The sequence below is a fragment of the Balaenoptera musculus genome, chromosome 3 (genome assembly GCF_009873245.2).
Source record: "Balaenoptera musculus isolate JJ_BM4_2016_0621 chromosome 3, mBalMus1.pri.v3, whole genome shotgun sequence".
NCBI lineage: Eukaryota > Metazoa > Chordata > Mammalia > Artiodactyla > Balaenopteridae > Balaenoptera > Balaenoptera musculus.
This window is the reverse complement of record NC_045787.1, coordinates 153,444,140-153,716,433: the sequence shown is the minus strand read 5'-3', so window position 1 is coordinate 153,716,433 and position 272,294 is coordinate 153,444,140. Positions and strand designations below refer to the sequence as shown.

At 44.3% G+C, this 272,294-nt stretch overlaps 3 protein-coding genes and 1 pseudogene across 14 annotated transcripts; 2 read left to right on the top strand and 2 right to left on the bottom strand.

Moving 5' to 3' along the window:
• Window positions 1-65,439: 65,439 nt before the first annotated feature.
• On the bottom strand, window positions 65,440-90,639 carry PRSS38 (serine protease 38). The gene is made up of 5 exons (XM_036847317.1): window positions 90,468-90,639; window positions 90,111-90,273; window positions 89,252-89,523; window positions 66,352-66,494; window positions 65,440-65,876 (listed from the first exon to the last, which is right to left on the bottom strand). The coding sequence occupies exons 1-5, from the start codon at window positions 90,637-90,639 to the stop codon at window positions 65,622-65,624; spliced, it is 1,005 nt and encodes a 334-aa protein (XP_036703212.1). The 3' UTR covers window positions 65,440-65,621.
• SNAP47 (synaptosome associated protein 47) lies at window positions 90,213-247,865 on the bottom strand. 9 transcript variants are annotated; one of them, XR_005019222.1, is made up of 7 exons: window positions 247,642-247,865; window positions 236,800-237,343; window positions 211,240-211,730; window positions 203,588-203,712; window positions 186,242-186,408; window positions 173,667-173,764; window positions 166,511-169,068 (listed from the first exon to the last, which is right to left on the bottom strand). XR_005019222.1 is itself a non-coding variant. In XM_036846053.1 (6 exons), exons 2-5 carry the CDS (start codon window positions 237,297-237,299, stop codon window positions 186,262-186,264), a joined length of 1,263 nt encoding a protein of 420 aa, XP_036701948.1. In that variant the 5' UTR covers window positions 237,300-237,343; window positions 247,642-247,865; the 3' UTR covers window positions 90,213-90,273; window positions 186,242-186,261. The 9 variants fall into 9 exon arrangements, 6 of the variants coding, with proteins under 6 accessions (XP_036701948.1, XP_036701947.1, XP_036701946.1 ...); XR_005019223.1 differs by having other exon boundaries at window positions 166,511-168,904; XM_036846053.1 differs by lacking the exons at window positions 166,511-169,068; window positions 173,667-173,764 and adding an exon at window positions 90,213-90,273.
• On the top strand, window positions 130,707-131,841 carry LOC118892038 (annotated as a pseudogene).
• A 155-nt stretch (window positions 247,866-248,020) lies between the features above and the next one.
• Window positions 248,021-253,369, top strand: JMJD4 (jumonji domain containing 4). Of its 4 annotated transcripts, none has more exons than XM_036846046.1 (6): window positions 248,021-248,523; window positions 248,782-248,947; window positions 251,022-251,147; window positions 251,543-251,774; window positions 252,354-252,500; window positions 252,820-253,369. In XM_036846046.1, the coding sequence occupies exons 1-6, from the start codon at window positions 248,259-248,261 to the stop codon at window positions 253,249-253,251; spliced, it is 1,368 nt and encodes a 455-aa protein (XP_036701941.1). In that variant the 5' UTR covers window positions 248,021-248,258; the 3' UTR covers window positions 253,252-253,369. The 4 variants fall into 4 exon arrangements, with proteins under 4 accessions (XP_036701941.1, XP_036701940.1, XP_036701943.1 ...); XM_036846045.1 differs by having other exon boundaries at window positions 248,022-248,523; window positions 251,507-251,774; XM_036846048.1 differs by having other exon boundaries at window positions 248,024-248,523; window positions 252,949-253,251.
• Window positions 253,370-272,294: the final 18,925 nt, after the last annotated feature.

Sequence of the window (272,294 nt, the reverse complement as noted above, 5' to 3'; positions counted from 1 at the left end):
TCTCATAGGCTGGCACTGGAGGACCACGTGCCCAGCTCCTTCTAGCTTGGCCTCTGTCCCAGCACACCCTCAAGCAGTGCTCTCAGTGGGCCTCCAAACCCTCATCTCTACCAGAGTGCCTGCTGAGGCCGTTTCACTCTCTCCTCTGGAACAGGAGTGTGGGGACTGCTGGGGGGCTTTGTCCCCTGTATTAGTCAAGGGGCAATCATAACAAATGACCACAAACAGGGTGAGGGCCACGGCTTACAGCAACAGGAATTTGTTCTCTCCCAGCTGTGGAGGCCAGAAGTGGGCAGGCTGAGCTCTCTCGGGAGGCTCTGGAGGATGATCCTTCCTGCCTCTTCCAGGTGCTGGTGCCCCAGGCATTCCTGGGCTTGTGGCCACATCACTCCTGTCTCTGTCTCCATCTTCATGTGGCCATCTCCGTGTCTTCTTTGTCTTCTCCCCTCTGTCTCTGATGAGGACACCTGCCATGGAACATAGGGCCCACCTAGACAGTCCAGGATGCTCTGATCTTGAAATCATTGACTCAAGTAACTAAGTATAATCTGCAAAGACCCTTTCCCAAATAAAGTCATATCCTGAAGTTCAGGTGGTTGTGAACTTTGGGGGACAGAGCCCCAACCACTGCAGTCCAGGGGACCTGGGACCTGGTCCCTGAGCGGGGAAAGGAGTGTGGAGCAAGGGTGGGCCCAGGCGCTGTGCTGGACAGGACAGAGCACATCTCCTTCTCTTGCCCAGTTAGGAAAGAAGGCTTTCTCTTTCTTGGCAATTCTTCCCTCATCACCTCAAGGCCTGTGTCCTTCAGAGAGCGGCTGGAGGTTCAGCCCATCCTGGGGTACATGCATTAGGCCCCTGTGTTGGCCACCTTCTCTCTATCCCAGGTGGGCATGTGACCCCCCATTGTGTGTGGGGGCCCTTGGCTAGCCGGAGGGCGCCCTCTGCCTCCTCTCAGGATGCCTGCTGGACCCCCAGCTTTCTCTCCCTCACTCTAAGCCTGCAACCTCTTCCGGAAGCAGGTTCCTTGTGCCTCATCCCAGCGCTGAGTCCCTGACACAGCCTGTCCATCTGTCCGTCCACCTGCTCTGAGTCTGGGGTCCTCTGGGCCCAACACAAGCCCCTCCCACCGAGTTTGTCCCCAGTCCCTAGCCCTTCCACCCTCCCTGCTGGCCTCTGTCTTCCCTCGAGCCCATCTCGTGTGTCCTCCTCCCGCACAGCTGTGATGTGCCCTGCTGGACCCCTGGTGGCCCCTCTCCTGGGAGGTCACCTCCCTGCCACCTCGGGTCTTGTCCAAGTCCCCCTGGATACCCAGGAGAGGAGCTGCTGCACGAGGAATGTGGAATTATCTGCCTAACCACCGTGCTCAGGCGGAAGGTTTACAGTACCCCCTCTCTGCCCTCCTGAGCACTGCCACTGGAGACCGAATGGTTCCTCCTGATGCCAGACCCTCTGCCAGGCCGAAGGTGAGCTGGCAGCTCCGAGAGGCACCTCAGCCAGGCACCGGGATCCACAGGAGAGGGATGGGGGTGGGTGGCAACAGGGCAGAGGGGGGCTGAGGGACCTCTCGCCACGTGGGGGGCCCGTGGGGGCAGCTCCCCGTCTTCGCACGTTGTGAAAACCGAGACCTCCTCCCCGGCACCGCTATGGAGGGGCAGGCAGAGGGCTCAGGCCTCTGTGCCCCGGGTGTGAGAGGGCTGTGAGCTGCCTGGGTTAGAGGGCAGGCAGCCTGAATGTGGCCATTCTTCCTGGGTGACGGGTGGCTGAAACTGTAGCTGAAACCAACCCAGGTGCAGGCTGCGGGCTACAGTTGGGTGGGGGCTGCAGAGGGGAGAAGGGGCCAGCCGGGCAGGCCAGGCTGGACAGGTCACTATGCACAGCCTCCTGCCAGGGCCAACCTCCTCCTACTTGGGCACTCAGCCCCCTGCCGAGGATCGCTATCTGGGCACCCAGGTCTCCCCTCGATCCTGGGTTCCATACGCGGTGGGTGAGCTCTGTGCACCTGGCTAACCTTGCATGTGTCTGTGTCTGTGGGCATGTGTGCAAACATGTGGGGGCGCTGGGTCCACGTGTCTGTGCGTGTGTATGCGTGAATGTGCGCGCTGTGAGGACAAAGTGCTGGGCTGTTTCTCTCCTTTCCAGCTACCCGCTTTGCCCAGTGACTGTAGTCTCTCCTGCCCCTGTCTCTGGCCTCCTCCAGCTGAAAAGCTCGTGCTGGCCCGCCCAGAATCTGAGGCAGGGGAAGGCCTGCCCTGTAGGACCACATCCTGGGGAGGCAGCCCAAGACCACAGGTGGCCAGAGGCAAGTCTGGGCTCGAGCCCAGGTTGGCCCTGCTGGGGTGGGGGCAGGCGCAGGAAGCAGGAGATGGCTGGGGGATTAGGTAAGAAGGTGCGGTTAGGTAACGTCTCAGACGGGCCTGCACTTTGGGAAGGTATTCAGCTGGATCCCACCTGCCTTCCAGGATGACTTCAGAGACAGGATGAGGTGGAGGGGCAGATGAAGGGGGAGGGGAGGAGGGAGGAGATGGAGAAAGGGGAGGAGGGAGAGGAAGATGAGGGGGAGGGAAAGGGTGGAAAAAGTGAGGCCAATTCACCATGGCCAGAGAGCCCAGACAGGCCATGGTGGGGCCCTGTTGCCTCTTGCTGTGAGACCCTGGAGGCCCCGGGACCATAGGAACCACAGGAAGTGGCACTTGCTGCTCTGTCAGGGCCTGGCCAGGCCATGCACAGCAGGTGCTCAGGGGGCAGCCCATGAGGGATGTGAGAAGGAGGTTGCCCAGGAGGGCTGAAGGCCCAGAGCATTGACGTACTGAAAGCTGGGAGGCTGTGGGCGGGCCAGGGCCACCTGGACCCCACTACTGCGAGCACACAGCCCCCATTCCTGGCCCTGCTCTGGGGGTCTTGATGCCCTTGGCCTGAGCCTACTCCATCCCTCCTGGGACTGCCCCCATCTAAGGAGGCTCTTGGCTGCTGCAAAGGCCTCTGGACAGACTGGACAACAGTGGCAACAGCATGCAATGGGCTTATGTGCTGGTGCCCTGGACATACAGCCTTGCCTTGACCTGCCCTCCTGCTTCTCAGCTCCTCCTCCAGCTTCCTGTCTCCACCCCCGTCTTCTCAGAGCCACCCCAGCCTGTGACTGTGCCTCTTTCCTCCCCACCTGGGCTGCCCATGGTTTCCTCCCCAGTGCCTGGCCACAGTGCCTCTTCTGGAAACTGCCCTGCCCTCTGAGCCCCTCCTCGCTCCCTGCCCAGGGCCTCCTTTCTTGGGACAGGACCCTCTCGGCCCACTGTCCAGCACATAGGTCAGGGCCCTGATCCTTGGGCAGGACAGATGCTGGGCAGAGCCAGGACCCCTGCTCTGGGCGACGGGCTGTGTGCCTCGGACCCACTTGGCCTATGTTCGCCTGAGTTCCCGGGCACAGGGAGACCCCGGTCTGGGGACAAGTGTCCTGACCCTGCGTGGTCTTGCCTCTGCCTGGCTCTTGCGCCTCAGTTTCCCTATGCATACCTTGGAGGTGGAGCTGGGGGCTCAGGGGCAGCTTCGTCCCTTGCACCAGCAAACACCCCCGTGGATGGAGTGAAGGAGGGGTCTAGCAGGTTGCCACAGAAACAAGGCCAAACAAATAGTCCCCCCCAACGGGCCTGTGGGGCCCCTGTGGCAATGACCTCATCTGCCACCAACCCTGTGCTGCGGGGGGTCCTGGGCTGGCAGGGGGAGCTGCAGCATCCTGTGTTTGTGTGGGCCCTCGTCCATGGAAACGGCTGGAGCTGGGGAGCGGAGCCGGGAGGCTCCTGCTGTGGTTATTAGCTGGGCAGCCAGAGGCCCACCTTCCAGAGCGGGGAGAGAAGGGGAGGGGAGAAAGGAGGAGAGAGGGGAGGAGAGAGATGAAAAAGAAGAGGAAGGGAGAGGAGAAGCTGAGAGGGGAGAGGAGATGGGTGGAAAGCAAGGGGAGGGAGAAGAGGGAGGAAGGCAGAGGAGGAAGAAGGTTGGGGGAGGGGAAGGGAAGGAGAAGGCGGGGGAGGAGATGGAGGAGGGCAGAGGAGGCACATAGGGGCAGTTGGGGTTTCATGATACTGGGGTGGACAGTGGGGGGCCCTGATGCCATGGGGGATGAGAAGACAGGAGCAGCACAGCAGGCAGGTGGAACAGCCCTCGTAGCCTGTGTGGGAAGTGCTGGGATGTCCCAAACCTGGACTGGAAGGGTCAAGGCCTAGAGTGGGGCGAGGTCCTGGGGGCAGGGCTGGCCGGGACCAGCCTACAAGACCTCAGTGCAGATTTTATCACAGGGGCAACTGTGCATATCCACATGATTTTGTCCCCAACTTTGAAAGAGAACTTGTGACCATCCTACGATGAGCATCAGTCATGTATTGTTGCATAACAGATTATCAGGAGTTGTGGTTTAAAGCCACAGGGCCAGGGGTCCCGGGGACATCTGGTAGTCTACCTGCCACACTCCCATGTATCCTGTACTGATTCCACAGTTGTTAATTTAGTCACGTTTGCTTTGTTTACCCTCAAAAAACATACACATCTATTTTTACCTTTTGAGAGTATGTTGGTGACATCCTGACACTTCAGCCCCGTAATTCTCCAGTGTATCTTCCAGGAACACGAGCACTCATCCACATAACTCCCTATTGTCTTCACACTGACTATTCAACATCAGTGGAACAACATCACTGCGTAGCTGTTTTTGGTTTTTGTTTTCTGATCCAGGGCCAATCAAGGAGGTACCTGTTTGCCCCTTCAGGGATACCGAGGCAGGTCATGGGCTAAGTGGTAACTGCCCTTTCTCTGTGCCGTGCAGGCACGTGGTCTTCCTGTGACTGGTGAGAAATCTACTCCATCAGTGGTCCTGGGGCTCATGGATACTCTGCTCCAAGCAGTGATTGCACTGGTGCCTGTGAAAGGGCAATTTCCAAATTCTATCATTTCTGCTACATGTATTACATGTCATTGTTCTATGAAGAAAATTTCCCTCCCCAACTTTTGTTTGCTTTTTCCCATTGCCAAGGACACACAGATTCTTTTTTTAATTCAAAATGTTACAATGCAATGATGTTGTTACACTTCAAGTGTTCACATTTTTCCAAATTTGGCTAGGAGGAACATCCCACCCCCACGCCCCCACCAAGTTGGCTTTTCTGTCCCATCAGTCTATGCAGATTTCCTTGCTTTCTGGATTCTAGGGTTTTTAGACAGAATGAAAGTGTTCAGAGAGTCACTCTGGGGACTCTAGGGAGATATTCCCAAAAAATGACATTGGAAGAAACAGAAACAATTCAGGGCACAGAAAGTAGTTTTAAATAAACTCATCAGTGTCATTAGAAAGATTTGTGGAGGAATTACATAAAACAAGTGTAGAATCTATGGAAAAGGAACAATAAAAACAAAAGTGAACTATTGGAAATGAAAATATGTCTGGTGGAATAAGAATTCTTTTTAAATAAAAAAATGAAAGATAAAGCCCAAGAAATCTAGTGAGAAAAAAATAGGCCAACTTCTTGTTGGCTATCTTCCAGCCATGGTGGTCACCTAACAGTTTTGGCCAAGGAGATGTGGTGATAAATTCCTGTGGAGAGTGTCCTTTCTCTAATAAAAAGGTAAAGCTTGCTAGGAGAACGCCCATTTTGCTCATCACTTGTATACCCTTCCATCCTTTTCCTGCCTCAAACACAGGCTGTGATGGAGGAGTTGCAGCAGCCATCCTGGTATCATGAGTACAGAAGCCACACATGAAGGACGAAGGGGCAAAAATAGAAAAGGCTTAGGTCCCCAGTGACCCTGTAGAGCTCTTGCTCTAATCCCACTCTGCCTCTTCTGTTTCTGTTGTGTGCATGTGATTTAAAACAAATGAACATGGGAATTCCCTGGCGGTCCAGTGGTTAGGACTCTGCGTTTCCACTGCAGGGGGCATGGGTTCAATCCCTGGTCAGGGAACTAAGATCCCGCATGTCATGCGGCACGGCCAAAAATAAATAAATAAAAAGTAAAAATAAATAGAATAAAATAAAACAAATGAACGTCTGTTTACTCAGGCTCCCACTGGTTGGGTTTTATTATCTGATACCCAGATCATTCCTAACTCATGTGCACATAGAGCCCTGAGGATTGAACAGATACTGGACGTCATCAGCAATGGGGGGATACTAGACTAAAACGGAACCATGCCTTCCAAGCTCCAAGGGATAGTCATCTCCAACCTAGAAGTCCACGCCTAGCCAAGCTTGCATAAAAAACCAGAACAGAGGCATTCTGGGCAGGCAAGTTCTCAGAAAGTTCACTTCTGTTACACACCCTTTCTGGTAAACTATTTGAAGTGCTGCATAGAGCAATTCAGGGGATGTAGAGAACAAGACTCCACCCAGAGAGTGGGGAGGAAACCTTGGGATGGCTGGGGCAGGGGCGGGGGGACCCCAGGGGTGTGAATAGGGTGGGGTGCAAGGAGGATGGCAGATGTCCCAGGATTGATGAAATTCAGGATGTGTGGGTCCTCATGAAAAACAATACAAAACAGGTCCTCTCCCTGTGATTAGATCCAGCCACTGGAAAGACAAATCAAAGTACAAAGCTTAGAATGGGGAAGTTTTCGGTAGAAAGCATGGATTGAGGGGAAGGAGTGAGTTTTGAGCCCACTGAAATAAAGAGAAGGAATTGTAGCAAATTGTAGAAAGCTTGCCAAGTCAGGAGGCTGCGGAGGACACACCTGGATTCGGGGGAGGAGAGGGCCAGGAGGAGGGACAGATCCATTCTCAGATACCAGTGCTGGCTGAATGGAGACCAGCCCAATGTCCTCATTTTGCATATTCTCTCTCTTTTAATCCTAGAAGGATTATTTAGAAACATGCATGTATCTCATGTGTTGAAGAGACATTTATCCCAAGTTCAGCAAGTAAATCTTTGAATCTCATTGCCTCACTTGGCTCCTCCCTCCTCCCTCTTTCCCTTCCTCCTTCCTCCCTCCCTCCCGCTCTCTCCTTTCTTCTGCCTATGTGTTGATCCCTGGACCATGTGTGATGCCTGGAAAAGACCTGGATTAAAATTCAATTCCTGTAAACAAGGTTAACTTCTGACTGAAGGAGTCTGGGGTAATGATTTACTCTCATGGTACATTTTAGTTTTGCTTGATTTAAAAAGATAAATTGCTTTAATCAATTTCACCTCCTTAAAAAGTCATTCTGAAAGTGAACGAAGTGCGGACAATGTCACCAATGCTCTGAGGTGACCAAGAGAAAGAAGGAAGGACAAGCAGGTGGATTTGGCCCCAGCAAGTCAGTGGCCAGGCCACAGAGGGCTTCCTGGGGGAGGTTGAGGACCAGTGGGGCAGGAATGTAGACTCCTTGGGGAGCCAGGCTGGAAAGCGGCAGAGAAGGGATAGGGTTGTGCAGTCCAGAGACCTTTTCTTTAAAGAATCATTCACTCACTCATTTCACAAACACCTGTTGAGCACCTGATATATGCAGATGCTGAAATTAAGGATGTAAACTTTAGAACTGAAACTATCAGCTTAATGGAGGAAAATATATATGTGGAAAACTTTATGAACACACCGTAAGAGCACAAACCATAAGGAAAAACCAGACCACTGATATTGATTATATTTGGAGAAGTATTTCTGCTGGCCACTGCGAAGAGAGTAAGGGGAAAAGATGTCTCCACTTTCTGCCCACAAAGGAGCCCCAGCCAGTGCCTGAGGAAACACACCCCCCAGCAGGAAATCGGCTTGCAGTGCGAGGTGTAGAGTTGCTCAGAGTGCCTGGCAGAGTGACCTCCCCATTGCTGCTCACCGTAGGGCAGGACTCACACCTGAATACTGGTCACAACTCAGGCGAGCAAGGAGTTGCAGGGGCAGAGAGTGAATGGTGTTGTTGCCTCTCTGGTCCGTGCTTTGCCAAGCAGGTCCTCAGAGAGCCTGCCCCACGGAGCCCGATAGCCCAGACTGGAGGAAAAGTTCAGGTGCAGAGCAAGGTCTGAACTGCAATACACAAACGGATACAGGATAACCATATCCATAACCATGTGCGGGGGCAAACACAGTGTAAGAGCAGCCTAGAGATAAGAGCACAGGGAGAGGGTGCCCCCACCCCCATACCATGTTCTGGATGAGAGGGAACAAGAGGGCAAGAGAGAGCAACTGATGGTGCAAGAGAGAGGAGGGCATTCCCGCAGACCCAGCTGTGGGGAGAGGGGGAAGTGGGAGAGGTAAGGGAGAGGAGGAGGGGAGGGGCAGTGGGAACCCATTGTTGGAGGGGGAGAGGGAGGGAGAGGGAAGCTGAGGAGGAGGGGAGGTGAAGAGGGCTGATGTTTGAGCTTGTGAACTTGTGTGACTATGTAAGTGTGTATAAGAATATGTGTGACTGGGTGTGTGTGACTGTGTGTGAGTGAGCTGAGATTGCTGAGAGGGACCTGGGACACAGAGGCACGGGGACATGGGGCTGAGAGGGACAGGGGACATGGGGCCAGGGCTACTGTTAAGTCAATGCTTCTTAGCAGATCACGGGTTCTGGGCCTGGAAGCTTCCGGTATGTGGAGCTGGGGAACCCGCCTCCTGTGGGCCACACGCTCAGGGTTACCCAGGGGCTGGGTGGTGTGGACCAGCATGAGAAAGCAATGAAGACCCAGCCCCACCAGCTCAGAGTCCTGGCACTCAACCCACGAAGCCTCCTGCCCAGGGGAGGGCGGTGGTCCTGGAGGGGCGGGGCCTTGAGTGTCACCCTGACCGGTTTTTCTTTGTGGCCATGATTTACCATCAGATCCACAATCCTGGTGCTCCTACAGTGTTTGCTCTCTACCCACCCTGCGTGTGTCTCAGAGTCACTTCTGGGGTGTGGACAGAGGGTGAGAGAGCTCCCCAAAGGTCACACAGCAGATGGGTGGAGTGGAGAAACCCCTGCCCTAGCCAGGAAGGACATTGGTCACTGTCATTGGTGATGGTGGCCACAGCCAGTGACATTTCTGTGGCCCCAAGGGGAAGGGCGATTTCCATGCCAAATAGCTCACTGGGGCCACATGTGATGAACACATGACACCGAGGAAGACACGGAGGCTGTAAACGTTTTATTACCGGGCATCTGGGCTCACGTGGTCTTCCGCTGTGGCCTGGGCCTGATTCCTACCAAGTTTGTGATTTGTCGTGCAGGGGAATGTCTCAGTGGCTGAGGTTGGGCGGGATTCCTGTACCGCCTCAGGGCCAGGAGGGAGCTGGGGCCATACCTCCGCTCTCCCTGACCCTGCTGAGAGGGACTGACAGAGCCGGTCGGTAACAGTGGTGGCGAGTGCATGCTCAAACCCTGAATAGAATAGACCCAGAGAAGACAGGCAGGCCCCATGGAAGCTGGCCCTCCTGTTGGGAGGCAGCTGTGAGAGTCCCTCAGCCCCCCGACCCCATGCATGCTCCTAAAGGGGGAACTGAATGCAGCTGGAGTGCACCATGAAAGGTGCCTTTCGAGGGCCCCCTGAGGTGCCTGGCCTGCCCTGCCCACACGGCTGGGTGGAATCCTGGGGCCACATCTGGTGGCAGTGACACACCTTCTCAGGCTGGGTCTGTGCGAGGGGGTGCTGGTAGGGACAGTCCCCCACAGCTCCCCACAGTCTCCCCCTCTTTGTGCTATGGGCCCAGGTGGCAGGGCCCTCTAGATCAGCAGGTCAGGCGAGGGCTCAGCCCTGCAGACTTTGGGGTCCAGGATGTCGGGAGGGTGGGTCCCAGCCTTGAGTGGAATGTTCTTGAATAGCTGAAGCTTGGACTGCAGCAGGGACATGCTCCAGTGGGTGCTGGGAATGCAGGGCCTGCAGACCAGCCAGCTGTACACTGCCTGAATCCTGCCCCTCCCCAGGCCCCGAGGGTGGGAGCCGCCCAGGTCATGGCCAGGAAAGGGCTTGGCTTCTGGCTCAGCTGGGTATCTGGACCAGTCTGCCATTATGATCATAGTCGGGGCCCCAGACCAGACCCCAGTGCAGGGAGGGCTATATCCCCCAGAACCGGGGCAGTGCTGTGTCCCCTAGACCAGTCCCCAAGGGAGAGCTACATCTCCCATATCCCCAGACCTAAGGACAGGTTCTATATTCTCTGAGGCTAGCTTTTCCTGAATCTGCAGCTCTCCCAGGTGGTGTCTGAGACCCCAGAGGTCTTGGGGAGGTGGAGGGTGGGTGGAGTAGACGGACCTCCCCTCACTCCACAATGTCTCGGGTCTCCTAGGCCCCCAGCCTCAGACTGGTACAGCTGTGAGGTGTGGGGGAGGATTTTCTTGCTCACCTGGGGCAGCAAGGTGTCCCAGGCACCTTGGCATTACTGTCTCAGCCCAAGTAGCTGCAGCAAGGAGTTCTGGGTAGGGTCCAGGACAGCCCCTACTGCTGGCAGCCCCTACCCCCTGGGAGTACTTGGCAGTGAACTTGAGGCCGCCTGAGCCCCCTTGCTCCTCTCTCTCTGCTCTTTCTCCCACCTTATCTCCGTCCAGTGACCACAGCTGCCTTGATCTCTGAGGGCCCTGGGGGGACTCTTGCCCCCTCAAGTTGGGTGGGGCAGGGGCTGCAGTGATGGCCTCTCTTCCGTTTTGGCCCAAGACCCTTGTCTTGGAGCAGTTCTGTGGGTTCCAGGACAAACAGAGCCCTCTGTCTACCTACCTGGCCTTGGACCTGCAGGAGGGGCCTTCTAAACCTTCTCAATGCATGGGTAGAGAAACTCAGGCCCAAAGGGCTGGAGCCCTCCCAGGCTTAAGACCGGGGTGCCTCAGCCCTTCGGGCCCCAGGCCTAGACAGGCCCTCAGCGCCCTCAACCCCGGGTGAGCAGTGTCAGCAAGGAACACCCAGAGCTGCCCTCTCCAGCGTCCACATCAAATGTCATGGCAACCAGGGGGCAGAGGAACCAGCTTGGAACTGATGGGAAACATGCTCTGAGATCTGACAGGGGTCCTGATCTGGATGGTGGCTGGGAAAGGTCAACAGACGGGAGCAGCCACAGAGCAGGGGCTTCCTCCCACCAGGACTCTCTTCTTCCTTTCCTTGGGGATGCTGGAAAGAGGGGTCAGTCAGCTAGGCCCAGAGGCAGCTGGGTGCCCTTATCTGCAACCCCCACTGGGCTTCTCTCCTGGGCAACCCCTTCCATGCCACCATTTCCCTGGCCATCCGCACCTGTGAGGCTAGTTCCCACCATCTCTCCCCACCCAGTCTTCTTCTCAAGGCCCCAAATGCAGAAAGCTAGGGGCTGCCACTTCCCCTGTGGGTCAGCCTGGGGCCACACCCGGCTGGATCGTAAGGCCTGCCCTGATTGCCCGGTCCTGGTGGCCAGTGTCCCCTCCTTTCCTGTGGCCTGCCCCTTCAAGACCTCTGAACTCTGCCTGGACCTTCCTCACCCTCTCATCTGCCTCTCATCACTTAAGACTCAAGGCTGCCGCTACTTCCAACAGACAGTCTTCCTGGACTGCCTGCCCCAGGCCAAGGTGCCCCTCTGAGCGAGAATGTTTCTTTTCTTAGTGGGTCTGTCCTTCAAGCCTACGGGGAGAAGGGGACTTTCTGGGTTCAGGGTGAGTTGGCCTTGGAGGAGAGGGGGGCGACGGGAATCCTGGCTTCCTGCCCATCAAGGTGCCTCTCCAGTTGGGCTTGTGCATGGGGGAAGCCTCCTTGGTCCCATTTGCAGCCTGAGAAGCAGCTTCAGAGAGGGACAGCAGTTTGGGCTGGCTGCCTGGAGCTCAGAGTGTGTGGGGGGCTGAGCAGCCCCACAGATCGCCCGCCTGCCTTTCCGCAGTCCAGTTCCAGGGGTGGGGGAATGTTTATGTAAATACTGCGTGCTGTTGGATTCTGGCAGGGTGAAGTCATCCTCCTCTAGGTGGGGGGAGCAGAGCTGGCCAGGAGGGCTGGGGAGGGGCCGGGATTGGACCAGGCTCACCCTGAATGGGGTCCAGCAAGGGAAGCATTGGTGCACCTGGAGTGCCAGAGGCAGAACTAGAGAAGAAAACACACAGAGGCAGCCTGCAACGGGGACATCAGGACAGAGAGGGACCAGGAGGGTGGGGGTCTCTACCTGCCCCTTCCCTGGCCCAAGACCTTCTCCCACAGCCTGTAGGAGAGAGGGTCGCTCACCAGGGTGGCCGAGGCCCTGCTGCCCGCTCCGGGCCCAGTCAGCCTCCTGTGTGATTTGGTTCTTTTCTAGGAGACTGTGAGCCCAGAGGGAGGGACCTGCATGTTGTTGGTGCTCCATAACTGCACAAGGATGAATGAGTGAGCGAACTGGTGAGGGACCTCAATGCTGATGCAGTGGGAAGGCTGGCGGTGTGAGTAACGAGGCTCTGGTGCTGGGAAGGGGCCAGGAGGGGCCTGGGGCCTGAGGCCACCCACGACTTGGCCACACCCGCCAGGGCACATGTTTCTTACTGCCTGGCTGCTGACGGGCCTTTTTAAGGCTGCAGATCAGAGGTTTCTGTTCCCATTTTGTAGAGGTGAAAACTGAGGCCCAACGCCACATAGGCACGCGACTGGATGAAGACCACGGTGATCAGCTGAGGGCAACTCAGTGGAGGGGAGACCAGATAACTAACCTCATGCCAGCCCCAGCCATGGGTACCAGCCAACCTCAGGGGAGAATGTTCTAGACAGTGACTGCGACCCAGGAGCAAAGGAATAAGTAACCCGAGAAAAATGTCAAGAATGGAGAAGGCTGGTCACCTCACATGCACGAGGACACTTGGGATGGGGGAATCGGGGACGTGTGGTCACCCCATGAGCACTCCATGTATATGGCTGTTAGGTTCGTGCTCTCAGGTGGCACGGAGCCCACAGTCGGGCAGGGTGGCCTCAGTGTGGGGGAACCACGGAGGGGCTCTCCTCTCCACAGCTGTGGGTGGATTGTTGGAGTGGAATTTGGGTTTCTCATGTCCAGGGCATGATGGGTAGCAGACTGTGCCCTACGCCTGTGCTGAACCCCTGGCGTCTGGGCCCTGCATGAAGGGACGTTTGCAACAACAGAGCATCAGTTGTGGGAGCTGCTGGCTACAACTCGTCAGCCCTCCCCACACCCTCGGCGGGGAGAAGAATTTTAGGAGACGGACAGAGAGAGAGGGAGAGACAGAGAGATAGGGTCAGACAGACCTAGCAAGCAAGCAATGTGTCAGGTGTTGCTGACCCAGGAAGCATAACCAGGGGAAGCTGAGGTGACAGGGTGGTGACAATGGCCTGGTCCTCATCGAGATGTGGGGAGGGGCCCCAAGGAGGTCGGTTGGGGAGAGTTGAGTCGGGTGAGGGTCTGTCCATCACTCTTGGGCCTAGTGGGAGCTGCTGTGTGTAGAGGGGTGTCTGGGAGACCTGGGGCCCGTGCTCTTCCCACCAGGACTGGGTCCTTGTATCCCCCAACCTGTCTCCCTGCATCAGCAGCTCAGGCGGGGGTGGTGCTGTCCTATGATCCAGCTGTTCATGCAGCATGTGGGAGTTGAAGACCGGCAGTCTCCCCCTGCCTGGTCCCTCCCCTGTGAGTCTCTGTGTCCCCCTCTCCTGCTCTCCCACCCCCATCCCACTAGAGTCAGTAAAAGGAGAACTGGCACAGAAGTTAGCATAATAGATGCTCGTAGAGTTTGCTGGGCAGGCGGGTTGGGGGGTGCCTAAGGCAGGCAGAGGGGGTGACAGGCGAAGAGGCTGGGTCTGGGAGCAGTGTGGTGAGCTGAGATGGACGGGGAGCGTGTGTGTGTGTGTGAGCATGTGCACGTGCTACAGGAGCCGACATGCACACAACAGTGTGAGTCAGATGCTGATATGGGACCAAAAGCTTTGAAGGGAGCTGGAGGCAAACAAAGTGGGAGATGGCAAGCACGTCTGTGCCCGTGGGGAAGACAAGGAGGGGCCTCTGTGCCCCTGCCCACCCAGCCAGCCTCCTGTGGAAGCTTTGATGCTCTGTGGTCTCCCAGAGGGTGGGAACCCCCAACAGTCCGCATCAGTCCATTTTCCATCTGTCCACCCTCCCTCCCCATCCTCACCCCCACCCCCTTACCCAGCTCCCACCCCCAGCCACCCCACCAGTCCACACCTCCACCCACCCTAGTCATCTACACTTGGCCATACGGACACTAAGCCTTCATCACCCCACTAGTCCACCTGACAATCCATCTATCCTCCGTTCAGCGCCCAGACCTGGTTTGCTGTGGGACCCAGGATGTGGTCAGTGGATCTGGGCTGACTGCAGACAGAGAGGCCTCTGTCACAGGCTCCATGCAGGCTGGTGCTCCGTGCTGCTCCTCAGCTCCGTGCTGGAAGGGTCTTGCTCCTAATGTTTTCATCCTCCTGCTCAAGGACACCTTTCCCCCCAGCGTGGCGGCCTCAGTGTCTCTCCTGTCACCTCAGGGCTCTCCCTCCCTCAGATGATAGGCTCCCCAGATAAGCTGGGCCTCTGCTCAACCAGTATCCCCCTTGGCCTGGCAGCCTCCTATGATGCTTCTGGGGGAGGGTACTAGAGAGAGGAGAGGTCCTGGGAGAGGCTAGAAACATGGGATGCCCTGTCTTGGTTGTGGGCCTAGAGGTTGGGGAGGGCTCTTTGAGGGGGTTCAAATCCCGAGATTCTGGGCGAACAGGCCATGAGGTCTGAGATCTCAGTCTGCTTCAGAGAGCAAGTGGCCACACGCTGCTTGGTCCAGCATCCTGGCCCCTGGGAACCCCCCTCGCCCACCTTGCATGAGGGCACAGGGCAGTTCTGCACACCTGGGGCAGAGCCATGGAGCTGTGGGTGGCAGGGTACCTTGGTGAATGCTTGCACAGCCCATTGTGCACACAGGACAAGGAAGCTCAGAGGGGCGTGTTCATTGCCCCAGTTCCCTTGCTGCTTACTGCCACCATCTACATCTGGGAGGCCCAGATCTCACTTCCTCTTGGGCCTTCAGAGACTGCTTCCTGGAGGAGGGAACAGCTTCACAGAGGGGTGAGCCCCAGAAAGGCGTGGCAGAAGGAACTGGCTGGGTCAGGCTAGATTTGAGGACACCATAGGAGGCTTGACCACACTCTTTGGGACTTGTTGGGTCCCTGCTCTGGGAGCTGCAGAAGAAACCCTGAGTTCTCTGATGTGTGTGCATGTGAGAGTGTGGTTTGTGTGCAAGGTTCTCGTGACTGACAAAAGGTGTGATTGTGTGCAGTGTTATGGTTTTGTATGTGGCTTCCTGGTTCCATGTGTGGTTTCCGTGTGTGGCTTCATGTTTCCGTGTGTGGCTTTGTGGTTCCATGTGTGCATCTGTAGTTCTGTGTATAGTTTCACGATTCTATGTGTGGCTGCATGGCTGTGTGTGTATACTACCCCCTTTAGGCGACCCCAGAGGAGGACAGTTACTTGGACCCACTTCACAGGTAGGGAAACTAAGGCACCAGGAGGTTTGTGATGCATGAAGTCCCAGGGGTGGTGATGGCTGGCTCTGCTACCTCCTGCCACCCCACCCACTTCGGGGTTAACAGGTGAGGAAGGAGACCCATGGGCATGCATGAGCGTCCAGGGCTGGGAGGAGGGTGGGCTGGGCTGCAGGCAGGGCCTCAGATTTCCTGCAGGACGTGTCCCTGGGTGCTCCTGAGAAAAGAAGCTGGGCTTCCTGCTGGCCCGCACCTGTTAGCCACCCTGACCCCTTGTCCCAGGAGGTATTTGCTAAGGAACAGATGTTTCATTCCCCACTGAGCAGGTGCTTCATTTCTTCATTCATTTGTTCATTCAATCATTCATTCATCTACTCATTTGTTCATTCATCCATCCATCCATGGATCCATTCTTTCATTCATTCATTTTTTCACCTGCTCATTTATTCACCTACTCATTCATTCATCCTCTAGATTGCTATGAGGCTGACACTGAGGGAACGGCCAGGGTGGGGGGCCACTCAGCCCGGAGGAAGGACGTGGCCCTGTTTCCATCTGAGGCTCACTGTGTGGGTCTAGTCCTGGCAGAGCTGAAGTGGGGGATGGTTCCCCCAGAACTGTGGGCTGCTCTGGGAAGTAAGGAGCTCCCCATGGCTGAGGACACTGCAGGGATCTCTGGGTAGGGTCAGCTGGGCACAGAGTCCTAGGCTGAGCCCACACCCCAATCCATCTGTGTGTCCCCACCCAAGGGCCCCCACTTCCTCTCCTTGCTCTCAGCCCCTCACTCCTGAGCCCAGGAAGTAAGGGATTTCCCACTACACGGCAGATGGTTTATAACCTGTCAGTAGCTGGCAGGCCCTCATCCCCAGCATCTGGCTGGCCCTGAGTGGCAGCACGGGGACCTGCCAGGGCAGGCGTGCATCACCCTTGGTCTCCAAGCCTGGCTGGGGAAACCTGCGGAGGGGATATGTGTGGCCAGCGCCCCCTCTTCAAACCGCAGGGCTGTGTGCTCAGAGCAGGGTCCAGCACTGTGACCCTCTCTCCCCTGCACATTGGGATGAGGACCCTGTGGGCATATACTGCTCTGACCCCTGGCTCGTCTGCTCCAGCCTTGGGCCTCTGAGCCTGCAGAAGGATGTCTGCACTAGCATTGGCCCTGCATGGTCAGACCCTGGCCTGCTTCCCTCACTCCTCCCAGGTCCTGGCTCCAGCCACTTGGGACCTCAGTGGGTGCCTCAGGGCCTGGACAAGGCCCGGCTTCCTGCTGCCTGTTCCCCCTCTGGAGCCTGGGGTCCAGCTTCCTGTGCAGCATATTGGCAGAAAAAGCACATGTTACAACTAGGGTGTCTGTCATGGCCTCAGGCACCCAATGGGTGGTTTTGCCAAACTCTTGTTCAGGTGGACCCCGCCTGCCCACCCTGGAATGCCCCTTCCTCTTGGCCACTTGATGAAGCCCCCCCACCCCCAGCTCTTGCACCATTCAAATCCAGGTCATCATGCCCTCGCACAGCTCCCACCTGGGACTCTACAGTACTCCGCCAGGTCTGTGGCCCCAAAGACTCCCTAGGATGAGGCCTGGTTCGATTCCCCCTGAGCACCCACTTTGATCCTTCCCTCAGGTGTCGTCTTCTCAGGGACGTTTTCCCAAACCCCAGTGTCACTCTGAGTCCTGGCCCTGGTCTGCCCTGGGCCTCACTGAGGAGTGACACTGTCCCATCCACCCCACCTTGGGTCATGAGGCCCCTGGTGGAGTCCCTGTGGCCAAAGAGATGAAGGCAGGTGTTGGGAGGAGGCCTGCTCACCTGCCTGGGTGAAACTTCTATGAGAGAAGAAAGGCTCTGTGGTCCATTCTGGCGCTTGTCCTCATTCCCTTCTTCTGGCCTGGGATAGAGACATGAGACTCAGAGGGCATCCATCGGACCAGAGCAGCCATCTTCGGACCATGAGGAGAGGGCTAAACTATTGCACTGACCTGGGCCCCGCCTGGCCTGGCATAACCACCGCCATCCTCTCTAGCGAGACTGGATGTGCGTTGCTGTGGCCCCTGCTGCTCAGAGTGTGGGCTGCACATCACCCTCAGCAGGCTCTCAGCTCCCCCCACACCTGCTGGGTCAGAATCTGTCTTTTGACAAAGGCCCAGGGTGGGGGTCGCAGAGAGCTCTGTGGTCTGTCTTCTGCGTCATTCCTAGCCTGTGGAGGATGGGTGCTCTATTGGAGATCCTTCACGGGGGATGTGCTGCCCCCGTGAATCAGGACTTTCTGTTTCCTTCTAGTCCCACTGTGTAAGGGAGATTTTAAGAATCAAATTCCAGTACTTTTATTTATTTATTTATTTATTTATTTATTTATTTATTTATTTATTTATTTATTTATTTATTTATTTATTTTTGGCTGTGTTGGGTCTTCGTTTCTGTGCGAGGGCTTTCTCTAGTTGCGGCAAGCGGGGGCCACTCTTCATCGCGGTGCGCGGGCCTCTCACCGTCGTGGCCTCTCTTGTTGCGGAGCACAGGCTCCAGACGCGCAGGCTCAGTAGTTGTGGCGCACGGGCTTAGTTGCTCCGCGGCATGTGGGATCTTCCCAGACCAGGGCTCAAACCCGTGTCCCCTGCATTGGCAGGCAGATTCTCAACCACTGCGCCACCAGGGAAGCCCCCCCAGTACTTTTTAAAGAAAAAAATTAATGTAGTTCATGAATACTTGAGAATTGGAGTTGTTCTAAGTGCTAACATGAATCCCAAGGGAATAAACGAAAAAGGAGTGTGAGCTCGGAGCTGGCTCTGCTTCTTCTTGACTTTGAGCAGTTTAGGGCCCCCGCATTTGTATCCACCCTCCTAGGAGGGCGTGGGGCCCTGGAGGGAGGGTGGACGTGGAAGGGGCATGGACCTCACACCCAGCGCCTCATGTCACCCTTGCTGCAGTCCTGTGTGGTGGCCTTCATGTACCCATTTCCTGGGTGAGGACATTGAAGCTTTCAGGGTGAGGGGGGCTCCAAGGGACAGGCTGTGCAGGTGGGACTCAGAACTCTGCTTGGCCTCCCTCGAGGGCAGTGGGGGGCTCTGTGAGCAGCTGGGATCCCTGAAGCTGCCCCAAAGGCCAAGAAGGACCACCTGAACTCCAGTGGTCCCCAGGCCCGTCCTTGAGCAGAAGCCCTCTTCCTCTTGAAGGGGTGATGTGGGAGGACCCCCTGGGACAGGCTGTGTGGGGCAGGGTCAAGACACCGGGCAGCATCTTTGTGTCCCCCGTGGGCTACGGTGAGGGCTGGCCCATGTGGGGTTTGTGGGTGGGTGCGACAGGGGCCACGGCTTTGGAGGAGGAGGAAGGATTGTTTCTAACGGAGTCTAACAGACCCTGCCCTTCTCACCACCCTCAGGACCCGCCCGAACCCTTCTGGCCCTTATTCTGCCCCGCTCGTTTTTCCCAGGCTCAGATTTCAGCCATAGGACCCTAGAGCCCCCGGCCCGCAGGCACCACCCTCCTTCAAGTCCCCCACTGCCCAGAGCACCCCTCCAGCTTTGTGAACTCCTATTTGCACTGCAAAGCCCACGTCAAATGCATTTTGCCTGGGCTACCTGCCCTGACTACACTCCCTGGAGGGAGGGCAGACTCTCGCTCCTGGATGCTGATAGGTCCCTGGACGCTGCTCCATCCTGGTCTGCCCCCACTGCCCCCTGCTGGTTGGCCTGACTGTGGGTCCTCCAGGGCAGGCTGGGGTCCCAGCCCCAAGGGCCTGGCAGGGGTCGAGTAAATGAACCATTTAGTGAATGAACGAATCACTGAGCCGATGGATGCCAGGAGGACATCCAGGTGGGGAAACTGAGGCTTTGACAGGGGAGAGAGCAGGCTGAGGCTACACAGAATCCTTCCATGCCCTTCCTCTCGCTTCAACCCACAGACAAACATATTTTATCCTCTCCTTTCTGCTGGCTGACAGCTCAGACACTGTTCCTGGGGTACTTGGCTTAGGGGGGCAGCTAGACACCGAGTTCCTTTGCCCAATGAGACTCCCAGCAAGGACCAGTGGCTGGCCCAGGGGCACTCAGTGAGAAGAATTCTGCCTATCAGATCTGGCCCTTGCATAGAATGTAAGAAATGAGGGCTTGGGGACCCAGTTGGACTTTACCCTCCCGGCCAGCCATACTCCAGAGCTGAGACTGCCCAGGGGCCAGAGGCTTGGAGTCCTGGGCTGGTTCTCCTTATGGGTCCCACGTGCCCACCACTGCCCACAGAGTCCCTCCCGGGAAAGGCAGCTGAGACTGGAGAAAGTTGAGATCCAGGAATCCAAGGGGCTATGGGGGTGAGCCTCAGGCCCTGCTTGGAGTGCTTTGCGGCCCGGTCTACTGCCCTTGGAGCTGAGAGTGGTCCAGGGGTCCTCAAGGTTCTCCTGCCCTCCAGGCTCCTGGGGTCCCCCATGTCGCTGAGGTGGCTGGCGCGGGCTCCAGGAGGACTTCTGCGTGCCCATGTGTCATGAGCGGGGGGCTGTGCTCCCTCCCCAATTAGCAGAGAGAAGGGCCTCACATGTGTGTACGCAGCTGCAGGCTCTGCAACCCGTGGGAGCAGATGTGTGCGTGTGGGTGCAGTGTCTCCTGAGTGGATCGTGGGTGCCAGGCACCCTGGATGCGTCCTGTGTGCTGGCACCGGTGTCTGTGCTCCCAGGCTCTCCGGCTCGTGCTCTGTCCTGAGCCTCTAGGCTGTAGCTGCTCTGCCTAACCCTAACCACTTTCTCCCCTTCTTACGGGGAAGAATTTCACTCCCCAAGCCATGTTTCAAAGGCATAGGTTTATTTTATTAATGTCCAGGAGAAACATGTCCAAGATGCTCCAGGGGATAAGTGGTTTCTTTCGCCTTGTTTTTGTGTTTTGTCTGTTTTGTCTTTGCTGTTTCCAGATTGTGAATGTTTGAGAGCTGGTGGTGGGGGGTGTGGGTGGGTGGAGAGGCTTGGTGGGGGGGACCAGCACCAGCACCCCTGATGCTGGAGGACCCCTGGACTGTGGCTGCAAGGATGGGCATTTGGGGACCCCCTACATGCCCTAACATGGACTGGCTCTTAGGTTGGCCTCACCCCGCCCCCAGGGCTCTATATTGTAGAATCTCCCTGCACCCCCACTGGTGTCTCCCCACCTCTGGGTGGCTGCTCTAAGGAAGAAGTGAGTGGCCAGGGAAGTTCCCGCAGGGGGAGGTGCTGGCTGGGCTGGGACAATGCCCCCTGCGTTTGTGGAGGTTAGCATGGCCGAGAGGAGCGATCCTTGGAAGGCCCCAAATGCCAGACTGGGAGGCTCAAGGCTCGCCCCCTGCTGCCCCTGCGTTACTCTCCGCGGGCTCTTCGCACACCTTCCTCAGGGCTCCCGTGCTGATGGCATCTCCTGCTCCCGTGGAGGCTTTTGTGGCTGAGGCCGGAGCGTGAGCTCTGGCCAGGGTCACCTCTGCTCAGGCTTTCACCCTGAACCTGCATGTGCTCAGGGAGGCTCACCTGGGGGAAAGGGCAGCAAGGCCAGGATATGGCCCCCTCCCTTCTCCCAGCTTTATGGGCTCACCACCTGGCAGGGCTGAAGCCAAACCACTGCCCACCAACCTGGGAGGACAGGACCACTGGGAGGCAGCCCATGGCCTTTTGGGTGGGGGGCAATGCCCCCCCTGTTCTGTTCTCCCAGGTCTGAGAGCACACCCTGCACACCCACCTTCCTCCCGTGGTATCAAACCCCAGAGGGGCCTGATCTCCCTCGTGATGGCACATGCGTGCTGCGTGAGGTCTTGGCTTTGCAACCACTTGGTCCCTGCGGGGAAGGATACCCCCAACCTCCGCCCCCCAGCTGTGTGTCTCCTGGACATCACTCTCTCCTTCCTGGGCCCCGAGGGTCCTGGGGCCACATAGCTACCCAGAAGCCATGCTCAGGAACTAAGAGTCACCGAGGTCCTTCCTTGGTTCCAGGGAACAGCCCTGAGACTTCTGATGGCCCTTGGGCCCACTGCCCTCTCCAGACTCTGTGGTGTAACTTGTTGAGCTAGCCGCCAAGAGCATCCCTGACCCTGGATGTGGGTCCTGGCCCCACAGACTTGCCCTTGCACCCTGAGATGCGGCCTTGGGTGGCCTGTCCTGTCTCACCTTTGCACCTGGATGCTGGCTGTTTGCCTGATGCTTGAGTCTCACGTCTTCTGGGGCAAGACTTCTCCCTCAGCAGGCCTCTGTGAGGGCCCTACCCCATTCTCCTGCTTCCCTGTGGACCTGGATGGGGGGCACTGCCTGGAGGCCAGTGCGGGGAGGCCTTGGGGAGGAGGGACAAGACCTGGGCAAGGACAGAGAGGAAGCCTGGAGGCGGCAGCAGCCACAGTGCTCTGGGAGCAGACCAGGAGTCTGGCCTTAGCCTGAGGGCAGGGAGCCATTAAGGGGTTAATAATTTTTTTCTGCTCATAAACGTGACGCAAGCTCTTGTGGACTTCAGAAAAGCAGAAAAAAGGTAAGTCCTGTACAGCCTCCTTGGGGAGTCTGGAGTACCCAGAAAACCCACGCCAGAGTCCTATGGCGCCCTCTGCCTCCTTCTCCCCCCACCCCCTTTCATCCCCATCTCCCCGTGAATTCCCAGAATTCCTTCTCGATCTCCTTTTTGGCTGGGTGTGATCCAGAACCACAGCACTTCTCTCTGAGTCCTTGCCCTGTGGCCTCCAGGCTCAGGTCCAGACCAGCTCCCTAAGTGGTGCCCATAGTCTTCTCAGAGCCCAGCACCTGTTGCTGGCCATCCGGTCCAGGGTGGGGGCTACATGACCCCCACCCCGGAGACACAGCTGCTCCCAGCAGCAGCACTTGTCCTACTCTGGGCTCTCGACTGGGCAGGAGCTGGTGGACAGCTAATCCCCGCTCCCTTCGGCCACAGGGGCTGGAAAGCCAGGCTGGGACCTGTGGGGCGCATCCACTCCTGGGCTTCCTCACAGCATGGCGTGGGTGGGGCTGGGGTCCTGGCAGAGGGAGAGTGAGAGAGCACGGGCTCCAGGTGGAGGCTGTGTCCCCTTCAGTGCCTGATCTTGGAGGTCACTCCGAGCACCCACGTCCATGTCCAAGCGATCACACAGTCCCCAGCTCTGACGGGAGAGCCCCCATTTCCTGGCAGGGGTGTGCAAGGGTCTAGCACAGTGTGTAGAGCTTAAAATATCACGGTGGTATTTGTGGAAAACTCAATGGGCAAAGTGGGTGCAAAGACACACCGCACCTGGCCTCTCAGTTTCCACACCACGAAATCCTGTTGCCTGCACCCCCTCTTGCAGTAGAGACCCTGCTCCCAGGGTAAGCTCTGCTGGGTTTCCTTGACCTTTATGCCCTTCATACTTGTCTTTTCTGTCCCACTCTGTAGCAGGGGCCTCGTAGGCAGTTCTGTTCTTTTGTCCTTGGAGGGTCCTGTCCCAGCCAACCCACCCTTGGAGGGTACTGTCCCAGTATCTTCTGTCGGGGTCCTGGTTTTTCCTTCTTGGCATTTATTTGATGTCCTATAAAAATTCCATATTTGTCTGCTGTTTGACCCCTGACTGGCCCGGCCGGCCCCACCCCACCTTGGCTGAAGTTCCAGTTGGCTTTGTCACCACTGCAGTCCCAGGACCCCAACAGGTCTGGCATGGATGAGGGGTTGGTGAGCAGCTGTGGGGCCCACGGTGGCCCAGGTTGCTCAAGTGAGGGGCCATCCCAGGGGTGGGGGGTTGGCATTTTCTGCTTCTTGCAGGGACGTGTGTGTTTCTGTGGACTCCCTCCAAGGCCCTCCCGTAGCCACTTTTATGGACCCCTGTCCTGGTGTGCAGACTCCTGGACTATGCCTGCCTTGCCCACAGGTCCCCCCACTCCTGGTCCCCTGGGCCCTGGGGTGCTCGGGAGCCCCATGGAGGCCCCCCTCAAAAAGTCCACTGTGGCCTGGGGCAGGCTGACCCCACCTCCCTTCCCAGCCTCCTTAATGGTGCCTCACACTCAGGCCTCCCCCACCTGGAGCCCCTCAACAGGCAGAGGTTGAAGGACACCAGGGATGGAGGACACCAGGGCAATTCTGGGGCCTTGTAGTGTGTGACCCCAGGCTGCCACGGCCCCAGGGACTGGACGTGTGTCAGGGACATCTCATGGAGGGCTCTCCAGCATCGGTCTCCAGTCCCCAGGGCCACGCCAAGCCAGGGCCCTCCCAGCTAGAGGCCTGAGCCTGGACTCTGCCCATCTGCAACCAGCCCCAGTGGGGAGGCTTGGGGTGCTAGAGGTCCTGGGGCAGGGTGAGTGGCAGCCTCTTGAGCCTCACCTGCCCCTGCTGGCCACATTCTCCCGCCAGCCTGGCAGGTCTCCAAATTCAGGTTCTGCTGGCCGTTGGGAGCTCAGGACAACTGGCTGAAGCTGAGCAGAGTCTGCTTGTGGCCACAGAGGCTGCAGCCTGGCATCTATGTGGTCAGCTCAGGAAGGCTTCAGAGGAGGGGCCCCCAGGGCCGGAGAGGTACGGTGTGCAGGTGGGTGAGTGGACTCGGGAGCATGGGCTGTGGGCACATGGGCTGGCTACCCTATCAACTGTCAGTTCAGGTCTTCAGGCTCTCCTGGCCCTGGAGGGAAAGGGCAATTCCTGTTGGCTCCAAGACCTGGGCTGGCCTGCACACCAAGACAGACGATGTTGTGAGATTTGTGCAGGACCAGGTGTTTTACAGGGCTTTGCTCACAGACTCTGCAACTTCCTGTCTCACAGACAAGGAAAGTGTCCCCGGGGGGATGCCCCTCCCCTATGGGGGGGGGATGTCTGCTGCTGTCCTACCACCCACATCGCTCTCTGTCCCTGTTGCAGCCAGAGGTTGTCATGAATGCAAGGGTCCTGTTTCCCTGTCACAAGGTTACCTGCATTGGTTCACCCTTCTCTGGTCCCCACAGTGGCTGCAAGCCCTTACAGGCTCTTCTAGTGCAGTCTTCCTCTGCAGCCTGCCCACAGTACGTGAAGGGCATCCCCTCTTGTAGCATGCCCCTGCACCACCCTGGTCCAAGCTGCGGGTTCTCTGGAGTTCAGAGGCGTGCCCGACACCATCCTGGTTCTGCCTCCCCAGGAGGACTAGGGCCCAGATTCAGCGTCCTGTCTGCCCAGGCTCCCCATGCACTCAGCTCCGCATAGCCGCTGACATGTGTGTTATTTCACCTGCTGGATCCCAGCATTCCAGGGCAGGGCCGGGGAAGGTCATAAAAATGTTGCGGTAACCTGTATATTATTTTTATGCCGGTGCTTAACACGGCGCCTTTATGTGCGGGAGCCCCATCGTAAATCAAGCCCCTGGGTCCATCATGGGCACACGCAGGGCACCACCCGCACCTCTCACATGTGCTCTGACCCGGCGGCCGCCTCCCGGGAGCCAGGCCTTTGGGCTGGCACTCGAGATCCTTGGGCCTGGTGTAGGGTCCAGCTGAGGGCTGCCTCCACCTTGCCTCCTATAAAGCTTCCCTGAGTACAGGAGCAGGGCGGGGGGCGGGGGCAGCTGGTGACAGCCTTGACCAGCTCCAGGCCAGAAATTGAGGGAACGCCCATGGTGCACTTGGCAGTCATGCACGCCTGCGTGTGCCAGTGTGCATGCTCCTGGGTGTGTGTGTGAGTGTGTGTGTTCTCCTGGGGGGGGGTGTGTGTGTGTTCTTCTGGGAGTTTGTGCATGCATATATCAATACGAGTGTACACTCTGTGTGTGCATGAGTGTGCGTGCATTCTCCTGGGGCTGTGTGCATATGTGAGCATGAGTGTGTGAGTGTGCAAGTGTGTGTGTGCAAGTGTGGCTGAACAAAGGCCTGGCTCCTCCATTCACTCCAGGCCAGCCTTCACAGCTCTGCACGCATTGCCTTCTGCCTGTATGGGCCAGGACTGGCCTTCTCCTCCTGGCCCACCTGGACAAAGCCCCCAGACCCTCAGGGTAGCCCCCAGCTCCCAGGGTCATGGCCACAGGTTTTCCCCTGCACAGACAGATGGACGGAAGCTCCCCAAAGCTCTGGGGTGACTTCTGGTCCCAGGGGACCATATTGAGTCAGGCTCTCCTCACTAGCCCTCTGGGCCTCAGTTTCTCTATCTGCACACAGGACTGGCTCTGGCATTGGGTGGGTGAGGTAAGGGGGGATGGGTAGGGACTAATGCCCCGTTCCTGAACCAGGAGCCTGGAGAAGCCACGCTGGAGAGGTAGACAGGGATGGATGTGCGGCTTTGTCAGGGGAGGGGCCCTGAGAATGACTGGGCCTTCCTCACGGGCGGTGCACATGACAGGTCAGGGCCTCGGGCCTTCCTTACCTGCCCCCCAGCTGTGGACTTTGTAGGTTACCCGGGGATCCACTGCATCAGGCCGAGGCCCCAGGGCAGGGCAGCTGACTGCCATGGCCCTGCCTGCCTCTGCACCTTCTATGGGCTCCTGGGGGTCAGGAGCCATGGCATCCAGTGTTGGGTCCTAGGCCTCCTGCCCCAGTGGGTGCATCCTCGTCCTCCCTCTTCCCTCTGCCTGGGAAACAGCTCTCTTGCACCCTTTAGGGGCCCTCATGTCACACCCTGGCCATGATACACATGGACAGATATCCCTACTGACAGGCAGGGAGTGATTGGGTACAATACCGGGAGCTCTGGGACCTAGCAGCTCTGTGGGCACACATGTGCTGCATGCCTTGGTGGGCCTGGCATGACTCACCCTCAGGATGGCAGATCACACACATGGACACCCGGAAAACCACCCGGCAGTGGTTTTAGGGGGAATGTGTTCTGGTTGTGTAAAAAATAGCCCCAAACTGAGTGACCAACAAAATAATCAACAATCATTTACTGCCTCTTTTTGGAGTCTGTCCGGCCATTCCGGCTTGAGGCCTCTCACTAGCAGCTGTCCTCCAAGAGGGCTGACTTGTGACTGCTGGGCTGGAGAAGGCTGGTGGCCAAGGCCTCAGTGTCTCTCATGAGGGTCTCTCCACAGCGCTGATTGAGCGACACAGTGGTGGTTGTCCCCAGAGCAGCTGGTCCAGGGGCCTCGGCAGTGCTCACCTCAATTAGGAGCTGCTTGGTTGCACAGCTACCCTTAGCTCACAGTTAAAATAACCCCCAAGGGCATGAAGGCCCGGAGGTCCATCTTGAGAATGGCTGCTTTCACACGGGAGAAGGCTCGTTATAGATTGCTTAGTGAGAATAGCAGGCAACTGACACCAAGGGGATGCTGAGCAGGGTCTGTGACTCAGGGCCAGGTAAGCTGCAGTCTCCTAGAAAAGGTTTCATTTCTTCCCAGTCCTGACCCTGACCCCAGGCAGGACAGATGGAAGCCCCAGGCCCAGTACAGAGGACAGACTGATGGACAGACATGGAGTGGCTGGGGCCCAGGGAAGGAAATGTTGAAGATACCTTCCTATGGAGATAACCCCCTGCTGCATCGTAGGGTGCGGGGTCCAGCTGCATCCCCTCTGTGCCCCCACCCTTTGTGGGTCCTTCTTTTCCCTACCCTCCCTCCCTCCTGGGGTCACTGACCTTCACCTGGAATGCCAGGGAGGCACTTTGGGGCCTTTGGCCTCGGAAACCAGGCCGCGGATTAAGGTGTCCTTGGAGGATTCTTGCCAAGAGGCGCTGACCAATGCCTCTGAGAGATGCTGAGGGGCTTGGGGGAGGGCCCAGGGGCAGCCCACTCCCAGATACTCTCCGAAGGATAGGGGTGGAGTCAGAGGTCCTTCCTGAGGACGAGAAGGAAGTAGACAGAAGCCATTCTGGGTAGCAGAAACAGCCAACTCCCTCCACCTCCACCCAGGGGGCAGCAGAGTGGTTGGGATGACATTTCTAGGAAACCCTAGGTGAGTGTGGCTGAACCTGGGGCAGGGCAGGAGCTTGCTGAGCTTGGAGGTAATAGAAGGAGGGCAACTTCCAGTGCCCTTGGGGAGGGGAGCGTAGAGGTAAACAGAGCAGGATGGAGGTGGGGATTCTGAGACCTAAAAGGCAGGCCCAGGCGGGGACTGTAGGGGGCTTGCTGTCTGGAGGGAGGCCGGGGGGTGTATGGCTGGACAGTTCTGGGGTGGGAGCTGGAAGCTGGGAGGCGCCTTTCCTGAGTGGGGGTCCTGGGAGGGGCCTCTTTGACAGGTGCTGGCCCTGAGGGTTGATGGCTGAGGGGAAAGTGGGGAGAGAAGTGGCTTCTGGCCCAGCTGGCAGGAGAGTGGCCAGGACACAGCCAGCCTCAGGGGCAGCTTGGCTGGGCCCCAGGGTGGGTGGGTACAGAGAGGAGGTGATGGGAGCAGGTCCCCCACATGAGGTGCTGAGGGCAGGCCCCACCTTCCCAGGCTCCTTGGCATGTGGGGCCATGCAGGCAGGTGGGGGGCACTGGGCTGACAGGTAAGCTACCTGCGCCGAGTGCTGGAGAGGAGGTCCTATCAGTGCGGGCAGAAGGACAGGCTCCCGGGTAGGTAGGGGCAGGCAGCCGAAGGTGACACCTGATAACGCAGCCCTGCTGCTGGGCTGAGGTGGAGACGGAGAGCTGGCCCCAGACCCTCCACCCTCCTGTTCTTTGGGCTGTGGGCATCATCTGGGTCATGGCCATCTGGGTTGCGGACACCTGGGGCCTGGAACATCTGGGCCTAAGGTGATCTCATGCGTCTACCTAGTCCAGGCGCCACTGTGGTTTGGTGGGGGTGGCATGTCCCCTGGGCCCCGACCAGGAGGGCTGGGCTGGGCCTATTCACACAGGATTGGCTGAGGATGTCTGTCTGGTGGGTGTTGCAGGTAGCAGAGATTAGCTCTGTAGGAAAAGCATAAAACATTAAGAGACACACTGGCTGTAATTTGCAGCAAATGTTTGGTGCTGAGGCTTAGATGGGGTCCCGCCCCAACCTGAGGGAGGCCTCATGCTCCCACCACGCCCCACAGCAGCCGGGCACCCTCACACAGGCCCACACATGCCCCTCTCACTCCACACCGCAAGCCCAGCAGTAGGGGATAGAGAACAGTCCCCTTCCCCATCTAGTCACTCCCACGGGAAGCAGGAATAATCCCTGAGCCCCAGTGCCAAAGCGTGGGCCTGTGCTCCCAGGCCCCAGCGGCACCTTGTCAGGGCCCAGGACGGTGGGCCCCATCTTGCTTTCGGGTGCCCGGGGCTGTCCTTCAGGCTGCCCAAAGTGGAGGGGGACCTTGCCACCCATACCCTCCTAGTCAGGTCTGCTCTCCAGCCGACCCAGCCTCCATGTGCAAGTGTCTGGGGGTCTCCAGGGCCGACCCTGAGATCCACTGGGACCCAGGGCAGTGGGGGCAGTTTGCTGGGCTGGAGCTGCCCACGGGCCCGCAGCACACACACATGCATTTTATAAGGAGATAGGATGTGGCGTCTGCCGCCACTCCGCTGCATTTTATTAGAAAAAAAGAGAGAAGAAAACAGATAAACAGTGGCTCCTACAAGGGCCACACAGATGGCATGAGGCAGCTGGGGGAACGGGGGGCACAGGCTGTGCCCCGCTGACAGGAGCCCCCCCACCCCATGACGTTGGCTCCCAACCCCCACGGGGGGCCTAGGGGTGGGATTAGTACCTATGAGTCCCACTGGCCTCAGTCCAGGACTCCACGCTCACTGTCTACCTGCTGCCCTGGGATTAAGGACTAAGGCCGAGGGAGCTTAGGGGACGAGTCTCGCCTGGCCCTTACCCCCTTGGCATAGTTCTGGTTGGAGCCTGACTTGTCACGAGATCTGTTTGAGCCCCACAAAGCCTCAAATGAGGTCTTTGCTGAGGATGCCGGCAGCCACGGGGCCTGTCAAACAGCGGCGTTGGGGTGGTGCTGACCCCTCCAGGGACCCGCCCCTGACCTGTCACCTCCAGATCTGCCCTGGGTACCCCTCACCCCACCTCTCATCTCCAGGTCTACCCTGGGCCCAACCTACCCCTGGAGTGCAGCTCTCTCCTGTCACCACCTCAGACAGACCCTGGTTTGCTTTGCCCTGTCTTTTCTGGAGCCTTCCCACAGGGACCGCAGAAGCCCCAGGTCCTGGGGTGTGTGTGTGTGTGTGTGTGTGTGTGTGTGCGCGCACACGCGCGCGTGTGTGTGCATGTGTGTGCATGTGCGTGTGTGTGTGAGTGTAGGCTGGAGCCAGCCACCGTGGGTAAGGGCCAGAGGGGGCCACAACCCAACCCAACCCATACTGCAGAGGCTTGGAGCCCCCTCCTGGCTGCCCCCCTCCCCAGGTTGTGCACCTGCGGGGCTGATGGCGTCCAGGAAGGACTCTTCTCCTGTACTGGTGGGAGGAGGAAGGAGGCAGGCAGAGGTGAGTGGGAAGAATCAGACTTGAGGCCCCTCCCAGGGGTGGACCTGGATTCTGGCTCCCATTCCAGTGACTCTCTGCTCCCGGGTAAGGGGTGGGCTCAGGCCGAGGCGGTGGGTGGCAACCCAGAGACCCCACTGGGGCCCAGGGAAGGAGACAGGCTGAGGACCTGGAAAAAAACACTCTCGTTGTGAGCATAAACAGGGCTCCACCTCTGCCAGATGTTCCTGGAAAATGTTTAGGATCCACATCTACATATGAAATTCCCATCAAACCTTTTATTAATCGGAGGCATTTGCTGTCAATCCCCACCTGGTCCCTCTGGACATTCCTGGGAGGGGCCTGGGCCTCGGTCAGTGGGAGGGCTTGAGGCAGGGCAGGGCTGCAGCTTGTCCCACGTTCAAGGCCAGGTTGGCTGCAGCTCCCCAGGACACAGAGACCAGAACCAGGCCCACTGAGAGACCGAGACCTGAGACGAAGCAACCGTAGTGCTTCTGTGGGTCGTGAGCCCATACTTCCCACGCTCAGAGCAGCCCCTCTCCCACCCGCCCAACCCAGGGCTGCCAGGGGCCTGGCAGGGCCTGCAGGGCTGCTGTCAGCTATTTCCAGAGGTTCTGGACTGTGCACAGCGGTGATCCTTTTATGGGGTAGGAGACTCATAAAGAACCAAGAGCCCCACTTAGGAGCTGAGAGCTGGGCTGGCTCCCCAGTCAGGGAGAGGGAGGCTTAGGCAGGACTTCTGGGGGAGGGGGTTCTAGGGGAGGGGTGTCCTGGGGGAGGGGGATTCTGGGGAAGGGCTTCCTGGGGAGAAGGGTCCTGTAGGGGATCCAGTCAGCCTCTCCTCAGATCTGGATATCCACAGGCCTCCACCCCGCTTCTTCCCATCCTACACATGCTCCCTGCTGCTGCAGAACAACTCTCCCTAGTCCCCTCCCTTCCCAGGCCTTCACGGGAGAGAAGTTCTCTCCTGTTCCTGGAGGGAGAGGGGCTGGGCTCATTCTGTCCTGGGAGAGCATCCCAGAGATCTTCGTGGGGTGGGGGGAGCTGGGAGCTGATGCTGTAATTCCATACAGAAATATCGGCCGCTTTCTTAAAGATTGTATGTATGTATGTATATTTGCCAGCTCTGGCCAGGGCTGGGGAGATGGTGGCGCATGAGAACAGCCCCCCACCTCTGTCAGGGCCACCCCAGCTGACTCATAGCTCTCTGAGATGGAGATGGAGGGAAGGAACACTGTGTGATCTGCTCTTGGGTTCTGTCGTGGCCCCAGCCTCCAAGCACCCGTGGCCTCAGTCTGTTTTGGGCATTAAGCTATGTGGAGAGTTGTAGCAGGGGGGTGGGGAGCATGGGGCGGGTGAAGTGCTGTTTTCGTGATCACCAGGGCCTGTGTGTGCCTGGGTCACTGGGGAAGAGGAGCCTGAGAGCGTCCCCCGACCGTGAGGCCTGGGTGGGTGGGGTGGGAGCTCAGAGCAGCCCACATTCCCATGACCCCCACAGCGCCTGTGTCTTCTCTTTGCCTTGGGGGACATGGGCCAGGCAGAAGGGTAGAGAGCAGCTAGGATTGGGGCTGGGGGATTAGGGGGTGGTTCAACTGCCCCACCCTTCCTGGGGTTCCTGAGGACTCAGTGGTCAGCGAGACCTTGGGCTGTGGATTAGGGGGCCGGCCTGACCAGGACATAGCCTGGGGGTGCAGCACTTAAAGTGGGCCTCTCTTTTGAAGCTCTGGGACAGTCAAGGGTAGAAGGGGTGGGGGTGGGGATTCCAGGCACAGTGGGTAGGTGAGGGGACCCTGCTGCCCCCTCCACCCGTTTCCTGAGGTGAAGATCTTTACTCCCACCCCTCCGGAGGCCACAGTGGGGTGTCAGTCCCCAGCACTTATTAAGCACTGACAGTATGCAGCACCCAGTAATGAAGAGGGGGAGGAAGGAGAAGTGGGAGAGGTCCTTGGGTGAATGGGCGGGGTCTAAGACAGCGTCCTGGTTTGCATTCCCGCTTGTTAACTCACTTACGGATGGGGAGAGGGTGCATGCCTTGGAGCGTACAGGCGCCTTTCTGGGACAGAGTTCCTCAGCATAAGGGCTGGCAGGAGAATGCGACCACAGCAGCAGGCACTCCACCTGCGGTTTGCACAGAGACATACATTAAATTTAAATCTGCAGCTCCAGGCCTACCCTGCTCACAGCAACCGCATCCTCTCTGTCCCACATCCCTGGAGCAGGGAGCCGGCAGCTCACAACGGAACTGGCCTGGGAGAGCCTGAAAGGGAAGGAGAAAGGGAAAAACCTTGGGTGGTGGTGGGGAGTCCCCTGGAGGGGGCGGGGTGAGACGAGGTGCTGTCAGAGGGGTGAAGTCCCCAGAAGAGGGAGGGGTGGGACAAGGGGAGGGGCTTGGGGGAGAGTCCTGGGAAAGGGGCCGGGCGAGGAGAGGGGATTTCAGAGGGGAGTGGGGTGGGTTCCAAGAAGGGGAAGGGGTGGAGGCTCCCGCAAGCCCAGAGGTGACCTGAGAAGCAGCGGTGGCCACAGCAGAGCGCCAGGGGCGGGAGTGGGACTGGTTGCCAGGGTTCAAATGTTCTCTGCGGTACGTTGGGACGCGGTGTAGGGGTGGGGCCGAAGCCCGGCCCAGCCTGCCAGTTCAGCGCTGAGCTGCAGGGCAGGGGTCCTTTGCCTCGCAGATCAGGGGCCCCTGGAGACCCTGGAAGAGGAGGGGCTTGCGGTGGGGCTGGGAGGTCGTCTCCCAGGCCCAACAACAAATGTCCTGCTTAATGCGGAGGGGAAAGGGCTTCTGCGCCCTGGAGCTCTCCTCGCAGGGGCTGCCATCCCATGCCCCAGATCCTGCCTGGGTGGGGGTACCAGAGACCTCGGCCCCTTCCAGGAACCGCAGTTGAACTGGCCTGAGGAACCATCCACTCAGAAGTGATGGGCCCTGCAGGAGATCAAATGACCCTTGTCTCAGGAATGACTCCAGGAGGGGACTGCCATGATGGAATCCTAGACAGGCAGCACAACCAAAGGGACAGACTGGGGTCTGTGTTGGCAAGGTCTGTATGACCCTCCTGTCTCCAGCCAGGGGCAGGAGCAGGCCTGGCCTGGACACTTATCACTGAGCAGGCGGGGAAGGGGTGACGCCTCCCCATGAGGTCATAGCCTTGACCCTGAGGTTGGTGGGGCACAGCCTTCTCCCTGACCCAGGTACAGCTGGCAGGTATTGTCCCTGCTGAACCCTTGGGCTTGACGGAGGGTCTTCACAGGCTGTTCTGTGGAGAGGGGTTGTGCTGGGCCAGAGTAGACCTCCTGTTCTTGTTTCCTGCTCTGTCCCCTCACTTGCTTGTCCATCTGGCATTGGCCCTCCAGGAAGGACACATCTGTCCCAGGTACCTGCCAGGCCCTTCCTGGTTCGGGGCTCAGCAGGCGGGGGCTGGGGAGGGGCACCACCCATGGACACTGGCTCTGAATGCTGTTCAGGAGGGCAACCTGTTATGATCCATCTCACAGGTGAGAAAACAACCTCAGAAAGGTTAAAATAGCTCATTACACCCAGGTAGGGACAAAACCAGGTTCAGGCTCCCTGTGGGGTCTCCTCACCTGTGAAGTATGGACAGGTGGCCTGCAGAGCCATGGCTGTGAGGATGCAGGTGTGTGCAGGCAAGTCTGGCACGTGGGGCTGTGTCATTCGTCAAGTTGAATGCTAGGTCTTTGTTGGGGGATGGGAGGGCTGTCTGACTTTTGGGATTTGAGGGCCTGAGAGCATCCCTTCTGTTGAGCTGTGAGAACTTCTGAGGAACAAGAGTCTTGCTGACTGCCCCGCCTCCAAAACTTCGACACTACTGTGTGAGATGCAGAACCTGGGAGGGGAGCAAGGGGTCAGCAGTTATCACTACCCCAGGCTCCTGACACCAGATGCTCTCCACACATCCCCACCAGACACGTGCATAACAGGCTCAGAGGCCGAGCTGTCAGCCTGGGCCACAGTGGAGGTGGTGCTGGAGAGAGAGGGAGGGGTGGATTCAGATCCCCTCCCCTTCCTCCCACCTTGTAGCGCCCCCATGTCTCCATTCCCCTCTCCGCATCATGTGCAGCCTTGCAGAGGAGCCTTCAGCCTGAAATTCTCCCACCCCATCTGTGCAGGGGAAGCCTGTTTTTGTCCCGGCACCTGCATGGTCATTGAACACTTAGACACTATGTGTCCAGCTAGAATTGGGCAAGCTCCCTGCCACACCCAGGTGGCCCACCTGCCCACAGCTTGGCTCCTGGCCTGGTCTGGGGCCCAGAACTTTCCCAGTGGCCATGTCTGGAAGGTGTGAGGATGGTGGTCAAGAAGCACTCTGGCTGCAACGTGACCAGGGCCCTTGACTTGCTCAGTAAGTACGGGCAGGACACAAGACTTTATCTGGTCCTCTGGCTTGTCCAGCTTTGCGTTTTGGGGTTGATGATACACCATGAGGACTCACATCCTTGATTTTGATGGACCTGAGGGGAAGAGGTAGCTTAACTTAGTCATCAGGGGCCAGAAAGTCCTGGAGAGACCTGTGTCGCTCCACTTTGAGACCTGGGCCTGCACCCCCCCCCACGCCCCGCATGCTGCCCCAGCAGCTCCCAACCCTGAGCAGGTTCGTGACCTCTAACCTTTTCATCACTCTCTTTTATCTATACCTGGGCAGCCTCTGCTTCCCCTAGCCCCTAGAGACAGACCACACAGGGGTGGGAGCTGGTTCTGATGACCCTCCTCCCTGCCCCATTCTCTCTTCTGCCCCCCTCCTTTCTCCTCTTCTCCCCTTTTCTTCCTCTCTCTGTCCCCTTCTTCCCCCCCTTTTCCCTCTTCCCACTTTTTCTCTCCTGCCCTACTTTTTCCTCCTGGCTCCTGCCCCTCGTCCCTCCTTCCCCATCTCCCTCCTTCTCCTTTCTCCTCCTGTCCTATCTCCTGTGCCCTTCTCCTGCCCTGGCCCAGGGCCCAGGACATTCTTGCATGTTTTGGGGCTCAGACAACAGAGTGTCTCAGCCTCACTGTGGAGAGCCCCCACCTACCCTAATTCTTACCGCATACCTACACATGCGGTGCACAGATGCCTGCTGCTGAGACAAGCAAACTGATGTGGGAGACTCGGGGATGTCCCTCATCCCAGCACCTCCAAGCAGGGGAGGATGGCCCACTCCCGGCCCAGATGCTCATGTCCCTTGGAGACGGGACAAATCCACTTCCATGGCTCGACCTTGGGTAGCCCTCAGAATTGTTGGCTAATGAAACTACTGTATACGCAATACGTTTCGAAAATGTCCAGGAAAAGGGGTGTTTGTCAGTGTTTAAAGGCCACGTGACATTTCTCTGCTTCATGATCCTCTATTTCTCTCCACGCTGAGCCCGCTCCGGTATCCAACCCCTGTGCTGCCTTCCCAAGGGGCAACTCCACCCACCCATGGAGCCCACTGACAGGGGTCCTGCCCTCTCCCCTCGCTCCTGGACACAGGCCTGCCAGACCACCTGCACCTTTGTGATTCGGAAGGGCCACAAGTGCACAGGGTGACCTGGCTCTGCCTCAGTTAGGCCCTGCCCGCACTAATGGAGAGCCCCGCCCCAAGCCTAGCCCCGCCTCCACTGAGAGCCCGCCCACCATGATCCCGCCCTTGGCCTGGCCCCGCCCCAGCCTGGCCCACCCATGGAGAGCCTGTCCCCAGCCACCCTAGCCTAGCCCCGCAGACTCACTGTAGACTCACTAGGAGCAGCAGTGGGTGTTGTGAGCACCAGCTGTGGGTGAGGATGGAGATGCTGTACGTGGCAGGTGTGGTGGCCCAGGCACTGCCTCGATGACCTTGCCTTGCGTCTGTGGGGCACACCTGACGCTGGTTTGGGGCGGGGATGGGGTAGGGGAGGCGTCCTTCGCCAGCATGCGGCACTCATGAATGTCCACCTTATAAAGAGACCTCAGCGTCCTCCACCCCTCAGGTCTTCAGAGACCTGTGCGCTCCTGTTCTCACTGGGATCGGCAAGGAGGCCGAGGGCATGACATGCTGGACAGGCTGCACCTGCTCCTCTTACACTTGCTTGCCGAGCCCATTGGAGCCTCCAGGACGGCTGCCCACCGCCTGGGGGTTCCTAGGCTGGCGGGGGTGGGGGGCGGTGGGTCAGATGGACAGGGTGTGGAAATACGGAGCTCACCAGCAGGCAGCTGCAGAGACGGAGCAGGTGCCCAATGGCTGCTCACACCCAGGACGACGGTCCTGCGCCTGGCCGCCACGTGGGAGGGGTCCTCGAGGGGCTGCTGCTCCTGGGAAGGCTCCGGTCGTGGGTCCTAACTCTCCTGGCAGTGTGCGATGATGTATGACATGATTTTATGACATGCAGGTTTTGCACGTTTTCTAGACTGATTCCCAGCTACCTTTTTTTGGTAATGGTTGCAGTTGCTACTGTAAATGGTGTTTCTATAGTATTTTCTAATGCCTGCTGCTGTAGAAAGATCAAATGACTTCTCATATTGGTCTCAAATCCATGCACCTTGCTAAACTTCTTTAGAAACTCTCTTTCCATATATATGGGGATTGAAAAAATTATCTTGTGATATTAACTTTTTTTTTTCTATAAATTTATTTATTTTTGGCTGCGTCGGGTCTTTGTTGTTGAGCGCGGGCTTTCTCTAGTTGCGGCAAGTGGGAGCTACTCTTCCTTGCGGTGCGCGGGCTTCTCATTGCGGTGGCTTCTCTTGTTGCAGAGCACAGGCTCTAGGCGCACGGGCTTCAGTAGTTGTGGCACGTGGGTTCAATAGTTGTGGCTTGCGGGTTCAATAGTTGTGGCTTGCGGGCTCTAGAGCGCCAGCTCAGTAGTTGTGGCACACGGGTTTAGTTGCTCTGCAGCATGTGGGATCTTCCGGGACCAGGGATCAAACCTGTGTCCCCAGCACTGGCAGGCAGATTCCTACCCACTGTGCCACCAGGGAAGTCCTGTGGTATTAACTTCTAATTGAATTGTTTTGCAGTGAGAGACATCGATCTATATGACACATGGTGTTGGAAACTGCGTTATGGCTTAAGAGATGGGGAATGTATATGGGGGCTGCCAGCACCTGGGAAGTTGTGCTGCTGTTGCTGCAGCAGGAGGGTCTGTGCCCCAGAGCAACCTTATGTGAGACCTTTTCGCCATCAGTATTGGTCCTCTCTGCCATGTGTTCTCTCAGAGTCAGATATTCCTATACCTATATCATTTTTCTTTTGGCCAATATTTGCCTGATGTATCTCGCCCTGCGTTCTTGCTTTCAACTTCCCTGCGTTCCATTGTTATACTGTGTTACCTGAAAACAGCATAGAACTGGGAGTTGTAGCTTTTTAAAAAAAAAAAACCCAATATGATCCTGTGTTTTAAGTGGTAAGAATAGCCCAGTATTTACTGTGATTATTAATATATTTGGACTTGTTTCTTTCATTTTATGTTTTTATTTCCACTTTAACCAATATTTCTTTTTCTTCTGCTTTCTTGCCTTAATGGAGAGTTTTGTTTTAATATTCCGCCCCCCCCCCCTTATTGATTTTTCTCTATACAGGCTTGAAATTTATACTTGCTGATTCTAGTCTTTCAGTGCTGCCTCTTGAGCTGTTACCTGACTATTTAAGTTAACAGAGACTTAAATAATATTTGATTACCTCCAAGGCAATAAAAGTACTGTAGAACGTTTTAGCTCCAGTCATCGCTTTCCAACTTAGTATTGTTGAGTGTTTTAGTTCTTTCTTTAACCTCACAAATTAGATGTTGTTTTATTGTCTTATGGACAATGGTTGTTTGGATTCATCCACATATTACTGTTTTGTTTGTTGATCATTTCTTCTTACACACTGGACTGTCCTTCTGGGATTATTTTCCTTCTTCTCAAAGCACATACTTGAGAATTCCTTGAGAGCAGGCTCTGATGTTAAATTCCCTCCATTTCTGTTCATCTTGAAATGATTTTATTTTGCCTTTGTCCTTGAGGAATAGATTTTTGCTCAGTATACAATTCTATGTTGGCATTCATTTTCTCTCAAAACTTTGTAGCTGTTATTCTAATGAATTGAATCTATTGCTGCAAAACAAATTACGTCAAAACTTAGTGGCTTAACACAAAAATAATTTTCCACGGTGTCTGTGGATCAGGAATTTGGGAGTGGCTTGGCTGTTCTGTTCTGCCTCAAGATCTGTTGTGAGGTTGGATACTGTCTGAAGGCCTGGAGATCTGCTTCCAGGGTAGGCCAGTCACGTAGCTGTTGATTAAAGGCCTCAGTTTGTCTCCACAAGGACCTCTCCACAGGTCTACTGAGTGTTCCCCTTCCATGGTCATTGACTTTCTCCAGAACTTGCAGTCCAAGACACCGAGGTGGAAGCATGAATGCTGTTCACGTTTTAGCTTTGGAAGTCATACATCATCACTTCCTCAATATCCTGTTGGTCACACAGGGCCAACCCTATTCAGTGTGAGAGGGGACTACAAAAAGGCACAAATGAGGTGAGGGTTACTGGAGGCCATTTTGGAGGCTACAACAATAGCTTCAATTGTTGTTGTTTAGAAGTCTATATGTCTTTCCTTTATAGGTGATTCCTCCTCTCTCTCTCTGGATTCTTGCCAGATATTCTCTTTGTTGTTGATATCCTTCAATTTTACTATAATATGTCTAGGTGTAGGATATGTTGTGCTTCCTACACTTGTGAATTTATATTTTTCATCACTTTTGGGAAATTCTCTTAATATATAGCTCTCTTAATGTTTGTGGCCATTCCCAAATAAATTCTTACCACTTTCTTCTTCAGAGATTCCAGACACAGACTAGATCCTCTTATTGTATCCCCTTGTGCCTCTTAATCTTTTTTTCATATTTTCCATCTTCTCTGTTGCATTCTGGATAAATTCACTGGATACACCTTCTGCTTCACGACTTCTCTCTTCAACTATGTTTAATCTGCTGCTGAACCCATCCACTATGTGCATGTCTCTTTAAAATTTCAGTGATTATATTTTACATTAAAAAAATCCTGTTAATTCCTGAAGGTTTGCTTTTATAAGTTAGCTGTGTAATTGCATCCTTTGTTTTTCATTTTTAAAAACATTTCATTTGGGCTTCCCTGGTGGCGCAGTGGTTGAGAATCTGCCTGCCAATGCAGGGGACACGGGTTCGAGCCCTGGCCTGGGAAGATCCCACATGCCGCGGAGCAACTAGGCCCGTGAGCCACAACTACTGAGCCTGCGCGTCTGGAGCCTGTGCTCCGCAACGAGAGGCCGCGATAGTGAGAGGCCCGCGCACCGCAATGAAGAGTGGCTCCCGCTCGCCGCAACTAGAGAAAGCCCTTGCACAGAAACGAAGACCCAACACGGCTAAAAAAAAAAATAAATTAATTAATTAATTTTAAAAAAAAACAAAAAACAAAAAAAAAATTTCATTTAAAAAATAACATCCATACATAAAATTTCACAAAACAAGATTGTGCAGCTGCAAGTTATCATGAAGGAAATGCCTTTATGGTGGGAACACCACCCAGATCAAGAAATAGAATGCATCTAGCAACCCAGAAGCATCCATGTGCTCCTCCTAATAACTCTCTCTTTCCTCCTCCTTGTAACTTCCTCTAGGCAATCACTGTCCCAACTTTATAACAATTTATTTGCTTTTCTTAACACCTGTATTCTTAAACACCATAGTTTAGCCTTGCCTTTTTTTTGAACTTTATATAAGTGGAACTACACAGTATGTGTTTTGTTGTGTTCATCTTCTTTTACTCTATATTAGAGCTGTGAGATTCATGCATGTTGTTGCTTGTTGTAATCTGTTTATTTTCATTGCTGTATAGTATTCCATTGTATGAATATAGCACTTTTAAAAATACCTTCTTCTGTTGGTGGATATTTGGTTTTTTTCCCTGTTTGGGACAATTGTGAATAATGAAGCTATGAACATAATTTATTTGTATTTCTTGGTGTACATGTGCACGTATTTCTTTTGGGTATATACCTAAAAATGGTTTGTTAAGTCAAAGGATGGCGACATATTCAACTTCAGTAGATATTGCCAAAACAATTGAACCAATTTAAACTTTTCCCAGAAGTGCATGAAAATTTTCATTGTTCCATATGGTCTTTTTTTTTAAAATATTAGGTATTGTGGTGGGTATGTAATTGTATCTCACTATGATTTAAGTTTGCATTTCCCTGATGAGTAATAAGTTGGTTATTTGAATATCCTCTTTTAAGAAGTGTCCAGTCAAGTCTCATCCATTTTTCTATTGGGTTATCTGTCTTTCTTGATTTTTTTTGGAATTCTTCATATTTGTCAGTTTTATGAGTTACATTTTCTTAAACTCTATGGTTTTTCACTATCTCAATAGTGTCTTCCGATGAAAAAATTTTAATTACAATATCAAAAATTTCATATTTTCGCTCATGGCTAATGCTTTTTTGTGTGTGCATACACTCTTTTAAAGAAATATTTGCCTACAACCAGGTTGTGAAGACACTCTAGCAGCTTTGTTTTGTCTTTCACAATTGGATCTAAATGCACCTGCAGTTGACAATGTGAGAGGTAGGAGTTGAGTTTCGTTATTTTTCCAGGTAGATATTGAAAGCACCACCCCTTCTCTACCACTCTGAAGTCATTTTGTCTTGTAGCAAGTGTCCACGCGGAGATATATCTACTTCTCAGCTCTCTATTCCATTCCCTTGGCCCATTTGTTTATCTGTATACCAGTACCTCACAATCTTAATTACTATAGCTTTATCATAGTAATTAAGATAGTGTGCTTTTATACGTTTTAAGTACATTTGTACTTTTATATAAATTTTAGAATCAGCTTGTAACTTCATACAATGGAATTTTTATTGCAATAGCATTGACTTTGTAGTCCAGCCTGGGAAGAATTGATACCTTACTGCATTGGGTGCTCCAATTCATGGCCATGACATAGCTCTCATTTTATTTAAGGGTTCTTTAGTTTCTTACAACACCGTCTGTAGTTTTTTGGGGTAGAGATCTTGCACATATTCTGCTAGATTTATTCCTAGGTAGATGATTTTTTTTTTATTCTGTTGTAAATGGTGACCTGTCTTCGGCTGAGTTTATTGAACGTGTTAAAGCAGACTCAGGGAGGGAGGGAGTGGTCTCAGGAGAAGAGGCGTGGAGCAGCAGTGCAGGCGGAAGAGGAAGCTAAGCCAGAATATGGTCTGCACCGAAGCCCAGAGGAAAGCTCTTGCACAAGAGCTGGTGGCAGAGTTTTTGCAGCCTTAAGGCAAAGGGCTGCGCCATCCTGTCAGATCTTTCATGGTCCCAGGCTCAGGTCTGCCCTGCAGGGGGGTGGTGCTAGCTTCCCAGACCAGGCACTCCCACTTGGACAAGTATAACCCTCTTGAGAAGAGCAGCTGTGAGCTGCTCCAGCCAACACTCACAGCAGCTGGCTGTGGGCACACCGGCTGCTACAGAGGATCTGGGAGAAAAACCAAGGGCATCCACCACATCCTCACTTCTCTTATTAAATCCACTCTGTCTGGCTAGCTTCCTTGAGATTTTGTTGGTCACACTTTCTTAGAAAATGTTGAAGAGGACGGTCAGTGGGATAGACCATGATCCTGCTGCTGCAGTAGGTCCTGAGTCCGATGATACTCATCACCCTCCCCCTCCCCATTCTACTTCCCACTGCCCTTTGCTGGCCTTGGTGGCTTGCCTGGGGCAGGGGGCAACCCAGGTCCTCATCCCTGAGGAGTTTGAGACACTCCTCAGGCCATAGTGACTTCATTTGCCACTTAACAGTCACAACTGGGCATGGGAAGAGCGAGAGACACCCCCAGGGATTGCCTGGGTCCAAAACATATTCTTTCTGCCCCTGCCTCCATTCTGTGGCTCCAGCCCAACTCCTCGTGATGATCAAGGCCCATTAGCCCTGCCAGCAGAGGTGCTCAATCAGGTGGAAGCTATCACTTGATGTCTGGTGGGACTCTTACTGCACTCCCTGGTAGAGTTCTCTCTTTTTCAGAACCAAGATCTCTACACCATATAGCAGCCATTGATTTAAAGTGCATGCCACATTCTGAGACATAGTGCCCCATCCTTGTAGGGTTTTACCTCTAAGCTGGTGCCTCATCTGCACCTTCCAGAGGCCAATCAAAGGCAGCTTCCGACTGCTGGGAGAGGTGGTGGGTCCAGCGGATTCTCATTCTGATATTTTTGTGTATTAGCTGCCTATCTATATTGCCTCAGAAATACCAAGTTCTTACCAATTTCATCTCTGTAGACACCTGAGGGTCAGATTCCCCTGGCTGCCATTCTGACCTTGCTGCCCATTATGGTAATTGCTCATCCTGCTTCTGATAGTCATGCATTGCCCTGACGTCCATTATTCCAGAGCCCAACATCCCCGCAGTTACCAGGGAGCCCAGTTTGGGAACAGCATCTCCTACATTTGGCTCTGCCCACCGAGGACAGCTCTCTGGGGCACACCATATGCCCTTAATACATGCAGTGTTTTCGAGGTCCTCCTGTGGAATGTGGCAGGTGGTGGTTTCTGGTTTCATATAACTGACATATTCTAGCATGCCCACTTCTGCAAAAAGTACATTGGGGTTTTGATAGGCATTTCATTTAATCTGTAGATCACTTTGGGGAGTATTGCCATTTTGACAATGTTAAGTCTTTTAATCCATGAACATGGGATGTATTTCCATTTATTTAGGTCTCTAATTTTTTTCAACAATGTTTTGAGTTTCCAATGAACAAATTTGTGCTTCCTTGGTGAGTATTCTTGTTAAGTATGTTATTATTTTAGATGTTATTATAAATGGAATTGATTTCTTAATTTTATTTTCAGATTGTTCATTGCTAGTGTATACAAATACACTGATTTTTGTGTGTTGATTTTGCAAATACACTGATTTTTGTGTGTTGATTTTGTATCTTGCAACTTTGCTGAATTCACTTATTAGGTCTGATTTTTTGTGTGTGTGGCTTCTTTAAATTTTCTATATATAAAACCATGCCATCTGAGAATAGAGATAATTTTACTTCTTCTTTCCAATTTGGATGGCTTTTATTTCCTTTTCTTGTCTAATTGCTCTGACTAGGACTTCCAATACACTGTTGAATAGCAGTGGGGAAAGCAGACATCCTTGTCTTGTCCTAATCTCAGGGGAAACTCATCGGTCTCTCATTACTGAGTATGCTGTTAGCTGTGGGTTTTTCACATAGGCCTTTTGTCATTTTGAGGAAGTTCCCTTCTATTCCTAGTTTACTGAATGTTATGAAATGACATTCATATATATGAAATGATGCTGGACCTTGTCAAATGCTTTTTTTCCCATTATTTCAGATGGGTATGTGTGTTTTCCCTTTATTCTATTAATATGGTGTTTTACATTGATTACTTTTTGTTAGTTGACCCATCCTTGGATTTCTGGAATGAATCTCACTTGGTCATGGTATACAATACTATTTTAAAAGTTATTTTTTAATTGAAGTATAGTTGATGTGTATAATACTTTTAATATTCTGTTGGATTCATTTTTACTAGTATTTTACTTAGAATTTTTATACCTATATTCATAAGCGATATTGTTTGTTTTTAGTTTTCTTGTGGTGTCTTTGTCTGGCTTTGGCATCAGGATAATACTGGCCTCATGGAATGAAAAGGGAGTGTTCCCTTCTCTTCTAATTTTTGGAAGAGTTTGAGGAGGATCGGTGTTAATTCTTCTTTAAATGTTTGATAGAATCCACCAGGAAGCCACCTAGTCCTCAGCTTGTCTTTGTTGGAGGGGTTTTGCTTATTGACTCAATCTCTTGACTTGTTATATGTCTATTCAGATTTCTTTCTTCTTGAGGCTGTTTTGGTAGTTTGTGTGTTTCTAGGAATTGGCCCATTTCACTTAGGTTATCTAATTTGTTGGCATAGCATTCTCTTACAATCTTATTTCTGTAAAGTCATTAGTAATGTCCCCACTTACTAATTTTTACTAATTTGAGTCTTCTATCCTTTTTTCTTAGTCAAGTCTAGCTAAAGGTTTGTCAATTTTGTTGATATTTTCAAAGAACCAACTTTTCATTTCATTGATTTTCTCTATTTTTCTATTCTCTATTTCTGTTCTAATATTTACTTCTGCTAGCTCGAGTTTAGGTTTGTTAGGTCTAGTTGATCTACAGTGTTGTTCAGATCTTCTATGTCCTTATTGATCTTTTGTCTGTTGTTGTATCCATCATTGAAAGTGCGGCATAAAGTTTTCAGCTATTCTTGTAGAATTGTCTATTTCTCCCTTAAATTCTGTCAATTTTTGCTTCATATATTTTAGGGATCTCTTGTTAGGTGTATATATGTTTATAATTGTTGTATCTTCTTAATGGACTGGGACTTCTTTCAATATATAATGTCCTTCTCTGTCTCTTATAACATTTTTTACTTGAAGCCTAATTTGTCTGTAAAGCCACTTCAGCTCTTTGTTGGTTAATATTTGCATGAAATATCTTTTTCCATTCTTTCACTTTCAACTTATTTGTGTCTTTGTATCTAAAGTGAATCTCTTCCAGATAGCATATGGATGGATCATACTTTTGTTTTTGTTTTTGTAACCATTCTTCCAGTCTCTGCCTTTTAATTGGAGAGTTTAATCAATTTACATTTAAAATAATTACTGATAAGGAAGGACTTACTTCTATCATTTTGCTATTTATTTTCTATATGTCTTATATCTTTTTTGTTCCTCAATTCCTCCATTACTGCCTTCTTTTTTGTTTGAGTTTTTCTAGCAAACTGTTCTGATTCCCTTCTCAGTTCCATTTCTGTATATTTTTTAGTTACTTTCTTAGTGGTTACCTTGAGGATTAAAATTAACACGTTAAACTTATGACAATTTAGTTTTAATTACTACCAACTTAGCTTCAATAGTGTACAAAAACCCTGCTTCTATCCAGCTCTGTCCTCCTTCTTTATGTTGTCATTGTCACAAATTACATCTTCATACCTTGTGTGCTCATTAACTTAGATTTATAATTATTGTTTTATGTGTTTGTCTTTTAAATCATATAGGGAAAGAAGAGAAGTTACAAACCATAATATAATTCAACAGGTCTTTATGCTTATCAATATAGGTACCTGTATCACTGCTATTTCTTTGTATGGCTACAAGCTACTGTTTATATCTTTCTTTGCAGCCTGAAGGACGCCCTTGGCATTTCTTGTAGGGTAGGTCTTACAGAGCAGATTTTGATATTTTTCATTTTCGTTCTTAGTCAGTTTGAACTATTTTCTAGTATCCTCTTTGACTCAAAAGTTATTTAGAAGTGTATTTCTTAATTTTTAAACACGTTGGGATTTTCATTTAGAAAATCTTTCTGTTACTGATTTCCCGTCTAATTTCACTGTAATCAGAGAACATACTTCTGAGCTCATTTTTCTTCTCACCGCAGTACATTCTATAGTATTTTCCAGTGAGATTCTGTGTGGTAAACATCATGAGTCCTTGTATATCTGGCAAAATATTTTTATTCCATTCATATTTATTTGACTGATTTCACTGGGTGTAGAAACTTCAAATTTGTTTTCCCTTAATCTTTGAGGATATGACTGCATTGTCTTCTGTTATTCAATATATTCCTTATTAGGTAGTCTGGTTTCAATTTGCATCTCTTTCTTTCTATCTTTTTATTTTGAACATTTATGATTTTTCTATTTACTATTGGTTTTCCAAAGTTTTACAAAGATGTGTCTAAGTGGACTTTTAAAAGAATATGCATCTAGGTCTTTAGTGAGATTAATCAAACAGAAGACTCATAACTTTCTTTTCACTAATGGAAAATTATTGGCCACTGTATCTTCAGATTTTACCTCTCTACCATTCTATCTATTCTCTCCTTCCAAAGTTGCTATTAGAAGTATGTTGTTGCTCTGCATTGTCCTCCATATTTCTTAGCCTTTATTTCTATCTGTTTTGTATGCTGGGAATTTCTCTCTAGTTGATATGCCAGTAAACTAACAGGGCTGTCAGTGAGGCCAATTCTGACCTTAAGGCCTGGAGCAGACCCTTGCAGACCACCCAAGTTCCAGGGATTCTCTTCCTTGGACCATAGTATACTTGAACTTCAATCATCAGCACCTGTGACCCCTCTTTGGCAAGCTGACCTTGACTTCTGGCGCCAGTATGCCTGCAGAGAACAGGAAGTTCCTGGAAGTTTGTGTCCCCCAGGGTGGACCACAGCCAATGAAAGTTGGGTATGAACGTTTGAAAGCCCAGATGTCCTGAATCAGGTCAAGACAGCTTTGAGGCATAAGTGGAAGTCACAGTCCTTATGCAGGGCCAGGCTGAGGCCACCTCCTACTGGACGTTACCTCCATCAAGTCTTCCTCATCTCTGTCTGGCTCCCCTCTGCCTGCCTGTATTCTCCTGGGAATATTTTCTTAATAAACTGCCTGCACAACAATCCTCATCTCAGGGTCTGCTCCTGGGGAGACTGGCCTAAGACAAGCTGTTGTACTGATTTTATTTATTTGTTTTTATTGAGGTAGAATTCACATAACATAAAATTAATCAGTAACCATTTTAAAGTGTACAGTTCCATGGCATTTAGTACATTCACACAAATTACATCCTTTATACATTTGTGTGCACATTATAATAGATTTCTAATTACTGTATTATGCATGTGTCTTTTAAATCATACAGGAACATAAGGGGAGTCACAAACCAAAACACAGTAATACTTGGCCTTTATATTCACCTGTGCAATTATGATGAACAGTGTTCTTTATTTCTTGCACAGTTACAATCTACTGTCCAGTGTTCTTCCATTGCAGCTTGAAGGTCTCCTCTTAGCATTTCTTATAGACCAAGTCTAGTCATAATACACTTCCTCACCTTTGGCTGATCTGGGAATGTCTTCATTTTTCCTTCATTTTGAAGGACAGTTTTGCTGCTATGGAATACTTTGTAGACACTATTGATCTTTAAATGTCAGTGATTATATATTTTTAATTCCCCAAATTAACATTTTCAGCCATCTCTGTTTACTTCAGAGCATCCTGTCCTTGTACCCTAGGTGCTACTCTATCCTCTATCTCTCTGAATATATTAAATATGCTAATTAAAGTCCTTTTAGGAACTGCTCTATTTTTAAAAAATTTTTATTGGAGTATAGTTGATTTACAATGTTGTGTTAGTTTCAGTTGCACAGCAAAGTGAATCAGTTATTCATACACACATATAGGCACTCTTTTTTAGATTATTTTCTCATATAGGCCTTTACAGAGTATTGACGAGAGTTCCCTGTGCTTTACAGTAGGTCGTTATTAGTTATCTATTTTATATACAGTAGTGTGTATATGTCAATCCTAATCTCCCAATTTATGCCTCCCCCACTTACTCCTTACTAACCATAATTTTTTTTCTACATCTGTAACTCTATTTCTGTTTTGTAGATAAGTTCATTCATACCCCCTTTTTTTAGATTCCATGTAGCGATATTATATGGTATTTGTCTTTCTCCGTCTGACTTACTTCACTCAGTATAACAATCTCTAGGTCCATCCATGTTACTGCAAATGGCATTATTTCATTCTCTTTTACGGCTGAGTAATATTCCATTGTATATATGTACCACATCTTCTTTATCAAAGCAACTGCTCTATTATTCCATTTCTTTTGATCTAAGCTCTTCTGTCAGATTTACCTTCTTTATGCTATTTCCCAACTGACTTTTGGTTGTGTACATGTCAAGTTTGTTTTTTCTATTATGTCTGTGTGTGTTCAATAGTAAAGAGTGCTTTCAACCTATACTCTAAGCTACCATCTCTAGGCAGAGGGTTCTCTGACCTCATTTCTCTGCTCTCCCAGGAAGCCAGTCTGAGGAGCTCAGCTACCCACCCATCTTGGTCTCCTCAAGTCTAGAGGAGAGAACACAGAGGTGTTGAATGCAAGCAGACCTTAAGTAGCAAGATTGCCAGCAGGACCAAGGAGCCCAGACTGGTGAACAAAAAAAGGCCTTGGCTCTGAGCAGCTGCTACACTGAGACATTGTGTGTGCAAAGGGGTCAAGGGGCCTGATGTTAGGGCAACAAATGCAGGAATTCCGGGTCTCCCTTTTTGTAAAGCTTCAATGACCTTATAAAATCTCAGACACGATTACAGCTCAGAGCAGCCCGTCGTCTCCTGCATGTAATCCTTGGGTGCCCATCAGCCACTTCAGGACCACACCCCTTCTAGTCTTGCTTCAAGCTCTGGCACCCAAAGCCTGTTCTTACTTCTTATACTCAGTCCCTCCACAGTCCATTTACCCAGGTGGTGACCGCTATGACAGATGCAAATGGACAGAAGGTAAAGCGATTTGGGGAGAGAGAATATGCTGCCTGAAAGGCTGGAGCTTAAGAAGCCTTGCGAGCAGGGTGAGCCCTTTGTGTCTTGAGAGACATAGAGCGACCTTGAGGTGCTGGCAGGGTCAGGGAAGCAGGGTCCCCTGTGGGGCCTGAGACACCCCTGAGGAGGTGGCAGTATACTTAGCGATATGAAATCCATCGATTCTGCGCAGTATGAGAATTGGCACGCTCCTCCCTGGGAACACAGGGAGGACAACCTTTTCTACGTGGCATCCAGATGTGGCTCGATTTACAGACCAGCAGTCCCCCAGAATTCCCCTGAAGAGAAGAGTTTGCTGTGGGCTGGGAGGAGACTGGCCCTCCTGTTTCCTGAACTCTCACTTTGATCACCAGGCACCATAATCCACCAGAATCTGGTGGTCAGGCATCCCCTGGGAGCTGACCAAGAGCTGGATGGGGCAGACCAGGCTGGTGGGGAGCAACTCCTCTGTCCACTCTGGATTCAGTTGCCTGCTCACTCACAGACATAGGCTCCAAAGGCCAGAGCTGAAATCCTTCTGCACACGGGCGTGCGGTATCCCCGACACTGGCCTGCAGAACAGAGGGCTCCTAAGAACATCACCCTTGAGGCTCCCTTCCCACAACCCCTGCTGGGGTAGGCATACACACACTGCAGGACCCCTGCCCAAAGGGGCCAACAGGGAGCGGCCCAGTGCCCAGCCTGAGATCTGCACATGCTGCAGTCCACTGGACGCCAGGCGCCCTGCTCACTGGTCCCTGCCCCACAAGCACCCCTGAAGCTGCTCTTGCAGGGCCTGACTAGACATGAAGCTGTGCTCTTGGAGTCCCTAGGGCCAGGCCTTCTAGGCCCCTATGATCTTTGCACACCTGGACTCCCTCTGAAAGCTCCCCCTGCTCAAACAAGTGAAATGTTGCAAACTGCTAGATTCAACTTGCCATTTTTGCCACTGTAACTCAGCACCTCCAAGCCAGGCATTGCTCACTTCACAGTTGCCTCCAGCAGGTCTTTCTGGGTATAGAAACTCACCCACACAGACAAATTGGGAGGTAGGAGATTGCTCCCGGGCTGACTGTGAAAGACCCCCTGGCAGTGGGATTGCTCAGGCCATGACTGAGAAAGCAGCCTCTTGTCTTTCTTTGTCAGTTCCTGGAGGAACGTTGAGGTGTGAGCTGGAGCTGGCAGGGGACTGAGCAGTGCTGGGCGGATGCCAGGACTCTGTATACAGGCTGCCTGCATGCTTGCCTGTGTGCACAGTGTGGTTTAGGTGGATGGACCTGTGATGTTTGAATCATGATTTCATGTTGAATTTTATCAAAAGTGTTCGAAACGCTCTTGTGTGTTTTCTCTTTTATTCTTTTGATGTTAATTATAGTTATGCCTTTTCTACTGTAAAACTATCATTGCCTTCCAAGAAGTAATAAGAAAATGAAAGGCAAACGAAATAAAGAAAGTCAAGTCCCTTTATTTTCAGATGACTGATGACCTAACTTGGAAACCTAAGAAGAATCTACAGACAAATATTGTAACACTTGGAGAGTTAATCAGATTTAATGGATTGGAGATCAATATACAGAATAATTACACTTCTCTCTTAAGTAACAAGTAGCTAGGTGAGACTTTCAGAAGTGGCCACTAAGGAACTCTGTGGCTCTGCAGAGGCCTTGTCAGGCCAGGGATCAAAAGTTGATTCTACAGCCCACCGAGGGATGGCCCTACTTGGAGGGTGCCTGGAGACTGCATGCCCAGGAGCTGGTGGCGGGTGTGGCCCTATGGCATCACCGTGCTCACAGGAGGCGGGAGCAGGAGAAAAACGCAGCCCATGTGCCTGCCCTCCTCACAGTCTCATTTGTAAGAAAATCATATCGTCAGAACCTCATATGGCCAACAACAATTGAAAATGGCCTAGCCTGGAACAAACTCACAGGCAAGCTGACATGAGACCACACGCCAAGACAGCCACCCAAGGAACCGCAGAAATTCAGGGCAGATGCAGGGAGGAAGCTGCTGGTCCATGCCCTCCACGGCCCCTTCCTGTTGATGGTGAGAAGAAGCAGAGCTCTGGATGGACATGTTGGACCTGAGTAACACTGAGACCGAGGAGGTCTCCACGCAGGGCTGGGTCTCCCTGCCAGGCCTCTCAGGACTGCAGCTCTGTAGGCAGCAGAGTTAGAGGACAGGCTGAGATGCTCTGCAGACAGAATAAACGTTTCCACAGTCCTGTGGTGTTGGGGAAACAAAGGCCAGTCAGTGGGAGGAGGGCTGGAGAGAGCCCTGGTGGGGTGAGTTGAGGACCAGGAAGGCCTTTCCAAGGGCACTTGCTTGTCCTGGGCCTCCTATCAGCCATGTTGTGGCTTGGCTTGGCTGTGGGTGGCTGGAAAAGAGGGACCAGCAGAGTCCTGGCAGCTTGTTGGGTTGGGTGACAAGCTGGAAGAGCCACAAAGACAAAGACTGTTTCCCGAGAAGGAGAAATTCTGAAACTTCAGACAGCAGATTAAGGTCCAAGACAAAAATCTCAAGAGACAAACACATTTTCCAGCTGTCTTTGATGTGGAGACCTGAGTAAGACCTTGGGGAACACACAGGATTTCTCTGAAGTTCCTGGAGCTGTGACTAGACTGCACAGAGCCTTGATCCTGGGTCATCCCCATATAACTAAGGTCATCAGACCACACCTGCCACCTGCCCAGCAGAGGGGACCAAAAGACCCGTAGCTTCCACCATTCTTATGCAGAGGACCCTGGCATTCAAGCAAAACTTACTAGGCAGTGAGAGAGAGGATCGAGCATCGCCACATCAGAGGAAAAACAGACAGTGGATAGGCTTGCCTAGCCTCCCAGGAGGTGAGAAGGAAGCCTGTGTTGCTAGCAGCCTCCCATCTCTCCCGCCCCTCAGGTATGAGCGTCTCTCCCGCCTGAGTGCTGCCCAGGGCCCGCCAGTGCCAGGGAATGTGTCCATTTATGGGGGGCTGTGCTTAGAGGTCCAGCTGCCAGAGACTGGGACAGTCGGGAGGCTTACCAGCCATCCCCCTGACCGCTGGGAGGATGTCCTCTGCTTCATTCCTTTTCTCTTTGGGACCTCTGTCCTGCTGGGTGGGCAGGTCCACCTCTTCTCAGTTTTATCTGTGCATTTCTTTATGCCCATTTATTGCCACACCAGTCCTCTTAACCCCCTCCACCTGAGGCAATTATTTACATATTTTCAAGGTGCATTTTTATGGGAATGTGTCCTTGCAATATGTGTATTATTCTGTGAGCTTGCCTTTTTTTAAAGTTAGGTGAGATTCACATATAAAATTAACCATTAACCATTTAAAAGTGAACAGTTCAGGAGCATTAAGTACATTCACACTATTGTGCAACCTCCAATTCCAAATGTTTTCATCACCCCAAAAGGAAAACCCAAACCCATTAGCAGTCATACTCGACTTCCCCCTCATCCCAGCCCTTAACAACCACTAATTTGCTTTGTCTATTTGGATTTACCTCTTGTGGGCATTTCACATAAATGAGATGATACAATATGTGTCCTCTTGTGACTGGCTTCTCTCACTTAACATGTTTTTGAAGTTCATCCATGTTGCAGCATGTATCAGAATTTCATTCCTTTTTATGGCTGAATGATATTCCATTGTGTGGATGAACCACACTTTGTTTACCATTTGTTAATGGACATTTGGGTTGTTTCCACCTTTTGGCTGTTACTCAATGCCGTTGTGAACATTTTCATACAAACATTTGTTTGAATAGCTGTTTTAATTTCTCTTGGGTACATACTCAGGAGTGGAATTGCTGGGTCATATGGTAACTGCATGCTTAACTCTCTATGAACCACCAGAGTGTTCACCCCAGCCACTGAGCCTGTACACATGCATTTTTAGTTTATATAAACAGTTTACGCTTTAGCTTTCATTCTGTTTTACTTTATTCTCCAAACGTGAGGTGTGTAAGGTCACCTGTGGTGTTATGTGTGCCCCTAGATCCTGATTTTATTTGCCTCGCAGCTTGTGCCATGGTGAGCTCACCACATTTCACCTACCTAATGGTGGGCAGCCAGTTGTTGGCCCCCCCACTCTCCCACCCCCCAGCCCCCAAATTTCAGCGATTCGAATCCTCCCCTGTCCCTTTCAGGATCTGTGGGGGAAGGAGATACAGGCAGGAACTTGTTGGGTCCTAGGGTGAGTGTATATTCACCTCAAGCAGCAGTGCCTGCGTGTCCTGGCAGGCCAGAACCGGTGGACATTCCTAGCAGCAGTGGTTGGTGATGAGGTTGAGCATCTCTGCTTGTATACTGCAACTTGTCAGGTTTGTTTATATGTAAATTGAGACTTCACGCCTTAGTCCATTTTCTATTGAGCTGTTGCCTTTTCTGACTGATTTGCAAGACTACACTATGTATTTAGACATTATTCACCTGTTGGTTTTAGGCATTTCAGACTTCTTACATTCTTCCAGTTGTCCATTAACTTTGTCCACGTGGGCCCTCATTGAAAAGACGTTCTTTAACTTGCTGGAATTAAATGACTGTTTTTCCCCAGATGGTTTGTGCTTTGAAACTTTTGTATAAGAAGTTCTTTTCCACTCCTTGGTTGCAGAGATGTTCTGCATTTTTGATTAACGTTTATTTTTAAGTTTTGTGTTTAGGTCTTTAATTGGTCTAGAGGCCACTGCCATAGGTGGAACTGGTAAAACCCAGTTTTGTTTTCCATCCTGTAGTGAGCCCCTCTTCCTGATGCTGTCTACACTAAACAGCCTGGCCCTTCAGTGGCACATTTTCCACCTGGGTCTCTTTGAGCTCTCTCTTCTCTTCCATTGGCCTATCTGTCTTTCACCAAAATCAAACTCTTGTTATGAAAACCACCATGGATTTGAAGTAGGTATTCATTCATATTCTCACACTTATATTTCATGTTGACCTAGCTATTTAAAAACCTTTATTCCACTGTATACATTTTAAAAATTAAATCTATGGAATTTCTTTTACAAACTGACGTTGTGGAATTTTGAATTTATAGATTTATTTGGAATGAAATGGACATTTATTAATATTGCATTATCTCATTCAAGACTGTGCAATGTCTTTTTATCTTTCATTTCACTTTCTATGCCTTCTTTGCCTTTATTAGATTTGGAAAGTTTCCTCCAGAGAAGTTTTATGTGTTCTTTACAGTTCCATTTATCTTTATTTGTGATTATGTTTTCTGGTTAGTTATTGCTGTCAAAAAATGCTATTGATTTTTGTAGGCTGATTGTGTGTCTGGAAAACGTGCTGAATTTTTAAACATTGTTTTAATAGTTTGTTGACTCTGTTGATTCTTCTAGGAGGACAGGCTAGCCTATCATCTGAAATATCATCAGATTTACTTCCCTTCCAGCCCTTCCTCTACTCAGCCTTGGCCAAGATGTCAATATGCTATAAGCACTAAGGGGCATGCTGAGCACTCTTTCGGAGTTCCCAGTCTGGACAAGGCTGCACAGAGATGTTTTCCCACAGTGAGTGTTCTCACATTTGCGTAGAGCCTTTGCCAAGGCAGGATGTTTCCCTGATGTATACCCAGTTTGCCCTGGGTGTATTTTAATCAAAAATAGAGTTGAAGCTTATGAAATGTCTTTTCTGCATTGATTGGAATAAACATATGATTTTTCTCTGTTAATCAATTAATATGTTTTCTGCTTCTGTGAATGGCTAAGTAGTGCCTATCAGACCAAACTTCCTGCAAATAACAACTATAAACTTGTATAAAACATAAAAAAACAACCACCTAAACACTTTGAAAAGTGAATAGCCTTTTCAAAGTACCAACTTTTGACTTTATAGATCCTCTCTATCACATGTTTAGTTTCTGTTTAATTAAATTCTCTTATTTTAGGTACATTTCTTGTAATAGTATATGGTTTTTGTTGTTGTTTTTGTTTGTTTTTTACCAGCCTGACCACGATTGATTTTCATTGGAGTGTCTGGTACATTTATATTTAGAGTAATTGCTGGTGTGTTTGGTTTAAATCTACTACTTTATTCCATGCTTCCTATTCTTCCTTCCCTTATGCTGGTTCATTTTCTCTTCTTTCCTGCCGCCTTTGGATTGGCTGATAAAGTCCTCCACTTCCTCCTTTATTATTTATAATTATACACTCTGTTTCTATTCTTTCAGTTTTTATTCTAAAAATTATAATTTATAATCGTAATTTAATCAAAGAATAAAATTAACCAGAACTTTTAGTCATCCTGGATAATATGAGAAGTTAGCTCTACCTCCTCCACCCTAATCATATGTTCTGTTATGTAGTCTTTTATTTTATTTTATTTTTTAAATTTTAATTTTATATTGGACTATAGTTTATTTGCAATGTTGTGTTAGTTTCAGGTGTACAGCAAAGTGATTCAGTTATACATATACGTATACTTATTCTTTTTCAAATTCTTTTCCCATTTACGTTATTACAGAATATTGAGCAGAGTCCATGTGCTATACAGTAGGTCCTTGTTGGTCATCCATTTTAAATACAGCAGTGTGTTATGTCAATCCCAATGTCCCAATTTATCCCTCCCCCTCTACCTTTCCCCTTTGGCAACAATAAATTTGTTTTCTAAGTCTGTGAGTCTGTTTCTGCTTTGGAAATAAATTCATTTGTATCATTTTATTAGATTCCACATCTAAGTGATGTCATATGATATTTGTCTTTCTCTGTTTGACCTACTTCACTTAGTACTATAATCTCCAGGTCCATCCATGTTGCTGCAAATGGCATTATTTCATTCTTTTTAATGACTAATATTCCATTGTACATATATACCACATCTTCTTTATCCATTCATCTATCAGTGGACATTTAGGTTGCTTCCATGTCTTGGCTATTGTAAACAACATTGCAATGAATATTGGGGTGGATGTATCCTTTCGACCATGCTTTTCTCTGGATGTATGCCCAGGAGTGGGATTGCTGGATCATATGGTAGCTCTAGTTTTAGTTTTTTTAAGGAAACTTCATACTGTTCTCCATAGTGGCTACACCAAGTTACATTCTCACCAACAGCATAGGAGGGTTCTCTTTTATCCACACCCTCTCCAGCATTTATTGTTAGTAGTTTTTGATGATACCCATTGTGACTGGTGTGAGGTGATACCTCATTGTAGTTTTGATTTGCATTTCTCTAATAATTAGCCATGTTGAGCATCTTTTCATGTGCCTATTGCCATCTGTATGTCTTCTTTGGAGAAATGTCTATTTAGGTCTTCCACCCATTTTTGATTGGGTTGTTCTTTTTTTTTTGCTATTGAGCTGCATGAGCTGTTCGTAAGTTTTGGAGATAAACCCCTTGTCAGTGGCATCATTTGCAAATTTTTTCTCCCATTCTGTGGGTTGTATCTTTGTTTTGTTTATGGTTTTCTTTGTGCACAAAAGCTTTTGAATTTAATTAGATCCCATTTGTTTACCTTTGTTATTTCCATTACTCTAGGAGATGGATCCAAGAAAATATTGCTGCAATTTATGTCAAAGAATGTTCTACCTATGTTTTCCTCTAGGAGTTTTATAGTATCCAATCTTATATTTAGGTCTTTAATCCATTTTAAGTTTATTTTTGTGTATGGTGTCAGAGAATGTTCTAATTTCATTCTTTTACATGCAGCTGTCCAGTTTTCCCTGCACCATTTATTAAAGAGACAGTCTTTTCTCCATTGTATAGTCTTGCCTCCTTTGTCGTAGATTAAGTGACTACAGGTGCAGGGATTTATTTCTGGGCTTTCTATCCTGTTCCATTGATCTATATCTCTGTTTTTGTGCCAGTACCATATCTTGATTACCGTAGCTTTTTAGTATAGTCTGAAGTCAGGGAGCCTGATTCCTTCAGCTCCATTTTTCTTTCTCAAGATTGCTTTGGCTATTCGGGGTCTTTTGTGTCTCCATACAAATCTAAAATTTTTTTGTTCTAGATCTGTAAAAAATGCCATTGGTAATTTGATAGGGATTGCATTGACTCTGTAGATTGCCTTGGGTAGTATGGTCATTTTAACAATATTAATTCTTCCAATCCAAGAACATGGTATATCTTTCCAGCAGTTTGTGTCTTTGATTTCTTTCATCAGTGTCTTGTAGTTTTCCAAGTACAGGTCTTTTGCCTCCCTAGGTAGGTTTATTCCTAGGTATTTTATTCTTTTTGATGTGATGGTAAGTGGGACTGTTTCTTTAATTTCTCTTTCTGATCTTTCATTGTTAGTGTATAGAAATGCAACATATTTCTGTGTATTAATTTTGTAACCTGCAATTTTACTGAGTTCATTGATGAGCTCTAGCAGTTTTATGGTAGTGTCTTTAGGATCTTCTATGTATAGTATCATGTCACCTGCAAACCGTGACAGTTTAACTTCTTCTTTTCCAATTTGGATTCCTTTTATCTCTTTTTCTTCTCTGATTGCCATAGCTAGGACTTCCAAAACTATGTTGAATAAAAGTGGCAAGAGTGGACGTCCTTGTCTTGTTCCTGATCTTAGAGGAGATGCTTTCAGCTTTTCACCATTGAGAATGATGTCAGCTGTAGGTTTGTCATATATGGCCTTTATTATGTTGATGTATGTTCCTTCTATGCCCACTTTCTGGAGAGTTTTTATCATAAATGGGTGTTGAATTTTGTCAAAAGCTTTTTCTGCATCTATTGAGATGATCATATGGTTTTTGTTTTTTTTTTTAATTTTGGCATCAAAATTTAGGTTAATTTGTGTATCTTAGAAGTTTATTTTTTTTAATTTTTTAATTTTTTGTTGTATATTCAAATTGTTTTTTTTAAAACATCTTTATTGGAGTATAATTGCTTTACAATGGTGTGTTAGTTTCTGCTTTATAACAAAGTGAATCAGTTATACATATACATATGTCCCCATATCTCTTCCCTCTTGTGTCTCCCTCCCTCCCACATAGAGGGGTGGGATAGGGAGGGTGGGAGGGAGGGAGATCATATGGCTTTTATTCTATTTGTTGATGTGGCCTATCTCTTTGACTGATTTGCGGATATTGAAGAATACTTGCATCCCTGGGATAAATTCCACTTCATCATTGTGTATGATCCTTTTAATGTATTGTTGGATTCAGTTTGCCAGTATTTTGTTGAGGATTTTTGCATCTATGTTTCTCAGTGATATTGGCCGCTAATTTTCTTTTCTTGTGGTATCTTTGTCTGGTTTTGGTATCAGGGTGATGGTGCCCTCATAGAACAGTTTGGGAGTGTTCCTTCCTCCACAAGTTTTTGGAAACTTTTCAGAAGGATATGTGTTAACTCTTCTCTAAATGTTTAGTAGAATTCACCTGTGAAGCCATCAAGTCCTGGACTTTTGTTTGTTGGGAGTTTTTTAATCACAGTTTCAATTTCAGTACTTGTGGTGGTCTGTTCATATTTTCTATTTCTTCCTGGTTCAGAGATTGTACCTTCCTAAGAATTTGTCCATTTCTTCCAGGCTGTCGATTTTTTTGGCATACAGTTGCTTGTAGTAGTCTCTTATGATCCTTTGTATTTCTGTGGTGTCCGTTGTAACTTCTCTTTTTTCATTTGAATTTTATTGATTTGAGCCCCCTCCCTTCTTTTCTTGATGAGTCTGGCTAAAAGTTTATTACTATAAAACTCTTAGAGGAAAACATAGGCAGAACACTCTCTGACATAAATCACAACAATATCTTTTTCAATCTGTCTTCCAGAGTAACGGAAATAAAAACAAGAATAAGCAAATGAGACCTAATTAAATTCAAAAGCTTTTGCACAGCAAAGGAAACCATAAACAAAATGAAAAGACAACCCACAGAATGGGATAAGATATTTGCAAACGATGCGACCAATGAGGGACTAGTCTCCAAAATTTACAAACAGCTCATGTGACTTAATTGCATAAAAACAAACAACCCAGTCAAAAAATGGTGACCTAAATAGACATTTCTCCAAAGAAGGCATACAGATCACCAAGAGGCACATGAAAAGATGTTCAACATTGCTAATTATTAGAGAAATGCAAATCAAAACTACAATGAGTTATCACCTCACACAGTCAGAATGGCCATCATCAAAAATCTACAAACAATAAATGCTGGAGAAGGTATGGAGAGAAGGGAACCCTCTTACACTGTTGGTGGGAATGTATATTGGTACAGCCACTGTGGAGAACAGTATGGAGGGTCCTTAAAAAACTAAATAGTTACCATATGATCACGCAATCCCACTCCTGCACCTAAATCTGGAAAAGATGAAAACTCTAATTTGAAAAGATACCTGCACCCCAATGTTCATAACAGCACTGTTTACAATAGCCAAGATATGGAAGCAACCTAAATATCCATCAACATGTGAATAGATAAAGAAGATATGGTATATATATAACAATGGAATATTAGTCATCCATAAAAAGAATGAAATAATGCCATTTGCAGCAACATGGATGGACCTAGAGATTATCATATAACTGAAGTAAGTCAGACAGAGAAAGACAAATATCATGTGGTATCATTTCATGTGGAATCTAAAAAAAATGATAGAAATGAACTTATTTACAAAACAGAAATAGACTCACAGACACAGAAAACAAACTTAAGGTTGCCAAAGGGAAAAGGCGGGGAGGCATAAATTAGGAGTTTGAGATTAACAGATACATACTACTATATATAAAATAGATAAACTGCAAGGACCTACTGTATAGCATAGGGAATTATATTTAATATCTTGTAATAACCTATAATGGAAAAGAATCTGAAAAAGAATATATATATACATACACATATATCACTTTGCTGTATACCTGAAACTAACACAGTATTGCAAATCCAGTATGTTTCAATAAAAAATAAAAATAAAAAATATGTTCTGGGCTTCCCTGGTGGTGCAGTGGTTGAGAATCTGCCTGCCAATGCTGGGGACACGGGTTCGAGCCCTGGTCTGGGAGGATCCCACATGCCATGGACCGACTAGGCCCGTGAGCCACAACTGCTGAGCCTGTGCGTCTGGAGCCCGTGCTCCGCAACAAGAGAGGCCACGATAGTGAGAGGCCCACGCACCGCGATGAAGAGTGGCCCCCGCTTGCCGCAACTAGAGAAAGCCCTCACACAGAAACGAAGACCCAACACAGCCAAAAATAAATGAATAAATAAATTAATTTAAAAAAAAGGATAGAGCCAAAACTTAAAAAAAAAATGTTCTAACTAATAATAGTTGTAGGCCGTAAGAATAATAGACAGCAATAAATTGTATTTCTGTACACTAGCAACAAATAATCCAAAATGCAATTACGAAAATAACTCAATTTACCATAGTATCAAAAAGAACAAAATACTTAGGAGCAAACAAACTTATGGTTAACAAAGGGGATAGTGGGGTGTGGGGGAGAGATAAATTGTAATAAATTATAACGGAAAAGAACCTGCAAAAGAATATATATTGCTGTACACCTGAAACTAACACAACATTGTAAATCAACTATACTTCAATTTTTAAAAATTGAGCCCTTATCTTATATCATATACAATAATTAATTCAAAATGGATTAAAGACCTAAACATAAGACCTTAAGCTAATAAAGTCCCAGAAGAAAACGTAGGAGAAAAGCTTTATGAAATTGGATTTGGCAATGATTTTTTTTGGATATGACACCACAAGTAAAGGCAAAGCAAATATAGACAAATGGTCTACACCGAACTTAAAAAGTGTGCATCAAAGGGCATAATCAGCAGAGTTAGAAGGCACCCTATAGAATGGGAGAAAATATTTGCAAATCATATATGTGATGAGTTAATACCCAGAGTATACAAAGAACTCTTATAACTCAACAAAAAGAAACAACCTGATTTTAAAAATCAGCAAAGAGTTAAATAGACATTTCTCTAAAGTTGGTATACCAATGGCCAACAAGCACATGAAAAGATGCTCATTAGAGAAATGCAAATCAAAAACAATGAGATACCACCTCGCACCCATTAGGATGCTTGCTATCAAAAAGCAGAAAATAAGTGTTGGCAATGGAATAGCTTCAGCTCAATAAAGGAAGGAAATTCTGACATATGCTACAACGTGGATGAATCTTGAGGACATGCTCAGTGGAAGAAGCTGGTCACGAAAGAACAAATGCTGTATGATTCCAAGAACAAATGCTGTATGATTCCACTTATATGATCTTATAGCAGTCAAATTCATAGAGACAGAAAGTAGAATGAGGATTGCAGGATTGGGGGAGGGGAAGTGGAGAGTCATTAATAAATACAGTCTTAGTTTTACAAGATGAAAAGATATGGATGTTGGTGATGGCTGCACACAAGATGAATGTATCTCATACCACTGAAATGTACACTAAAAATGGTTAAGATGGTAAGCTTTATGTTATGTGTATTTTGCCACAATAAAAAATCTAAAAAAGTAAAGAGGCAAACCACAGAATTGGAAAAAATATTTGCAAATCACATAAATCATATAAAAACAAACAATGCCTAAAACTCTACAACAGAAAGCAACCAAATAAAAAATGGGCAAGGGGTTTGAATAAACATTTCTCCAAAGAAATGGCCAATAAACACATGAAGAGATGTTTAACATCACTAATAATTAGGGAAACGTAAATCCAAACACAAGACTACACATACATTAGAATGGCTATTATAAAAAATCAGAAAACAAGTGTTTTCAAAGTTGTGGAGAAGTTGGACCCCTTGTACATTGCTGTTGAGAATGTAAAATGGTGCACCTGCTGTGAAAACAGTATGGCAGTTCCTCAAAAATTAAATATAGAATTACCATATGATCCAGCAATTCTACTTCTGGGTATATACACAAAAGAATTGAAAGCAGGACTCAGATATTTGCACACAAATGTGCATAGCAGCATTATTCACATTAGCCAAAAGGTAGAAACAACCCAGATGCCCAATGACAGATGAATGGACAAACAAAATGTAGTGTATACATCTGATGGAATATTATTCACTCTTAAAAGGAATTAAATTCTGGTACAGATTACAACATGGAAGAACCCTGAAAACATTATGCTAAGTGAAATGTCAGACACAAAATGACAAATATTGTGTCATTCCGCTTATATGAGTTTCTTGGAGTAGCAAATTCATAGAGACAGAAAGTGGAATGGTGGGTTCCAGGGACTAGGGAAGGAGGGAATAAGAGTTATTGTTTATTGTTATTGTTTAATGGGTAAAGAGTTTCAGTTTCAGAAGGTGAAAAAGAACTGGTGATGAGTAGTGGTGATGGTGGTACAACAATGTAAATTGAACTTAATGCCACTGAAATAACTGTACACTTTTAAATGGTCTAAATGCTAATTTTTATGTTATGTGTATTTACCACAATAAAAAAAGAAAAAAAGTTTAAAACACAACAGTAAGTGGAAACTTTAGTCTTGGAGAGCTTACCAAGACATCATAAAAGTTTGACCACCTAAAACCATGTTTAAACATTGGTTGAACCTTCTAGATGTGTGTTCTCTTTGATTCTCTGTAAATATTATTGTGATCATGCCTGAAAAACAAATTCTTTCACATTAGCAGTGTTGATGAACTGCACTCACAGTGGAAGAACATGGGACTTACCAAGATCAACAAATTCATCAAAACAACCTGCTGTGCCCACCCTTCTGGCCCTCTCACTAGGTGTTGTCACTTTCACTTCTGCTATTTCAGTTCATGATTAGAATGTCCTTGTTCTCATAAACTGCTTCGACTCTCCTGTTGTCATTTCCATTCTCTCTCAACTGGTTCTCATGACTGTTATCCTTATTTCCTTCATGATTTTGACTACCAGAGTCTTTAGTTTGCATTTGGATGTAATAAGAGAAGTTTTGTCTCTGAAGTCTTTTCTTTTTTTTTCTGGTTTGCATTTTTGGCTTCTTTTTCTCTTGATTATTGTTTGACTAGGTTACTCCCTGCCTGTCATTATTTGCATTTTAATATGATCAATAATACTGAAAAAATGTACAAATTAATTTGATATTAAGGTCTCCACAAGAGCAATTCAAGATGCATTTTAAGTTGCCACTTTGTTCTAGTGAGTGGTGGTCTCTGATGCACTGACATATGTGTGTAGGAGTTGTGTCACTGGAGCACTTACTTTTCCAGGCAGTTTGGCTGCATCTGCAGCCATAGTGTGTTGTTTTTTTCACCAGGAACCAGCAAAACTTTGCCGAGGCAGACCAGGAAGAGGAACTAAGGCATGAAGGTCATCTGGGATGCATGAAGCACTCAGCTTCAATGGCCACTTCGCCATTGTGTACTTTAAGTTTTCTGGCCAACTGACACAGGGATTTGAGTAAGTTGTATTTCCTGAACTTCCATTCAGACAGGAGATGTTTGGTATGTTTACTACTGCACATGCTGCATTATCAGCTATATTCCTGACAGCAGAGAGCTTCCATCCTGAGCTGTGTGGTAAGAACTAAACTCTCGCTTGCAGACGAGCTTGTGCCTCTGTGCCGCACAGTGCAGGGCCTGAGTGTGCCTGGCAGCATTGCTGCACCCAAATGGCTAGCAATTACTCACCTCTTCACAGAAGGATGTATACCATGTAAATAAGTGCAATGTGGGAAGATGTGTCACGCACTGACTCTCCCTTAGCTGGATCCCCAGTGGCCCTGGATGAGAATGAAGGAGAGGCAGGGAAAGACATCAAATGCAGTTAAAGTTTGTCTTAACCAATTGCTGTTAAAATACTCAAGTGTTGCAAACATCACAGATCACAATGATGGGAATGCATTGCCCTGGCCCCGAGTGCAGCTTCATCTCAGCTTCACGCCAAGGTGCTTCTTGTCACTCCAAGGCCCTGACGGTGCTTGGCACACAGCGGTGTTCAACAAATATCTTGTGACTGTTGCATGGAATGAATGTGGTTATGTTTTGACTATTAAAAGAATTGTAGTGTTCAATCATTCCAAAATTCCTGGAATAAAGTCTACTTGGTCAGGATGTATACTGTTTCTGGGACCAACTTTATATGGCCATGCCGAATTGCACTTTTGAAAACTTAAATACCTTCAGTGATTTAAAGTGACACATTTCCCATACACTGATTTTCCAACATGTACTTGGGCCCAGTTCTGAGTGTTTTATCCACTGGTGTGTATGCACAGACACAAATTGTCAAGTCTTTATGGCATGTTATAATTGCAGCATCTTTATGGGATATTTTAATTTCTGCTGGGTTAGTCCCCACCATAGCCTTCATATTTAGTTTTATTCCTGGGTTTTCTCACTTGTTTGTGTTTTGATTTAAACTTTGAAATCAATTTATCTAGCTCCAGAAAACACACACACACGCACATTTTGAGTTGATCTGTTCAAGAATATAGGCTGTCTTATCATTCATCCAAATCTACTTTTTCTTTTGTATGTGTGATGTTTTGTTTTGGTTTTTGTTTTTTCCCCAGGAGTATTTTAAAGATTTCCTCATATCTATTTTCACATTTCTTGTTAAGGTCATAGGTATCTTATCTCTTTCGTTGTTATTATAATTGGAGTCTTGTCTTCCATTATGTAACTTCTAACTGGAATATAGACTGATTTTGCCATGTTTTATCTAATGACTTTACCGAATTTTCTTACTATTTGTGGTAGTTTCATAGTTTTCTCTTGGGTGTTCCAGATATGCTCTCTTTTTTTATAATAGGAGGTAGTTTAAAAGGCTCTTTTCCATTTCCCTGGATGATTCTCTTGTGCCGCTGTGGTGGCCAATCTTCCAAAATGGTGTTAAGGAGCAGGGGATAGAGGAGCAACACTTCTGTGACCCTAACTTCAGCAGAAAGGCACTCAATGTTTCCTTACTAAGGAAAGTGCTAACTTTTAGGCTGAGGTATATATATCTTATTATCCATTGATTCCTTCTTTAAAAGTTGGAAATGGGTTTTGAATTTATTAAACACCTTTTCATTAATTTTATTCTCCTTAGAAAAGCAATTAGTATGGTGAATTGTATCTATGGGTTTTCTACTACTTAATCATCTTTGCATTACTGGAATAAATCCTACATGATTATAATGTACTATTTAAAAAATAACGTTGAATTGTTTGTTAATCTTTCATCAGGATTTTTTTTTTTAAAAGCACCATCTGTTTTTTTTGTTTTGTTTTGTTTTGTTTTTAATTTATTAATTTATTTATTTATTTTTGGCTGTGTTGGGTCTTCGTTTCTGTGCGAGGGCTTTCTCTAGTTGTGGCAAGTGGGGGCCACTCTTCATCGCGGTGCGCAGGCCTCTCACTATCGCGGCCTCTCTTGTTGCGGAGCACAGGCTCCAGACGCGCAGGCTCAGTAGTTGTGGCTCACGGTCCTAGTCGCTCCGCGGCACGTGGGATCCTCCCAGACCAGGGCTCGAACCCGTGTCCCCTGCATTAGCAGGCAGATTCTCCACCACTGCGCCACCAGGGAAGCCCAGGATTTTTTTTTTTTTTTAATTGACAAGTTGGATTGTCTTAATTGTTTTCTGTGTGATCAGTTTTTGTCTTTACAACACTCTCTTCCCTTGTCTGTGTCTGGAACAGCATGGACAGCATTGGGACAATCCTGTGGTTGAAGGCCTGATATGATTCCCAAGGAGGCCATCTCAGCTAAGGACTTTTACTAGGATGGAGAATTTTTTCTTAAATTTCCCCATTTCTTCTATGGAAACTGGTCTCTAGTCTTCTGTCTCTACTGAGGTTAGTTTTGGTAAATTAGTTATTTCCTAAAAAGTGATACTTTTCATTTTGAATTTATTTATATAGAGGTGTACAATATCTCTTATGATTTCTTAAATTTTCTGTGCTTAATTGTCATTTCTTGTTTTGTGTATTTTTGGTCTTATATCTTTTTTGTGTGTGTGTGGCTGCGTTGGGTCTTCGTTGAGGTGCGCGGGCTTTTCACTGCAGTGGCTTCTCTTGTCATGGAGCACGGGCTCTAGGTGCGCGGGCTTCAGTAGTTGTGGAGTGCGGGCTCAGTAGTTGTGGTGCACGGGCTTAGTTGCTCCGCGGCATGTGGGATCTTCCCGGACCAGGGATCGAACCCGTGTCCCCTGCATTGGCAGGCGGATTCTTAACCACTGCACCACCAGGGAAGTCCCCTCACATTATATCTTGATTATATTCATGATTTCTTTTCCTACTTCTTGATTTTTTTTTTTTCAAAATCTCTATTTCTAAAATGCTAGTTTTAGTGTTTTCTGATGTTTGGCTATTGATTTCTGCTTTTATCTTTTTTAGTTTCCTTTGTGTGCCTACTCTCAGCTCATGTTTTCTATTTTCCAAATTAGATGTTTGAATATTTAAAACTCTTTTATATTGATAGGTCTAAGTTTTTAAGATGACGACCTTCCCTTTGCCCTGGCTTTGGTCACACCCTGGATTCTATATCCAGACACCAGGGTTTGTATGGCTATCCTTTCTAGAGATGCCGCAGTTTGGTTTATCCTTCTCCTCTCACCCTTCTGCCTGTCATTCTGACAAGGCAGGGTGATGAACATACTCTGTGTGCATGAGGGAGCCTGCACTCTGGGTAGAAAGATGAACATAGGACTTCTGGGACACTTGCTTTGTAAATATTTAATATCTTACCAAATCTCAGGTGCCCAGAGCACTCAACCAATGTGCTCTGCTCTCCCATGTACCCCCGCCCTTCTGTGATGAGACCAGCCTCTGCCTTCCTGGGTGCGGCCCTGGTCAGCCTCCTCTTGGACCTCGCATGTGGGCCTGGATGATCGCCCTCACCTTGCTCAGATGTGTGAAGACTTGGGCTGGAGCCAGGTAGGAACAGAGGCATGCAGCCATGAAGAAGCTGGATGAGGGCTGTGGTCCTTACAACATTGACAGGACAGCTAGCGAGGTCACAAGGACATTGATGGCAGCCCCTGGAGTGGAGGAGAGGGTAGGGAGTGGCTGAAGAGGTAAGGGTGTGTTTTCTACATGATAACGAATCCATTCTGAGAAGAAGGAGACTCGGGCATAAACTGCAGGATACATAGGGTATGTGCAAACATGCCCCCAGCTCACTACTCCAATTTGCATCCAGGTGTGGTTGAATTCACAGACAAGTGGGCCCCCGGAGTCACCCTGGAAAAAAGAGGAGTTTCTTGTGAACTGGGAGTTTGGGGCCTCCTGCATGAGGGTGGCCCAATGCCAACACTGTGGGATGGTGCCAGGATCCTGCCACTCACGCAGCCCCAGCTTGTCAGTGGGGAGGCCCTGCTGCAGGCAAGCAGTGTTCACTGCACTGTCCTGCTAGTAGAGGGTGGGTGCTATGGAGTGACAGTCAGCAGGCATGGCCCCTGGGCAGACATGGAGCCCTGGGCTGCTCTGGCCAGCACTGGGTCCACAGGGCCTGACTGAGGCCTGTGTTCCATTTGCACATAAGCTACCCTGTGGCCTCCCACTCAACCCATGGCTGCATGGAGATGTACTTCTGATCCCCACAGGAGCCAGGTGGTCTGGAACCACCTACCCAACTGGCAGAGGTGCCCCCGGCTTAAAGCAGATGGAAGATCTGAAATCCCTGGGCTTAGCCTCCCGCCCCCACAGTGGGTCGTACCTCACATGCAGTCTTCATGTCCCTGAGGTCCCCGGCACACAGCATGTCCGGCAGAATGTACGACGTGTGTCCATAGAGCAGCTGGCATAGGGGCAATGGGATCAGAGGCAGCTGCACCTCCTGCAGCTTGTCTGAAGTGTCTCCTGTCAGAAAGGAGTGCAGGCCCAGTGAATGGTCTTCTCACACCTGTTCCGCAGGGCACACCAAGCCCCAAGGCCTAGTGGGCTCACACTGGAGCGCCTTCTCTTGCTCCCACCCTCCACATGGCCCCTTCTCTGCACTGGGGACTCAGGCTTTGGTCAATAAAGTTTAAATATGTGTCACATGACACTTCCTAAGAGATGTAAGAGCCAGGACTTGGTTCAGCCCATTACATTCCCATTGCCGTGGCTCAAATGCAAACAGCTCCATCAGCTGAGTCCCTGGGTGAGAGTGAGCAGATGACACAGAGCGTGTGCAAGAAAGTAGCCTCCAATTTTTGTGGGTTGTCACTCCATGTGTCCTTGTCTCTGCCAATGGGTATAGTAATTGCTCCCAGAAAACCTGCACTTTCCTGACCAATGAGCAAGTGGGCCTGCTCTGCCTGGAAAGGAGCTGTTCTCACAGGTTAAAGACTCATCCAATTGGGTATCAAGTGGGGGCATATATTTGGGATGGCATAGTCTGCGGTAGGTGGGGAATCAGTTTTAGAGCTAATGAATGTGTACCTCAAGGAAGAAAATGGGAAGCAGAATATCAGCAGTGTTTGCGGTTGCTGCTGTGTTGGCAAGTTAATATCAGGAGAGGAGCCATGGAAGAATTATATGATTGCAAATAGGAATGCAGAGCAATAGGAGTCAAAAAACTCAGGGTTGGGGATGCCGGAGAAGCAACACAGTAAAATGCAGTTAGGAAATACTTTTAACTACTAAAAGTCAGCTAAAAATCTACCTGAGGCCTTTCATTGTGCCCACAGTGGGGTGACAGGGAGTGAACTTCCCTCTACCATAAGCTAGCAGTAAACATGTCTACCCAACAGGCAATTATTTCCCATTGGACCTGAGTCAGGGCAGGGCTGTGGCCCCTGAGAAAAGAGAACAGATGAGGCAAGGTCTACAAGGGCCCCATCATCCTGCCTGGGGCACACTCCAGGCTGTGGCATGAGGAGGAGCACAGGCAGCTGGAATCTGCAAAGGCAGATGCCAGAAGGAGGGTGCTCCAGAGAGAAGGACCCTAGAGGGAACACAGGGGGCCTCAGTGCCCCCAGTCTGCCATTGGACCCCAAGCCATGTGTGCAGAATGTACAATTCCACAGGAAGGGCAGAGTGGCCAGGTTAGACTTCACAGTTCCCAGAGTCAAGAGTCAAGAGTGGAGAGTCTTGTGGAGCAACAAAGACATTGAGTGAAAACAGTGTAGATGCAGGGTAAAATATCCCTGTCATGCTTACACAGATGCCAAGGCCCACGTGGAACCAGGTGGACAGAGGGCCAGAATGATGAGCTCTGCACAATTATTAGCACAGCACAAAGGAAGAGGTATATCACAGAAGTGAAAGGGAGAAGTCAGCTAGCTGTAATTTCAATGAGTTCTTCAATTGTGGGCTAGTGTGCCAGTTCAGAATGATGAGAAATCAGACAAGAGGAGGATTGCACTCACTGGTAGGTCTTTCCCTTAGGTCTCCACTAGCAGCTCATGAAATATACTCGGGGTACGGCAGGGGTCCACAGAGAGGGCACCTCAGTGCAGGTGTTCAGAAAATGACCACATACCACTGGGGACCTGTAAGAACACAGCTTCCTTCCCTACTCACATGTGGAGCAGAAGTCTTCTACTTGTTGTGTGTGTGGGGGGCCACCACATACTCCTGCCCTCAGGACCTGGTACAGGTGGACTATTCTGGAGGAAGAGTAGAAACAAGCCCGACATCCATGGAAAATCTGAGGTGCCAAGAGCCCACATCAGTAACATGAGAGGTCTGCTACCATGAGGGCAGGGTCTAGATCCTCTCAGAGCCATCACAGATACAAAGCAGAGGTTAGCTGCCCCAAAGGTAGAGTAGTGGTGCACAGAGGTCCATTTCCAAATCTAAGACCCACAGCTCTGCCTGAGGCTGAGGCTGGATCAGGGGATCAAGTTTCCTCCTTCTCAATAGCAGCCTAGTAATGAATACCAAGAACAGCAATTTTCTTCTGGAGGGCAGGCAAAATGTGCTGTGGGTGTACAGAGATGTGAAGTGAAGGGTGAAGCAGGAACAGAGAAACACCCCTGGTCTCAGACAGAGCACAACATTGCAGCAGCCCACCATGGAGGGACCTGAGGCCTCTGGTGCTCTGAAGTCAGTAAGAGCAACAACAGAAGCCACAACCCAGCTCAAGTTCTCACTAGCCTGAATCAGCCCTGCCCCACCCTACTAATACTTTGGCAGAAAAAGAGGAATGCCTATTTTGGGGTACAGAGACTTTAGTCTTAAATATTCTTCTATAATGTCTAACATTCAACAAAAAATTAAAAGATACACATATATACACACACACATGCACAGACACAAAGGTATGGGGAAGGCGGAAATAAAACACTGGACCCACTGTCAAGAGATAAAACATTGAACACAGTCAGGCCCAGAGATGACCAAAATGTTGAAAGTATATTTAAGGAACATTAAAATAACTGTGATTAATATGTTGAAGAAATTATTAAGAAGTAAACAACAAGCATGAAAAAAATAAAGAATTTAAGCAGAGATATGGAAAATATAAAAAAAACGGACAACTGGAAATGCCAGAAATACACATTATCAGAGATTAAAAAATTACTTCAATAGGTGTATCAGCAGACTGGACACAAATGAGGAAAGAATCAATGAATGTGAAGATAGGTTAATAGCTATTACCCATATTGAAACACAAAAGGAAAAGAGTGGGGAATAAAGCAAAACAGAGCACTTCAGAGCTGTGGGACAATAGCAGTGTAACATATGTGGAATTATTCCCAGAAGAAGAGAGTACAGGGGATAAGAAATATGTGGAGATATAATGGCCAAGAAATTTCCAAAATTAAAGACTATAGGGCTTCCCTGGTGGCGCAGTGGTTGAGAGTCTGCCTGCCAATGCAGGGGACACGGGTTCGAGCCCTGGTCTGGGAAGATCCCACATGCCACGGAGCAGCTGGGCTCATGAGCCACAATTACTGAGCCTGCGCATCTGGAGCCTGTGCTCCGCAACAAGAGAGGCCGCGATGGTGAGAGGCCCGCGCACCGCGATGAAGAGTGGTCCCCACTTGCCGCAACTAGAGAAAGCCCTCGCACAGAAACGAAGACTCAACACAGTCATAAATAAATAAATAAATAAATAAAAGAACGTGAATTTCAAAAAAAAAAAAAAAAAGACTATAATAACCAGAGATTCAAGAAGTTCAGAGAACGCCAGGCCAGAATAAAACAATCAAACACATACACTTAGAAACATCATAGTCAATGGAATTCCCTGGTGGTCCAGTGGTTGGGACTCTGCCCTTCCACTGCAGGGGGCACGGATTCAATCCTTGGTCAGGGAAATAGGATCCTGCAGGCCGCATGGCTCAACGAAAGAAAGAAAGAAAGAAAGAAAGAAAGAAAGAAAGAAAGAAAGAAAGAAAGAAAGAAAGAAAGAAAGAAAGAAAGAAAGAAAGAAAGAAAGAAAGAAAGAAAGGAAGGAAGAAAGAAAGAAAGAAAGAAGGAAAGAAAGAAAGAAAGAAAGAAAGAAAGAAAGAAAGAAAGAAAGAAAGAAAGAAAGAAAGAAAGAAAGAAGGAATCATAGTCAAATGGCTGCAAAACAAAGTCAAGGAAAATCCTGAAGACAGGGAGGGTGGGGAAACATTTCACACAGACGATCATGAATAAGAGTTACAAGTTTCTCATCAAAAACTATGCAAGCCAGAATAAAATGAAGCAGCCTCTTGCAAAGCAAAATAAAACCAGAAAACTGTCTACCCAGAATTCTATATCTAGAATTATCTTTCAAAACTGAAGGTAAAATAAAGACTTCTTCAGACAAAGAGATCTGTAACTCTTATTCATTGCTGACAGTGTAAAATTGTACATACATTTCGGAAAATCCTTTGTAGTTTCTCAGAACTGCATAAATAAGTAAACACATTGTCATGTATGCCCCCAAGAGCAATGAAAGCACATATGTAGAGAGAGTTGTAAGAGAATATTCATAAGAGTTTTATTCACAATAGCCCCAAACTGAAGCAACCCAAATGTCAGTCAACAGAAGAATAGACAAATTAATTTTGGTATTTATGTGATTAAATATTCCTCAACAATAAACAAAAAGGAACTAATGATACATGCAAAACATGAATAAATCTTACAGACTATATTGAGCAAAAGAGTACTGTAGTTCCATTTATATAAAGTCCAAAACATAAAATATTAATGGGGACAGAAATGAGAACAATACTTACCTTAGAAGAAAGAGTTTGGCTGCAAAGCAGTAAGAGAACTTTTTGAGATGGTGAAAATGTTAAATGTATTGATTTGAGAGTTTCATGAATGTTTATACAGAAAAAGAAACAATTCTAAAAGCTAAAAAAAAGACCACAGAAGCTCACGGAAGAACATTCAATAAAGAGTTGCGTGAGTGGGAAACGGTGTGGTCTTGTGAGCTGAGTGTCAGAGAGTTCTTTTGTTGTTGCTGGTAATTTTCAGAGGTTTGCTGGTGTGGAATAGGAGAAGAGGGAAATAAAGAAGAAATATGTATTGTATTGAAGTCAGAACCCATGTAATGTTATCTAAGTGACCTAAATAAAGATGGGGCTACTTTCTAGTTATTTTTGGTTTCTTGGCCTTGATTGAGAAACTGCAAAACTGCATTAGGTGGCCCTAGGGTTACTTGGACCACTTTTGATTTGTGCATCCTAGAGCATGTTCTTGCATTCTAGATGGTTCTCTCACTGAGTTCTGCTGAGGGAAGGCCATAACACTGTGGTTGTATCTTGAATGAAGGGTAAGTCAGGCCCAGGGTCTCATACAGGATGGAAAGATATATAAAGGCAGCTTCCAGTTAGAAGAGAATGGAAACTGCCACTCTTTTATTTAGGTCCAAGCTTCCCAATCTGTGGCCTTAGTTCCTGAGGGGTAGTGGATTCTATGCCCTGGAATCCATATATATACCATGATTGTCTGTGAGAGATTTGTGGAGAGGATCCTGGGAGATAGCCAAGCAGGAAACACTAGGAATCTGTCTCCCACCAGGACAACTGCACTGGCAGAATTTGTCTGATGTAAGTATTTTGGAACTCTAGAATCTGTTGAAGGCTTGGAGGGTAAATTGCAGTCAACTTTAGTCAATTTCAGCTCTTAGCACAGTAACAGCTACACACCCCCACCCCTGGGACAGGCGGCTGTACACATATTCCTGGAGAGCTTGCACACAGCATGTGAGAGCCAGGGTGAGCAAAGAAGACCCTGTCCTCTGTATACTGGGGATCTGTGCTTTGATTGCTTCTCTGATCTCAGAGGTACACACAAAGAGGGAGGCAGCCATTGTTGTTGCACCTCTCCCAATTGTCACAAGCACCTCCTGCTCCAGCTGAAGTGACTTCTAGGGAATTTATGGGTCCATGGCCCTTTTCTCCCTTCATTTTTCACTTTTCTTCTTTGGGATCCAGACATTAAAGACTAGGACATTCAAAAGCAACTGAATATATGGGGAAAATTAGAAAGTAACCATGCATGCCCAGGTAAAGGTTGAGAAAAAACATACGATCTCAACCTCAAACTGGTCCTCTGCACAGAGACAGCCTACAACAATCACTAACACACACAAATTTTTTAAAACCCAGCAAACCCTGGGTAAGGGGGAGGATCTGATTTCCATAGCTACCACATTGTTAGATTAAAATGTCCAGTATTCGACAAAAAACCACAAGACATACAGAGAAACAGGAAATGGCTCAATCAAAGGAAAAATATAATTAACAGAATCTGTCCCTGAGAAAGACATAAAGGCAGATATATTAGATAAACTTTATTATTTTTTTTTTAAGATTTATTTATTATTTAATTGATTGATTGGTTGCTATGTTGGGTCTTCGTTTCTGTGCTAGGGCTTTCTCTAGTTGCGGCAAGCGGGGGCCACTCTTCATCGCGGTGCGCGGGCCTCTCAGTATCGCGGCCTCTCTTGTTGCGGAGCACAGGCTCCAGACGCGCAGGCTCAGCAGTTGTGGCTCACGGGCCCGGTTGCTCCGCGGCATGTGGGATCTTCCCAGACCAGGGCTCGAACCCGTGTCCCCTGCATTTGCAGGCAGATTCTCAACCACTGTGCCACCAGGGAAGCCCCTAGATAAACTTTAAAACATGGTCTTAAAGACGCTCAAAGAACTAAAAGATGTGGAGAAAGTCAAGAAAATAATGTGTGAGCAAAGTGGAACTATCAACCAAGATAGAAAATCTAAAAACAAAACAGAAAGGAACTCTGAAGCTGAAAAGTCCAATGACTGAAATGAAAACTTCACTAGATGTATTCAAAGGCAGCTCTGAGCAGGCAGAAGGAAGAATCGGTGAACTTGAAGATAAGACAATGGAAATTATTGAGGTTGAGGAACAGAAAGAAAAAAGATTGAAGAAAATCAAACAGAGCCTAAGGGACCTGTGGGACACCATCAAGAAGCCAACATACACATTACGGGTGTCCCAGGAGAAGAGAGAGATAAAGGGGCAGAGAGAGTATTTTAAGAAATAATAGCTGAAAATTTTGCAAATTTAATGAAAGACATAAATATAAAAATCCAAGGGGCTCAACAAACTCCAGGAAAGATGAATTCAAAAGGATCCGCACTGAAACACATTATAATCAAACTTTCAAAAGTCAAAGCCAAAGAGCGAATTCTGAAAGCAGTAAAAGAGAAGAGAATCATCACATACAAGGGATCCTCAATAAGATTATCAGTATATTTCTCATCAGAAACTTTGGAGACCAGAAGACAATGGACAGATATAGTTAAAGTGATAAAAGAGAAAAACTGTCAAACCAAGAATTTTAATCTGGCAAAACTGTCTCTCCAAAGCGGGGAGGAACCAAGCTATTCTTAGAAATTCCTAGATAAACAAATGTAGAGTGGTCCTAGATAAACAAATGTATTCCTAGATAAACAAATGTAGAGTGGGTTTGTGCCCACTAGACTTGCCATGCAAGAAATGCTCAGGGGAGTATTGCAGGTAAAAAGAAAGGACACTAGACAGTAACTTAAAGGCATATGATAAAATGAAGATCTCAATAAAAATAAATACATTGTTAGTGATAAGAGGCAGTATTATTGTATCAATGTTTTGTAACTGCACTTTTTGTTTTCTACATGATTTAAAAGACCAATGCATTTAAAAGAATTGTTAGTTTATGTTTGGGGCCACAAAATGTATAAGATGTAATTTTGTGACATCAACAACCAAATTGGCTGTGGGTGGAACTCTAAAGGAGCAGAGTTTTTGTATGTTATTGAAGTTAAGCTGTTGTAAATTCAAATTAGAATGTTAAAGGTAATCCCCAAGATAATCACAAAGAAAATAGCTATAAAGTATACACAAAAGGAAAGAAAAGAAATTTAAACATTTTACTACAAAAAATCAACTAAATACAAAAAAATAGTCATGCAGGAAATTAGAGACAAAAAAGCTATGGGGCATATAGAAAACTAGTACCACCATGACAGAAGTAAGTCCCTCCTTGTCAATAATTACTTTAAATCTAAATAGACTTAAACTCTCCAATCAAAAGACAGAGATTTTCAGAATGGATTAAAAACATATGACCTAACTATATGATGATTACAAGAGTCATTTGAGATCCAAAGGCACAAACAAGTTGAAAGTGAAAAAATGGAAAAAGATAGTTCATGCAAATAGTAACCAAAAAAGAGCAGGAGTGGTTATTCTAATATCAAAAAAAAAATAGATCTTTAAATCAAAAAAGTTTATGAGACAAAAAAGGACATTACATATTAATAAAAGACTCAAAACAGCAAGAAGATATAACAATTATAAATATTTACATCAAAATATATGAAGCAAAAACTGACAGAATTCAAGGGAGAAATAGAAAGTTCTACAATAATATTTGCAGACTTCTATACCTCTCTCACAATAATGGATAGGACAATCAGACATAAGATAAACAAGGAAACAGAGAACTTAACACAATAAACCAACTAGATATAATAGACATATACAAAACATTCCACCCAACAACAGCATAAACATTTTCCTCAAGTACACGTGGGACATTTTCCAGGAGAGACCATATTTTAGGTCACAAATTAAATCTCAATAGATTTAAAAATATTGATAGGATGAAAATTTCATGACATTGGATTTGGCAGTGATTTCTTGGATATGACACCAAAGGCACAGGCAACAGAAGAAAAAACAGACAAACTGGACTTCATGAAGATTTTAAAATTTTGTACATGAAAAGACACTATCCACAGTTGCCTTTTTAAGGCAACCTATGGTCTAGGAATAAATATTTGCAAATCATATATCTTATAAGGTATTAGCATCCAAAATATATAGAAAACTCCTAAAACTCAACAACAAAAACACCCAAACAACCCGATTCCAAAATGGGCAAAGAACTCAAATAGATATTTCTCTGAAGAAGACATATGAATGGCCAATAAACACATGAAAAAATGCTCAACATGCACATCAAAACTGCAATGAGATACCAGTCCACACCCATAAGGATGGCTACCAACAAAACACAGAAAACAACAAGGGTTGGCAAGGATGTGGAGAAATTGGAACACTTGTGCACTCTTGGTGAGAATATAAAACGGTACAGCTACTATGAAAAACAGAATGGAGGTTGCTTAAAAAATTAAAAATAGAATTACCATTTGACCCAGTATTTCCATTTCTGGGTATATACCTAAAGAATTGAAAGCAGGGGCTAAAATAGCTATTCATACATCCATCTTCATACCACCATTATTCACAATAGCTAAAACATGGAAGAAGCCCAAGTGTCCACTGACTGATGAATGGATTACCAAAATGTGGTGTATGCACACTATGGAATATTATTCAGCCTTCAAAAGGAAGGAAATTTTGCAGGCCTAAATAGACACTTCTCCAAAGAAGACATACAGATGGCCAACAGGCACATGAAAAGATGCTCAACATCGTTAATCATTAGAGAAATGCAAATCAAAACTACTGGTGTATCACCTCACACCAGTCAGAATGGCCATTATTAAAAAGACTACAAATAATAAATGCTAAAAAAGTGTGGAGAAAAAGGAACACTCCTATACTGTTGGTGGCTTCAGCCACTATGGAGAACAGTATGGAGGTTCCTCAAAAAACTAAAAATAGAGTTACCATATGATCCTGCAATCCCACTCCTGGGCATATACCCAGAGTAATTCGAAAAGATACATGCACCCCAATGTTCATAGCAGCAGTATTTACAATAGCCAAGACATGGAAGCAAACTAAATGTCCACTGACACATGAATAGATAAAGAAGATGTGGTATATATACACAGTGGAATATTACTCAGCCATAAAAAGAATGAAATAATGCCATTTGCAGCAACATGGATGGACCTAGAGATTACCATATTAAGTGAAGTAAGTCAGACAAGGACAAATATCATATGATATCACTTATATGTGGAATCTAAAAAAATGATACAAATGAACTTATTTATAAAACAGAAACAGACTCACAGACATGGAAAACAAACTTCTGATTACCAAAGGGGATAGTGGGGGTAGGGGGAGACAAACTGAGATATATATACTACTATATATAAAATAGATAAACAAGGACCTACTGTATAGCACAGGGAACTATATTCAATATCTTATAATAACCTGTAATGGAAAAAAATCTGAAAAAGAATATATATATATATATATATATATATATATATATATATATATATATATATATATACATACATACATAGTTTAATGGGTATAGAGTTTCAGATTTACAAGATGAAAATAATCCTGGGGATGGATGGTGGTGATGGTTGCACACCAATGTGAATGTATTTAACACCACTGAACACTTAAAAATAGTTAAGGTGGTAAATTTTATATTTTGTGTATTTTAACACAGTAAAAAAAAAAAAAAGGAAAGAAGATTTGTGCTAAGAAGTTCCCTTAAATGAGAAGACCCAAGAGGGTCAGGATCATAAAGCAGATACAAGTTACAGTGTTCTAATTTCCCTATTTGAGAGATGTTTACATAGGTATGCATTATATTATTACAAACAAACATAAAGAGGATCACGTATGAACCAATGAATAATGTTTTTTGAACCAAGAATTAGGATGACTCCCATTCTCTGCCCCTGATGGCCAAAGAAAGCAAGATAGACAGATACCAGACATATGAAATGACACTGGATGTCTGATAAGGGAGAGAGGACTGGGATGAATTTGGGAAAGGTCTCCTAGAATGAGAGTACCGTGGAGAATGCATATGATCTGGGCCTACAGAGATCGTGGGTGTGCATCCCCCCATTCCCCTGTAGAGGTTGGGGTGCAGACATTTGTAAGATAAACCTGGGGGACGAGAAATATTGCTAGGAGATGTGTGGTCCTGGTTTCAGAGTAAACTGAATTTGAGCATTGGGTCAATCATTTCCTGAATGAGGTTAAAAATGAGACTATTGAAAAGTATGCTGGAGGATTACTGAAGGTTTAAAGCAACAATAATGTCAATATAGTGTGCAGAAGTAAAATATAGAACAATAGCATAAGGAATTGAAGGGGGAAATGGAGTTATACTATGTTAAGTGTTTATCTGTTAAGCAGTAAACTATAAATTGAGGGGAAATGAATTTCATTAATGAAGCCAATTCTCCATACTTTCCTACATATATGCCCTTTGCCATATGTCTTTGCAGTCACTCCCATTGAGAGGTATTATGTATTTTCTCAGTCCTTAGGTCTGAATTTTACCACATGACATGCTTTGTCAATGGGATTTGAGCAGACGTGTTGCAAGCAAAGGCTTCAAAACGTGTTGTGTTTCTCTCATAATTCAAAAAGAGTCATGTACCACAATGTTCATTGCAGCACTATTTACAATAGCCAGGACATGGAAGCAACCTAAGTGTCCATTGACAGATGAATGGATAAAGAAGGTGTGGCACATATATACAATGGAATATTACTCAGCCATAAAAAGAAACGAAATTGAGTTATTTGTAGTGAGGTGGATGGACCTAGAGTCTGTCATACAGAGTGAAGTAAGTCAGAAAGAGAAAAACAAATACCATATGCTAACATATATATATGGAATCTAAAAAAAAAAGGTTCTGAAGAACCTAGGGGCAGGACAGGAATAAAGACGCAGACGTAGAGAATGGACTTGAGGACACTGGGAAGGGGAAGGGGAAGCTGGGGCGAAGTGAGAGAGTAGCATTGACATATATACACTACCAAATGTAAAATAGATAGCTAGTGGGAAGCAGCTGCATAGCACAGGGAGATCAGCTCGGTGCTTTGTGACCACCTAGAGGGGTGAGGTAAGGAGGGTGGGAGGGAGATGCAAGAGGGAGGGGATATGGAGTTATATGTGTACATATAGCTGATTCACTTTGTTATACAGCAGAAACTAACACGACATTATAAAGCAATTACACTCCAAAAAGATGTTTTAAAAAAGGTGTTGTGTTTCTCCACCACTGCCTGTGGACGTTTTCTGGCCAGCCTGCTGGACAGTGAAAGATGCATGAATCAGAGTCTAGCACTCCAGCTCAGTCTGTCACAGGCCAGCCCATAGAGAGACAACCATCAGATACACAGGCAAGCTCAGCCATAACCAGCAGGACCACACAGCTCAAGACCTGTACATGTAAAAGGGTTGCCAGTCTGGGCTAAAAGGTAGTGTGATGTTCGAAATGTCGAAAAGTCTCTGGGCCCCAGGAAAGGCTGGGAAATTTGCTCAATGTGGTATTTTTCAAGGCCCTTTTGAGAAGTAGCCAAGGAGCAGGATATCTCAGAGAACAGTGCCAAGAGCCATGGAAAACAATGAGTCATTCAAAATCTTAGCAGGTTTATTGTAGAAATTGGGGAACTAATTTTAAAATTCATATGGAAATGCAAAGGACCCAGAATGCCCATGATAATCTTGAAGAAGAGAAACAACTGTGGAGGATGTGTAAGACCAGACTCATCATAAAGTTATGGTAAACACAGCACTGTTGTACGGGAGAGATCCACGTGGCAGAATAGTAAGCCTGGAAGTAGACCCACACACATACGGTCACAAGATGTTTGACAAAGGTGCCAATACAGGTCAGTGGAAAAAGGCGATATTCTTTACAAATGGTGCTAGAGCAAGTGAATATCAATATAGAAAAAAGTGAACCTTGTTTTTCTTCCTCACATCACATGCAAAAAATTAATTTTAGATGGATCTTATAACTAAAGGTAAAAATTAAACTCATAATGCTTCTAGGATAAATGGAGAAATTATCTTCATGAGCTTACAATAAGCAAGTCTTCATAAGCAGGATAAAAAAGACCCTACATATAAAAGAAAAAAAAACAAGCCACAGTCTAGCAGAGAATATTTACATACCTATCAAAGTACATGTATCTAGAATATATTAAAACTTCTACAAATCATAAAACCTCAAGAAGCTATCACGACACAATGATCAGCATAGCTAAAGTGAAAAAGACTGATACTATCAAGTGCTGGCAATGATGTGGAGCAACTAGCACTCTCATACATTGGTGATGGGAATATAAAAAGTCACAACCAGTTTATAAAGCTGTTTGGCAGTTTCTAATAAAGTTAAATTTACCCCACCCTATAGCCAACACATTCTATTACCAAGTATATCCCCAAGATAAGCAAGTACGTATGTTCACAAAAGGACTTATACAATAATATTTGTTGTAGACTTTTTCATATGACCTAAAAACTGGGGACAACTCAGATGTCTATCTAAAGGAATATGGATAAAAGAAATTTTGCCAAGTTCATACAATGGAAGATTGAATGACAGAAAAACAAGACGACTACTGATATGAACAACAATGTGGATGAATCTCACAAACAGTAGGATTAAGGAAAGAGAAAAAAGAATACATGCTACATGATTTCTTAAACATGAAGTCTAAGACAAAGCATATCTAAGAATCCACTGCCAAATCCAAGGTCATGAAGATTTACTCCTATGTTTTCTTCTAAGAGTTTTATATTAACTCTTAAATTTAGGTTGTTGACCCATTTAAAATTTTGTGTATGGTGTGAGATGGGGGTCCAACTTCATTCTTCTGAATGTGGATATTCAGTTGTCCCATCATCATTTGTTGAACAAACTATTCTTTCCGCATTTAATGGAGTGGCACCCTTGTCAAAAGTCAATTGGCTATAGATGTATGCATTTATTTCTGGGCTTTCAGTACTATTCCACTGATCTATATATCTATTCTTATGCCAGTACCACATTGTTTTGATTATTGTAGCTTTGTAGAAAATTTTGAAATCAGGAAGTGTGAGTCTTTCAACTTTGATCTTTTTCAAGACTGTTTTGGCTATTCAGGTTCCCTTCCAATTCCATAGAATTTTGAGGATCAGTTTTTCCATTTCTGCAAAATGTTGGAATTTTGATAGAGACTGCACTGAATATGTAGATCACTTTGGGGAGTGCTGACATCTTAACAATATTAAGTTTTCCAATTCAGGAACGTGACTTGTCTTTACATTTATTTAGGTCTTGTAAAATTTCTTTCAGCAATGTTTTGTAGCTTTCAGTATACCAGTCTTTCACTTCCTTGGATAAATTTATTTATAGGTAATTTTCCTTTTGGATGATATGGAATTGTTTTCTTAATTTCCTTTTTCAATTGTTCATTAATGTGTATAGAAACTGATTTTTGTGTGTGTTGATCTTGTGCCCTGCAAATTTGTTGAATTTGTTTATTGTCTGTCATCTGCAAAGAGAGATAGTTTTACTTCTTCATTTCCTATTTGGATGCCTTTCATTTCTTTTTATTGCCTAATGTATCTGTCTAGAGTCTGGTACAATATAGAACACCAGTGGTGAAAATGAGCATCCCGTCTTGTTCCTGATATTAGGGGTAAGTTCTCAGTCTTTCTTCACTGAGTATAATGTTAGCTGTGAGTTTTTCATAAATGCCTTAAATCATCTTGAAGAAGTACCTTCCTATCCCTAGTTTTATGAGTGTTTCTTTAAATTATGAAAGGATGTTGGATCCTGTCAAATACTTTTTATCCATCATTTGAGATTATCATATGGTTTTTTTCCACTTTTTAATGTGGTATATTACATTGACCAATTATTGTGTGTTGAACCTCCTTTGTATTCCAGGAATAAATCTTACTTTGTTGTAGTGTATAATCTTTCTAATATACTGTTGGATTCAGTTTGCTGGTATTTGGCTGATGATTTTTGCATATATATTCATGAGGGATAGTGGTCTGTGATTTTCTTTTCTTGTGGCATCTTTGTCTGGCTTTGGTGTCTGCGTAATGTTAGCCCCATAGAATGAGCTCCTCTCCTATTTTTTGGAGAATCTGAAAATAATTGGTGTTAATTTTTCTTAAAATGTTTGGTAGTATTCACCAGTGAAGTCATCTGGTCCTGGACTTTTCTTTGTTGAGAGGTTTTTGAATACTGATTCAATCTTTTTACTTGTTATAAATCTATCCAGAATTTTTATTTTTTCTTGATTCAGTTTTGATAATTTGAGTGTTTATAGTAATTTTCCCATTTCATGTAAGTTATCTAATTTGTTGACATAGAATTCATTGTAGTATTATCTTATAATCCTTTTTATTTCTGTAAGGTCAGTCGTGATGTTTCCTGTTTCATTTCTGATTTTAGCTATTTGTACTTTATCTTTCTTTTTGTGTGTGTGTGGTCAGTCTAGCTAAAGTTTTGTTAATTTTGTTGATCTATTCAAATAACTAACTTTTATTTCATTCACTCTAATTTTTTCTATTCTCTATTTCATTTTTTTCTGCTCTAATCTTCATTATTTCCTTCCTCTTGCTAGCTTTGGGTTTAGCTTGTTCTTTTTATAGTTCCTTAAGTCATAAAATGAAGCTATTTATCTGAGGTCTGACTTCTTGTATAGCTATAAATTTCCCTCTGAGCATTGATTTCACTGCATTCTATAAGTTTTGGTAATGTGTTTTTGTTTTCATTCATCTCAAAATATTTTCTAATTTAATATGTGATTTCTCCTTTAATCCTTTTTTGTTTAAGAGTTGTAACATATTCTTTGGAAATAAGGAAAGTAAACCTAATTGAAAGAAGTATAATGCTAGGAATAAAAAAATTAGATTAACATGTGCATAAAGCCAGATAAGCATGTCCTGTATAAAACAACAGTAAAAGAGAATAATCTTGATTGTATAAAAAAGATGAAATGAAAATACTGGAAAACAGTAACATACAAAATGGAAGTAACATATGAAATAATAAAACATATATATGTTTATATGTATAAATATATGAAACAGGGTATTTTTCCCTTTGGATAACATGTATACCTAAACATACATGAGTATATATGTTCATAACTCATGTATGTTCAGGTATGCATGTTAAAAATTTAAGAAGAGCTACAAGAAGATTAAAAATTGGAAATTTAACTTGCAGAACAGTAGACAGTAAAAAAGTAATATAGAAAATCAGGGACTTCCCTGGTGGCGCAGTGGTTAAGAATCCACCTGCCAGTGAAGGGGACGCAGGTTCGAGCCCTGGTCTGGGAAGATCCCACATGCCACGTGGCAACTAAGCCCGTGTGCCACAACTACTGAACCTCCATTGTAGAGCCTGCAAGCCACAACTACTGAGCCCGTGTGCCACAGCTACTGAAGTCCACATGCCTAGAGCCCATGCTCCACAACAAGAGAAGCCACCGCAATGAGAAGCCCGTGCACCACAACGAAGAGTAGCCCCCACTCTCAGCAACTAGAGAAAGCCTACATGCAGCAACAAAGACCCAACACAGTCAAAAATAAAAATAATTAATTAATTAAAAAAAAGGAAATCAGTCTATTGGAAAGGGAGAATGACAGGGAAAATATTTAAAAGAAAGCAGCAAACAGACAGTACAAAATAATAATTTAGAAATAAGTCTACACATGGGATTTCTGGCTAGGATGGAGTGAAGGTGTCAGCAAACCCTTTCTCTAATAAACAAGTATAAAACTGAACAAAATTATTTTTAAAAATTTCAGGGCTCCATAGGTCAAACAAAAGCAAAGGAAACTTGAGAGGTGCTTATTCATGAACAACTGGTGGAACTTTGGGTAACAATGGCAAAAGTTGGACCTAGTTGTCTGGGGCTTCACCACCCTTGACAACCCTCTATCTCTGCTCTGTCACTGTGGTAGTTTTACCTTGGTAGGGCTGGCTGGGAAAGCAGTTTTTCTGCCAGAGGGAGAGAACTTGATTTGGAGGGGACAGCTAAAAAAACCCAACACTTTGTACTGTCATTTAAAGTATCTAGATTTGTAGGAAATGAGTAAGGAAGACCTAAAGCAGTGTTGGTCTGAGACTGTCATTCTGGGTGGGGTGAACAGTGTCTCTGAAGGAAATTTATGGGGACTCTGGAAATAAGAGAGCAATAGAAAGGTTAGATAAATCTCCACTGATCCCTGGGATGACTGTGTAACTATATGTATAAACATGGAGGCACAAGTGGGCTCAGTGAAAAGTAAAAGCTGAGGCAGACTCAAGAGTCACACAGACTCTAAATGTGTTCACCAGCCTCCACACAAAACCCACCGTCAAAGGTGGAAGCCTTAGAAGTTTGAGATGCCCAAATCATTGGCTAATCAATGAGATATTAAGACACAGTGGTGACACTTAGGAAGCCAGAATAAAAATAATAAATATAAGAATTAAGAATAAAAGAATGAGCACAGACCTCAGCAACTACAAACTACAAGAGAGATTCTGCAAACTAAGTCCAGGCAAATTACTCAAAACAAAGCAAAAGAAATCAAAACCTTCAGGGAAAATCAGAATCCAAAGTTCTTACAATGTTTTATGTATGCCCAATTTTCAACAATAAAAATTCTATGCAAAAAATAGGAAAGTATGACCTATATTCAGGAAAAAACACGTCAATATGAAGAAGCTCTGTGTGGTCCCAGGTGTTGATTTTAGTTGATAAATATTTCAAAACAGTTGTTATAAGTATGTTTAAAGAATTTTTTTAAACTACATTTAAAAAGTTAAATGAAAATATCATGATAATGAGTCAACACATAGGGAATCTTAGCAGAAATACAAAAACTATAAAAAAAGAATAAAATGGAAATTCTAAAGTTGAAAAGTTCAGTAACCAATATTAATAATTCAGTAGGTTGGATCAACAGAATATATGAGATAGCAGAAAAAATAATCAGTGAAATTGAAGCTAGATTAGTAGAAGTTATCTAATTTAAAAAATAGAGCATAGACTTCGCTGGTGGCGCAGTGGTTAAGAATTTGCCTGCAAATGCAGGGGAAATGGGTTTGAGCCCTGGTCCGTGAAGATCCCACATGCTGTGGAGCAACTAAGCCCATGTGGCACAACTACTGAGCCTGTGCTCTAGAGCCCACGAGCCACGACTACTGAAGCCCACGTGCCCAGAGCTGTGCTCCACAACATAGACAAGCCACTGCAATGAGAAGCCCGTGCTCTGCAATGAAGAGTAGCCCACGCTCACCACAACTAGAGAAAGCCCAAGAGCAGCAATGAAGACCCAACGCAGCCAAAAATAAATTAACTCATTTAAAAAAAGAATAGAGCAAAAAAAATGAAGAAAAGTGAACAAACCTTAGAGACCTGTGGATACCATGAAGCACATCAACACACATGTAACAAGACTGCCAGAAAGAGGGGAAAGGAGAGAGGTGAGAAGAGGAGAGGAAAGAGAGAGAAAGGGAGGGGGGAGGGAGAGAGAGAAGTGCAAAAAAAAAATGGAAGAAAATGTGGCCCAAAACATCCTGAATTTGATGAAAAAGAATCTTCATATCTGAGAATCTCACTGAACCTCAGGAAAGATAAACACAAAGAGATACACATCTAGACACAATATGATTAAACTCCTGAAAGCCAAAGACAAAAGAAAATCCTGAGATCAATAAGAGAAAAGCAACCAATTACATCGTGATAAACAGTATGGTTAATAGCTGACTTCTCACCAGAAACAATGAAAGCCAGAGGCAGTAGAACAACAGACTCAAAGTGTTGAAAGAAAAAACCCTTCAAGGAAGAATTCTGTATCCAATAGAACTATCCTTCAGACATGAAGGTGAAATCAAAATATTCCAAGATAAATAATGTATAAATATATGTATCTATTATAGATTTTCTTTGTGGTTAACATTATATAATGCTTCTATATATACACATGATTATTTTACATTGCTGATCTTTTATTTTCAAATGCATTTTAACAACACTGCATTTTTACTCCCCTTTCTTCAAGATTACTGTTTTTGACATCATATTTTACTTCTTTTTGTTTTGTGTATTCCTTAACTACTTATTGTGGATATAGATGGTTTTGTTACTTTCATCTTTTAACCTTCTTACTAGCTTTGTATGTGGTTGATTACTATCTTTACTGTATATTTGCCTTTACTGATGAGTTTCTTCCTTTCATAATTTTCATGTTCTAGTTGTGGCTCTTTTTCACTTAGAGAAGTCCTTTTAACATTTCTTGTAAAGCTGGTTTGGTGGTGCTGAACTCTTTTAAGTTTTCTTGTCTGTAAAACTTTGGATCTCTCCATCAAATCTGAATGAAAGCCTTGCCAGGTAGATTATTCTTGGTTGTATGTTTTTCCCTTTCACTCTTTAAATATACCATGCCATTCCCTTCTAGCCTGCAGAGTTTCTGCTGAAAAGTCAGCTGATAGCCTTATGGGAGTTCCCTGTATGTAACTTGTTGCTTTTCCCTTGCTTCTTTTAATATTCTCTCTTTATCTTTAATTTTTGTCATTTTAATTACAAAGTGTCTTGGTGTGGTTGATCCTGTTTGGGACTCTGTGCTTCCTGGACCTGATGTCTGTTTCCTTTCCCCAGTTAGGAAAGTTTTCAGCTATTATGTCTTCACATATGTTCTCTGCCTCTTTCTCTCTCTCTTCTCATTCTGGGACTCCTATCATGCAATTGTTAGTATGCTTGATGTTGTCCCAGAGGTCTCTTAAACCGTCCTCATTTCTCTCTATTTTTTCTTTTTTCTGTTCTGTTCAGCTTCATTGATTTCCACTACTCTGTCTTCCAGCTTGATGATCCGTTCCTCTGTATAATCTAGTCTATTGTTGATTCCTTCTAGTGTATTTTTCATTTCAGTCATTGTATTCTTCATCTCTATTTGGTTCTTCTTTATATTTTCAAATTCTTTGTTAAAACATCTAACTGCTCGCTCTGTTCATCCATTCTTCTCCTGAGTTCTTTGATCATCTTTATGATCATTACCTTGAACTCTATCAGGTAGATTGCCTATCTCCACTTCACTTAGTTCTTCTTCTGGGTTTCATCTTGTTCCTTTATTTGGAACATGTTCCCCTATCACCTCATTTTGACTAATTTGCTGTGTTAATATCTATGTATCTGGCATGTTGGTTACATTTTCCAACCTTGGATAAATAGCCTTTTGTAGGAGACATTTTATGCATCCCAGCAGTGTAATCCCCTCTGGTCACCAGAGCTATATGCTCTAGTGATGCCCCCTATGTGGGTTGTGTGGGTCCTCCTGCTGTGGCAAGCTGAGTGCTGAGGATTGTCTGGTAGGCATGGCTAACCCCCAGTCAGATTGGTTGCCAGGCCCTGCTTTGTGTGGAGGCTGCCAATTGGTTGTTGGTGCCAGGTCATGAGGTGGCTGTCTGAGTAACACTGTGGGGTCCTGGTGCTAGTGCTGGCTCACTTGTGGGGACAGAGTCAAGGTTCTGGTGTGGGTGGTTGTGGGGTCAGGATTCTTGGATCTAGCGTTGGCCTACTGGTGAGTGGGGCTGGATCCCAGGGTGGTTGGCTGAGGAGTCCAAGATATCTCAGAGCTGGTGTTGGCCTGCTGGTGAGTTGGCTGCTTCCTACAAGATAGGGTGAAAGGCTGTGGTGTTTCTGGGGCTGGTATATGCCTGGTGGTGCATGGGGCCAGGGTCCAGGAGATCCTGTACCTGGTGTCTGCCCACTGGTGGGCAGAGCCGGTTCCTGGGGTTTCTTGTTGCAGATCCTAGGGGTCCCAAATCATATGTATTGCTCTGCTGGTGGGCAGTGCTCAGGCCCAGCTTGTCTCAGGGCTGGTGCCAGCTTGATGGTAGGTGAGCTGGATCCTGCCATAGCAGACTGTGTATCTGCAGTTGTCCTGGGCCTGTTGTCCACCCACTGGTGGGTGAGGCTGGTCCTGAGGCCAAAGCCAGCTCACTGATGGGTAGGGCCAAACCCCAGGGGTTTCTGGGGCTTGTGCCTCCCCACTGGTGGATGGAGCTGTGTCCTGGTGTCTCTGGCTGCAGGGCCTTGTGTGCCCTGGGTCTATTGCCTGCACAGTGACATGTGGGGCCAGGTCCTGAGCCATCTGGTGGACAAGGCCATGTCCAGTGGTGGCTGTTGTCTCAGGAAGTCTTAAGGCAACCTGTCTATTGGTAGATGGGCCTGTATCCAGCCCAGCTAGTTGCTAGAGTTGAGGAGTCCCAGTACTGGTGACTATAGGCTAGTGGGCAAGGGCAGGGCTGAGTTCTGAGGCTAATAAGCTAGATGGAGGATTCCAAAATAGTGCTTGTCAACACAAGTGTCCATGTGGTAGAAAGAGCTCCCCAAAATGGTGCCACCAGTGTCTGTGTCCCCAGGGTGAACTCCAGTTGCCTCCTGTCTCTCTGGGAGACCCTCCAAGATCAGTAGGTGGGTCTGACCCAGGCCACTTTCAAATCACTCCTTCTGCTCTGGGTCCTGGAGCATGTAAGATTTTGCATGTGCCTTTTAAGAGTCTTTATTTCTCACAGCTTTCTGGGTCTCCCAAAAGTAAGCCCTGTTGGTCTCCAAAACCAAATATTCCTGGTGCATGATCCCAGGACTGGGGAGCCCAATGTGGGGCTCAGACCCTTTACTCCTCAGGGAGAAGTTCCATATTTGTAATTATTCTCCTGTTTATGGGTCACCCACCGAAGGGTATAGGTCTTGACTATACTATGACTTTGCCCCTCCTATCCATCTCTTTGTGGTTCCTTCTTTATATCTTTAGTTGTAGAAAATCTTTTCTGGTGGATTCCAGTCTTTCTCATCAATAGTTGTTGTATCAGTAGTTGTAATTTTGGTGCTCCAGTGAGAAGAGGTGAGCTCAGGGTCTTCCTATTCCGCCATCTTGGCTATATCTCCCTAACTCTGGTCTCTGTCTTTTGATTTGTGAGTTTAACCCATTTACATTTAAAGTAATTACTGATAAGGAGGAACTTGCTTCTGTCATTTTGCTACTTATTTTCTACATGCCCTATAGCTTTTTTCCCCCTCATTTTCTTGTATTCCTGTCTTCTTTGCATTTAGTTGATTTTTTGTAGTGAAATGTTTAAATTCCTTCTTAATTTCCTTTTGTGGTTACCATGGGGACTACATTTAACATTTAAAGTTTTAACATTCTAATCTGAATTTATATCCACTTAACTGCAATAATGTTTTTTTACTTAAGTAAACCAGATATGAAACTTTCTTAAACTGGTATAAGATATCAATCTGAAATCTCCAAACCAAGCCACAGACTTAATAGTAAACCATTAGAAGCATTTCCATTAAAATAAAAAACAAGAAAAGGAGACCTAGCAACATTTCTACTAGAGATTCTAACCATTTCAATAAGAAAAATAAATAAAAGATAAAATATAGGAAAGGAAGTGATGAAACAATCTTTATTTGAAGAAAATATGATATTAAAAAATCTAGAACAATTAAATAATCAACTGACAAAATATTATAAATGAGTACTATATGGTGGCTGGAAACAAGATCAATGTGCAGAAATCAACAGCTGTGTCTGATTAGCAAATGCAATTAAAAATAATCTTTAGGCTTCCCTGGTGGCGCAGTGGTTGAGGGTCTGCCTGCCAATGCAGGGGACATGGGTTCGAGCCCTGGTCTGGGAGGATCCCACATGCCACGGAGCAGCTAAGCCCGTGCGCCACAACTACTGAGCCCGCGCGTCTGGAGCCTGTGCTCCGCAACAAGAGAGGCCGCGATGGTGAGAGGCCCACGCACGGTGATGAAGAGTGGCTCCCGCTTGCCGCAACTAGAGAAAGCCCTCACATGGAAACGAAGACCCAACACAGCCATAAATAAATAAATAAAATAAATTAAAAAAAAATAATAATAATAATCTTTATTATGACATAGTATGAGTGTGTTTCATGTTTGGTAATTGCAATCATTGTTGCTTTTGTTGTGGTCATCCATGTACAATGCTTGGTGTCAGTCTATTTATCTCTTGTAAAAATAAAAAAAATTTTTTTTAAAAAAGAAAAAAAAATCTTTTAAATAACCATAAAAATTCTAAATTATGCAGATTTAAACCTAGAAAGAAAGTGCAAGGCTTTTATGGATAACTAGAATAACTAAAATGTTTTTTCATAAGTTAAAAAAAGATTATCTCTAAATTGAATTTAAAATCTTAAGAAAAACTATGCTTGGAAATTTGTGTTCTCGGTATACTAAATATTAATTCCACACTCAAAGTAGATGTGACTACTTCTCTGTAAACAACAAAGCCAGCCAGGAGTAAAACAAAATTCTACATTGACAGAGAAACAGATAGTGATTGATGGATAGGGATTCCAGTCCTCAGATACTTGCAACCCCTTAATGGACAGAACATGTTCTCTCCTGTAATGTCATAGAGCCATCATCCCTTCCACAAGCTCCAATAATGGGATCGACCCTGCACTTTGTTTTCTTACCTTGTTGGGAGATGGATCCCCATCCTGTAGCCCAGCAAGAAAGGTTCGAAAGAGTCACATCTGGGGGTGCAATACAGATGGGAAGCACAGAGTCGGAAAACACAATGCGAGTTTTCAGCTGCACCAGAGCGATGTCGCCTCCAACAGGATGGTACACTTTGTATGTGGGGTGTATGATCACCTTATTCACCTCAAACCATTGGGTGTGATTGCCTGCAACCTTGAGGTCCACAAGGCCCACATACATATCAAATGCTTCAGTGATCTTGTTCCTGTAGGGACAGAGGACAAAGGCATAGTGGTTCGAGCACCTTGCACCTGGGAAGAGGAGCTTCCATGAGATCACAGGCTCAGGGAGTCCTGGAGCATGGCAGCCTGGGTATCCAAGCTCTCAGCCAGGACGTGGAAAGCATGCCCTTCCAGCACATTAGGGACCTGATTGTCGGCAGAATTGCTCCCAACAAAGTCCTGACCTGAACCCATGGAGGATTCAGGGACCCACCAAGACCTGCTGGACAGCCCAGGATGGTGAGCTTGTCAGATGTACAATGAGCTGCCAATGAAGATAAGTCTTTCATCACCTCTCATCCTGTGATTTGTCCTCTCTTCTCTCCTCTCACCCTAAGCTGTGGCTCCTCTCTTCACCTCTCATCCTATTATGTGGTTCCACACCTTTCTGGAAGAGCTGAGGGCCCTAAAGGAGCCCTCAGCCCTGTGCAAGAAACTGTAGTGGATGGAGCTGTGTGCTGGGTCCCACTCTCTCCCCTGCCTCCAAGAAGTCCCAGTCCTATGTGACCCACGTGGTTGGTCATGCAGCCCTAGACCTCCACGGGAATGGTATCCAGCACTGCCCACTCACCTGTCAAAGCAGTGGGCGGCTGACAGGATCCAGTATTCATCAATGATGGACCCACCACAGATGTGGAAGCCGGCATAGTGCACACTGACCTGCCACGGCCACTTTTTCTCGAGGGTATCCACGCCTCCCATGATCTTCCCCTGCATATGACGCTGGCCACAAGCTGAGGAAAGAAGGACAGAGTATGCGAGTAGCAGTGGCACCAGGGCAGGCCTGGCCACAGGCAAAGCCGAGGAGGGTGAGTGGGAGGAGGGAAAAGGGGGAGGGCCACGGAAGACTGGGTCTCCACCCTCGCGGGGAGGAAGCCCGGGATTCACCGCAGGGACCACCGCCAACCCGGGCTTGGAGGGGTCCTACCCACATCACGGCTAAAGGCGACCCCCTCACTGGCAGGGTGCCTGTGGGCCGTGGCTGCAGCCTGGGTGTGAGGCAGGAGAAACAGGAGCAGGAGGAGGCTCGGGGTCCTGGACTCTCCAGGCCCAGTGCGAGGGCCGGTCAGCGCGGCGGCCATGAGGTGGGAGTGCCTCATGGATGCGAGGGCTAGAGCACGCAACTTGTGACGGCACAAACATGCGACAGTGCCCAGGCACACGATGGCATTAAAGCGCGACAGCATAAACACCGGCTCTCTCACTCCTCGGCTGGGAGCCAGCTCTCAATGATCCTCCCCTCCATCACCCCCCCACCCCGCTATGGCTGGCTCGCTGTGGTCTCACTCCCTAGAGGGCAGTCAGTAGACTCTGGGTGGTCTTGCGCCCCGGATGGTGGTGGTCATTGGTTTCTCTCCCCACTCTTGGCTGATGCAATGGAAATAATTTCGTCCTGTGTCTCCCAACATCCAGCCAGTAAGCTGGGGTTTGGTCATGTCTCAGTTGCAGCATTCCAGAAATGTAAAAACACTTTTCACGCCTCTTCTTGATCATATTTGCTAATGTGCCATTGAATAGAGCAAGTTATACAGGTGTTGGGAAAAAAGCGATGGAAAAATGCCTTATACTACTTAAGCCTTCTGTCTGGAAACTTCAGAACTCTGCTGCTGTGACAATACATACAGAAATGAACGGGACTGTGTTCCAATAAAACTGAATTTACAGACGCTGAAACTTGAATTTCATTTAATTTTTGCATCTCACAGAATATTCTCTTGTTTTACCTCCAAGCAATAAAAAGTGTACAAACCATTCTTAGTTCAGAATGTACAGATGTACATTAGTTCAGATGTACAGAAACAGGTAGTTTGCCAACCTCTACTCTGTTTCTTATATTTCTTTTTTTAAAAAATAGATTTTATTTTCTATAGCAGTTTTGGGTTCACAGCAAAATTAAACAGAAGGCACAGAGATTGTTAATGTGGCAGGCAATGCATGTGTTAGGGTAGGAGGTATTGGGAAATCTCTGTACCTTCTATTTCTTGATATTAATCCCTTGTCTTTTATATGTATTGCCAATAATTTCTCTTTCTTCATTGTTCCTTGTCCTTTAATATGTTTCAAGTGTGTTCATAACTGTTCAATGGAGAATTTTTATAATGGCTGCTTTAAAATCCTTGTCCAATAATTCAACAGCTATGTTAGCTTGATGTCTATTAATGTCTTTTAATGTCTACTAATTGCCTTTTCTTATTGGAATTGAGAGTTTACTAGTTCTTAGTGTGACAAGTCATTTTGGACTGTGTCCTAGGCATTTTGAGTATTACTCTGTGAGACTCTGGTTCCCACTTAAATCTTCTATTGATTTTTTAGCAAGTTGCAAACCTGTTTAGGTTCAGAACACACATTCTGGCTCACTCTGGTGGACTGTGGTTCCAACAGCAGTTTAGTTTATTACGTCTCTGCAGGGCTATTCTGGTCTGTCCACTTGCATGTTTCCCAGATGACAGGACTCCACCTCACAGTCTTCTCAGTGCTGGCTTGAGATGGGGAATGGTGTTACCTCCTACTACAGGTGGGGAGAGAAGACAGTCTCCACAATGTGTCTGGCTTGTGTGTCCCATCCTTCCTGCAGGGGGTTGTGGAAGTCAGATAGCACTGGTTCTCCATCAGGGGTGATGTTGCAAGGGCACATTTGGTAATAACTGGATACATTTTTGATTATCAGAATTGCTGGAGTGTGCTATTGGCATCTGGTGGGTTTTACAGGGATACTGCTATACATCCTATAATGCATAGAATACCCTTCCAGAACAAAGACTTTTTCAGCCCCGAATGTCAATAATGCTGAGGTTGAGATATCTTGGCTTATAGGTTCCACGAGGAGCACCTTACTGCGGGGCAAAGTGGTTGGAACATAGCCTCTTACCAGTGAACTCAGTGTCTGCAATGCTTGTTAGAGAACAGAGGGGTGCAGCTCTCCTCATGTTTGCCCCAAGAACAGGCAGGGTGGCAAAAATGTTTCTGTCATGGTGGGCAACCCTTTTCTGGGCCTTTGACTTTTCTTAAATGTGTGTGTGTGTGTGTGTGTGCAATTTTGTGTTGGTATTTCGAGGTTGCAGGCTTCTCTAACCCCAAGTTGGACACATGGGAGGAAAGAAAACCCCAGGAAACTCCCCACTGGGTTGTTCTTCAAGTCCTGGGATCCCTAGCTAGTCTGCCTCCTTTTGTCCACATTTCAGCATCTTCTAGTAGGTGATTTGTGGCCTTGTGATCAGTGGGAGGAATAAAATGAAATGTATTCATCATTTTTATCTAAGCCTTAAGGAACTTGAAATCTTTAATAACTTAATTGTTTTCTTCTCCCAGCTGAGTTTGTTTCCTACAAATTGCTATTTTCAACTTGATTGATTTGGTGCTTATTTTCTGTGTTTAGAGGCTTTCCTTGGATGTCTGGTCTTCTGTTTGAAATTATATGAGTGTTGGAATAAAAGGTGATTGGAAACTCTGGGATGTGGACATGGCTTGTTTACTTTGAGCTTCCTAGTGAGAGAACAGGATGAGTCATGGGAGAGCTGCTGATGTCAGTATCTTTAGGTGGTCCCCCTTGGGCTTGTCAGCTTCTCCAGAGGATCCCAAACTCCTTCCTGAATGGCAGGTGTCTTACTGCAGGGTTCTGGCAGCTCAAGTTGAAGACGGCTATGTCTTTTTTTTTGTTTTTTAATAAATTTATTTATTTTATTTATTTTATTTTTTGTTGCATTGGGTCTTCGTTGTGGCTCGCAGGCTTTCTCTAGTTGCGGTGAGCAGAGGCTACTCTTTGTTGCGGTGTGCAGGCTTCTCAATGCGGTGGCTTCTCTTTTTTATTTTTTTATTTTTATTTTTTTAGTTATAATTTTTTTAACATCTTTATTGGGGTATAATTGCTTTACAATGTTGTGTTACTTTCTGCTGTATAACAAAGTGAATCAGATATATGTATACATATATCCCCATATTTCCTCCCTCTTGCGTCTCCCTCCCACCCTCCCTATCCCACCCCTCTAGGTGGTCACAAAGCACCGAGCTGATCTCCCTGTGCTATGTAGATCCTTCCCACTAGCTCTCTATTTTACATTTGGTAGTATATATATGTCCATGCTACTCTCTCACTTCGTCCCAGCTTACCCTGCCCGCTACCAGTGTCCTCAAGTCCATTCTCTACGTCTCTGCCTTTATTCCTGTCCAGCCCTAGGTTCATCAGAATCTTTTTTTTTTTTTAGTTTCCATACAAATGTGTTAGCATATGGTATTTGTTTTTCTCTTTCTGACTTACTTCACTCTGTATGACAGACTCTAGGGCATCCACCTCACAACAAATAGTTCAATTTCGTTTCTTTTATTGGCTGAGTAATATTCCATTGTATATATGTGACACATCTTCTGTATCCATTCATCTGTTGATGAACACTTAGGTTGCTTCCATGTCCTGTCTATTGTAAATAGTGCTGCAATGAACATTGTGGTACATGTCTCTTTTGAATTATGGTTTTCTCAGGGTATATGCACAGTAGTGGGATTGCTGAATCATATGGTAGTTCTATTTTTAGTTTTTTAAGGAACCGCCATACTGTTCTCCATAGTGGCTGTATCAATTTACATTCCCAACAACAGTGCAAGAGGGTTCCCTTTTCTCCACACCCTCTCCAGTATTTATTGTTTGTAGATTTTTTGATGATGGCCATTCTGACCGCTGTGAGGTGATACTTCATTGTAGTTTTGATTTGCATTTCTCTAATGATTAATGATGTTGAGCATCCTTTCATGTGTTTGTTGGCAATCTGTATATCTTCTCTGGAGAAATGTCTGTTTAGGTCTTCTGCCCATTTTTGGATTGGGTTGTTTGTTTTTTCGATATTGAGCTTCATGAGCTGCTTGTAAACTTTGGAGATTAATCCTTTGTCAGCTGCTTCGTTTGCAAATACTTTCTCCCATTCTGAGGATTGTCTTTTTGTCTTGTTTATGGTTTCCTTTGGTGTGCAAACGCTTTTAAGTTTCATAAGGTCCCATTTGTTTATTTTTGTTTTTATTTCCATTTCTCTAGGGGCTGGGTCAAAAAGGATCTTGCTGTGATTTATGTCATAGAGTGTTCTGCCTATGTTTTCCTCTAAGAGTTTGATAGTGTCTGGCCTTACATTTAGGTCTTTAATCCATTTTGAGTTTCTTCTTGTGTATGGTGTTAGGGAGTGTTCTAACTTCATTCTTTTACATGTAGCTGTCAAGTTTTCCAAGCAGCACTTATTGTAAAGGCTGTCTTTTTTCCATTGTATATTCTTGCATCCTTAATCAAAGATAAGGTGACTATATGTGCGTGGGTTTATCTCTGGGCTTTCTATCCTGTTCCATTGATCTATATTCCTGTTTTTGTGCCAGTACCATACTGTCTTGATTACTGTAGCTTTGTAGTATAGTCTGAAGTCAGGGAGCCTGATTCCTCCAGCTCCGCTTTTCTTTCTCTAGATTGCTTTGTCTACCCGGGGTCTTTTGTGTTTCCATACAAATTATGAAAAATTTTTTTCTAGTTCTGTGAAAAATGCCATTGGTAGCTTGATAGGGATTGCATTGAATCTGTAGATTGCTTTGGGTAGTATAGTCATTTTCACAATGTTGATTCTTCCGATCCAAGAACATGGTATATCTCTCCATCTGATTGTATCATCTTTAATTTCTTCCATCAGTGTCTTATAGTTTTCTGCATACAGGTCTTTTGTCTCCTTAGGTAGGTTTATTCCTAGATATTTTATTCTTTTTGTTGCAATGGTAAATGGGACTGTTTCCTTAATTTCTCTTTCAGATTTTTCAACATTAGTATATAGAAATGCAAGAGATTTCTGTGCATTAATTTTGTATCCTGTTACTTTACCGAATTCATTGATTAGCTCTAGTAGTTTTCTGGTAGCATCTTTAGGATTCTCTATGTATAGTATCATGTCATCTGCAAACAGTGAAAGCTTTACTTCTTCTTTTCCAGTTTGGATTCCTTTTATTTCTTTTCCTTCTCTGATTGCTGTGGCTAAAACTTACAAAATTATGTTGAATAATACTGGTGAGAGTGGACAACCTTGTCTTGTTCCTGATCTTAGAGGAAATGGTTTCAGTTTTTCACTATTGAGAATGATGTTGGCTGTGGGTTTGTCATATATGGCCTTTATTATGTTGAGGTAAGTTCCCTCTATGCCTACTTTCTGGAGGGTTTTTATCATAAATTGGTGTTGAATTTTGTCAAAAGCCTCTTCTGCATCTATTGAGATGATCGTATGGTTTTCTCCTTCAATTTGTTAATATGGTGTATCACAGTGATTGATTTGCATATATTGAAGAATCCTTGCATTCCTGGGATAAACCCCATTGATCATGTTGTATGATCCTTTTAATGTGCTGTTGGATTCTGTTTGCTAGTATTTTGTTCAGGATTTTTGCATCTGTGTTCATCAGTGATATTGGCCTGTAGTTTTCTTTCTTTCTGACATCTTTGTCTAGTTTTGGTATCAGGGTGATGGTGGCCCCATAGAATGAGTTTGGGAGTGTTCCTCCCTCTGCTATATTTTGGAAGAATTTGAGAAGGATAGTTGTTAGCTCGTCTCTAAATGTTTGATAGAATTCGCCTGTGAAGCCATCTGGTCCTGGGCTTTTGTTTGTTTGACGGTTTTAAATGACAGTCTCAGTTTTAGTGCTTGTGATTGGTCTGTTCATATTTTCTATTTCTTGCTGATTCAGTCTCAGAAGGTTGTGCTTTTCTAAGAATTTGTCCATTTCTTCCAGGTTGTCCATTTTATTGGCATATAGTTGCTTGTAGTAATCTCTCATGATCCTTTGTATTTCTGCAGTGTCAGATGTTACTTCTTTTTCATTTCTAATTTTGTTGATTTGAGTCTTCTCCCTTTTTTCTTGATGAGTCTGGCTAATGGTTTATCAATTTTGTTTATCTTCTCAAAGAACCAGCTTTTAGTTTTATTGATCTTTGCAATTGTTTCCTTCATTTCTTTTTCATTTATTTCTGATCTGATCTTTATGATTTCTTTCCTTCTGCTAACTTTGGGGTTTTTTTGTTGTTGTTGTTCTTCTTCTTTCTCTAATTGCTTTAGGTGTAAGTTTAGGTTGTTTATTTGAGATGTTTCTTGTTTCTTGAGGTAGGATTGTATTGCTATAAACTTCCCTCTTAGAGCTGCTTTTGCTGCATCCCATAGGTTTTGGGTCATCATGTTTTAATTGTCATTTGTTTCTAGGTACTTTTTGATTTCCTCTTTGATTTCTTCAGTGATCTCTTGGTTATTAAGTAGTGTATTGTTTAGCCTCCATGTGTTTGTAGTTTTTACACATTTTTTCCTGTAATTGATATCTAGTCTCATAGCGTTGTGGTTGGAAAAGATACTTGATATGATTTCAATTTTCTTAAATTTCCCAAGGCTTGATTTGTGACCCAAGATATGATCTATCCTTGAGAAAGTTCCATGAGCACTTGAGAAAAAAGTGTATTCTGTTGTTTTTGGATGGAATGCACTATAAATATCAATTGAGTCCATCTTGTTTAATGTGTCATTTAAAGCTTGCATTTCCTTATTTATTTTCATTTTGGTTGATCTGTCCATTGGTGAAAGTGAGGTGTTAAAGTCCCCTACTATTATTGTGTTACTGTCGATTTCCCCTTTTATGCCTGTTAGCATTTTCCTTATGTATTGAGGTTCTCCTATGTTGCGTGCATAAATATTTACCATTGTTTTATCTTCTTCTTGGATTGATCCCTTGATCATTATGTAGTGTCCTTCTTTGTCTCTTGTAATAGTCTTTAGTTTAAAGTCTATTTTGTCTGATATGAGAATTGCTACTGCAGCTTTCTTTTGATTTCCATTTGCATGGAATATGTTTCTCCATCCCCTCACTTTCAGTCTTTATGTGTCCCTAGGTCTGAAGTGGGTCTCTTGTAGACAACATATATACGGGTCTTGTTTTGGTATCCATTCAGCCAGTCTATGTCTTTTGGTGGGAGCATTTAATCCATTTACATTTAAGGTAATTATCGATATGTATGTTCCTATTACCATTTTCTTAGTTGTTTTGGGTTTGTTATTGTAGGTCTTTTCCTTCTCTTGTGTTTCCTGCCTAGAGAAGTTCCTTTAGCATTTGTTGTAAAGCTGGTTTGGTAGTGCTGAATTCTCTTAGCTTTTGTTTGTCTATAAAGGTTTTAATTTCTCCATCGAACCTGAATGAGATCCTTGCTGGGTAGAGTAATCTTTGCTGTAGGTTTTTGCCTTTCCTCACTTTAAATATGTCCTGCCACTCCCGTCTGGCTTGCAGAGTTTCTGCTGAAAGATCAGCAGTTAACCTTATGGGGATTCCCTTGTATTTTATTTGTTGCTTTTCCCTTGCTCCTTTTAATATTTTTTCTTTGTATTTAATTTTTGGTAGTTTGATTAATATGTGTCTTGGTGTGTTTCTCCTTGGATTTATCTTGTATGGGACTCTCTGTGCTTCCTGGATTTGATTCACTATTTCCTTTCCCATGTTAGGGAATTTTTTGACTATAATCTCTTCAAATATTTTCTCAGACCCTTTCTTTTTCTCTTCTTCTTCTGGGACCCTTATAATTTGAATGTTGGTGTGTTTAATGTTGTCCCAGAGGTCGCTGAGATTGTCCTCAATTCTTTTCATTCTTTTTTCTTTATTCTCTCTGCAGTGGTTATTTCCACTATTTTATCTTCCAGGTCACTTATCCGTTCTTCTGCCTCAGTTATTCTGCTCTTCATTCCTTCTAGAGAATTTTTAATTTCATTTATTGTGTTGTTCATCATTGTTTGATTGCTCTTTAGTTCTTCTAGGTCCTTGTTAAATGTTTCTTGTATTTTCTCCATTCTATTTCCAAGATTTTGGATCATCTTTACTATTATTACTCTGAATTCGTTTTCAAGTAGACTGCCTATTTCCATTTGTTTGGTCTGGTGGGTTTTTACCTTGCTCCTTCATCTGTTGTGTGTTTCTCTGTCTTCTCATTTTTCTTAACTTACTGTGTTTGGAGTCTCCTTTTCGCAGGCTTCAGGTTCATAGTTCCCGTTGTTTTTGGTGTCTGCCCCCAGTGGGTAAGTTTGGTTCAGTGGGTTGTGTAGGCTTCCTTGTGGAGGGGACTAGTGCCTGTGTTCTGGCGGATGAGGCTGGATCTTGTATTTCTGGTGGTCAGAACCGTGTCTGGTGGTGTGTTTTGGGGTGTCTGTGAACTTATTATGATTTTAGGTAGCCTCTCTGCTAATGGGTGGGATTGTGTTCCTGTCTTGCTAGTTGTTTGGCATAGGGTGTCCAGCACTGTAGCTTGCTGGTTGTTAAGCGGACCTGGGTCTTAGTGTTGAGATGGAGATCTCTGGGAGAGCTTTCACCATTTGATATTAGGTGGAGCCAGGAGGTCTCTTTAGGACCAATGTCCTGAACTTGGCTCTCCCTCCTCAGAGGCACAGGCCTGACACCTGGCCGAAGCACCAAGACCCTGTCAGCCACACGGCTCAGAAGAAAAGGGAGAAAAAAAAAAGAAGAAAAAAAATAAAATGAAAAGAAATAAAGGTATTAAAATGAAATATTTTAAAAATTATTAAAAATTTAAAAATTAAAAAGTAATAAAAAAAAGAAAGAAAGAAGAGAGCAATCAAACCAAAATACTAATCCAGCAATGATAATAAGTGCTAAAAACTATACTAAAACAAACAAACAAAAAAAATGGACAGATGGAATCCTAGGACAAATGGTAAAAGCAAAGCTATACAGACAAATTCACACAAAGAAGCATACACATACACACTCACGAAAAGAGAAAAAGGAAAAAAATATATGTATGTATATATATTTTAAAAAATAGAAGAGAGCAACCAAAGCAATAAACAAAGCTACCAATGGTAATAAACTGTAAATACTAAACTAAGATAAACATAAAACCAGAAACCAGTCAGTTGCATACAGCAAAGCCCACGTCTACAGTTGCTCCCAAAGTCCACCACCTCAATTTTGGGCTGATTCGTTTTCTATTCAGGTATTCCACAGATGCAGGGTTCAGCAAGTTGATTGTGGAGATTTAATCCGCTGCTTCTGAGGCTGTTGGGAGAAATTTCCCTTTCTCCTCTTTGTTTGCACAGCTCCTGGGGTTCAGCTTTGTATTGGCCCCGCCTCTGCGTGTAGGTCGCCTGAGGGCATCTGTTCCCACCCAGACAGGACCGGGTTAAAGTAGCAGCTGATTAGGGGGCTCTGGCTCACTCAGACTGGGGGGAATGAGGGGTAACGAATGTGGGGTGAGCCTGTGGCGGTGGCAGAGGCCGGTGTGATGTTGAACTGCGTGAGGCATACCGTGTGTTCTCCTGGGGAAGTTGTCCCTGGATCACGGGACTCTGGCAGTGGCGGGCTACACGGGCTCCCAGGAGGGGAGGTGTGGATAGTGACCTGTGCTCGCACACAGGCTTCTCGGTGGCTGCAGCAGCAGCCTTAGCATTTCATGCCCATCTCTGGTGTCTGCGCTGGTAGCCGTGGCTCACGCCCATCTCTGGAGCCCATTTAGGCGGTGCTCTGAATCCCCTCTCCTCATGCACCCCAAAACAATGGTCTCTTGCCTCTTAGGCAGGTCCAGACTTTTTCCCGGACTCCCTGCCGGCTAGCTGTGGCGCACTAGCCCCCTTCAGGCTGTGTTCACGCAGCCAACCCCAGTCCTTTCCCTGGGATCTGACCTCCAAAGCCGGAGCTTCAGCTCCCAGCCCCCACCCATCCCAGTGGGTGAGCAGACAAGCCTCTCAGGCTGGTGAGTGCTGGTCGGCAGTGATTCTCCGTGCGAAAATTTCTCCGCTTTGCCCTCCGCATCCCTGTTGCTGCTCTCTCCTCCGTGGCTCCGAAGCTTCCCCCCCGCCCACACCCTGTCTCCACCAGTGAAGGGGTTCCTAGTGTGTGGAAACTTTTCCTCCTTCACAGCTCCCTCCCCGAGGTTCAGGTCCCATCCTTATTCTTTTGTCTCTGTTTTTTCTTTTTTCTTTTGCCCTAGCCAGGTACGTGGGGTGTTTCTTGCCTTTTAGGAAGTCTGAGGTCTTCAGCCAGCGTTCCGTAGGTGTTCTGTAGGAGTTGTTCCACATGTAGATGTATTTCTGATGTATTTGTGGGGAGGAAGGTGATCTCCACATCTTACTCCTCCATCATCTTGAAGCTCCCCTCTAGTTTAATAACATTTTGTTGAGAATTTTTGTGTCTATATCATAAAAGATAATGATCTGTAGTTTTCTTCTGATGTTTTTATCTGGTTTTCATGTCAGAGAAATTCTAGCCTCAAAGAATGAATTAATAAGTGTTCCCTCCTCTTCTACCTTGTGGAAGAGTTTGTGAAGCATTGGTATTGATTTTTTTTAATTTTATTGGAGTATAGTTGCTTTACAATGTTGTGTTAGTTTCAGGTGTACAGCAAAGTGAATCAGTTATACATATACATATATCCACTCTTTTTTAGATTCTTTTCCCATATAGGCCATTACAGAGTATTGAGTAGAGTTTCCTGTCCTATACAGTAGGTCCTTATTAGTTATCTATTTTATATATAGTAGTGTGTATATGTCAATCCCAATCTCCCAATTTGTCCCTCTCCCCATTTTCCCCTGGTAACCATAAGTTTGTTTTCTACATCTAAAGCTCTATTTCTGTTCTGTAGGTAAGTTCACTTGTACCCTTTTATTAGATTCCACATATAAGCGATATCATATGATATTTGTCTTTTACTGTCTGACTTACTTCACTCAGTATGACAAACTCTAGGTCCATCCATGTTGCTGCAAATGACATTATTTCATTCTTTTTTAATGGCTAATATTCCATTATATATGTGTACCACGTCTTCTTTTATTTCTCTGTCAATGGACATTTAGGTTGCTTCCATGTCCTGACTATTGTAAATAGTGCTGCAGTGAACATTGGGGTGCATGTATCTTTTTGAATTACGGTTTTCTCGGGATATATGCCAGGAGTGCGATTGCTGGATCATATGGTAGCTCTATTTTTAGTTTTTTAAGGAACCTCCATACTGTTCTCCATAGCAGCTGTACCAATTTACATTCCCACCAACAGTGTAGGAAGGTTCCCTTTTCTCCACACCCTCTCCAGCATTTGTTTGTAGATTTTTTGATGATGGCCATTCTGACCAGTGTGAGGTGATACCTCATTGTAGTTTTGATTTGCATTTCTCTAATAATTAGTGATGTTGAGCATCTTTTCATGTGCCTCTTGGCCATCTGTATGTCTTCTTTGGAGAAATGTCTATTTAGGTCTTCCACACATCTTTTGATTGGGTTGTTTGGTTTTTTTGATATTGAGCTGCATAAGCTGTTTGTATATTTGGGATATTAATCCCTTGTCGGTTGCTTCATTTGCAAATATTTTCTCCCATTCTGAGGGTTGTCTTTTTGCCTTGTTTATGGTTTCCTTTGCTGTGCAAAAGCTTTTAAGTTTCATTAGGTCCCATTTGTTTATTTTTGTTTTTATTTTCATTACTCTAGGTGGTGGATCAAAAAAGATCTTGTTGTGATTTATGTCAGAGGGTGTTCTGCCTATATTTTCCTCTAAGAGCTTTATAGTAGCCACCTTACATTTAGGTCTTTAATCCATTTTGAGGTTATTTTTGTGTATGGTGTTAGAGAGTGTTCTAATTTCATTCTTTTACATGTAGCTGTCCAGTTTTCCCAGCACCACTTATTGAAGAGACTGTCTTCTCTCTATTGTATATTCTTGCCTCATTTGTCATAGATTAGGTGACCATAGGTGTGTGGGTTTATCTCTGGACTTTCTATCCTGTTCCATTGATCTATATTTCTGTTTTTGTGCCAATACCATACTGTTTGGATGACTGTAGCTTTGTAGTATAGTCTGAAGTCAGGGAGCCTGATTCCTCTATCTCTGTTTTTCTTTCACAAGATTGCTTTGGCTATTTGTGGTCTTTTGTGTTTCCATACAAATTAAAAAATTTTTGTTCTAATTCTGTGAAAAATGTCATTGGTAATTTGATAGGAAATGCATTGAATCTGTAGATTGTTTGGGTAGTACAGTCATTTTCACAATGTGATTCTTCCAATCCAAGAACATGGTATATCTCTCCATTTGTTTGTGTCATCTTTTACATTTCTTTCATCAGTATCTTATAGTTTTCTGAGTACAGGTCTTGATTTTTATGTCTGATAGAATTACCATTGAAGCCTTTGGAGCCTGGACATTTATTAGTGGGAAGTTTCTACTAATTCAATCTCTTTATTTGTTGTAGATCTATTCATATTTTGTATTTCTTCTTGAATCAATTTTAAGAAATTGTTCATATAAAGGAAAAGAAAAAAATTTAAATATATTATGTACCACACAATGAAATAACAAAGTTTGACAGTATAGTAGAAAAAAACAATACTGTTTTATATCTGATATTTCATATTTTGATATTTGGTTCTAGTTTAGTCATTGATATAAATTTTGTTTTATTGGTTTATATTAAATATTTCTAATAAAAAATGTGACTTTCTAGTTTTCAAAAAGAAAAAAGAAATTGTTCAGTCCGTCTACATTATCCCATTTGTTGGTGTTGTTGTTCTTGGTTTCCCTTATAATCCTTCTTATTTCTTTAGGGTTGGTAGTGATGACTTTGCTTTCATTCCTGAGTTTAGTAATTTGAATTTTCTCCCTTTGTTTTTCTTGGTCAGGCTAGCTAAATCACATTGATTCTTTAGGGTTATCAATAAGAGTTTAAAGTCATTCTTTCCCAATTCTTCAGGTTACTTTCTCCTATCTGATGTTGGGCTAATAATTTCATAACAGGTTATTCAGTGAATTAGTTGCTTCATGGGGAATGCATCTGGGATTTTCCCTTAAGAATATGATGAATATTATGCATCCATAAATTCTTTTTTAAAGTGTTTTAATGAGAAATGCATTGTACACTTAATGTAGTGTCATCATTACCCTTATTTCTATAGTTATGCAATTTTGGTTCTTCTTTCATCCTTTCAATGGGAAGAGAAAATGCATCTGCGGTCCCCCCTCTTAAGTTGGGAGGGAAGTCAGTGCTGTCATTCTAACACACTGCAGTGTCATTTAAAAGGTTTGCTGCACAGAGTTCCTCTTCTCATTTCAGGCTGCATTACTTGGTTCTCACAAGGTTCCTGTGGCTACATGTATAGATCCCATTCATGTATATGCAAAGGAATCATGGAGTCCTGATGTCACAAAGTCAAATGAAGAAATCCTAGGGCCTCTCAGTTCATAAACCTTTAAGGAATCTATCAGTACCTTAGGGGCAATTATCATTCAGTAGAAACTATTTTCTCTTACATCCAGTCTCTGGAAATCTTGCATCCCATAAGTGTGCTTCAGGACCACCACCCTTCAAGGCTTGCCAGATCCATGCCCTGCCTTCAGGGGTGTCTGAAATCCTGAACTCTCTCCCTCAATCCCTCACCAAGACCCCCAGGCTGGAGCACTCACTCCTATGGATGGCCCTGACTCTTCAGATAATCCATGAGATTGATAGAAAACAAACAGAAATTTCGAGAAGAAAGCCCACCCTATTTGAAAAGGCAAAGGCAGGAGAGGGATGGTGAAGCAGCCTGGGAAGGAGGGTCTTGAGAAATTTGTATGAGCCTTTCATATCATGGTAAAGAGACAAGCATAGTCACCAGGTGCTGAATTTGCCCACAGGGCTAAGACCTATATTTTTAGTGGGTTGGGTGGAACAGATGGATAGGGAGACAACTCTTGCAGTCATACTGACCCATTCAATATGGCTGGCAACATTAATGAAACATAAGAATATGGCATGTTTCCATTTATCCTTGAGCAATTTGGGCCAGATCATCATTCTGATTTGTAGCTGTTTTCTGTAAGTACAGCACCCTGGGAAGAAGGAGAGTTTGCTTTCAGCGGGAAAAAGAGTGGGCTTGCCTGTCTCCCACCCTCACAACTCAGTCCCCAGGATTTCATGGCCAAGTGCCCAGTGTGGCTATGCTGGGAAACAACCAAGGTCTGGATCTGGCCAGCTTATGCAGTGTCTCTTTCCATATGTTCCCGCCCTAAAGACATGTCTCACCTCTCCTCACCGCACCTAACTGAGCTGCAGAATCCAGGGGTTATGATTCTGTGCATGCAGAGTTAACCAACACCATCCTGCAGAGATGGAAGCTCCACAGGACAAAGGAGAACTGAGGAAGAGACGACACTTGGAAGCCTTTCTGTCCACAGACCAGCAGGCCAGGGATGACCATGGCTGCAGTTCCCATGGCTTTGGACCATTGTGCTATAATGAATCTTGCAGCCCTAGGCAGTTATCACTAGCTCTAGGCCTCAGGGTTATGGTCTTTTCCGCTTTCACTTCCTTGCCCCAGGTAAACCCTTGCAGAGACTTTCCCATAATCCAGACCAGAGCGTGCAGTCATATTCCTGGGGTCAGTGACTAGTGTCCCATACTTAGACCCAAATGCAAGCTTCTATTTGGTGAAAGCAGTCCCTTAAAGAGTTACGGCCTTTGAAAACCATTAGCTTTCCCTTCTCATTTCTTCTACAACCATCCACCCACACTCCTTGGTGGCACTCATTTCACAAGAAAACTTTGTTCTATCATCTTGACACATAGCATGTTACCTTGGACACTTCCTAGGTAAAAACTCTAAAATTTGCTAAAAAGAGCACCAGGATACATGTGCATTTCAATCTCCTAGAGAAACTCTGAACTTATAGCTGTTAGAAGAAGGGCTAAGAGCTAATGGACTAGAGGAACACTTTCTTTCATTTCTTCAAGCCCCAGTGGAAAACATGAGGTGTAACCAACAAACCAGGCATAATCATCATTGAGCATAAATGGATGTAAACACACTAGGGCAACATGCATTAATGTACCAAGTCTTGTCCATGCACCTGTGTTTCATGGTGAAGACAAAAGTGCTTAAATTCTCACTTCTTGAAAATGAAAGCACCAGCAAGCATAGTAACAATCATGGCTGAAGTTGACAGGGATCAGTGCTGAGGTAGAGAGTCAGGTGAGGAGATCCAAAGCAATGCTAAATAGAATTGTGATAGCACTCTTTCTTATTCCTGATTTCAGAGTAAGTGCCCTAGCTTCTCCCCAGTGTCAAATAGAATGGTGGTAGCATCTTTTCCTATTCTCGATTCTAGAATGAATTCTTCTAACTTCTCCCCAATGTCAAATTGAAGGGTGACAACATCCTTTTCTATTTTCAATTTTAGAGTGAATGCTCCTAGCTTCTCCCAATGTCAAATAAAACAATGATAGCATTCTTTCCTATACCTGATACCTAGTTTCTCCGTGTCTTATATGATGGTGATAGCACCCTTTCCCATTCCTGATTTTAGAGTGAATACCCTAGCTTCTCCCCAGTGTCAAATAGAACTATGATAGCATCCTTTCCCATCCTGATTTTATAATAAATGCTCAAAACTCCTGCCCAATTATAATGATGTTCCCTACAGGCTTTGTTGTTGGTGGTAGGGTTTTTTTGTTACTCTCTATCAAGTTAGGAAATTTCCCTTCTGTTTCCACTTTACTAAGATTTTTAATCATGTGTTTATAATGGCGATTATTAAATATCTTCTCTATTGAAATGAGCTGTCTCTCTTTTATTCTATTAATGGGATTGTTACTCTAATAATAATTCTATTATTTATATCATTACATTCCTGAAATAAAGAAAATGAGAGAGGAAATAAGTGTGTCATATATAGATAACCTGGGTTCTACACTGAAAAGTCAGAAGAATCTAAAGAAAAAATATTCTAGTTGTAGAAAAATTTAGCAAATTGATGATGAAGATCAAATATAAATGATCATATTGTATATATAAGCAACAAACATCTGGGACACAAATTTACAAAGATGACAGCATTTACCATACAACAAAAATATTCAAGTATTTAAGATAAACCAACAGGGACATCCCTGGTGGTGCAGTGGTTAAGAATCTGCCTGCCAATGCAGGGGGCACAGGTTCATGCACTGGTCAGGGAAGATCCACATGCCACAGAGCAACTAAGTCCATGAGCCAAAACTACTGAGCCTGCACTCTACAGCCCGCAAGCCACAACTACTGAGCCTGCATGCCACAACTACTGTAGCCAGCATGGCGAGAGCCCATGCTCCACAAACAAGAGAAGCCACCGCAATGAGAAACCCACACACCACAACGAAGAGTAGCCCTCACTCGCCGTAACTAGAGAAAGCCCACACACAGCAACAAAGACTCAACACAGCCAAAAATAAATTAAATAAATAAATTTTTAAACATAGATAAAGAAAGGATAAGATAAATTATAAATGGTGAGATACCCAATGTTCATGGATACAAAAGCTTAATGTTATAAATATAATTATCTTCAAATCAATCTATAGATTTAATGAAACTCATTAAATTTTGATTAAAATTTTGATTTTAATAAAAATCCTGACATATTAGTAAATATACACTAAAAACTTGTATTAAGATGTCTAATTTATGTGGAAGGGTAAGGTCCAAGAAGAATATGGTAGATAAATTTTCCCTCAAGATACCAAAATTTATTATGATCCTATAGTACTTAAAATTCAGTGGTGTAGGAAATTCACTGAGAACATCGGTTTGCCAAGTGGCTGACAGAGTCTTGGTGCTCTGGCTGGCTGTCAGGCCTGAGCCTCTGAGGTGGGAGAGCCAAGTTCAGGACATTGGACCACCAGAGACCTCCCGGCCCCACATACTATCAATCAGCAAGACTCTCCCAGAGAACTCCATCTCAACACTAAGACCCAGCTCCACTCAACAACCAGCAAGCTACAGTGCTGGACACCCTATGCCAAACAACTAGCAAGACAGGAACACAATCCCACCCATTAGCAGAGAGGCTACCTAAAATCATAATAAGTTCACAGACACCCCAAAACACACCACCAGACACGGTTCTGACCACCAGAAATACAAGATCCAGCCTCATCCGCCAGAACACAGGCACTAGTCCCCTCCACAAGGAAGCCTACACAACCCACTGAACCAAACTTACCCACTGGGGGCAGACACCAAAAACAACGGGAACTATGAACCTGAAGCCTGCGAAAAGGAGACTCCAAACACAGTAAGTTAAGAAAAATGAGAAGACAGAGAAACACACAACAGATGAAGGAGCAAGGTAAAAACCCACCAGACCAAACAAATGGAAATAGGCAGTCTACTTGAAAACGAATTCAGAGTAATAATAGTAAAGATGATCCAAAATCTTGGAAATAGAATGGAGAAAATACAAGAAACATTTAACAAGGACCTAGAAGAACTAAAGAGCAATCAAACAATGATGAACAACACAATAAATGAAATTAAAAATTCTCTAGAAGGAATGAAGAGCAGAATAACTGAGGCAGAAGAACGGATAAGTGACCTGGAAGATAAAATAGTGGAAATAACCACTGCAGAGAGAATAAAGAAAAAAGAATGAAAAGAATTGAGGACAATCTCAGCGACCTCTGGGACAACATTAAACACACCAACATTCAAATTATAAGGGTCCCAGAAGAAGAAGAGAAAAAGAAAGGGTCTGAGAAAATATTTGAAGAGATTATAGTCAAAAAATTCCCTAACATGGGAAAGGAAATAGTGAATCAAATCCAGGAAGCACAGAGAGTCCCATACAAGATAAATCCAAGGAGAAACACACCAAGACACATATTAATCAAACTACCAAAAATTAAATACAAAGAAAAAATATTAAAAGGAGCAAGGGAAAAGCAACAAATAAAATACAAGGGAATCCCCATAAGGTTAACTGCTGATCTTTCAGCAGAAACTCTGCAAGCCAGACGGGAGTGGCAGGACATATTTAAAGTGAGGAAAGGCAAAAACCTACAGCAAAGATTACTCTACCCAGCAAGGATCTCATTCAGGTTCGATGGAGAAATTAAAACCTTTATAGACAAACAAAAGCTAAGAGAATTCAGCACTACCAAACCAGCTTTACAACAAATGCTAAAGGAACTTCTCTAGGCAGGAAACACAAGAGAAGGAAAAGACCTACAATAACAAACCCAAAACAACTAAGAAAATGGTAATAGGAACATACATATCGATAATTACCTTAAATGTAAATGGATTAAATGCTCCCACCAAAAGACATAGACTGGCTGAATGGATACCAAAACAAGACCCGTATATATGTTGTCTACAAGAGACCCACTTCAGACCTAGGGACACATAAAGACTGAAAGTGAGGGGATGGAGAAACATATTCCATGCAAATGGAAATCAAAAGAAAGCTGCAGTAGCAATTCTCATATCAGACAAAATAGACTTTAAACTAAAGACTATTACAAGAGACAAAGAAGGACACTACATAATGATCAAGGGATCAATCCAAGAAGAAGATAAAACAATGGTAAATATTTATGCACGCAACATAGGAGAACCTCAATACATAAGGAAAATGCTAACAGGCATAAAAGGGGAAATCGACAGTAACACAATAATAGTAGGGGACTTTAACACCTCACTTTCACCAATGGACAGATCAACCAAAATGAAAATAAATAAGGAAATGCAAGCTTTAAATGACACATTAAACAAGATGGACTCAATTGATATTTATAGTGCATTCCATCCAAAAACAACAGAATACACTTTTTTCTCAAGTGCTCATGGAACTTTCTCAAGGATAGATCATATCTTGGGTCACAAATCAAGCCTTGGGAAATTTAAGAAAATTGAAATCATATCAAGTATCTTTTCCAACCACAACGCTATGAGACTAGATATCAATTACAGGAAAAAATGTGTAAAAACTACAAACACATGGAGGCTAAACAATACACTACTTAATAACCAAGAGATCACTGAAGAAATCAAAGAGGAAATCAAAAAGTACCTAGAAACAAATGACAATTAAAACATGATGACCCAAAACCTATGGGATGCAGCAAAAGCAGCTCTAAGAGGGAAGTTTATAGCAATACAATCCTACCTCAAGAAACAAGAAACATCTCAAATAAACAACCTAAACTTACACCTAAAGCAATTAGAGAAAGAAGAAGAACAACAACAACAAAAAAACCCCAAAGTTAGCAGAAGGAAAGAAATCATAAAGATCAGATCAGAAATAAATGAAAAAGAAATGAAGGAAACAATTGCAAAGATCAATAAAACTAAAAGCTGGTTCTTTGAGAAGATAAACAAAATTGATAAACCATTAGCCAGACTCATCAAGAAAAAAGGGAGAAGACTCAAATCAACAAAATTAGAAATGAAAAAGAAGTAACATCTGACACTGCAGAAATACAAAGGATCATGAGAGATTACTACAAGCAACTATATGCCAATAAAATGGACAACCTGGAAGAAATGGACAAATTCTTAGAAAAGCACAACCTTCTGAGACTGAATCAGCAAGAAATAGAAAATATGAACAGACCAATCACAAGCACTAAAACTGAGACTGTCATTTAAAACCGTCAAACAAACAAAAGCCCAGGACCAGATGGCTTCACAGGCGAATTCTATCAAACATTTAGAGACGAGCTAACAACTATCCTTCTCAAATTCTTCCAAAATATAGCAGAGGGAGGAACACTCCCAAACTCATTCTATGGGGCCACCATCACCCTGATACCAAAACTAGACAAAGATGTCAGAAAGAAAGAAAACTACAGGCCAATATCACTGATGAACACAGATGCAAAAATCCTGAACAAAATACTAGCAAACAGAATCCAACAGCACATTAAAAGGATCATACAACATGATCAATGGGGTTTATCCCAGGAATGCAAGGATTCTTCAATATATGCAAATCAATCACTGTGATACACCATATTAACAAATTGAAGGAGAAAACCATACGATCATCTCAATAGATGCAGAAGAGGCTTTTGACAAAATTCAACACCAATTTATGATAAAAACCCTCCAGAAAGTAGGCATAGAGGGAACTTACCTCAACATAATAAAGGCCATATATGACAAACCCACAGCCAACATCATTCTCAATAGTGAAAAACTGAAACCATTTCCTCTAAGATCAGGAACAAGACAAGGTTGTCCACTCTCACCAGTATTATTCAACATAATTTTGTAAGTTTTAGCCACAGCAATCAGAGAAGGAAAAGAAATAAAAGGAATCCAAACTGGAAAAGAAGAAGTAAAGCTTTCACTGTTTGCAGATGACATGATACTATACATAGAGAATCCTAAAGATGCTACCAGAAAACTACTAGAGCTAATCAATGAATTCGGTAAAGTAACAGGATACAAAATTAATGCACAGAAATCTCTTGCATTTCTATATACTAATGTTGAAAAATCTGAAAGAGAAATTAAGGAAACAGTCCCATTTACCATTGCAACAAAAAGAATAAAATATCTAGGAATAAACCTACCTAAGGAGACAAAAGACCTGTATGCAGAAAACTATAAGACACTGATGGAAGAAATTAAAGATGATACAATCAGATGGAGAGATATACCATGTTCTTGGATCGGAAGAATCAACATTGTGAAAATGACTATACTACCCAAAGCAATCTACAGATTCAATGCAATCCCTATCAAGCTACCAATGGCATTTTTCACAGAACTAGAAAAAAATTTTTCATAATTTGTATGGAAACACAAAAGACCCCGGGTAGACAAAGCAATCTAGAGAAAGAAAAGCGGAGCTGGAGGAATCAGGCTCCCTGACTTCAGACTATACTACAAAGCTACAGTAATCAAGACAGTATGGTACTGGCACAAAAACAGGAATATAGATCAATGGAACAGGATAGAAAGCCCAGAGATAAACCCACGCACATATAGTCACCTTATCTTTGATTAAGGATGCAAGAATATACAATGGAAAAAAGACAGCCTTTACAATAAGTGCTGCTTGGAAAACTTGACAGCTACATGTAAAAGAATGAAGTTAGAACACTCCCTAACACCATACACAAGAAGAAACTCAAAATGGATTAAAGACCTAAATGTAAGGCCAGACACTATCAAACTCTTAGAGGAAAACATAGGCAGAACACTCTATGACATAAATCACAGCAAGATCCTTTTTGACCCAGCCCCTAGAGAAATGGAAATAAAAACAAAAATAAACAAATGGGACCTTATGAAACTTAAAAGCGTTTGCACACCAAAGGAAACCATGAACAAGACAAAAAGACAATCCTCAGAATGGGAGAAAGTATTTGCAAACGAAGCAGCTGACAAAGGATTAATCTCCAAAGTTTACAAGCAGCTCATGAAGCTCAATATCGAAAAAACAAACAACCCAATCCAAAAATGGGCAGAAGACCTAAACAGACATTTCTCCAGAGAAGATATACAGATTGCCAACAAACACATGAAAGGATGCTCAACATCATTAATCATTAGAGAAATGCAAATCAAAACTACAATGAAGTATCACCTCACAGCGGTCAGAATGGCCATCATCAAAAAATCTACAAACAATAAATACTGGAGAGGGTGTGGAGAAAAGGGAACCCTCTTGCACTGTTGTTGGGAATGTAAATTGATACAGCCACTATGGAGAACAGTATGGCGGTTCCTTAAAAAACTAAAAATAGAACTACCATATGATTCAGCAATCCCACTACTGTGCATATACCCTGAGAAAACCATAATTCAAAAGAGACATGTACCACAATGTTCATTGCAGCACTATTTACAATAGACAGGACATGGAAGCAACCTAAGTGTTCATCAACAGATGAATGGATACAGAAGATGTGTCACATATATACAATGGAATATTACTCAGCCAATAAAAGAAACGAAATTGAACTATTTGTTGTGAGGTGGATGCCCTAGAGTCTGTCATACAGAGTGAAGTAAGTCAGAAAGAAAAAAAGGAATTCCATATGTGAACATATATACTTGGAATCTAAAAAAAAAAAATGGTTCTGAAGAACCTAGGGGCAGGGCAAGAATAGAGATGCAGATGTAGAGAATGGACTTATGGACATGGGGATGGGAAGGGTAAGCTGGGACGAAGTGAGGGAGTGGAACTGACATATATACACTACCAAATGTAAAATAGATAGCTAGTGGGAAGCAGTCGCATAGAACAGGGAGATCAGGTCAGTGTTTTGTGACCACCTAGAGGGGTGGGATAAGGAGGGTGGGAGGGAGATGTAAGAGGAAGGGGATATGGAGATATAAGTATATGTATAGCTGATTCACTTTGTTATACAGCAGAAAGTAACACAACAATATAAAGCAATTGTACTCTAATAAAAATGTTAAAAAAAAATTGACCCAACCCAAAAAAAAAAAAATTCAGTGGTGCATATGCCAGGACAAAAATGGACTGGTAATGGATAATTGATAATGGAATAGAGCCCAAGATTAAAGCTTTATGTATATGGACCTTTGATGTAAGTGCACTGGTATGGGAAATCAACACTGAGAGGAGGAGCTTTTCAATAAAAGGTATTTGGAAAATTGGCTATCCACAAGAAGAAGAATAAAATAAGAACTCTACTTCACACTTCATACAAAAATAAATATAAATGACAGAGAAAAGACTTTAAAACTTTTAGTTTAAATATGGATATGTTTCCAATAATGGCAAACAATGTAATATGATCTTCTCAATGAAGACAATTAAAAATTCATGACAAAACATAAAACCTGTCTCCATAGAAGCTGAGAATATCTAAAACATGGTGATGAACCATCAGGCCCAGCGGAGCAAGAAGATCTAGAGGTAAGTTAGGCATTCAAGGCTATTTCTGCCTCAGAAATGACAGCTAAATGATTTTGTGTCACTTTTGACAGTGTTTTGGGATCACAGAAACAAAAGTAGGAGTCCAGGATTCGCCAAGGGTGTGGACCATGACGAACTACACCTGCTTTGGTTTGAAACAAGAAAGGATTCACCCTAGGAATGAGTCAGCCGAGGGCCAGCAGCCTAGCCTTGAATCACACTGGTGGCTCAGAAAATCTCAAAACTGAACTTGGTGTAAGGTAACTCCAGATTGCAAGTGCACCCTGTGCCTAGCAAAAACAAGCAAAAATCCTCTTAGAAAAATGGTAATATCATTCTTAGCCTTAAATTATTTCCAAAAGTAACAGTTAAATTCCTTTCCAGCACATAAACAGAGATGACCAGGAACTTGAGACAGTTTACCATGACTGAGAAACAGAAGAAAAACAGCCCTAAAGAGGAATCGGGATGGCGGAGTAAGAGGACATGGAACTCACTTCTCCCCATGAACACATGAAAAATACATCTACATGTGGAACAATTCTTACTGAAAACTAACTGGAGATAAACAGAAAGACTCCCATACAACCAAGGTTATAGGAAAGATCCACATAGAATTGTGGGAAGAGAAGAGGAAGGGAAGTAAAGCAATCAGGTCAGGACCTGTGCCCCTGGGAGAGGACTCAGAAGGAAAGGTGGAAGACCCTCCTTGGGGAGTGATGAGTTCAAGCCACATATTGGGCCCCTGAGACCTGGGGTCCAACAAAGGGGAGATGAACCCCCTTGGCTGGTTGAGGGCTGGTGGGACTAACAGGAGGGCTGTAGGAAGTCTGGACCCCACTTGTGAGGAGTGTGGAGACACTTACTTGCTCCCAAGGCAAGGTGGAGAGAGCAGATTGAAATTAAAATTGCATGGGTAGCTGACTTGTTTCCTGTGACCAGGCCAGCACATGCCCCAGACTGAGCCAAGGGAATGCTCTAGCACCACTTGCCTCATGTCACAGCTCCACACTGGAGTGAGAGCTACTATGACTGAGGAAAGAGCTCAGCCAGTGGTGAGATGTTGAGGGGACTCTGAGCACGGAGAGGACAGCCATTACTGGCGATTGCACAGGTGGTGCATCAGAGGCAGTCTGGATTTCTGAGGGTGGCCAGACCACAACAGCCTGTGCCCTGACCCTTGCCAAATACCCACACTTGCTCCTTTTGTGCCAGCACTGCTCCCCTCTGGGGCAAGGGTGCTGGTGTTGGTAAGGAGAAGAACACACATTTAAAGGAAACTGAGTCAGCTAGGACATGACCCTCAGGCCTTCTGCTCCAGCAACATAAGACCTGACCCCACCCCCAATAGGGTGGTGACAGCCACTGAGCAGGGGAGGAGCCCCACCTCACACTTAGCTCTTGCTCTAACCCCTCCATCTCCAGTCCAACCTCCTACCAAGGTGATAGCTGCCAGCACACCTTGAGGAAAGACATGACTTGTGTTCGTGTCAAATCCAGCTCTCCCACCAAAGCCAATGGACACACACAGACTGTATAGGGATCCTTCAAGACTACCATAGGTAACTGTGTCACCTAATTCATAGAGACAGAGGTAACTGTGTCACCTAATTCATAGAGACAGAGGAAGATAAGCAAAATGAGAAGACTGAGGAATGAATTTGTCTCAATTGACAGAGAGAGAAAAAAACCCTGAAAAAACAACTAATGAAACAGAAAAAAAAACAATTTACCAGATAAAGATTCAAAGCATTAGTAATAAGAATGCTAACTGAATTAGGGAAAAGAATAGATGAACACAGTGAGAATTTTAACAAGGAACCAGAAAATATAAAAAAGAAACAGCAGAACTGAAGAATACAATGACTGAAATTAAGAAAGCACATTGCAAGGAATGAACAGCAGACTAGGTGATAGAGAAGAATGCATAAGTTATCTGGAAAATAGAATAATGAAAATCACCCAAAAAAGAAAAACAAATAAAAAATGAATGCAATTTAAGGGATCTTTGGGATAACATGAGGTGTAACAATACTTGCATTATAGGGGTCCCAGAAAGAGAAGAGAGAGATAAGGGGTTTGAAAATGTATTTAATGAAATTGTGGCTGAAAAATCCCCAAGGCTGAAGAGGGAAACAAATATCCAGGTACAGGAAACACAGAGGGTCCTAAACAAGATGAACCCAAACAGAGCTACACCAAGACATATCATAACGGCAAGAGTTAAAGAGAGAATCTAAGGCAGAAAGAGAAAAACAGAGTTATATACAAAGGAACTCCCATAAGGGTAACAGGTGATTTTTCTGCAGAAACTTTGCAGGCCAGAAGGGATACGCATAATAAGCATATTTAAAGTGCTAAAAGGGAAAAACTTGCAACCTAGGATACTCTACCCAGCAAGACTATCATTTCAATTGAAGGAGAGATAAAGAACTTCCCAGACAAGCAAACACTGAGTCCATTAATACTAAATCAACTCTAAAAGAAATGTTACATGGTTTTCTCTAATTGGAAAAGAAAAGTCTATAATAAGAAGTAAGTATATATAGGAAAGGAAAAATCCCACTAGTAAAGACAAATGTAGGTGGGATCAAGATGGTGGAGGAGAAGGAGGATGTGGAGTTCATCTCTCCCCACAAATGCATCAAGAATACATCTACAAATGCAAAACTTTCATGGAGCATTGGCTGAACACTAGCAGAGGACCTCAGACACCTGAAAGGACAAGAAAGATACCCACGTAAATGGGTAGGATGAAAGAAAGAAGAAAAGAAAAAGAAGAGGAGAGGAAGTGGGACAGGAACGGCACCCCTGGGAGAGAAGCTGTAGGTGAGGAGAGGTTCCCTCATCCGGGGAAGCCCCCCTCACCTGCGGAGAGAACGGTTGGGACAAGAAGGGGAGCTTTGGGTGCTATTGGAAGAGAGTACAGCAACTGGTCTGTGTCAGGCAGGACAGAGTGAGACTTACACACATGGTCCGTGCTACAGCCCTACTGCATGCCCCAGGCTGAGACGTGTGTCTCCAGTGCAGATGAGGGCTGGGTGCTGGAACATGGGGTTTGGAGAGCAAACTAGGAAGAGGGTTGCTGTTGGCTGTGAGGAGACAGCCTGAGGGGATGGGAGTGAGGAAATCTGCAACTGGGAATGCTTGTGGAGGAAACCCATACTGCCATAGAATCAAAGCGCCATTGTTAAGTGACACATACAGGGTGGAACTGCCATTGCAGCCTCTCTCCCCATGCACCTGCCCCTGCCTCCCCTAGTGTTAGGAAAGCCCCCGCCAGGGCCGGCTCTCTCACCCCATAGCTGCTGACTTTCCCACGTGCCTCATCACCACCAGGGCCGTCTCTTGCACCCACAGCCAGGCAATAGGAAGGGTCTCCACTGGGGTTGGCTCTATCATGCCCACAACTGCTGGCTCCCCCATGTGCCTAGTCACTGCTGGGGCTGGCTCTCTCACATGTGCGGCCAGGCAGTAGGAAGGGCACCTGCCAGGGCCGACTCTTGTGCCCATGGCCTCTGGCTCCCCTGCACACCTGTTGCCACTGGGCCTCCTGTATCCCTGGCCGCTGTGCCACCTCTGTGTCCCCTCCACACTGGGGCAGACTTGTGTGCTCCAGGGCAGCCTCAGGAGCAGACCCGTGTGGGTGGCCCACGTGTGGAGGTGGGGCTGAAACCACAGCTGAGCCCCAGGGGACATGCAACTAAGGAAGTAAAGCTGAAATCTCTCCTTGCAGCTGTGCAAACCGTGAATTGAAACCCCTGCAAGTGGCCTTGTCAACTCAGCACCTACAGAACATCTGAATGGACAACGAGTGCTCCCACAGCCAAGACAGGCCTAGCTTTAGCAGTTGTAGACTTTGTGGGCACATACACAGGAGGATTGGGCCAGGCTAGAGTCAGAGCTGCCCCTATAGCACCCACAGTGGGTTCAGATCCATGATTATTGCAATCCTGGGACCTAACTTCAGTGGATCTACGCTGGTGGCCTGGTGAAAACAATGTCTGAGAGACACCAGGGCCAATTGCCGGCATACCCACAGTTAAGGTGGGGCCATAGGCAGTGCCAACAACAGTGTAATCTGAGAGCTCACACAGTGGGTGAAAGGTGACACAACAGAGCACACCCACAGGTGAACAACTCCAGAGGAGGAATACTCAGTGGCTTCCCTCCCAGTGGGAGTGCTCCAATCCCACCTACCTCACACTGCAGGTCAGAAACACAACTAAGAAACAGAACTGGGGGCCTATACTTCAACATCTAAGGAGCAGACCCCTCCTCTGACAGGGCAGTGACAACCACAGAGCAAAGGGGAGGCCCTGCTCAATATCCAGTGCAGGCTCTGGTCACCACAACATCAGTCACACCTCCTATAAAGGGGATAATGGCCAGCATACACTGAGGAAAGAAGTGGCAGATATCTATAATAAAAACAACACTTGCACCAAAAAAATATTAAACCCACACAGGCTACACAAGGATGTTCTTACATAAAATAGTCCTCCAAGACAGTCTGAGAGGCTGGCATCAGGCAGAAGAACCACCAGAGCATTTAGGATTGAAGACCAGCAAGGCTTGAGTGAAGGAGCTCCACAGGGCTGGGGGAAAAGAGACTCCACTCTTGGAGGGTTCACACAAGGTCTCACTTGCACTGGGACCCAGCACAAAGCAGTACCTCCATAGAACCCTGGGCTACACCTACCTAGGAGTCTTAGAGGGTCTTCTGGGAAGGTGAAAGTTGACTATTGCTCACTGTGAGGTCAAGGACACTGAGTGAAAACCCCAGGGAATACTGATTGGAGTGAGATCTCCCAGAGGTCCAAATGTTGGCACCAAGACCCAGCCCCACTTAACAACCTGCAGGATCCAGAGCTGGAAAGCCTCAGGCCAAACAACCACCAAGATAGAAACACAGCCCCATCCATCAGAAGACAGGCTGCTTAAAGTTGTACTGAGCTCAAAGCCACGTCAAAACACACCCCTTGGCATGGCACTGCCCATCAGAGGGACAAGACCCAGCTCCACCCACGGGAGGGCAGGCACCAGTCCCTCACACCAGGAAGCCTACACAAGCCCCTGGGTCAACCTCACCCACAAGGGAGCAGACACCAGAAACAAGAGGAGCTAGATCCTGCAGCCTGTGGAAAGGAGACCACAAACACAGAAAGTTAGACAAAATGAGATGACAGAGAAATATGTTGCAAAAGAAGGAACAAGATAAAAACACACAAGAACAACTAAATGAAGAGGAGATAGGCAATCTACCTGAAAAAGAATTCAGAGTACTGATAGGAAAGATGATCCAAAATCTCAGAAAATGAGTGGAGGCACAGATCAAGAAGATATAAGAATGTTTAACAAGGGGCTAGAAGATTTAAAGAACAACAAACAGAGATGAATACTACAATAACTGAAATGAAAAATACACTAGAAGGAATCAATATCAGAAAAACAGAGGCAGAAGAACGAATAAGTGAGCTGGAAGACAAGAGTGGTGGAAATCAATGCTGCAGAGCAGGATAAAGAAAAAAGAGTGAAAAGAAGTGAGGACAGTCTCAGAGACCTCTGGGACAATATTAAACGCACCAACATTTGCATAATAGGGGTCACAGAAGGCGAAGAGAAAGAAAAAGGGCCTGAGAAAATATTTGAATGTATTATAGCTGAAAACTTCCTTAAAGTGAGAAAGGAAACATTACTCAAGTCCAGGAAGCACAGAGGATCCAATACAGAATGAACCAAAGGAGGAACATGTCAAGACACATATTAATCAAACTGACAAAAAAATTTGAGACAGAAAAAATATTAAACACACAAGGGAAAAGCAACAAATAACAAGCAAGGGAATGCCCATAAGGTTATCAGCTGATTGTTCAGCAGAAACACAGCAGGCCAGAATGGAGTGGCAGGATATATTTCAAGTGATGAAAGGGAAAAACTTACAACCAAGAATACTCTACCCAGCAAGGCTCTCATTCAGATTTGATGGAAAATCAAAGGCTTTACAGACAAGAAACTCTAAGAGAATTCAGCACCACCAAATCAGCTTTACAGCAAATGCTAAAGGAAATTCTTCAGGTGGGAAAGAGAGCAGCAACTTACAATAATCTTGTATATGTATAGACAGATGAATCAAAACCTCATGCAAACAGCAAACCCCAAAACTACAATAGATACACACACACAAAAAAAGAAAAAGCAGCCCAGACACAACACTGAAATTGGTCATCAAACCAAAGAGAAGAGAACAAAAGAGGAAGGGAAGAAAAAAGACCTACAGAAACAAACCCAAAACAATTAAGAAAATGGTAATAGGAACATACGTATTGATAATTACCTTAAATGTAAATGGATTAAATGTGTCAACCAAAAGACATAGACTGGCTGAATGGATACAAAAACAAGACCCATATATATGCTGTCTACAAGAGACCCACTTCAGATCTAGAGACACATACAGACTGAAAGTGAGGGGATGGAAAAAGATACTCCATGCAAATGGAAATCAAAAGAAAGCTGGAGTAGCAATACTTATATCAGACAAAATGGACTTTAAAATAAAGACTGTTGAAAGACACAAGGAAGGACACTACATAATAAGCAAGAGATTAATCCAAGAAGAAAATATAACAATTGTAAATATATATGCACCCAACATAGGAGCACCTCAATATATAAGGCAAATGCTAACAGCCATCAAAGGGGAAATTGACAGTAACACAGTAAGAGTGGGGGACTTTAATGCCCCACTTACACCAATGGACAGATCATCCAGACAGAAAATTAATAAGGAAACACAAGCCTTAAATGACACATTAGATCAGATAGACTTATTTGATATCTACAGAACATTCTATATGAAAGCAGCAGAGTAAACTTTCATCTCAAGTACACATGGATCATTCTCCAGGATAGATCACATCTTGAACCACAAATCAAGCCTTGGTAAATTTAAGAAAACTGAAATCATATCAAGCATCTTTTCCAACCACAAGGCTATAAGATCAGAAATCAATTACAGGGGGGAAAAAACTGTAAAAAAAACCCTCAAACATATGGAGACTAAACAATATTTTACTAAATAAGCAACGGATCACTGAAGAAATAAAAAAGGAAATAAAAAAATACCTAGAGACAAATGACAAAGAAAACACAACCATCCAAAACCTATGGGATGAAGCAAAAGCAGTTCTAAGAGGGAAGTTTATAGCTTCAATCCTCTGTAATGACCTATATGAGAACAGAATCTAAAAAAGAGTGGATATATGTGTATGTATAACTGAGTCACTTTGCCATACAGTGAAACTAATGCAACATTTTAAATCAACAATACTCCAATAAAATTTTTTTAAAAACCAAATACATAGTAAAGGCTGAGGATCAACCACTTAAATATGCTAGTACAAAGATTAATAGCCAAGAAATTGTAAAATCAAAAATAAATCACAGCAAGATCCTTTTTGACCCACCTCCTAGAGAAATGGAAATAAAAACAAGAATAAACAAATAGGACCTAATGAAACTTAAAAACTTTTGCACAGCAAAGGAAACCATAAATAAGACGAAAAGACAACCCTCAGAAAGGGAGAAAATATTTGCAAATGAAGCAACTGACAAAGGATTAATCTCCAAAGTTTACAAGCAGCTCATGCAGCTCAATATCAAAAAAACAAACAACCCAATCCAAAAATGGGCAGAAGACCTAAACAGACATTTCTCCAGAGAAGATATACAGATTGCCAACAAACACATGAAAGGATGCTCAACATCATTAATCATTAGAGAAATGCAAATCAAAACTACAGTGAGATATCGTCTCACACCGGTCAGAATGGCCATCATCAAGAAATCTAGAAACAATAAATGCTGGAGAGGGTGTGGAGAAAAGGGAACACTCTTGCACTGTTGTTGGGAATGTAAATTGATACAGCCACTATGGAGAACAGTATGGAGGTTCCTTAAAAAACTAAAAATAGAACTACCATATGACCCAGCAATCCCACTACTGGGCATATACCCTGAGAAAACCATAATTCAAAAAGAGTCATGTACCAAAATGTTCATTGCAGCTCTATTTACAATAGCCAGGACATGGAAGCAACCTAAGTGTCCATCATCAGATGAATGGATAAAGAAGATGTGGCACATATATACAATGGAATATTACTCAGTCATAAAAAGAAATGAAATGGAGGTATTTGTAGTGAGGTGGATGGAGTTAGAGTCTGTCATACAGAGTGAAGTAAGTCAGAAAGAGAAAAACACAGTATGCTAACACATATATATGGGATCTAAGGGGGAAAAAAAAAGGTCATGAAGAACCTAGTGGCAAGACAGGAATAAAGACACAGACCTACTAGAGAATGGATGTGAGGATATGGGGAGGGGGAAGGGTAAGCTGGGACAAAGTGAGAGAGTGGCATGGACAAATATACACTACAAAACATAAAATAGATAGCTAGTGGGAAGCAACCGCATAGCACAGGGAGATCAGATCGGTGCTTTGTGACCACCTGGAGGGGTGGGATGGGGAGGGTGGGAGGGAGGGAGATGCAAGAGGGAAGAGATATGGGAACACATGTATATGTATAACTGATTCCCTTTGTTATAAAGCAGAAACTAACACACCATTGTAAAGCAATTATACTCCAATAAAGATGTTAAAAAATAATAATAATAAAATAAATGAGGCTACCATTACCCTGATACCAAAACCAGACAAAGACACTGCAAAAAAAATTACCAGTATCTTTGATAAATGAAGAGGCAAAATCCTCAACAAAATATTAGCAAACCTTCACAGGTAAATTCTATCAAATATTTAGAGAAGAGTTAACACCTCTCCTTTCGAAACTCTTCCCAAAAATTGCAGACAAAGAAACACTCCCAAACTCATTCTATGAGGCCACCATCACCCTATACCAAAACCAAACAAAGATATCATTAAAAAAAAGTAATTTACAAGCCAATATCACGGTTGAACATAGACGCAAAACCCTGAACAAAATACTAGCAAATGGAATCCAACAACACATTAAAAGGATCATACATCATGATCAAGTGGGATTTATCCCAGGGATGCAAGGATTTTTCAATATCCAGAAATCAACCAGTGTGCTACACCACATTAACAAATTGAAGAATAGAAACCATATGATCATCTCAATAGATGCAGAAAAAGATTTTGACAAAATTCAACACCCATTTATGATAAAAAAGCTCTCAAGAAAGTGGCCGTAGAGGGAACATACCTCAACATAACAAAGGTCATATATGACAAACACACAGCTAACACTGGTATCAGTGAGGGGAAAGCTGACAGCATTTCATCTAAGATCAGGAATAAGACAAGGATGTCTACTCTCACCACTTTTATTCAACATAGATTTGGAAGTCCTAGCCATGGCAATCAAAAAAGAAAAATAAATAAAAAGGATCCAATTTGGAAAGAAGTAAAACTGTCACTGTTTACAGATGACATGATACTATACATAGAAAATCCTAAAGATGCTACCAGAAAACTACTAGAGCTCATCAATGAATTTGGTAAAGTTGCAGGATACAAAATTAATACACAGAAATCTCTTGTATTCCTATACACTAACAACAAAAGATCAGAAAGAGAAATTAAGGAAACAATCCCATTTACCATCACCTCAAAAAGAATTAAATATCTAGATATAAATCTAGCTAAGGATGTAAAAGACCTGTACTCTGAAAACTATACAACGCTGATGAAAGAAATCAAAGATGATACAATCAGATGGAGAGATATCATGTTCTTGGATTGGAATAATCAATATTGTCAAAATGACTATACTACCCAAAGCAACCTACAGATTCAATGCAATACTTGTCAAACTACCAATGGCATTTTTTCACAGAACTAGAACAAACATTTTTTTAAATTTTTATGAAAACACAAAAGACCCTGAATAGCCAAGGCAATCTTGAGAAAGAAAAATGAAGATGGAGGAATCAGGCTCCCTGACTTCAAACTATACTACAAAGCTACAGTAATCAAGACAGTATGGTACTGGCACAAAAACAGAAATATAGATCAATAGAATAGGATAGAAAGCCCAGAAATACACCCATGCACCTACGGTCAGTTAACCTATGACAAAGGGGGCAAGACTATACAATGGAGAGAAGACAGGCTCTTCAGTAAGTGGTGCTGGGAAAACTGGACAGCTACATGTAAAGAATGAAATTAGAAAAAATAAACTCAAAATGGATTAAAAACCTAAATGTAAGACTGCATACTATAAAACACTTAAAGGAAAACATAGGCAGAACACGCTTTGACATAAATCTCAGCAATATCTTTCTGGATCCACCTCCTAGAGTAATGAAAACAAACAAACAAACAAAAAAAAACAAATCGGACCTATTTAAACTTAAAAGCTGGGCTTCCCTAGTGGTGCAGTGGTTGAGAATCTGCCTGCTAATGCAGGGGACACGGGTTCGAGCCCTGGTCTGGGAAGATCCCACATGCTGCGGAGCAACTAGGTCCATGAGCCATAACTACTGAGCCTGCTGCGCGTCTGGAGCCTGTGCTCCGCAACAAGAGAGGCCACGATAGTGAGAGGCCCGCGCACCGTGATGAAGAGTGGCCCCCGCTTGCCGCAACTGGAGAAAGCCCTCGCACAGAAATGAAGACCCAACACAGCCATAAATAAATAAATAAATAAATAAATAAATAAATAAAATAAATTTAAACTTAAAAGCTTTTGCACAGCAAAGGAAACTATAAACAAAGACAACCCACAGAATGGGAGAAAATAAATACAAACGAAGCAGCCAACAAGGGATTAATCTCCAAAATATACCAACAGTTCATGCAGCTCAATTAAAAAAAAAAAAGACAACCCAATCAAAAAGTGGGCAGAAGATCTAAATATACATTTCTCCAAAAAAGACAGACAGATGCCCAAAAAGCACTTGAAAAGATGTTCAACAACCCTAACTATTAGAGAAATGCAAATCAAAACTACAATGAGGTATCACCTCACACCAAACAGAATGGCCATCATGAAAAAGCCTGCAAACAATAAATGCTGGTGAGGGTGCAGAGAAAAGGAAACCCTCCTACACTGTTGGTGGGAATGTAAATTGATGTAGCCACTATGGAGAACAGTATGGAGGTTCATTAGAAAAACTAAACATAGAGTTACCATATGATCCAGCAATCACACTTCTGGGCATATATCTGGAGAAAACCATAATTTGAAAAGATACATGCACCCCAGTGTTCACTAAAGCACTATTTACAATAGCCAGGACATAGAAGCAACCTAAACGTCCATCAACAGAGAAATGGATAAAGAAGATGTGGTACATATATACAGTGGAACATTAGCCATAAAAAGAATGAAAAATACCATTTGCAACAACATGAATGGCCACAGAGATTATCATACTAAGTGAAGAATGATAGACAAAGACAAATATTATATGATATCACTTATATGTGGAATCTAAAAATAATGATACAGATGAATTTATTTACAAAACAGAAACAGACACACAGACTTCAAAAACAAACTTATGGTTACCAAAGGGGAAACATCGTTGGGGGGGAGGGATAAAATAGATAACAAACAAGGACCTACTGTATGGCACAGGGAACTCTACTTAATATTCTGTAATAACCTATATGGGGAAAAATATGAAAAAGAATGGATATATGTATATGTGTAACTGAATCACTTTGCTGTACACCTGAAACTAACACAACATTGTAAATCAACTATACTCCAATATAAATTAAAACTATACTCCAATATAAATTTTAAAAATAATTTTCTTAAATAAAGAAAATAAGAGATAAAGAGAAAATTATTTTCTTAAATATCTGGAAATTGAAGAAATGTTATAAATTTTAAAAATCCAAATTGAAATGTGAAATAAATCATTAACAAGTGGATAATCTGTTATATATTGTTAACAGAAATAATAGTAAAGGCTATTTCATGTGCCTATAAATGTAAAAAAAATATTAAAACCAAATCCAACAATGTATAAAAAAGATTATAAATCATGATCAAGTGGGATTTATTCCAGGGATACAAGGATGATTCAATATTCACAAGGTGAATTCAATCAATGTGATACACCACATTAACAAACAGAAGGATAAAAATCACATGATCATCTCAATAGATGCAGAAAATACATTTGACAAAATGCAACATCAATTCATGATAAAAACTCTCATCAAAGTTGGTATAGAGGAAACATATCTGAATATAATAAAGGGCATTTATGACAAAATCTTACCTAACATCATTCTCGACTGTGAAAAACTGGAAGTCTTTCCTCTAAATTCAGAAACAAGACAAAGATGCCCACTCTTGCCACTTCAATTTAACATAGTATTGGAAGTCCTAGCCACAGCAATCAGACAAGAAAAAGAAAAAGTCTCCACCAAAAAATGATTAGAATTAGTAAGTGAATTCAATAAAATTGCAAGATACAAGATTAATATACAAAAATCTGTTGCTTTTCAACATAATGACTATCAGAAAGAGAAAGTAAAAAACCAATCCCGTTTAAAATTGCATCAAAAAAAAATACCTAGGGTAAAGTTAACCAAGAAGCTGAAAAACCTATACTTTGAAAACTATAAAATATTGATGAAGGAAATTAAAAATGATTCAAAGAAATGGAAAGATATCCCATGTTCTTGGGTTAGAAGAATTAATATTGTTAAAATATCCATACTACCAAAGCAATCTACATATGTAATGCAATCCCTATCAAAATATCCATGACAGTTTTACAGAACTAGAACAAATAATCTTAAAATTTATATTGAACCACAGAAAGACTGAATTGCCAAAGCATTCTTGAGAAAAAAGAACACAGTTCGAAGTATCACACTCCCTGGCTTGAGACTATACTACAAAGCAACAGTAATCAAAACAGCATGGCACAGAAATAGACACATAGATAAATGGAACTGAATAGAGAGCCCAGAAATAAACCCACACTTATGGTCAATTAATTGATAAAAAAGGAGGCAAGAATATACAATGGAGAAAAGACTGTCTCTTCAACACGTGGTGCTGTGAAAACTGGACAGCTACATGTAAAAGAATGAGATTAGAACATTTCCTCATCTCATGTACAAAAATAAATTCAAAGTGGATTAAAGACCTAAATGTAAGACCTGAAACCATAACACTCCTAGAAGAGAACAAAGGCAGAATATCCTTCGACATAAATAGTAGCAATATTTTTTGAAATCTGTCTCCTAAGGCAAAAGAAAGAAAAGCAAAAATAAACAAATGGGACCTAATTAAACTTAAAATCTTTTGCACAGCAAAGGAAACCATCAGCAAAACAAAAAGACAACATACTGAATGGGAGAAAATATTTGCAAATGATATGACCAATGAGGGTTAATATCCAAAATATATAAAGAACTCATACAACTCAATATCAAGAAAACAAATAATCTAATTTAAAAATTGGCAGAAGACTGAATAGAAATTTTCCAAGGAAGATATACAGATGGACAGCAGGTACATGAAAAAAATGCTCAACATTACTAATGATCAGAGAAATGCAAAGCAAAACCTCCATGAGATATCACCTCACACCTGTCAAAATGGCTATCATCAAAAGTCTACAAATAATAAATATTGTCAAGGCTGTGGAGAAAAGGGAACTTTAGTACACTTGGTGGAATTGTAAATTGGTGCATCCACTATGGAAAACAGTATGGAGGTTTCTCAAAAAACTAAATATAGAACTACCATATGATCCAGTAATTTCACTGCTGACTGTATATTCAAAGAAAATAAAAACACTAATTTGAAAAGACACATGCACACCAATGGTCACAGCAGCATTATTTACAATACCCTAGATATGTAAGCACACTAAGTATCCATCAACAGATGAATGGATAAAGAAGATGTGGACTATTGCTCAGCCATAAAAAAGAATGAAATTCTGCCACTTGCAACAACATGGATGGACCTAGAGTATGTTATGCTTAGTGAAATAAGTCAGACAGCAGAGAAAGACAAATACTCCATGTTATCACTTGTATATGGAATCTAAAAAAATAAAAGTAATGAATATAACAAAACAGACTCACAGATATAGAGAACAAAATGGTGGTTACTAGTAGGGAGAGGGAAGGGGGGAGAGGTGAGATAGTTGTATAAGATTAAGCGACACAAACTACAATGTATAGAATAAATAAGCAACAAGGACATATTGTAAAGCCCAGGAAATTTAGTCATTAATCTGTAATAACCTTAAATGGAATGTAAGCTATAAAAATATTGAATTACTATGTTGTACACCAGAAACTAATATAATATTGTAATTCATCTATACTTCTATAAAAAAAAAGAAAAATCTGGGAAAGGAAGTAATCAGACCTCCACAATTAGTAAGATTTAGTGGACAGCAATCCTTTGAAGCAGGGGTCTCCAAGCTTTTTCTGTGAAGGGCCAGTTAAAAAAATATTTTACAATTTGTGTGTCACACTGTCTCTGTCACAACTGCTCAATTCTGCCATTATAGGGCAACAGTCTTAGGTAATATATAAAGAAATGAGCACAGCTGTGTTTCAATAAAACTTTATTTATAAGTATAAGGTGAAGGGCTAGATAAGACCCACAGGCCATACTGTCAAAATATTTTCCTCTGTTCTAAAGCAATCAAATGGGAATAATTAGGCAAATTGTTTTTGAATTGTAAGTTTTCAAAGTTTATAAATAGGTTGCACTCTACTAGATATGAACTATTTAGACAGATGAAGGAGAATAACATAGGAATAGAATATACAGTATTCTTTAGTAGGTAATGAAGAAGATATTAATGCCCTCAAAGGGTGGAGATGCTTTGGAATAGAAGATAATAAATGTTATTTTCACTATATATAAACATTATTTCCCTTCTAAATGTTTGGATTGTAAAACAATGCTGATAAAACAGCATAAGTTTCATGCAGAAAACTCCAAAACATGAAAAGTATATTTGAAACAAACAAACAAAAGAAAAATTATTGAATATTCCATTCTAAGGGTTTCTTCTTTTTTCCTTCCCTCCCTCCCTTGCTCCCTCCCTTCCATCCTCCTTCCTTCCTTCCTTTCTTTCTTCCTGTCTTTTTCTCTTTTTCTTTGTTTTAATTTAGTGTGTCAGTCCTTCTAAAAAGAACTCATCTGGTATAGATAAACTAATTCTGAATCTCATTCCAGACTTTCAAAATACCTTCAAAATATAAAAAGTTATACCAGAGAAAGGTATAGAATTCCAGATAGAATAGCAACTGAAAGCTATTATTCCCTCCAAAGGATTTTAAACACTAAATATTTTTTAAAAAAGAAAAACAGACCTGAAGAAATCCAAATACTTGGATTATCAGTAAGACAAATATAAACTATAAAACAAATGTCCTTATTATGTTCAAGGGGATAAAACCAAGCTTGTAAATTTCTGTAACAACTGGAAACTATAAATTTGACATAGAAGATTCAAAAAAGAACCAAAAATGAAAAACACAAAAATAAAAGTTCAGAATTCATTGAATGTCTTTAACAACAGTTTAGACCAGTCTTAAAAATGAATGAAATTTTGATACATTCTAAACTATTGATGAGCCTTGAAAACATTATGCCGAGTGAAATAAGCAAGACACAAAAGAACAAATGCTGTATGATTCCACTTATATGAGATCCCCAGAACAGGCAAATTCATAGGGACAGTAAGTAGAGTGGTGGTAACCAAGGGCAGGGGGAGGTGGGAAATGGGGAGTTAGTTTAATGTGGACGGAGTTTCAGTTTGGGAAAATAGAAAGTTCTGGTGATGGCTGCACAATGCTATGAGTGTACTTAATGCCACTGAACTGTACACTGTAAATGTTTTAAAAGAGATTTTATACTATGTCTATTTCATCACAATAAAAAATTTAATCTAATCTTTATGAAGGGAATAAAACTATATTTTCACCAAATGTTTATATGTCTAATATAAAAATCTATTTTCTTTCAAAATTAAAATAATTTTCTTCCCTTCTACCCTCAGAGTAGGGAAAGATTGTCTGAACTTGAGGGGCAGGTGACAGAGGGGAAGCAAGAGAGATACATCTCAAAACAGCTCTCAAAAGGGCCCTGTGCCTTGTTGTTCTGGGAAGCCAGACCCCCACAAAAGTGTTGGACATGAGAGCTGTAGTGGAAATACACTCCTTTTTCCTGAATAAGTAGGCATAAAGTATCAAAACCAGAGTTTCCCTATGGGTATAGGGAGCGTATTGGTGTCGAGCATATCAGTCGTGGGCTTGAGGGCAGTTCAAATTTCCCAGGGAGATATATCTCTGAGAGGCTGAATGGAGCCCAGAGACCAGTGAATGTGGGAGCCATGTGTTTTGGATCAGAAGGTCAATCCAGGAAGGGACAGAAGCCAATGACCAGAGTCCCATTAAAGTCCATGCACATCTGCAAGATGAATGATGACCAAAGATGAGATATCTCCATGTCAATGCCTTGGCATAACCAAAGTCATCATCCTTCCCAGGATGGGGATAACTCCTGAGCTAAGTGAGATCTAGTTTTACATAACAAGCAGTTTGGGCTTGCAAAGTGGAATGTTCATTTACAGATAGATGAAGAAAAATACTATTCTTATGGTAATGTTGGATTAAGATTTGTAACTGTGAACTCTGGGGAGAGAATACACATTCTTTTAAAATATAGGTAGAATGTCTTTAAAATAAAAGCCTATAATAGACTATAAGCAATATCTCAACAAGTCTCAAATTTTTATATAATACAGGTCATGCCCACTGACTACAATGGCTTAAAGCTCAAAATCAGTAATAACATGTGGGGCTTTTCCAAAACATCTCTAAACCTAGAAGAAAAACCCCACAACTTCTAGAGGATTCTTGGGTGAAAGAGAAAGCCACCTGCCACTCACATCACAGTTAAGGTTTTCCTCTTAAGATCAGAAAGAAGACAGGGATGTCCACTCTTAACACTCCTATTCAACATTGTCCTGGAGTTCCTGGCCAGTGTAACAAAAGAAGAAAAAGAAATAAAAAGAGTTTTCTAAAAAGAGAAAGTAAAGAGTGAATCCATTTCTATTCACATGGTTGCCCATGTAGAAAATTCCAAATAATTTATCAAAAAGCTACTAGAGGCTGTGGGCGGGAACGCTGAGGTGGGACAGTTGCAAAGGCCGAGGACGCGGCAGCGTCAGAATGATGGAATTCTCCAGGAGAGGGGAGAGTAGTACCTCTCTACAATCGGATAAGAGTGAGCTCTGTTCAAGAGGTCTCTTAGTGAGCTTCGACATTCGAAGGCCAGATGCGGCCCTCAGTACCCCACCTCACAGTGCGGTGTGGAGGTCGAATGAACACCTAGACTCCAGCATGCAGTTTTGCTCAGAGACAATCTGAACAAACATCCCAATCCTGTGAACTTCGGCTTAGGCATAAATTTCAGGTTGGTCATATGTGCCATGGTCTTAGCAAATGGCACCACCAAGTCCAGTCAATGGTACCCCTAACAGCAGCAGTGGGAGTACCTGTAAATGACCAGCTGAGTGAAATCAACTTCTACATCCGGGCATTGCAGCCAAGCACTACTGACCAGGACCTAGTTAAGTTGTGGCAGTCATAACGGCAAGTTTGTCTCCACTAAGGCCATACTGGGCAAGACCACAAACAAATGCAAAGGCTATGGCTTTGTGGACTTTGACAGCCCTTCAGCAACACAGAAAGCTGTAAAAACACTGACAGCCAGTGGTGTACAAGCACAGATGGCAAAGCAATAGGAGCAGAAACCCACAAATTTATACATCTCAAACCTGCCATTATCAATGGATGAGCAAGAACTGAAGGGAATGCTGAAGTCCTTTGGTCAGGTTATCTCCACTCGAATCCTTCGAGATACCAGTGGGACCAGCAGAGGGGTTGGCTTTGCAAGGATGGAGTCCCCACACAGAAGTGTAAAGTTATCATCACCCACTTTAATGGAAAATATATTAAGACACCTCCTGGAGTACCAGCCCCATCTGATCCCTTGCTTTGCAAATTTGATGATGGGGGTCCAAGGAAATGACAGAACCAAGGAAATTTTATGCAAAATGGACAGCCTGGCCAAGGAATGCAGACATGTGTGGTATGGCCTTGACCTATGACCCCACCACAGCTCTTCAGAATGGGTTTTACTCAGCTCCTTATAACATCACCCCCAACAGGATGCTTGCTCAGTCTGCACTGTCCCCGTATCTTCCATCTCCTGTGTCTTCATATCAGAGAGTAACTCAGAAATCTCCTCTTACAAGTACCTAACCCATCTTGGATGCACCACCAGTCATATCTCACGCAGCCTTCAGGTTCAGTTCTGACACCAGGAATCAATCATCCCATTTCTCTCCAGCCTGCCTCCATGATGGGATCTCTTACCCAGCAACTGGCCCACCTCTCCCTGAGCAGTAAGTGCACATATATGCCAACAGCTGCAGCTATGCAAGGAGCTTACATCTCCCAGTACACCCCTGTGCCTTCCTCTTTTTCGGTTGAGGAGAACAACGGCCAGCAAAATCAAGTGACCGTGGATGCTCCCTCAGACCATGGAGTCTATTCTTTCCAGTTCAACAAGTAACAGTGGATTTCCCTCCCCGTATTTTTTGAATATAAATGAATTCTTGAAGATGCTGATGCTCCAGACTCAAGAGGGCTGACTAGGTATACAGCCCCTCTGTGGGCCCTGCTGAGGACTAACACTTGGCCATCAGTTTTCACAAGCCTAGGCCTGGAAAAAGAAATCTCTGCACTCTTGTCCTCTGCTCTTCCTCTACTCCTGGTGGAGCCTGGGGGAACTGTCACTTTTTGTGTGTGCTACAGTCAAGGAGATCAAAAAAACTTTTAAGAAAAAAAAAGCCACTTGAAATAATGAGTTTGCAAGGTTGCAGGATACAAGGTCAGTACACAAGTATCAGCTGTATTTCTACATACTAGCAATGAGCAATTGGAAAGTGAAAGTTTTAAAAATACTACTTGTAACAGTAACTAAAAATCATAAGGTACATACGTATAAATATAGAAAAGTGTGTAATATCTAAATGCTGAACGATGTGTATAATAAAGGAAGTCAAAGAAGACCTAAATAAATGTACAGATATACCACATTCATGGACTAGAAGATTCAATATTGCTTAAGAATAGCTGTTTCCCCTAAATTGACCTATAGATTCAACACAATCTTCATAAAAATCCCAGCAAGCTTTTTTTTGTGTGTAGAAATTGGCAAAATCATGAAAAGGCGATCCATGAGGGTAGGGGTAATTGCAAAACACATGTCTGATAGGTGACATATCCAGAATATATAAAAATCTCAAAACTTAATATAAGAAAATAACAAAAATATTGGCAAAATATTTCACTTCATCAAATATATGTATGGCAATTAAGCATGTGAAAAGATACTCAACATCATTAGTTATTAGGAAAATGCATATTAAAACAACAATGTGATACTGCTATACATACAACACCACTGATATTACCAAGTGCTGGCAAGGATGTGGAGCAGCTGGAACTCTGAACCATTGCTGGTGGGAATGCAAAATGGTATTGCCACTTTTAAATCAGTTGATAGTCTTCTGTAAAGTTAGATGTGCATTTGCCGTATGACCCAGCAACCCCACATCTAGTTATTTATGCAAAGGAAATGGAAGCTTGTGTTTGTTCAAGACCTGTACATAAATGTTTATAGCTTTATTCATAATTGCCAAAAGAGTAAACAATCCAAATGTCCTATAACTGACAGATGCATGAACAAACTGTGGTACACTGATATGACAGAATACTACTGTGCAATGTAAAGGGAAAACTACTGATAAAAGCAAGAGCATGGATGAGAATTTTCAAAATCATCAAGCCCTGGTGTCTTTTTGTTTAACAGATCTTCCCTCAATTTAATCTCTCCTTTTACATTTTTCCTGTAGCAATAAGTAGAAACCAGGCCTCCTCTTGAAGTTGGGAAACAATTTTTGCTAAGCATTCTTCCACTACATAACAAGGATCCTCCTTCTTCCAGTCACCTGCAGCATTCTCAACATCCACTTTGCTACTATCATTTTCTTCTATACAATCTAGTCTTTTCCCATTATACTCTATAAAATATTTCCAGCCACCACTCACTGCCAGATTTCAAACCCACCCCACATTTAGGTACTTATTAAGGCACCAGCTCATGCTTGGTACCAAAATCTGTATTAGTTTTCTATTGGTGCATAACAAATTATCACAAACCTATCAGCTTAAATAAAAGCATATATACATTATCTCAGTTTCATAAGGTCAGAAGTGCAGAATGCTGTGGCTGAATTCTCTGCACAAAGCCAAAATCAACTTGTCAGCCAGACTGAGTTCTCATGTGGAGGCTCTGGGCAAAAATTCACTTTCAAGCTTATTCTTGTTAGCAGTATTCAATTTCTTGAATCTGTATAACTGAGGTCCTTGTTTACCCGCTGGCTGTCAACCAGGGGCTACTTCCATCTCCTAGAGGTCACTGACATTCCTCATCATATGGCTCCTCCATCTTCAAGTCAGCTGCAGTGTATCAAATCCTTCTTGTGTTTTGCATCTCTCTGACTTTTCCTTCTGCTATTAGCTGGGAAAAGCTCTCTGCTTTTCAAGGGTTCATGTGATTAGGTCAGACTCATCAGGATAATCTTCCTATCTTAAGGTCAACTGTGCCATATAACATAAATAATCATGGGAGTAAAATCCATAAAACCTAAGCCCCAAGGATTATTTTGGACATGATTTATAGATTTAACACCATTCCTATCAAAATACCAGAAATAAATTTTTGTAGACCTAAATAAGCTTCTTCTAAAATTTATATGGAAAGGCAATGGCTCTTTTGCATACTTAAAAAAAATTTTAAAGAAGATTAAAGTGAGAGGAATTACTCTATCCAATGTTAAGGCTTACTACAATATCTGCAATAATCAAGACAGTGTGATGTTAGTGGAGGGAAGACACATAGATCACTAGAATAAAATAGACAAACAGAAATATACCAATGAAATAAGCCCAATTAATTTCTGACAAAGGCAGAAAAGCATTTAAATATGTGTAAGTATAGTCTTTAAACAAATGGTGCTGGAGCAATCAGACATTCATAAGGTAAAAAAATGTAAACCAAACTCTATACTTCATAAAAAATTATTTCAAAATTGACCATGGGTTTATGAATAAATTTTAAAAGCTAAAAAAATTTTAGGAGAAAAATCTCCAGGGCCTAAAGCTAGGTGAACAGTTCTTAGATGAGACACCAAAAGTATGATCCATAAAAGGAAAAATTAATAAATTATACATAATCAAAATTAAAAGCTTTTGCTCTATGATATACCATGCCAAGAGGATAAAGAGACAAGATAAAGACTCGGAGAAAACATTTACAAATTATATATCTGACACAAGACTCACACCTAGACTATATGAAGAACTCTCAAAACTCAAGAGTAAACAAACAATCTGATTATAAATAAATGGGCAGAAGACATGAATAGACATTTTATCAAAGGGATGGTAAAATTGATGGTAAATAGCAAATGAAAAGATGTTCAACATCATTAGCTATTAAGGGAATAAGATATCACTACACACTTAATATAACAGGTAAAATAAAAAAAAATAGTGACAATACCAAATGTTGGTGAGTATGTTGAGAATCTAGACCTCTCAAAGATTGCTGGTGAGAATGTAAAATAGCACAGGCTCTCTGGCAAATAGTTTGGCAGTTTCTTCCCAAATTAAACAAGCACTTACCATACAAGCCAGCAATTGCACTCTTGCACATGTGTTTCAGAGAAATGAGCATTTTTGTTCACACAAAAATCTATATGTGAATGTCTATAGCAGCTTTACTCATAATAGCAAAAAAACTGGAAATAATCTAAATGTCCTTCAATGGGTGAATGATTGTACAAATTCTAGTACATCCATACAAAAGAATACTACTCAGCAATAAAAAGAATGTGGTAAGATTTCCAGAATGGTGGTGTGAGGAGCTTAAGGAAACCTCTCCCCTGGAGAGACATCTATTAGCCTGGCCAAAATTTGCAGATATAAACATTTAAAGACTAGATATTGATCAAAGGGCTTACAACAAATTGAGAAATATTTATTTTTAAAAATCTATGGAAACTCAGTAAATGGGAGACTGTGGCATTCGAGCTAGGGACTGCATCCAGTCCCTCACATCTCTGTCTTGCTCTTTCTGTTTGGTAGGCAGCCAAGTTGCATTTCCCATCTCTTCAAGTTCCATGGTATAGAAGAGTTATTCAGGATGGGCCTGGCAGCCAGTGAACATCAGCAGATGTTATCTTCAATAGCTCAATGCTACAGAAGGCCTATTTTGTGTGGGTGGTGGCAGCCAGGCAACATCCATCTTCCCACCCTCACCTTCCACCATGTAGGCAGGATCTGGGTGGGTGCCTGGTGAAGAGTGCAGAAACTCTTTCCAAAACAGCTTTGTGTACTGGGGAAGCTACTTTGGTGGTCTTAGCAGCAGAGTTGAAACTCCCATCTCCACCAGCTTCTTGGGGCAGAAGAACTATTCTAGGTAGATTCAACAGCCAGTGAACATATGCAGATCCCCTCCTTCCTGGCTCTGAGCTGTGGAAGCTCCATAGTGGGCAGTGTCAGGAACTGGAAAGCAATACCTGTTCCTGCGCACCGCCCCTACACACAACTCCTATTCCATAGCACAAAAGTTCTTCCTAGGGGATGGGTGGAGCAAGGCTCAAAGACTGGCAACAACCTTGCCCCTACCAAGGAGCTTGACTTTAACTGGATCAGACTGTGGGGAAATTTATGTCACAGGGTTGTTATAAACATTGGAGGAGTCAGCTAGCAGTTAGTGAAGGCTAACAGTTGGGTGTGATACCAGTAGAGGCAGACCAGCCAAAAACTTAATGGGGAGATTGGAGACAGAGACAAAGAGAGCCAGCTAAAACCACAGTCATCCTGGTGGACAGGGAGACTGCACACATTCCCAAGACTGTTAACTCCGTGGAGCAACACCAGAGGCTACATTGCAGGGGAAATGGATTTCACTGAACTAGACAAGCCAGGTCTCTAAACAAATGAACAAGCAAACAGTACAACAAGCCCCATTTCTGGAGGAGGGGGCAGTATCCAAAGTTACTACAATATATTATCTGAAATGTCCTGTTTTAACAAAATCTATATATATAAACAGTAAAGTGTGACTGATACACAAGAAAAAAAAACAGGTGATAGAAACTGCCTGTGAAAGGGCCTGTATATTTAAGCCACTAACATTCTGGTAAACAAAGATGTCAAAGTAGCTATTATAATATGTTCAAAGAACTGATGACAATGTCTGGCCAAACAGATAATATCAATAGAGATAAAAATCATGAAAAAGAATCAAATAAAGTTATGGAGCTAAAAGGAACAATAACCAAAAAGAAAAATTTACTAGAGAAGTCAACAGTAGATTTGAAGTAGAAGAATAATCATCAGTCTTGAAGAGAGATGTGCAATCTGAAGGAATAAAGAAAAAAGAGTGAAGAAAAACTGACAGAGCCTCCAAGAAATGTTAGACACCATTAAGGGCAACATATGCATAACATGAATACCAGAAGGTAAGGAAGAAGGAACAGAACAAATGTTAGAAGAAATCATTGTTGAACATTTTCCACATTAGGTGAAAAATAGTAATTGACACATCTGTTGTAAGCTGAAGAATGGCCTCCCCAAATATGTCCTCACCTTAATTCTCAGAGAACATTATCTTGTATGGCAAAGAGACTTTGCAGAAATGATTAAATTAAAGATCTTGAGAAAGGGAGATTTATCCTGGATTATTTGGGTGGGCCCAATGTAATCACAAGGGTCTTTATAAGAGGGAGGCAGGAGGGTCAGAGTGAGTAGTAGGAGATATGACAGTAGCAAGAGATTGGATTACTGTGGCCATAAACCAGGGAATATCAACAGCCTCCAGAAGTTAGAGGAGACAGGGAACAGATTCTTCCCAGGAGCCTCCAGAAGGAACTAGCCCTGACAGTATCTTGATTTTAGCCCTGTAAGACTCATTTCAGACTTCTGACATCCAGAACAATAAGAGAATAAATTTGTGTTGTTTTAAGCCCTAAATCTGTGGTAATTTGTCACAGCAGCAATAGGAAGCTAACACAACATCCAAGAAGCTCAAGAACTTCAAGTAGAAGAAATGCAAAGAGATACACACCTAGACAAATCATAGTCGAAATATTGAAAGAAAAAGACAAAGAGAAAAATCTTGAAACCAGAAAAAGAAAAATGAATCATCAAAAGGGAACTCCGAAATAGTCACAGCAGACTTCTCATCAGAAACAATGGTAACCAGATGGCAGTGGATAACATATTCAAAGTGCTGAAAGCAAAAACCATCAACTAAGAATCTTATATAGTAAAACTATCTTTAAAAAATGAAGGCATAGTAAAAACATTCCCAGATAAGAGAATTAACTGCTTGCAGACTTGCTTCACAAGATTTATTAAAGAAATTCTTTGGGTTGGAAGCAAGTGACCACAGACGGCAATTTGAATCCACATGAAAAAATGAAGAGCTCTGGTAAAGGTAATTATATAGGTAATTACAAAAGACAGTATAATGTATACACCCTCTCTTTTCTTCCTTTAACTTATTTTAAGAGCAATTTCATAAAGCTATATGTATAAAATTGTATTTTGGGGTCATTAACATAGAAATGTAATACATTTGATAATGATAATAAGAACACAAAGGTGGTGGGTGGGTAAGGAAATCACATTAGATGGCAACACAAATTCACAGGAAGACATGAAGATAGACAGAGATGGCAAATGAGAAAGTTAACATAAACTCTATAACTATATGCTTGCTCTTCTTTCTTCCCTCGGATTCTTTAAAGAGACATAAAATTAGGTAAATTAATAATTATAGCAATGTATTATTGGGTTTGTAACACACACACACATATATGTAAAATACGTATAGTAATACAACAAAAGGGGAGAAAAAGTAGAACTATAAAGGAGTAAAGTTTCTACATATCCTTGATTTAAGTTAATATAAATCTGGAGTCAATTTTGATAAGTTAAGATTTATACAGGCATATCTCATTTTACTCTGCTTCACTTTATTATGTTTTGCAGATACTGCACTTTTACAAATTGAAGGTTTGCGGCAACCCTGTATCAAGCAAATCTACTGGTGCCATTTTTCCAGCAGCATTTGCTCATTTCACGTCTCTGTGTCATGGTACTTTTTGCACTATTTCAACCCCTTCACCAGCAAAAAGATTATGACTTGCTGAAGGCTCAGATGATGCTTAGCATGTTTTAGAAATAAAATATTTTTAAATTAAGGTCTGTACATTGTATTTTTAGACATAATGCTATTGCACACTTAACAGACTACAGTATAGTGTAAACATACCTTTCATACACACTAGGAAACAAAAAGAATTTATATGACTTGCTTTACTGCAATATTTGTTTTATTGCAATGGTGTGGAACCAAATCTGCAATATCTTCAAGGTATGGCTGTATTGTAAGCCTTAGCAATCACTAAGAAAATCACACAAAAAATACACTTAAATATTATTAAATTAATTAAAATATTACACCAGAAAATGTTAAAATAATGCAAAAGAAGGCAGTAAGGGGAAACAGAAGAACAAAATAGGTATGAGACATATAGAAAACAAAAAGTAAAAGGTAGACATGTATGCAACAATAGCAACAATAACATTAAGTATGAATGGATTAAAATATCCAATCAAAATGTAGAAAATATGAGACTGAAAAAAACAAAATAAAACAAAGATCCTACTATTTGTTGTCCACAAATGACACAAAGATATAAATAGGCCAAAAGAAAAAGGATGTAAAAAAATATACCATGAAAACCACAGAAGAACTGGAGCAGCTATACCAATACCAGACAAAATGGATGTTAAAACAAAAATATTACTAGAGATAAAGGACATTTAAAAATTATAAAAGTACAAACAGTTGGAAAGATATACCATGTTCTTGGATTGGAAGAATCAGCATTGTGAAAATGACTATACTACCCAAAGCGATCTACAGATTCAATTCAATCCTTATCAAATTACCAATGGCATTTTTCACAGAACTAGAACAAACAATTTTAAAATTTGTATGGAAACACAAAAGACCTCGAATAGCCAAAGCAATCTTGAGAAAGAAAAAGGGAGCTGGAGGAATCAGGCTCCCTGACTTCAGACTATACTACAAAGATACAGTAATTAAGACAGTATGGTACTGGCACAAAAATAGAAATATAGATCAATGGAACAGGATAGAAAGCCCAGAGATAAACCCACACACATATGGTCACCTTATTTTTGACAAAGGAGGCAAGAATGTACAATGGAGAAAAGATAGCCTCTTCAATAAGTGATGCTGGGAAAACTGGACAGCTACATGTAAAAGAATGAAATTAGAATACTTCCTAACACCATACACAAAAATAAACTCCAAGTGGATCAAAGACCTAAATGTAAGGCCAGACACTATAAAACTCTTACAGGAAAATATAGGCAGAACACTCTATGGCATAGATCACAGCAAGATCCTTTTTGACCCACCTCCTAGAATAATGGAAATAAAATAAAAAAGAAACAAATGGGACCTTACGAAACTTAAAAGCCGTTGCACAGCAAAGGAAACTGTAAACAACACAAAAAGACAGCCCTCAGAATATGAGATAATATTTGCCAAGGAAGCAACTGACAAAGGATTAATCTCCAAAATATACAAGCAGCTCATGCAGCTCAATATCAAAAAAACAAACAGCCCATTCCAAGAATGGGTGGAAGACCTAAATAGACATTTCTCCAAAGTAGACATACAGATTGTTGACAAACACATGAAAAGATGCTCAACATCACTAATCATCAGAGAAATGCAAATCAAAACTACAATGAGGTATTATCTCACACCAGTCAGAATGGCCATCATCAAAAAATCTAGAAACAATAAATGCTGGAGAGGGTGTGGAGAAAAGGGAACCCTCTTGCACTGTTGGTGGGAATGTAAATTGATACAGCCACTATGGAGAACAGTATGGAAGTTCCTTAAAAAGCTAAAAATAGAACTACCAGACGACTCAGCAATCCCACTACTGAGCATATACCCTGAGAAAACCATAATTCAAAAAGAGTCATGTACCACAATGTTCATTGCAGCTCTATTTACAATAGCCAAGACATAGAAGCAACCTAAGTGTCCATCGACAGATGAATGGATAAAGAAGATGTGGCACATATATACAATGGAATATTACTCAGCCATAAAAAGAAATGAAATTGAGTTATTTGTAGTTAGGTGGATGGACCTAGAGTCTGTCATACAGAGTGAAGTAAGTCAGAAAGAGAAAAACAAATACCATATGCTAACACATATATATAGAATCTAAAAAAAAAGAAAATGTCTGAAGAGCCTAGGGGCAGGACAGGAATAAAGATGCAGATGTAGAGAATGGACTTGAGGACATGGGGAGGGGGAAGGGTAAGCTAGGACGAAGTCAGGGAGTGGCATGGACATATATACACTACCAAATGTAAAATAGATAGCTAGTGGGAAGCAGCTGCATAGCACAGGGAGATCAGCTCAGTGCTTTGTGACCACCTAAAGGGGTGGGATAGGGAGGGTGTGAGGGAGACGCAAGAGGGAGGAGATATGGGGATATATGTATATGTATAGCTGAGTCACTTTGTTATAAAGCAGAAACTAACACACCATTGTAAAACAATTATACTACAATAAAGATGTTAAAAAAAAAAATACATGTACCACAATATTCATTGCAGCACTACTTACAATAGCCAGGACATGGAGGCAACCTAAGTGTCCATCAACAGATGAATGGATAAAGAAGATGTGGCACATATATACAATGGAATATAACTCAGCCATAAAAAGGAACGAAATTGAGTTATTTGTAATGAGGTGGATGGACCCAGAGCCTGTCATACAGAGTGAGTTAAGTCAGAAAGAGAAAAACAAATACCGGGTGCTAATGCACATATATGGAATCTAAAAAAACGGTACTGATGAACCTAGTGGCAGGGCAGGAATAAAGCCGCAGATATAGAGAACGGACTTGAGGACACAGTGGGGGAAGGGGAAGCTGGGACGAAGTGAGAGAGTAGCACTGACATATATACACTACCAAATGTAAAATGGTTGGCTAGTGGGAAGCTGCTAGAGATCAGCTCGATGCTTTGTGATGACCTAGAGGGGTGGGATAGGGAGGGTAGGAGGGAGACGCAAGAGGGAGGAAATATGGGGATATATGTATACATATATCTGATCCACTTTGTTGTACAGCAGAAACTAACACAACATTGTAAAGCAATTATACTCCAATAAAGATATAAAAAATTATAAAAGGGTCAATTCATCATGAAGATACCATAATTATAAACATATATGCATCTAAAACAGATTCCAAAATTCATGCAGCAAGAATTGACAAAATTGAAGGGAGAAATAGACAATTAAACAACGGCAAGATGAATACTTTAATAACCCATTTCAATAATAGATAAAACAAAAGTTGAAGATAAACAATGATGAACAATACTGGAACAATACCATAAACCAGCTAGACCTAAGATCTATAGAATGCTTCACCCAACAACAGCAAGATACGAATTCATCTCTAGAACACATGGGATGTTCTCTAGAATAGACTGCATGCGAGGTCAAAAAAAATAACCTCAATAAATTTAAAGGATTAAAATCATACCACTTATGTCCTTTAGCCAAAATGGAATTGTCTGAAATGAATAATAGAATAAAATCTGAGAAATTAATGAATATATGGGAAGTAAATAACACACTTCTAAATAACCAATGGGTCAAAGAAAATATGACAAGGTAAGTTAGAAAATACTTTTAGATAAATGAAAATAAAGCACAGCATCATAACACATCAGAATATCAGATGTAGCTAAAGCAAGTCTTAAGAGTAACTTTATAGCTTCAAATGCCTACATGAAAAAAAGAAAGTTCTCAAATCAATAACGACCTTAAGTAATAAGAAGGAGCAGAAACTAAACCCAAAGCAAACAAAAGGAAGGAGTTGATAAAGATTAGAGTGAATCAATGAAATAAAAAAATAGAATACAAAATAGAGAAAATCAACAAAAACCAAAAAATTGTTCTTTGTAAAGATCAACAAAATTGATCAACGTCTTAATTAGACTGACAATGAAAAAAAGGACTCGAATTACTATAATCAGGAATGATTTACCAAAAAAAAAAAAAGTTTTATGAGGGAATACTATGAACAACTGTAGGCCAGCAAATGAGATAATTTAGATGAAATGGAGAGGTTCCTAAAAAGGCACAAACAACCTAGACTCAAGTAGAAAGAGAGTATCTGAATAGAGCTATTACAAAGATTGGATTAGTAATTTTTAAGACTTTCCACAAAGAAAAGCCTTGGACTAGATGACTTCAATGGTGAATTCTACCAATAATTTAAAGAATTAATATCATTCATTCACAAACTCCTCCAAAAATAGAAGAGGAGGGAACACTTCTCAACTCATTCTCTGAGGCCAGTGTTTCCCTGTTACCAAAGACAAACAACACCATCACAAGAAAACTACAGACTATTATCTCATATAATATAGACATAAATATTCTCAGTAAAATACTATCAAACCGAATCTAGCGACAAATGAAAGGAATTATACACCATGACTAAGTGGGATTTATGCCAGAAATGCAAGGTTGGATTAACACCCCAAAATCAATTAATGTAATAAACCACATTAATAGATTAAGAACAAAGTCTACATATCTACATTATCTATTGATAATCTCAATAGATGCAGAAAAAGCATTTGAAAAAATTCAACACCCTTTCACAATAAAACACTCAACAAACTGGGAATATAAAGGACTTCCTTAATGTGATCAAGAGTGTCTGCAAAACCTCCACAGCTAACATCATACTTAATGGTGAATGACTGGATGCTTTCTCCATAAGATGAGGAACAAGACAAAGATGTCTGTTCTCACCACTTCTATTCAACATTTTGCTGGAGTCAAGGAAATTAGACAAGAAAAGAAATAAAAAGTATCCAATTTGGAAAATAAGAAGTACTGAACAATTGAAATGAAATTAATAAAACAATTCCATTTACAATAGCATCAAAAAGAAAAAAATAGAAGAAGTGGAAGCTATGTACACTGAAAACCATAAAGCCTTCTAGAAAGAGTTTAAAGAATATCTAAATAAACAGAAAGACATTCAATGTTCATGGATCAGAAGACTTAATATTGTTAAGATGGCAATATTCCCCAGATTGATTTACAGTCAATAAAATTCCTATCAAAATTCCAGCTGCCTATTATTTTCATAATTCAACAAACTGATCCTAAAATTTATATGAAAATTCAAGGATTCAGAATTGCCAAAACAATTTTGAAAAAAAAAAAAACCCAAAACCCAAAGTTGGAAGACTCATACTTCCTGATTTTAAAGCTACAAAATGACACAAAGACAGTGTGGTGTTGGCATAAGGATATCACACATAAAAATTAGCTCAAAATGATCATAAAAACCTAAATGTAAGCGCTAAAACTTTTAGATGAAAACATAAGAGTAAATCTTCATGACTTTGGGTTAGCCAATGTTTTCTTAAATGCGATATAAATCACACCTCATCATGGTATATAATCTTTTTCATATATTTTTCTTTATTAAATGCTCCTTGGGTTGTGGCAAACTTTTGATTAGTTTCCAGAGTACTCAGAAAGTTCGTTTTGACAACTTTTGATGTTGCTTTATGGAGAAGTAGGTTTTCGGGGCGGTATAAGTCTAAAGGGGCAGTATTAGAGCTCCTCTATGGTGACGGAGCAGTTCTATACCTTGATGGTGGCTATTAATGAGATCCAATTGCAAGGAACTAGACGCATGCACACACACGTGAACGTAGGTTTTTAAAAAGGTGAAAATTGACTAAGGTCTGTAGTCTAGTTCCCTGTATTGTATCAATGTCAATTTTCTGGTTTTGACATTATGCTACACTTGTAAAAGGTGTCAATCTTGGATGAAGGTTACCTGGGTCACTTTGTACTATAACTGCAGCTTCCTATAAATCTATAATCATTTCACAATAAAAAGTTAAGAAACAAATATCTTTCCCAAAGAAGCACTTTTAAAATGCCTATATTATCAGAAAGCAAGAAAGTAAAAAATTAAGTAAAAAGGGTAATTTTAAAATTTCCAAAATATTTAAAGCTCATAAAGTGGCGTAAGTTAAAGCTCATACTATTCACGGGATTATAATAGGATTTGGTTGGACTTCAGAGTAAAAAATAATCTGTCATGCCATTACTCAAACCTGCATGTTACCTACATGTGTGCAAACAATACATAAAATGAGCAGTTTTGACTGTTTTTGGTTCATAAACATATAGGGGGAAAAGATTAACCTGAAGTATGTAAAAACTTGTGCTTAATTTCAAGAACTAAATTAATCTATAAAATTGGAAAAAATTATTATTAGGACTGAAGTGCCAATAATAACAGAAATCATGACATGTTGGGGTATAAAGAATGTTGAGCCATAAATGTCATCAGAGCTGGCAAATGTTTTTAGCTTTCCTTCCTCTTTAATGTTCAATGTCCCACTGCATGTTTTTCCATAGTTTATTGACTGATATTTAGTTTAATATTTCGCTACTACAAATAACGTTTTAGTGAATTTTCTTATCATATGTCTTCTTATGATAGTAAAATATACATAACAATATTTATCATTTTAACAATTTATAAGTATACGATTAAGTGGCATTAAGTTGCACATTCACAATGCTGTGCAACTGTCACCACCATTTATTTCCAAAACTTTTTCATCACACCAAATAGAAACTGTGTACCCATTAAATTATTTCCTGTTACTCTCCTCCTCCTAATCCCTGGTAACCTCTCTTCTACTTTCATGTCTATGAATTTGCTTCTTCTAGAAACTTCATGTAAGTGGGATAATACAATAATTGTCCTTTTGTGTCTGGCTTATTTCATTTAGCATAATGTTTTCAAGGACTTTCCACGCTGTAGCATGTATCAGAATTTTATCTCTATTTAAGGCTGAATAATATTCCATTGTATGGATATACCACATTTTGTTTATCCATTCATCCATTGATGAGCACTTAGGTTGTTTCCACCTTTTGGCCTGATTGAGGCCGAGAGTTCTAGGATAGCTTGGGAGAGGCAGGGAGTCCTAGCACAGGCCTGGGGGTGGCAGGGAGCTCTGAACTTGCCTGGGAGGCAGCAAGGGCTTTTATTAGGCTCAAACTCAGAGCTAAAGTAAGAGGTGGGAGAAGCGCAGGCCACCCAAGCTCACAGCCTGGTAGGTCCTCCTTGTACCTGCCATGTGGGGACACCTCGTAAATATCCTTTTATTGGTGAGGGGACCATGTGTGAGCAGGACTGTGGAGGCCTGAACTCTGAATTTTAGGTTAGCACAGAGGTTATGGGAGAATCTGCTGAGAAGCTCTGAGAGCTCAGAGGCCCTAAATGTGGGTCAGCCAGGAGCTGAGTCAGTACAGAGCACCGTGTACTGGCGACCAGCTGAGCCAGAGCTGCTCCAACCAGCCCAGCACCTAAATCAAGTCTGCTGCTGGGCCCCCAGTCAGAGGGTTCCTGCAGCACTTCCGTGGGTCAGGGGCCTTCAGTCAGAGCAGAGCAATGGACAGCACAGAGCAGAGCCCCTGCCTCCCCGGCTAATGAGACAAGACCTGGGAGCCGGGAGCAGCAGGGACAGACACACCCAGATCAGCCATCTGCCTTTGAACTTGGGAAAACGGGAGGCAGATTCCTACGGTCAGAAAAGCGTCTGATGGTGGGATAGTGAGGGGCTGGTGGCTGGCCACGCTGACCTCTTCCTGGCACTTTCACCACCAGTGTTCGCAGATTCCATGAGTCCTGGGGGTCGGGACCTGAGCTGCAGTGATGAAGAAAACCCATGACCACAGTGTGATTGCAAGAGCATCTCCTACTTTGAGGGTTGGCAGAGGGACCCGAGAGGCTGTTGCGCCTGCTAGGGCCTTAAGTTTGGGTTCTGCGCGCTGTGCTGGCCTGTGCCCTCACCCAGGACACCCGACAGCTGTTCAGGGAGCTGTCAGTGACCACTGTCCCTAGGGGCCGCACAGATATGTGCTATCCAGCCGCCCGTGACCCGAAGAGGTTCCTCCCCCTCCCTCCTCCGACTCCTCACCTGGCAGGGTTCCCTCACCTGGCAGGGTTCCTCCCCTAAGGCGTTCAGAGATGAGCATCGCATCATGAGGAGGGGCCTGGCCAGGTGCACTTTGACAGGAACTTCGGGCTGCCTTCCGAGGAGGAGCCAGGAGCCGGGTCAGCCAGAGGCCTCAAAAGGCTGCCGCCAGGCAGGCGAAGAAGGCCCGGCAGCGGCATCCGCGGAATGTTCTCTAATCCGCCTCCCGCCCCAGCTAGGGCGGCCACGGGTGAGGCCCCCTCCCCTCTGCTGCTCCAGCTCCACCGCCTCCCAACGAAGGCTGTCCCAGCTCCTCCGTGACCAGGGAGAGGCCCCAATCCTCACGCCCATCACTAGGGGATAATATGTAGACACAGGTGGAAATGGAAGTGAACCCACTTAACATGCATGTAACCAATACATCCTTTCACAGATGTTAACTATCTCAATAACCCCCTAGTAAAAATCACAGTTTTCCAGTCTTACAGATAATGCCACATTCTTGCACTCTCAACATGTATTCCTGTGGGATGGATTTTCTTTTAAATGCAATTGCTGGTTGGAAGGTCAGCATATTTAAAAGTTGGTGGCACTGTCAAATTCCCCTGAAAAGACTGTACTAGCTTAAACTCCCACCAATACAGTGCCAAGGAGTTTCCTAGGAGAATCTGGGCTGCTTGGCAGCATTTACCAGCAGTGCACACAGTTGCCCATCTCCACGGCCAGCTGAGTATTGCATATTATTGTATTTTCATGTTATTATTCTTAAAAGCTTTGCCATTCTAGCTCAAGTTAACACTCTGGTTTACACCTGCTTTGGGATTGCCTGCCATCTAAGAGTGATTTTATGTTTTTAAATGAATGGGAAAAAAAAGTAAAATATATCATGGCGTGAAAATTATACAAAATTCAAATTTCAGTGTGAATGAATAAGGTCTTATTGAAACCTAGTCATTCTCAATCATTTATGCGTCATCCTGGCTGCTTTTCTGAGACAGCCACAGAGGTAAGGGATGTGACTGTAGGGCCCAGGCCTCTGGCCCTTCAGAGAAAAAGTTTGCTGACCCCTGACACAGCTCATGAAAACCATGGGAATTCACTGTTGTTTGTGAGTGTGGGTCCCCATGTAAAGGCTGCTCCTGCCATCCGCCATGTCCCCTACTCCAGCTCCTGACTGTCCTTCCCACAGGCCTGCTTTTCCACCCCTCATGTCTTCTCTTTCCCTTCCCACTAACTGTTCCCCACATGCCTATTCCTCCCCACCACCCCAAGTCCCCTCCTGCATCCTTCATGTCTCCTTCTGTCCTCCTGGGGCTGTCCTCCCACAGACCTGCTCCTTCTACCCTCATGTCCCCCTCTATACCTCCGACTGTCCCCCACAGAGCTACTCCTTCCATCCTCCATGTTCCCTCCTGCCCCACCCACTTGTCCCCCATAGACCTGCTCCTTCCATCACAGGCTGTCCACTACTAGTACTTCCCACCCCTGCGTTATGGCTCTTCCTCTGTTCATCTTGACCCAGGAGTCCGCTGTGGCCCCACAGATCCTCCTGACTGCGCTTTCCACTTCATGGGCCTGTTTCTGCAGAGCCACGCTGGCCTCCAGCTGGCATGGATGATGCCCGTGGGTGGGAGGACTCAGGCCACCCCTGGGAACCTGCCCTTGTGGGGGCTTTCTGCTGGGCGACCTCTCCCAGGATCAGTTCTGAGGATTCCCTGCCCCACATGCTGGGCCTCATGGGCCTTAGTCAGAGTCAGTGGGGTGGATGAGCTGCAAGATGGGCTCAGACCAGGCTGTCTCTGATCCCCTGGAGTCGCTATCTGAGGCCAGCGTAGCAGGAAAATACCAGGAACAATACTGGGCTCCTGCCCAGGGACCAGCCCACCCACACCTTGCTTCATGACCTCAGTGTTCTCTATCCACTCTTCGCCCCCATGAACTCCATGCCAGACAGACCCAGGATATACCTAGGAGGCCAGGAGGGCGAGGCCTGGCCCTGCAATAGGTCCTAAGTGACTGCGAGTGGCATGACGTCCTGGGTCCAGGCATCAGCCCCAGGTGTGGTCATCATTTATCCTCAGGCCTGACATAGGTCTGATCCATGTCCCTGTGCTCAGAGCCTAGACCCAGGAGCTGGGCCAAGTAGCTCCCACCTGTCTCCTGCCTGGGAGCCTCTGCCAGGCCTAAACCAGGCCAGGGGCATCCTCACTCTACCTCTCACCCCACTGCAGTTCCCCACCCCTGTCCCTAGCCCTTTCCAGGAGGGCTCAGCCAAACTGGAAGCCCCAATGAGCTGTAACTCCAGTGCCATCCAGCCTCTGACCCCTGTGGCCCTCCAGACACCTGTGTGAAGACATCATAACACTCAGCTCCAGCCAGCCACCTGGGAAGCCCATAGAATCATGAGAAATGAGACATATTTGTTGTCCTAAGACATCAAGTTTGGGAATGGTCTGTTATGCAGCAAAAACAAACTGATACATAGTAAGTAAGAGGTAGTAAGAGCTGAATTTGAGGATGTCTAGGGCTGAAGATCGTGTGGTGAGGTAAGATCAGGCAGCTGGCATAAGCCTGGATTCTCCTACTGCCAGTGGCAGGCTGCTGGGGTTACACTCCCCACACCATGGCTATCACCCTTCCCAGAAACAACCCTAAGCTGACGGACCTGTGAATTATTCCCAATGTACAAAGCCTGTGTGCTCCCAAGACCTGGTGTGGGAAGAAAGGCTCCTCACTCCTGAGTGCCCTAACCTGAGGGGAAGCTGTGAGGGTACTAAAGGGAAGGAAAGCAAACAAGAGCAAGCCAGAACATCCAAGTCTCACCCTGGGGAGCATGGAAACCAGGTAGGCAGGTTCTGGTCAAGGAGGGCTGGGTGAGAGGCACACAGACCAGGGGCCGGGCCAACCCCTGTTGGGAAGCTTTGCCTGGGCCTGAGGACAGTCCCCCTGGGCAGTGACCTCAAGGAGAAGCCATCTGGAGGCCCGGCTCAAGGATCCCCAGCTGCAGTCTGTGTGGAGGAGCCCTGGACATGGGTCTACTGTGGCCCACCTCCCTGGGCCTCAGTTTCCCCAGCTGCAAAAGAAGGGTTACACCAAGTCTTCCTTGGGAGATGACTTGAGCAGGGTGTACGTGGCCTGTGCTCCTTCCAGACACAGCTTCCCCCTCCCACAGCTGGTTCCCATTAGAACAGGGCTCAGATCCCACTGGTTAAGTGAACTTGTCAAGCAAATGAGGAAACCTGATCCTTCTCTCATTCCACATTCCAGCCTTGGGAGCAGGCGGAGCAGCATGCTCCTGTCTCCTCAACCCTGCCCTCCTGCACCTTTATTCTCAACCGGCTACAGAGGGCAGGCAGGGACTCCCAGGAAGAGGAGCCCTGGATGTGGCCCATTCCAACAAGAGAGCTATTTGGAGAGCCCCCTTCTCGTGGCCTAGCTTCTGGGGCCACTGGCTTTTGGCTTGAGTCCTGTTGACCTAAAACAAATAGACTGCCAGCTATTTCTCCAGCGAATATGGGTTTATTCGGGATCAGCAGAGAATTGAAATTCAGGGTCAGCCACCATGGCGAGCCATGTGCAAGCTCTTGCACAGCAAGGAAAGGAGGACTCTTTTACAGAGGGGAAAAGAAAGTTGGGAAGGCTACAGTAAACAAGGAGTCTATGGCTTTTCATTGGCTGAGTCCTTGCCAGAAAAAAAGAGGAGTCTTTCTTCTTCCCATTGGGCTGTGTTATTGACACAGGGAGTGAGAGCTCCCCTTTCTAGTGTCCCAACTCTATTTAATTGAGGTTTCTGTTTATTAGTTTTTTACATTTCTCCCTTTTTGATCTCTGAAAGTGTTGCAGATCAAGAGTCAGGTTTTCCGGTTTCAGCAGCTTTTTTTTCTCTCAGAGCCAAGAAGGACCTTTCCTGGGTGTAGTGTCCTATGTCGGAGGGTAAGTACACAGATTGGAAACCTATTGAGGTTACATTTGAGTAAAAAGGAGGGGTAGGAGGGAGAACTCTCAGGCACTTTTTATCTAAAGTCCATATGTTATCAAGATCATATCAAGGCTTGGTCTGGATATCTTAGGAAAGTTGTCTCATCAGATGTCATCTGCTTTAATTCTAGGAAATCTTTACTTTCAGGTCACCAGATGATGTGCAGGTCCAGTCAGAGTTTGGTGCTTTCTTTAGGTGTGTCATGTGAATCCAAAGGTTTATTCCCTGGAGATTGGTGGCACAACAGTTGGTTAGAAGTATTTGATGGACGCTTTTTAGTGAGGTTGAAGAGAGTCTTTCTGTAGGTATCTTTTCCAATATACAAAGTATCCAGGTTTCAAGGTATGATGTTTACGGTCTTCATCTCTTGAGAGTGCACTGTGAAAAGATTGTTCTACCAAAACATGGTAATTTTAAATAGAAGCAATTAGGTCTTTGCAATATTGGAGTATCTCTCCTTTTATCAGTAGTGGGTAAAAACAGACAGGAGGTAAGTACATTGGGCATCCTCTGACTATCTCAGTGGGTGAGAGTTTATGAGTTCTGAAATGCTTTTGGTCAAGATATTTGGAGAGTCTCTATGAATTTTGCCAATTGAGTGTTAATAATGCCATTAGTGCATTCGACTAACCAGAGTATTGAGGGTGGTAAGTGCAGTAAAAGAGTCGTAAAACCAGCCAACCTGTAGAGACGTGTTGAAGTACCTGACCAATAAAATGGGTTCCTTGGTCACTATGAATTCAAGAGGAATTCTGCAGATAGGGATAATTTTTTCCAAAAGGGCTTTAGCCGCAAAAGAGGCAGTAGCCTGTCTGCAAGGGAAAGCTTCAGTCCAGTGTGAAAACATGCATACCATGACTAAAACATATTTATATCCACTAGACAGAGAAAGTTGTATGAAATCCATTTGCCAGAACTCAAATGGTCCATTAGGCAGTTTAAAATGTCCAGGAGCAGTACAAGTAGGCCTCCTTGGGTTGTGATTTGGACCAGCAAGGCAAGTGAGGTAGGAACTTCCTGTAGCCTTGTTAATGTTTCCCCATCAATAGTGATTCATGAAGGCTATCTTTTTTCAGTAGACCACTGGATTAAGGCATGTACAGTGGTGAGGAGTGGGAATTTTAGAGTCTCCAGTAGGACTGGGCTGTTATTTGGTCTGAACCAAATTATTTGGTCTGAACCAGAGCTTTCTCTTTTTATGGAACCAACAATTCTTGGATTTCCGATCTTATTTTTCCTTTTCTGAGGACAGTTGTTGGGCTTCTCTAGCCAGTTTTTCTAAGTTATCCTTTGGGGGAAATATTCCTTTGGACCACGACAGAGGTTTGGCTGCTGTTGGTTCCTTTAAAGGCAGCATTCCTTGCAGAAATGTCAGCAAGGTGATTTCCCTTAGCTTCCAGAAAGTCAAGTATAGGATGTCCCAGAATCTTAATAATAGCTAAAGCTCAGGTAAAATATCGTATCCAATAATTCCTGAACATAGGGGCCATTTAAAATTTTATTTCTGCTGTAAGTAAGGAAGACATATTGCTTCCACCATATCCCCAAATCATGGGCTATCTGAAAGCATATTTACTATCAACATAAATATTGGTGGTTTTGTCCGTGGCTAAAGGGTAAGCCTATGTAAGAATGTATCAGGCTGAGGTAGCCACAGGTAAAGATGCTGCCTCAACAACATCAAAAGGGGTTGCAATAGCATTCCCAGCACAATATTTACCATTGTTACCTTTTATTTATTTTCTTATAAAAGGCTGCTACATTTTAATCCTGAATTATGTGATTATCCCTAGAAAGGTAAAAGAAAAATACATAAACATGATGACTATCTGGATTATAATATGGTGATATTATTTCTAAGGTGATATTAAACCTAATTTTTTAAATTTTTTAAATTAATTTTTATTGGTGTATAGTTGCTTTACAATGTTGTGTTAGTTTCTGCTGTACAGCAAAGTGAATCAGCTATATGTAAACATATATCCCCTCTTTTCTGAATTTCCTTCAATCTCACTCCTGGACATATACCAGGAGAAAACCATAATTCAAAAAGATACATGTACCCCAATGTTCATTGCAGCACTATTTACAATAGCCAGGACATGGAAGCAACCCCTAAATGTCCATCATCAGAGGAATGGATAAAGAAGATGCAGTACATATATACAATGGAATATTACTCAGCCATAAAAAGGAAAGAAATTGTGCCATTTGCAGAGATGTGGATGGACCTAGAGACTGTCATACAGAGTGAAGTAAATCAGAAAGAGAAAAACAAATATCGTATAATATTGCTTATATGTGGAATCTAGAAAAATGGTACAGGTGAACTTATTTGCAAAGCAGAAATAGAGACACAGATGTAGAGAACAAACGTATGTATACCGAGGGTCGGGGGGGGGGTGGGATGAATTGGGAGATTGGGATTGGCATATATACACTACTATGTATAAAATAGATAACTAATGAGAACCTACTCTATAGCACAGGGAACTCTACTCAATGCTCTGTGGTGACCATTGTTACCTTTTAAATAAGAACCATCTGTGAACCATGAGACTCAGCATTACGCAGAGGAGCTTCATCACAAGGAGTCAGGAGGTGGTCCATCAGCATTAAGCAGTTGAAGAAGAGTAACAGGGTTAAAGTTACCACAATGCAAAAGCATTACATGAGGAACAGTTAACAAAAGGACTTCACAGGAGGTGAGGCAGCTGGCTGAGAAATATTGGGTGGGATGAAAGTTCAGGAAAGCTTCTACTGTATGAGGTACAAAAATAGTTAAAGAAGATCCCGTGATTTTCTCGGTGACCTTCACCAAAAAGACAGTGGCACTAATGGCCCTAAGGCAAAGTGGGTTATCCGCATGCCACAGGGCCCAGCTTCTGGTTATAATACTCTGTGGATTGATGGTGGTTCCCTTGTTTTTGGGTGAGTACCCCAAGGGCATTCCCTTTCTTTTCACATACAAAAAACAAAAATGGAATCTGATAATTATGATGCCCAAGGGCAGGTGAGTTCATCACACTCTCCTTTAAGGCCTTAAAAGTTATATTATTTGGTTCTTCCTATAAAATTGGGTTGGGGTTGTTATTCTTCAGTAAAAAAATACAGAGATTTGGCCATAAGAGATAAATTTGGAATCCAATTTCACCAATAACTGACTAACCCAAGAAAACCTTGCAGTTGGCACTTATTCTTGGGTTTTGGGAAACTTGGGTCACAATGAAGCATATCTGGATCTAGATATAGCCCTTGTTCTGATATCAGATGCCCTAAATATCAAACCTGGGTTTGGTCAAACTGCAGTTTTTCTTTAGTGACCTTATATCCCTTTAAGGCTAAAAGTTTTAGCAAGAGGAAGGTGCCTTCCTGTGAGGAGGTTTGAGAAGGAGAGCAAAGAAGCAAATTATCCACATACTGCAACAGAGTAGACCCTCTAGGGAACCTAATGTCATCCATATCAGCCTTCAGGATTTGTGAGACTCCCAGTAAAACCCTGAGGCAATACTGTCCAGGTGAATTGTTTTTCTTCCCAAGTGAGGGCAAAAGGTATCGGCTAGCTCTATCAACTGGAGTATGAAGAATGCACTGCACAAATCAATTCCGGTGGGAATGGATGTTAGTACAAGGGTTAGGAACAACAGGGTGTACAGTGTTGTTTATTGCTTGGGGGTCCTGGACAAACCTCCACCCTAGGCCCTTAGGTTTTATCACTGATAAAATGGGAGTGCTACAGGGGCTAGTCCAAGGGATAATAAGATCTTGAACTTTGTAATCTTCTATTATGGGCTTTGTGCCTTAAAGGGCTTCTTTACTTATATTACTATATATATACATTCTGGGAAGAGGCTTTGTAAGGATATATTTGAATCTTGATGAGAGGTACATGTGAATTTTGCCAAAATCAGTTGGAGATTTTGCCCAAAGGAGGATGGTAGCTAATTCAATATGGACAAATTATCAGTGTTTCCAGAATCAGCTCTGCTATCAGAGACAGAGCAAATAAAAGGTGTCAAAAGGTCATTTAATTCACCTGATTGGTTACTTTGATGACTACTGTCAAATTCTAGAATTATTTCCTCTTTTTTGGAGAAAATTCCAGCATAATACTTCTTTAAGAAATCTTGGCCTAATAAATGGATAGGGGCAGAGGAACTAAAGAGAAAAGGGCGTGGATCTCTCAGAGGGCCTAAGAAAGAGGGAATAGGTTCAGAAACAGGAACCTGTTGAGGTTCATTAGAGATCCCCACTATTTAAACGTTTTGGTACTAGAGTGTGGCTCTCTTGTCAGTTAGTACTGGAAGAGACCCATCCCTAATCTGGAGAAGTGTTTCTCCAAGCTGATTAAGAGGGAATATTGGGAAGAGCCTCTGTTGTTCCTTCGAGCCTCATCATTGAGAACTGGACGGACATTGGAAAAGTTGGTCAAAGGGCTGCAGGTGCCTAAAGCACTTAAATTTGTAACAATCTCTTTTCCAATATCATTGCTTAGCAATAACAGCAGAAACAAGAAGAGTTTTGGTTTCCCTTAGGGGCCTTCATTTGCTGGAGTTGAAGATTAAGCATTTTAGCAGTCTTCCTTTTAGGTGACTCATTTAGAAAGTTTGTTTGCCAGATTAACTAAATGTGGAGTAGACACAGTTTCTCATTCCATCCTGGTCCTTTTTACTAGAAAGGTAAGGCCCTGATTCAGTCCATTAATAAGCATAGAGTTAAAAGCTACCTTGGTGGAATCAACATCTGAAGGAAGACCAGAATTTTCTTTAAAAATAATCTGAAGTCAATTATAATAGTCATGAACATGTTCTTCAGATTTTTGTGTGCAAGTCTGACTTTTGTCCCAGTCAACAAGCTTTGGAAAAGCCCTAGGAATTGTCCAATGAAGTTGTGTAGTGATTGCCTGAACCTAATCATATAATAAGTTAGCAGGCTGATCTCCTGGTTGTAATACTAGAGACCTTTCAAGGTTTTCCCAGTTATCGGTTTTCATCCAATGCTGGGCCTGGCCTTCAGTGACAAGCATATGAACTAGCTGATGTAAGTCAGAGAAACCAGGTTGATAAGTTTGAATAACTGTATTAAATTCCTCAGAAAATATCTGAGGATCTTTGGTTATTTTGGGAAATTCCTTGACTATGACTCACAGTTCAGCTTTAGTGTAGGGCATATAAGAAATTAAGGATATACCCTCTGGATCCTTAGAAGACTTAATTTTAAAGGAACAGATTCTAACAAATTCAGAGGAAAGGGGAGTGGAGAGAGTTTCAGAAAAAAGGGAAATTTGGTGACAGAAATAAGATAGGGGAATTGAGAGTATAGCCTCAAAATACCAATCAAAATAGGCATTCCATTCAGTTTGGGAAATTTTAGAGCTATGGTAGTCTAATTTGGTTTTAAGAAAATTAAGTTGGGGGATTTCAAGTTTTCCCATAATGGTAATTAATGTTCTAAATTGCCTTTGGTTAGGTTGGTCCATTTAGTTAGAATTGTGCATGAGGAAGGACTGTGGTTTTTAAACATAAAATCAGCCAAAGTCCCTGTGTCGGGGGGTAACCTCAAAATATTTAGGTAACTAGGATCCCATTTATCAGGGTTTCTTCTCTAGAGTGGAAGAATAATTTTCAAATGGCCTAAACAGCTTACAGCTCAAACAGTTTACAGTTTAAACAGTTTAAAGAGCTCAGATAGCTCTGGAGGCCTGCAACTCAAACAGCCTGCAGGCCTAATAGCAGCCAGTTCTAAGGAAACAGCTTGGTCCTGGAGGAGCCAGGCCGAAGGCTCAGCCCAGTTCCCATAGAACAACCCCTATTTCGAAGGAATGGGCCAAAGGCTGAACTGGCACAGCTCCAATAAACCAGCCTCCCCCTCACCCCCCTACCCCATTCCCAAAGGAATGGGTTGAAGACTAGCCACTTCCAGGAGAAAAAGCCCCTGTTCCAAAGGGAATTTGCTGAAGGCTAACACAGAATGCCATATGAGTACTCACATACAGAACAAGGCCTTAATCAGAAAGGATGAAACTTTAAATTGATCCCAAGTAAAACCTGGAGAGCTTCAAAATGCAAAGAGAACATGAGCTCAGATCCAGGAGAAAGATGTACCTTCAAACCCCAGGGTCAGCAAGAAAAGCAGTGAGTGACAGTGGGGTCCCACACCTGTTTGCTTACTAGCTCTGGAGCCTTCTCTGACCCCCATATGGGCCACCAAAATGTTGACCTGAAACAGACTGCCAGTTATTTCTCCAGCAAAAATGTGAAATAACTGGAGACTGCCAGTTATTACTCCAGCAGAGAACTGCATTTTGGGGTTTGCAACCATGGTGAGCCACAGGCAAGTCCCTGTGTGGCTAGGGTAGGAGAACACTTTTATAGAGGGGAAAAGGAAGTTGGGGGGGGCTACAGTAAACAAAGAGTCTATGACCTTTCATTGGCTGAGTCCTTGCCAGGAAAGAAGAGGAGTTGCAGGGTGTGAGAGCTCCCCCTTCTGGTCTCCTGACTCCATTTAACCGGGGTTTCTGTTCATTAATTTTTTTTTACAGCCCTGAGAGAGGCTGGGCTGCTTGCCCCACTTCCAGGACCAAACACCACCCTGTCCTCTGATGTGAGAGAGATCCCCTTACCCTGCGAGGGCCTACCCAGTGAGAAGGAAGGAAAGAAGCTGCCCCAGGACCCCCAGAAGCCCACCCTGCTTGTGCCTGTGGAGTCATAACTCTGAGCACTGCACACGTTGTGCTGTGGCCCCACATCTCCACCTGCCCCAGCCTGTCTTCTTTCCCCATTCTGTTCGCCTGGCCTGTGTCTGCCCCCAGCCAGGCCAAGCCATGGGACATCGTCCCTTGTCCAGGAGACCCAAGCTGGAATGACCAGGGTCCAGTGTCCTTGCTTGCTGCAGAGCTCCCTGCACCACCTGCCTGGAGGTTGCTACGTCCTCCCCACACCACTGCGGGGTCTCCTTGGCACTGTACAGACGAAGGTTAAAGGGATGGGGAAAGACTGACCCCAGGGAAGCTGGTCCTCAGGACATGCCATGCATGCACAGCAGGGATTGTGGCCTTGCTGTGCACATGTGTGGAGCTGTGTGTGGGTACAGGGGTTGTGTCCTGTGCACTTTTCTTGGGGGCACCATGAAGGGGCCATTGGTGCCCCTGGTTCTTAGCTCCCAGCCTGGCCCTGGTGACAGGGGAGATTCACACTGGCATGTCCCTCCAGAGAGCAGAGGCCTCAGCCACTGTCCCTGAGGCCCACTAGGGAAGCTGCCATGAGTCTTCATTCTCTAGAACAGGAAATGAAGCTTGCCCCTGGCCAAACATGCTGCCCCTCTTCTCAGACCTGGTCTTATTCCTGACCCTGTGGCCTCTTGGTGGGGCCTGCTGGGAGAAGGGCAGGTGGGGCAGGGGGCACTGAGCTCCTGTTCTAGGCTGGGCCTCATGCCCAGTGTCCACTTCTCCTTATTCCCCACCTGCCCTGGGGCACGTTCCCCTAGGGCTTCTTGACCCCAGGGGCCTCCTGGGGTTGCACTGGGTCTCACTGAGGAGAAAGCTAGAGACTGTTCTAGGTCCTGGGACCCTTTGCCTTCAGGTACCAGGGCTCTTACAGCTGTAGGGGAGGCCCTAAGGCAGCACAGGTTGGGTGGCTGGTGGCCCTGGGAGATCTTGGTCATGGGGCTCAGGACCCTGGGGACAAGTGCCAGCCAGGCTGTGCTGGAGGATGGTCCAAACCTTAGCTGAGACCAACAGGGACTCAGGAGGTGGGGCTGACCCTGCTCCACAGTCTGGGAGCCAGCCAGGACCCGTCCTTGAGAGGGACACTTCAGGCCCATGTCCAACCCGGCCATGGGGTTCTGTGATTCCAGATTACCTGGAATCTGGCAGGACAGGGTCTCTTGCTCCCAAGTCCTGAGACCTCTTGACTCTCAACTGAGGGTCACCACTTCCCTTGGGTACCCACCTATCTGTCCATTTCACTTGTGCTCTGGGCTTATCCCTCTTACTGTTTGGACCATAGCTCTCAGCCTCCATCTGACCCTGGTCCTCACCACCTGGGTTCTAGGAGCCTGTCTGCACCAATCTATAGCAATTCTGCTCCACACCCTAGGAGGCCTCACTGATGCTGCAGGATGTCCACCTGGAGGGTGTTGCTGGAGCCCCTGCCCTTTATCAACCATCTAGGGCATTGGTCCATACTGGACACACAAGCAGGTACTCTGGAATGCACACATGCACACACATACTCATACATATGCACTGTGCACACACACACACACTTGTACTCACACACGGGCAAACATACAAATGAACAGTTGCATATGCATACACATGCACTTGTAGGTGCACTTGCACAACACACTCACACACTTGTATTCACACATGCATGCACTCACACTAGTACACTTGCATGCACGAGCACACTGGCATACATGCAGTCATGTTCACACAATATACACGTACACACATGAGCATTTTCAGACATGCATTCACGTACATGAACACATTGCACACACTCTGGCATGCTTGCACACATGCAATTACATGTATACATTACACCCACACGCATGCAGTCACACACACAAACACTTGCATGTATGCACACTTGTACATATATGCACATATTTGCACATGCACAGGTACACTTGCACACATGTGATGACACTCATAAGAACTCATAAGAATTCAGGTTCACATGTGCTCTGGTCACACCAGCTGTGCCCGCCTTCATACATACAAGCCATCCTCTTCTCTGGACTTTGAGTTTCAGTTGCCCCCCACACCCTCCCTGTCCCCTCTATCGGGTCAGCTTGCGGTCTGCCCTCAGGGTCCAGTTCCTACAGGCTTCCACTCTGCAATGCCAAGCCTCTCAGGTGGTTATCTATAACCCTATACCTGAGCAGTGGTTATCTGTCCCCACATGCCTCTTGAGGGCAGGACTGTTCCAGGAACATAACCCCACCCAGGAAATTCCTGCCTAGTTTAATCAGCAGTGACTCACCCTGGCTGCAGTCTTCCCAGGGGCTCTGAAGGCTCAGGCCCAAGCAGGGGTAGAAAAGATGGGCTCAGCCCCTCACGGCACTAGGTCACTGTCTACTACAGGGTGGGCAGCCAGTCCAGGGTCAGACCATGGACGTGGTCGAGCTGGGAGCTGAGCCCATGGGCGTGGGTGTCAGAACTGGGCCTTTACATGTACATACACAGGCTCACCAACAAGTCCTGAATTCCCAGATCTGGGGCTTCCCCATAAGCCCTAGGGTTTTGATGGGACCACACTCCCGACCAGGATGGCTCATGGATGAGGGGTGCTGGACCTCTGCTCTGAGACTTGAACATGGAGCAGGGACCCAGGCCCAGCCCCGCTCAGGAAAGGGCCAACTGCATGGAGGTGGAAGGAGGGGAGGAGGGTGAGAAGTGGGTGAGAAGGACCCACTGCCCTCCTCATTAGTGGGGCACTACCCAGGATGGACACAGGTAACAGTGGTGGAGAAGGGCCAGCACAGATACCCACAGGCCACAGCTAGAGTAGACTTAGTGTAAAGCATGTCTAACCCCCCTTCAGGCAGGGACAGTAAATCAGAGGTAAAGCTGGGAAGAGGCTCAGGACCCAGGTACCCAGGAAGAATGTGAGTCCTGGTGAAGCTGAGGGAACAGTGGTGGTTCAAATGCAAGGCAGGTTGTTGCATAGGGATAGACGTAGGACCAATGGGATGGAGCTGGGAGTACAGGGACACATCAAGCATCTATGGCCAGTGGATTTCACCAGGAGTACAAAGACCATTTGGGAAAAGAAGAATCTCATCAACAAATGATGCTGGGACAACTGGATAGCCACACACAAAAGATGGAGTTGGACCCCTACCTCAAATTAACCTCCCACCTCAATTAATCAAAATGGGTCCTAGATGTAAAACTATAAAACTCACAGAAGAAAACACAGGGACAAATCATGATCTGGGATTTGGCAATGAATTCTTAGATATGACACTACAAGCAATAAAAGAAAAATAGACTTCATCAAAATTAAAAACTTTTGTGTATCAGAGGACATTATTAATAAAGTGAAAGACAATGTACAGAAGAAAAATTTTGTAAATCATATATCTGAAAAGAGTTTAGTATACAGAATATATAAGGAATTCTTTCAACTCACCAACAAAAGGACAAACAACCCAGTTAAAATGGGCAAAGGACTAATAGACATTTTAAAGACGATATACAAATGGTCAGCAAGCACATAATAAGATGTTCATTATTATCAGTCATTAGGGTCGTGCAAATTAAAACCACAACAAAATACTACTTTACACATGCTGAGATACAAGAAAAAGGGTGTGTGGGGGAGGAATAACAACTGTCAGCAAGGACGTGTAGAAATTGGAATCTGTGTACACTGCTGGTGAGAATGTAAAGTGGTACATCCACTGTGGAAAACAGAATGATGGTTTCTCAAAAAGTTAAATATAGAATTACCATATGACCCAGCAACTTCACTGCTAGGTGATGGAGTCCCTAGGACTGAAAACAGGGACTCGAGCAAATACAGGTACACCCATGTTCACAGCAGCACTATTCACAATAGCCAAAAAATGAAAACAGCCCAATATCCACCAGTGGATCATTCAGCCATAAAAAGGAATGAAGTACTGACACATGCCACAACATGGATGAATCTCAAGAATATTGTGCTAAGTTAAAGAAGCCAGACACAAAAGACCACATTTTATTCCATTTATATGAAATGTCCAGAGTAGGCAAATTCACAGAGACAGAAAGCAAGTTGGCGGTTGCTAGGGGCCAGGGAGAAAGGAATGGGGAGAAACTGTTTATTGGCATTTTATTTGGGGGTAACAAAATGTTCTGGAACTAGATAAAGATGGTGGCTTCACAACATTGTGAACGCACCAAACACCACTGAACTTAAAATGGTTACTTAAAAATGGTTACTTGCATGTTATGCAAATTTCACCTCAATAAAAAGTATAAGGGCAGGTGGGGTAGTTGGGGGTGACCAGGACAGGGTGCACAGAGAGAGAGTGCAGTAGGACAGGAGCAGAGACTCTGTCCTGTAGGGATGAGGGGACCACCAGTGGTGTCTTCTCAGAGACTGTTGACAGCCCGCTCAGTGTGGACTGGGGAGTCCCAGGAAGGGTGGGACCTCCCCCATAGCACCTCAGCCTCATCAACACCTCTGCACCTGTGCTGACTCAAGACAGGCGAGGAGCAGGAGGAGAGTCAGACAGGGCCAAGCCACACCTGCCTAGGGTAGATGGCCATGGGGGGTCAGCAAACCTGCCTGTAGTGTTGGCTTCCCCCAGTGGACACCAGATTGCTGCCTGAGGGTGGGGCCCAGGACTTGGAAGCCCCTGGCCCATGTACCCAGCATCATAGCCCACCCTGGGCTGGCAGGGAGCCATCTCCCACCCCAGGCAGGCCAGCTGGTCCATACAAGTTCAGTGATACCTGTCTTAGTGCCTCTGGACCACCCCTTAGGGAAAGCTCAGCGGTGTCCACACTGAGGCTCCCTCCCCTACCAGGGCCCTGGCCACCCTGCGGCCTTCTCAGCAGTCTCCCTTGGCCCCTCTACTGCACCCACAGGCCCTGGGCCACACCCTCCAGACCCTACCACAGGTGAGTCCTCTAGCCTACTCTACCCTAACCCCAGTCATGGAGCCCACGGCCAGGGCACACTGCCATGATGGGTGACCACTCCCTGGTTGTGTGGGTCATGTGGAACAAGGAGTACTTCCGTCGGACATTTTTCAGGGCAAGGGGTCTTAGTAACTGGGTACTATCGCTTCTGGAGAAAGGGGTTCACACGCCACAGGCTTCAGGGTCATTAGGCTGCAAATGCAGATCTCTGGGCTCCCTAGGGTTCTGGTCCTGATCTGTTGTGGGGCCCAGGAATCTGTATTTGTACCTTGAAACCCAGGTGAGGCAGGGAGGGGTCAGAGCCGCACAGACCCTGAAGGAGTGAGCCTCAGGTGCTGGAGGGTGTCACCCCTTCCCCTGCCCAACCCACCTGCATCCCTGAAGCCCCTCCCCTCGGTGACCCAGCAACTCCACTGATGTGCTGGGTGCTACAGCTGAGGCTCCTCCTTCAACTGGCTCTTTGAGGGGAGGACACCCAGAAAACCAACACGGCCCTCAAGAAGCCCACCCTCTGGATGCTAAGACAGGCTAACTCCAGAGAAGGAAGCAGAGATCCCAGCCACTCCTGTTTTTGAAGTCTGTCGAGGATGTGTGAAATCAGATGCTCTGAGTACCTCACCATTCAGGACTTTCCAAAAACTTTCAAGAGACAATGCGGGGCCAGAGGCAGCAGCACTGGGTGAGACCCTGGGCAGCAGCCCACCTCTTTTAGCCCTTCTGAGGGATGAAGCCCTGGGGTCCAGTGGGCCAGGAGGCTATGTGGAGGAACAGCCTGTGCTGAGCTCTGAGAGGAGGAACTATCCCGGTTCTTTGGGGGTCTTGGCCAAGCTTGTGCAGCAGGAGAGGGCAGGAGTGTAAACTGATGAGATGATGTAGGACGGGTTGGTAAACTATGGCCCGTGGGCCAAGTCTGGCTGCCACCTGTTTTATAAGTGAAGTTTCATTGGAACAGCCTCACCCCTTTGTTTCTGTATGGTCACTGGCTGCTTCTACTCTACGATGGCAGAGTTAAGTACCTAGTTGTAACAGAGACCATAATCAGCTAGATTAAAGCCACCGGGGGCCACTGGGGAGGATGGGAAAGATTTACGCGATGTGCTCCTGTCCTCATTAAAGGAAACCGCATGGTTGATGAGGCTTGGACAGAAACAACCAAGTATGACAGCTGAGCACCCTTCAAACTGTCCCTTGGGGGGCTATAGCTGTGACTCAACTCCAGCATGCTGTTGCTCAGAGAGTGAAGTACACATGTGCAGGCCTTGGACCTTCTCCTCTCCTGAGGCCTCTGTCTCACTACCTGCTCCACTTCGCCTGGGCTGCTCCACCTCACCCAGGCTGCTCCCTCTCATTTGGGCTGCTCCACCTCACCCAGGCTGCTCCCTCTCACTCATGCTGCTCCCTCTCATTTGGGCTGCTCCACCTCACCCAGGCTGCTCCCTCTCATTTGGGCTGCTCCACCTCACCCAGGCTGCTCCCTCTCACTCATGCTGCTCCCTCTCATTTGGGATGCTCCACCTCACTCAGGCTGCTCCCTCTCACTCATGCTGTTCCCTCTCATTTGGGCTGCTCCCTCTCACTCAGGCTGCTCCCTCTCATTTGGGCTGCTCCACCTCACCCAGGCTGCTCCCTCTCATTTGGGCTGCTCCACCTCACCCAGGCTGCTCCCTCTCACTCATGCTGTTCCCTCTCATTTGGGCTGCTCCACCTCACTCAGGCTGCTCCCTCTCATTTGGGATGCTCCACCTCACTCAGGCTGCTCCCTCTCACTCAGGCTGCTCCCTCTCACTCATGCTGCTCCCTCTCATTTGGGCTGCTCCACCTCACCCAGGCTGCTCCCTCTCACTCATGCTGCTCCCTCTCATTTGGGCTGCTCCACCTCACCCAGGCTGCTCCCTCTCACTCATGCTGCTCCCTCTCATTTGGGATGCTCCACCTCACTCAGGCTGCTCCCTCTCACTCATGCTGCTCCCTCTCATTTGGGCTGCTCCACCTCACCCAGGCTGCTCCCTCTCATTTGGGATGCTCCACCTCACCCAGGCTGCTCCCTCTCACTCAGGCTGCTCCCTCTCACTCATGCTGCTCCCTCTCATTTGGGCTGCTCCACCTCACCCAGGCTGCTCCCTCTCACTCAGGCTGCTCCCTCTCATTTGGGCTGCTCCACCTCACTCAGGCTGCTCCCTCTCATTTGGGCTGCTCCACCTCACCCAAGCTGCTCCCTCTCACTCAGGCTGCTCCCTCTCATTTGGGCTGCTCCACCTCACTCAGGCTGCCAATGAGGCCCGATGGGCACCTGAGATGGAACCTCCAACTCACTCATCAATAATTTTGGATAAAGTCCCAGGTCTTATGGGTCTTATACCGCAGTTGTTGGGTGGGGACGGATAAGGATTTAAGCAAACAGGAGAGCTTCAGACAGTATGAGTGCTGCAAAGACTCTGGCAGGATCCTGATCATGCACCTGCCCCATGAGGATCCTCTTCACTTGGTGGGGTTTTACCTGAGTTTTTGCTTCTCTTCCACTCTAGCTTTTCCAGGCTGCCAGGTGGCATCTATCAGTTGAGGATTTGCACCTGTTTTGTTCTGAGGTCCCGCCTGTGGTTTCTATTCCCATCATGTGAGTGCGGAGTCTAGTCTGACCAGAAAAACAAGCTCATTTAAAGGGCCCGAAGATGGTTTTTCAGAGACACTAGTCTGCCATTTCTCGATCTACCAGCTTTCCAAATAAAGTCGTATTCCTTGCCTCAAAAAATAAATAAATAAAGGGCCCAAGAAGCAGCAGGCCCTTACTGACCAGGTGGCCAAGCTGGAAAGGCCTGGAGAGGGAAGGAAATGCCTGGGACCACATGGCCGCACAGCTGGGACAGGTCTCTTGGCTGCCAATCATTCCTCTGAACAAAAAGGACAGAGATGGTGACACAGGGGGTGTCCAAACATGAGCCAGGCCCCACCCCCCCTGAAAATATCTTCTCTGACTCCAAACCATATTTGGGCCCAAGAGAACAGCCCACAATGCTCCAGCAATGGCCTTTGTAAATGCCAAAGCCACAGCATTCATCTGGGGCATGAGAGATGCCAAACACAGGCTGCGGGAGCAGAGCACACACACAGAGACCTCAGGAGGGAATCCCGTTCTGTCACCAAGAGGCACCGACCTGTGCGAGGCATTGCCTGGTGCTGGTCACAAACGTGGCTCAGAGGGGTTCCTGATGGAGGGTTCCGTGCTTCACATGATGACACCATCAAAAGATGCCCGAAGAGGTGGCTGGACATGCAGCTTCTCACCTGGGAAATGCAGGATAATCACACATGCCTCAGCCCAGGCACATGGTGAGTAATGTAGGAGAGCTAGCTGTCACTGCATTAGCATCGTTACGCTTTCTGTTAGCTTTTATTCCTACCTCCATCTGAAGTCACTATCCTTTTCCCAAATTTTCTTTCTTGTAACTAATCTATTTTCTGAGATATTTTATGCATCCTTTAGAAGCTGCTCTAAAAACTTTTGGAACAAGGTACATTGAGTATATGCTGTGTGTGTGCCTGTCTGCATGTGCCTGCACGTTTCCATGTGTCTGTGTGTCTGCATGTTTCTGTGTGGGACTGCAGGTCTCCTCATATCTGTGTGTCTCCATGAGCATCATGTGCCTGAGTCTGTCTGCACATATGTGTCTGTGTGTGTGTATGCCTCTGTGTGCGCACACACATGCACATATGAATAAATAACTGCATAATTACCTCTGAGTTGGTGGGGGATGAAGTCCCAGAACAGCTCTCCCACATTGGTTTTAGTGGATTAGCACATGCTCCAGGAGCCCATGTGATGGAAGGCTTGCTTCCATGGAGTGGCCACCAAAGGTGATGGAGACACAACCTCCTCCTTCTGGGCCCAGTTCCATGGGAAGGAAGTTTGTGTGACAAAATCCTGAATGTATAGAAACATTGCGTAACATTACAAATGTACCTGACATCATAGGAAGACGTGAAACTTGACAGCAGCTCATGGTTGGCATTGCTCCTCAGGGCATGCGTGGCCAGAAAGTTCTTCTGATGGCCCTTGGAGCATGGGCTTCCAGAGTCAAACACTCTAGCTGTGTCTGCAAGTTAGAGTTTTACCTGAAAATAATCTCCTTTTCCTTATGTAGATTAAAAAGTAACTAGGGAAGAAAACTATTTTTCCAGCATAAATTTCCCCTCTTCTTTCCTCTCACAAAGAATATCTGCTAAAATAGTTTTGAGTATATCACCACAAGGTGTACTAAAAGGCAAACATCAGTTCTGGAGGGGACGTGCACAGGCTCCCACCCTGCAGGGCACCTGGTGAGAATGTGTCTGCACAGTTACTACTGCAAACAGTTCTTCAGGACCAGTTATTATCATAGGAATTAATGTTTAATGGTCAATCCATAAATAAGATGAGAATTGCAATTGAAGAACAATCCCAGAGAGGAGATCAGGGATTTAAAGCTTGATTTCAAAGCAGTCTAATGATATACTTACTACTACGTGTTTAAACTGTGACTTTTACCATGGTAGTCAAGGAAGAGGCTGTTTTATGGTCAGTCTCAGCTACAATTTATTTTGTTGGTTTTACAGGAAATTTAATGTCTTGTTTTTAAGTTTGCCTTGCAATATCAAGACACTGATCCAGAAGCTCCAGGGAAGGAAAACTTGTGTTGCAAAGCTCCACACAGCTGCTTGCATTTTTAATTATAAATTAGAGAAGTCAGTAAAGAAGCACCCAACACTTGCAAGGACCCTGGAGCCATCCCTAATCTATGCAGACATTTAGTTCCAATGTTTGTGGGTCACGGAAGAACCAGGAGGGTTCCAGAACTGCAGCATGCAGTTAGTACCTTAAAGAAGGACCCCAGACAGCTCTGCATGGAAGGTGGTGTGTGGGAAAAACCTATTTCTGCCGTGAACTCTTCAGCTTGCCCACATTCATCCAGAGATATGACAAAAGTAGGTATTCACATGCCCGTTTGGCCTTGGCCTAGCCTCCCGAGGTGACTCCACCCAGTATCCTGGTTTGTTTCCTCCTCCACAAGCCAGAGTTTCCTAAGCTTTTTTCCAGTTTTAAGCATTCCATATACATGTTTTTATTTTAAGCCAGCATGATCCTTCCTGAGAGAAAGTAAACACAAACCATTAATTAGTTGACCCTCATTATTTGCAGATTCCGTATTTGTGAATTTTTCTACTTTTTAATTTTGATTTCCTTAAACCTTTTGAAACTCATTTGGCCTCTTTCAGTGAAGACCTGAAAATACAGGACTACAGTTGGGGAGAAACGCCTGACCTCCTGGGCAGGATGGTTCTGCCCAGAGGGTGGACTCAGAGGTTGTCTGCCCTATGCTCCTTCTCAGGGTAAGACTGTTTTTGGCTCTCACCACAGCGGGGCCCTGGGCGGCCTAGGGGATGGTTCACTCTCCTTCTGCAGAACCTCAGCTTCCCTTCCCTTTGTCAGGGGGTGGGGATTAAACCAGGAGCCTCTCTTCCTCCTAAACCCTCCTCAGCTGCCTCTCCTTGAGCTCTGTGCAGTATCGTCCATCACTCAAGGAGAAGATGAGCCAGGCTTAGGAAGGGAGGACGGACAGCAGCCTCCCTTTCCTCAGTGGAAAGTTTGGCCCAAAGGCTTCCTTTGGCTGTAACAAGGCACTGCGTATACTGCAGTGGGGAGTGGGACCAACAGCAATTGGGGAGGAACTGACAGCACTCAGGGAGGACGGGGTCCAAGAGATGAGGCCATGAGGGTCCTACTGCCCCTTAGAGTGAGGAGCTGGGTGTGGGCCCACCCGCGGGAGTCACCATCCCTGTCTGGAGCCTGGGCCTAGGTGAGCTGGCGTAGCTGTCTCACTGCACATTTCCTTCCCCCATCCTTAGCTCTCAGCCAGCCAGGAGCCAAAGCCTGGCCAGCTAGGAGTGGCACCCCGCCCTGGGAGGCAGGAGTGGGGGGTGATAGCGGGGAAGATGGTGATACCGTTCTCTGCTGGTCTGCAGAGAACTTGGGGTGCCACAACTCCTGTCCTTCCAAGAGAAATTCTATGTCTGAGCCAGCTTCCTCAGCCTTCCCAGAGTCCAGAGCTCGACCCGTTTCCCTGGGTGGTGCATTAAGAACAGGGCCCCTGGTGTCCGGTGGGGCATTGGGCCGCTCAAAGCCAGCAGCAGATGGGCCGAAGGGAGCCCCGTGGCTGTGCACATCCTGTGCCCTTCCCAGCTAGTCCTTGGAGTGCTCTGATGAGCATGCGGTCCCTCTCCCATGGAGGGAGGAAGCAGTGGAGGTGGAGCTGGGAGAGCACAGGAAACTAGCGTAGTATGCCCCACAAAGGATGTGTGTGCCTTGCTTATTTGAGAAACACACGTGGGAGGTTTTAGCGCTGTGAAGCCACTTTGGCTAATGAATTTCTTTACCGCTGTGCCTTTTCAGAGGGACCATGTGGACCCTGCATTCACTAGGGTTCCTCAGGTCCCAGGACAGGGAAGTGACATCCTAGTGTTCATGCCAAAGTCCCACATCCTGGGAAACTCCTCCCTGGGGTGTGAAAGGTCCAGGGTCTGTGACTGAAGCAGAAGACTGGGAGAAGAGTAAAAAGTTCGTATGGTGGCCCCAAAACTTGATGAAAGCAGTACTGTTTGGTGTCCACTGGATAGGGCACAGATTGCTGGTCTTCCGTAGTTACTGGGCGCTGTGACCTGTGACTCACACTGGCGGGCCACTCAGATGGAGTGATGTAGTCCAAGGACTGCTGTGCTCTGTGCTGAGGTGGTACTAGTCAACTGTTGCATGGGGAGTGCACAGAGTATGAAAAAGAGAATGATGGTTACTAGTGCCAGTACAACCTGGCTGTCACCAATAGGAAGGCTTCAACATCAGACGGAAGGACCACACACCTGGATGGGAAGCCAGAGCCCACACAGAGCACGTGTATCACACGCTGGATCTGGAGTGGGCAAGGAGCAAGAGTTGACCACACACATGGAGACCAAACTCAAGTCCCTCTGAGACGACAACACTTCTGCCCCAGACACAGGTTTCCATCTCCCTAAGGGACACCAATGTGCAGCTGACAGTAGTGGCTGCTGAGTATCTTGGGCACGCCACCCAAACGAGCACCATTCCCTCAACCGCCGTGGCTTAGAATACTCACATTTCCTAATTCAGATGTTGCAACTAATGTACTGTGGGTGGTAGAGGGGAAAGTCTGGAGCAGACAGACTCAGATCCACCCTTGCCCAGGGCTGCACAGCTTCTTTGGGAGCCACTGCCCGACGACAGAACAGAGCATGGCTGACCTCAGTTATTAGGAGGCAGAACTCCTTGTCCTGCCACAGGGCACCCTGGTCCAGGCTCCCAACCCACCCAGACCCTCTCACACACCCATGCACACACACTCACACCCCAAACCCTTCATATGCACATAGGTCCCACACCCAAATCCATGTACATACTCATGCATACATTCATTCATCCACACACTCACACAAATCCTAAAACCACATGCGCACACACTGACACACACACCCAAACCCTTGCACACACCATGCACACACACATATACACACACCCATGAACATACACACTAATGCACACTGAAACCCACACACATACCCATGCACACACACCTCTAAATCCACCCACATACCCTCCATCGCACACACCTGACCCCCCACCCAATACACACATGCACACACACACACTCACGTACACACACCATTGTCCTGTGATGTGTCTTCACCCAGGCTCAGGAACACACAGCAACAGCACCAAGGGAGCCTGGTGGGCTACAGGTCAGAACACTCTCTCCCACTGGCTCCTCTGCCCTAGAGCCAGGCTAGCCCCCTCTCTTCCACCCCACAAGGCTGTTCCTGCTGCACCCTTGGACACCCCAGGCATGCCTCCCCTGACCAAACCCAGCTCTGGAATCGGGAGGGAGAGAGGCCGGCCCTGGGCAGGGCTCCTGGTTAGTATCCTGTGCAAATCCTGGTGACCAAGGCCTGAGGAGCTGAAGGTTAGGGTTTGAGGAGGCCATGGGTCTGCTCAGAAAGTGGGACCCTAAGGATCTATTGTATAGCACAGGGAACTCTGCTCAATGTTATGTGGCAGCCTGGATGGGAGGGGAGTTTGGGGGAGAATGGATACATGTACACGTGTGGCTGACCTGCCTGGCTGTGCACCTGAAACTATCACAACGCTGTTAATCGGCTATACTCCAATATAAAATAAAAAGTTAAAAAAAAAAAAGGAAGGTGGGACCCTCATCAAGGAGCAGGGAGCCTCCCGTGGTCTGCTGATGTCTGCCCAAGCTGAGAGTGGCCTACATGCAGACACACTTGTCCGGAAGGCTCCACGGTGTACCACCGTGCAGGTACCACTGTGTCACCTCAGTTACTGTTTTCAGAACACCTGTCAGGGTTTCACCCTGTCTGCCTGTCTAGGCGTGGTGCCTGGAGGGTGTGGGTCCTTTGCTTCCCCCACCCTGATGCTTACCAAAGACCTCCCTCATAAAGAAAAGCAGCTCACAGCCCACCCCTTCCCACCTTCCACACACTCCAGATTCCAGCTGCTGGGAGATGCCACCTGAGCTCTGCACCAGCTGCACCCTGCCCCCTCCGTCGCCTGTCCCCTCCACTTGGATGCCCTCCCCCTGCCCATGTCCAAATTCCCTGCCATCTGACCACTGCCCAGCCCACTTCTGCCTCGCTGTGGCTATAAGCTCACTCTCACATCTTCCCAGGGGTCCGGAGGCGGGGGTCCAGGCAAGCCCACACTCAGAGGTGAGTGTGCTCAACAAATGAATGAGCAAAATACTTCCCGCACAAAATTTTATCTTGATCCTTTAGCACTATACAGATAGCAGGACTGTATTAAAACAGGCCTCAATCTGTATCTCATTTTTATCAGACTCTGAACATAAGGAAAGAATTAAGCTTTGAAGGAGGTATCATTTCCAAATCCAAGCAGACTTTTGTTTTGGAACTTTCTCCCTTGAAAATTACTGAAAGCCAATACTGACAGGCATGCTTTACTTCTGAAATTGCAGAGTAATTTATTTATTTATTCAGGCCATGTGCTCGCTGGGATGGCATCTGGAGATAAACATCTGCTTTTGGTGAGAGTCTGCGATTTAGTCATGCCAAGCACACAGCAACTTCAGTCGTACAAATGCACAAAATGTCCGGCCCTCTTTCTAAAATAAGAGACTGGTCAGAGGCGGGTGCCAAGTGTGGAGTCCTTCCACAGGGACCGCTGACACCCTCCTGCAGGACTGTTCTTGTCCCAAGCAATGGGGCCTTCTTCTTTACAGGAAGGGGCCTTAGGAACACCCACCCCTCCCTCTCCCCAGGACACTGCCCAGGCCTTCTGCTTTCTGCTTCCTCACTCCCACCACACTATGCTCACCACTCCCCTGCTCAGAGACACACCCAAGCTGGAGGCTTGAGGTTTAGGGCAATAAAAATAGCTTTTCCCAGTGGCATACCCCCTCAGGAGCCCTCCCCCATGCCATCCAACTGGACTTCATGTAGCCATGACCCTAAATGGGGTTTGATGCCAACTGTGTGCCAGGCATGCCCTTATGGGTATAAATGTGCCCACTTCACCCCTGGCAGGCCCCACTGGAAGGGTGGAGGAACCCAGCTGCACGTGGGTATAGCTGATGCACCTAGACCCTAATGGGGGCTCCAGTATCACCTCTGGGCCTGCTTAGGGCTCACCCTGAATACCAGCATGCTGCAGCCACCTGCCCTATCTCCCCAGGGGGAGTGGGGGCCAAAACCAGAGAACACAGACTGGGGCCTTGTCTCTGCTTCCTCTGCCAAGCACCCTCCTACAGGTGGGCCCCTCCCCACGGGGTTCCTGCAGCCCTGGTGCAAAGAGGAGAGAGAAGACGGTAGTCCCGAGGGCCTGCCACCTTGAGAATCTGCATCTCTGTCTCCCAGAGACTCACTCCATGGCAATTTCCAGAAAGGTTCCCAGGCACTGGACAGGTGAGCTTTGCTCCATGCAGTCAGTTGATTCATCACAAGATGTGTCAACGGCACTGAGAACTTCACCCAGAACTTCAGACGCCCTGGCTTGTTCTCCCTGTCCTGTTTCAATCAGAGGGCGCCTCCTAGTGCTCTGGGTGCTATCAGAAGATCTCTGCCCCGCTTTGGGCCTCGGCCCCTCTCTCCATGGATGCTGAGCCCTTCCAAGGCAGGGACTGCCTCTCTTCCCTCCCAGAAGCTGAGGGGTGTTTGTTGAACAAAGTGATGATCTCAGTGCTGGCCGGGAGGGCCAGACTTGTCTCAGGCCCAAACACGAGCAGTTTGAGTTAGGGACCCTCTTGTAACAAGCAGGTAGGAAGGCGGATTTTTGAACCACAGCATTACATGATGTTACATGATGGACAGGTCCCTATGGCAGTTTCTCCAAAAAAAGCACAGTCACTGTTTGAGAGTGCCCTGGTTCCTGGAACACCTCCAGTGATAGGAGCTCACCACCTGTGCTCGATGACTGTCAGAAATGCTTGATGTCTACTGCACTGAAATGCTGTGGGAAGGAACTAAACTCAAGGGGATCCTGCTTTCAAACAGACAAGATTCAAGCCCCAGAGGGCAGGGTGCTCTGGACTTGCTCTCCAATCAGGCAGAGCCAGCTCCCCATCAGAAACACTGTCTCGCCAATCCATCCACAGCATGCAGAGCGCTGAGGGACCCCACATGGAGCAGAGTGAGCTCCAAAGAGGCCTCACCCCTCAGGTCTGCATCTCTTCCTGCTGTCCTCTCCCTTTGCACTGCCCTTCTGTTGGCGTGAGCTGCACCCACAAACAGCAGCAAACCATGATGTCCCCTCTCAGACCCTTACTCACACCCCTGATCACTGGCAACTGGGCAGTGCCCTACTCGCTATGTGGGGATCCTGGGCCCACAGTTACCTCCTGTCTGCCCTGACTTTACTGCTGGAAACACTGCACCACAATAGAAACCATTAAACTAAAAACACGCCGAACATGTGGAACAAATAGGAACATTTCTGTGGATGGGGCTGGTGTCCAGCTGGCCATTTTCATTGGAAGTCCCCAGCTGTACCTCCCTGGCCCGCTGCAGGTTCTGGTCTGGCTGTCACCCTGAAAATAGCCTGCTGGAACCATAGCAAGAGGTTCTTTTTGACATGACAAAGGCACCTGGTCACCTCGCTCGCCAGGCCAAGAGGGTGAGGGGGTTTCTTCCCCACAGCTGCAGCCCTCAAGATTGGCTTCACTGTGCTCCTTCCATTTCCTCAAACGTGTGAAGGAGAGGAAGGGGACTTCTCCCAGGCCCTCAGCACTAACAGCCTCCTGGAACAGGAGTGGCTTCATAAAGCCCTTTCTTCACTCTCTCCTAGCTCCTGAAGCCAGTGTGAGGACATCTCACAGCCATCAGGGGTGGGGGTGTCTCACAGATAAACAGAGAGGAAGTAAGCCTGGGCCAGGGGCTCTGCCTGGTTGTGATAGTGGATCTCCAGAATCCACATGTTATAGGTGCAGAAATGAATCTTCAAAGGTGGGAAGTAACTTACTGAAGTCCTACAGACAGCAAGGAGAGCCAGAACTGTGGGTCGATGCGTCTACTCCTTGTGGGTGAGGAGTGAGGGCCGGGCCACAGCTTTCCTGGATGCTGGAAAGAGAGGGGCAGATCCTAAGATACCCTCAAAATTCCTGCCCTGGTGTACACACAGCCTCTCCCAGTTATTTGATCAAACACTAATAAGGTGCTGTTGCAAAGGGATTTTGCAGATATATAGAATCAAAGTCCCAGATCAGTGGACCTTAAGATAGGAAGATATCCAGGTGGGCCTGACCTAATCACATGACTTCCTTTAAAAGTAGTTTTCTCCAACTGGTTGCAAAGGGAGAGTCCTAGGTTCACAGCATGAGAAGGATTTGGCCTCTGCTGCTAGTGTGAAGATGGAGGGGCCATGTGGCAAGGAACATGGGTGACCTCCAGGGGCTCAGAGCAGCCCAGCTGACAGCCAGAAAGGAAATGAGGACCTCAGTCTCACTGCTGCAAGGAGCTGAATTCTGCCAACAACCTGGATGAGCTTGGAGCCCCAGATGAGCCCATATGAGGACGCAGCCCAGCCAACACCCTGATTTCAGAATTCTGGCCTCCGAAACTATGAGAGTAACTTTCTGTTGTTTCAAGCCACCCAGTTCGTAGTACTTTGTTATGGTCCCGGGAAACAAATACAGATTCTATTACCCAGGAGTGGGGTGCCACTGCAACAAATACCTAAAAATAAGGAAGTGGCTTCAGAATTAGGTAATGCCTTGAAAAGTTTTGAGACACGTGATAGAAAAAGCCTAAACTGTCTTGAATAGACTATTAGTAGAAATATGGATGTTAAAAACTCTGCCAGTGAGTGCTCAGAAGGAAATGAGTAACATGTTATTGGAAACTGGAGGAAATTTATTATAAAGTGGCAGAGAACTCAGCTGAACTGTATTCTACTGTTGGGTGGAAAGCATAACTTGTAAATGAACATGAAGAGATAGATTTCTAAGCAAAGTTTTGAAGGTGTAGCCTGGTACCTCCTGGCTGTTTACAGTAACATTTGAGAGGGAAGAGACAAATAGAGGAAGGAACTGTTAAACAGAAATGATGAGCACCTGATGATCTGGGAAATTCTCAGCCTGTTCAGATAGCAAAAGAGGCTAAAATTAGGAGATTCATGGTTGGGAAAGTGTGCACTGGTGAGAAAGCCAACAGTGTGGCTGAAGAGATTAAGGGTGTGACCTCATGGATGCACTCAACCATCTCAGCAGAAGCCAGGAATAGAGATGGGGTTACCCAGGAAGGATCTATGGAGGATCTTCTTGTCTATGGTGTGGATCCCCATGACAAACACGGGAGACCCACAAGTTTTTTGAGAATGTTAATCAGCAGAAACACTGACAGCTTAAACTGAAAGGGATGGAGCGGAAAAAGGGCTGTTGGACTTCTGAAATTCTACAGGCAGGCAACAGGCTGATAGAGCTACTGAGCTGTTGACATGCTCTATCCTTCAAGAAAAAGGAAGAATGACTCCAAGAGTGGAGCTGGGCCCAGAGGGCAAAGCCTTGAATCACAGAGGATTATTCTCAGGTCTTGAAACTGAAGGGACTTTGCTGGATTTTAGTATTGCTTGGGACTGGAGACTGCTTTCATTCCTTCCTTTACCTCCCTCTCTCCTTCCCTCCTTTCCTTTTTTTTTTTTGTTAAGTAGTCTTTCTTTCTTAGAGCAGTTTTACACAGCAAAATTGAGTGCAAGGTATAGAGAAGGTACTCCCTGTCCCTACATACACAGAGTGTCTCCCACTACCAAAATCCCACAACAGAGGGGTACATGTTATTATCGATAAGCTTACACTGACACATCATTATCACCCAAAGTCCATAGTTTACATTAGGGTTCACTCTTGGTGTTATATTCTATGGGTTTTGACAAATATAACAATTATTATATTTGTATCAGAGTAGTTTCACTGCCCTAAAAACCCTCTGTGCTCTGCCTATCCATCCCTTTCTCCCTGCAATCCCTGGAAACCATTGGTCTTCTTACTGTCTCCATGGTCTTACCTTTTCCAGAACATCATATAGTTGGAATTGTACAGTATGTAGCCTTCTCATATTGTTTTCTTTCACTTAGTAATACACATTTAAGGTTCTTCCATGTCTTTTCATGACTTGATAGCTCATTTCTTTTTAGTGCTGAGTAACATTCCATTGTCTAGATGCTCCGCAGTTTATTTGTTCATTCAGTCCTTTGGATAACAGTCCTTATCAGGTATGTCTTTTGCAAATATTTTCTCCCATTCTGTGGCTTGACTTGTCATTCTCTTGACAGTATCTTTCACAGAGCAGACAATTTAAATTTTAATGAAGTCCAACTTATCAGTTACTTCTTCCATGGATCATGACTTTGGTGTTGTATCTAAAAGGCAACACTATACCCAAGGTCATCTAAGTTTTCTCCTATGTTATCTTCTAGGTATAGTTTCATGTTTTACATTTAGGCCTATGATCCATTTTGAGTTAATTTTTGTGAAGGATGTAAGGTCTGTGTCTAGACTCATATTTTTTATTTTGTGCATGTGGATGTCCAGTTGTTCCAGCACCATTTGTTGAAAAGACTATATTTGCTCCATTGTATTGCCTTTGCGCTTTTGTCAAAGATCCATTGACTATATTCATGTGAGTCTACTTCTGGGCTCTCTATTCTGTTTCACTTATTTATTTGTCTAGTTTTTCACCAATACCACACTGTCTTGATTACTATAGCATTACAGTAGTCTTGAAGTCAGGTTATGCTCTGACTCTGTTCTTCTCATTCAATATCAAGTCACCTATTCTGAGTCTTTTGCCTCTCCAGATAAACTTTAGAATCAGTTTGTTGATATCCACACAATGATTTACCGGGATTTTGATTGGAATTGCATTGAATTTATAGATCTAGTTGGGAAATACTGACATCTTGACAATATTGAGTCTTCCTATCCATGAACATAGAATATCTATTTAGCTCTTCTTTGATTTCTTTCATTAGTATTTTGTAGTTTTTCTCATAGAGATCTTGTACATATTTTGTTAGATTTCTACCTAAGTATTTCATTTGGAGGGGTGCTAATGTAAATGACATTGTTTTTAATTTCAAATTACACATGTTCATCAACGGAAAGTGACTATATAGGAAATAGGAAAGTGACTTTTGTATATTAACATTGTATCCTGCAGATTTGCTATAATTGTTTATCAGTTCCAGCAGGTTGTTTGGGTTTTTTTGGTCAACTGTATCAGATTTTCTACATAGACAATCATATTCTCTGCAAGCATAAACAGTTCTATTTTTTCCTTCCCAATCAGTATACTTTTCTTTTTCTTATCTTATTGCATTAGCTTTCAGTACAATGTTGAAAAGGAATGGTGAGAAGGAACACCCTTGTCTTGTTCCTGATCTAGCAGGAAAACTTCTAGTTTTTCACCATTATATTTGCTGTAGATTTTTTTGTAGATGTTCCTTATGAAGTTGAGAAAGCTCCCCTCTGTTCCTAGTTTGCTGTTTTTATCATGAATGAGTATTGGATTTTATCATATGCTTTTTCTACATCTATTGATATGATCATGTGATTTTCCTTCTTTATTCTGTTGATGTGATGGATTATATTGATTGATTTTTGAATGTTGAACTAGCCTTACAAACATGGGATAAATCCCACTTGGTCATTGTGTGTAATCATTTTATGCATTGTTGATTTGGTTTGCTAATATTTTGTTGAGGATTTTTGCATCTATGGTCATGAGAAATATTGGTCTGTAGTTTTCTTGTAATGCCTTTGTCTGGTTTTGTATTAAGGAAATGCTGGTCTCATAGAATGAGTTAGGAAGTTTGCCCTGTGAATTCACTTCTTTAATGGATCCAAGAAGGGTTGTTGATTTTCAGTTTGTTCAGCTTTTAAATTGTTGTTAGGATGGAGTAGTGACTTCCCAGCTCCTCACATGCCAGACAGGAAACAGGAACTCTGGTGACCCTTCCTAACTTCCATTCCCCCTCCCCTCCCCCAACCTTTTGGAGTAGGAACAGTCTATCATGTATCACATGCTTGTCCCACCACTGTATTTTGGAAGCAGATAATTTGTTTTCTGGTTTCACAGATCAGAGATGCAGAGGAATTTTGCCCCAGATGGACCATACCAAGAGTCTCACCAATACTGGATTTAGATGATTCAGATGATGAGATCAGAGCTGATGATATTTAGATGAGATTTTGGATGAAGAGCTGTTATGTAATCGGTTGAGACTTCTGGAGATTTGGGATGGAGTGAGTGTATTTTGTATGTGGGATGAATGTGAATTTAGGAGGAACAGCAGGCAGACTATAATAGGCTGAATTGTTGCCCTCAAAAGATATGTCCTGGGCTTCCCTGGTGGCGCAGTGGTTGAGAATCTGCCTGCCAATGCAGGGGACATAGGTTCGAGCCCTGGTCTGGGAAGATACCACATGCCGCGGAGCAACTAGGCCCGTGAGCCACAACTACTGAGCCTGCGCGTCTGGAGCCTGTGCTCCGCAACAAGAGAGGCCGCGATAGTGAGAGGCCCGCGCACCGCGATGAAGAGTGGCCCCCACTTGCCGCAACTAGAGAAAGCCCTCACACAGAAACGAAGACCCAACACAGCTAAAAATAAATAAATAAATAAACAATTTAAAAAAAAAAAAAGATATGTCCAATCCTAATTCCAGGAACCTGTAAATATGACCTACTTGGAAAAAGTGTCTCTACATATGCAGTTAAGAATCTTGAGATGAGCAGATCATGCGGGATTACCCGGTGGATGCTAAATCCACTGACAAGTGTCCTTATAGGAAAGAGGCAGTGGGAATTTTGAGACAGACACACAGAAGAGGAAGAGGCAATGCGAAGATGCAGTGGAAATGGAGAGACATAGCCTCAGAAGGTGGAAAGGCAAAAGAATTCTCCCCTAGAGCCTCTGAGGAGAGCAGGGCCCTGCCGACACCTTGATTTCAGAATTCTGACCTCCAGAATTGTGAGAGCTTAAATTCTGGTGTTTCAAGACACCCAGTTTGTGGTATTTTGTTACAGCAGCCCCAGGAAGATCATACACCTCCATCTGCTCTTTTGTACAGTTTGCAGCCAGGCCAGGTGATGGGGAGACCCTACTCCATGCTGTAAGGTCTGGTAAGAGTGAAGGGCTGGGTGATGGGGAGACCCCACCCATGCTGAGGTCTGTGGACCCTGAGGGCAGAGTAACAGGGAGACCCCACCCATGATGATGTTCCTGTGCTGGGCAGTGTGACAAGGGAGAGCTGAGCAAGCAGGAGTGGGTGGAGCTGTGAGCAGCCTCAGGCTAGCTTATGATGCCAAGAGGGCAGAGTGCTTACTTCATAGGACCCATAGATCAGAGTGGGCTTGAACAAGATGCCATGGTGTCTTTCCTCATGACCGCACACTCCAGCAAGCACACAGAGCGAGTGAGGCTCCAGGTTCAGGCACCTCCTGATTTCGGGTTAAGCTGGAGGGATCAGGACAGTGAGTGTCCCAGAGGGCATCTCACCATCTCCCCAGCTATTGCTTCAACGCCCCCTCTGTGACCCTCCTGCACCAAGGCAATGTCCTACATGAACAAGCGAATTGGTAAGAAAGGTGGTCTGAAAGTTTAGCAGGCAGCTACTGCTTCCGAAAAGAAACCAGTTTTCTATGAGATGGGCCATAAATGGGTGGGTTTGGATCTGTAAGTAACCCTGGCTCATCCAGACCACACCCACGACCTGGGACACTTTCCCTTCTCCCCACAGTCCTTCCTGTGGGTTTGTTCCTGTTGGGCAGTCAGGATCTCAGCAGCCCCCAGAGGATTGAGTGCCGACCCTGGGTGGGAGTTAGGTGTTTGTTTCCTTGCCCATAAGAAAGGTAAACAGAGCTCCCCTCTGGGGAGCTTCTGTAAGCACTCAGAGCAAGGCCAGCACACATGAGCAGACTTGAGTGTTTGATTCACAGATGACCCACGTACTGGGCACTTGGGAATGGGATCCCTGGCCTTGCCCTCTGACCCATCCCTATCATCTTCATTCCCATGTTGTGCATCTCAATGCTGCCATCACATTAGGAAACAAACTGCCCTCTAGAGCGTCATTTCCATTGGAAAATGCAGCGCAAGGTCAAAACAACTACACCCAAGGGACTTCACAAGGCTGTGCATTCTCTGCTTGTCCTCACCTTCCATGGTGTGGGAGCCCAATGGCTGCACCCCACCTCCCACCCCTTTCCAAGGCATCTGCCCTGAGCCTCTAAAAAAGGGCCAGCCTCATTAATCTCTCAGCACCAGCTCCATGGGCCAGGCGTGGGAACAGAACAGCCACTGCTGATGGGTGGAAACAGCCTAAGAGTGTGGAGGAAGAGGCATCCTGGGACACCTGTGAGGCCCTGACTCTCCTTCATGTACAGCTGGGTTTCTGCACTCTGCCCTTTACTCATTCTAGGAAACATGCCCTAGACCTCCCTAACCCTCCGACCTCCAGAAGGGATAGATGGGGGAAGTAAGTTGCCCATTCCCTAGCTCACACTTGCCTCCCCAGGGTGAGACAAAGGGGCAGAGGTTGTGATACGTGATAAGAGTAAAATCCAGAGGGCTCTGAGGAACAAGTGCTGCTTCAGACCTGGTGGGAGAACATGTTGGACAGTTAGTGCGGCACCAGTGTCCCCCAGGACAGTAGCCACTCATGATGGGATAGCCTGGACATGGTTGCCTAACCATCGAGAGCCCAGGGCATGAGTCAGGCCCACAGAACACAGCCTTGACCATGGTCCTGCTCATAGCTCCCCACCCCTGCAGCCTGGGTCTCCTCACCTGGACACTGCATGTGGCCCCTGAATGGCTCTCCTGGGCTGGCGAGCAGCTCCTGCTGTCTCTGCATCTATGCCTTCCCCACTCTGCCCACGCCAGTCTGCTTCTCACTGAGGAAGCTGAGGGATGAGACTGAGCAGTCCTTCTGGGAAGCAGGACCACCCTAGCTGAAGGACCAACCCTGTGACTTTTCACTTTCAAAATGAATCAGGGAAAATTACCTCCTGGGCAAACACACTGCTGTTCTAAGTTTCCAGATGGGTGCCAAAAGCTTGAGATATTACGTGGCTGTAGAAATCAGTTGCAAATGTGAAAACTGATTACAATTTTCAAGTGTTCCAAGTTTTATTCAAACCCATAGCTAATAATTAAACTGGGAGCAGTGAGAGGGGAGGGGGCTCCTCACAGGTGAGGCCAGTGGGTCCTTGGAGGCACCTGCTTGTCGTGTGGTCTCATGCCAGGCTTGATGCCCCAATCAATACAACTGTCTCCAAGAGGCCATTTCATCAAACCCAAAACCAAAGCTCCCACCCCAACTGACTGCATATAGTTGAGTTTCCTGTGTTATTTGAAAATGTCTCAAGGATTGACTTTTGTTTTTTCCTCTCTCCTAAAATTTGTGTGTGTGCTGATTTTGGGCCTCCAGAGAAGATCACTTGTGGAAACCAGTACCTGCCATTTCCCATCTCACTCCCCTCTCTCTACTGTTCCCCGTTTCTGCCTTTAAAAGGAACAGGACTGACTTTGTGCCATCAGCGCAGGCTTTGAGGCTCTGAACAGCTGAGCACAGTCAGGAAACAAGGTGGTAGGGGTCTCCCAGCCTATGAACGGTATGTTTGCTGTGAGCATCTTTGCTGCAAGCAGTTTGGTCACACAACTAATTGGCTGTATGGCAATTTTGCCATAAAAGATAAAGTAACTAATTCACAACAGTCTTTGAGAGCATTAATGATCAATTCTTTAGCTAATTTAGATATGGCAGCTTGTTCTCTAACGCTTTCTTTACCAAACTTATGCAATATTAGAAGTCGGAGGGAAAAGAAGAATCTAGGACCTCCTATCCCCCACAAAAATAAATGGTTATGTGATTCCTGATGAGCATAAGTTTCTTGAAAATAGTGAAACTTTTTTGCTATTTGATAGCGGAGTACATGATGTAACCAGAATTTTGGCATTTGGCACAGATCTTGCTTAGATGATTTGGTTAAATGTAAGAACTGGACATGTGATGGAACATTTAAATGTAGTCCAGATATGTACTACCAGTTACACACAAGAAATACATTGATAAGAAATAGCATCCTTCATCTGTTCATTTTACTTCCAGAAAAACCTGAAGAGACAAAAGATTTTTTTATATCGTAAAGAACTTACAACTGACATTAGATCCTGAATCCTTAATGACTGACTTTGAGAAAGGAAGTATCATCACTTCCTCTAAGTTATACCCAAATACAACTATAACCATGAATCTACACACATTTTAATTGTATTAAAATATTTTTAGTATTTTCATCTTTCCACAATAAAATCTTTTAAAGATTTTGTCATTAATTTTTCATGTTTCATTATGTCATTTTTGTCTCTTTCATTATGCCCTTTTTATCTTTTATGGCAAAGATACCCAGAACCCTCCCAGCCGCAAACCTAGACTCAGCTTTGGCCACCAGCAGCAGTGCCATGTGAAGAGCTAAGGCCATGCTTGAGTTTGGGGCTGAGGAGGGAAGTAAGCTGCCCTCCAGGACAGACAATGCTGGACAACTTTATGTGAAACCTCAAAAGGAACACACCTACCTGGGCAGGTGACTACAAAGCCCTGCCGTCTGTTCTCCTATGGCCTGCAAGCTAAGGACATGTCTGAACTTTCAAATGGTTGAACGAAGAAAATCAAAACAAGAATAACATTTCAGGACACATGACATATATGAAATTCTAATCTCACAGGTAGTCTTACTGGAACATAGCACGGCCATTTGTTCACAACAGACACCATATGGCTTGAAAGATGAAGTATTTTCTACCTGGCCCTTTATAGAAAAAGTCTGCTGACTTCTGCCCTAAACAAACAAAAGGATCAGCCGTTTTTGATGAATGTCAAAGCAGTTTCATTTCAACTCAATATTGGTCTCACAGCTGCATTAGATGTGGGTCTTGTATTCTGCCCACCTTTACGGAGGGTAAAACTGAGCTCAAAGTGTTATATGTTTTAGGAAGTACAAACACCTTACGGGGTGACAACAAACTAACATAATCCCCTCATAATTCCCTCAGTCACAGGCTAAACAGCGGCAAATAGATTTTGGTACTCATGTGGGTGAGCCTGACCCCACACACAAATCCAATGTCAGTGTCAGAGGACACACTCCACATCAGGAAAGTAAAAAACAAAAAACAGGAGACACAATAGGCCCTGATCCAAACACCAGCCATGATGATGCCAACAGGCTCAGTGTGCCCTTCCTGCCACTCTCCAGAGGGTCTACTCAGCTGATGGGATCCACTTGGTTCTAGCCATCACGGCACTTACCACCTGGGCTGCCTGAGGATTGCAGGAGAGATCACCAGCCTACCTGCTCATCTCCTTCCCCTGGTACTGCTTCTAGGCGCATCACAACATCTGTTCCCCCTCGTGTCCTTCCCATGTCTAAAGTGTGGAGGCAGAGTCAGTGCACCATAAGTTGAGGGAGCAATGGGAGGTGGAATTAGTGCACCTGGGGTGGGGAATCAGTGTGCTGTGGGAATCAGTGCCTGGTTTTTATACGGTTCCTGGCAATTTTGTTTCAGCCTTGGTGACTAACAGTTTGGCACATGGATTTTCTGCTACTGGAAGGGGTTAAGGTTAAAATAGTTAACTCTGGGGCCAAGGTTAAAAAAAAATAATAAGGCTCTTGATGGCCTTTTTTTTTTTACACTCTAAGTCTCCACATAAACAGACCATAGTCTCTATCAATTTAACTATTCATGGGAGAGAAAAGGCCCGGAGAATAATCCTCTAACAGTACAATGTCTTCTGTACCACACACCTTCATGCCCAGAGTGTCTGGGCTTTATGCATCCCCAGGTGATGGATTAGGACAGCGTGAGGCCCAGAGAGCTCAGGGCTTGCTCCTGGCGAGGGATCACCAACAGAGTCCTGGCCCCCTGCTTTCCAGAGGCCTGTTAGCAGCCGAGGTGTGTACGGCCCTGATGCCACATGAGTGCTGGGTGGTATGTTTTCAGGACAAGCAGAGGCTGGCTGGCCGCTGGATGCTGCACTGGGAACTCTTGAGCAGTGCCCACCTGGATTCAGAACAGCATCATGAGTGGGACAGATTCGTTTTCATTTCAGCTGTTCAGGGCTCTCTAGAGCTAGTTGTAGAGAGAGAGCAGGTCTGGTGGCAGTAAGTCACCTGGCCTGTGGATCTTCCCCTTCTGCTCATTAGAAACATTTGGGTAATGTATATACCCTCAGAGATTCTGACTGAGGGGCCTGGGGTCAGTGCACGCATGTGTGCGTGTGTGTTTGTATCTTCTGAGTCCCTGGCATGAGCCCAGTGTGTGGCCATGGTGAGAACCACATACTCTACCTCAGGGGAACTCACTCTTCATGGGCTGCTGTGAGAAGCTACAGTATTTGGGCACAGCCTGCACACCTGCACTTGCCCTGTGCCCAGGGCACGAGCTGCCTTTCCTCCAGCATTCCTCCAAGTTCCCTAGGGACGTGATCCAGCTGCCGCTGCCTCTAGGCATGAGCTCTCAATAACTGTCCTTGTTGACACATCTTCACATCTGCCGTGTCCTCCCCGACCTCCCTGTCATCAAGCACTAGAAGGGGCTGCATGGGGCTCAGACCCCCTGGAATGAGCATGAGCTCCAAGAGCTCCACCACTTGATGTGCCAGGAAAGGTCAAGAGCAACTGCTCACATGCCTGCATTAGCGTGAGAAACCTTGAAAGAACAGGTCCACTTCTCATTTTGGAGGTTAGTAAGTGCAAACCAAGTAAGACAAACAGAGACTAGGAATATAATTTACCAAACTGCAAAACAGATAAGAATTGAAAGACCCTTATGAACATTACCTTCTGAAAGTGCTACTTTCCATGTCTTTTTGGAATGGGTCAGCTACGACAAGGCTGGGCATCCCTAGGTGACCCAAAATTCATACTCACTGGGAATCTCAGAATGTGACCTTATCTGGAAATGGGGTCTCTGTAGATGTCATCAAGGTAAGGATCTCAAGATAAGATGACCTTGGATTAGGATGGATCCTTGTAAGAGAGAGGAGAGGGAGATTTGAGACACAAAAACACAGGAAGATGGCCACATGACAATGGAGGCAGAGATTGGGGTGATGTGGCCACAAGCTCAGGGATACATGGAGGTACCAGCAACTAGAAGTGGCAGGAATGATCCTCTCCTAGAGTCTCCAGAAGGAGCACAGCCTGCCTACACCTCGATCCTGGACTTCTGGCCTCCGGAAGTGCATTCCTATTGTTGTAAGCCTCCTGTTTGTGGTACTTTGTTGGGGCAGCCCCAGAAAACTAACACTGCATCTGTGAATTAATTCTTAAAACGATCCAGGACTGAGTATGCAAGTGGAGTGGTGCAGCAGGGCAGCACAGGGCTTGCGGGCGCCATCCCAGGAGGGGTGTAGGAAAGGCGCTTCAAAGTAACATCTCTACAAGGTCTAAATGAGCCTCTCCGTGCAAGGTTCTTTGGGATGTTATTTCAAAGCAGTCTGGAGGTGGCTTGTTGTGAGAATGGGAGGAGGTCACCCACTTCTCTACTTTCCTCTTGTCTCTCCATGAGGGGCTCTCCCAGGGACACACTAAGATACCCAAAACCAAGCAAAAAGCAGCATCAATGCATAGCTTCAAAAAATATTCTAAAGCTAGCATTTCTCTTTTGTTTCCGGGTAGAAATGGGGCAAAAAAGCAAAAATTAGCACTTCTTAAAATAGGTGCAGTATGTACTGTTTTCATGTTTGACTAAAAACTGAGCAGTGAAAGAATATTTCAGATGCTTATAGGATGACCTCGAGGTATACTAGACTCAGCTTTGGTTAGAAATTACAATACAACCAGAAAGAAACTGACCTGTCCACCAAAGAAAATTGGAACAAAGTGAAGGCAGTGGGGTCTGTGCTGAGCAGCCCATGTAGGAGAGGCAGGCTCAGACCTGAATGTGATCCTGGAGAAGAGATTTTGCTGACATAGGATATGCCTGCAGTGTTCAGATAGGCAGAGGGTTAGAAATAAGTAGATTTCTTTCACAGAGACTTAAACCATCCTTTCTATGCTTATCAAGAATGGAAAAAGGATGAAAATGCAGCTAGTTGTGCCACTGGAGACCTGGGATTGTGGCCAAGCAAAGTGGTCCCTGAGTGCTGGGTGCAGCCCACCCTCAGAATGAAGAGCCGCCTCGCTGTCGTGGCCACCTCAATAGGGCTCAGCCCATGTTTGAATGCGTGTGTGCTCCTGACTCCACAGGCAGCCTGAGAGGGCCTTGGGAGGAAGTGGCTCGCTGTATTTGCAGGCAGAACTCCCCTCCTCCAGCTGCACTTTCAGCTCCCTGCAAGGGAATCCCTTGGTGGCAGCCACAATCACCCCAAGCTAAGCTGCTCACAGCCGTCAACAGCAGCCCTTCAACCTGGGGCAGCTGTGCACCTCCTGGGGCAGGGCGCTTGGAATGACTTCCTGGGGTCTTCATCTCAAAGGAAGCATGCAGGAGTTGAGAACAACGTACTCAGAGAAGTGATTCTCAACAAAAGCAGTCACCTCTATGCTTTCTTGTCCTTCTAGGTCAGTTTTTTCACTCGTCGATTATGCTTGTCAATGGTTAAGGTTGTCCGGTCCACAGCTGCAGTGATGCCATCCAAGGCCTCATCCTGTCTCTCCAGCTCTGTTTCGGCATCCAACGCGAGATCTTTTAGTTTCCTCAGGATCTGCAAGAGAAGCACAAATGATAGGAGGGGTGCCTTTTCTTATACTCTCAAAAACAGACAATATTTCTTTCCCTTATTTTTACAGTACTTAAGAAAATTTGTAAGTCAATGGGAATGAACACTCTGAGCACAGAGCCAGAGCTTGCAGCTCTGACCCTGGGTTTGGGTCTCAGCTCTGCCACTTTCTGGCACTGACCTTCAGCGAGGTAGAGCTGCTGGAAGATGACGTATTTGCTCTCTGGCCCTGCTCCAGGCCATAGCAAGGAGACTGACCACACAGCCCCAGGAGATGCACCCCTGCGGCACTGCTGTTTCCAACCCACGGTTTGCTGTTTCACCAACCCTGACAGCCTTGCTGGGAATGTTACCACATCCACGTGGAATTCCTGCAAACAGTAGCGGCACAGGGCAGAACCAGGGATCTGGATCCTACAACTCAGATCCGAGTTCCAGCTCTCACCCAATCATTGTTTTCATTACCTTTCTGCATCCAAGTGCCTAACTGCAGACTGAAGCTGGAAAAACAAAATTTAAGAAGGCAAAACACTTTTTTGTCTACATGTTTGAAATATTTCACATACAAATACAAAAGGCAGAACAAAACACAGCACAAATAACCCAAGGTGATGAAGCGGTTACACGACATAACCCCGTGGGCCTACTGAGAAAAACTGGGAGACCGCGGGGTTCTGTGGAGAGGCGAAAAAGATATCTGTGGGCGCAGACACGTGGAGGACACTCAGAAATACCATAAACACACAGTGATGCCACAGGGGAGGATGGCGCCCACAGCGTGGAGGGCTGCTCCAGCATGGCTAGACCAAGGGAGCCGACCAGGCTCAATGGCAGCCCCTCGTCCCCATTTCTGTGACTCATGTCATACTTCATATAGTTTCGTAAACTAGTTAAGAGCAGCATTGTATCACAATTCTATTGGGACTAGTTGCATTGTGAAATGTACTTTAATTACATACTTACCGAACCTGGGTTTAAAAATTTAACATCCCCAAGCCGACACAAAAAGAAATGATTTTTAAGAGAAATCTTAATGACCAACTACTTGCAATAAATGTTAATACCTCTCCTCTTTTAGGGAAAGTTTCAGATCATTGGTTAGGTCAAGAAAAAGAACTGCGGAATCTGAATTATTAAGATGAGCCTGTGGTGCCCTGCTTACTAACTCCCAGTGGATTAACCTGCCTACAGATGCATTCGAAGTCCTTTATCACACAGGGATGGATGTCACTAGTGAACAGCCTGGGTGACCACCTCAGAGGACCCCAAGTGCAATCTATTGATAATATATCATACTCCACACTGAAATCCCACCCCCTACCCCCAGAGGTCCCACCAGGTGACACAGGCAAGAAAGCTCTAGGTTCCACAGGTGGCCTGGGACAATCCTGAGCAGTGCTACTGCCGGGAAAGGAGGTCACACCTCAAGGAGAGTAAACTGTACCCGTGTGGTGTCTCAGAAGGCATAATAGTACCCATGAGGTCAAATGGAAGCAGCTCTGTGCTTAGAATCAAAAGGAATGCCTCACCACCTGGCCCAGCACCCACTGCCTGGGAGAACTGCTTCATCTGATTAACAAGAAACAGAATAAAGGCAGGGAGATGGCCAGGAGGATAGTAAGATCAACTCCTGCCCTAAGAATGGTGAGGCTCAAATGAGATCACAAATGTGAACAAGCTGTGAAAACCATAAAGTGCTACGTAAGGTGCCGCCGCCAAGTCTTAGAATGCTCAGACTGAAGGAGCCCAGCAAAGCACCCCAACTTTTGGAGGGGGATGTGGAGATGAGGCGAGCTGGGGTCATCCGCAGTCATCCGCAAGTTAGTGACAGAGGTGGGATTCACCCCCACATCTCTCTTCAAACAAAGCATCATCGCTGGGATCTTCGTCATGAGAAAGAGGAATAAATCCAGATCCAAGTTAGCCGTCTCAGACACCACCTTTCTGCACCTTCTGGGAGCTGGTGGAAACTCCATCAGTTGAGTCACTTGAAAAACTGGACGGAGCTCTGGAAAGTACACTGTGGGGTCAGTCAGCTCTGGAGGGGATGGGCTGGATGACCTAATACAGGAGGTCTTTTCCATCTCTCATTTCTATGATCTCATATGGCTGAGGCCCAGAGAGCATAATAAAAAAGTCACCACTCATCACTATGTTAGGCAGGTCTTCCATGCTGTTCTCTCTGGTCAACTATTCCTTCCTCATTACCTCCATTTTAGTGTGATAATAAGGCTGTTCTACCAGGACCTTGCACAAAATGTCCCCTTTGTCACACACCTGCATCCGATTTGACACCCTTGAGGAGGTCTCTCTCCTACGTTGAGTGATCAGCCCGCACAGACCTTGCGGCTCTCTTTGCTACCTCTACATCCTTGACAATCACATCAAAATGTGGTCAAGTTTATTTTCAATTGAACTGTCTTTCAGGACCACCAGATTCTGAACTGTAAACAATCACTGTTTGCACGTGCGCTGGTGGCAGGAGATGGGCTTTCAGCAAGGCAGCCACGTATTCCCTTTAGTGCATGCAGATAGTCAACTGCCCTGTTCTGTTCCGATAATAACAGTGCACATAGAAAACCAGGAAACAGAACTTAGAGGAGAAAATAAAATTCCTCCAAAATCCAAATGCAAATTACTGCCTATCACATAAGCACTGCTGATAATATTGTGTGGCCTTTTCATCTTGCTTTCTCATCCCAACATCCGTACACTCTCAGAGAAAAGGAAAACTGGGGATTAAAGTATATATATATATATATACACGGTTTTGTTTTCTGTTTCCTCATCCCCCAGTTATCCTAAATAAGGATAGGAGTTATGAGACCCCTGCAATGTGCCCTAACTATTCCCTGTTAATCCTCGATCTAACTCTGTTTCACAGATGAGGTTGAGAAGGGTGGGCGACTTGCTCAAGCTCTTGGGGTCCAGCTCCCAGTGCGGCCCTGACATGACCGATGCATGGACAATAGATGTCATGGCCATGACTCAGAGGTCACATCACTGAGACACTGAAAGAAATTGCATAAGACCCTTAAAAAATGGCAAAAGGGCTCCCACCAGGGATAGGCAGTCCATTCACACACCCCAGAACCTGTGCCAGCTCTTAGAGCCCTGAGCAACTGTGGCAAGATGTCCAGTTAGGGGAGAGCCATAACTGCAATTTCAAATTTTCTAATAAAAAGTAAATAGTATAACTAATTTTAATAATATATTTTATTTAAACCAATCAACCCAAAACATTATCATTTCAACATGAAGTCAATATAAACAATTATTAATGAGATATTTTATATTCTTTTTTTATATGAAGTCCTAGCAAGCTAGTATGAACTTGGACCAACTGCTTTTTTTAATAAATTTATTTATTTATTTATTTTTGGCTGTGTTGGGTCTTCGTTGCTGCGCACGGGCTTTCTCTAGTTATGGCAAGTGGGGGCTACTCTTCATTGTGGTGCGCGGGCTTCTCACTGTGGTCGCTTCTCTCATTGCAGAGCACAGGTTCTAGGCGTGCAGGCTTCAGTAGTTGTGGCAGGCAGGCTCAGTAGTTGTGGCTCGCAGGCTCTAGAGTGCAGGCTCAGTAGTTATAGTGCATGGGCTTAGTTGCTCCGCGGCATGTGGGATCCTCCCGGACCAGGGCTCGAACCTGTGTCCCCTGCATTAGCAGGCAGATTCTTAACCACTATGCCACCAGGGAAGTCACAGACCAACTGCTTTTTAAGTGCTCAGTAGCCACATGTAGCCAGTGGCTACTGTGCCAGGTAGCACAGGACCACATCACCACATGATAGCACTTCCACCAAGGGCCACTTTGTGTGACTGACCTTATGTGTCCTACGTTTCCATGGCCATCTTTCTCTAGAGGATGAATCAACTGCCTCTTTCCAAAATGAAACAGTGGCAAAAGCAAGAACACCTACATTCCTGAGTCTACACTTAATAAGCACAGTAATAAAAGGCACATACAACTTATTTTGTAAGAACTGCTGACATGCCTACAAAAGTTGAGCATTTTACTGAGTGTACAGTCCAAATAAAGGCTGGTTCCTGTTGAATTTCATTTGGAAAAAGCTTCACTGAGATGATGGCCTTAAAAATAGCACCCATTCTATGCAGCCTGTTGAGACCCTTGGTTGGTCTGCCAAAACTGCACTTGAAATTAATTAATACCGCAAAAATATAAGCAAGATCTTTACAGCTACTAAGTCTGCAAAGAAAATTACTGAGTAAACTTTCAAACTACTAGTACCTCTGGAATATTGGTCCACTGTCTTTTTCCTTTAAGAAAGGGACTGAAGTAATTAAATGGCATCGTGTGCATTCCATATAACATGGGATGGAAAGAATGGAGAATATGAAGTCTGGCCAAACCTTAAAAACAGTTGTTACTTCTGCGGCCCAGGATGACAAGCTGTCTAGTCATCAATGTATGATGTTGCCAGCCTCTGGAATATCAACTGGCTTCTCAGATGAGCCTTCGCTGGGCTCTGAGTCAAAGACCAGGGTCAAAATGGACTTTTCCCCAAGTTTCTGCTCCACTAATAAATAAACCCAGCAGCCAGCCATCTTTCCAGCCACATTTGTACCTACACAGAAATTACCTGATTAATAGTACATTGAGTGTTAGGAGAAACTAACTCCAAAGAAATATATAATGCACATAACCACAAGTTAAGACATAAAAACATACATGCCAATACCTCTGGGAGCAGCATCTTGGGAAAAAACCCACAGAAACACTCAGTGCTCTTCAGCTCAGGGGTCACAGGCGCTCAACAAAGCCAGAGCAGGAGGCTTGGTTCCCCACAGGCAGGATGCTGGGCTCACTCACTAGCGTCAGTAACCGGCAAGGGGGATAGCCGAGATGACTCAGGCAGGAAGTGGGAGGCAGCACATGGTCCCCAGGACAGAGCAGAAGTTACTGTCCTCTCTGGAAGAGGAAGACCTTCTGCTTTGGTCACATGCTACAGTGACCTCCATCTCTGCAATACCACAGACCTCAGAAAGGCGGCACAGACACCGTCTGGGTTGATATAAAAGCTGATATGGAGACATTTTAACCTTCCAACCATTCCCATTTTGTTTATAAAAACAGAAAATAAATTATGGAAAAATACCTCATCCAGTAGAGGAGGTTCACTTACCAAAACAGATGTATTTAACTGTATGCCTCATGCCAGCTATCAAGGTGTGAAAGTCTGGGAATCAGAGGCCCCAAGCTCTGCTGTAAGCTGTGCCTCCAAGGGGGTCCTGAAACAACCAGGCTTGTGCTTTCACTATGTAAGGACATGGTACATACAAGTACGGGCCTTAATATTTCTAAAATGTCTACAATATGCTAGTTGTTGCCTCAACTTATAGTCTGAAAAAAAAACGTTTTGCTCTACCTCATGATAGAACTCCAGGATTTACAGTATTAGTATATTAATATTAAGCACCTAACGTGAGTTAGTATTAGCTAGACTGTTTGCCTTGATCTTGTTATTAAACTGACCCACTGAAAAACTGAATTTTCTTGCAGTGAGAAACTAGCAACCATTTAAGAATAGAGCTGGGATAAATCAAGCTGTCTGCAATTCTACCAGTTGGGGCTATTAACATGCTGTAGAGAAGGTAAAGAGGGGAACATTGGCTCCCTCTCAGCCAAATCTCTGGAGGCTGTAAAGAACATTCTAGGCTACAATCTGTCACATTCAGCACTCACAGACCACCCCCGCATCCCACTCTGTCCTCTCTGCTGCATTCCTTGAGGACCTGAGGATGCTCTGTGGATGAACAGGGGCAGCACAGGGTTCTCTCTTAAGGAGCTCCCCCACCACGGTGCTCCCTTCCTCACGACCCCCTCTCAGTGCAGAGGGTGGAGGAGTTGAGCACAAACCTGCCTTAGGCACCATGGCTGCGTCTGTACAGCAAGACTCTGAGAGCTGAGTCTTCAGGGATCTATTAGCCCTCAGTTGAAGTCTGCTGACTGGTCTCCAGTTACAAATGGCCCCAATAGCCCACAGCAAAGATGGCCCCTCTAACTCAAGGTCTGGGCAGGGAAAGCACCTCCCAGGACTAGAGAGGGGTCCTGGGAGCCAAGCTGCTATCAGACCATAAATTGAGCTTCCCATGATGAGAACCACGTTTTTAAGAGAGCAATGGAATCCCTACCAAGTGAAATGCTCAATAAACTGAAGGTTCATCTTACATGCAGAAGTAAATGCCTCAGCAGGGACATTCTCAGAATATGAAACAAACAGAAAATGCATTAAGTTTGGAGCTCTTCAGAGTTGACTGGGTCAAAGACAGTTGGGGCCCCACTGATACATTTATTTAGAACTCAATATGTGCCAGAATTCTGCTCCATATGGTACAGGCCTCATCCTCACTTCAAATCCATGCAAGCCTCAAGGCAGGACCCTGTTGTGTAAAAAGTGATAGTAGTACTTTTTCAGGGAAATGTGAAGCCTGCTGAAGTCCACATGGCTAACATGGCAAAGGTACTTATTGGCTACCAGAAACCATGTTTCCAACAATCAGTCCCCAGCCCTATGCCAGAGATGGGATGGACAGACATATGCTGCCCAAGGCCACGCAGCCTCCTCAACACTGCGTTCATGCATTCAGTCCAATTTCACATTTAAAAACTGCACAAAACCAACTTCCCAGCCTGAACCAAAAACCATCTAATACTTGTTAACTATTTTTAAAAGTTAATAAAAAGATGTTGGTAATGGATAAGACACCCAGATAGAAGATCAATAAGGAAACAGAAGACTTGAACAACACTATAGACCATCTGCACCCAACAGACATACACGAAATACTCCATCCGAATCAGCAGAACCCACATTCTTCTCAAGTGCACACAGAACATCCTCCAGGACAGACCACATGGTAGGCCTCAAAATAAACCTCAAACTTAAGATTGAAGTAATAGAAAGTACCTTCACAGTGAAATGAAACTGGAAATCTGGACAACTAAAAAAGTCACAAGTATGTAGAAATCAAACAACACACTCTTAAACAACCAGTGGGTCAAAGAGGGAAATTAGTAAATTCTTTGAGACAAATGAAAACAAAACCACAACATACTAAAATACTAGCAAACTGAATCCAAGTAGGATTTACCTCAGAATACAAGGGTGGTTCACCCTTAGAAAATCAATTAATGCAATATACCACATTATTAGAACAAAGAGAAAAAAACACAATCAACTCAATTGATGGAGAAATGGCAAAGACAAACCCAACATCCTTTCACGATAAAAACTCAGGAAACTAGGACTAGAAGAGAACTTCTTCAACATGATAAAAGGCACCGAACCTATCTTTCTGAAACTATTCCAAAAAACTGCAGAGGAAGGAATACTCCGAAACTAATTCTATGAGGCCACCATCACCCTGATACCAAAACCAGACAAAGATACCACAAAAGAAAATTACAGACCAATATCACTAATGAACATAGATGCAAAAATCCTCAACAAAATACTAGCAAACTGAACCCAACAATACATTAAAAGGATCATGCACCATGATCAAGTGGAATTTATCCCAGAGATGCAAGGATTTTTCACTGCCTCAAATCAATCAGTGTGATACACCACATCAACAAATTGAAGAATAAAAACCATATGATCATCTCAATAGATGCAGAAAAAGTTTTTGACAAAATTCAACACGCATTCATGATAAAACTCTCCAGAAAGTGGGCATAGAGGGAACAAACCTCAACATAATAAAGGCTATATATGACAAACCTACAGCTAACATCATACACAACAGTGAAAAGCTGAAAGCATTTTCTCTAAGATGAGGAAAAAGACAAAGATGTCCACTCTCGCCACTCTTATTGAACATAGTTTTGGAAGTCCTAGCCACGGCAATCAAAGAAGAAAAAGAAATAGAAGGAATCCAAATTAGAAAAGAAGAAGTAAAACTGTCACTGTTTGCATATGAGATAATACTATACATAACAAATCCTAAACAGCTACCAGAAAACTACTAGTGCTCATCAATGAATTTGGTAAAGTTTCAGGTTACAAAATTAATACACGGAAATCTCTTGCATTCCTATACACTAACAACGAAAGATCAGAAAGAGAAATTAAGGAAACAATCCCATTTATCATCGCATCAAAAAGAATAAAATACCTAGGAATAAACCTACCTAAGGAGACAAAAGACCTGTACTCTGAAAACTACACGACACTGATGAAAGAAATCAAAGATGATACAAACAGAAAGATATACTATGTTCTTGGATTGGAAGAATCAATATTGTCAAAATGACTATACTACCCCAGGCAACCTGCAGATTCAATGCAATCCCTATCAAATTACCAACGGCATTTTTCACAGAACTAGAACAAAATATTTTACAATTTGTATGGAAACACAAAAGACCTCGAATAGCCAAAGCAATCCTGAGAAAGAAAAATGGAGCTGGAGGAATCAGGCTCCCTGACTTCAGGCTATACTACAAAACTACAGTCATCAAAACAGTATGGTACTGGCACAAAAAGAGAAATATAGACCAATGTGTGAACAGGATAGAAAACCCAGAAATAAACCCACGCAGCTATGGTCAATTAATCTATGACAAAGGAAGCAAGACTCTACAATGGAGAGAAGAGAGTCTCTTCAGTAAATGGTGCTGGGAAAACTGGTCAGCTACATGTGAAATTAGAAGATTATTTAACACCATACACAAAAATAAACTCAGAAAACATAGGCAGAACACTCTTTGACATAAATCGCAGCAATATCTTTTTTGAGCCGTCTCCTAGAATGGGAAAAAAAACAAAAATAAACAAATGGGACCTAATGAAACTCAAAAGTTTTTGCACAACAAAGGAAACCATAGACAAAACGAAAAAACCCACAGAATGGGAGAAAATATTTGCAAACAATGTGACTGACAAGGAATTGGTCTCCAAAATTTACAAACAGTTCATGTGGCTCAATATCAAAAAAAAACAAACAACCCAATCCAAAAAATGGACGGAAGACCTAAATAGACATTTCCCAAAGAAGACATACAGATGGCCAAGAGGCACACGAAAAGATGCTCAACATCGCTAATTACTATAGAAATGTAAATCAAAACCACAGTGAGGTATCACCTCACACCAGTCAGAATGGCCATCATCAAAAAATCTACAAACAATAAATGCTGGAGAGTGTGTGGAGAAAAGGGAACCCTCCTACACCGTTAATGGGAACGTAAACTGCTACATCCACTATGGAGAACAGTATGGAGGTTCCTTAAAAAACTAAAAATAGAGCTACCATATGATCCAGCAATCTCACTCCTGGGCATATATATCCAGAGAAAACCATAATTTGAAAAGACACACGCACCCCATTCACTGCAGAACTATTTACAATAGCCAGGACGTGGAAGCAACCTAAATGTCCATCGACAGAGGAATGGATAAAGAAGATGTGGTACAATGAAATGAAATATTACTATGAAATAATACAATGAAATATTACTCAGCCATTGAAAAGAATGAAATAATGCCATTTGCAGCAACATGGATGAACCTGGAGATTATCATATTAAGTGAAGTAAGTCAGACAGAGAAGGACAAATATCATATGATATCGCTTATATGCAGAACCCCCCCACCCCAAAATGATAAAATGAACTTATTTACAAAACAGAAACAGACTCACAGACTTAGAGAATGAACTTATAGTTACCAGAGGGGAAGGGTGGGAGGGAGGGAAAGATTGGGAGTTTGGGATTGACATGTACACACTACTATATTTAAAATAGATAACCAACAAACCCCTACTATATAGCACAGGGAACTCTGCTCAATATTCTGTAATAATCTAAATGGGAAAAGAATTTGAAAAAGAATAGATCCATGTATATGTATAATTGAATCACTTTGCTGTACACCTGAGACTAACACAACATTGTTAATCAACTATGCTAAAATATAAAATAAAAATTAAAAAAAAAGAAAATAGTAGACATGACTTGAATATATGATAGACAGATGGGAATCATAATGAAATGTAAATGGAATACAACGGAGCAGATACATGAAATGTTGAAAACATTTGTAATGATTAGAAATAGAAAAGCCTGTAATAAAATAAAAACTTAAAACACACACACAAAAAAAGGGACTTATGAAAAATTCAGCTAATAGGATACTCAATGGGGAAAGACTGAAAGCCCTCCCCACCTAAGATCAGGAAAAGACAAGAATGCCTACTTTCACCACTGCTACACAGTACTGCTATGCGCTGGAAGTCCTAGACAGAGCAAATAGGCAAGAAAAAGAAATAAAAGGTATCCAAACTGGAAAAGAAGAAGTAAAACTATCTCTATTTTCATATGACATGACCCTATATATATAGAATATCCCAAAGAATCCACAAGAAAACTAGAAGAACTAATTAACAAATTTGGCAAAGTTACGGGATACAAGAGCAACACACAAAAATCAGTTGTGCTTCTATACAGCAGCAATGAAGAATCAGAAAAAGAAATTAAGAAAATAATCCCATTTATAATAGCACCCAAAAGAATAAAATACCTAGGAAAAAAAAACATGCAGGTGAAAGACTAAAAATTATAAAATCATGCTGAAATAAAGACTATCTAAATAAATAAAAGACATCTTGTGTTCCTGGACTGGAAGACAATATTGGCAAGAGGGCAATACTCCTCAAAGTGATATACAGATTCAATGTAATCCCTATCAAATTTCCAACAGCCCCCCTACTCGGAAATGGAAAAGCTAATCCTCAAATTCATACAGAATTGCAAGGGGCCCTGAATAGTCAAAACAAGTTGAAAAAGAAGAATGAAATTAAACTCACACTTCCCAATTTTCAACCTTACCCAAAGTTATAGTAATAAAAACAGCTTGGTACTGGCATAAGAATAGACTAATGGAATAGAATAAAGATTCCTCAGGTCAACAGATTTTTGACAAGGGTGCCAAGTCTACTCAACGGAGAAAGGATAGTCTGTTCAACAAGTGGTGCTGGGACAACTAGACAGCCACACGCAAAAGAATGAAGTTGGACCCTTACCTCCAACCCTTACCTCCTTATCTATTCTATTTGATAGTTAGAACAATTTTAAAATTTTCAAAAAAGAAAATAAGTGTTGGCAGGGATGTGGAAAAACTGGAATCCTCATACATTGCTGGTGAGAGTGTAAAATGGTGTAGCTGCTAAGGAGATAATTTGGCAGCTCATCAAAAAGTTAAACATAGAATTATCCTATAACCAAGCAATTCTACTCTTAGGTGTATGTCCAAAAGAACTGAAAGGTGGAAATAATCCAAGTGTCCATAAGTGATGAATGGATAAACCAAGTATGTTTTAACCATAAAACAGAATATTATTCACCTATAAAAAGGAAAGAAGTACCAATTCATGCTACAAGATGGATCAGCCTTGAAAACGTTATGCTAAGTGAAAAAGCCAGATGCAAAAGGATTACACTTATAGGAGGTTCCCAGAATAGGCAAATTCATAAGAGACAGAGAGAAGATTAGAGGTTACCAGGGACTGGGGGGAGGCGAAATGTGGAGTTACTGCTTCATGGTAACAGAGTTTCTGTTGGGGTGATAAAAGAGCTTTGGAAATAAAATAGATAGCGGTGATGGTTGCACAATATTTTGAATGTAATTAATGATATTAAATTATACACTTAAAATAGTTAAAATGGCAAGATTTTATTCTATATATTTTACCACAATAAAAAACATGGTTATAATATATGTAACCTTCCATAGCCAGGCACTCAATAACAATATAATCAAACACTCGATTTTAAGACTTGAGGTTCATTTAAAAGCTGACCAAGAGCACAGGAAAATGTTCCAAAGGGGGAACAAGTCATCCTCCCAGTCTAAATGCCTGAGCATCTGTTTCTTGCTCCTTGGCATTCTACCTTCTGCACAGCCAAGCAGCTGCTCTAGAATTTGTTCACTGAGATGCTGGTACATTCTGGAATCCTGTCCTTGGCACAGTATCTTAGAGTTCCTTATCTGGCAGCTTCCTCCCCATCCACAGTTCCCAGGGGCAGTGGAAGGGACAGAATACATCCCCAAGATTCATCTGCATGGGTATTTGGACCCAAAGGGCAGATGCCAGCTCCATGCAGCTCAGGTTTACACCATGGCCTCTATGTGAGGGAGGTCTGGTGTGCCCACATAGCCTTCTCTGTCAACTGCAGAGGACACACAGCCACACGTTTTGACAGGTCCTCCCACTCCAAACAACCACTACCACAGACAACATGGGCCTCTGCTAGAGTGGTGACCACATCCAACATAATGGGAGCTCTGAAGGCTGCTGTGGAGAAGAGCTGGTTGTCCCAGGCAATTACAGAAGGCAGCAGTGGGAGGCACATGAAACCACAGCAGGCAGGGCTGGGCTAGCGGTGGGGGCACCGCGTGTCTGTCTCCTGTCTGTCAAACTAATGCTCATCGTTACCAGTGACCTAGTTAACCAACAGAGCAGACAGGAAAACCATGAACGAATATTTAAAAGTAAGGCGTGACATTTTTCTGTAACTCAGCTTTCATTTCATTGCAGTGGATTCTACATTAGATGGTAGATACTGGAATACTCTACAAGTCAGTGCCCTTTTCAGAGGTGGAGACTGAGGCCAGGGAAGCAAACCAGCCTTCCCAGGACTACAGAGCTGACAGCGAGGGCTGGGACAAGTGCCAGGATGCCAGGTTCCTAGACCAGGGCTCATCCTAGGACATATGACCTCTTATTGAAATGTCCACTGTGTGTGGACCTCAAAAGTTACTAGGTATGTTTTCCTGGTTACCAAGTCTCTTCTTATGGTTTAACGTTTAGAAATGACATAGGATATGATATCAGAAACATTTATTAATAATTCACAATTAGAGTAACACATATTTAAATAAATGGCCTAGTTCATTGCTAATATCCAGGCTGGTATCAAAGCCACAAATAAAAACACTAACCATCTAACTGTGCCACATAATTAACGAATGAAATGATACAGTCTGAAAAAGATTCAGAAGGCAGCAGAGGACAATAGGAGAACCTGAGGAGAACGGGTAAAAATCTGAAATTATCTCATGACTCCTTGCTTAAACATCTTCAATGATTCCAAACTGCTTACAGGACAAAACCCAGACTAAATGAAGGTACTGATAAGAGAGTGGACATGTCCAGCTCTCTGTCCCCAGACCCCTCTACAGAGCCCACTCCAACAAAGGTGTCTGCACACCGTCCCAGCACTGTTCGGTGGTCCTATAGATGGAGTGCATTGCCCTTGCCTTTCTACTTTTGAGGGCCCACCAGTTTAGCCATCCCCTCCTTCTTAAGAAGTATCAGTTCTGGAATCTGCATCCCTGAAGCGTGGTCTAGTCCATTGCCACAACTGATGAGAAGCATCATGGATATCACCCCTTGCCCATTGTCTCATGACTTTGTCCTGACAATTATCCAAGGAAACCCAGATCTGTTGTCTTCTCCAAATAACTCACTGAAGCCACGGCTAAATAATTCACTGATTCAGACATTTAGTTTAGGCTGAAGAACACTTGTTAAACACAATTCTTTTACATAGATTAGGTTATGCAAGAAATGACAGATTTTTTTTTTTTTTTTTTTTTTCCTGACTAGGAGAGGAGACAGATGAATTGGGACAAATTTAAATAACTGGGAACAAAGTACAGGGGAAAAGACCAGAATGGTGGAGTTACAGAAGATGAAATGTATTCTATAATTTCTAAAAAAAGAAAATAAAATTATTTTATAATAAACCATAATGGAAAAGAACGTGAAAATGAATATATATATTTGTTAAAAAAAAAAAAAAAGAAAAGGAGGACATTAATTTCTTAAGATAGTTTCACAGCAAGTAGAGAACCACAGCATCCTTTCCGGCCTAGAATTATTTCAGGAAAGATCCAGTGAACTGCCCGTGCAGATACATGTGGAACTTGGCTCTGCTAAGCAACACAGAGACAAAAGCCCTGGGCCTCACTCATCTCCCCAGCACAGGCATCCGCAGGGCTGTCTTTTCAATAAACTCTTCTCCTCACGCCAGCTGACTAGCTAGGTTTTCCAGTAAACGAACTTTCTGACTGAACTGAATTAATCACCTCAGTTTTTAATTTTTGTGTTTTGCATTTATTGTTTATAAAGATACCACATACAGTAGGCAGACTAAATGCCGAATATAATCAAACAGAGAGTTCAAAACTATGACCTAAAAACTTGCCATGAATCCACACTCTGTGCATCCCTCTTTATTGGAAATGATGAGAACATCCAGTGCAAGTCTTCCTTCACTGCTGTTCCCAGTGCCAGGGCTGTTGCAGAGCCTGATAAACCATGAGACCAGACCTGGGTCAGCTTTTCATTCTGATTCCTTCTTGGTGAAAGAGGGAGGCAGGATGAAAAAACACCAAACACAGGACAAGACAGAGAAGTGGAGATTAAGAAGTTATGAAGAAACTTTATGTAAAACTGCAATGTCCTCAGGACAGAGCCACACCGCTTTTTGTTTTATCACTTCCAAATGTTGTATCAAATATATGGTAGCCACAGACTTAGTAACGAAAGAGCAGGAGTTCTGAGGCAGGAAAGGTTAGCACATCAGACATTGGAAATGATTTGAGGGACTCTGCCAAACCCATCTGAGGGACTCTGATTCCTCTCCCAGCCTCCTCCACCACGTGCCCTCCCACAGCGGATGGTGGACGGCCACAGCTACGCAGCAGATGGGGCCTAACCGCAGCCCACATGCCCGCTCCAGGGGCCCAGCACAGAGGGAGCTGGCACACTGCACTAAGCACGGCTGCTCCCTGAGGAAATCACGGCAAATCTTCTCTCTAGCACCCCAACTGCAGTTTAAGTCACCAAAACCCATTTCCACGTAATGACTTTAATAGCATCTGCAACAGAAACCACAGATGAATGGAGGGAGATTTTCTTGCATTTTCATTTTCCCCAGAAATTTAACTCATTCCTACCTATGCTTGAGCTTCAACTACACAGTTCAGAATTCTTCTCTAAATATGAAACATGTGTTTTACCTCAAAAGGACAACCTCTTATGAAATTAGGTTCTCCCTGCAGGGAAGGAGAATGAGGCAGCTAACTAGCACAAAGCCCTGCCCCTCCTGTGGGTGGGTCTTCCCAGCCTAACTGCTCAGGGATCACCGTGTCCTCTGCCCCGAAGCCAGCATCCTGATTCATGACCATGGCATCTGCTGTTCCCAGCATGGACGCCACAGGGCTCACTAAGACTTGTTGATGACAGTCAGGACCAACCACATAAGAAACACACTTTCATGGGAAAGAATGGTGACCTCAGTGGTCACTGAGGAATCTTATTCTACTCACAGCTGTTGGTGCACTCATCCTGACCTCTCCCATTCTATCACAGCTTTTAGGGGAAGGGCACACTGTATATACATGGTAGTAGAGATTGGTTATTTGAAATTGCAAGGGCCCTCTCAAACTACATGGCCACCACTAGAATTAACAGATAAAATTCCTACATTTCCCATGAAAAACCCATGTTCTTGCTTCAGCCTCAACACAACTGTGGGACATAGAAGAGCTCATCTCAGCCACAGACACCTTCATTGGAGGGTGGGAGAGGAGGGTCTCAGATCCTACCAGCCTGAGGCCTATATGCACTCTTACCTACTTTCATGAGAACAGGTTAAGTTTGCCTTTATAGTATGAGGGTTTCTGAAGCCCCAAGGCACACAAGATCTGCAGTGTTCTGGAGTCACTAAGCCTATCAAAAGAAGTGATTAGTAACCTGCAGAATCTGCTAGTTGCAGCTAGAAAGCGGCATGTCTCCGTGTCATTACCAGAAGTGATTAAAAGTTAGATCAGAAGGAAAAAGTGACAAATCATATATATTTAAAATATCCCATAGCAAAAGATGAACACTTTTTTCCCAAAATGGAAAAGGCTGAGCTTAAAGGAGTCTATGCCTATGTAGACACATAGAATAAAATTATTTAAAAACAGGTTTAAAAGACATACAGTCTCTTGTATGCCTTGATGTAAGTGTGGGTTGCCACCAATGAAACAGTCTCTCCAAAATGGAGCCTGAATCTGATGGAGCCTCTAGAGCTACAAACCGACCTACAGGAGTACCAGGGCAGAGAGCAAGCAGTTCACCACCTGCTGGGAGCTGGGGAAACCAAGTCAGGAAGATGCAAGCTGCAAAATCTTGACAGAGGAACAATTTAGTTTTTTCATCAAATAAACTGCAAAGGAAAAAGACAAGATGACAGAGGAAAGAAAGCTATGCATTAAAGGCACTTCACTAAATGCAACACACAGGCCGGCCTCATGAGGATCCTGATCTGAATAAACATACAACACATTTTCCTAAATGAGGTAACTATGGAAATTTGAGCACTGGCTCGATGTTTGATGATACCAAGGAATTTACTTTTTACTTTTTTAAGGTGAGTATGGTATTGTGTCGATTTTTTAAAACGGTTCTTATCTTTTAAAGCTACATACTGAAATATTTATGAATGAAATGATATAACATCTAGGTATTTGTTACATAATTATTAAAAAAGGAAAAAGAAAAGGCCACTGTGTTGTCCAGCATTAACACAGGAAGATAAGTTGCAAGTATTTCTATCAAATATTGTTTAAATTTCAACTTCCTGGACAAAAAGTGGCAAGCCTCCGCAAGAACCTATGTTGAGCACTTGAGAGCAAGCGCCCTCAACTGTACATGCCCAGGCAGTGCACACACAGATGGCACACACATACAGGTGCTGCACACATGTGCACACAGTACACACACCACACATGCATACATGTGCGTGTACAGAGCCCATGTGGACACACACATCGTGCACATACACAGCCTACATGTGCATCTGAGCCCACATGTACAGACATATACACACGTACAACAGGCACAGGCAGCTGCCAAGACCACTGTGTGTGCACAGGAATGCTATGTGTGTCTGCATGCCACAAAACGCAAGGACTCAGAATGGGCAACGCCCTTCCTCAAGCTATAGGGAGCTGAGCAAATCAGGTGGATGTCCCAGCATTTCCGTGTAGGTGACAGGCAAGCATAAATCAGTGGAGAGTTGTTTTTAGGCAAGAAAGAGAAGTGAGTTGCCTGCAGGGGAGGACACGACACTACGAATGCATGTTACCTGTCTCAGTTCCTGGCTGTCCCCCTCGGAAATTAACGGTTCGCTCGTCTGTAGCTGAAGTGGCCTCCCTTCCTGGCTCCCTGAGGAGGGCTCACAGTGCATGGCATGGTCCATCAGCCCAGATGCTGAAATGGAAAGTCAAACAGAGTGGCATCTTCTAGAAGGTGTGAACAACGCAAGGGCATTCAGAACTTTACAAAAAGTGGTGTTTAAGACCGTCAGAGCTCTTTGGGTTGACGAAGTGTTTTCCCAGGCATCTACTGGTTTAGAGCTTCTGTGTTTGCGGGAGCGGTGAGTCCACCTCTCTGAACCTCTGCTGAGCTGACTGAATGTGGGACCTGCCTGAGCCTTGCCTTCTACCCCAATCCAGGGCTGCTTCCTTACCCCACACTGATCAGAGTGTGCAATACTGTAAATACTCAGGATCTAGTTCTACAACTGGCTTTTAGAAGAAAGATGCTTTATACAGGAGTGATTTTTTTTTTTTGAGAGGACAATAGATTGGAGTATGAAACATAATACTTGTTGAGCCCTGGTGAAATGTACATGAAATACACTACTAGGAACTGCATTACCATCTGATTACCCCACAAAACACTGTGGTTCTAGAGAGCACATGAAATGGTCAACTAGTCAGGTCAAGCAAAGTTGAATGTGGAGCTGTGCTGAGGTAGGGGTGAGCCAGACTGCTGCACGTGGCAAGGCATTGCTCAGGGGTGTTTCCACTCACACATCTATGCCTGGGTAGTCTCGCTAAGAAGCAGAAGAGCAGCTTGGCAAGGAACAGTGATAATCCTTTATTTAAAGCGCTGCCTCCATCTGCAACCCTGGCACTGTAAGGCCCAGATAAGAGCATAGATTAGAGTCTGTCACCTGCTTTTCTCCATAATACAGACCACCTCAGATGTGTCAATATAGCCATGTTTATTTATTAGGATGCTGGAAAGCTGAAAGCATACTGGGGTGAGAACCAGCAGTGTGGATTCCAGCACCAACTCCTTTGAGCAGATTTCTCTGCTTCAGCAAAGTGGGAGGGCAAAAGCAGGACACCCCACTTCCTTCCTAGGAACCTAGTGGCAGTCAGCAGAGCTGCCTTTCATCCGAGCAGCCGGGAGCAACTGATAAATGCATTGTTAGGAAAGGAAATCCATCTTGGGGTAAAGCTCTTGCTGGGCCTGAACAGCAGGAACCCAGGTGGTGAATCCAGGACACACCAACTGCACAAGCCCCTCCTCCCCGGGGAGAGACCAGCCACCTCCAACAGGTACACAAACATCCCCTTATTCTTATTTCTCAAAAAATTTCTTACAAATTAACACTCCCTGAGATTACCTAGCTGAGCAAAGAAGACATGATGACAAGAAAGCATGTTTCTTGGCATCCTAGAGAGGAAAAGGGTCTTGGCCAGATGGAGTGAGTTCAGGAACCAGTTGATGCGAAGCAAAACCTGCATGGAGGCAAGACCTGAGGATTCCACACCACAGGCCTGAGCCCTCCCCAGGCCCATCTCCACTGGGAAGGAGGCCCTTTGTGAGAGTCTTCGTGCCCTTTAACTGTGCACCACTGTGCGAAGTGCTTCCTACACAGAACTGCTACACCTGTACAAGCACCTTGAAGGTCTGAAAAAGTTTCACAAGACAAAAACCTTAGTACACACCATGTACTCAGATGTGCTTTTCTATTCTATTCTTTATATAAAAGCTGGTTACAACCAACCAAATTGATTTTACAACCTGTGTCCTGGAATCTCCAAAGTGCCACTACTCCAACATCCTAAGGGCTTATTAATTAGCACAGAACTTTCCATAGCATAAAACTCACTGTCGGCTGGTCTTACATCATCTAAATGTCACTAAGATGTTACATAATGAAAAGCACTTTTCTAAAACAGCAATAGGACACCATCAGAGCTAAATTAGACAACAGAGGACATGTTCTACTAGATATTATTAGCCTAAAGGAAAGGCCAACTAACATACCTGACATTAAAACGTTATCAGTGATAACATGATGGCAAAGTGCACTTCACTTGTCTATGTTAACAGTGATTCTATGGCCTAATGGGTGAAAGCAAACTCCTCATCCAGCCTATACCCTCCTCCTTCCCAGTCTGCTCCTTATCCTGCAGACTCCTGCTCCAGCCACCCCGGCACCCTGACCCCAGCATGCTATTCCTGCCCACCATGCCCCTGCTTCTGCACATGTCATGCACACAGATGTCCCCTAGCCCAAGTCTGGAGACATGTTCTCCACTCAGCCCTTCCATTAGCAGCAATCTTCCCTCATCTGTCCTGGTCCCATTCAGTTTACACACCTTTGACAGTAACTTGCTTGGTACTGCACTGCTATTTATCTTTTTTCAGCATCTTTTCAAACTGGGATCTCCCCAACTAGCTTCTCTGAGAGCACAGCCCATGTCTAATTCACACTTGTGCCCAGCACTGTGCTCCTGCACTGTCACTCTGGTTTCCATTTCAACACCTACAGCTATATTACAGTTAGAGACATACTATTTTTGAATGTTTAACAAATGGGATTACTTAAACAACCAGAAAACCAAAACTGAGGACTTTTCTTCCTGGAATATACTAATCAGAGATGTTTTTCACAACGAGCTGTGGGATCAGCAGGATCCTGCCTAATACAAAACTCGGCCACCCCCGCGAACTCTGTGTTGAGACTTGGGTTGCTGACTCAGTTACTTCAATGCTTTGAAATATCTTCTGAAAAAATTAATTTAGGGGGATACCCTGGTGGCGCAGCGGTTGGGAATCCGCCTGCCGATGCAGAGGACACGGGTTCGTGACCCGGTCCAGGAGGATCCCACATGCCGCGGAGCGGCTGGGCCCGTGAGCCACAACTACTGAGCCTGCGCATCTGGAGCCTGTGCTCCGCAACAAGAGAGGCCGCGATAATGAGAGGCCTGCGCACCGCGATGAAGAGTGGCTCCCGATTGCCGCAATTAGAGAAAGCCCTTGCACAGAAATGAAGACCCAACACAGCCAAAAATAAATAAATAAATTTATAAAAAAAAAAAAAAAAATTAATTTAGTTCAGTATAATATGGTTTTTGTCTCAAAAGTCATTAGTTATCTCAGTTAAACAAAATAATCACAAATTGTTCAAGCTACATGCTACCTTACAGATGATTCCACTTTCCAAGAACAAGGAGGCATCGAGGAAAACCCTGAGTAAGGACTGCGCTGGCAGGGGCAGCACTGGGACGCCAGTCTCCTTTGTGCATCAGACATAGACTCCTGACCTCACTGCAAGTTCAGACCAAAGACCACCAGGGCCTGACCTGGGAGCAGGAAAACCGCTCCAAGCCTGTCCAGCCTTGAGCAAATCTTTCTCCCTGTCTCTGGGCCCCAAATGCCCCATTGATGACACAGGAAAATGCCTACTCTACCCAGGGATGGATCCAGCAGCTTATATAACTGGGGTGGGAAGCCCTTTCAGAAAAAAAACACAAAACGCCCCATGTCCTCAATACAACAGGAAGTGTAACAGAGAGAAAGCTGAAATGGAGAGAGACAGCAGTCTCAACTGACCCATGAGTCCTTGGAAGGGATCAAGTGGTTGAGGGCCAAGCAGCTCTCCGGGGGTCTGTCGATAGTCAGGGGGTCACCGTGTCCTGATAAACTAATAACATGGGGCTTGTCTGAAGTCAGTGCAGTGCTTGTGTCCTAGTGACCACATGGAGGCTGTTGGTGGTCAGCATGGTGCTGTGTCCCAGGGTCAGAACTTTACTATTTCAAAAGATGATCTTAAATTAACGACCCTATGCAGAGACTTCAATGCCTCAGAAGTTTATTTATCATTACACAGAGATGCGTGTGCCTTCTGGTTACCTGGGCCTGTCCTGGGTGCTGGAGATGGGGTGAGAAAAGACAGACTTGTGTCTAATTCTGGAGGACACATCCCAGTGTGGGAAGTTGAACAGCAAACCAGAGGGCAAGTGTTAGGCAAGATTTCTATAGGATCAGTGAATGGGAAACTAGTTCTCTTAAATTAGGTGGTCAGAGAAGGCCCCTCTCAGAAGGCGACAGTTCGCAAACAGTGAAAACAAAAATCAGTACCAAAAAACTCTTTAAAAATGCTATGCACGGACCTTGCTCTTATATGATAAGAGCTTTGTGGGCTTCCTCCCAAAACCCATCACCGCAGTGGATCATGAGACAACATGACACAAAGTCCAACCAGGGGAGAGTCTACAAAAACCTGACCACTACTCCTGAAGACCATCAAGATCATCAAAGCAAAGAGAGTCTGAGAAACTGTAACAGTCAAGAAGAGTCCAAGGAGATGAAATGCCGAAATATCATGTGGGATCCTGGATGGGATTCTGGAACAGTAAAACATAAGGAAATCTGAATAAAATATGGACTTTAGTGAATAAAGGTGTATCAATACAGGTTCATTAGTTGTGACAATGAACAATACTAATGTAAGATGACAAGAATAGGGAAAACTGGGTGTGGGAGACATGGGAACTCTCTGTACTATCCTCACAACTTTTTCTCAAGTCTGAAACTATTCTAAAATTTAAAAGATTATTTTAAAGATACTATGCAGAAAAACAGCAATTTGCAACTGCTCTTCCTTAAGGTGGGATCTGCCCACCTGTATCATTTCCAGCCCTTGAAGCCCAGGAGACTCTCTTCCTCTCCCAGTCCTGGCCTGGCCACCCCAGGCCCTCAACCTGTCTACTCTATACATTACTACAGAGGTCTCTGGAAAGTTCTTCTAGGACACTGGTTCCTAACACTGGTCCCCTGTTACTAGACTGCCACCTTCTGGCCACACAATTTACCAAAATAGCTCATCGAGGACAGAAATATGTTTCTGAGATGTCAAAGTCATGGTTTCTACCGCCACTGTTTCTGTAGTTTCCAGTGTAGAACAGTAAAAACAGAGGTGCTGACAGATACAACAACAAGAGAGGTAACAATGAGAAGTAAGTTCTCATTGCTGGGCTTGTGCAGGATTACTGTGAAGTTCCAAGCAAATGAGATACCATCTTGCTTATTGAACTCAGCATGCCGGCTTCTTCCAAACATAACTCCTTGTCACCTGTACCTCTCCAAATCCACAGCTGTAAGGTACACCTGCCTCCCCTACGCAGGGAGGCTTCACCAGGGGAGGATGGCACTTCATGCTCAGTCCAGACTCAGACACATTGTAGAGATCCTACCCACAGGCTAAAGTTAGCACTGAGATGAAAACCCATCTGTCACTGTGGATGTGGCTCAGCTCATTCCATACATATACAATCCGTTACTATGATGGGTGAGGCCATAGTCCCCAGTTATTCAATCCAACCCTAATCTAGGTGTTACTGGGAAGGTATTTGTAGACGTGGTGAAGGCTCTCAGTCAGTTGACTTTAGTGAAGAGAGCCTGTCCTAGACAATCGGGTGGGCCTGGTTCAATCAGCTGAAAAACGTTAAAAGTAGATCTGTAGCTTCCCTGAGGAGAAAGACGTTCAGCCTCAGGTCAGCAGCCTCAGCTTGTGCACAAGAGGTCCATTTTCCCCTTCCTGATTGGTGGCCCTGCAGAATTTGCACTCACTCAGCTTCCTGCAGTCTGATTATGGCTGCAGAGGCCCTGGCACTCACTCCCTCCTCTCTAGCCCCATCTGCCACCTGTATGCTTGGAGTCAGAGCTTACCATCCCATCTTCCTCGGGACCCACCCTCCATGACAGCAAGGCGCAGCAAGCGTGCACTCTTCTCGCTTGTACAGTGTGACTTTCTGTGACACACGTGACATGCTCGCATCTGCCATCTCATGTGTAACATTCTATGCCGTGTTCTCTCTCTGAAACCACCACGCCTAACATAAAACCCACGAATGTGGTAGAGCTCCATAAGAAGGACTGTTTTCAGGACTGTGGGTACCTGGCACCACGCCTGGCACAGGGGGTTTCTCCAACAGCACTGTCAGAACCAACAGCCCACGGTGCTCTGCATCTGGAGAGCCAGGGCCTCCTCCCTCCTCTCACTGCTGAGGCTCCTCCCAGAGGAAAACAGCAGTGAGAGGGACTCAGAGACTTGGGGTATCAGAGAGGCTACCTGGCTGAGCTTGCAAACGGCCTTTCCTGAAGGGCCCTTCTGGTCAGGATCTTATGTTGGCTGGTACAGTGTACCCTTCTTGGCTCTTTTATGGGCCAGCTTCTGAGTCCTGCCTTGAATGAGGGACCAAAGAAAAATCTGGAAACGTAAGTTTCTAAATTAAGAAAGTAAGTTTCTAAATTAAGTTTTTACATTAACATTTCCAACATTTTGATACTTATGGGACCAGATCTATTATCAAGTAATTTCTTTTTGAAACTTGAAGTCATCTAGAATAACATCAAAATATTCATATGTTAGGGAAACAGATTACATATTGGAATTGAAATCAGTCACTTAAGAGGAAAAAAGAAAAGGAACTGGAATAGTAACAAACATATCTCTTACTTTAAACAAACTCTAGCAATCGAAGTTAATAAGAAAAGACTATTACTTGTTAGAAAAATCACTATAACATAGAAGTAATGTCACCTATAATGCTAGTATTAGAATATTTTATGACTTTGGGATTTCTTAAGCAGGGCTCAAAAATAAACTTAAGGGGAAAAATGGTAAATCTGACCACAGCAACATTAAAGATTTCTGTAATGGAAGCTGACAGTCTAGGAGAAGTACTGGTAGCTTCTAAAGTCAACAAGGGATGAATATCTAGAATGAATAATGAACTCCTGCAAATCAGAGAGGAAAAAAAAAAAAGCCCAGTAGGAAAAAAAAAACAAACAAACCAGAACAAGCAACCCACAGAGCAAAATCTGTGGGACCAAATAACAACTAAAAGGCGTCAGATGCTCCACCTCACAATCAATCAAAAAAATAAAAATACCTTTAAGATACCACTTGACATCCACCAGAATGGCAAAACTGAGAAGTCAGATACCACTAAGTTATTCTATGCTAGGGAGGAGGCTGGGACCTGGGGACATATCCACATGTCCTGCCACCCACACTCGAACCTCAGTCCAAACTCAGCTATACCCTCCATGCCCCACAGAGACCTAAAAGAGGATACTGCAGCCACAATGCCAAGAAAAGCAAGGGTTTCACAACATTTTGGGGATGTTAAAAAAAAAACACACAAAAACTATGCTGCATAGTTTTCAAAAATTCTTATATCCAAATGCACATCTGGAAAGTGGGTTGGGAATACCTCAATTAAGTGACAAGAAAACCGAGTGTGATGCTGGGTCGGGGGAAGGGACTGGAGACACACCAGAGCAGGTGGGGATGATGCTAGTTAAGACCCTAAAGTGTTGGTTCTCAAATCAAACAGGGGAAAGAGGTGAAAACATCTAACTTGGAGCTTTCCTTTGTTCTGAAAGCATCACCAAAACCATTTCTGACCTATTTGAAAAGGCACAGCTCTCAAGTATATGATAAACCTGAGTGATTTGAGATTCAGATGGCAAGTACTAAGGAAAATGGCCTGAAATTATTTTTATTTACAAACAAATAGGTAGTCACTAGTGAGCTGAAACCGGCAGTTGCTCTATGTGATACATCATGGTAACGCACCATGGGTGTGTTGAGTCTGACTGTGACTTTAGAGATCTTGTGCACAGACTGTTTTGATGAACACTCACCTGCATGCCAGACTGAGTAGCCCTTCTCTGCTAGGGGAGAGGTTCTAGTGCTTCTGAGCATCAAGGCATCTTCTAAAAACTCGATCTTCTTGCTGAATTGCATTTCCAAAATGGGGATAACCTCCGGCATCTTGGCAGATATCAAACGATAAGCTATATCTGGCTTCCCAATGAACCGCTGGCGGATGCTAATTTCATAAGGTGTATGAACCTTGATGTCATCTACTTCTTCTCTTTCAAATCTGTGCATGAGCGAAGAATCTGAGTTGTGGATTTCCAACCCAGAAACAAGGACAGTGAGCCTTCCTGGTTTAACATGAGATTCTATTTTTTGGGAAATAACAGCAGGAATTTTGATCACTATCCCTTCTTTTCCAAAAGCTTTGGAACTAGCCATTGAGGCGTCCCACTTGGGCTTTGTTTCTGATGGCATCTTCCAAAGCTTGAAGCTAAAGGGCCACCAAGAAGGAGACTCCAGTTCTGTCAGCAACCTAAAAAAGCAAACAAAACACAGAAAGTAGTCAATCAGTTAATTTCTTTTTTTTGAAAACTGCTTTGACTTTTATAAAGAATGTTACCATTTTATAGTTTTCTTTTCCACAAGCACTCCATGAAGCAGAAAAAGCAGGAATTATTATCCCCACATTTTAGAAAAGAAAACTGAGGCTAAGAGCAGTGGGACATTTGCCTACAGATACAAAACTAACCAGAAGTAGACACACAACAAAAACACCCATCTTCTGACTAGAATATTGCTCTTTTCACACTTGACCTGGGGCAATTTTGACCAAAATAAATCCTGATCATAATCTCTAGAGAGCTGTCTAATAGAACTTTCTTCAGTAGTCTGTATTGCCTAATCCAGTAATGGGGACATGTGGCTACTGGGCACCTGAAATGTAGCTAATGCAATGATGAATTGAATTTTAAACTTAATTTTAATGTGGCTAGTGGCTACTACATTGGACAACTCTAAATTAACCACTAATAATATCAAGAGATATATCTAAAAAGCCAATAAGAGAGGAAAACAGTGGAAGCAGGAAAGGAAAAGCAAAGGAACAAAGATCAAATGGAATAAACAGAAAACAAATAACAAGATGGTGGAATTATCACAACTATACTAGTAATCATACTAAATGTAAGTGGACTAAATTCTCTAATTAAAAGGCAGATTGTCAGCCTTTAAAGGCACATGGTCAGTCTATAACAAGACACAGTTATATCTTGTTGACAAGAAGCAATGTGAAATATAAAGATACAGATACACTGAAAGTAAAGGGATTGGAAAAGTAAAGTAAAATGATATCATGCCAAAAGTAAACTTTAAGACAAGGAGTGTTACTGGGGAAAAAGAGGGACAATGCATAATAATAAGAGGATCAATCCAAAAGAGAAACTTAATGATAGTAAATATGCATGCATCTAATAACAGAACTTCAAAATTCATTAAGCAAAAACTAAAAGAAGAAATAGACAATCATACCTGTAGTTGTAGATTTTAACAAACTGCTCTCCACAACTGATATGGCAAGAAGACAAAAGTAATTAATAAGAATATAGAAATTTTGAACAACACTATTCAACCATCTCAAGCCTGACTGATATTTACAGAAACATCATCCAAATGCTGAATGCACTCTGTTAAGTATATTCAGAATATAAACAATAACAACAAAAAGATTATATATAACAGAGTGGTCAACATGGCAGAGAAGGAACACCTGGAGCTCACCTCCTCCCACAGGTACACCAAAATTACAACTACTTACAGAGGAACTAACAATGAGAAGGACCTAAAGACTAGAAGAAAAAATTTTCCACAACTAAGGTTATCAAGAAGGAACTACAATGAGATGGGTAGGAGGGATGGAGACACAGTATAGTTAAGACCCACATCCCCAAGTAGGTGACATACAAAAGGGAGGACAATCACAATTGCAGAGGTTCTCCCCAAGGAGTGATGGGTCCAAGCCCCACACTGGGCTCCCCAGCCCAGTATTACACCAGAAGATAAGCCCCCATAACATCTGACTTTGAAGGCCAGTGGGACTTGCATAAGAGAGAGCTAGAGGGCTGTAGGAAACAGAAACTCTGCTCTTAAACAACAGAAGCAAAATCTCACATGCTCTTAGACCCAGCACAGAGGGAGATTTTGAAAGGAGCCTAGGTCAGTCCCACTAGTTGAACTTGGAGAAGCCTGCCAGAGAGGCAGGAGGCCACCAGCACTCCCCCTTGGGACACAGATGCTGGTGGCAGCCATTTATGGGAGCCATTTAGGTTCTACCATGAGGACACTGGTGCTGGCAAGGGCCATTTTGGTGTCTAGACTATCTGCACCGGGATACGGTCCCACCCACCAGCAGGTCGGCCACAGTCCTGGGACCTCCCACACTGAGCAGCCAGTTACATGAGGAAATGACCCTGACTACCAGCAGGCTGAGACCAGTCCTGGACCCACGGCCCTGTAGTCAGCCACACAAGCACCTGGCACCACCCACCAATGGACTGGAACCAGCCCCGGGACCTCAGGCCCTAAGCTGACCATACTGGGACCCAGCTCTGCCCACAAGCAGGCTGGCACCAGCCCCAGGAGTTTCAAGGCCCTTGCTCCACATACTAGCAAGCTGGTACCAGTACCAGGACTTGCCAGCACCTGCAGACAGCAGTCCAAGGCCCCCCAGGCCCCAAAGTCAACTGCACCGGGACCAGGCACCACCCACCAGCAGGCTGAGATAAGCCTCAGGAAACCCCAGGGCCACTCAGTTGGCCGCTCTGGGACCTAGCCTTGCCCACCAGTGGCCAACAGCCTCTGTATGAGGCAAGGCCTGGCAGCCAACTGGGACAGGGACAGCCCTGCCTACCAACATGCTCACAGGGGCATCCCTAGATCATATAACTCTGGTGCTGCTGGGCACCATAGGATGTCTCCTACACAAGCCTACTTCTCCAAGATCAAAAACATAACCAATCTACCTAATTCATAGAAATGAACACAGAAAATTAGGTAAACAAAAGGAGGTGACAAAGGAGCATGTTCCAAACGAAGGAAGAGATAAACTCCCAGGAGAAGAACTAAGTGAAGTGGAGATAAGCAACCTACCCAGTAAAGAGTTCAAGGTAATGATCATAAAGAAGCTCAACAAACTCAGGGAAAGAATGAATGGCCACAGTGAGAAGCTTAAGAAGAGACAGAAAATATAAAGAAGAACCAAATAGTAACTGAAACTAAAAAATACACTAGAAGGAATCAACAGATTAGATGATACAGAGGAACAGACAGGTGATCTGGAAGACAGAGTAGTTGAAATCACCCAAGTTGAACAGAAAAAAGAAAGAGAAATTTTAAAAAATGAGGACAGTTTAAGATAACTCTGGTCTCATACCACAGTACTATGAGACAAGAAATCAACTATAAGAAAAAAACCGCAAAAAACACAAACACATGGAGGCTAAACAATATGCTAGGAAAACCCAATGCGGTCATGGAAGAAATCAAAGAGGAAATAAAAATATACTTGGAGACAAAAGAAAATGGAAAGATACAATCCAAAATCTGTAAGACACAGCAAAAGCAGTGCTAAGAAAGAAATTTATAGTGATATATGCCTACCTCAGGAAACAAGAAAAATCTCAAATAAACAACCTAACCTTACACCTGAAGGAAGCAGAAAATGATAAACAAACAAAACCCAAAGTTAGAAGGAAAGAAGTCATAAAGATCAGCGTGGAAATTAATGAAATAGAGACTAAAAAAACAATAGAAAAGATCAATGAAACTTAGAGCTGGTTCTTTGAAAAGATAAATCTTTAGCCAGACTCATCAAGGAAAAAAAGAGAGAGGACCCAAATAAACAAAATCAGAAATGAAAAAGAAGTTACAAATGAGACCTCGGAAATACAGAGGACTGTAAGAGATCACTACAAACAATTACATGCCAATAAGACGGACAATCTAGAAGAATTGGATAAATTCCTAGAAATGTACAACTTCCAAGATTGAGTCAGGAAGAAATACAAAATACAAACAGACTAATTATAATTATTAATTTAAAGACTCCCAACAAACAAAAGTCCAGGACCAGTGGGCTTCACAGGTGAATTCCACAGAACATTTAAAGAGGAGCTAATGCCTATCCTTCTCAAAGTATTCCAAAAAATTAAACAGGAAAGAATGCTTCCCAACTCATTCTACAAGGCCAGCATCACCTTGATACCAAACCAGACAGACACTACAAAAAAAGAAAATTACAGGCAAGTATCACTGATGAACATAGAAGCAAAAATCCTCCACAAAACATCTGCAAAGCAAATTCAACAATACATTAAAAGGACCACACACCATGATCAGGTGGGATCTATCCCAGGGATGCAAGAATGGTTCAGTATCTGCATAGCAATCAATATGATACACCACATTAACAAACTGAAGAATAAGAATTATATGATCTCAAAAGATGCAGAAAAAGCTTCTGATAAAATTCATCATTGATTTATGATAAAAATGTTCAACATTGGGTCTAGAGGGAACATACCTCAACATAATAAACACCACGTATGACAAACCTACAGCCAACATCATACTCAACAGTGAAAAGCTGAAAGCATTTTCTTTAAGATCAGGAATAAGACAAAAATGCCCACTCTTGCCACTTTTATGCAAGATAGTATTGGAAGTCCTAGTCATAGCAATTAGACAAGAAAAAGAAATAAAAGGAATCCAGATTGGAAAGGAAAAATTAAAACTGTCACTGTTTGTAAATGCCACGATACTACATGTAGAAAATCCGAAAGATCCACCAAAAAACTACTAGAACTCATCAATGAATTCAGTAAAATTTCAGGATACAAGATTAATATGCAGAAATCTGTTGCATTTCTATACACTAATAACAATCTATCAGAGAAATTAAAAAATAATCCCAATAACAATTACATCAAAAAGAATGAAATACCTAGGAATAAATCTAACTAAGGCAGTAAAAGACCTATATTTGGAAAACTATAAGACACTGATGAAAGAAATCAAAGGTGACACAAACAAATGGAAAGATACCATGCTCATGGATTGGAAGAATTAATATTATTAAAATGACCATACTATCCAAGGCAATCTACAGATTCAATGCAATTCTTATCAAATACCAATGGCATTTTTCACAAAACTAGAAAAAAAATCCTAAAATTTGTATGGAAACACAAAAGACACAGAATAGCCAAAGCAATCTTGAGAAAGAAGAACAAAGTGGGAGGTATTATGCTCTGATTTCAAACTATACTACAAAGCTACAATAATCAAAAAAGTAAGGTACTGGCACAAAAACAGACACAAAGATCAATGGAACAGAACAGACAGCCCAGAAATGAAGTCACACTTATATGGTCCATTAATCTACAATAAAGAAGGCAAGACTATACAATCCGGAAAAGACAGCCTCTTCAATAAATAGTGTTGGGAAAACTGGACAGCTACATGCAAAAGAATCAAACTGGACTACTTTCTCACACCATACAGAAAAATAGACTCAAAATGGATTAAAGAGTTAAATTTAAGACCTGAAACCATAAAACTCCTATAAGAAAACATAGGCAGTACGCCCTTTGACATCAGTCTTAGCAATATTTTTTGGATATGTCTCCACAGGCAAGGGAAACATAAGCAAAAATAAGACACTTGCAAACAATATACATGTACAGGGTTACTATCTAAAATATACAAAGACCTCATACAACTCAACATCAAAAAAAACTAAACAAACCAATTAAAAAAATGGGCAGAGGACCTGAACAGGCATTTTTTCCAAAGAAGACATACAAATGGCCAACATACACATGAAAAGATGCTCAATATCACTAATTATCAGGGAAATGCAAATCAAAATTACAATGAGATATCACTTCACATCTGTCAGTTGGCTGTTATCAAAAAGACAACAAATAAGAAATGCTGGCAAAGAAATGGATAAAGGGGAACTCTGGAGCACTGTTGGTGGGAATGTAAATTGGTACAGCTACAGAAAACTATGGAAAACATTATGGACATTCCTCAAAAAATTAAAACTAGAACTACCATGCGTTCCAGCAATTCCACTCCTGGGTATTTTTCTGAGGAAAACAAAAACACTAATTCAAAAAGATATATGCACCTCTATTTTCAATGAAGCATTAATCACAATAGCCAAACTACAGAAGCAACCTAAGTGCCCATTGACAGATGAATGCATAAAGAATATGTAGTATATATATACAATGGAAACCATAAAAAAAGATTGAAATCTTGCCATTTGCAACAACATGGATGGACTTGAAGGGTACTATGCAATGTGAAATAAGTCAGAGAAAGACAAATACTGTATGATTTCTCTTATATGTGGAATCTAAAACAAAACAAATGAACAAACATAACAAATCAGAAACAGAGTCAAAGATACAGAGAACAATCAGGTGGTTGCCAGAAGGGAGAGGAGGATGAGTAAAACAGGTGAGGAAGATTAAAAGGTACAAAGTTCCAGGCACAAAATAAATTAGCCAAAGGGATGAAATTCAGCATGGGGAATATAGTCAATAATAATGTAATATCTTTGAATGGTGACAAATAGTAACTAGACTTATCGTGGTGATTGTTTTGTAATGTACAGAAATTTCACAACACTTATGTTGTGCACCTAAAACTAATATAGTGCTGTAGGTAAATTACACTTCAAAAAACAAAGAAACAAACTAATAAAAAAGGAGCTCAGTTTTGTGGTTACTGAAGGTGGAGACTGGGGGAAGGGGAAATTGGATGAAGCTAGTCAAAAGGTACAAACTTCCAATAATAAGATTAAGTACTAGGGATGTAATGTATACAACATGATTAATTTAATTAACACTGATGTATGTTATATATGAAAGTTGATAAGAGAGTAAATCCTGAAAGTTCTTATCCCAAGGAAAAAAAAATTTTTCTGTTCTATTTTGTATCTATCGGAGACAATGGATGTTCACTAAAGTTACTGTGGTAATCATTTCATAATGTATGTAAGTCAAATCATTATACTGGACCTCAATCTTACACAGTATGGTAGGGCAGTTATATCTCAATAAAACGGGAAGAAAAAAAAAGGGTATAACAAGTCTCAATAAATTTCAAGTATTGAAATTATATAGAGCATATCCTTTGTCCTCAAAGAAATGAAACTAGAAATCAATAACAAAAAGTTAACTAGAAAATCCTCAAATATTTGAAAACTAAACACAATTCTAAAATAAAGGAAATTAGAAAATATTTGAAGTGAATGAAACTAAAAACATGATACACAAAAAAACAGGGGGATGAAAATAGAGCAGTCATAAGAGGGAAATTCATATCTCTCAATGCATATATTTGAAAACTTCTTAGGAAGGTTTAAAATCAGTGATCTAAGTCTCTACCTCAAAAAGTTACAGATTATACCCAGAGTAAGTAGAAGAAAGGAAAAGTAGGAATCAAGAAATGGGGGCTTCCCTGGTGGCACAGTGGTTAAGAATCTGCCTGCCAAGGCAGGGGACACGGGTTTGAACCCTGGTCTGGGAAGATCCCACATGCTGCGGAGCAACTAAGCCCACGTGCATCACAACTACTGAGCCTGCGCTCTGGAGCCCATGAGCCACAACTATTGAGCCCATGTGCCACAATTACTGAAGCCCACGCACCTAGAGCCCGTGCTCCGCAACAAGACAAGCCACCACAATGAGAAGCCCACACACCGCAATGAAGAGTAGCTCCCGTTTGCTGCAACTAGAGAAAGCCTGCGTGCAGCAACAAAGACCCAATGCAGCCAAAAATAAATAAATAAATAAATTTATGTTTTAAAAAATCAATGAAATGGAAAACAGAAAAAATGCAAAATATTAACAAAGCCAGAAGTTGGTTCTTTGAAGTAATTTTAAAATTAAACCCCTAGCAAGAAATAATAAAGAAAAAAATAAAGAAAATGGAAATTACCAATATCAGGAATAAAAAAAGGGGCATCACCACAGATCATTTAGCTTTTGAAAGGTTTATGGGGAATTTTATACTCAACTCTATACCAATAAATTGGACAACTTACATAAAATAGACAAAACACTTGAAAAACCCAAAATTTCAAAACTGAGGCAAGAAATAATTTAATAATAAGAATAGCCTCACAAGGAAACTGAATCTGTAATTTAAAATCTTGCCATAGAGAGAACTGTGGTCCAAGTGGCTTCACTGATGAATTCTGCCTAATATATAGAGAGGAAATCATCATAACTGTATACCAACTCTTTCAAAGAATAGAACAAGAGTGAATGTTTTGCCCATTTAGTTCACAAGACCAATATAACTCCTATACCTAAACCTGATGAGGACATTACAAGGAAATACATACATAACAATATCCTTCAGTAATGTAGATATAGAGTTCCGTGAAAATATTAAGTCAAATCTAATAATATATAAAAAAGAATATATCATCATGATTAAGTGATATTAATCCTAGGAAACTGAAGTTGGTTTAACATTTGAAAATTAATCAACGCAACTTATTTCATTGGTAGAAAAACAAAAGGAAAACTGTATGATCATCACAAAAGATGCAAAAAAAGATTCTGACGAAATTCAGTACTCATTCATGTTAAAACCCAGCAAGCTAGAAGGAAATTTCTTCAATCTGATAAAGGACATCTATAAAAGCATACATGTATGTATGTATAAAAAACGTACATGTAACAGTATGCTTCATGTTGAAAGAGTCAATGTCTTCTGTCTAAGATCAGAAACAAAGTTAAAAAAATGGGCAGACTTCTAAAGTATCTGAATTTTGAAAGTATTCCCCAAATCTACACAGAGATCCAATGGCAAAGGGTAGAGCCTTGTCAGCACAAGGCACTTAAACATAACCTCTGACTAATCAATGGCTGACCACTAAGCTATGCTGATGCAGGGATAACCACCAGGAACCAAGCCATGTTTAAAAATTAAAACATAAAAAAAACAAAAATAAAAAAGCTGCACATGACAGTGGAAACACACTCCACAGAATTAGTTCAGGCAAGTTACTAAAATGAGTAAACAAATAAAAACAACCACCAACACCACCATCCTGTGGCAAGGAGGGAGATCAGAATCCAGAGTTGCAACAATGTATTATTTAAAATGCCAAGTTTTCTACAAAGAAGTATGAGATATGCAAGGAAACAGAAAAATGTGACTCATACACAGGAGTAGAAAAAAAGTCAACAGAATCCATTTCTGAGAGCACTCATATACTGGACTTAAGAGGTAAAGATGTCAAAGAAGTAATTATAAATGTTCAAGAGTTAAAGAAAACCATGTTAAAAAGAGTAAACAAACGTATGGTGACAATGGTTCATCAGAGACTATTAAATCATAGTGAAATTATATAAAAAAGAACCAAATGGAATTTCTCAAATTAAAACAATAGTAAGATACATCTTAGTTAAACCACTGAAAGCCAAAGACAGAGAGAAAACTGTGAAAGCAGCAACAGAAAAATGATTTATCATGAATAAGGGAATCATAATAATATTAATGGTTGACCTCTATCATAAACAATGAGCACCAGAAGGTAGTGGGATGACAAAAGCCAAGTTCTGAGAGAAATAAAACTGTCAGTAGAGAATTCTACACCAGCAAAACTATCAGGGAAAATACATTACCAAATACATAAATGCTGAGAAACTTCACTGCTAGCAAGCCTGTTTCCTGAAAAAAAGACTAAAGGATGTTCCTTGGGCTGAAAAGAAATGACACCCCCAGAAGGAAACTCAAATCCACACAAAGAAACAAAAAGCACTGGTAATGAAATCATGCAGGTAATTAGAGAATGTAAGTATTTTATTTACTTTTCCTAACTGATTTAAAAGATAATTGCATAAAATAATAATTTTAAATTATACTGAGGCTTATAACATATAAAGATATAATATATATGACAAATAATGGCATAAAAGGGGGTTAGGAGTGTGACAACAGATGGTAACTCAAGTCCACAGGTAGAAATGATGTGTACTGAAAGCAGTATTTGGATTAGAATAAAATATTCTATATTTTTCTTTCTTCTCTTAATTTCTTTAAAATATACAAGACTGTACAAAGTAATAATTATAGTACTGTTTCATTGGGTTTAAAATATATATAGATGTACTATATATGACAATGGCACAAAGGTGGGGGAGGGAATGAAGCTATAATGGAGTACATTAAATTGGTATTAATCTGAAATAGATCATAAGATGTATATTGTAATATCTAACATAACAATTAAGAAAATAATTTTTAAAATACTAATGAAATAATTTAAATAGTACACTAGAAAAAAATCTAATGCACACACAGAGGTGGTAAAGGAGAAACAGGAAGAAAAAAAGCTACAGACATATAGAAAACACATAGCAAAGTCACAGAAGTAAATCCAACCATACCAATAATTAGAATAAATGTAAATGAATAACACTGTAATCAAAAGGCAGAAGTTGTCACTCTGGATTAAAAAAAAAAGATCAGACTATATGTTGTTTATAAGTGACACATTTTAAATTCAAAGATATAGATTGAAAGTAAAAAGAGAAAAGATACACCACAAAAACAGTGATCATAAAGGAGGTGTAGAGTTATACTATTGATATTAGACAAAATAACAATTTTTAAAAAATTAATACAGATGAAGAGAGTCATTTTATAATGATAAAAGGGTCAATTCATTATGAAGAAACAACAATTATGAATATATACACACCTAACAATAGAATCACAAAATACATGATGAAAAAATTGACAGAATTGAAGGAGAAATAGACAATTCAACAATAATAGTTGTAGACGTCAATGCTCTACTCTCAAAATGGACTGAAAAAACCATCAAAGATACAGAACACTTGAACATTATCAACCAATTCCATCTAACTGGTATCTAAATAATGCTTCATCCAACAACACTGGGATGTACACTCTTCTCAAGTATAAATGGAACATTCTCCCACATAGATGCTATGCTAGACCATGGGTCAGAAAACTTTTTTACAAAGGGCCAAACAATAAATATTTTAGGCTTTGAGGACCAACTGCCTCTGTTACAAATATTCAACTCTTCCATTAGACCAGGAAAACAACCACAAATGAATGGGCATGGCTGTGTCCCAATAAAACTTCATTTGTAAAAATAGGAGGTGGGATGAATTTAGTCCATAGGCTGTCATTTGCCAGCTCCTTACTAAGTCATAAAACAGGTCTCAATAAATTTAAAAATATTTAAATAACGCAAAGTATCGTTGTTCCCTGACCATGATGGAATGAAACAGAAATCAACAGAACAGAATTTCAGAAGACCACAAATATTTGGAAATTAACCCACTTCCAAATAACCAATAGGTTAAAGAAAGAATCCTGAGGACAATTAGAAAATGGTCTGAGCTACATAAAAATAAAAATACTGCATACCAAAATTTATGGGATGCAGCTAAAGCAGTAATTAGAGGGAAATTTATAACCATAAAACCTGTATTACAAAAGAAGATCTCAAATCAAAAACATAAGCTTTCACATTAAGAAACAAGAAAACAGAAGAGCAAATTAAAGAGGGGAGGAAATCAATGAAATGGAAAAGAGAAATATAAAAGAAAAATCATTGAAACCAAAAGTTAATTATTAGAAAATATCAACAAAATTGACAAACTTTTCAGTTGGACCAACCAAGAAGAAAGAACACAAAAATTACTAAAATCGGGACTTCCCTGGTGGTCCAGTAGGTAAGACTCCACGCTCCCAGTGCAGGGGCCCCAGGTTCGACCCCTGGGGAACTAGATCCCACATGCATGCCACAACTAAGAGTTCACATGCCACAACTAAGAAGCCCTCATGTGGCAACTAAAAGATCCCGCACGCCACAATGAAGATCCTGCGTGCTACAACTAAGACCCAGCACAGCCAAAATAAATAAATAAATAAATAATCTTTTAAAAAATTACTAAAATTGGGAATGAAAGCAGAACATTAATACAGACCTTACATAAATGAAAAGGATTATAAAGGAAGCCACAAGCAACTTTACGCTACATTAGACAATTTAGATAACATTTAAAAATTCCTAGAACAACACAAACTACTAAACTGACTCAAGAAGAAAAGGAAAATCTGAATATACCTATTCAAGTAAAGAAATGAACTGGTAATTATATTCCACACACAAAAAAAACTCAGGCCCAGTTGGCATCAGTGGTAAATTCTATTAAGATTTAAAGAAGAAATAATACCAATCCTTCACAAATTTCTCCAGAAACTACAGATGAGGGACAGTATTACCCAAACCAAGTTAGATAAACACATCACAAGAAAGAGAACTACAGACCAATAAACCTCATGACTACAGACACAAAATCCCCAACAAAGTTACCAAACCAAACCCAAAAGGTCTATGTACCATGACCAAGTGTGACTTATCACAAGAACAAAAATATCTGAAATGTTTAGTATCTGAAAATCAATTAATGTACTACACTGTATTAACAGAATCAAGGACAAAAACCACATGACCATCTCAATAGATGGTGCAAATGCATTTGATAACACCCAATATTCATTCTTAATAAAAACACTAAATGAACCAGATATAGAAGGGAACTTCCTCAATCTGATATCAGAAACCTACAGGCAACATCAAACTTAACAGTGAAAGACTGAATGCTTTCTCCCCTAACACTGGGAGCAAGTAAAGGATGTCTGCACTCACCACTTCCAGCCAACACTGTATTACAACTTCTAGATAGTACAATTAGGTAAGAAATAGAAATAAAAGGCATCCAGATTAGAAGCAAAAAAGTAAAACAATCTTTATTCACAGAAGACGTGATTCTGCAGGTGGAAAATCCTACAGATCCACACAGAAGCCACTAGGACTAATAAACAAATTCAGAAAGTTGGCTGGATACAAGACAAGATAAGTTGAAGGCCTTCCAATTCGAGGACTAGATAGAGTAGATACGCTTCTCCCTGTTCTCCCCACTAAATACAGCTTAAAACCCTGGATATTATATATGAAACACACATAAGATTATGGAGAGTGGAGAGAAAAAGTCAGGCTGGCTAGGTCTCAGGACTTCAGAAACTTTGAGGAAGTGAGTTCTCTTTTTATTAACTATATTCTGAACTGAGTCCTGAGGAAGCCAGAAACCTGGATAAACAGACAATAAATAAATAAATAAATAAAAGAAAGCCTGCTCTCCCTACCCTATAGAAAAGGGGAAGCTGTCAAGACAGAGAACTTTCAGTCAATAACATCTCTACTCCAGCCAAACCCCCCAGAAAGAAGTGCAGCCCACTCCCACCCTCATCAGCAAACACATGAGGAGCCTAGACATGGACCCTCTCCTACCTGCACTGAGGAGTACTTCTTCCTAACTGGGGTAGTGTCAGAGAAGGCCACGTGAGCAGCCAGCAGTAATGAGGGAAACCTTACAGGTCAACATAGGCCAGGAGGGGGTAACAAGACAGCCCTCATTCTCCCAATCAGGGTGGTATTAGCAGAGGCCTGTGGGGAAACCTGAAATTCCACTCCCAGTCAGTAGCAACAGGTGTCCTTTTCCATCCCAAGGCATAAACTAGGGCCAAGAGGAGAATCTGGACACTCATCCCCACATGGCAGTAAGAAGAATCAGCTTCTTACTCCCCAGGGCAATGTGTCAAAGGAAGACCTGCTAAAACAGAAGATAATGTCCAGAGTCCCATAAGATAATACCCTATGCAATACAGAAAGAGAATAGATAGATTAGTGGTGACCTGGGCTAGAGTGAGAACAGAGAGTGACAGCAAATGGGCTTGAGGCAACTTTTGGGGGTGATGGAAATGTCCTAAAATTGAACTATAGTGATGTTTGTCCAACTCTGTAAATTTACTAAAAATCATTGTTCATATAAAATGAGTGAATTTTGTGGTATGTAAATTAGAAAGCTGTTCTAAAATATCTACACAGACACATTGGAGTAAAAAAACATCAGAACATCTAAAATAGGGGGAAAAAAACATTAGCCAGAAAGAAACAGTAAATTCTCTTTAGCAATAATATATGCAAAGAGGACAATGGAAAAACATTTTCAAAATGTTGAGCTAAATTTGGCTCAATTGTGAAGAGCCAAATTATCATTCAGAGTGTCAGTAAAATAAAGGCATTTTCCAACATATAAAGACTGAGACAGTACTACTTACTCACAGACCCCAGTGAAAACAGAATCAGACCAATTATTTCACCAAGTAGATTCCAGCAAACTGTGATCAAATCTGCGTTACTAACATGTCCTCGTTTCATTTAAAGAGACATGTGTGAACCTGTGTGCTTAACTGAACAGAACAGGCTGCCTTTTGGATTTGAACTCCACCTTATGCTGATATAGCAGGAACCAAATTTTACTCTTGTACTGGGCAAAGGCAGATGACTGACCACATGACTGCTGTGGCCACATTTCCAAGATAAAATCTGGACACTCCAACAATAGATTTCCTAGTATCCTATGCAAAGTGCTTAGAAACCCAATGAAACGTAAATTGTAATTATATCTTCCAATCACAATTCTTGACAAACAACTGAGGTAATGGTTCTAAGACACCAAATAAATTCTTTTGTTTATTTTAGCTGTGCCTCTTTTCTCGGTTGACATACATAATACCAAAAAGTAGGAAGTGTCTAATCCAGAATTTTAATATATGTAAATAAACTTTGTTTTCTAAAAATTCACTATGTAGTCCTTATTTTACCACAGAATGTGAGGAAGTGGTAAAGATCTGATTAAAGAATTGCATGGCTGTTGAATGAGCATTAAGGAACCAGGGCTCTTAACTCCCTCCCAAAAGGCAGCTGCAAATAAAGCCTCTGGATGCCAACCTCACTGACAAGACTTGCTCCAGTCACTCTGACGTTCTGCGCCACCCCTTGCTTCTGCTCTGTAATGTGGATTTTACCTGGAATTTGTCTGCAGACCATTCACCCAACAGAGTTATATTTAAAGTGTAAAAAATGGTCACAGGAACTGTCCAGGAACCCATGATATTATATAATTTAAGGTTTACAATCCTAGACATTACTCCTTGCTAAATTATTGGATTAAAAATGTCACAACATGCTCAAAGATGGAACAGTTTAAAGTTCAATAAGATACTAACTGCAACGGACTGAAACTCAAATATTTGTAAATCCAGGGATTCAAAAGGATATTAAAAATAATAATTGAACATCTTTTGAGGATGATAAAGAACAAAGTCATTACCTTGAAAACTGCTAAATACAGAAAAACAGCAAACCTCCATGAAATTTGCCCCAGAATGAAATGGTACATGAAGGGCAGCATCTATTCATAAAAGCCATATAGTTAGTGGCAGCAGGGAAGATGGTGGAATAGGAAGCTGCAGGAATCTGTCCCTCCAGCAAAATGAAGGAACTGGCAGAACTGTCTGAAGCAACTATTTTGGAACTCTGGGTCAAGGAGAACATCTGCAGCATCCAGCAGTGAGTTTGATGGAGAGACCACTATAATTTCAATCAACTTCTGCTTTCAAGCAGTAGCAGCTACCAACCCCCATCCCACAAATCCATAGCTGGCAGCTGTGGGACAGCCGCAAGTATTCTTAGTATGGCCTGTTGGAGCCAGGGTGGGCAATAAAGACCTTTCCTCCAAAAACTGGGATTGTGAGTCTGATTGGGGCTTTTGATTGCTGAGAGGCTGGCAGAGAGTTTTCTACCACCATAAGCTGAAGTGGCTTCCCAGCCAGGAGGGAATTGAGAGAAACAAAACCTATTTACTTTTTCCTTCTTCGGAACTTCAGTGACCACACGTAACAAGGAATACACGTTTTGCAAAAATAATTTGGAAAAGTCACAAAAAGTCAGTTCCAACCCTCAGCAAGCAAAACCCAGCAACCCCTGAGGCATAGAGAATTCGATTTCCAGAGTATTATCAGTCAGCTTGGGCTGCCACAGACTGGGTAGCTTAAGCAACAAATATTTATTTCTTACAGTTCTGGAAGCTGAAAAGTCCAAGATCAGGGTGTCAACAGATTTGGTTTTTAGTGAGCGCTCTCTCCCTGGCTTGCAGACAGTCACTTTCTCTCCAGTCTCTTCCTCTTCTACAAGGACACTAATCCCATCATGGGGGCTCCACCCTCATGACCTCATCCAAACTTAATTACCTTCCAAAGGCCCCACCTCCTAACATCATCACATTGGGGGTTTGGACTTAATACACGAATTTCAGGGACACATACATTCGGTCCATAACAGAGTTAGCAAAACATAATCTTCAGAATGTGTAGTTCTAAAAAGAAAATTACAAGACATACAAAGAAAGAGGAAAATATGGCTATTCACAGAAAATAAAGAAAATTCGACAGAAATCATCTTTGAGGAAGCCCTGACATTTGAATTATTAGTCAAAGATATTATACCAACTGTCTTAAATATGTTCAATGAGCTAAAGGAAACTATGGAGAAAGAACTGAAATAAATCAGAAGAATAATGTCTGAACAAAATAAGAATCTCAATAAAAAGATAGAAATTATGAAAAGAAACCAAACAAATTCTAGAGCTGAAAAGTACAATACTGAAATGAAAAACTCACTAGAAGGAGTCAACAGCAGATCTGAGCAGGGAGAATGAAGGATCAGCAAATTTGAAGGTTATACATTTGAAATTATCCAGTCTGAGGGGAAGAAAGAAAAAAAGAAGGAAGAAAAATGAACAGAATCTGAAGGACTTATGGGACACCATCAAGCAGATCAACACATGTATTACAGGTATTCCAGATGGACAAAAGAGAAAGAGGCAGAAAATATATTTGAAGAAACACTGATTGAAAACTTCCCAAATCTGATGAGTGACATGAACGGACACATCCAAGAAGCTCAACAAACTCCAAGGAGGATAAAAAAGAGACATATTAAAATCAAATTGCTGAAACTCAAAAACAAAATTTTGAAAGCAGCAAGAGTGACTTGCCATATGCAAAGAATTCACAAGAAAAGTAGTCCACTGTAATCAACCAGCCACCAAGTAGCTGGCTGAACACCCTAGAGAATGGTGCCATATTGGAGACTCAGTGTTGGATCTCTGCTGCTATCAGACTGGACACACAGCAGTGGCAATAGCCAAGGTGGCCTCAATGAGTAGAAATTCATGTTGCTGAGCCCAAGCATAACCTCCATCCCTGTCATCATGTCCACTTTGTTCATGGGCCCATTGGCGATAACAGGATGGACTGGGGGAACAGGCTGACCGGTATCTAGAGAATGGGTCTTCCTATCCATTTGGTTTTTATAATTCTCTTCTGCTGAGGAGGTGCTCTGGTGAGCATTCACATGGGACATATCTTCACCTTTTTGCCCATTCAGAGAGATCTATCCATATAATTCTACCCCAGACCTCTTCATCATGAAGTTTCCAATCATGTTTCTTCCAGTCCCTGAACCTCCAGCCAAACCACTTGGCCACAGCCAATCAGTACACAATTCAGTCCCTGGCCATTCCTCCTTCCAAGCAATTGTTGACCAGAGTACTGCTCATCGGCCACTAATCCCAGAGGAGGACTCCAAACATGTCTCCCCACAGCGCCCTGGCATTGGAGTCACCACGAAACACAGCACAGTTAAGCACTGGATGGAGTAACGCCTTACTGAGCTTTACTCATATAGAGAAGAAACAGAGCAAGATCAGCTCCAATAATGGGCATAGGTCCCTCATGGCCAGCAGGTCCCTCCAGCAGTTAATGGAGGGCAACTGGCCCACGCACACCCCTCAGTACCACAGCGGAAGGACCCCTCCCCTACCCCCATGGAGTCTGAAAAACTGAAAGCTGGGGGTGTGCTTGAGGGCCACTGATGTACAGGCTTAAGCAGAACAAAAGAAGCACTGGTGGAGACTGTAAAAGGGAAAGCTATTCCCCCACAAGGTAATAAGCCTGGCATAGGCTGTGTGGGCTCTTTATCTCTTGGTAATAAAGTATTCCAGCCCCAAGGCCCATTCTTAAGAGGCCAAGTAGGGATAAAAAAGACTGCATGCACACGACTGCGTTTCCCAACACAAATGAACAACCAGGTGCACTGCTTGCAGTTCTGCCCACTGGGAGGATCTCCCTTCACCACTGTCCTTCAGGATGTCCCAGAGAGGAGCTGTCATGCCACTACTGTCCACTTCTGGGTAGTGCCTACATATTTCTCAAACTCCTCTGTGAACCAGGCCCCAGTGTTTCCTCCTCAGTCAACTGATTGTAGGGCACTCCCCAAGTAAGGAATGCATCGTAGATGCAGGGTAGGAGAGAGAAGGCAGTGTAGCAGGAGTGGGGGCGGCCATGGCATTCGGGCCAATTCCTCAGGCACCTTAACCTGTGCCTTCAGGGCCTACTTGAGCCCAATCTTTTGTATCCCACTTCCATTTGATGATGGGGTGTTGCTAAGTATGCCCAACTTTGTGGCTTGGTGGGTCAGATAACATCCACTTCATGATGGGCAGCCGAGCTCATATAGCAGCTTGGTGGCCTGTGGTTAAGTGTTCAGTCTCTACTAAGGCCTAGTAGCAGGCCAAGAACTGTTTCTCAAAAGGAAAGTAGTTATCTGCAGAGGATAGCAGGGCTTTGCTCCAAAATCCTAAGGGTGAGCACTGAGATTCCCTATAGAGGTCTGCAAAAGGCTCCAAAGAGCACCCCTATCTGCCACTGACCCATCATACACCACTGGATCATATGGCCCAAGTGGCAGAGCAGCTCTGTGGCAATCTGTCCCTGTTTCAGAGCCTTCTCTTGCTCTAGGCCCTACTCAAAACCGGCAGCTTTCAAGTCACTTGGTAAATGTGCCAGAGTAACGCACCCAAATGAGGACTATGTTGCTTCCGAAACACTAAGAAGCATTGTGCCTCCTTTCTGGTTGTAGGAAGAGCCAGATGCAACAACTTAACCTTCACCATAGAAGAGATACTTCAATGAGCCATACACCACTGGACTTCTAAAAATTTCACTGAAGTAGAAGGCCCTTGAATTTCTGTCAGATTTCCCATCCTCTGATATGCAAATGTCTTATGAGTCTAGAGTAGTTGCTACTTCTTACTCAGTCCAATCAGCATTAATAGCATGCTATCTTGTGGAAGAGAAAGGCATCAAGATCTTTGTGAACTAAATTATGACATAGGGCTGAAAAGTTGGTATACCCTTGAAGTAGGACAGTGAAGGTATATTGCTGACCTTGTCAGCTGACAGAAACTGCTTCTGGTGGTCTTTACTAACAGGAATGGAAAAAAAGCATTTACCAGATCAGGTGCTGCATACCAGGTACCAGAGGATGTGTTAATTTGCTCAAGCAGTAAAACTATACCTGGAGTAGCAACTGGAATTATAGTACTACCTGGTTAAGTTTAAGATAATCCACTGTCCTGACAGATCCATCTTTTTTCTGCACAAATAGGTGAGCTGAATGGAGATGGGGCAGGACTCACTATCCACGCATCCTTCAAGTCCTTGAAGGTGGTACTAATCTCTATAATCCCTCCAGGAATGCAAAATTGCTTTTGGTATACTATTTTTCTAGGTAGAAGCAGTTCTAGTGACTTTTACTTGGTCTTTCCCACCAGAATCTCTCTCATTCCAGAGGTCAGGGAACCAGTGTGTGGATTCTGCCAGTTACTGAGTATGTCTATTCCTATTATATACTCCAGAACTAGAAAAAATTACCATAGGATGGGTTCAGGGGCCATCTCACTGTGAGATGAACCTGAGCTAAAACTCTACTGATCACTTGACCTCCATAAGCCCCTAGGTGAGCCACAGTGATGTTTTGGGTCTCCCAGAATCAGTGTCAGTTTGGAGCCAGTGTCCAGTAGTCCCTGAAAAATCTGATTTCCTTTTCCCCAATGCATGGTCACCCTGGTAAAATGCCATATGTCTCTCTGGGGAAGGCTGGGAGAAAGATTAACAGTACAAAATTTGGTAGCATACTGGGGTCCTTCCACAAGGGGACCCACCTTCCCTGTCACTCAAGGGGTTCTGGGTGTGTAAACCGGTTCAAATCTAGAAATCAATTAAGGAGCCGTGACTTTTTTTTTTTTTTTAAATTCAGGTTAGATGCTTGTTCACATGACCTAAAACTCTTCTGCTTAACAGATCAAGTAAGAATTGAGCAGACTGCCCAACTATTTCTCTTCTAGGGGCACATGACCAACTAGCCAATGCCAGAGGTCTCTGGGAGTCAGACTATTCTGATTGCTGCTTTGACTCTGCTGTCCATTATGGTAACCAACCCCAACTGTCTTTGGTGATTAAGTGCTACCACTTAGCCCTGCCACCCCAGGATCCAATTATCCCTGCTGCATTTAAGGATCCCAGCTCAGTGGCAGCCACTTCTCACTGTAATTTCTGGCCTACAGAGAAGAGCAACCACACAGCTCAAGGATGCTGGGGCTCCCCTTAAAAATTTATTTCTCACAGTCACGGTAAAAAGTGTGTCTTCTTGGACCCTGCCAGGATGGGTGAAGAGATCTCACGTAATAAATCTATTCTACCATTCCAATCTTCCTCAGTCTTGGATCCTTCCTCTGGAGTATACCAAGGCAGTTCTGACATTTCAAACTCCATTTAGTGTAGGCCACTTTTTAGTCCACATCTCAGCCAACCAACCAAACTGTTAGAGCCTTTCTAACTCCTCGAGCCATGGTAACAAATCCAGGATCTCTGCTTAGTGGGTCCATTTCAGTAAAGTCAGCCCCATCCAACTTCATATTCCTCTCACCATCACCCCACACACAAGATATCCATTCTCACACATACCCTCCGGATTTCTGTCTGTATAAACTGGAAAAATCATGCAGTTCTTTCAGAGTGCAGTGCATCTCTTCATGGGCCACACTTTATGCCTCATCTTCTGGGATGTGCTGAGACTTAACTCTAACAATATACCTGGAAGCAAAGGGGGGGGGGTGGGTCTTGAAGGAAATCTGCACCGTCTTGCAAAGCAATTATCTCGGGGGAAGCCACTACAGCTTCCTCAGGCAAAGTGTGGTTAATTGCCTCAGATAGGGGAGGAAGGGCTGCTTCTACTGGCAAAGAAGACTCATCAGAATTTAGGGGTTCTGTTTTCTCAGTTTCATCAGGATCTTCCCATATGTCTACATTCCAATTTTCAGGATCCCATTTCTCCCCTATCAATACCCTCAGTTTAACAGCAGACACCATGCAAAGTTGGGATTTCAATTTACATTGTAATTTAGTCACTCACAGGATGACACACACCGGATCTGATTTTCAAAGATCTCAGTGCTGCAGCTACGGGAGCTAAGGTTTTCTTTCAAGGCAGATATAGAAATGTTCAGGTCATTATGGGGCACTCTGAACCCATCCTTTCCTTTCCACACTTTGTCCAGTAGAGTTAGAGCAGCCAGCCAATCTCATTACTCATTAGTCTGACAAAAATGTTATTAGGTATCAAATACATGGTCACTCAGAGCCTTTTTAAAATATTTGATTACGAGTATCCCATGATGATTATTTTACATATCACCATTGCCACATCATCAGTGCCTTCTATACCACTTGAAATAAGAGTTATTAGTCGCTTTAAATCGAAATTAAATCAGATTAGAGATTCCAAAAACCGTAGAATTCAGAAAACTCACCCTTCACTCTCAGTACAGAAAGAGAAAGAAAGAGGGAGGGGGACAGGGAGATAGAAAGGGAGACAGAGAGGGAAGGAGGGACAGAGGGACAGAGGGACAGAGAGAGAGAGAGAGAAGAGACCACATTTTGTGAAGACTACTGAAAACACTATAACTGCATAAATCTAGGACTGTCATGGGAAGAGAGACCAGATATTCTCAGACCACAGAGCACTGCTCTCAAACACTGTGACCACAGCCCTTTTCAGCAGAACCAAAAATTTCACAGTCCACCCAGGCCTTCCCATACAAGACATAACATACTAAGACAAGGCTATCCATAACAACCCAAGAGATAAGAGAATAGGGCATCCATGAAACAATAATAGGCTGCTATTCAAAAGGAACATTGGAAAACAAAAAAATAAGTCTTGGAAATTAAAAACATGATAACAGAAATAGAAGGTAGGAAGATAAAATTCAAGAAATAAAAGCAGAACAAAAGGTTGAGGAGAAAGAAAACTGAAGTTCAGTTCAGGAAGTCAGATAACAAAAAAAGGGGGAGTTCCAAAAGGAACACATTTTAAAAACTGAGGGGGGAAAATTATCAAAGAAATAATACAGGAAATTTTCCCAGCTCTGATGGACAAATTAGAGAGCTCACTGAGGGCCTACCACAATCGACTTCAAAGGGCCCACACCAAAGAGCATCATGAACCACAAGACCACTCCAGGAACACCAGTCAGCTGCTCTCTGGATAACTCACCACAGAACTACACAGTATGGTGCCCTGCATGCACCCTTCCTGTACAGGTTTTCGTATTTTAACTCTATGTTTTTCCTATAGTATTATTTGGCATATTAAAAAAACACCTTATAAATGGTATCCTGCTGTACACATCTCTTTGCAATTTGCTTTGTTTTTTTAATACTGCTTTGGGATTTATTCAAGCTGATACGTATAGATCTAACATATAACAGTTACCATGAAAGAATTAGTCTATTTTGTGACTAAAACATAGCTTAGATACCCAATCCCCCTTGAGAAGCAACTGATTGCAATTGCTTGCTACCGTCCACAATCCTTTAATGAAAGTTCATGTCCACACACACTGTGCACAAGTGCCAATGTTTCCCTAAGATACACATCTGAAAGAGCAAGGTCACAGTCATGGGGTCTGTGCACCTCTGGCTTCACTAGGTATTGACAACTGCTCTCTTAAGTGGCTGAACCATTTCATATTATTGACAAAAACATTAGAGTGCTTATCACCCCACATCTTAACCAACAGCTGGTGTTACCCAACTAATACACGTGTTGGTTTAATGTACCTTTCCCTAATTACAAGGGATGCTGAACTCCCTTTTCATTGGTCTTTTGGGATTTCTATTTGTGAGACACTGTCGCAGAGACAACTAATGATCCCTAGTATCCATTTTCCTGTTCTTCCTTCCATAATGGAATACCTGAGTAATCTCTCACAACTACCCCGCTTCTTTGTTCCTAGGTGTAACTATGAGATTAAGTCCTACCAGTAAGATATGAGCAGAAGTAATATGTGCAACTTTGGGGTCACCTTCTTAAAGACAAGGTTCCCTGGCCTCCCTCTTTGTTCCCCCTTCCCATTGGCTGCAAATGAGTGATACCAGCAACTTTTGATGTAGTGATGGTGCCATGTGATATGACAGGAGACCTTCTAGACAACATGCAGCTAGAGGTGAAGGCCTAAAGCAGAGCTTTCTATCTGCCTGGGATAACTACCTTCCTTTGGACCATTATATGGAGGTCTAGCTTATTTCAATCACAATATTTTTGGATCTCTGTTATAGTAGCTTCTTAGCCTAAACTCCAGTCAACGGCCTTTACTAACTTTTCTGCTGAATTGCCTTTTTCTCATTTTGCCTTTAACTAGCTGGGTATTAATCCTTTGTTGGGATATGGGTAGGTATCACAAATACTTTCTCCCAGCCTCAGGTTCATCCTTTCACTTTGTTGTTTGTCAAAAGAACATTTACAAACCACCCAATTGTTCTCCAAAAGGATTATACCAATTGTCATTCCTAATAAGCAGTGTATGAAAATGCTTATTCACTATCCTCAGTTGGTATTGTGTATTCTTACTTCTAATTGTTACTAATTTGATCATTGAAACCAAGATTTCCATTATTTTAGTGTGCATTTCTTTGATTTCCAGTGCAAATGAACATTCTTCTAAATCTCCAGTCTCTATGTCCTGTTATGTATTGAAGATATTTAATAGGTGTCTCAATTTCCTACAGGAATGTTGTGTTAGTCTGCGAGGGCTGACTGCTATAACAAACAACTCCCGAAATCTTAAGGGCCTAGCCCCAACAGAGGATTATTTCTTGTTCACACTGTAGTCCAATTGAGGGCTGGGGTCAGGGTTCTGTTCTGGGAAGCCATTTGAGGTCCTAAACTCTGTCTAACTAATGCTTCTGTCCTAAGGCCTTCAAGTCCTGGAGGATTCCAGCAGGTAAAGGGGAAAACAGTACTAGAGATTGGGTAGGAGGGCTTTTAGAGACTAGGCCTGCAAGTGACCTACATCACTTCTGCCACAACTCAGTCATATAAACCCCAAACTGCAAGGGAGGATGGAAGAATGTCTAGCCATGTTCCCATGAGGAAAACTCACAAAGGTCTGGTGATCTTACGTCTCAACCACCATAAGCACCCCCTCTAAGAATAAGATGCAGGGCCCTGTTCCCTGTAGCTCTAGCACGATGCCCTTTACCACACAGTGCTTAGAAATAGCAACAGGTGGTAACTGCAGAGTGGGGTCACTCAGAGGCAAGGGGTCTCACAAACAGCAGCCATGCAGCCCTGGTCTGAGAGACGGGGGAGCCCACACTCAGGGCCCATCACTGAGAGGCTGCCACCTCATCCTGAGCTCTCAGGCAACCATTCCAGACATGGGGGAGAGGTTATTCCTACTACTAGACTCTAAGATCCCTGACTTACTTTATATGTCTTATAGTCAGTGCAGCGCTTCTCAAAGTGTGGTCTTTGAGACCCTCCAAAGGAGTCTGGGAGGTCAAAGTCACCTCATACAATACTACAACACTATTTGGCTATTTGGCTTTTTACTCTCATTCTCTCATGAGTGTAGAGTGGAGTTCCCAGATACCATGTGACTTGTGATATCACAGCAGACTGACTGCAGAAGCAGGCATGAGAATCCAGCTGTTTTCTGCTAAGCTTTACTTTAAAGAGAGGTACAAAAATCTCAAACAGTGCCACTCTTCTCACTACACATTTTGCTTTATAAAAGTTATTTTTCATTAAAAAAAATGTTATTTACATTACTAGGTCATGGATTTATCATTGTACTTTTTAAATAAATAATTATTTAATTTCTTAGTTTTAAAAAAATATGATGCATAGCGGTATATATAACCCACATCAACAAAAGCTCTTTGGGTCCTCAGTTTTTAAGGTGGGTGGGGTGGTCCCCAAGACTGAAGGTTTGAGAGTGGCTAATGCAGTGGCTAAGATGGCAGCTTCTGAAGCCAAAATGCTTTGGCTCAAACCTTGCTGCTCTACAGCTATGGAAAAGAAATTAAGATAAACTACGCTAACAAACTTAGTGTGTGTGATCTTGAACAAATTACCCGGCCTCTCAGCCTCAGTTTCCCCATGGGTAAAATGAAGAACAACACACTCTTCTTGGCTTGTCTGCTGATTCAGTGAGGTAATCCCCCTTCAACACTTAAAACTGTCCTTGGCACATACTGCACACTTAGCGAACGCTGGCCCTCATTACTTGCACGCCCACAGCAGTCAGCCCAGTGTAACTGTCCACAACAGGGGCACAGCTTGTGTTTTCAGAAGGCTGAATGTGTAATAAATACAGGATGATGGAAAAGATACCATACCACAGCCATCCAAAGGTCAGGTTAGGATTACAGTGTTTGTTTACCTGTCAGCCACATCCAGGTCAGATTCCATCTTGTCCAGGCCTCTCGAGATACTGTCAAGCTGCTCGCCCTGATGGTGGAGGACTCTGGCTGTGTCTTCCAAACGCTTCTGGGTACAGGCCATCAGACCAGTCAACTCCTTCCCCTTGGTCATGGGGGAGGATGATTCCTCAACAGCAGCTCCTGACTGGGACAACAGCAACTCTCTCCAGAAATGCTCGATGATGCTGAAAACGACATTTCGACTAGGCTGCAAGGAACTGAACCAGTGCTTGTTGTGGTCCTTTTCCAGGATGGTAATAGAACGGAAGATAAAATGAGAAGCTTCTTTCTTGATCTCAATTATACTAGAAAGGGGAAAGTTGACAAGAATTTCTCTAGTTTTATCAGTCATAAATTTTAGTGAGAGAGAAGTTAATGAAAGTTTTCCAGGGACCCATTGCTTCTCAAGTTCTAAATAATAGGAGCATGGCCAGGTGTGGATGCAGATGTCTCTGCTCATCTGGTTCCTAGGTCAGTTGTACCACGGCCAAGGTCACTCTGCCTCTGAAGGAGAGGGGGACAAATTAGTGGATAGATGAGCCTAAAATAGGACATCACATTTGGACGAGAGACACTAGGACACTGACAGCAACGGTATGGTCTGGATTCCAAGCACACTGGAGACTCCAGCACATGGCCAGGTCCCCACCTAGCAAGGACTCTCACACCACCTGTGATAGGCAGGATAAAGACCTTGCCCTAATCAGCAGAGAGGTAAGGGCTGGGGCCAGACTTGTGCTTGATCCAAAGCATCAAGGTCCCCAGGGGCTCTTCACCCACCACAGCACCCCCACTGGGACCAGGGTCCACAGCTGATGTGACCGAAAGAAGAAAATCACTGGAAACGACCACCCAAGGATTCTTCATAGGAACACCATCAGCTGTGATTACCCCTATCAACTACACACTCTACAAGTTTCCAAACTAACATTCTCCTTTTGAAATTTTTATAAATTTACTTAGTTTCATATAGAAAATAATCCTACAGACAACCTTTTCCATTCTTGTAATCCCAACTAATTTTACAGGGTTCTACATGATTATATAATTATATGTATATATTTTATATATAGTTTTATATAGTTATACATAACAAAGGTGTACTATTCTTATCTACCATTTGCACTTATCAATGCTTTTTTTTTTGGACGTGCTGTACGGCTTGTGTGATCTTAGTTCCCCGACCAGGGACTGAACCCAGGCCCTCAGCAGTGAGAGCGCGGAGTCCTAACCACTGGACTGCCAGGGAATTCCCTATCGATGCATTTTAAAAAGTCATGAATGACAGATTTGAAACAACCCTTGTAGAACACTTAGTCCAATCTTCTCATTGTACAGATAAACAATATAAGGCCAAGAAAAGATGAGGACTTTGTACAAGGTCAAACCACAAGTTCATGATATTAACATGGCTAGAACTAGGCAGGGTAATGCCTAGTCCAATGCTCTTCCAATTAGAGGTCTACCTGTAATGTGGTATTTCTTCTTTCCTTTCTCTTCCTTCTCTCCTTCTTTCTTTCCTTCCTTCCCTCCTTCTTTCCCTCCTCGTTCTCTCTCTCTTGCATGCACGCACACGCGTGCGTGCACACACACACACACATGAGTTTAATTATGACATGATTTCACTTATAAAAATAGGAGAAGACATATTATCTCTAAAAATATTGAAATGTGTGGACTTTCACAGAATGGGTACAGGGATTCTCTGCATTTGGTTAACAAGTTTTAAGCCCCCACCATGCCATGCTGGGCTGCAAGTACAAAAGAAACAACGACACAGTCCTTGGCTCATGGAGCTTAGAGTCCACTGGAATTCTATAAACTTCCTCATTGAGTTATATTCTAAAGACTCAGACTCTTCAATGTAATTACTGTACTAGATGCCACATCAAGCAGCACAAGCCTGGAGAGCAAAAAACAAAAAGGAAGTACCTGCACCTGAAGAACCTGCATTGAATTGAGATTCCTAATTATAAAGAAACAAAGTGGTTTGAGATTAGGCAATGTATCATTAAATATGAAGTATGTTAATGCAAACAAAACCCCAAAGCTCACAGGGTTGTAGGCATGATAAGGAATGTAAGGAAGTCTTAAGTGGACTATAGTGGCAGTCTAATTGGTCTCCTGCCCTTGGTACTCCAAAATACCCCCCCACTGCCACTGCAATCTTCTTTCCAGAGTAAGAGAGGCCCCATCCAGCCCTCGGCCTCTCCCACCCTCTCTCCCTTGTGGGGCTGTATGGAACTTACACACACTTACTGTACCTGTTAAATGGTAGGATGACCACCTGTTATTTGACTGCAAGCTCTCAAAGGGCAATGACCATATTTTATTCATAATCCTAACTCAGGAAATACTTTGTGACTGAATGAATGGAACAGACACTCGTGGTTTATGGTATCTGTCCATCTGTGACCCTCAGCATAGCTGAGGTCAATGCTCAGGCTGGTCTCATCCTACTGCTTAATGAAATACTGTACATACAAGGTATGGACATTATGGAGGCAATTCTTCATGGTGCTTCTCCACATTTTATGTCAAAAACTAACATAAAATTTTATGTACCAAAAACTGTCCCAGAGTATCTTCCTTATAACTGTGGACAGTGTCTCCCTCCTGGTTGAAAGAAGATCTGTTTCCTGACCAGGATAATAGGTCAGTGTCCCCGTGGAGGCAAGTGCTGGGCAGATTTGCTAGCAGTCCCCTCATAAGCTGTGACACAAACCCATGGTATATGCAGCATCCACCTGGGCCCTCAGAATGCAGGGGGCAAGGGGAACAGATGCACACATGAATCCTGCTGTGCCACGCATAACAGGCCCTTTCTCTCCGACAGAGGGCCTCCTCTCTTCTGCCACATCTACAAAACTATGACAGGCTCACTCTTCAACCCGCAATAAAGTCTCAGACCCTTCACAATCCCCAACAGTGATGTGCAACACAAAGATCATTCTACTTTGGGTATGGGTTCTTCATATGAGAATCTCTATTAAGCTAAATATTTAGGAAGCAAACTCTACAAATCAACTCTATCAATTCATAACACCCTAGGATGTTTCTATTTGACTTATGGGAATTAAAACTTTCCCCAAACTTTAATTCATTTTAAAAATAAGTATGAAAAGTTCAGAAACAGGAGTCAGAATGGTGGTTATAACTGGGGAGAAAGGAGGCCTTGACTCTGTGGTGCTGGTAATGTTCTATTTCTTGCCCTGGGTGTATTAATTTTGTGATAATTCAAGATTTGTGCATTTTCTGTTCTCATGATTTGTTCACTTTTCTTCATTAATACTTCAATGAAGGATTTACTAAATATTTAGTAATAATATAAAATTTTATTAAAAATTAATAATAAATGTACATATGAAAGATATACCAAAACTAAATTTCAGCTGGGCATTACAATTTCAAAAACATCTGAAATCACTGCCTTAGGTAGCAGCACAGCTGGAAGACTACAGCACAAACCTTTCATACGGACAATGGCAGGTATTCCCACTCATTTGTGTGTGACCCCTGGCTACTCAGCCCCGCTACCTCCACTTCCTGATCTGTCAATGGGATAATAATTGTACCTATCCCACACTGCAGCTGTAAGGCTTAACTGAACTGATAACGTGAAAGGTGCTTAGAAGAGTACTTGGTACCTAATATATGCTACAGGTGTTATTATAATCATTGTGAATACTACAAAGTATCTACAGAACTAACTCAGCTCATCTATTAGGAATGTGAAGAGTCTACTCTTGATTCCATTTCTTTAACGACTGCTAAAACATCACCATACCCAGAATCTGTCATTTGGTCTCATTAGTTTTCACCACCTGATCAGAGTTGGCTATAGACAGCACCTGGCCACAAAAACAAACATGACAGTGAAAAAGAGGAGAAAAAAAGAAGGAAGAATATGCCTAGTGTACACAAAACTAAAGTGCCAAACAACTTGATTCCATTATAAGAGAAATAAATTTAACTCCTATGTTAATCAGATTGAAGTACTTCCCAAGTACACTCTAGAACTTCTCTTAATCACAGTAGCAAGGACTGACCCAAACTTCCCAGATATGCATATGTGCCAATCAACCCGTTACTCAGTACTACAAATCAGTCCAGTTTACCAGCTCTGCTAATTACTAATACCTGAAATTAGGACAAACCTAAAAGAAAGCTGCCATATTAAGCATGAGAATTTTGTCATCACAACAAAATGATGTCAGGGCTGGAGCGACCACAGAGATCATCTCCAACTCACTTCATTCAACAAATGAATGAGCACAACTCTATCATGGCAGAAGCTCTAAAAGTCCACTGATAGCTTGGCTAATACTCTTTCAGGAGCATTAGCATCTTCAAGTGTTTTCTCTGAGTGTCAATTCTGAAAAAGTAATAGCCTTAGGACCTACATATTTAAGGACATACAATACAGTGCAGGGACCAGAGGGTACAGGGGTAAGGAGACAGAACATATACAGTTAAAGATAAGCAACAATAAGACTGCAGATCCTTGCACTGAATTGCAAAAACAGTAAGTGGTAAAGAACATTCTAGAAGAGACTACTGCAGATTAAGACTATAAGGAAGGCAAACCTCCTACTTGAAGAATGTAGCAGGGCTGGAGCAGGAAGAAGCAGAGACTTTCCACTCTCAGGTCTGGTGCCACCTTCTTGTGCGTCAGTAGGAATGACCATTCTGAGTCACAGAGGAGCCTGAGGCTTATGGGGTCAGAAACTTCCCCAAGGAGACACAAACCCAAGAATCCATCTTCTTAAGGCAACATGATGATGAATGCCAGACCAAGCGGAATCTCAACACTACAAACAAACAATCTCATACTCCCAACTCAGCAGGGCTCTGTAAAGGATCCAGGAAACCCATGCTCTTATGTCACTGGAAAGCTAATGAAGATCTCAGGTGTTTAAAACTCCTGACCTCCTGTACAGAAGACTGGTGTCGTCTTCTTTAGGGACTTTATCTGTGAGCTCCCTGCACACAGTGGGATTGTGTGGAAGCTCCCTGCGTGGGGCAGATCAGCTGGGAGGGTGCCTTTCCTCTTTAACGATGGTTCACTCTGGACAAACAGAACTGTAAAGCCAAAGTGTCTTCATCAGACCTTTCTCCCTAGTGAGAAGGACACTCACCTGAGCACTCTGAAACAGACATAAAACAGACTACAGAGTGTCGCTGGACTAGGGCTTCTCACAGGACAGGGAAGCAAGGACGTGTAGACCTTCAACTTTTATGACTGACACACCTACAGTCCCCCATGAGCTGTGAGGTCCCCGGCGAGCCACCTGCACAACCTGCTAGCACTGTCCTGCCATGAGGCCACTCGGCAGTTATTCAGATGTGAATAATAGAAAAGTTTTTACTCTCAGAATTAGGGACTACTAACCCCATCAACCATGGTTTTCAGTGTTTCCACGTCCAAGACAAATGTCAGACGCAAGGTACCTCTGGCCTCAGTCAGTGCAACGTGCTCACAGCTCGGGTCAGCCCCTGAAACCAGCTAGATTCTGGTCCTCCTGGCTGAAAAGAGCCTCCTGCCACTTGGCCACCCCCTGTCTGCCATAAACCACCCCCAAGAGAGTCGAGGAGGGGCCATATCTTGTTTACCGCTATTCCCCATACTTTGAGACTTTGATTTAGCATGAAAATTGAATTTATATTAACAATTGCCTGACCCGAGCTGTCATTCCTGAATGTGTACTCTGAGAGGTATTCCTTGAGCACTGAGTGAGATTATGCACAAATTCCCCAAAGAATTATTGAGTCTGGCATTGCAGCATCCAAGGAACCATGCTGTAGTTCCAACTCCAGCTCTGCCACAAACTTTATGACTGCGGAAAAGCTATTTCATCTTCTGGGCCTCTGTTTAACCATGAAAATAACTAAAAGACCCAAGGACAATATCAGCTCTAAACTATTCTAAAATTCAAAAAGAGATAAAAGTTAGAGGAAAGAAAATTTAAGAGAAGAACAAAAACACTTCTCATGATTGTACTAATACAAGAAATATGAGAAAAGTACTCAGGTTTGACAAATACCAAGGAAAAAGCAAAAGGAAAAACCTGTGGCCACAACTTTTCCTACCACAGATTTCCATGGCAGCTTTCCCAACAGACCAAAATAAATGAGGATTAAGTGGAAGGGCCAAAGTGAGAACAACATTCCCGTGTGCATTAGAATGACCCCACCCACACCCTCCCTTCTCCCTCAGCTGAGGACTCTGATACCACACCTGTCCCTGGGTGTCCTGCCTTTCCTCTGGTCTCCGTGCACAGTTTGCGGGAAGCAGTGTCCCCGCTCCCTCCCTCAAAGACCAGATTCTAGTCTGGTCTCCATCCCTTCAACACCTGGAAAGGGCATGCTGTTTTCTTCCTAAGGGCCAGGTAGTAAATATTTCAGGCTTTGTGAGCACATGGTCTCCCTTAAACTACTCTGCCATCGTAGAGTAGAAGCAGCCAGTGACCATACAGAAACAAAGGGGTGAGGCTGTTCCAATGAAACTTCACTTGTAAAACAGGTGGCAGCCAGACTTGGCCCACGGGCCATAGTTTACCAACCCGTCCTACATCATCTCATCAGTTTACGCTCACGCTCTAAGACCATCTGAAAGCAGACACCCTCCCCACATCCCCGCAGTCCTCTCCACTTACTGCTCCTCCAAGAGACTCCAAATGCTTCCCGGTGCTTGCCCCCCAGCCACCCGCCAGGAATCTCCCCTTCTAGACAGGCTCCTGTCCCCGCCACTCACTGACACTTCTCTGTCCAGGCCTCCAGGTGGCCAAATCCAATGCCCACATCTGTTCTAACCTCTGTCCAACACACCTGCCCATCTCCTGAGACACATCATGTCTTGGTTTCCTGGACACCATGCTCCCCTGGTCTCCCACCCCCTGGGGCCTGTTTTCAGTCTCCTCTGCTGATTCTTCCTCTTCCACCTGACTGCTAAATGCTGGAATGACCAGGTCACAACCTTGGTCCTCTTAATCAATACTCTCTAAGTCAGTCAACACAGTTTCATGGCATTAAATATCACCTTCCAGCTGTTGCCTGCCCTGCCAAACTTCCCTCTCCAGCCCAGACTCTCTGAGACTTAAGTATTGCCTGGGCATCTCCACCTGACCATCTAACAGGCATCTGCAATTTAGCAAGCCCCTCCATCTGCTCCTGCATTTCAGTGAAGGCACTGCCAGGTGAGTTCTCCTGGATCCCCTCTTCCTCATCCCTCTCAATCCGTCAGCAAGTTTTGGCAGTTGAATCTCACATCTGCCCTCTGCACCGCCCCCCATCCCCACAGCCACACGACTATGCAACACTGTCATTACTCTCCTGGACAACTTCCCACCTGACCTCCTTGTTTCACTCTGCCCCCCACTACCCGTTCTCTAGCCAGCAGCCAATGTGACAGTCATAAAACAAAATTAGAAAATATCATTCTTCTGCTGAAACCTTTCCCTATGTACCTCGAGTAAACTCCAAAGTCGCCACCCAAGTCACGTAGGCTTTACTAACTACAGCCTCACCGCCCAGCCCGTACCCTCTCTCTACTCTGCTCTGTTCCTGTCTCAGGCTCCCCACCTGCTGCTCCTAGGGCTCTGAACAGCCAACTTTACCTCACTCTCCAGGTCTCTGCTCCATTGGCATCCTTGCCCCTTCACCAACCACAGCACTCACCAACCACAGTACTCACCATAATTCCAAAAAGCCTGTGAATGTGCTTACATGTTGACCAACTCAGTCAAAACAATGGAGAAGGCAAACATTACAAGGAGGGTGCCTTGTGCATAATGCTGGTGCATCATAGGAACCCATTAAATATGTGTTGAGTGAACCACAAATCATATGATGTGAAAACATTAACTGTGTCCTCTGTGGACAGTTTTCTTCCCTCTATCTGCTGAACTAGGTCTTCACTCTATGCTAAGTTCACGGAGTTCTTATTCGGTCCTCACCTGCTGTAAACGGGAACCCACATCTCCCAGTGAAAACACAACATGCCTGCTGAATTGGGGAGGGGAGGTCATGGCAAGGTACCTCAAGAGTGTCTGAGACTCATCCACTCAGTGATGCTCCTGGGGAAGAAATGAAGGGTCACAGGGACTGAACTTATTAACACACTGCAATTAGTATAACGGATCTCTTTTAGCACTTCCATCAGACCTGTGCCCTGGAGTAGACTCAGTATCAAGTAAACATCTTATTTTTAGTTAATTTCCAAAGTAACAGACCAAGCAACATTTTATACACCTTCCAATAACTCCTGACCACAAGAAGGCTTAGAGTCAGAACAGTGGGATAAGTGTCTCCAGGCACCAGTGGCCAGTCTTTTCCATTACCTTCACCTCCTGCTCCTCAGAGGCTCCCACTTTCAACCGGGGAGGTTTGGGGGTGTTTCACTGCAATAACATAGCCTATTCACATGGTACGCGCTATCTTTCTAACCTCTCAGAGCAGAGAACTAGGATTTTATGTTATTCCCACTGCATTTCCCACAAAATGCTAACTTTTAAACTCCCCTCCTGCCATTTTTCTTTCTGGCCCTCCGTGGCTGTGTCACTGAGATGTGACAAGGCTTAGAGCAGTACCCTGCTCCCAGATTCTGAGTCAGGTTCTGGGTGGGGTCCAGGAATCTGCATTTCCCACCAGTTCCCAGGTGATGCCAGGGCTGCCGTCTAGTGGCCTTGGAGCGACACAGACCTGTGTTCCAGTCCCCTGTTCTCCCTAGTTATGTCAGAGCCTCATGCGTACAGCTGTGATAATACTGTCAACACCAGCGAGCCATCGTGTGAACTAGGGGAAATACAGGACAAAATGCCTGGCCCAGGGCAAATGCTCAAGAAAGGAGACCTTCTCTCCTACCCTGAGTTACTGGTTCAGTTGCCCCAACAATCCTGGGGAGCATGTGGACCTGCTGGCCTAAAGTGTCCCCTTTCTTGTGAAACTTAGTCTCAACCACAGAGCTTCAGAAGCTGGAATCCTGGGATTCTTCCCAGGCAATGTCTATCTGAGTTTCATATTTCCCCTGTGAGGCAAACTTTGAGCCATATTTCCCAGTTCTTTAGACAATTATGAACATTCTGCTTCCCACACTTTTTCTATTTGCCTTCCATGATCTGCACTCACCACAACTAAAATCAAATAATTAAGGAACATCTGGTCAATATGTGGCAAGAAATTGACATCTGTTAATTTTTTTAAAAAGTTAAAAGCAGCAAAAGCTTACATATATAAACTTACATACATATAAAATAGAAAGAGAGACGTGTGTGTGTGTGTGTGTGTGCAGGGAGGGACAAAGAGAAAAAAAATGAATGAGTGCATGCCTGGAAGGATAACTCTATATCAGGAAACAAAAAAATGCTCATCTCTGGATGGAATTAAGGGTGACTCTTTTTCTCCATTTTAACTTCCCAGTGCATTCTAACTTTCTGCCCAACACTGGCCCAATGAAGAATTCCACAGCTTGACCATGTGAGGTACAATGAGACAGACTGGGAAGGGAGTACAGTGCACGCAGAATCACACAACCCCTCACACTGCTCTGCTTGCAACGAACTCTCCACTGTCCCATCTTGCCCATGTTCTCAGCTCCCACTTTAGACCCCTCCTCTACCTGGACTTCAGACTCTCCCTAACTCACTTTCTTCCTAGTCCTCCCCTTCTCTGCCTTTCCCCACTTCCGGTCCTCGCTGTTCACTTTCTGCATAAGCTTCATATCCCTTGGAAAGAGTCCCCCCTCAAGCCCCGCTCCAAAGCTCAGAGCCCTCATATCCCCAGAATCTCACTTATGCCATCTATAAGGGTAAATAAACAAGATTACATCTTCATTGTTTAATAAAGGGGAAGAAGTTGCCCCTTCCCTGCCCTTTGAGTGTTTCCTTTCGTCAGGAATGAAACAAATTCAGTGTTCAGATTTTACAGGGCAGTCACCACCTGCTGACTCAGAGCGGTAAACACGGACCTCCAGAACTGAGGCAGGACTCTCTCATCAGCCGCAGACTACACAGGTGCATCTATTTTTCCCTCAAGGAGATGAGAGAGGTCTTAACAGTTCATTCTTCTGCTTTCTTGTGTGTAAAATGTGTGACGTTCTGCCCAGCTCTGTACTCTCTTGAAGATGCCTTACATGCACGTAATCTGCTCATACAGTAATGAAACTGTTTTCTTCCTTTCCATATTGATATGGGTAGGAAGGACATCTATTTCTCCAATATGCTGAGACCCTGACGTGTCACCCCCACCCAAGTCCCTCTTTGATGTCCCCCATTTCAGGTCTGCTGGTGTGCACAGCCTCATATCCCCACCCTTGATCCCCCACACCTTCACTTCAGACCCACCCTGTTCCCCCAGCATCCCCTCCGGGTCCCCACCGTCGCCCTAGTCCCCCAGCATGCCTCCAGGTCCCCACCATGCCCTTCAGGCCCCACCATCCTCTCTTAGTCCACAGCATTTCCTCCGGGTCCCCAGCATCGCCCTAGGCCCGCAGCACCTCCCTAGTCCCCCAGCAACCCCACCAGGTCCCACCATCACCGGCAAGTTACAGCATTCCTTCCAAGTCCCCATCATCCCCTAGGCCTCCACCATCGCCCTAGTCCCCCAGCATCCCCTCCAGGTCCCCAGCATCCCTCAAGACCCCACCTTTGGCCCTTGTGCCTCTCTGTTAGCCCAGCCCACATCCCACCACCTTCCGTAGTCCTTGGAACGCTGGAAAGAGGAGGAGTCCTCACTTCGGCGGTCGCGTTAGGAGGGACCCTGACGGAAGGGCACAGGCCCAGCTGCAGACTGGAGACACACCTTACCTGAGTCGCGGGGGAGGCGCGAAGTCGACAGGACTCGAGGCCGACACCGTTCAACAATCTCTGAAGCCGCGGAGGGCGGGGCACCCGGAGCTGGGAGGATGGCGCTGTGGGCCGCTCCCGTACCTGCGCCGGGTGAGGGCGGTAGCATGCAGCGAGCATGCGCCCAAGAACTGGCTCGCTGTGTTTCAGGCTCCGGCAGGAACTTAGACCGCGGGCTCTTGGTTCCGCTCGACTGCTCCGGTACGACTGCGGCCTATGAGTGTCTGTACCTCGCCGGTTTCGCTCTGGCCGGCGGGGGGCTGTGAGCCGCGGGTGCTCAGAGCGTGTACTCCGGAAGTAGGTTTAGCAAATACTTCCTTTTTCACCTCCCTGTTTAAAGAGCAGAGAAGTGGGAATCCGGAAGCCGCATTCTGGACCTCCACGAGCACTCGCTCCGTCCCCAGCAGCCCCTCCCGACTCCGCGCAGCCCCTGTGACCGCCCCGCAGCCCTCCTTGTGCCCGGCAGCTCCTCCGACCCCCCCTCCGAGCCCCGCCCTGTTCCCGGCAGCCCTCCAGATCCCCCCGGCAGACTCCCACCCCACGCACCCCGCACGCCAGGACGCCGAACCTGGCCGGGGATGGACAGGGAGGCGCGCGTGTTCGCCGAGAGCCACTTCCGAGGCCTCGAGGGGTGTCTCCCCCGCAGGGTCTGCCCGAAACTTGACCGTGTGGACTTCATCGAGAAGCCGGACTCCTTTTCCTACGCCGACTTCTTCAAGGGTTACCTGCTCCCTAACTTACCGTGTGTTTTCTCCAGCGCCTTCACCGAGGGCTGGGGCAGCAGGAGGCTCTGGGTGACACCCAGCGGAAAGCCCAACTTCGATTATCTGCTTCAGAACTATGGTAAGGACTGAGCGTGAGTGCCCCGGGCAAGAACAGCATGGAGTGCAAACACAGGACTAGACTCTTAGGTCGGACTGTGAGGGAGGGCGCAAATGAGGACAGCCACAGAGGGCTTGAGGGAGGCAAGGCATGAGTCACTCCCCAGAAGAATTCACCTGGAGACGGTGTAGCAATGAGTTGGAGGGCGGACAGGGTCAGGGAGGATTGACAGGCTGGAGGACTCTCAGAAAAGTCTTGTCCCTGACCCTTTCCTTTCAGGAGACGTGGTTGTACCTGTTGCAAATTGTGGGGTCCGGGAATACAACTCCAACCCCAAAGAACACATGCCCCTCAGAGACTACATCAGCTACTGGAAAGAGTACATTCAGGGAAACTACTCCTCTTCACGGGGCTGTCTCTATCTCAAAGACTGGCATCTGTGCAGGTAAAGGAGCCTGGAGCACTGGCCACAGCACTGCTTTTCAGTTCTGAGTGAGCCCTGGCTGCACACGGAGGAACTCATCTTTTCCCCAGTTCGGAATTTAACCCACTTTCCTCGGCGTGGTTGGAAGTGTCATTCTCTCCAATCATGGCCATCTCACCATGCCTGCACAGGCTTGGTTGCTTTGAGGAATGTGGGCCTGGCAGAGGCACAGATGGGCTGTGGTACCCACCTCTTCTTTGTCACATTTGCCCAGAACCATGCTTGTCAGCTTCACCTCCATCTAACTGGCAGCATCCAGCCTTTGCCTGTCCTCTCAGATGCCCCTGGGACCAGCCTCCCCTGTCCAGACCTACTTCTCCAAGTCAGGCCTGTTATCATCCACCTTGGCTGTTGCCAGTCTCCAGACTAGCTGCCCCGCCTCAAGTCCTGCACCCTGCTGCTAAAGTCCAAGTGAGCTTTCCAGCAGGACTGTGCCCCACCCATTTAAAAATCTCCATCACTAACAAGCAATGCCAACTCCTTAACAAGGCCTTCCGAGATCTGTTGCCACTCACCACATGCTTCTTCCACCTGGGGAGCTCAAAGGATGTGCTCTGAGAAACGCCTCGCTCTTGTGGGCAGCCCCACCCCTTCTGCTGGCCTTCCCACTCTCTGAGATGGTCCTCAGGTTTTGTAGCCATTTCCCCTGCCAGGGGTGTGCTTTTCACAAGCAGAGAGTAGGTCCTAGTCAGACCCCCGCCATCTAGCACAGGGCCCTGGCACAGATCAGGTGCTCATTTAATGAATGAGTGAACAGTCGAATTCTTGTTTTGCTGATGCAGGAACTAAGACTCAAAAAAAAAAAAAAAATTCAGGCCCTTGTGATTCCCAAGAGAAATCCAAGAGTACATGAAGGGCACCAGCATCCTGCTCAAAGCTTGCCCTTGGTACTATCTGCCACACAGCTTCTTACTTGTCAGAGAGACCTGGCCCAGCAGACAGTCACTAGGATGCAACCAGACTCTGGTCCTAGACTTCACGGACTCATATTCCAACAGCACAGATGGGGACTCGTAGATTCAGACACTCGTGCACTGTGAATTTGTGCTTCAGATAAGCAACGAGTAGTTTTTTGGGTATAAGTATGTCCCAGGTATTACAAGGGGCATACTTATCCTAGAAACTTGTTCACTGTTTATTTGAAATTCAGTCTTGAGGAAGTGTCTTGCGTTTTCCTTGGCAACCCAAAAATAAAAAGAACAAAGGAAGGCCTGGATCAGGCATGCAGGGGTAGCCACAGGGGAGGTGATATCTGAGCAGGGTTTTGAACGATAAGCAGGAGTCTGTCACTGTACAAAGGCATGGCAGCGGAGGGACCTGCATGGTGTTTTGGGGAACTACTGGTAGTTTGGTGCTACTAAGGCTCTCCCCTGTCAGGCCTCTGACCGAGAGTGTTGTGTGACCATGTTGTTGGTAGAACTGCACTCTCCCTTGGGCTGGTTTAGAATGCTCCTCTGTTTGGGAGCCCATTGGTTGGGTTGTAGGGATGGATCCAGGGGAGTGAGGGGTTGTAAAGGACCTCCGTGTACCTGGGCTGTCCTCATGCCTGGGCCTGTGGCTTTGAATCTGCTCGGCAGAATCAAGGTCACTGGTGTGGTTAAAAAAGTGGAGGAGGCCCCCAAATTCGGGAAACCAGCATGATGCAGATGATGCATTTAAACCCCAGCTCAGCCAGAAGCTGAAATCCTGGAATGGGTGTGGGAGCAGCCCGGAACATCTAGGTCACTGCCTGTACAAGTTGTCTAGGCTGTGTCACAGCACCCCCAAAAGCCATTTCATCTGCTTACAACTCTGGTTCAGTCGTTTGGGCAGGGATCAGCTAGGGCCACTTGGGGCTGTGGTCATCTGGTGGCTGGACTATGGCTGAGTGGTCTGAGGTGGCCCCACTTCTGGCGGTTGGTGCTGACTCCAGAAGGCAGGTCAGGGTCATTCACATAATTTCAAAGCTCTCATGATATTTCATGCACTCAGGACGTGGGTGCCGGGAGGTTGGCTTGTAGCCACTTCTGCTGTAGCTTCATGCCACTTTCTAAAGGGACTCCTCGGCGGAGGGCGTGTTCACCCTGCCCATATACTTCTCATCTGACTGGCTCAACGAGTACTGGGATGCCCTGGACGTGGATGACTACCGCTTCATCTACATGGGGCCCACCGGCACCTGGTAACCGCCTGTCTGCTCCCACCCACCATCCTACACCCCGTCCCTGGTCACTCTCCTGAACCTTCCTGCTGGTGTGTCAGCTCTTGCCCAGAGCCTCTCAGAGATTCCTGTTAGCCAGGTCATGGAGTTGGCTGCCAGGTCTGGCATGTCTAAGCCCACTTTCCGTCTTTCCTCTGTGGAAAGAACTCATGCACCTCCTGTGTGATGTTCTGGGGTGGGGGAGGTTTGGCCCTCCCACCTGGCTCACAGGCCAGGTGTGAGAGCTGGTGACCACTGAGGCCTCTGAGCCTGGCCAGTCTATTCAGAAGAAGCAAAGTCCACATCCACGCCACACAGCACCAACAGAAGCTCTTGCACAGGTCGCCGTTCCATGCTGACATTTTCCGCTCCTTCAGCTGGTCCGTCAACATCTGCGGGAGGAAAAAGTGGTTCTTCTTCCCACCGGGGCAAGAAGAAGCCCTGCGGGATTGCCACGGTAGCCTGCCCTACGATGTGACCTCCCCCACACTCCTGGATAGCCGCCTACACCCCATGCGAGATCACTGTAGCCCACCACTGGAGGTCACACAGGAGGCAGGCGAGATGGTGTTTGTGCCCAGTGGGTGGCACCATCAAGTCCACAACCTGGTATGCTGGGCACTCCCTACCCCGTGTGCCGTGGCCCAGACGGGTCAGGGAGACAGGCCACAGGGCTCACTGGGCTGACTCTTACCCCTGTTCACCTGTGCCCCTTGGCCTGCTCAGCAGCTCTCCTTGCCCTCGGCACCTTCCTAAATGCGTTCCTGCAGAGAGAGGGCCGAGCCCACCCGCCCTGATCCCATAGAGTGGGTAGGCTGTCCCTCTGGGAGAGCCTGGGTATGGGATGGGGCAGGCCATGCGCAAGGATGTTACTGCATGTGGCTGTGTTGGTTCCCTGCATGCAGCACTGCTGAGGGCCCCCAGCCTCTTTCCCTCCCTCCCATGTTGCTTTCCTGGGCAACAATGGGCAAGGGGTCCATACACTGTGGGGTTGTCCCAGCCCTTAGGGAGCCCCATTCTGGGCTAATTGTGGATTCAAATGATCCCAGCTCTCTCTTCTCTGCTGGCTCCCATTGGGAAATGGAAGCAGCTCCTCCCAGCTGAGGAAGGCTGAGAGGACCTCAGGATGGGGAGGGGACGGTGCCCCCTGTGGGCTCACGGGGACAGCCTGTGCCCTACCCCTTCCAGGAGGACACCATCTCCATCAACCACAACTGGGTCAACGGCTGTAACCTGGCCAACATGTGGCACTTCCTGCAGCAGGAGCTCTGTGCCGTGCAGCAGGAGATCATTGATTGGAGGGACAGCATGCCTGACTGGCACCACCACTGCCAGGTGGGACAACTGGTCTGAGCAGGAGGGGGGCACAGGATGAGGCTCACCAGGGCTATGGTGGGAGGATTGGTAGGGAGCTCACCTGAACCAGGACCACAGTCAAGGGCAAGAGTGTGCTCACCTGGCCCAGGGCGTCAGTGGGGGGAGGGTATGGAAAAGCTCCCAGGACAGCCTGCAGTCTTAAGGGAGGGTGTGGTCTCTAAGGTTAGATCTGTAGTCTTGGGGGCCTGGTGGCAACCAGGCCTACCTATGTGAGTGAGGGTTCTGGGGTTTCCAGGCTGCAGGACTCAGACCCATGTGATCACCGGCTGGCACCCAGGTGTCTCCATCCTCGAGGACTGGACCGTGTCTCAGGGCCCTTTGTAGCCTAGACTCGATGCAGGGTCAGCAGAACTTGCCGAGAGCTGTGAGTGAGCAGCAGCTCACTGGTTGTTCCTTTCTGGCCCAGGTCATCATGAAGTCCTGCTCCGGGATTAATTTCGAGGAATTTTATCACTTCCTCAAGGTCGTTGCTGAAAGGAGGCTTCTCCTCCTGGCGAAGGGGATGGGTCCTGGCAAGGTGGAGGGCAGCAAGGGCACCAGGCTGGGCCCCGAGCAGGCCGCTTTTGACATTGGCCGCATAGCTGAGGTGCTGGAGTCTGTGGTGGCCCACCCTGACTTCCAGAGAGTGGACACCAGTGCATTCTCACCACGGCCAGAGGAGCTCCTACAGCAGCTGGAGGAGGCTGTGGCTGCCACCACATCCCTTTAGTGCATGCTGCAAGGATCGGGTGCAGCACATCCTTGGGGGACCCTGGAGGCACCAGTGTGGAAGGCAGTCACCCTGTGCTAGGGTCCCTTCTGGAAATAAAGCTCTGTCCTCCTGTGTGGCCTGGGATGTGTCACTTCCCTGTTGAACTGTCACCTCGGCGTCCCAGGCACAATTCCTGCTCTTTGGGGTCTGACATGCCCTGGCTGGCTGTTGGCATCCCTGGGGCCCCGATGCCTGTCCAGAGGGTCCAGGCTCCTTGTCCTCGTGAGTCCCAGCCAGGACTGGGAACTGGATCCGGTGAGGGGGGGTGCATGGGGAGGTGTTGGCCATTTGGACCCACGGCAAGGAGGCTGGGAATGTGCTGGGGACTCAGGAGTGGGGGTGGCATGTGGCTAGGTTTTCTTCTCCCCCACCCCCCGAGCCTTCCCTCAGCAAAGGCCAGCATCCAAGCTGACAGGCCTCCCATCCTCAGCAGTGCAGGGCAGCTGGCTCATCTGGCAGGGCCCCCTGTGCAGTAGCACCACATCCCTGCATGAGTCCACACATCTCCCACTGGAGCAAGACCCTCAGTGTAGGGTGGAGACACTGGGGCCCAAGGCAGCCCCAAGACCAAAGGCCTGTGTCTCTATCCCACACTAGAACCACCTGTGCCCCCCTCCTCCCCAGCACTGAGCCAAAGATGTCTGTTGGTCAGGGCTCTAGGCCTCATGTGCTGTCCTTCATGCAAGCCCCCCAAGTGTCATAGGTACATCATTGACGTGCCACCTGGGCCCTGCTGGCAGTAGGGCAAGGCAAAGCACCAGTGAGTTTATCCCCCTCCTGCTTGCTACAGCACCACCTTTCCCCTTCAGAGACTCTAAGCCCACCCTAGCAGCTGCATACCCAGTGAGGGAGAGGGCCTTGCCCAAGGTCTCCCTGCAGGCAAGGTAGGGCCCAAAAGGCCAGCTGGAACCTGGGCCTCTTCCACACTTCATACACCTGTTCTGCACCATACTACTTCAACTCATTGAACACCCACTATCCGCCATCTAAAGTCACTTTGCAAACAGTGTTTGATTCAGCAACCACTTTTTGTGCACTCATTCTGCCCTGTCCAGAATTTTTTGTCATTGCAGACTCTTTACACTTGTATGTACCATCCAGTTTCCACTTCTTGCACACCTATATTACACTCAATAGAGTTTCAGGATTCTCCAGAGAAATGGAACCAATAGAATATGTGTAGAAAGAGGTGTTAAGGGCTGTTGATTGTTAAATCTGCAGGATAGGCTGGAGACCCAGGGAAGAGTTGACCTTGCGGTCTTGAGTCTGAAGGCTGGAAACTCAGGCAGGGTTTCTGTGTTGCAGTCTAGAGGCAGAAGTGCTTCTTTGGGAAACCTAGGTCCTTTGCTCTTAAGATCTTCAACTGATTCAGTGAGGCCCACCCACATTATGGAAGGTAATCTGCTTAAAGTCTGTTGAGTTCACAGCAACATCCAGACACTGGCATTTAGCCAAACAACTGTGCACCATGACCTGACCACACTGGCACGTAAAATGGACCATTGTAATCACTCCCCGCATATTCACTGGTCACTCTGCTTCATCCAGTGCCCACTTCTTATGACATTGACCAGTGTCTCCTTGCTCACTCACTGTGCAATTCAAAAGCCAATGACTGTCATTTCCATTTGACTTCACACTTTGCACACCTCTTTGCCATTCAGTCACTGTTTACACACTCGCCATGTGCAGTTCAACAGCCAATCTATGCGTGTGCATCCCACTTTCACTCCAGCACACTCTTGCAGCATTTAACAATTGCTCCTCCCATGCTCACCATCAAATTTTCTATTCTCACACACCCACTGTGTGCTATTCAACAAAGTCTTGTTGCACCCACTGCAAGAGTCACTGAATACTCCCTGGGGCCATGTTATCAACTACTCTTCACTATTCTTCCAGCTTCCCCTCCTATACAGCCACTGTGTGCCATTTAACAGTCAGCGCTTGCACACTCACTGCAAAACAACTACTCTTTTGCACGTTTCTGTCAACTTATCAATCTTTCCTTGCACATTCTGCACCATCCAAATTCCACTAAGCCATCAATAATCAGCTCCTTTGCAATCGCTATCTGTAGTTCAACAATCATTTGCTCCATTTTGTTCTATTCTGTGTCCGCTTCTTGCACTCCCACTTGCATTCAACAGTCACTTGCACAAATCACTTAGGGCCTGGGAGAGGTGAGCCCTGCTCTGTGTCTGAGTGACAGAGCCGTCACGGAGGAAAGGGTAACTCGGGATTGCCCTGCATTTCATCTGTCTCTTGCCTTTATAGGCTGTATATTTAGGGGATGTTACTGAAAATAGGTGACAGGGTGCAGGCTGAAGGCTGTATAGGGTCCCAGGGGCTCCCTCCCTGTGCCTGGCATTAGCCCTTTAGCTTCCAGTCCTGGGAGAAGCCCCAGGAGGGCACTCAGGTGAGTGTAGGGCAGTGTGTGTTTCCCACCCAGATGGGAAGCACTCTAGTGTTTAATTGGTAGAGCTGTGTGTGTGCTGCCCATGGATTGTTGGTCCTGGTGGTACACCTCCTCCCCTGCTGATCAGGCTGCATCTTTCAGCCCTTCCGACATGAAAGGTTGACATCCCCTTGACATAACCAAAGTACATTCATCACGCCCCAGCCAGAGAGGAGTGACCTGATGTACCTGATCAGTGTACCTGATGGTGGACTGGGGGCCATCTAGGGCATTTCTGGGTTAAAACAATTATACAGGGCATTGCAGGGATGCTTATAGAATGACACCCAGCTATAGGCCTAAACTCTGCATCACAAATCTTTCCCCTGGATAACAAATAAGCAGGAAAAGGAATTCTGAAGTCAGAGGAATATTCAAATTTAGGTAAAGTGCTGACCTTAGTGGGGAGGGGTGATGAAAAATCCTGCCTGCCCTCAGTCTGTTTGCAAATAATCTTCCTCTAGCTTTTTCCTTTCCATGTTGTATTTTTTTTTTTTTTTTACCATTCTCCCCACTTAGGGCTTATAGAATTCCAGAGTTTGACCTACAGTTTCCCAGTTGGTGGTCAAAAGATACCTCAGCAAGAGAAGCAGAAAGCTCTCTCCAGTGTAGAAAAGCAGCCATTGTCCTGGGGCAGGAAATGGTCCTGGCAAGAGTTACTTTTAAAGATGCCCAGTTTTCAGTGCTTGTTGCTATGCCTGTGAAAGTACCTTCAACCTCCAAGTCCCCCAGGTTCTGAGGGGCTTTCTCAGCTCCTTGCCCAGTTTAATGATACTGAAACAAACGTCTCTGTGAAAGATGGACTTGGGCATGTCCTTCAGAGAAGGGTAGCTGGCCCTTCCTACTTCTCCCACATACAATAAACTGATGGCCCTCAAGACTTATTGAATGAAGAGTGAGAGTGTCTATTTCTTTTTAAACACAAGAAATGAAAGAACAAAACCACAACTCCCAGGCTATAGTAGAAATGGGATTTTAATATAATATTCCAGTACAGCTTTTGCTATTTACCACAATAGTAAACGTTTTCTTTTTTTTACCTTTTATACAAAAAATCAATCACCCTCTCACCTCCTCTGAACTATTCCCTTCCCACTGACCCCATCTCCTGTGGTCTCATAAAGTCCTTGGTGCCTGGCACTTGCAGTGGCACCAGACAACATCAATGGGACTCAGCTGCCCCTCACCTGGTGAAGAGCAAGGTATGTGAAGTGGGGTCTCTCCTCTACTGGGGGAGGGGAGTAGGTAAGTCCATCACTCTCAGTTGGGCTTGATGGAATCTAGCCTGAGAACGCAGTGGGAGGCAGGGCCAGGACCCCTGGGAGGGTAATAGGCAGGTGCTGTAAGTCGTGAAGATAGAACTGAAGTTGTCAGACCCATTGGGTGGGTGAGTGCTCTGGGATGCCTGTGGGCACAGATGACAACGACTGCTACCTGTGAAGGAATGAGAGAAGTGTACAGAGGGCAATATCTGGCAGCAGGCAGGGCACTGTGCCCATTGGCAGTGCTCCTCAGCTAAAGTTAACTAGCCTTCTGGTTCCCAGAGAGCAGAAGGCACCTAAGGCAGTAAGAAGGTCCACGGGAGTCCAGGTCAGCCTGTCAACTGTTAGGTGTCATACCCAGCCAGAAGAGGTTCAGTGGTGAAACAAGCCTGGAGGTGGCCTGGGCTGTCACGTTGGGAGCACGGTGCCTGTCTGGCCTGGGCCATTCCAGTCTGTAAGTTTTTAGCTCACCCTGGAGAGGGTGATCCTGAGGCTGGCTATTGCCAGGAGTCAGTTAGAAGATGCCCTTTGTGAGCCAGAAAAAGAGCAAAGTAAACCTAAAAAATAAATATTAGAGCCGAGATGAATAGAATAGGGAACAACACAGCAATAGAGAAAATCAACAAACTAAAAGTTGTTTCTCTGAAAAAATGAAAAAATTGATGAACCTTTAGCTAGATTGATTAAGAAAAAAGTAGAGAAGACTCAAAGTCAGAAACAAAGTTGGGACAACACTACCAACCCCACAGAAATAAAAGAGTTTATAAGAGACTGTGAACAATTATACACCTACAAATTGCATACTCTAGACGAAATGGGAAAATTCTTACAAGCACACAAATTACAAAACTGGTGACTCCTACCAAACATTTAAAGAAAAACTAACCCCAATTCTTAAACTCTTCCAATAAGTAGAAGAGGAGGGAACACTTAAACGATTTCTGTGAGAGCAACATTACACTAATACAAAAGCTAGACAAAGATCTCACAAGAAAAAACTAGAGACCAATATCCCCCATGAGTATAGATGCAAAAATCCTTGATAAATACTAGCAAACAGAATCCAGCAGCATATTAAAGGATTATGCATCATGGTCAAGTGGGATTTATCCCAGGGGTTAAAGTACTGCTTGATATATGAAATGCAATCTATACCACATTAGTAGAATGAAGGGGGGAAAAATCCACATGATCATCTCAACTGATGAAGAAAAGGCATTTGACAAAAGCCAACACCCTTTCAGAATAAGAGAACTCAATAAGTAGAAATAAAAGGGAACATCCTCAACATGATAGAGGGCATTTATAAAACCCCACAACTAGCATCATGTTCAGTTATGAAAGACTGAAAGCTTTCTTCCTAAGATCAGAAACAAGACAAAGACATCCACCTTTACCACTTCTATTCAACATTCATTTTATTGGAGGCTCTGGCCAGAGCAATTAGGCAAGCAAAGCAAAAAGCATCCAAATTGGGAAGTAGGAGGTAAAATTATTGACAGATGACAAAAGTTTATATGTAGAAAATCCTAAAAAATTCACACACATACACACAACTGTTAGAGCTAGCAAACGAATTCAGTCAATCTGCAGGATCAATGGAATAGAAATTGAGACTTAAGAATTAAACCCATGCCAGTGGATTTTTCAACAGAGGCATTAAGTCCATCCAATGAAGGAAAAACAGTCTTTCTACAAATAGCATTGGGAAAACTGGATATCCCAGTTTTCAACATGCAAACGAGTGGAGTTGGAACCTTATCTCACACCATATGCAAAAATTAACTCAAAATGGATCCAAGAGCTAAAATTCCAAAACCCTTAGGGGAAAGAAAACAAACAAACAAACATAGAGGCCAATCTTTATGTCCTTGGATTTAGCAATGGTTTCTTAAATATGGCACCAAAGGCACAAGCAACAAAATATAAAACAAATGGACTTCATCAGAATTGGACTGATAAACAGCTAGTCAACCCAGCAGACCAGTGCTCAAGGCCAAGTCCAGGATGCCCAAGACACCCCAGACAAACAGCTGATTGACCTGGCAGCCCAGTGCCTGAGGCCAAGTCTTGGATGCTCAGGAGCCCATGTCAGACTGCTGGTCACTTGGAAACCTGGCACCCAGGGCCGAGCTCAGGATGGATATCTCGCCAACCCAGCAGCCTAGTGCCCAAGACCAAGTCTGGGAAAACTGGTACAAACAACTGATTGACCCAGCAGCCCAGCACCCTAGGTGGGATCCTCTGGGTGGACAGCTGGCTGACCCAGCACTCTGAAGTCTAAAGCCAGGTCTGGGACACCCAGGAGGCTCAGAATGAACAGCCCAGTCTATTCAGCAGCCTGGAAACTCTGGCCAAGTCCAGGATACCCAGAACAAACAGCTGGTAGACCTGGCAGCCTGGCACCTGACATAAAGTTCAGAAGGCCCAGGATGGACAGCTGGTTGACTTGGTTACCTAGAGCCCCAGGCCAAGTATGGAATGTCTAAAGCAAACTACTAGTTGACATGGCAACCTGAATCCAGAGGCTAAGTTTGGGATGCCCAAGATTGATGGTTAGACAGGCCGGTATCCTGGTGCCCAAGGCCAAGTCCAGGATGCCCAAATGGACAGGTATTCAACCCGGAAGTCCAGCACCTGAAGTCAATTTTAGGATGCCCAGGATGAGCAGCTGGTTAAACCAGCAACCTGTCTTGTGAGGCCAATTCCAGGATGACTAGGATGACTGTTGGGCCCCCAGTCTGGTGCCAGTGCCAAGACAGGGACACTCAGAACAGGCAACTGGCCAACCCATTGCCTGAGGCCAAGTCCAAGATCAGAATGAATAGCTGGTCCAACTGGTATCTCAGTGCCTGAGGCCAATTCGTGACTCCTGGGACCAGAAAGGTGGTCTACCCAGCAGACAGGCACCCAAGGAACGTTTTGAATGACCAGGATACGTATCTGTTTGACTGGGCAGCCCCATGCCTGAGGCCAAGTCCAAGACATCCGGAATGCCTGGGACAGACAGCTGTTTGATTCAGCAGCCTGTTACCTAAGGCAAGTTCAGGGTGCCTGGCAGCCAGTTGACCTGGATGCTCATCACCTGATGCCAAATATGGGATGCCCGGGACAAACTACTGGTCAAAACAGCAGCCCAATTCCAGACGGCAAGTCTGGGACAAAAAGTTGGTTGAGCAGGCAGCCCAGGGCCAAGGCCAAGGCTGGGACACCTTGGAAAGACGGGTGATTGACCTGGCAGCCAGGTGCTAGAGGCCAAATCTAGGATGATTGGGTCAGACAGGTCAACACGACAGCTTAATGCCTGAGGCCAACTCCAGGATTCCCGGAAAGGACAGTGGTCTCCTCACACGTTGGCACTAGAGGTCAAGTCCAGGATGCCTGGGACAGACAGCTGGTTGACATGGCAGCCTGGCACAAAAGGCCAAGTCTGGGACACCCTGGAAAGACAGCTGGCCAACCCAGCAACCTGGTGACCAAGGCCAAGTCTGGGATGCCCAGGACGAACAGCTCTTCGACCCAGAAGACCAACACCCAAGTCCAAGTCTGGGAGGCCTAGGGAAAACAGCTGGTAGACACAGCAGCTCAGTGCCCAAGGCCAAGTCTAGGACATCTGGGACAGAGCTGGATGATTCAGTATCCCAGCAACCAAGATAAAGTCTGGGAGGCCCAAGACATACAGGTGGTCAACTAAAGTCTGCCACTAGAGGCCAAGTCCAGGACACTTGGGATGGATGGCTGGTTGACCCAGTAGTACAGTATCCAAGGCCAAGTTCAGGAAGCCTGAGATGCCAGTGATAACTCGACCTGGCAGCTCAGTGCCCAAGGCCAAGTCTGGGACCCTCCAAGACACACGGGACACCCAAGTCAACCCAGCAGCACAGTGCCTGATGCCAAGTCTAGGACTCCTAAGATTGTCAGCTGGTTTACCTGACAGTCTAGCACCCAAGGCCAAGTCAGGGATACATGGGATGCCCAGGACTGATATGTGGTTGATCCAGAAACTTGACACTTAAAGCCAAATCCAGTATGCCCAAACAGGACAGCTAGTTACCTGGCAGACCAGCACCTGAGGCCAAGTTTGGGATGCCCAGGTCAAAGAGCTGGTGAACCTGCCAACCAAATCCAGGACACTAGGGTGCTCAGGAAGGACAGCTTGTCGACCTGGCAGCCTAACACTGGAGGCCAAGTCTGGGATACTTCAAATGGACAGCTGGTCAACTCTTCAGAACATCTGAGGCCACGTCTGAGACACCCCAGATAGCTACCAGGTTGATCCAGCAGCCCAACACTGCACCACGTGTGTGATGCTTGGGACAAACAACTGGTTTCACCTGGTAGCTGGTTGTCTGAGACCAAGTTCCCTATGCCACAGAATTCACAGTTGGTCAACTCCACAGAACAGCACCAGAGGCCCAGTCCAGGGCACCTCAGACTACTGGTCAATGCAGCTCAATACAGGAGTCCAAGACTGTGATGCTTCTGAGGGACAGCTAGTCAACTTGGCAGCCCAGGGTCTGAGGCCAAGTCTGGAATGCCATGGGATGCACAGATGATCAACCTGGCAGCTCAGCATTCAAGGCCAAGTCTGGGACTCTCAAACAGTCCAGGACATCCTGAAAGGACAGCTGGTCAATCCAGTAGCCTGACCTGATGCCAAGTCTCAGACATTCAGGATACCCAGTATTGTGTGCTTGCTGACCCAGTAGCTCAGTGCCAGAGGCCAAGTCTGGGAGGCCCAGGAAAGATATCTGGTCATGCTGGCACTCTGGCACCTAAGGCCCACTCAGGGTTGTCCAGGATGCCCAGGATGGACAGCTGTCCAACCCAGCAGCCTGAAGGCAGAGGCCAAGCCTAGGACCACCACAATGAACAGCTCATTGGCCTGGCAGCCTGGTGCTTGAGGCAAAGTTTGGGATTTCCAAAATGCATGAGACAAATTGCTGGTCAACCCAAGCTGTCACCAAAGGCCAAGCCAGGGATGTTTGAGACACAGAGCTGGAGAGCTTAGCTGCCTGGCACTATAGACCAAGTCCAAGACTGCCAGGAAGCCTGGGACAGACAGTTGGTTTACCTGGTAACCTGGTGGTGAGGTCAACTATGGAATGCCCAAGCCAGGCAACCTCAGACCTGGCGCCTGAGGCCAAGTCCAGGATGCCTGAAAAAAAGCTGAACTACCCAGCAGCTTGGTGCCCAAAGTTGTCCCAGTATCCTGGCACCTGAGGCCAAGTCTGGGATGCCCAGGACACCTGAGATTGACAGCAGATCAACCCAGCATCCCAACATTGAGACCAGATGTGAGATGAACAAAAAGCTGGTTGACTTGGAAGCATGATGCCTGAAGCCAGGATTTTGACAGCTGGGACAAACAACTCGTTAACCCAGAAGCATGGTTCCTGAGGCCAAGACCAGGAAACAGGATGGATAGCTGGTCAACCCAGCAGCTTGGCACTTAAGGAAGGCCAATTCTGGGGCAGAGAGGAAGGACAGCTCGTTAACCCAGAAAGCCAGTGCACAAGGCCAAGTTAGAATGCATCAGACAAAGAGTTGGTTGACCTGGAAGCCTGGCTCACATGGCCAAAACCAGGACACTTGGGATAGACAGTTGGTTGACTTAGCAGCCCAACACCTGAAACCAAGTTTAGGACATCCAAGATGGACAATCTAGCAGCCTAGTGCATTAGGCCAAGTCTAGGATGCACCAGAATAACAGCTGGTCAACCTGGAAACAGGCACCTAAGACCAAGTCCAGGATTCCAGGATGGACAGCTGGTTGATCCAAAAGTCCAGAGCTCAAGACCAAGTGTTGGATGCCTGGGAAGCCTGGGAAAGATAGCTATTTGACATTGCAGCCTGACACTGGAGGCCAATTCCAGGACACCTAAGATGGATAGCTGGTTGGCCTGACTTCCTGGCTTCTGAGGCCAAGTTTAGGATGCCTCAGATAGACAGCTGGTCAACTCATTAGCCTGAATCTGGAGGCCAAGTCTAGGACACCCTGTTGACCTGGCAGCCCAACACTGGAGGTCAAGTCCAAGATGGACAAGTGGTCTACTCGGCAGCGTGGTGCCACAGCTCAAGTCCAGGATGCTAGGGATGGACACATGGTCAATCCAGCAGCACTCTCTGAAGCCAAATCCAGGACACCCCAAATGGTAGGCTGGTCAACACAGCAGCCTGGCAACTGAGGCCAACTCAGGGATGCCCAAAATTGACATCTGGTTGAATTGGTGATCCTACATTGAAGGCCAAGGCTGGGATGGACAATTGGTCGACTCAAAAGCATAGCATCTGAGGCCAAGTGCATGACACCAGGGACAGACAGCTGGTCAACTCTAAGTCTGGGATGCTTGGGAAGAACTGCTGGTCATCTGGCACCCTGGAGCCCATGGTCAACTTTGGGATGCCCTGGAAGAACAGCTGGTCAACCAGGCAGCCTGGCACTCAAGGCAAATAATTTGGTGATCAGGAAGCTTCAGATGGACAGCTGGCTTACCAGTCCAGTGCTGACGGCAAGTCCAAATGCCTAGGGCAAAAAGCTGGTTAACCAAACAGCCCATGCCTGAGGCAAATCTCTTAAAAACTTTACTACATTTATTACAGAATGGTTATCAGTCTTATTCACTGAAAGAACAATGTGCAGTATGCAGCTTGTAAGTGGTGTTTTAGAAAATAATTTCTTACAAGTCTCTTATACATATTACAACATGCATTACACATGGGGTATCACTTTCATTCACTGAAGAACACTACTGAAAACATCTTGCTGTTAGAAAAATGCCTTTATACAAGACTTTAAACATTTCATTACATACATTACAGAATGGGTATCACACCAATTCACTGAATAATGTGCTAAATATAGCTTGCATGAAGCTTGTTAGAAACCACAAATTTCTTAAACACTTTGCTACATGCATTACAGAATAGTATCACTTCCTTTCTCTGAGAGAACACTTGCTGAATGCAGTTTTCAAGTGGCTTATTAGAACACTGTTATTAGTCTCTTAAACACTTTACAATATTCAGTAAAGCGTGGGATTCACTTCCATTCACTGAAAGAAAACTAAACTGAACACATCTTGCAAGTAGCTTGCTAGAAACACGTTTATTACAGTTTCTTAAACACTTTAGTACATGCATTACAGAAAGGACATCATTTCCATTCATTGAGAGAACATTATGCAGAACACAAATTGCAAGTGGCTTTTAAGAAACACTGTTGTTACAAGTCCTTGTTAGAAACAATTTTATTACAAGTCACATAAATATTTCACTATATGCACTACAGAATCTATTTCCATCCCTGAAAGAATACCATGCTGAAAGCAGCTTGCAAATAGTTTGTTAGAAAAACTTTCATTACTAGTCTCTTAAACACCTCACTAAATGCATCACAGAATAAATATCACTCCCATCCAATGAATAAACTCTGTGATAAACATGGTTTGCAAGTGTCTTGTCAGAAACACCTTTCTTACAAGAACTTAAAACACACACAGCATGCCTTAGTGAATGGGTACGACTTCCATTCACTGCAAGAAACTGCTGAACAAAGCTTGCTAGTAGGCTGAAAGGAACATCTTTATTACTTTTAAAAATAAACACATCACTACATGCGTTACAGAATAAGTATCACTTCCATTCAATGAAAGAAACTGCAATGAACACAGCTTGCAAGTGTTTTCAGAAACAGTTTTATTGTAAGTCCTCTAAACAGTTCTCAAATGCAATACACAACAGGAATCAGTTTCATTCACTAACACTGTAGCAAATGCATTTTGCAAGCAGCTTGTTAGATACTCCTTGACTACAAGTTTCTTAAACACTTCACTCCATGCATTATGGAAGAATATCAATTTATTCAATGAAAGAATACTATGCTGAATATCGCTTTCAAATACCTTTTTAGGAACACTTTTATTATGTCTCTTAAACAATCATGACATGCATTACAGAATGAGTATCACTTCCATGAACTGAAAAACAAATTGTGCTTGTGGTGCAACTTGCAAGTGGCTTGTTATAACCATCTTTACTTCAAGTATTGTAAACAATTCAGTATATGCGTTACAGAATGACTATCACTTCCAATCACGGAAAGAACACTGTATCAAACACATCTTGCAATTAACTTGTTAGAAACTATGACAAGTCTTGGTAACACTATACTACATGAATTAAAGAATGGATTTCACTTGCATATACTGAAGGAGTACCATGGTTAACACACCTGCGAACATCTCTATAGAAAAATCTTTAGTTCAATTTTTGAAACAACTCTTTACAGTCATTATATAGTGGGTTTCACTTTCTTTCACTGAAAGAACTCTGTACTTAATGCATAATGCAAAGTAGCTTGTTAGAAATACCTTTATTACAAGATTCTAACCATGTCACTACATGCCTTAGTGAACAGGAATCATTTCCATTCACTGAGAGAATACTCTACTGAATGCATCTGGCAAGCAGGTTGTTAGAAACACCTTTTATTACAAGTATCTTACCATTTCACTTAATTTTTTAAAATTGAAGTGTAGTTCACATAAAATATTATATTAGTTTCAGGTGTACAACACAGTGATTCAATATTTTTATAGATTATGAACCATACAAAATTATTATAAAATATTGACTATAGTCCCTGTGCTGTACATTACATCCCACTGACTTATTTTATAATTTGTAGTTTGTACCTCTTAATTCCCTTCACCTATTTTACCTCTTCCCCCGACCCTCCTCTCTGGCAACCAGTAGTTTATTATCTGTATCTGAGTAATTTTCTCTCGTTACATTTGTTCATTTGCTTTGGTTTTTAAAAATTCCACATATAAGTGAAAATATACAGTATTTGTCTTTATTTCGCTAAGACTTATACCCTCCAGGTTCATCCATGTTGTCACAAATGGCAAGATTTCATTCTTTTTTAAGGCTTAGTAATATTCCATTGTGTATACATACCACATTTTCTTTATCCATTTATCTGTTGATGAACACTTAGGATGCTTCCACATCTTGAGTATTGTACTGCTGTAAACATTCAGGTGCATATATCTTTTTGAAACAGTGTTTTCATTTTCTTCAAATAAATACCCAGGAGTGTAATTGCTGGATTGTATGGTAGTTCTATTTTTAATTTTTTGAGGAACTGCCATAAAGTTTTCCATATTGGCTGTACCAATTTACATTCCCATCACAGTGTACTAGGGTGCCTTTTCTCCACATCCACTTCAACACTTGTTATTTGTAGTTTTTTTGACAATAGACATTCTACCAGGTATGAGGTGCTATCCCGTGGTTTTGATTTGCATTTCCCTAATGAGTAGTGATATTTGTTACTGAACCTGGACTTGGGTCCACTCACCTGACACTCAGCAAAGTCAATCTTATGACACTGGGTTGTGGTTAAGGAAAGTAAAGCATTTATTGCAGGGAACCAAGCAAGGAGAATGGGCAGCTCATGCTCAAAAGACCTGAACTCCTTGTTTGGCACCTTACAATAAAAGCTGTACCTTCCTTCAATACAACTCAGTGTCAGCAGACTGGCTTTGCTGTGCATTTGGTGAGCAGACCCAATCTAAGTTCAGTAAAATGTTGATCATCTTTTCATGTGCCTGTTGGCCATCTGTATGTCTTCTTTGAAAATATGCCTATTCAGGTCATCTTCCCAATTTTTTAATCAGATTTTTTTATATTGAGTTGTATGAGTTCTTTATATATTTTGGGATATTAATTCCTCATCTGACATATCATTTGCAAATATCTTCTCCCATTCAATAGGTTGACTTTTCAAATGGTTGATGGTTTTCTTCACTGTGCAAAACCTTTTTAGTTAGATTTGGTCCCACCTGTTTTTTTGCTTTTGTTGTCCTAGCCTGAGGAGACATATCCAAAAAATGTTGCTAAGACCAGTGTCAAAGAGATTATTGCCCATGTTTTTTCTTGGGAGTTTCAGGTCATACATTTAAGTCTTCCATTCATTTTGAGTTTATCTTTGTGTATGATGTGAGAAAGTAGTCCAGTTTGATTCTTTTGCATGTAGCTGTCTGGTTTTCCCAACACCATTTATTGAAGAGGCTGTCTTTTCCCCACTATATATTTTTGCCTCCTTTGTTATAGATTAACTGACCATATATGCATGGGTTTATTTCTAGGTTGTCTATTTTGTTTCACTGATCTGTGTGTGTGGTGTGTGTGTGTGTGTGTGTGTGTGTGTGTGTGTGTGTGCCAGTACCATACTGTTTTGATTACTTAGCTTTGTAGTATAGTTTGAAGCCAGGGAGCATTCTTTTTTCAAGATTGCTTTGGCTATCTGGGGTCTTTTGTATTTATGTACAAATTTTTGGATTGTTCATTCTAGTTCTGAGAAAAATGTCATGGGTATTTTGATAGGAAATGCATTAAATCTATAGATTGCTTTGGATAGTATGGACATTTTAACTATGTTAATTCTTACAATCCATGAACACAGATATCTTTCCATTCATTCGTATCATCTTCAATTTGCTTCAGTGTCTTATATTTTTCAGAGAACAGTACTTTCACCTCCTTGGTTAAATTTATTCCTATGCATTTTATTCTTTTCCTATGCATCTGCAAACAGTGACAGTTTTACTTCTTCCCTTCCTATTTGGATGCCTTTTATTTCTTTTTCTTGTCTAATTGCTGTGGCTAGGTCTTCCAATACTATGTTAAATAGGAGTGGCAAGAGTGGACATCCTTGTCTTGTTCCTGACATTACAGGATATTTTTCAGATTTTCATTATTGAGTATAGTGTTGGCTCTGGGTTTGTCACAAATGGCCCTTATTATGTTCCCTCTATACCCATTTCATTGATAGGTTTTACCATAAATGGATATTGAATTTTATCAAAAAGTCTTCTGCTTCTATTTATTTATTTATTTATTTATTTATTTATTTATTTATTTATTTATTTATTTATTTATTTATTTATGGCTGTGTTGGGTCTTCGTTTCTGTGCGAGGGCTTTCTCTAGTTGAGGCAAGTGGGGGCCACTCTTCATCGCGGTGCGCGGGCCTCTCACTATCGTGGCCTCTCTTGTTGCGGAGCACAGGCTCCAGACACGCAGGCTCAGTAGTTGTGGCTCACGGGCCTAGTTGCTCCGCGGCATGTGGGATCTTCCCAGACCGGGGCTTGAACCCGTGTGCCCTGCATTGGCAGGCAGATTCTCAACCACTGCGCCACCAGGGAAGCCCTTCTGCTTCTATTTAGATGATGATATGATTTTCATGCTTCAGGGTGTTAATGTGGTGTATCACATTGATTGATTTGAGGATATTGCACCTTCCTTGCATCCCTGAAATAAATCCCACTTAATCATGATGTAAGATCCATATAATATATTGTTGAATTCAGTTTGTTACTATTTTGTTGAGGATTTTTATATTTATGTTTGACCTGTAATTTTTTTTTTGAATTGTTTTTGGTTTTGATATCAGCGTAATGTTGGCCTCATAGAATGAGTTTGGAAATGTTTTTTCCAATTTTTTAAGAACAGTTTGAGAAGGACAGGTATTGACTCTTTATTAATCCTTTTATTTTTTATTTTTTAGTTTTTATTATTAGCTTAATATTTATTGAAATATAGTTGATTTACAATATTGTGTTAGTTTCAGGTGTACAGCAAAGTGATTCAGTTACACACACACATATTTTTTTACATTCTCTTCCACTGTAGGTTATTACACCTATTGGCGTATACACAGAGCTGAGCAAAACTTTAAAGTACATCTCAAAAGAGCAGTATTATAGATCTCTTAAACAATATAATTCACGCATCACACTTCAAAAACATCTTCCACTCAATAAAAGAATACAGTGCACAGAAATTCTTTCTTATGGTAAGAAACAATTGGCTACATTCCTTCTGTGAGAATCACGTTTAATTCTGCCCTCTGAAAGCCCTTACCTTCCAATCACATTGAGCACACTTAGTTGAGGTCAACAGGACTTAGCAAATAAAGTTGCTAGATTTACAAGTTTAGGGAACACATCTTTGCCTCTATCACATACAAGGTATAACGTTCCTTCATGAAAAGAACACTGTTGGAGAAACTTTATACTGGTAGCCAAGTACAAAGTTCTTCTGGTTGTGATGGGAGGCTCTACATTGTATGCATGTTGACAAGGCCATTGATTATATTCTCAGTTAGTAACCTGTATTGAGAAAAGACTCAAATTACCTGTAAAACCATAGTGTTAGACAGCTATGAAATAAAACACTACCTACTTCAGTCACTTGGGGTCAGTTCCCAACACTGAAAGAACACTGTGCCTAAGCGTTCTTTCCTCTATCTTGTGAAAAACACATACTTTTACTATGGGGGAAAGAGGCCTTGGCATACAGTCTCACTCTCATTTGGCCTCTGAACATGGAGCATCTCGCAGCTTTTGATGCCAATTTTCAAAGGGTTGGTTTACAGGTCTCTCAAACATTTAACTAGCTACTCCAAATCCTGGGAACAATTTCCAAACACTGAAAGAACAATCTGTATAAAACCTCGTCCTTCTACTCTGTATGATACATATATTTTCTATATAGAAATCAGGCCTGTTCCACAGTGTGAAAGACCTTCACACCAACTGCCACAGCTTTAAAGTACCTCTCCAAAGACCAGTATTACAGATCTCTTAAACAATATACTTCATGCGTGACAATTCACATATATCTTCCACACAATGAAAGAACGGAGCACACAGGATTTCTTTCTTATGGTAAAAAAACAGTTGGCTACATTCCTTCCATGAGAATCATGTTTAACTATGGCTTCTGAAGAAAGGCTTTTCCTTCCAATCGCATTGAGCACACTTAGTTGAGCTCAACCTCACTTAGCAACTACAGTTGCTAGATTTACAGGTTTAGGGAACACATCTCTGCCTCTATCACATACAAGGTATAACTTTACTTTAGAGAAAGAACACTGTTGGAGAAACTCTGTATTGGTAGCCTGGTACAAAATGCTTCTGGTCGCAACTGGAGACTCTTCATTGTATTCGGGTTGACGAGGCCCTTTGATCACATTTTCATTTAGTAGCCTGTTGTGAGGAAAGACTCAAAGTAGCCTGTAAAACCGTAGTGTTAAAGACAGCTGTGAAATAAAACACTACCTGCTTTGGTCACTTGGGGTAAGGTGCAAACACTGAAAGGACACTGTGCCTAAAAGTTCTTTCACCTATCTTGTGAAAAACACATATTTTACAATGAGAGAAACAAGGCCTGGCATGCAGTCTGCAAGGATTTCACTCTCATTTTGCCTCTGAACCCTGAGCTTCTTTCAGTTTTTGATGCCACTTTTCATAGGGGTGGTTTGAGGTCTCTCAAACATTTCACTCCAAATCCTGGGTACATGTTCCATACACTGAAAGATCAATGTGTATAAAACTTCATCCTTCTACACTGTAGGACACGTATATTTTCTCTATGGGAAACAGTCCTTTTCCTTACGTGGGAAAGGCCTTCACAACTATTGACATAAAAACAAAGCTGAATGCAGCTTTAAATTACCCCTCGAAAGACCTGTATTACATCTCTTAAACAATATAATTCATGCATCACACTTCAAATACATCTTCTACTCTATTAAAAAAAAAAAACACAGTGCATAGAAGTTTAACAGAAACAATTGGCTACATTCCTTCTGTGAGAATCATGTTTATGCCATCTGAAAGGCCTGACCTTCCAATTGCATTGAGCACACTTAGTTGAGCTCAACCTCACTTAGCAATTATAGTTGCCAATTTACAAGTTCAGGGAACACACCTCTGCCCATATCACATACAAGGTATAATTTTCCTTCATGGAAACAACACTGTTGGAGAAACTTTGTACTGGTATGGTAGCCTGGTGCAAAGCGGTTCTGGTTGCGATGGGAGACTCTTCATTGCATGTGGGTTGACAAGGCCAGTGATTATATTCTCAGTTAGTAACCCTGTTTTGAGGAAAGACTCAAAGTGCCCTGGAAAAACACTTGTTATATATGTCTGAGAATTAAATTACCACCACCTTCAGTCACTTGCCGTAAGTTCCATACAGTGTAAGAACAGTGTGCCAAAAATTCCTTAGTCCATCTTGTGAAAATCACATAGTTTTTTTGAAGGGGGAAGAAGCCTTGACATGTAATCTGCAAGAATTTCACTCTCATTTAGCCTCTGAACACAGAGCTTCTCTCAGCTTTCCATACAACTATACAGAGGATTGGTTTGTCAGTCTCTGAAACATTTCACTAGCTACTCCAAATCATGAGTAAAAATTCCATACACTGGAAGAAAAATATGTATAAAACTTAGTCCTCATACGTGTATGACAAGTACATTTTCTTATGGAAATCTGGACAATTCCACAGTGTGAAAGGACTTCACACCTATTGGGGTTTACACAGAGAGCTGACAGCAGCTTTAAAGTACCTCTCCAAAGAGAAGTATTACAGATCTCTTAACAACATACTTCATGTATCATAAACAAATATAACTTACACTCAATAAAAAAACACAGTGCATTCTTATATGTGAAATAAAATACTACCTGCTTCAGTCACTCGGGGTCAGTTATGAACAATGAAAGAACACTGTGCCTAAAAATTCTTTTGTCTAACTTGTGGAAAACACATACTTTTACTATGGAGGAAACAAGCCCTCATGTGAAGTCTGGAAGAATTTCACTCTCATTTTGCCTCTGAACACAGAGCCTCTAGCATCTCCTTTTACTCTGTATGATATGTACATTATCTCTGTGGGAAACAGGACTTTCCTTACTTCACACTTACTTGCTTTACACTCAGAGCTGAGCACAGCTTTAAAGGACATCTCGAAAAGAAGCATTATAGTTACCATGGGAAACTCTTCATTGGATGCAGGTTGAGGATGCCATTGCTTATATTCTCAGGTAGTAAACCTGTTTTGAAGAAGACTCAAAGTAGTCTGCAAAAAACACTCATGTTGTAAGTCTGTGAAATAAATCACTACCTTCTTCAGTCACTTCGGTTACCTTCCATACACCAAAAGACCACTGTCCCTAAAAATTCTTGCGTCTATCTTGTGAAAACAAATGCTTTTACTACAGGTGAAACAAGCCTAGGCATGCAGTCTGCAAGGATTTCACTCTCATTCCACCTAGGACCACTGAGCATCTTGCAGCTTTAGAAGCCACCTTCTAAACTGAGCGCAACCTCACTTAGCAATTACAGTTGCTAGATTTACAAGTTCCAGGAACACATGTCTGCCTCTATCACATACAAGGTAGAACTCTCCTTGATGGGAAAAC

What these genes read in the sequence shown, in the direction of transcription:
- PRSS38 (XM_036847317.1), bottom strand. Translation starts at nt 90,639, where the DNA reads ATGAGGCACTCCCACCTCATGGCCGCCGCGCTGACCGGCCCTCGCACT. An exon ending in GGGATCCATCTCCCAACAAG is followed by an intron (nt 66,495 to 89,251) that starts GTAAGAAAACAA and finishes CCTTTCTGACAG; the next exon opens with GAGACACTTCAGACAAGCTG. An exon ending in ACATGAAGACTGCATGTGAG is followed by an intron (nt 65,877 to 66,351) that starts GTACGACCCACT and finishes TCTTTTTTCCAG; the next exon opens with GGTGACTCCGGGGGCCCACT.
- SNAP47 (XM_036846053.1), bottom strand. Translation starts at nt 237,299, where the DNA reads ATGAGCAGAGACATCTGCATCCACACCTGGCCATGCTCCTATTATTTA. An exon ending in GACCTGGATGTGGCTGACAG is followed by an intron (nt 211,731 to 236,799) that starts GTAAACAAACAC and finishes TTGCTTTTTTAG; the next exon opens with GTTGCTGACAGAACTGGAGT. An exon ending in ACAGCCAGGAACTGAGACAG is followed by an intron (nt 186,409 to 203,587) that starts GTAACATGCATT and finishes CTTCTCTTGCAG; the next exon opens with ATCCTGAGGAAACTAAAAGA.
- JMJD4 (XM_036846045.1), top strand. Translation starts at nt 248,259, where the DNA reads ATGGACAGGGAGGCGCGCGTGTTCGCCGAGAGCCACTTCCGAGGCCTC. An exon ending in AAAGACTGGCATCTGTGCAG is followed by an intron (nt 248,948 to 251,021) that starts GTAAAGGAGCCT and finishes CACTTTCTAAAG; the next exon opens with GGACTCCTCGGCGGAGGGCG. An exon ending in ATGGGGCCCACCGGCACCTG is followed by an intron (nt 251,148 to 251,506) that starts GTAACCGCCTGT and finishes GCTCTTGCACAG; the next exon opens with GTCGCCGTTCCATGCTGACA.